At 34.9% G+C, this 288358-nt stretch overlaps 1 protein-coding gene across 5 annotated transcripts; it reads left to right on the forward strand.

Moving 5' to 3' along the window:
- Nucleotides 1–23867: 23867 nt before the first annotated feature.
- Nucleotides 23868–220922, forward strand: RNF38 (ring finger protein 38). Of its 5 annotated transcripts, none has more exons than XM_031937189.1 (13): nucleotides 23868–24207; nucleotides 105400–105470; nucleotides 173050–173199; nucleotides 189061–189251; nucleotides 194349–194562; nucleotides 196268–196435; nucleotides 197952–198122; nucleotides 201615–201776; nucleotides 203901–204007; nucleotides 205665–205749; nucleotides 208148–208269; nucleotides 208768–208867; nucleotides 216453–220922. In XM_031937189.1, the coding sequence occupies exons 1-13, from the start codon at nucleotides 23961–23963 to the stop codon at nucleotides 216513–216515; spliced, it is 1851 nt and encodes a 616-aa protein (XP_031793049.1). In that variant the 5' UTR covers nucleotides 23868–23960; the 3' UTR covers nucleotides 216516–220922. The 5 variants fall into 5 exon arrangements, with proteins under 5 accessions (XP_031793049.1, XP_031793059.1, XP_031793064.1 ...); XM_031937199.1 differs by having other exon boundaries at nucleotides 173050–173097; XM_031937210.1 differs by lacking the exons at nucleotides 23868–24207; nucleotides 105400–105470 and adding an exon at nucleotides 145904–146019.
- Nucleotides 220923–288358: the final 67436 nt, after the last annotated feature.

The following is a 288358-nucleotide window of genomic DNA, read 5'->3' on the forward strand; positions in this document are numbered from 1 at the left end:
TTCAAGTAGATTTTTGGCTATTTGTAATGATAGACATGCTAAACACGGAAAAGAGATTTTTAAGCCTATTGATTATTGTTAATGAGCGTATTTATGTGATAAGCTTGTTAAAATGGTTACAGAAAATGTCTTCTACCAACATAACAACGGCATATTTTAGTTTTCTTTAAAACGTTTATCACAGAGAAGAGTGCAGTGAATGGAGCATGGGACCTGAATCAGAAAGATCTGTGTTCAAATCCTATCAGATATTTACTAACTATGCAATCCAAATGGCCAATCACTTGATCTCCATTTGCCTCAGTCCCTTGTCTATAAAATGGGGACATACTGGAGAAGAAAATGGCACACTATTCCCATGGACAAAAGTCTATGGGGTCACATAAAATCAGACATGAAATGTTGCTCTTTTTTTTTTTTTTAAACAAATTTTACTGATAATCTTTTAAGAACATATAAATTCCCACTATAATCTTCCCCCCTACCTCCCAGAGAACCATCAAGAATGATTTAGAACAAAGAATAAAAAATTTAAAGAATTTTTTAAAGAATAAAAAAAGAAGGAAAAAGGTTCTAAAATCTAATTGATACAGAAATAATCTGATGCTACATGTTCCTCAAATCTCCTTATAGAAGCAGAGGATATTGTATATGGAATCCTGTATATAATGTAAAAGCATTTCTTGAATTAAGTTTAGTGAATATTTCATTGAAATAATTTGAAAGAATCAATATCTAGACCAATTCTATATTTAGTAATTTTTATACAAATAGTTCCCTTAGAACCCGAAGTCTCCTCACCTTAAGAAAACCACCCTCTGCTGCCTGCTCAACCTGTAACAGTTCTCCACAAGGCCTGCTCCACTTTTCCCATTGGTTAATTCCTCCTGAAGAATCCATTGTTGAAATTGCCAGGTCAACCTGCCTTCATTCTCATGGAACTATTTCTAGTTTTCTGGATTCTCTTTCTTTTGCTTGACTTTGTATTCCCACTGTTTAATTCAGTGTTTGACACATAGTAAATACTTAAGAAATGTTCTATATGTAATTATCCCTACCCATCATAGGAGTTAGAGTTGCAGTGCCACTCAATCTGGAAAACATACATAAAATTTTTGCCTGTTTTCTTTTGTATGATATTTACAGTACCTTATGGTAAAATTTGGGTTGATATTATACAATACTATACATTTCATTTTTTTTTTTTTGATTGCTAATTTATTTATTTATTTATTTATTTTTATTTAATAGCCTTTTATTTACAGGATATATACATGGGTAACTTTACAGCATTAACAATTGCCAAACCTCTTAATACTATACATTTCTTATGCTAACCTACAATATATTAAAATCTTGATGGGGAAAGTTATGAGGGGGAAAGGATAACTATATTCTATATGCTCTCAAATATATATGTATATATATACACACATGCACATATTATATATTTTCTATGTATATAAATATGTATGTAATCTCAAACTCAACATATCCAAAACTGAACTCAAAATACACTACTCTTTCTAACTTCCCTATTCCTAGTGAGAGCTAGGATCTAAACAATACCTTAATCCTAATGCCTACATCCACACAAGTCTGGCTAGTTTTTAAAAGATATTAAGACCCACTTTAAGACTAAATGTTAAAGACTGTTAATAAGATTTCTTGGTCATCTGAGTACAAAACAGTCACAGGGTGCTGTAGGAGTTCTTTAATACTAGATTGGTAGAAAATTGTAAGTGGCTTAGGCAAGGGAGCTTCACTCTGCTGAATCACTTGACTCAATGTCTATCCTTATCAAATATCATTCTCCTGCTAAGCAAACATCCTTTTATTAAGTAGTGAAAAACCTATAAGTGTCTCATTCTATCTAATATTAAACCTAACTTATGAATCAGGCCCAACCCAGAACAAGAGCACTACCATTTTTCTAGACACTCAGATTTTAAATCTTAGTGAAAAACTCAACTCTTTTTACTCTCCCTCATCTGCTATATCTAGTCAGTTACAAGACTTCTCAATTCCATTCTATAAAATTTTTGTAACTGCCCCCATATCTCCACTAATATGGCTCACCAACCCAGCTCAGACTCTCATCACTTCTTGCTTTGCCTATTATAATAGCCTCTTAATCTATCTCTTTACCTCCTCTCTCTTTCTCCAATACCTCCCATAGTTTCCAAAGTGATATTCCTAAAGCATAAATAAGTCTGAGCATATCTCATTCATCTCAAAAATCTCAAATGAGTCCCTATTACCTCTAGGATAAGAAATAGACTCTTCTGTTTAATATTTAAAATCCTTCACAACCTGGCTCCAACTTATCTTTCCAAGGTTATTGCACATTATTCTTTTTTATATACTCTGTGGTCTAGCCATTGATGGGATATTATGAGAACCTTGGAGGGAAATGATCACTCCCTCATAGATTTTGTGATAGTATAATGTTGATGGTTAGTTATTTAATATACAGAACAGAGAGCTTGCATGTAGCATGATATTAGTTAGAAAATAGATCTGAAAAAAGGAGAAATATGGTTATACCCCTAATAGCCTAGAAGAGGACAGCAGGCAAGCTCAAGCCCAGCTTGTGGTTGGGCTACCATTCTTTTACTCTATATCCAAGAGGAGTATTTGACTAGAAATATATCTATTAATCATATATAAAATATTTGTAGTCCAGGAGTTTGATGCCTTTTTAGGGGTCAGGGAAAAAAAAAAACAACACTTTCCCTAGTTACTCTAAAAAGAATAATTGATTTTCCTCACCACTTTAGTCAAGTATTAAACACCCTACTAGGTACCCTAGAAGGGGTTGGGGATAAAAAAAAAAAAGGGAAAAGAGTTCCTATTCTCAAGAAAGTCATAATCTAATGGAAGCAACAAATATGTACAAACTACATACGTGATAAATAGGGAATAATTAACAAAGGGAAAGCAAAGATGGATTTGAAAAGCTTCTTGTAGAAAAAGAGATTTTAGTTGGAATTTGAAGGAAGCCAGAAAGGCTAGCAAGCAGAGATGAGAAGGCAGTCTTCCGGGTATTGGAGAATAAGAAAATGCCCAGAGCTGAAGGATGGAGTGTCTCGTTCATGGAACAGCCAAGAAGAAGCCAGTATCACTGGAATGAATAATATGTGGTGGGGAGTAAGAAGATTGGAAAGGGAGAAGGTAGCTGAATTATGCTAGACTTGAATTGTTGAACACAGGATTTTCAGGTAATAGGGAGGCACTGGAGTTTATTGAGTAGGGGAGAGAGGAGGTGATATGATCAGACTTGCACTTTAGAAAATTCACTTTGGTAGTTGAATGGAGGATGAATTAAAAGGAGGAAAGATTTATGGCAAGCAAACTCAACAGCATCTCCCTTCCATCACATAAATCCCTTTATCTAAAGATAAAGAAATAAGGAAAGTTAGACTGAATAGAATTTAGAAAGAATATACAAGAGTAAATAAATTCTTTATCAGGAGAGCAAGATGAAAATTAGAGAATGATTGGAGAAGTCTGTTCTTAGGGTTGGGATGGAAGATTATCTAGACATAGAGAATCCATGTCTATGACTCCAGGAATATTTCCTATATCTCAAACTGTGTCTCTGTCTTTCTCTTTCTCTCTATTCAGTCTCTCCATGCTATTTAAAGGGTTTAGAGGTTTCTTAGCTAATCATAAGTTATAGCTCCCACTTTTCCTCAATATCACAGTTGATAGTTTTCAGCTGCCATTATATAAAAAATTGCTGTAAATATTTTTTCATATTCTTTCTTTGATGTCTTTGGTTTAATAATAATATCATTAGGTCAGTGACTATGAACCATCTAATCAATCAATAAACATTAAGTACTTACTATGTGCCAAAAATACAAAAAGAGACAAAAGATCGTTCTTGTTCTCAAGGAACTTACAATATAATAGGTGAGAAAATATTTCAAGCAAATATATACTAAAAACAAGCTATGTGCAGGATAAATAGGAAATAATCAAAATGAGGAAAGGCACCAGAATTAAGAGATGTTGGGAAAGGCTTCTTGTAAAAGATGGGAACATGGAAAAACCATATATCTCCCTCCAAAATAATCCTCAAGAAAAATAAAGTTTAAAAAAAGATAATGCTTCAATTTGAATTCAGAAACAATCAGTTCTTTCTCTGGGTAGGGATAACACTTTTTCTCATAAGTCCTTCAGAGGACTTCAGTCATTCACCGCTAATCATCCCACAACAATTCTATTACTTTGTACGAGGTACATTTCACTTTGCTTGAGTTCATAGAGGATTTTCCAGGTTTTTCTGAGAGTATCCTGCTCATCATTTCCCATAGAACAATAATATTCCATCATAATCACAGCATATCATAATTTGTATTCTCTGTCCTGAAAATATGCAAGTGCTTTATAACTACCAGTTAAAATACCATGGATAAAGGATAGGGTTTAGGATTAGAAAGATCAAAATTCAAATCTGGCCTTAAATGCTTAATAGTTGTACAATCCTGGACAGTTTAGCCTCTGCCTCAGTTTCCTTATCTGTAAAATTGAGATAGCACTTATCTCTGAGGATTGTTGTGAGAATCTAATGAGATAATATTTGTAAAGTACTTAAGCACAGTACCTGGCATGTATAAGTACTGCTGTTGTCCTTGTTGTTTTGTCCTTCATTTCATGATATCAAAAAGGTGATGCCGTTGGATTTAAGTGAGGGAAGCTGTGCAAGGTCACCACACAGAGCCATCTGGGTCCAATGGCCAGATAGAAATCAGGATGACTGGTGATGGCCCTGAATGAAATGGGAAACCTTTTTAAGGTCTTCAACACGCCTCAATTTGACTGAGGCATATCCATTCAGTGATTTCATATATATATAATATATAAGGTGAGGAAGTAATTAAGGCAAAGAATAAAATCTAAATAAATAAGTAAATGAATGAATCAATCTGGGATGGGAAGACCCTCAGGATTTCTGGTCAAAACAAAAATAACTATTATTTACATTTAAAATGAGACAATCAAGATATTAGCCATTACTGTCGTTGTTGTTACTATTTATCACTATTATGAATGGGAGGCAATTCAGAATACAAATGGATATTATGGATTGAGTGTTTTTGCTAAGTGGTTATCCTACAACCATGATATAACACTGGAAACTATATCACTAAAACAAAGTTAAACCAAGCATACTCCCACCTTACTTAGGGATTCTTTTTTTTAAAATTAGGGATTCTTAACCTTAGGTTTATTAACTTGTTTTTAATCCTGTTTTATTTTCTGCATTTAAAAATATAATTTTGAAAAGTTCAAAAGCTTCATCAAACTTCTAAAAATGAACCATGCTTTAAGTTGTGTCAATGCAGGAGGGAAAGAACTAGGATTTGGAGTCCAGGCCCCTGAACTCAAACCCCACCTTTGCCACTTACTGAGAGTCCTCCTTGTGTGTGACCTTGAAAAAAAGCACTGCCCCTACAGCATTTGAGATTCTTCATATATAAAACAGAGACTGGGCCTGATAACCTCTAAGTTTCCTTCTAGTTCAGAATCTAAGATACACACAAAGATTTAATTCTCTTCTTTGCCCTGCTTGACAAACATTTCTTGCTCATACAGTGGAAAGGGAACCTCCCCTATCATCTTCCTGGCTTCTCTCACTAAACCAGGTTTATGCATGGCTAAACAAAAGAACCTCTATCCTGTCCCTGGCAGCTTGTGCATAACATAATTCCACATGATTTTCATAGGCACTTAAAAAAAGCAGGACAGCCAAGTAGAAACAGCCAAATATTAGTCTGTGTTCATAACCCCAAATGAGCCATATTCTCAAATCCAGAATAAGTTTGTGTAATATCACTTTCCCATTGGTTAGTGTGAAGATAAAGGGCAGAAGGTACTTAATTCTTAGTATAAAAATCAGAGGCTTTTCTTTTTTAAGTTTAGGTGAACATGGGTCATATTTATGGCTAGAATCCAAATTCCAGCTAGTACCAAGGTCTGGCTAATGTATCCCAGATTAACAAATACATTCTTATAATACTGGTAGCATTTAAATGAGCACTATTGTATACCAGCAATTTTTAGTACTTTAAAAAATATATATTTTTGTCCCAGCAGTACCATTACTGGGTCTCTATCCCAAGGAAATTATAAAAAAGGGAAAAGTGCAAAAATGTTTATGGAAGCTCTTTTTGTGGTGGCAAAGAATTGGAAAATAGAAAATCAATTGGGAAATGGCTGAATAAATTATGGCATATGAAAACAATGGAATATTATTGTTGTATAAAAAATGATGAACAAACTGATTTTAGAACGATCTGGAAAGATTTACATGAACTGATCCTAAGCGAAACAAGCAAAACCAAGAATACATTTTACACAGTAATAGTAAGATTGGGCCATGCTCAGCTATGAAGACTTAGTTCTCAGCAGTTCAGTGATCTAAGGCAATTCCAAAAAACTGCAGAAAAAACACCATCTGCATCCAGAAGAACTATGGAGATTGAATGTAAATCAACACATGCTGTGTTCATTTTTTTTTTCATGGTTTTTCCCTTTTGTTCAGATTTTTCTCTCCCAATATGATTCATAAAGAAGTGTGTATTTAAAAAGTTATTATATTTGTGAAAAAATAAAATAAAATACTTACATAAAATAATTAAAAAGAAAAATATATATACATTTTATATTTTCCCAATTACATTAAAAACAATTAACATACATTTTTTAAAATTTTGCATTCCAAATTCTCTCTTTCCTCTTTCCCTCTTTGTAATGGAAAGAATTTGATATAAGTTATACATGTGTAATCATGTAAAACATTTCCATATTAGTCATTTTGTGAAGACAAAAGGAAGAAAGAAAGAAAGGGGGGAAGAAGGAAAGAGGAAAGGAGCAAAGGAAGGATGGAGGGAGGAAGGGAAGGAATGTATGCTTCAGTTTGTATTCAGACAACATACTTCTTTGGAAGCAGATAGCATTTTTCATCATGATCTCTTTGGGATTGTCTTGGATGGTTTTGTTCCTGAAAATAGGTGAGTTATTCACCATTGATTATTATGCAATTTATTTTTAAAATAATAGCTTTTTATTTTCAAAATAGATGCAAAGATAGTTTTCAACATCCACTCTTGAAATCCTTGTGTTTCAATTTTTTTCTCCCATCCTTTCTCCTACTCTCTCCTCTAGACAACAAGTAATCCAATATAGGTTAAACATGTGCAATTCTTCTATACATATTTCTACAATTATCATGCTGCACAAGAAAAATCAGATCAAAAAAGGAAAAAAGAAAAAAAAACCACGAGCACACAACAAAAAAGGTGAAAATACTATATTGGGATCCACATTCAGTCTCTACAATTCAGAAGGCTTCCAAGAAAGCTAGCCGAAGCCCCAGGAAAAGAGACAAGACTTGGAAACAGACAATAAAGGATTTGGACTTTAATCACTGGCTGCACTTGTGGTGATTACTGAACTGAAAAAAAGACTGCCTCCAGAGACCCCAAGGAAACCCAACAAGAGAACATTACATTTTAGAGAAGAATATTACACTAACTGTTAAGATCCTCACTAGCAATATGTTAAAGTTGTTAGCTCACTACAATCCTCCACTTACTCTTGAATTTCCAAGTTCATGTTAATTATTTCCATGATAATATCTACCCTTCTCATTCTCTGCCAACGCCTTTTCTTTTTACCATCAATCTTTTCCAATATCAGGATCTTTTTCAATGAGTCCTGTCTTTTCATTATGTGGCCAAAGTATTTAAGTTTCAGCTTCAGTATTTGACCTTCCACTGAGTAGCCTAAATTAATTTATTTATATATAGACTGATTTAATCTCTTGGCTATCCAAGGGACTCTAAAAGTTCTTCTCTAATAATACAATTCAAAAACATTGATTCTGCAGTTTTCCTTATAATCTAATTCTTACAGCCATTGATAAAGGAAAAACATAATTCTGACTATTTGGACCTTTGTTAGCAAGATGATAACCCTGTTTTTTAGTATGCTGTCTAAATTTCCATAGCTTTCCTTCTAAGGAGCAAGTGTCTTTAATTTTATGGCTGCAGTCACCATCTGCAATGATCTTTGAGCTCAAGCATAAAAAGAATTAACACTGCTTCCATTTTTTTTCTCTACTTGCTAGAAGTAATGGGACCTATTGCCAAGATCTTATTTTTTTATGTTAAGCTTCAAGTCAGTTTTTCCATTCTTTTCTTTTACCCTCATCAAGAGTCTTCTTAATTCTTCACTTTCTGCCATCAGAGTGGTATTATCTGCATATCTGAAATTATGGCAACTTTAATTCAAGCTTTTGATTCATTTAATCTGACATTGCACAGAATATATCCTGCATAAAAGTGAAATAAATAAATTGACAATATATAGTCTTGTTTTACTCCTTTTTCAATCATAAACCAAATACTTATTTCATGTTCAATTATAATTGTTGCTTTTTGGTCTGCATACAGGCTCCTTAGGTGCCAAATAAAATGATCTGGTACTCCCATTTCTTCAAAGATTTGCTATTGTGATTCACACACTCCAAGATTTTAGTGTAGGCAATGAAGCAAACAAAGATATTTTCTGGAATTCCCTCCTTTCTCCATGATTCAATGAACATTGGCAATTGGGTTTCTAGTTCCTCTGCCTCTTTAAAAAAATCAGTTAGCTCTTTTGGTAATTCTCAATTCATATAAAATGTTGAAATTTAGCTTGCAGGATCTTAAGTATAACCTCACTGGTATATGAATTCATTTGTAAATCACTTGTTTAGCACTTGTAATCATTTCTAGAACTGACTGAGACTAGTTCCTTAGTTATTTCAAATTATTTACAGATTGACAAAGGCTAGTAGTCCTTATTTGGGGGGGGGGAATATGAAACAAGACACATTGGCTATGAAATCTCAGAATTCCCTTTACACTAATATCTAGTTATCTGAAGAAAGGGACTATTTCATTTTTGTCTTTCTCTTTCCAGAATCTAGCATGGTGTCTAATGAAATTTTTTGATAGGGAAGGGTCTAAATTAGTGGTTTCTTCAGGAAACCTGTAGGGAACACCATAAATAGATATTCTCTTCATTGATACAGATTGACAATATTCTGTAATTTATAGTTTTACAGATTTATCTAGGCATACTGATAGGAGGTGGGAGATCAGAAAGAAATGCTATCATCCAGATAATTAAAATAATCTGTTTTCGGTTTTAAGCTGTTCTTAAAACCCACATTTATTTTCTCTTTGCATGTGTTCTGAAATATATACTGATAAAATATGCATCATCTTCCTTCTCACTGATGTAGATATCTCAATGATGGGTTATACTGCTAGTATGTATGAGAGGAAATACTTTGAACCCTTATTGTTTCTGAGACTGGATCTGTCTCCTATACCATACTGACTTTCATATAAGTTTTGCACATAATAAGTCCCTTAAAAATTATTGGTAGATTGAAATGAAATTGGGGTGGCAAATGTGCTGTAAAATCATATTATCAAAGTCAGAAGCATTTCTGATGACTATTCCTTAGAGTCCTAGATTATCTGACTCTAATAAGAGAAACAGCCCTGTGTGATTTCTTTTCCTTCTGCCGTGGTCATGATATATCTGATTCTCATTGCTCAGAAAAGCACGATTTTTACTGAGGACATATACATCTTATTCCTATATAGAAGTATCCTTGTAAATATTAATTAACTAATGACAACTATGCATTACAAAAAGATATTTTGGTTAAATTCAGGAAGAAAAAAATATAAACAAAAAACTTTGATGGACTTTTTTTCCCCCAGATTTCATGTTGTCTAGAATGTTAATTTATCTCAGTTTTTAGACTTTAGGTACCGTATTACAATAAATTCATCATTCAAAACATCAAATGAAGACAATTTTGTCTGTACCAGTCTGCTTGAGCACAAAATTCCCCAGTAAAGAACTGTGCATATAAATGAAAAACAGTGAAATATAAACACTTTTTTAAAAAAACTGAAGATGGCACTAAAGAGTCAGTTATATGATACTGAAAGGCGACCATCCTCTTATTTCAAAGAATCTGATTAAAAATATATATATATCAACAAATCTATCCAAGGAAGTCCCAAACTTATAAGCAGGTGGTGCTGAAAGTCCGTTTGTATATCAATAGCTTAGAACGTGTAATTAATGCATTTTATTACCAGAAAACGAAGTTTAAGTTGCTGATCAGGTCCACAAATCAGCCCACAAAAGCCTCTTTCTGAGATCATAGATCTAGCTGGAGTTTAAGTTCAACAACAATTGTTGAACGTTCAAATCTTTGAATAGAGCCTTATGGCCAAATTATATATCATCTCTAGTGCTCAATTTTCTGGCGTAAAATGAGAGGATTTGACTCTACAACCTCTAAAAGCCCTTCTACTTCTAAATAGATGAACCTATTAAGTATCTACCTATTAAGTATCAGGCACTTGGGATAAACTAAACAACTTCAAGACTTCATACAGTGTATTCCAAAAATTGGAATGCAGTTTTAAAATACTAAAATTTAAACCTAACCTTTAGTAGTTTAAAACTATATTAAGATTTTTGGGATGGGCCATCTTGAGTCTATTGAAAGGGTAATTACAAAAGCCTGCCTGTTGAAACTAGGCATTGATCCATACTTAACGCCGTACACCAAGATAAGGTCAAAATGGGTTCATGACCTAGGCATAAAGAATGAAATCATTAATAAATTAGAGGAACATAGGATAGTTTACCTCTCAGACCTGTGGAAGGGGAAGGTCTTTATGACCTAAAAGCTAGAACTAGAGATCATTACTGATCACAAAATAGAAAATTTCGATTATACCAAACTGAAAAGTTTTTGTACAAACAAAACTAATGCAGACAAGATTAGAAGGGAAGCAATAAACTGGGAAAATATTTTTACAGTCAAAGGTTCTGATAAAGGCCTCATTTCCAAAATATATAGAGAATTAACTCTAATTTATAAAAAATCAAGCCATTCTCCAATTGAAAAATGGTCAAAGGATATGAACAGACAATTCTCAGATGAAGAAATTGAAACTATTTCTAGTCATATGAAAAGATGCTCCAAGTCATTATTAATCAGAGAAATGCAAATTAAGACAACTCTAAGATACCACTACACACCTGTCAGATTGGCTAAGATGACAGGAAAAATAATGATGTTTGTTGGAGGGATGTGGGAAAACTGGGACATTGATTCATTGTTGGTGGAGTTGTGAAGCGAATCCAAGCATTTTGGAGAGTAGTTTAGATCTATGCTCAAAAGTTATCAAACTGTGCATACCCTTTGATCCAGCAGTGTTACTACTGGGATTATATCCCAAAGAGATTATAAAGAAGGGAAAGGGACCTGTATGTGCACGAATGTTTGTGGCAGCCCTTTTGTAGTGGCTAGAAACTGGAAACTGAATGGATGTCCATCAGTTGGAGAATGGCTGAATAAATTGTGGTATATGAAAATTATGGAATATTACTGTTCTGTGAAAATGACCAACAGGATGATTTCAGAAAGGCCTGGAGAGACTTACGAACTGATGCGAGTGAAATAGGCAGGACCAGGAGATCATTATATACTTCAACAACAATACTAGATGATGACCAGTTCTGATGGATCAGGCCATCCTCAGCAACAAGATCAACCAAATCATTTCTAATGGAGCAGTAATGAACTGAACCAGCTATACCCAGAAAAGAACTCTGGGGATGACTAAAACCATTACATTGAATTCCCAATCCCTATATTTATGACACCTGCATTTTGATTTCCTTCACAAGCTAAATGTACAATAATTCAGAGTCTGATTCTTTTTGTACAGCACAATAATATTTTAGTCATGTATACTTATTATGTATCTAAGTTATATTTTAATATATTTAACATCTACTGGTCATCCTGCCATTTAGGGAGGGGGGGGTAAGAGGTGAAAAATTGGAACAAGAGGTTTGGCAATTGTTAATGCTGTAAAGTTACCCATGTATATATCCTGTAAATAAAAGGCTATTAAATTAAAAAAAAAAAAAAAAAAGAAAAGAAAAGATGCTCCAAGTCATTATTAATCAGAGAAATGCAAATTAAGACAACTCTAAGATACCACTACACACCTGTCAGATTGGCTAAGATGACAGGAAAAAATAATGTTTTGTTGGAGAGGATGTTGGGAAAACTGGGACATTGATTCATTGTTGGTGGAGTTGTGAACGAATCCAAGCATTTTGGAGAGTAGTTTAGATCTATGCTCAAAAAGTTATCAAACTGTGCATACCCTTTGATCCAGCAGTGTTACTACTGGATTATATCCCAAAGAGATTATAAAGAAGGGAAAGGGACCTGTATGTGCACGAATGTTTGTGGCAGCCCTTTTTGTAGTGGCTAGAAACTGGAAACTGAATGGATGTCCATCAGTTGGAGAATGGCTGAATAAATTGTGGTATATGAAAATTATGGAATATTACTGTTCTGTGAAATGACCAACAGGATGATTTCAGAAAGGCCTGGAGACTTACACGAACTGATGCTGAGTGAAATGAGCAGGACCAGGAGATCATTATATACTTCTACAACAATACTAGATGATGACCAGCTCTGATGGATCAGGCCATCCTCAGCAACGAGATCAACCAAATCATTTCTAATGGAGCAGTAATGAACTGAACTAGCTATACCCAGAAAAAGAACTCTGGGAGATGACTAAAACCATTACATTGAATTCCCAATCCCTATATTTATGCACACCTGCATTTTTGATTTCCTTCACAAGCTAATTGTACAATAATTCAGAGTCTGATTCTTTTGTACAGCAAAATAATAGTTTTAGTCATGTATACTTATTGTGTATCTAAGTTATATTTTAATATATTTAACATCTACTGGTCATCCTGACATTTAGGGGAGGGGGTGGGGGTAAGAGGTGAAAAATTGGAACAAGAGGTTTGGCAATTGTTAATGCTGTAAAGTTACCCATGTATATATCCTGTAAATAAAAGGCTATTAAATAAAAAAAAAAAAAAGCCTGCCTGTTACCCACAAATAAGAAAATATAATCAATATACAAAATTTTTAAAAAGTATTTGGGAGGGTACTCATAATTGAAGGAATATTTAGGAATTCTAGGAACAGGATGAAGAACATTCCAATCAAAAATATGTGTGTGTGTATGTGTGTGTATCTGTGTGTAAAGACATGACAATAAGAGAGAGAATGTCAAGTATAAGAAATCCCAAATAATCCATTTTAGCTAGAATACAGTCACTCCCCTTTTGGAGTTCTACCACATCCCTACTACTTCTGGACAAACTCAAAACCCTCTGTTTGGCCTTTAAAGTTTTTCATATTCTAGCCAAAACTGCCTTCCTTACTTGCTATTTCCTTTTTCTTGTAACAAATATATTTTTGATTATTGCAAAACAAATTTTCATATTTGGCCATGTTCAAAATTGTGTGTTTTATTCTGTTTATTTAATCCTTCACCTTTCTGTCAGGGGGTGAGTAGCATTCTTTATAATTGGTCCTCTGAAATCATGGTTGGTCATTGTGGTGATCAGAGTTCTTGATACCTTTTGGGGGGAAATCCTTTCAAATTTGTTTTCCCTAAATACTTAGCAAATGTTATATTGTGAATCTACTTCCTCATAAATTCAAAGATGTAGTCAGTTATCAGTTATCCCAAGGTTCTAATCGTTTCTATTTCAGTAACTAGTTTCTCTTTATAATGATAATAAGGTCCAGAATTGGCTTCTCTGACTTTTGAAGGATGAGATTACCATTAAGGTAAATCAAGAACTTAGTAGTAGTCTTTTTTTTTCTTTTGAGGAGGAAGGAGGTGGGAGATTAGAAAGAAATGCTATCATCCAGATAATTAAAGTAATCTGTTTTCGATTTTAAGCTGTTCTTAAAACCCACATTTATTTTCTCTTTGCATGTGTTCTAAAATATATGCTGATAAAATATGCATCATCTTCCTTCTCACTGATGTAGATATCTCAATACCTTCTACTATTCTCCCCCCTCCAACTCATGTTTTTTCTAACACAAACATTCCTTCTTATCATGCAATACTATTCTGTCTATTCATTCCCAACCCACTCCCCATTTTATCTATTCTATTATTTTAGAATATTACTCGCTGTTTCACATGATATTTCATCTCCTACCTCTATTTCTTTTACATATAACACTATCCCACACTTTCGTGGAAAAGCTGACCTTGTTGATTTAAGTGTCTTAGAATTCTTTACTTTTCTATGCTAAACTCAAAAGCCAACTTCTATATCAGGTCACTCTTAATTTTCTCAGGTGTTAGGACTTCCCCCTCCCCCAAATTATTTTGTATTTACCTTTTGTATAGGTATTGTATTTTCCCCTAATTTCCCAACAGAATGTAAACTCCAGGAGCACAAGAACTGTTTAATTTTTTCCCTATGTGTTCTCAAAGCCTAACACATCGATTTACTTCAATGAATCAATCGATCAACAGACAGTTATGGTCTGCACTGTGCTAAGCATTTAACTACTAAACCAGTTTTCTTCCAAAACAACAGTTATGGCCAGTCTTACATTCACCAGCAAGAGTAATTACCTGTCTTTCTCTCTAAATACTCCAGCTAAATACCACTTTTCCATACTAGACTGGCAATGCAATTACTTACAACAAACTTCATTTGCTGTCTTTGCTTCTGTAGCTCAGTTGGATTTCCCTAGTTAGGAGGCTAGTGGAATAGATTTCTCAGCAAACAAAAATGGAGTTTATTTGTTATACCTTTTGAGGGCTAATTAAGTCTCATGTAAGAAATGGCTGAAATTACCTGGTTTTCTGGGATTTGTAGTTTAGAGGGACAAGGGTTCCCTTTTAGCTGAGACTTTGGATCAGTGTAAACTTTCATTTGGGGTCAAACTGGAAGTTTTGAAAAAGACATGCAATCTGTGATAGGAGTACAGACAACACAGCTCCCAGACAGTCAATTTGCCTTTATTGACAGCATAAGAGAGTACAATCTCTTCCACGTGGAACAAAAAACTCAGACTGAGACTACTAGGAGCCATCATGGTTTTATGAAGTAAGGACTTATATGAAAAATTTTCACTCTTCCCAAAAATGCCTCTTTGTTAGCATGTTTTTCTTGCTCTTTATTTAAGCTGTTTCTTTATCCTGATTTTTTTGGCTCCATAAAAATCCATAATTGATTTTATATGCCCCTATGACAAGTCTGAATAATTACTGCATGCTTTGGAAGTGGAGGTAGAGCATGGGAAATATACGAACTAAAAAAAATTGGTCTTGTCTTACTGATAAGATTTCAATCCTAATCTAAAGGGTCAAGAGTTATATGTGATGTTAAAATTAATAAACTATATTTTAAAACTTCCCAAAATAAAAGAGGTCTGCATGAACTAAGGGAGAGTTTTATTGAGTTTTTTTCAGTCATATCTGACCAACACCCTATTCAAGATTTTCTTGGCAAATAGGATGGAGTAGCTTGCCATTTCCTTCTCCTGCTTACTTTACAGATGAGGAAATGAAGGCAGAAACAGTTAAGTGACTTGCCACAAGCCACAAAGCTAGCAAGTATCAGTAACCAGATTTAAACTCCTGACTCCAGATTTGGCAATCTATCCATTTTGTAATGGGCTAAAAAATAAGTTCTTTGCTGTAGTCAAGTGGGGATACATAAATATTGGGAGCCTCCAGCCAACCAGTCAACAAGCATTTATTAAACATATACTATGTGCCAGCCACTGTACAAACACAAAGTACAAGTACAAAGAAAAAAAAATTTACTTGCAAGAAGCTTAAATGTGTAAGAAGCATAAATGCAGGAGATAGATCCAGATAAAAAGATACACAGCATAAATGTGAAGTTTATAAATATAAACATACACAAAGTAGTGGGAAGTAATTTGGGAGGAAGGATATTAGCAAGTTGGAGGTATCAGAAAAATCTTCATGTAGAAAGTGGAATGTGAATAATATTGGGGGAGGGACAAAGTAATGGGAATTAAATGACATCAAATGTCAAGGTCACAAAGCTAATAAGTTTAAAGTGTCTGGGGTTGAATTTGACTCCAGATCCAGTGCTCTGTCCACTGTGCTGCCTGGCTGCCCCTGTATGTGAATAATATCTTAAAGGAAAAAATAGATTGTAGAATGTGGAAGTGAGGAGAAAGTACATTTTAGGGATGGAGCTAATGAAAAAGCACAGAGATGGAAGATAGCATGTCCCTTGTGAGGAACAAAGAGGTCAGTTTGGCAGTAGAGGGAGTAATGTACTATGAGGCCAGAAAGATAGGCTGGAATAAGAGTGTAGGAGATTAAAAATGAAACTAAGTTTATAATTGATTTTGAAGGCAAAAGGAACCCACTGGAGTTGACTGAGTAGGGGAGTAACACAGTGGAATCTTCAGTTAAGGAAAATAACTGGCAACATTGTGTAAAATGAAACTGGAATGGAGAGACTTGAGGAGGAGAGACCAATTCTGTGGGAATAGAGGGAAAAGGTCAGATGTGAGATTTAGTGAAATGGCAAAATTTAGCATCTGACTGCATATGTAGGGTAACTAAGAGAGAGCAAACCACGATAACAAATGTGGGAGAATGGAACAATAGCTCTCCTTTCTACAGAAACAAGTTTAGAAGAGGAGTTAAGTTTGGGGTTAAAGATAATATGCTGTTTTGTACAGGATGAACCTGAGATATCCCCAGTATATCCATTTTTAAATATCTTATAAGCAACTGGTGAAGTGGGACTGAAATTCAGGGGAGAGACTGGGGCTGATAGATGGACATATGAAGCATTATCATAGAGATGATAATTAAACTCATGAAAGCTGATGAAGTGTGAAGAAAAAGGCCTAAATCTTAGGAAGAACTCACAATTAAAAGTGGATAACGACCCAGCAAACGGATAAGATTAACATAGCAAACAGATAAGAAGAGGTAGAGTGGAGAGTAGTGTCACAAAAAACACAGGATTAGCCAGGAGGAGAGAGTGGTCAACAACAGATAGGTTAAGAAGGATAAGAACTGAGATTTGGGCATTAGAGACTAGATAATGGAAAGAGTTTCTGAACTCAGAGATCAAAAGCAACGTTAAGAAAGGTTGAGGAATAAAAGGAGAGGAAGTGAAAACAATGGTTGCAAATAGTTTTTCAAGTAGTTTTGCAGAGAAGAGGAAAGATACAGGACAATCCTTTGAGGAGATGGTAAAGCATAGTGAAAGTTTGTTATTTTAAGGATGGGGCAACTGGCATATTTGAAAGCAGTAGGGTAGGAACCAGTCAATAGGGAGAGGTTTAAGATTAGCATATTCTCACCATCAAAGGCCATTGTCAAATGGATATCTGAAGTTGATATGGTTTTATCAATAGAAACGATAATAAGGAAGGCGCATTACCTTCTGCCTTGTTGCTGTACCCTAAGTACCACTGGGCCTGTCCATATGACTGCAAGTTGAAACCTCCTATTATATGTGCTGCTTTTCTTTATTTAGAACGTGAACTTCTTGAGCAAAGTGATTGTTTTGCTTTTTTATTTGAATAGGCCACCAACTTGACCTATAGAATTAAGAGATCAGAGCAAGATAACTAATGCTAAAGATCAATTGTAGAATGGTCCATGGATTTAAAGACTAGAATATGATTATGCTGAGGTAAACAATATTGAGTAACAAGAAGGTCACAAGTGAAAAGCAAAGTTGGAGCCAAGGAGGATGCCCTTGTCAAAATGCAACAGGGAGATAAGCAGAGCCAAAACACAATGGGCAAAGGCAAGTTTTTTTTGCGGACAGTAATTCCATGTGTGCCATCTCATATTTTTTTTAATTTTCAAGTTTTTATTTTTACAAATACATAGTTTTCAAAATTCATTTTTGTAAAATTTTGTGTTCCAAATTCTTCTGACTTCCTCCTTTACTTCTCCTCTTCCCAAGATAGCAAGTAATTTGAAATAGGTTAAATATGTGTAATTCTTTTATATTGTACAAAAAATAAATCAGACGACCAAAGGAAAAATCCATGAGAAACAAAACTAAAACTAAAACAGGTGAAATACCATGCTTCAATCCATATTCAGTCTTGTTTTCTCTCTGGATATGGAGTGCCATCTTATTTTGATAGGCTATTTTCCAATCACTACCCCCCCCCCCAATCTTTCAACATCTTAAAAGACCAATAAGCTGCCATATCCAGAACTAAAAAAAACTACAACAGAGAAGTTGCATAGCTCCTGCTATTCAGTCCTTAACTATGTTCTAAATAAGAGGTCTGGAAAAATTAGGTTCCATTTAGTGAATTAAAATAATTTTTTTTTTATTTAATAGCCTTTTATTTACAGGTTATATATATGAGTAACTTTACAGCATTAACAATTGCCAAACCTCTTGTTCCAATTTTTCACCTCTTACCCCCCCCCCATCCCCTCCCCTAGATGGCAGGATGACCAGTAGATGTTAAATATATTAAAATACAAATAAAATAATTTTTTATGAAAAAAATCTAACAAAATGTTCTCAGCCAGTCTCAGAATCTTACAAATATATGTTAAACCTGTGTTGAAGTCCAGTTCCATTATTACATTAAACAGCTATATCTCCCTGAACAAATCTCTTAAGTTTTTCTAAAGTTTCTATATGATAATTTGTCCTTGTTGTTCTATCATTTAAGTCAGGTCTAAGTCATGATCCCATTTGAAGGTTTTTTTTGTTTTTACAGATCCTAGAGCAGTAGGCCATTTCCTTCTCCAGCTCATTTTAAAATATGAGAAAGCTGAGGCAAACAAGATCAAGTGACTTGGCCAGGGACACACAATTAGTAAATTTCTAAGGCCAAATTTGAACTTGAGTTTTCCTGACTCCAGGCCCTGAACTTTGTCCACTACACCACTTAACTGCCACTATCCTGCCCTTAATTAACTCAGTTTTAATGAGCTAATACAATTTATTTTTTTTAATGATTCAATCAATCCTGAAGGACATGGTTCTTTTCAATAATGAGATGATTCAGGCCAGTTCCAATGGTCTTTTGATGGAGAGAGCCATCTGCATTCAGAGAGAGGAATGTGGGGATTGAATAGATGACAATATAGCATTTTCATTTTTTATTGCTATTTGCTTGCAGTTTGTTTTCTTTCTCAGTTTTTCCTTTTTTGATTTTTCTTGTGCAGAATAATTGTGGAAATATGTATAGAAGAATTGCACATGTTTAACATATATTGGATTACTTGTCATCTAGAGAAGGGGATGGGAGAGGGGAAAAATTGAAACACAAGATTTTACAAGTGTGAATGTTGAATATTATCTATGCATATGTTTTGAAAATAAAAAGTTTTAATAATAAAAAAGTGATCTAAAAAGCAAGAAATGGGAAGAGACATGGCAATAAAATCTGAAGAGTCAGAAACTTGGAGATAACAGAAGGAGGTTGCAGGCTTTGAGGGAGTAACTAAAACTCTCTGGGTCTCTGCTTTTTAATCTGTAAAATAGCGTGGATCTAGATGGTCCCTGAGATTCCTTCCAACTCTAACTCTATGATCCTATTTCACTATTTAGGGTATTTAAGCACTTATTTGAAGCCCTAATAACAATAGAAAAAGATTTTGAACTGAGAATGATAGAACAAGAAAAAAAAAAGAAATAATAACCAAGATTACTAAGAAGGTAGTTAAAATATACCTATGTGCCCTTGAACTCGAGTCATCTGATTCTGCAGACGTATCCCCCAGAATCCCTGATGAACTAGTAGGTGTATCTGAGTCACTATTAGTGAAATTTTAAAGATCATGTAAAACGAGAGGTATAATAAAGATTAGAGAAGGGGGCACAAAAAGTTGATCAGAATCTGCAAACCATATGCCAAGTAAGCTTGACTTCAATTTATGAGGAAATTGTAAAACAGATTATGAAAGAGATAGATGGTGACCACTTAGAAAGGGAAGTGTTTGTTACAAAGGACCAGTATGGCTTCATCTAGAACAGGTCATGACAGACTAACCTCATTTCTTTCTTTGATAGGATTATTAAACAAGTGGAGTGTGAAATGCCACGGATACAGCTTATTTGGATTTTTAAAAAGCTTTTGATAATGTATCTCACACTATTTTTGTAGAAATGGTGGACAAATAGATTAGACAAGAGTATAATTAGATGGTTTGATGGCTGCAATCAATGAATAATTGTTAATGGTTAAACATCAGAGTGATAGAAGGTCTGTAGTGTAGTACCTCAGGGATTTATACTAGGCTCTTGCGTTGTTTAACATTTTTATCAGTAACTTGGATCAAATCATCAATATCATTTCATCAATATTGGAAAGCATGCTAATCAAATCTGCATATGTCATCAAATTGGGAGGGCTAGCTAACTCAATGAATTATTGAATCAAGATCCAAAAGTTGAGACTAGAGCACTGAGGAAGGAAAGAAACAAGCATTTATTAAGTTTTTTTTTTTTTTTTAACTACATATCAGACACTGTATTAAGCACTTTACAGACATCCTTCTATTTGATCCTCACAACCCTGGAGGAGGTAAATTCTATGATTTTTCCCATTTTATAGTTGAAGAAACTAAATCGTTAAGAGGTTAAGAGGTTTGCTTAGGGTTATGCAGCTAGTAATTAACTGAGTTAAAATACAAGAGAGATAACTAGAGTTTTACACTTAAATAATAATAATATTAAAATTTACTCTAATAGTATAAAATGGGGAGGCCATGATTAGATAGCAGAATTTTAGCAGACTTCAAACTCAATATAAGTTAGCAATGTGATGAGCTAGCCAAGAAAACTAATACAGTATTGGGCTTGTAGTATGAAAGGCTGCATACTACATATTTTAGGAATAAGGAAGTGATGGTCCCTGTGTACTTAGCCTTAGATGGATCTCATCTGGGGTATGATGTTCAGTACTGTGCACTATTTAAGAAGGATACTGATGATCTAGAGAAATGTCCAGAAGAGAACAATTTAGGATGGAGATTTGAGGTCATCTCATACAAAGATCAGTTGAAAGAAATAGGCAATGCTTAGCCTTAAGAAGAAAAGCCTCAGGGATAAGAAACAGGAGAAATATCTATTATCATTCCTCCAGTTCTTTTCTCTAAAAATAGTCAATCAACAAATATCCACTGAGCACCCACTTTTTGTTTTTGTTTGTTCTTCATTCTCAATGACGACCATGACTTTAGGGAGGTAAAGCCATGAGATGCAAGTGAATTGGATTTAAGTGAGGGATTGCTGGGCAAGGTCACCTGTTTCACTTTTCTCTCCAGAGCCATCTGGATCCAGTGGTCAGAGAGAGAAAAGGTTAAAAACATGAAACTTGCCCTCAAGAAGTTCCCATTCTAATGGGGGGAAAACATACAAACAACTATGAACATACAAAGGAGGTAATCACATAAAGTATTAGCCACAGAGGACAGGGAAAAGGGTCGTCCAGAAAAGGCTTCCTATAGCAGGTAGGATTTGATTTGGGTCACCTTGAGGTAACAAAGGCCTTGTACTCAGGGTGATTAGTGGGTGAGTGAAAAGAAGGCATATGAGAGAGATTCTGAAAAGAACAAGACTTGGCAACCAATTGGATTTGGTGGGGTGAGAAAGTAAGAAGCTGAGGATGGCAACAATGTTGTGAGCCTGGGTAACTGTGGGGATGGTGGTATAATTGCTAGAAATAGGGAGGTTAGGAAGGGGTAGGTGGATGGGAAGAATCAGAGTTCACCTTTCCTGAGTTGAGGTAGCTATAGGAAATACAGTTTAAGATGTCCAATGGGAAGTTATGAGACGAGTTCAGGGGAGAGTTTAGTTTGGATAAACAGATCTTCTAATATTTCACAGAGATGATAATTGAGTTCTCTGGAAGTTGGTAAGACAGTATAGGAGAATAAGAGAAGAGGGCCCAGGAAAGAAACTTGAGGTACACTTTCAGTGAGTGGGCATGCCTTGGGAAAAGATTCTGCAAAGGAGATTGGACATGTAGAAGAACCAGGAGACAATCGTTACTTTGTCTCCATGGGTCTCAATTTTCCTCTCTATATATCTATAAAATGAGGTTGGATTAGATGATCTCTGATGTCTGTTAATTCATGATCCTCGAGAAATCCAATACAGGGTTTTTTGACTCTAAGTCCACTGCTTATTGAGAAAAAAGTGAGCAAGTTCATGACACTGTTTAGGATAAAAACACAGGGAATATAAATATCTAATTTGGAAGCGGAGCAGGGAGGCAAGGGAGAAGGCACTTGGCCTCAATTTCCTCTTCTGTCAAACTAAGTATCTGGATTGGATGAACAAGAAGGTCCCTTATAGCTCTAAAGCTATGAAAAGTTCGGCTACATATGCAGAAGCCTTTCTATACCTTTTTTTTTTTTTTTTAAAGGAATTTATTTTATTTTATTTTTTGCAAGGCAAATGGGGTTAAGTGACTTGTCCAGGATCACATAGCTAAGAAGTGTTTAAAGTGTCTGAGGATGGATTTGAATTCAGGTCCTCCTGACTCCAGGGCTAGTCTCCAGTCACTGCACCATCCAGCTGCTCCAGTACCTATTTTCTGAAGCAGGGCTTCAGGGCAGAGATGTTAAAAGTATCCCAGAAACTTTATCTTCAGCTTTCCTTTTCATATTCCCTTCTATCCTTCTTCTCCCCCCCCCCCTTTTTTTAAGCATTTGAGAAGTTCAGCCCTATCATACCTTTCCCCTCCTTTCTCCCTGGATGAGAAGAGATTGTTTACTTATCTGGAAGATATAGGGAAGTCAACTGAGGTGATAATACATGTACATAGATCCTAAGAATGGAAAGGATATATATATATTTTTTCTTTTCTGATGCTGCAGGGGAAAGAAGGGTGAGTGGGGAGGGAAGGGAAGGGAATAAAGTGTTCACAATTTATAGCATAGAGAAAGAGAGGGAAAGAAAAGAGAAAGGAAGGGAGAGGAAAAGAGAGGCAACAGGGAAAGGGAGGAAGAGAAATAAAGGGGACAGAAGAGAGGCCAGTGGGAAAGGAAAGATCGAAAGAGGAAGGAGAGGGATAAGAGACAGAGGAGAGATAAAAAAGAAGGAAAAAAAAAGAGAGAAGGGAGAGACAGACAAGAAGAGAGAAAGAAGAGATGAAAGAATGAGGAAGAAGAGTAGGAAAAGAGCCTGAGAGACGGAGACAAACGGACTGATTTAATAGTAACAACACGAATGACGGTTTTGGTGGGTTTAAGGAGGGAGAGAAGGGAAACTGGGGGTATTTTGCGAAAAGGGAGTAGGGTTATAGTTGGGGTACTGTAGGGATTTGAGTGTCTAGGTTTTTAATTACGCCTTCACCAGTTCTACTTTCGGGATGCGGATGTAGAGGGGCGGGGTTTACTTGCCGTGGATGCGTTTCCTCTGTTCCTTTCGGTCTCTTGGAATTTGCTTGTGTTTGTGTTGGAAGTTTGTCTTGGTGGGGCGAGTTGGTGTTTAGGGCAGTTCGTGTTTTGTGGGATGGGATTGATTGGATGGGATTGGGTTGCAGTTTGGGTTTTGAGTTGGAGGGTGGTGGGGATGTTTATCTTTGTTTCGGGGTTGCTGTGTGGGTAGGTTGTAGGGGGTTTTGGGGTAGAAAGGTGGTGTTTTAAATTTTAGGGTTCGAAGGGTTCTTCTTTCTTTCTTTTCTTTGTTTCTTTCGTTTTTTTTCTTTTTCTTCTTTTCTTCTTTCTTTTTCTTTTTCCTTCCTTCCTCTTCCTTCCTCTCTCCTCTCCTCTCCTCTGCTGCTTTCCTGGCTGGGGCTCCTTCCTGGCTGGGTTGCCTGTGCTCCGCTCCTGCCCTCCCTCCTGCTGGGAGCCGCTGCCGCTTCCTCCTCCCTCGCCTCCTCCTCCCGCTCGGGCTCCCTGCCTCCTCCTCCGCCGCCGCCGCCTCCTCCTTCTCCGCCGCCGCCCGGCCGGGCCCAGGCCGCTCCCGAGCACAGCCGCTCCCGCCCAGCCCGGAGTTCCCGGCGGCTCGCCATGAGCGGAAGCGCAGCCGCCGCCGCTCCTGCCCCGGCCGCCGCCGCCGCCGCTCCCTTCCCGCCGCCGCCGCCCGGGGCCAGCCTCTCGGAGCACGGCCGGCGCCACCGTCACCGCCACCCGAGGCAGCCGCATCGCCCCGAGGCCGGAGGAGGGGGCGCCGGGGGCCACGCCGCCTCCGGCCCTACCGGCCCCGGGCACCAGAGGGCGGCCCCCGGCGGCGCCGGCAGCAGAACCTCCGGAGCAGGTAGGGGGGCTGGGGAAATGAGGCGGGGCCGGGGCCGGGGAGCCGGCGGGGGGGCGGGGCGGGACAAGACTCCCACTCCTCTACCCTGGGCTGCTGGGGCAAGTGGGGTGGGGGGGAGTGGGGGAAAGACCCGCGGGCTCACTTGCCCAGATGTTCAGTTAGACTGACACTTTGCCCCCGGGGCTGGAGAGGGGGAGCGGGTAGGAAAGGGCAGATGTTGGGGCATCTGGGCAAGGGGAGGGAAGAAAGAAGCTGAATATGGGGAAAAGGAAACTGGAGCGGGCGGGTGCGGGGGGAGAGATGTAGAAAAGGGGAAAGGGGGAATGAGAAGTGCAGGGAATGCAGAGAAGGAGTTTCAATGTTTTCAGCGCTTTTAGAAAGAGTTTTAGGGTGAGGGAATAGGGCTGTGAATGATTCTGAAACTTTTCGGCCGGGGGCTCAGGCAGTGCCCTAGAGCGGTAGGACCCCCTCCTCCCCGCGTGCCTCACCTGCTTCGATCTTTCCTGCCCTTCTTCCCCCCCTGCCTCGCTAAGCCTCCCCTTCCCCTTACTTTCCACCCCCACCCAAGCAAAAGCCTTAAACCTTTATTAATGCAAGACCTTCATCGCTTTTGATGAGACTGCAGTGTGTTTGTCAGTTTCTTTAAAAAAAATTTCCAGCAAATGACTTTACCCCTAAGTGAAAGTGAACACGTGCTTTCCAGCTTGATTCCCTTAAGAAACCCAGCGGTCTACTACTCAAGACCACACCTTGGGAACCGCTGGATTAGGGGGCGGTCCTGGGGGAAGGATGAAGGGGTCCGAAGACTAAGTGGTCAGTCCTACCAGGAGAGAATGTAGGGAGTTCAGTGGGTTGGACGCTGGTGCGTTAGGCAGGGAGGAGAGGAATGGGAGCGGTGACCCGGGGAGCGAAGTGGAATTTTCTTTTGGATTTTGGAGTGGTTGTTTTTGTTTTTACTTGAGGATGCAGCTTGAAGGGAAGAGATTGAAAGGATCCTTTTTCTTGAAGGGAGAGTCATGTGTAGATGGAAGTGAAGGAAAAAAAGTGATTTGAAAAAAAAGTAGGGAGGAAGGGAGAAGAGTTGACTTTTAGAAAGAAAGAGAATAAAACAGGAGAGGGTGCCTGGAGAAGGGATTGAAAGTTAAGTGAGTACCAGATTTTTATCGTCTTGGAGATGTGTTTTATCATGCGTACAATTCGTTGGAGATTTAGTACTTATTTACGATATTGCTATTCCATGGAGTTTCCTTTGATTTTCTTTGATTAACAGTAATCAGTACTTTTTTAAAAAAAAGTGCTTTTTCCTGTCATACGTGGTTTAGTCTTTGTCAGTGCTGAAGATGAAAGAATAATTAGTAAATTCTCTAATTAGAACTCTGCTGTGGAAGATTTATCCCCATACAGTTCAAATTATGTTTGAATCTTGAATTTTATGTAGGCAGTCAAAATTTAGGAGCCTGAGCTAATTATTTTTCATACTGGAATAGCCTGATTCATAAATTTGCTAATTGTCCTCTAGCTAGACTCTTTTGTCTTTAATCCTAACATAACTACGAAGAGTGTAGTATTAACAAATGGTAATTAATATTCGGTAATGGCGTCCATGAAATAATTTTTCTATGGTGTGTAGTCCTGAAATTTCATTAGAAAAGGGACTATTCCTGATGTTCATTTTGGAGATAAAACTTTTTACAAATCACATCTTTAGAAATATTTATCCTGTAGTAGATACTGATCAGATACTCCTGGTAGGTCTTACTTTTGAACTATGACGTGTGTTTTTGAAACTAAGAGAATGAGCTAGGTCAGTCATTTCATTTTGGACTTATAATCTGTTTTTGAGAATAAAGGTCAGCAGTTAGTAATTACACAAGCATTTATTATAAGTGCCTACTGTGTGCCAAGCACTGTATTAGGCATTGGGGATACCCCCTCCCCCCCAAAAAAAGGCAAAACAAAACAGCTTGCTAGAGTTATTTTGTTCTGGAAAAATTCTCCTCTATGAGAGATTTACATTCTATCAAACCAGTTGATTCTTTTTTTCCCAGTTGATCTTTTTTTAAAATCATTGTGTACAATTAAGCTTAGGTTATGTTTAAAAGCTGAAAATTTATTATAGGCTTATATGAATGTGTCTGTATGTATGCCTACATATATACACACTTGTATATATAAATAACTACTTAGAGGGCTGTAACATAATGAAAAGAAAATCTATAAAAATACTAAGATATCTGGGGAAAGGAAAAGAAGTAATTTTTTCATAATTTTAAACTTCAGTTTTGAGGGGAAAGTATTTTTTTTTATTCTCATAATTTTCCCTTTAGTGAGTTGGCTGCCATTGCTGCTTTAATAGCCCTGAACTCTCTTAGGTAAGAATGGTGGTGTTCTAGATAATGTTCTGGAAACATTTGCCCATTTTGTTAAGGATTGTTATTTCTATTTTTTTTTTTTTTTTTTTTTGGGATGGGGGGAGGAAGAATGAATGGTAAGAGAATTTGGCCTCCCAGGACTTTTTAGAAACAATAGCTTTGTCTCTTGACAGCAGTTGGCATGATGAGTGTGATTTTGCTGCCTCTGGGTGTAGTAGTATAGCTAAAGTTGTGTTTTCTTAGTTTTCTTTTATATTATTTTCTGAAGTATTTTGAAGGAAGGATTATTCTTAGGTGCTCTTACTGAATTTTTCTTTTCACCTTTCTATAGGGATGAACATAAAAATTAAACTATTTTAATAGTGTGATATTAAAACTAGGAGAATAAATCATCTAAGTATCAAGACAGATTTGGGCACAATTACATGTTGTAAGTGGTTATCGCTGCCTTTAATAATCTGATTATTTAGAAATTAGTTATGCTGATTGATAATGAACCATGAGAAATAAGTAGATTATGCTGTAGGGACTGCTTAGGTTCTTGAAGAACTGACTGATCTAATGATACAAAGAAAGTGAGCATTTAAGTGCTTGCTACAGACTTCTCAGCTTTTGGAGGGATGTTTTCACCTCTTGATGTGGTCTTCTGAACCCACTGATGAGAAGGCAGTGGGATAAAGGAAAGAGCACTGACCTGAGAGTCAGGAAAATTTTACCTTTATGCGTATCATTTTCCTCATCTATAAAATTAATAAACGAGATGTCCAAGAAATTCTTTTAGCTCTGAAATTGTAGTCTTCACAAGACTGTGGCCTGGAAGGTACCTCTCATTTCAAGAAGAGGCTGGTACTTGAAACTGAGGTGGTACTGTTGCTCCCTCTTTCTCAGCAATTTTTAGCACTTATTTGGCCTTGAGAAAAACAGAACTCCCCAGACATTCTCTATGGTTAGGCTGATTTCAGAAAGAGAGCAAATTTTCTTGAACACAGACTAATAGATGTGTCTGGATTGGAGCTGGTCTAGAAGTATTTAGTTGGAAGGGTGGAATTGAAAACTAGGTGCAGGTAACTTTTAAAAATCATTAACTGAAAGTTAACTATATTAAGATGATTGGGTCATTTTGGGATAATTAACAAATAAGTTTTGAAATTTTATATTTAAACTTTAGGAACTTTATAATATTTTAAGGGAGTATTTTGAAGTGGGAATATATTGAGCTGTTATTCATGTTATATTGTAAACTTGATAGGATCATACCCACAAGGTATTTATGAAGTTAAATGAATCATAGAATTTCAGAGTTAGAAATGACCTCAGAAGTTACCTACTTTAACTACTAACCAAAGCATGTATCATCCCTATGGCATCCTCTCTAAGTGGTCATCTGGCCTCTGCTGTAGGAATTTATTTTTTAATGAGGCACAACCCATTCCACTTTTTTTTTATTCGCTAAACTCATTGATATAGGGATTATATTAGAAAGGTCTTGACCTGAAATTTTCCTCTTTTATCTTTTACCAACTGGTTTTAGTTCTGCCCTTTTAGGCTGAGCGAAATATATCCGGTTCTTCCAAATGATAATACTACAAATATTTTAACATGTGATTATATTTTATCCCATCCTTCCACCCCATCATGCTTTTCAGTTCTTAAAAATAAGATTTTTTTGATGTCTGTCATCTGTTGATGTCATCGTTTCTTCCATGTTCTTGCACTTTGAAAACCATTCCATATAAACAAATAGTATTTCTGAAAATCAAAAAAGAAAAAGAACGGAAAAAATCAGCAAAACTGATCAGTATTTCAAAAAAAGTTTGGAAATATATTTAGTGTGCAACACTTGTGTACCTCCCACTTCTGCAAATAGGTGGGGCCTCTTCCCTTCTTTTGAGTCATACTTGCTTCCTTATAATTTTGTAGTATTCACTACTGATTTGTGTGTGTGTTTCCATTTACACTTTTAAAGTCATTGTGTATATTGTTTTCTTGGATTTCCTTACTTCAGTCTGCATTACTTCATGTAGATTTTCATTGTTCTATGTATTCATCACATATGTCATTTCTCAGTAATATTCCATTGCATTTATATACCACAATTTGTTTACCCCTTCTCCAATTAATGAACATCTAATTTGCTATCACAAAAAAATTCAATATATGTTCTTCAGGCAAATTATCTCTAGATTAAGACTTTCTCTTTATACTGGTTACCCTTTTCTAGAAACACTTAAGCTTACCAATATTGTTTATAATATGTGTCTAGACCAGACCACATGTGGAATATTATATTCAGAGGGAGACAGAATACAGTTTGAGTATAACTAATTTTTTCATTACCCTATACTTTTATTGTTGAAATTTAAGAGCAAATTAGCATTATTTCATTAACTCATTCCTCACCTGGTATTTTTAAGATTTATTTTTTGAACCTTAGTGCTAAGGATTTACTGTTAAATGTCTTATTTATTTCTAGCTTGCTATCACATTTTTTTATCTCATTTCTAACAAATCAGTTATCCTTCTAGTCCTTCTGTCATCTCTACATTGGACAAGTATGTCCTTGATATCTTTATTTCACCTTTGGCATTAGCTGTGTGAACTTGAACCTCTTGGCTATAAAATGGGGTCACTAAAACCTATATGTAGTATATGCTTCTCAGGGATGGAATAATATTTGTAAAAACACTTTGCAAAAATGCTATATAAAGCACTATATAAATGTCAGTTATTATTACCATCATTTTTATTTTTCCAAATTATTGATAAAAGATTGTTCCTCAGGATACTGAATTTCCTGATTCTTGGTATTTACATTGCTATTTTACTCTCCTTAAAATTCTGTCCTCCTTTATTTTTGACTTTCTTGTTTTTTTCAATTCCCAGCTAAAATTCCATGTATACATAAGAAGCTGTTGCTGATATTCCTTAGTGCTAGTAAATTCTCCCTCACCATTGTCTGTATCTTGTTTGTACATAGTTGTTTGCATGTTATCTTCTCCACCAGACCAACTTCCTCAAGAGTAGGGATGACCTTTTTTTTTTTTTTTTTCTCCCCCCCCTTTTCTTCATGCCTCCAGGACTTAGCTCAGTGTCTGGCACATAGCAGGTGCTTAATAAATGTTTTTAACTTGACCTGTAAGCCTTATCCTTTTCTCATTATTCATTCTTCCTGTTTGGGGTGTACAGACAACTGATTCAGGAATAATTTCCACATCACTATGGTCTTCCTGTTAATTAAAATGTAATATATAAAGGGCATCTCAAAAGGCTTAGTTAGAATTGCATCAAGACTTTGGTGGGACACCCTGTATGTCATTCCTTATGGGATTATTTGATATTCACTGTTCTTGCAGCAGGATTTTAAAATATCAGGTAAGGAGGGCATCTTTTTAATTAAGTTATGTACTTTTTTTGTCTTGGAGCCACATTAGGTTCATGGAATTTATCTTTTTAAAAAATTATAATTGGAACACTTCCAGCCATTATTCACAGATCTTCAGAAACAATAGTTTACTTCTCATATTTAGAGATTCATTCAGTGTCCTGTAATGTAATGTATTTAGGTAAAGGTTTTAGTTCCCATTTGAACCGTCCTACTGTATTCTTTTCTATGTAATTACTGATCTCTCAGTTGGAATTGAGTTCACATTGTAAAATGTGTATCATTTACTCATTTCTTCCACAGCATGGAAGGAAGCCCTTGCTATGGGCTTATATAATAATCCTTGATATTCAGTCTGCGTGCTGCCAAGTGTAGGTCCAGGGAGGTATAGAGCCCAAGCCGAATTCTAAAACATTGTTAAAATGGCTAGTTTGTGAGATTACTTGAAAAAGGTTTAGTATATATATTTGTTTTTTTTTTTAATAGCCTTTTATTTACAGGATATATGCATGGGTAACTTTACAGCATTAACAATTGCCAAACCTCTTGTTCCAATTTTTCCCCTCTTTCCTCCCACCCCCTCCCCCAAATGGCAGGATGACCAGTAGATGTTAAATATATTAAAATATAAATTAGATACACAATAAGTATAGTATATATATTTGTGATGGTAGAATGATTCATTCAATTTTCTTGGAGAGAAAGATGATCATCTCTCAGGCATAGTTTGTATACATTTGTTGTTGAGTAAACATTGGTGTTCTTTCTTTTAGATGATAATAGTATTTTCTTAGTTTTTAAAAATAAGCTATACATTCAAAATGAGATAATATTTGTTATGTATTATTGCTGTCTTTTATTTTAAAATTTTAGTGGAGAATTTTTTTGAAGGCTTCCATCCCACTGAATTAACTTCCAGAAAAGGATTTATGAAAGACTCCTATAATGAAAAAGAGTGGAGGGGGTTGATAGTGAAGGGAACAGCCTTACTCAAGTAGTCATGGATCTATCAAAATAATTATTTTATTTTTCGTGTTTCTTTTTTTGGTTAGTACTTTAAAATACCATAATCATGTGTTATTAAAGAATAAGAAGCTCTTATCAAAAAGATATCAGAACCTCATTAGTTAGCACTGGAAATAAGAGGTATCAAGTAAGCAATGTTTATCATTATTTTTATACTCACAGTATTATGTGGAAGAGTATATGTTGTGTCACCCCACACACCCTGGTAGAAAGTTTATTCTCTGGGAGATTTCTTTCCTTTTTGTCTGTAGCCCTAGTACTTTACACATTGTTGGCACTTAATAAGTGTTGAACTTTGTTTAAAACAAAACACTGATTATAAGGCATCTCTGCTCCTCAGGCATTGTGGATGGTAACCTCTAAAAATCAAAATTATGAGATTATAATATGTGTTATGAATAATACATATTATATTACAATATATAATATATATTCATAACACTAATTATAAAAAAGAAATGTTAATTATATTAATAACAGTGTTAATAATGGCAATATAATAATAATAACAACAGCTTTTGTATAGTGTGCCAAATTCTAAGTGCTTTGCAATTATTATTTCATTTGATCTTTACAACAATCCTTTGAGGTATATGTAATACGAATACTAATAATTATTATTATATAGCTAATTGTGTGCAGGCATTATGCCAGATACTTTTGCAATTATTATCTCATTTGACCCTCATAACAATTCTAGGAAGAATGTGTTATTATTCAGTTTTATAGTTGAGGAAACTAAGGTAAACAGAGAGAATGTGACTTGCCCAGTATCACAAGCTAGTACTTTGAATTGTATAAAATGGATTTTCTTATTAATTATAGTTATTAAAATTATTACCAGCCATACTAGTCCATTTATATACTTCTTTGAAGTTTCTCATTTTCTCAAAAATAAAGTATTTTCTCACAGGTTTTCTCATTTTGTTCTCACAATACCTCTGTAAGCTAGATAGTAAAAGTTTTATTTAACCCTGTTTTATAGGTAGAGAAACTGAGACTCAGGTTAGTGTTTGATTGTGGTTCCACTCCCCACCCCCACCCCAATATTAGAGCTTTTTTCTAATAGTGACCGTTCATCAGTAATTCTCTGAACATTATAAATGAAGCAGCTTGAGAAATATGGCATTATATAAAGTATATAGTTTTGTTTTGACTTTAATTCTTTGTGCCCAGTGTAATTTTTGTCTTGGCATCAAAAACTCATTTGATTTATTTGTAAGGATAGCAATGTGGTATCATGAGCTAATTTGATTCAATATTTTTTATTTTTGGAGAAACAAACTGACAGTCATTTTAGAAGTGACATTTCTTTTTGAGAGTTGAAAAAGAGAGAATCCATTATATGTGTGTGTAAATAGAAATGAATTGAATAATTCATGTTTTTACCTTCTGTTTTTATGAATATATCAATAAATCAATGCTTAATTCTTTTTTTTTTATTTAATAGCCTTTTATTTACAGGTTATATGTATGGGTAACTTTACAGCATTAACAATTGCCAAACCTCTTGTTCCAATTTTTCACCTCTTACCCCCCACCCCCTCCCCCAGATGGCAGGATGACCAGTAGATGTTAAATATATTAAAATATAAATTAGATACACAATAAGTATACATGACCAAAACGTTATTTTGCTGTACAAAAAGAATCAGACTCTGAAATATTGTACAATTAGCTTGTGAAGGAAATCAAAAATGCTGGTGGGCATAAATACAGGGATTGGGAATTCAATGTAATGGTTTTTAGTCATCACCCAGAGTTCTTTCTCTGGGCGTAGGTGGTTCAGTTCTCAATGCTTAATTCTTGAGGAACTCTTAAAAACCTGAGTTTTAAGCCCCCACTTAGACACTTAATAGCCATATGAGTCTGGGTAAGTTACTTTACTTCTCAGCTTCTTCTGTAAAATGAGAAGAATAATAGCAAAATTATTGTGAGGATCAGATGAAATAATAGCTGTAAAAATGTTTTGCAAAATACCTGGTACTTAGTTGGTGCTATATGAATATTCATTCTCTTCCTCTTCTCCTTAATTGGAAAACCTGATTTTCCTTTTGGAATTTTGAACTACTTTCTTCATTAGCATCTTACCATTCTTTTTATACAGATATTTCTTCTCAGGATTAAACTCTTGATTGTTCTTTTGCTTTTTCATTGGGAACATTTCATTTCTGCAATCCTGGTACAATAGGTCTTGAGTGGTTGGGCCTGTAGTGAGGGGAGGGAAAGAAGGGAAACTTCTTCCTGATTTCATATGCTAATAGCTAGAGAACTGAAATGTATGTTTATGCCTCTGGCTCCATCTCTGTCTCTATGTCTCTCTCTCTCTCTGCCAGAATTTAGCCTATATCTTACAAAAGCTCACCAAAGAATAATGATCACTAGGCTAGCTAATTAGCAGATAGTGACTTGATATTTCTTAAAACATTGGTTTTTATATTTAAGGATCATCAAAAATAACTTAGAAAAAGAATGTTTAAACTCTAGTTACATTTCATGGAAAACAAAACAGTAAATATGAGTAAAGTTTATAACTTTCTCAGACTGACAGGCTGATGGAGTATCACACACAGTTGGACAGAACTCTAGGAGTAATTTCAACTAATCATTTTATAGCTAAGGAAAGTGAGGCTTTTGAGACTTGAAGACCAAGGTCATGAAACTATTAATTGGCACAAGTAGGAGCAATGAGTACATTATAAAAAAGATGCATTTAATGATTTTGTGTAAGAAGAGTCTTTCTGACAATAATAGCTATTCCAAAGTGGGTTAGGTTGCCTCTAGAGATAATAGTTCTCTTTTACTGGAAGCCTTGAAGTGAAAGTTGGATGATCATTTATATTATTGAGGAGACTGATCCAGGAATGCTTTGGGCTCGCTGGCCTCTGGTGTCCTTTCCAGTTTAGATTCTGTTATGATAACAATAGTAATGAGTTAACATTTATATAAAACCTTCAGTTTTACAAAATATTTTACAAGTATTATCTCATTTGATCCTCACAACAGCCCTTGGAGGTAGGTGCTTTGCTTTGTGCTTTTCAAAATTATATCATCAAAAATATATGTTGTCTCTATTAGATAGAATGTAAATTCCTTGAGATCTGGTTCTGTCTTTTTTGTTTACATTCCTGTATTCTGCACGGTTCTTGGCATGTAGCTAGTTAAGTATTTAAACCCTTTTTATTCGGTCAAAAATGGTATTTTTAATAAAGCATTGTATATATCAAATTTTAGTGTGTTTCTGTTTATGTCCAGTGGGTTCTGTAAATGTGTCTTAAGGGAGCATTGATAGGTGTTTCAGGAATCTTGTTTATCTCTCCAATCTGAGTTCAAATCTACTCAGACACTTGTTGTGTGATTCTGGACAAATCAATAAAATCTTTTGCCTCTGTTTCTTCAACTGTAAAATGAGTATATATTATAATAGCATCTACCTCCCAGGTTGTTGATATCAAATGAGATGTCTGTAAATAATTTAATGCAATGTTTGGTATATAGTAAGCACTTAATAAACGCTTTCCCCCCCCTTCCTTTCCCTTCCAAGGGAGGCTCCAACCCACGTTTTGAAGGAGGTGTGGGAGTATAAGGGCCTTCAGACATCGTGTTCTTTTTTCTCCAGTCTCTGAGAGAATTACTGGATTAAAATGATATGAATTATATAAAATTATATGAGGGGCAGTATTGCCCCTCCCTCCCATTTTTATTTATTTTTTACTCTTTAAGGGTCATTATTAAACGAAAACATTTCCTTGTGCTGTCTTTTAAAGAGAGGTAAAAGAATTACCCCAAATTTATGCCAGCAGGTGTAATTCCTTCCTTTTAGACACTGTTTACACAAAAGACCAGGCCATCTAATAACAAGCAAGCCCATTTATCTAAGCAGGAAACCAAAGACATGTTGAAAAACTGGCTTCCTCTACAAAGTCTGTAATTTCTGAAGTCTTTCTTTCTCCATGTGTCTGGAGCTGGTCTGAAAGAGTCTGACACCATTTGTTTCTTCAGAACTCTTTCACTTAGCTGTGCCCCTCATGCAAATCCGCAAATCTGTAACCTTTGTCAGCATTCTCTCTAGCAGTCTGGAGTCTGCTGTATCCTAAACACATACCCCAATCTTGAAAACCCGAGTTCACTCTAGTTAAGCATATTTAGTGTACTGCTTTGACAAAACAAACAAACAAAAAAACCAAAACTTTTTTAATTCCAAATTTTACTGTGACTTTTTATATATAACTTTTACTTTTATAATTAACAAGCATTAACTTTCTTACTCTCTTATCTTCCCCCCAATTATTGCCATTATTTTAAGTTATTTTAGCCACTGTTATATGCCTTTCCTTTCCAAATTTTTAAGAGTTCAATAGGTGAATCATTTGACACTGTCAGCAAATTTACCAAATACAAAGGAGGAAAAAAACCCCAGTTTAAAAACACTTTTGTTAATACATAAAATGGGAAAATTTTTTGTTAAAGAGATAAATCACTTGAAACACAGCATGGCCAGATGTAAAATGTTGTCTTTCTATATACACTGTAAATTAAAATGTAAGCAAAAGTTAAATGAATACTTTTTACAAAAACTTTATTTCACAATTTTTTTCTCAATAGGATTTGCTGACCCACTCATTTGGCCTTGTGTTTTGAAATACATTTGATTCAAATTTTTATCAATATCTTTTGTTTCTATGTAATCTTCATTTCCAGATATGTCTGTTTCCTCCCCTTCCCAGAAAGCCAATCCTTATAACCAAAAAAAAAAAAAAAAAAAAAGAAAGAAAGAAAGAAAAAAGTCAGTTCAGTACAACCCAATCAATGTATCAATTTAGTCTTGACGGTGTATGCAGTGTTCCATTGACATATTCTCCTACAACAGCAAGGAAGAAAGAGAGGAACATTCTCACATTTTTTAGGGACAAGCTTGGCCATTTAACTTAATTTTTAAAAGTCTGAGTTTTATACCATTTTCGAGATACACCTATTATATATAAATGTGTTCCTATACTCAGGAAAAAAATCCAAATTCAAAAGGAAGAAAAACCTTGTCCTGAAGAGCTTCAAGATAAATTATGCTTTTTCTAGAAATTAAAAAAAACAATAGATAAAATAATTCTACTGATTATTAAAATTTATAATTTTAATATTATGTAATGGTATTGAATGATGATTATTTTTCCCTTGTTTATAGATATTGACAGAAGTTCTAAATCTATGTTCTTAGTGAGCCGGAAATATTTTTTAAAAAACATCTATATGAACATATGTAAAAATATAGATATTCATATCTACATTTCACAGGGTTGTTTTGAGGTTCTGTACAAATACTATTATTGTTACTAATATTATATATTTTTAGATTTAGAGGAAGAACTATGATTTGTTAAGAGTAAATACTACATATCTATAAGTTTAATTCTTGTGGAACAATTAAATAAAATTAATATTATCTTGCCCACCACATTTCCTCAGAGCTACAATGTAACTATTTAAATCTATCAGAATAATCACTACCACCATCATCATTGCTGTAATGCTATTTAAAAAAAAAGTTTTCTCAAGTATCACCATTTTCCTGACATTGTAGCTTCTTTATCTAGGATCAGGAAGTAGACTAATGTACTAACTGACTTAGAAACCAGGGGAAAAAAGTCAACTTTATTGCAGTGAATATTAAAAAAAATATTGTAAGGAAAAATTTGTAGGGTTGAATAAACTGTGTACTTGAGTATTTTCTAAAAATCTTTAAGAAAAATTTGCTAATAAATAAAGTTGTTGGTTAATTTTCAATTGTATACAATTCTTCAAGACCCCTTTTTTTTTTTTTTTTAAACACGGGTGATTTGCTATTTCCTTCTCCATCTCATTTTACAGATGGGGAAACTAAGGCAATAAGGTTTCTGTTTAAAACCTTCCATTCTGGTGTCCTTTTAAAGTAGGATTTCAGGAGGGCAGATATGTTTTAAGCGAAATAGATTTATATCAATCTTTTAAGTTACTACTCAGGGGTGAGTGTGTGTGTGTGTGTGTGTGTAATCTAAAAACTTTTTTGGATATCTATATTCTCAGGATTTGGGGGTTCATTATACAAAAAAATAAAATGTTTTATACTATTTTTATGCTGTGCTGTTTACTGTACGATACTGTCCATTTGGAGATAATCTAGATAGAAAAATGTCTTACTGAAAACATTTGAGCCAGGTTGATTTGCTAGGAGTGTTCAGACTGCATTAACTAAGTTTCAAGAAGATAATGAAATAAATGAATTCATTGCTTTCATTACTCTTTTTAATGCTGGAAGGAGGGTACTAAGAGCAAAATCTTTATGAACAGTCATATAGTGGATTCAGTGGAAGAGATAAAAATTGTTCTGCCACAGGATTTGAATATTAAAAGACATTAAAGGAGTTGGTAGACAGAAATTCATATATATTGTGTGTATATATGTATATGCATATGTGTGTGTGTGTGTGTGTGTGTGTGTGTGTGTGTGTGTACACACTTATTTTTTAATGACCTTTTGGCTCTATCCTCTTTCCATAAAGCTTATATTCTTTTAACATTACTCTGTCTTTCTCTGGTTTGGTTGCATAGTCCCTACAATATCTTTTTCACTTTTCTTTTGTTACCATTAATTTATTAGTATTTATTTTATTCCTAGGTATCCTGTTTTACCAAGGTGATTTGTGTCACTATAGTTCCTAGGAGATCATAGGAACTGAATGGGTATAAGAAAATGAATCAGGGCTGTTCCAGCAAAGATATGAAATATAGATTGGAAGTTGAGTTTAGGGGTCTTCTACCAAGTAGATAAGAGGCAAATTCTTGGGAAGAATTAATGGGCATCTAGGTGGTGCATTTGATAAGAATGCTGAATCAGGAATAAGTTGTCTTCCTGAGTCCAAATCTGGCCTCTGACACTTAAAAGCTAACTGTGTGACTCTGCAAAAGTCACTTTGTCCTGGCTGTTACAATTTCTCATATGTAAAATCCTGGAAAAGGAAATGGCAAACCACTTCAATACCTTTGCCAAGAAAACCCCAAATAGGGGTCATGAAGAATTGGACACAACTGAAATGACTGAATAGCAACAATTCAGATTGATAGAATGAAGTCAACCCAGCTTTGCTTCTATGTTTGTCCTCTGCCTGCTATTTGACTCATTATCTCTCTAAAAATTTTTGCCAGCATGAGCTGGCAAAAGCTTTTCTTTTTTGTTCATGCAATTGCAGTCTTATTAATTAGCCAGTGTCTCCCACCCCAGTACTTTAAATATTTATATTTATTGAATGATAAATATTATTTATTTAATGAACTGAAGAAATCTTCTTTCAGTAATTATCTTATTTTTCTATAGTTTAATAAATATTAAATCATTGAATATGTACAATTTACACAGTGTAAGGGAAGGGATTCTAATCCCACTTAAGTTAACACAGAAGAGTCAGCAATTGAATCAATGAATAGTTAAAGCTAGATGAATAGTTTAAAATAGAATTCCCTACAACCCCATCAGGGTTTCCTCTAAACACTCCTAGCAAATCAACCTGGCTCAAATGTTTTCAGCAAGACATTTTTTCTATCTAAATTATCTCCAAATGGACAGTATAGTACAACAAACAGCATAGTGTAGAAATAGTATAAAACATTAATGTTTGAAGGAATTTTCTAACAATTAGAGTTATATGCAAGTGGCACCAGTTACCATGAGAAATAATTGATTCCTTCTTGGGGAGGGAGATGATTTAAATAGGGACTCTATGATTAACCACTTGTGTATTTTATAGTACAGTTTATGGGTTGGATTACAATTCAAAATTTCTGATTAGTAAGTATATATCAAATGAGGTTTCTCTAGTCTTTAAAAAAAAGTTTATGTCAGATGATCCAGTTTTTTTATTAATGTAGTCAGCTGGGTCATTTAAGTATAGGGAAATGGGATATAGTTGGTGACCAACTGAGAAGTTTGGACCATTAATTTTCTAAAATGAGAGAATGACACAATGAAGAGTAGATCTGTCAAAGAGCAACAAGAAACTAGCTCAGGTTATGTTGCATGATTTTGTGGTGGGTAAAATTAACTTTATCTCATGACATTGTTCAGCAGTACTTAGTTGTCTAGGAGCAAAAATGAACAATTTAGGTGATAAGGGTCATCCAGGATGAGTATCCTTAAATCAGGACTTGTGGAAAATTGAAGAAGCAAAAAATTTTAGATGGTAGTGAAAGATTAAAATACTAACCATTGGATTAAGGCAAGCCACAGCAAAGTGGGGAAGTTGGATTGGGAAACTAGGATCAAGAACTCTATCTAGACTATGGCGATGAGTACATGTAGTATATGATCCTTTGAGAGAGAGAGGAGGGAGGATGGGAAGGAGGTTATGTTGAGAGATTGATATTGAAACTGGAAGTGGCACAATTCCAAGAGATGTTGAGTTCCAAGTTGTGACTGTCTGTGACTATAGTGGAGGTGGTTGGGCTTGAGCAGGTTGAGAATACATAATCAAATTTTTAGAGGGGTTGTTCAAAAGAAGCAGGGAAATTCATTAGAATGATATCAGGGAATGGGGTAGAGGGGAAAGACCAATATAGCTACCAGGGTGATTGGCAAAGTCAGGAGAATATCATTGTAGGATATCTATAACCTAATTAAGAATTGACTGGTAAGACGTGAGAAGGAGCAACATGGCCATGTTTCTGAAACTGATGTCTCTCAAGTTCCTATAATTTATTTCCTAGTTATAGACACATTATTTTCCATTCAGACCAGACATATCTGAAAGCTTTTGTCCTAACTGGCGTGTAAGCTAGGTTAGGCACCCTGATTCCTTGAGCCAGCCTGTCTGTCCCACCAGTCTCCCTCAGGGGGGATGGATGGTCTTTTTTCTTCAGATCTTGAACTCAGTTTGGACAATTCATCAAATCCCAGTTTTCAGCCTCCCTAGTTTCTACTTATTTGTAGATCTGCTGTGAATCTGTACCTGAATTTTACATAAAAGAATCTTTGATTTGTTTTTTCAGTCATGTCCAATTCTTTGTGACCCCATTTGATGTTTTCTTGGCAGAGATATTGAAGTGGTTTGCCATTTCCTTCCCTAGCTTATTTTACAGATGAAGAAACTGAAGCAAATAGGGTTAAGTTTCTTTCCCAGGGTCACACAATTAAGTGTCTAAGGCCATATTTGAACTCAGGAAAATGAGTCTTCCTGACTCCTACCCTGCACCATCTAGCTGCCCATGTTTTTAACAGATAATGGTAATAGATGGACAGCAGCCCTTAGTTTATCTTGGGGGTTCATCGTGTAAACATCCAAACATAATAAGATTTCTCAGAATGTCTTTATTTTCTAAAATAAGTTTTTCTTGATGTCTTCTGTTTTTTTTTTTTTTTTTAACATTGTCATAGTTTTACTTAGCATCCTTTTCTCTCCACCTTCCAGAGGGTCATTCAATAAAACAAATAGTATTTTTTTTTAAAAGATCAAAAAAAGAGGTTGGGGTGGGGATTAGTTTATTTTAATATATTGAAAAAATCTAAAAACATGCAGTATGCAATTCCTGTGGACCTCTTCTTCCCTCTTAAAAAGGCTGGATTAGAGGTGTTCTCTTTATTCAAGTCATGCTTGATCTTTATAATTTCATTATATTCATTTTTTATTTTCTATTTTTTGATATATGGTTGTTCTTTGCATTTATATTGCTGTTATATCAGGGAAATTATTTTTCATTTTATCCTTCCCACCCCTCAAAGAAAATAACAAAATGAAAAATTTTGGAAATGATTTTCTTTTAGAATGGTGAAGTGAATATTTAATATAAAGAGCTCATCTATTTATATGTGACCTTTATTTCTCCAAAAAAGATATTTAAGGGCCATTCAATAGCAACATTTGAAAGTTGAGCTGTGTACAATATAAAATGTGAGCAAATGGAGAGAGAACATTGTTCAAAACAGCTGAGGACACAGAGATGGATTAGAGATCACATGCAACAAAAGTTGAATTAAATGAATTTGAGAATTTTTCCCTATTTTCCCTGTTCCTCTTAGCTTCCTTAAAAAAAACCAAACAGTATTTATTCCAATTACATGTAAAGACAATTTTTAACCTTCATTTTAAATTTATTTTTATTTTATAGCTTTTTATTTACAAGATGGGTAGTTTTCAAAACTAATGCAAACAAGATTAGAAGGGAAGCAACAAACTGGAAAAACATCTTCACAGTTAAAGGTTCTGATAAAGGCCTCATTTCCAAAATATATAGAGAATTGACTCTAATTCATAAGAAATCAAGCCATTCTCCAACTGATAAATGGTCAAAGGCTATGAACAGACAATTTTCAGATGATGAAATTGAAACTATTATCACTCATATGAAAGAGTGCTCCAAATCACTATTGATCAGACAAATGCAAATTAAGACAACTCTGAAATACCACTGCACACCTGTCAGGTTGGCTAAGATGATAGGAAAAAATAATGATGAATGTTGGAGGGGATGTGGAAAAACTAGGACACTGATGCACTGTTGGTGGAGTTGTGAACGAATCCAACCATTCTGGAGAGCAATCTGGAATTATGCCCAAAAAGTTATCAAACTGTGCATACCCTTTGATTCAGCAGTGCTACTACTGGGCTTATACCCCAAGGAGATACTAAAGAAGGGAAAGGTACCTGTTGTGCCAAAATGTTTGTGGTAACCCTCTTTGTAGTGGCTAGAAACTGGAAAATGAATGGATGCCCATCAATTGGAGAATGGTTGGGTAAACTGTGGTATATGAATATTATGGAATATTATTGTTCTGTAAGAAACGACCAGCAGGATGAATACAGAGAGGATTGGTGAGACTTACGTGAACTGATGCTGAGTGAAATGAGCAGAACCAGGAGATCATTATATACCTCAACAACGATACTGTATGAGGATGTATTCTGATGGAAGTGGATTTCTTCGACAAAGAAAAGATCTAATTCAGTTTCAATTGATCAAGGATGGACAGAAGCAGCTACACCCAAAGAAAGAACACTAGGAAATGAATGTAAACTGTTTGCATTTTTGTTCTTCTTCCCAGGTTATTTATACCTTCTGAATCCATTCTCCCTGAGCAACACAAGAGAACTGTTCGGTTCTGCACACATATATTGTATCTAAGATCTACTGTAACCTATTTAACATGTATAGGACTGCTTGCCATCTGCGGGAGGGGGTGAAGGGAGGGAGGAGAAAAATCAGAACAGAAGTGAGTGCAAGGGATAATGTTGTAAAAAATTACCCTGGCATGGGTTCTGTCAATAAAAAGTTATTTAAAAAAGAAAGAAAGAAAGAAATGACCAGTAGGATGAATACAGAGAGGCTTGGAGAAGCTTACATGAACTGATGCTAAGTGAAGTGAGCAGGACCAGGAGATCATTATATACCTCAGCAACGATACTGTATGAAAATGTATTCTGATGGAAGTAGATTTCTTTGACAAAGAGACAGACCTAACTCAGTTTCAGTTGATCAATGATGGACAGAAGCAGCTACACCCAAATAAAGAACACTGGGAAATGAATGGAAACTGTTTGCATTTTTGTTTTTCTTCCTGGGTTATTTTTACCTTCTGAATCCAATTCTCCCTGTGCAACAAGAGAACTGTTTGGTCCTGCACACATATATTGTATCTAGGATATACTGTGACAAATTTAACATATACAGGACTGCTTGCCATCTAGGGGAGGAGGTGGAGGGAGAGAGGGGAAAAATCGGAACAGAAGTGAATGCAAAGGATAATGTTGTAAAAAATTACCCTGGCATGGGTTCTGTCAATAAAAAGTTATTATAATAAATTTAAAAAAAGAAAAAAAAAGATGGGTACTTTTTCAGCATTGACAGTTGCAAAATCTTTTGTCCCAACTTTTCACTTCCTTCCTTCCACCCCCTCCCCCAGATGCCAGGTTGACCAATACATGCTAAATATGTTAAAGTATAAGTTAAGTACAATATATGTATATAATGTCTATACAGTTATTTTGCTGTACAAAAAGAATTGGATTTTGAAATAGTATACAATTAGCCTGTGAAGGAAATAAAAAATGCAGGCGGACAAAAATAGCGGGATTGGGAATTCTATGTAGTGGTTCATAGTCATCTCCCAGAGTTCTTTTGCTGGGCATAGCTGGTTCAATTCATTACTGCTCTATTGGAACTGATTTGGTTCATCTCATTGTTGACAAGGGCCACGTCCATCAGAATTAATCATCATATAGTATTGTTGTTGAAGTATATAATAATAATCTCCTGGTCCTGCTCATTTCACTTAGCATCAGTTCATGTAAGTCTCTCCAGGCTTCTCTGAAATCATTCTGCTGGTCATTCTTACAGAACAATAATATTCCATAACATTCATATACCACAATTTATTCAGCCATTCTCCAATTGATGGGCATCCACTCAGTTTCCAGTTTCTGGCCACTACAAAGAGGGCTGCCACAAACATTCTTGCACATACAGATCCCTTTCCCTTCTTTAAAATCTCTTTGGGATATAAGCCCAGTAGTAACACTGCTGGATCAAAGGGTATGCACAGTTTAATAACTTTTTGAGTATAGTCCAAAATCGCTCTCCAGAATGGCTGGATGTATTCACAATTTCACCAACAATGTATCAGTGTCCCAGTTTTCCCATATCCCCTCCAACATTCTGTATTATCTTTCCCTGTCATTCTAGCCAATCTGACAGGTGTGTAGTGGTATCTCAGAATTGTCTTAATTTGAATTTCTCTGATTAATAATGACTTGGAGCATATTTTCATATGGCTAGAAATAGTTTCAGTTTCTTCATCTGAGAATTGTCTGTTCATAGCCTTTGACCATTTATCATTTGGAAAATGGCTTGATTTCTTATAAATTGGTCAATTCTCTATATATTGTGGAAATGAGGCCTTTATCTGAACCTTATCATTTGGAGAATGGCTTGATTTCTTATAAATTAGTCAATTCTCTATATATTGTGGAAATGAGGCCTTTATCCGAACCTTTGACTGTAAAAATGTTTTCCCATTTTATTGTTTCTCTTCTAATCTTGTCTGCATTAGTTTTGTTTGTACAAAAACTTTTTAATTTCATAGAATCAAAATTTTCTATTTTGTGATCAGTAATGATCTCTAATTCTTCTTTGGTTTAACCTTCATTTAAATATTTTTTTTGAGTTCCAGATTTTTCTCTATGCTTTTCTCTTCACCCCCCTCACTAGTAAGCAACTTGACACAGATTATGTGCAATCATATAAAACATTTTTCCATATTAGTCATATTGTGAAAGAAGAAATAGATCAAAAGGAAAAAACACAAAAAGGTAAAGTGAAAATATTATGCTTCAATCTGCATTCAGATTCCATCAGTTCTTTCTATGGATGTGAATAGCATTTTCCATCATAAATCATTTGGAACTGTCTTGGATCATGGTATTACTGGAAAGAGCTAAATTTATCATAGTTGATCATCATGCAATATTGCTATTACTATGAGCAAAGTTCTCCTGGATGTTCTTATTTTACTTTGCATTAGTTCATGTAAGTACAGGTTTTTCTGAAATCATCCTGCTTGTCATTTCTTATAGCAAAATAATATCCTATTACATTCATATACCACAACTTGTTCAACCATATCACTTCAATTTCAGATTTTTTTGCCACCATAAAAAAGCTGTAATAAAAATACATGTGGGTCCTTTTTCCTTTTTTTATGATTTCTTTGAGATACAGACATACATAGTAGTGGTATTGCTGAATCAAATCAAATTTGATTGCCTTTTCAACATAGTTCTAAATTGCTCTCCAGAATGGTTGGGTCAATTCAAAACTCCACTGACAGTTGTAGTTAGTATTCAAAAGCTGAGTATTTACTAATTTAAAAAAATGTATTTTTCTTTATTTTATTCTCAAAACTTATCTTTGTGCATATATGGATCCATATATACACACATATATCAGTAATTATACACACATATATACCCCCACATATATTCCGAATTCTCAAACTGCTGACCAGCAATCCATAAGTGTCATCCTCTCCCTAGAAGCAGGGGTTACCAGCATACAACACTGTGCTCAGTCATGTCCTGTATTAATCTTTTTCTTTTCGCTATGCTCCTCTACCAGAACCATAAGATAATTATTATTTTTTTCATTTCTATTACTTAATTTGAAAAAACAGAATAAGCAAAAAGAAAAACAAAAAAGCAGTACAAAACAAAAGATAACATTATCATGTGCCCAGTAGAACATCAAGAAGGATTCAAAATATATTACAACAAATAACAATTTAAGAAAGTATATGTGTGTGTGTGTGTGTGTATGTTAGAAGTGTCCATCTTTTTGTCTTTTTGTAAATTATTCTTTTGTCCTCTGCTGCATACCTTATTTACTTTATTCATTTATCCCCTCCTACTTCCAAACAGATTATAGTTTAAAAGAAGCATATTTATATACTCAAATGTACATATATACACACAGAGAGACACACCCATATCTCCTGTTCATCCCCCCCACTACCTCCAAGCAAGCTGCAGTTAAGAAAAGATATATTTATGTATACATATGTAGATATATACATATATATGTACACTTACACCCACATGCACCCCACATACCCATCTTTCCTTTCCCTGCTGCATCTTTAAGTTCTGCTCCATCACTTGCCTTGCTATTACTTAACCTCTTTTCCCTTCCCCCCAGGGATCCCTCTCCTTGTGTTCTTCCCTCACTCTTTGCTTCCCCATTTGCCCATCCTTCCCCCTTTATTTCTTTATAGATTTTAGAGAGCGCTATACCTTTCATGGTATATATGTAGTGTTGTCTGATGAACTCATTCCTGAGTATGTTTTCAGAACTATGAGCCCTCCTTCCTTCTTTAATATCTCTTTGTCTATTCTTCCTCTGCACCTCATTTATATAACATAATTACTATTTTTACATTTCCTTTGCCAATCTTTCTTTTGAGCTTAACCTGTTGTTGATATAAATCTTAAACATAAAGTATACATTTCCCATGTAGAAAAAACAAACAGTTTGTCCATGTTTAAATAGTTTGTCCATGTTGAGTTCCTTAAAATTGCTCTTTGATATTGGCTCTTACATGTTAAATTTGACATTAAGTTCAAATTTGATTGATAGAAAGTTCTGAAAATCTGCAAGTTCATTGAGTGTCCATTTTTTCTCATTCAAAATTATAGTTAATTTTGCTGGATCTGATATTTTTGGCTGCAGGCCTAGTTCTCTTTTGCTTGTCTGAAGATATGATTAGAAGACCTGTGGTCTTTTATTATAACTGCTGATAAGTCTTTTATAATTCTAATTGTAACCCCAGCATATTTGATTGTATTTTTCTTGTTTCTTGCAACATTTTCTCTTTGATCTAGGGGTTTCAGAATTTGGCAATAATATTCTTGTATGTTTTCCATAAAGGATCTCTTTTGAGTTAGTGATTGGTGGATTTTTTTCTAGCTCTACTTTACCCTCATGTTCTATCACTCCAGGATAGTTTTCTTATATTATTTCCTGTATTATTGTGTCAAGGTTCTGTGACACAACTTTCTGGTAGTCCAATTATTCCTATATTGTCTCTTCTTGATCTGTTCTCCAGATCTGTTATTTTTCTTATGAGTTGTTTCATATTCTGTTCTATTTTCTCATTCTTTATAATCTGTTTTGTTATTTCTTGATCTCTCATAGTTTCACTGGCTTCCCCTTGCCCAATTCAAATTTTCAGAGTTATTTTCATCTTTGAGACTCTGTGTCTCCTTTTCTAATTGGTTAACTTTTTTTTTTCATAATTTTGTTTTTCTTGGATAGTTTTAATTTTTTTTCTTTATTTTTTCCTCAGTGTCTCTCATTTGATACTTGACTTCCTTTTTGAGTTCTATAAATTTTCTCTAGGCAGAGAGCCATTTCACATTACTCTTTGGGATAGAAGCTTTTTTTTTTTTAAACTAAAGTATCCTCCTCTGAAGATGAATCCTGCTCTTCCCTGTTCCCATATGTTTCAATGGTGGGGTTCTTTCTAATGTGCTGGGTTTTTTTTTTTTTTAATAAGTGGTATTAGTGTAAGCACCTCTAATCGTGGGGTGGGAGGATGGTACCTCAAGCTCCTCACTCTGTCCAGGAAGCCCAAACCAAGAATTCCTGCCTCCTGCAAGTGCCCACAGCCAGCAGCCTCCCTGCCCCCCTGCTTCTGTGCTGGTTGCTTCTTGCCCAGGGCCTTGTCTCAGCAGCATGGCTGATTAGGAACGTCAGGTTTGCTTAGTCTTCTCAGAGTCAAACCCCGACTAGACAAACAATTTGAGCAGATAAAGTCTCTGTGGTTCCTGCTGAGGTTCCAACCACACCCAGCTAGTTTAGAGGTCTCCACTTGGTGTTTCTGAGGAGCTAGCTCCAAGGTGTTTGAACTTCAGACAGGTTAATCCCGGCTTGGTGTCGTTCATCAGATCTTGTATCTGGAGGACCCCTTTTCTGCCCCAAGTCGTCTTGTTTTTTCACCACGCTTTGCCCCGAGGCTCACATTTGTTCTATTTGTGGAGGGAAATTCAGAGAGCATGAAATTTACCAATCTACTCCACCATCTTCCCAGAATCCTCTTCCATTATTATCTTTTTTGACCCAGAATTTGGTGCTTCTAAGATGTGAGCAGATTATGGTAAGGATTTCTTCTGTATTATTAGCTTTTCTGAATACAAGTTCTGCTATAACTAATAACTGCGTATCACAAAAATCTTAGTGCAATTGGAACACCCTACATTAGCTGTAGGGGGAGTTTGTATTCAGAAAAGCTTTGCCTCTTTTTGTATCCCCAAGTTAGCAGAGTTAGCCTGGCAACAATAAGCATACCTATTAAATGTATATCAGTTGATTGGTTTATTCCAATCTTAGATCTGCGTGAGATTGACTTTTTTTAAAAAAAAGTTTTCTTAATAGGTTATAACTACACTAAGACTTTTGGGACACCATATACAATTACAAAGAAAGGGTTATCCTGATCTATATGTGGCCACTGGACCCAAGTGGCTCTGAAGGAGAAAGGTGACCTTGCACAGCCCTTCCTCACTTAAATTCATTTGAGTGTCATTCACCCTGATGTCAGGGTCTTCTTCAAGAAAACAACAAAAATTTTCAGGCTATAGGAGAGGACTCTGAAATGGGGTTCTGGATAATAGTGCTTTTTTGGTTTTGGTTACAATGAATAATACAGTGCAACAAATCACTACCTCTGTAGTAACCCTATGTAACTGTTACTACCTCTGTCCTGGTAACGGAGACCTCTGTTTTTATGCCATTTTTCAGGACTTCAGCTCCCCTCATTCCTTTTTACCACAAACATTTCAACAGTATTCATTAGAAAAGCCTACCTAAAAGCCTCCAGATGTTTCAGAGCACACAAACTTGGGAGAAGGAAACGTTGTCTCAGTGACATCCTTCTTTTCATTTTTCCATATTTGAGGTACAGATTTTGCACTTGGTTATTTCTAGAGATGGATGTGTGTGTGTGTGTGTGTGTGTGTGTGTGTGTGTGTGTGTGTATTCTTTCAGGTTTCCCACCTATTATTAATGTGATTTAGAGCAATGTGATTATATTAAAATAGAGAACCATTTTAACAGAATATTTAGATTCTTGGAATTACTTATAATAGGTTTTAACATAAAAGAATGTAAGTTTATTGGCCATGATGGGTACCTTTTATAGTGTAACAATACCCTGCACTGTCTCACTCTCCTAGATCAAAACTGACTCTATTTGATCAGGATTCTAAGGTGTTTTTCTAATTCTCTTGCCTTGAGATATTATTCTAGTCTGTTTTCTCTCTTTAATAACCTAGTTTCCATTTAGCTAATTAACATCAATTCTCTTTTAATTAAAAAAAGATAATGGCCAACATTTATATAGTACTTACTATGTGCTAGCCACTGTGCTAAGTAAGAACTTTACTATTTTGTTATCTAATTCAGTCCACACAATAACCGTGGGGCTAAGTATTATTATTATCCCCATTTTATAATTGAGGTAACTGAAAAAAAGAAGTGTCTGAGATCAAGTTTGAATTTAAGTTTTCTTCACTCCAGGATGCTCTGTCTACTGGGCTGCTCAATAAAGGGGTAATTATTTGTTTATTTTTCTTAATAGCATTTTATTTTTCCAAATATATATAAAGATACTTTTTACCATTCGTTTTTGTACGGTTTTGTTTTCCAAACAAAAATAGCATGCAATCTGATATATATGTACAATCATTTTGAACATATTTCCATTTTGTCATGTTGTGTGAAAAAAATCAGACTAAAAGAGAAAAAACCCAAGGAAAAGCAAGAAAACAAACAAAAAAGGTGAAAATACTGTGCTTTGATGCACATTCAGTGTCCGTAGTTCTCTCTCTGGATGCAGATGGCATTTTCTATCCCAAGTATATTGTAATTGTCTTGGATCACTGTATTGCTGAGAAGAAGTCTGTCATGGTTGATTATCATGTCATCTTGCTGTTATTGTGTCCAATCTTCTCCTGGTTCTATTCACTTCAGTCAACATCAGTTAATGTAAGTCTCTCTAGGCCTCTCTGAAATCATTCTGCTGATCATTATAGAACAATAATCTTCCAATACATTCATATATCTTAACTTATGTTCAGCCATTCCCCAATTGATGCATCAAATGGATATTTATTTTAAAGATATAGAAAGAATAAGGGCTAGAAATACAAATATTCTCCTATATGGTTAGGGGGAGCAATGCACAACATACTCTCCCCTCTCTCATCCTGATTTCTGAGGAAAATGAGCTCAGACTTACAAACATGGCCTAGCTATGAATGAATGAGCGTGTATCTGTTATAACTGGTGCAGCTTAAGTAGGTCTCTCAGTACTTCATTCCCGAATGTATCATTTCTGACAAATCCTAGCATAGATTCCAGCCCCAAGACTTTGTAGCAGTTTGCTTTCCTATTCTTTTAATGCTTACAAGATCATAGACATTTCTAATACTCTTCCTAATAGGAAAGAATGGACACAACAGAAACAGAAGCAAAAGAATGACTTTGTACTTTCAACTTTGTGTCAGCTCCAGGTGAGGGAGCACCTCCCTAATGAAGAGACCTATATCACCTTTATCCAATGACAGTTAGGTAGGAAGAATAATCTCCTTCCTCTGGTCATTTAATGCCTTTGAAAACACCCTAGTTTGTTACCTTTACAGCCATGCAATGGTCAATCTGTTCTTCATGTTGGCAGACTAGAACCAGTTATAGAAGGACTGAATTGCAGAGTTGGTCCTTTTTAAATATATATCATGTCTTCTTGGAAGTAAGTTCTGCTGCTCTCCTACATGAAAATTTTATATCAACTTAGCTCATCAACTCCCTCTTACAATCAAATTACACATTAAAACTGAAAGAAACTTTAGAGATGATTTGTTGTGTGACTCCTAAAATATCAATTAGCTATTTTATAAAATGCTTTCAGGCTTTTCTCTAATATACTTTGTTTCAGCAATTTAAAAAAATTTTGGTTTCAAAACCCTTTTACACTCAAATAAGTATTTTAAAGCTTTATCAACTATAATTCTACTATGATAAAGATAAAAATATAAATCACAAACAAAAATTCTTTGGATTCCTCAATAATTTTTATTAATAATAATAAGCTTACTACATGTTAACATAAAAACATTTTTAAGAAAAATAATTTTTCAAAACAAAAATTTAGAGAGATTAATGAAGTCTAGCTTAACAGAAGACAGCTAGATTATCTTGCCTTTTTTTTTTTTTTCATTCAGTTTGTTTATGTGTTTTGTTTGGAAGAAAATCCAGCTTCACATTGATCTATGATTGCAGTCAATCAACATTTATTAAGCATCTGCTTTGTCAGGTATTGTGCTAATTGCTAGGGATACAAAAAGAAGCAAATGAAAAAACCTGCCTTGAGAAGACTTGCAATTTAAGGTAAAAGAGATGATGAATAATGAATAAATAATGTCTTAGTATTATTAGAAAAAAATTTTTTTACCTCAAAGGCCCCCTGAAAGCCCTCCTTTGAATCTTTGAGAGAGGTCCACAGACCATACTGAGAGAACTGTTGAAAGAACTGATTTCTATAATTAACTTACATTAGAGAACCAAAGAGTGATGAGTCATCTGAAAATGTTAGATATCTATTTGTTTAATTCAGAGGTGATAAAGTAATCTTTTATCATATTGTGGGTTTTTTTTTTGCTATAACTTAAGGGGCCTTGTCTTATTCATTTTTATATCCCCCATGGTAGTAGTCATTCTGAATATTTGTTGAATTGATTTGACTCTTAAGATCAATTTACTGACTAAAAGGAATGAGATCTCTTTTAACTATATTGCTTGGTTTTTTGCATTGATTTGACTTTTTTGTATGACTTTGAAAAATATGTCCTGACTTTCATCAAATTTGATAGATTGCTATTAAAAGATATCAAGATATACCTTAGTGTGGGGTTTTTTTTTTTTTTTTTTGGCTTAATTTGCTATCTTGAAACAAAATGATAGCTACTAAAAACATTTAAACAGTCAGTACTATTTTCATTTTAAAAGACTACAAGGAAATTTGTTATCTAGATAAATGCTGAAGATAAAATCCTTAAGAGAAATAAAATTGTTAAACTAAAAAAATGGGTTTTATTTTCTATCATTCTCCATTGTCTAATTCTATACTTAATGGAATTACTAGCAAATACAGTCACTGAGAAGTTATATATTAACAGACTATCCACATTGCTTAATATCTGAGGCAAATATTTTCAATTTTATGTTGCCTTTACTTTGCTTAATCAAGTACTATTTTGTTGACATTATTTGTCATTTATTTTACTTTAGCTCAGCGGTAGTAAGAAGAAGTTTATAGCTAAAACAATTATCTTCCTGGAGGGAAGGTATGAACCAGCAAGATTTTAAAGAAAGCCCAGATCCAGTTTTTCTTCAGCCTAACCCTTCTGTATCAATGAGAGGTGATTCAGTCCATTCCCTGTGTTTGAAGAGAGGCAATCGGTGGGGAGGATAAAATGAATAGTTAGTCTTTTATAGTTAATTTCTTTGGAAGAATAAGAATTTCAGAGTAGTGGACATATCTATGTCAAAATTTAAGTAGAAAGCTACCTTCTGAAACCATTTATGACTTATGATTTTTTGTTCACTTAGGATGATCAGAACCACTATTCACCCCTCCATAATTTTTGATGATAATGACCCTGTTCTGAATCAGCATAACTAATTCTTTCTCATTGACATGCCTTTCTTTGATCGAAAATTAAGTGCACTTTTATCTTATGTTAGCTAATTAATTGTGAGGAGTTGTGTTGAAAATACTTGAGTTTCTGGACATGGATTTGCTGTTCGATTAGTTGCTGACTTCTCTGAGTTACTATGTTTCTGTGGCTATTCTATGTATATATAAGTTATAAGAAGACTTATTATTAAAGAAGTCCTAAAATTTCACAGTACAGATTGTTTTAATTTATTTTTTTTCTTTTTGGATTACGTTGGGTTAATTTTAACATTTTATCTGTGTTGAACAGTTTTGTAATACCAGTGAACAGTGTTCATTGCTTATTATTATTTGTAGTCATCAGCCTCAATTAGGGTTTTAATGGCAAGTTTAAGCTTTAATAATTTAAAACCAAGACTTTTGAGATACCTTGTATAAACGCCCAGAAGAGAAAATGACTTTTAAAAATCATTCCCTCTCAGCCTCAGTTTTTTCATTTTAAGTATAAATAAAGTGAGGGCTAGATAATCTCCAAGGTGTTTTGCTGCTCTAAATTCTTAACTTGGGGGTCAATTGACTTAGTTTAAAAAACGCACATATGCCCCAAACATTTTGATATTTCATTATAATTGGCTTCTTTTGTGCTTCTATATATTTTATTTTATGTATTTAAAAATATTATTCTGAAAAGGGTTCATAGTCTTTTCCATTCTCCTAAAGAAGGGGTAGGATTCATGATACAAAAAGGATTGAGCCTCTTTCTTAGATCCAGAAATCCTTTTCTGTATATTTACTCTAAGGAGATCAAAGACAGAAAGAAAGATCTAATATATGCCAAAATATTCACAGCAGCAATTTTTATGGTAGCAAGGACCTGGAAGCAAAGTATGGTTTTAGAGAAGAGGTGAGAAAAATGCAAATTCTTCCCTTCACAGCAAGGATTGGGGATTGTGGGTGTGGAATGTTGGTTGATATGTTAGTTGCTTTTACTGAACTGTCTTTTTTTCTTTTTTAAACTTTGCTACAAGGGAAAGCTTGTTGGATAAGAGGGTAGAAATGACATGTTTGTAAAGAAACAATGTAAAAACAAATAAATAAATAAATCCTCTGATAATCCTGTCTTCTGGATGGAAAAAGAAACAATGGAGAGAGGTGAGATCTTTAGTTAGATTCAGTTCTTTTTGTCTCAAATTCATTTCTTGCATAAATTTAAAGTCTCTTAGATCTTCAGAACTAATAGGGAAAAGCCTTAAATTCTAGTAGAATCACAAAACAGTGACTTCTATCCTGTCTTTGTGACCTCTGGTAAACTATTTAATCTTTCTGGATTTAGTTCCCTTATCTGTAAAATGAAGGGGTTATATTAGATGACCTCTAAAGGCCCTTCCAGCACTGGATCTATGTTCCATGATCATATTAATGGGTCAATTATAGATTTATCTGAATGAATAGCTACTTATTTGCTGACTTGTAGAAATGGCAATAAAATGAATTATCACTGCTTGGAAGATCCAAGCGTTATTGTTCACTTTAGTGGAAGATCCAAATTAATTTTTTGCAGATATTTAAAATTAAAAATTTATACTGTTCTGTGCTAAGTTACAGGAAAAAAGAAATTTGCAATTAAGTGCCCTGTTTAGTCACTTTAATAAATATTTTTCACAATAAGGAAAAAAACACCTTTAGATAATATAGTAAAGATAATAGGACTTACCAAATTTAATAAATTAATGTAGAGAAGGAACCATGAAAAGAATTTATAAAAACATGAAAGATAAAAATAAATTGAATATGGATTTACTGAATATTGGAAGAGATAACTCCTTTGAAGCTTAAAAGAGGAAGTTATAAAATAATGTTAAAAGAAGTTTTGCCGTACACAGTAATTGCTAAATTCTGAACACCCCAAATGGTATAAATAGAAAATATAAAGAGATTTAAGAAAGATTTATATACAATAATGGATAAGAAAAGTTTATGCCATGGAGAGCTTCATGCTAATTATATGAACTATCCTGAACATCACCGTTGGAAATCATGGAAATACTGAGTTGAATTGGAATAGGTGGATCATTTTGCTGACCTGAGGTAGTATGATAGTAAATGTTTAACAGCCAGCTTTCCAGAAGGAAAAAAATAATGCCTGACACGGTTAAATTTAATTAGCATAGTTAACATTTTATATATCACTTAAATGTAGACAGTTTAAAAAATCAAATCCTATTATATATTTGCTAATTTTTGAGATGTAAATGCTAACACTAAAAATTAATAATCAGCTCTTGTAAGCTATGTCTTCAACACATACCTCTTCTTACATACTTTCTTAATACTAAGAATGCACATATACACACACAAAACTTTATCATATCATTGATAATCATCTTATATAATTGTATTATATAATATGCATACATATAATCATATTACATAATATATATTATATTATTATATATTTATGTAATGTACATTGCCTTGAATGATAATATGAACTAGCTCACATTTATGTTTTTAGATCTGAAACACTTTATGTCATATTGTCCTTAAAACAAGATTACCCATGGTATAGTAGACAGAAACTGGTTTTGAAGCCGGGAAGACCTTAATTTTAGTCTTGATTCTCACATATATTAGACATGTGACCCTAGACTAGGCACTTAACTTCCCAACCCAATAAACATTTATTAAGCACCTATGTGCCAGACACTGTACTAAGAGATTTAATACAGTTAATCAAAGGAAAGACAGTCCCTGCCCTTGAGGAACTTGTAATCGAATGGGGATGGTGACAGCACAAAAGAAAAACAGAGACAAAAAGGTGTGTCTGGCACAGGAACATCTTGTTCCATGAAGTTGTAACTGCACAGCAGCAGATGTAAAATGGAATGAGCTGAGAATCCAGTTTCTGCTGTTTATAAAGGGAGGCATTGGGAAGATTTTGGTAGTCCACTCTCTAGCTTTCCAGTTAGAGGGGAAGGGGTCTGAGGTAAATGGTGTCATTCAATGCTTGAATTAGCCACATGATTTTCTAAATCTGACGGAACTTCATTTATCCTATTTGAGTTTGATACTACTAGTTTAAGGTAAAAGCTTCATTTAAATCCAGCAAGTGTAGATGTGTGTCTTTTATATCTAGCTACATACTTTTATAATTTAGAGATAACTAGTCAGACCCTTTCATTTTTACAAATGAGGTCACTGATGCATGGAGAAATTAAATAGCTGATGCACCAGTACTAAGCGGAATCAAGATTCAAATCCAGAAAAAAAAAAAAAAAAAAAAAAAAAAGATTCAAATCCAGGTTCACTGAGTCCTAATCAATCGGTGGGTTGTCCTTTCTTCTCAAAGGACCAAAATGACATTGCTGTGTTACAGTGTGTCCAACTGTGACTAATCAAACTAAAATGAGCTTAAGTTGCTTTTCTGCAGATCAGGCATAAAGAGTTCATGTGAACATTTTAGGTGAATTCTCTAAATTTGCACATCTCACGTTTCTTTTGAGTTACTTCAGTTCTCCTTTGCTCATAGAGCATAGAACTTTCTTTGATGCTGGTACAGCATGCTAGGCAGACCATTGTTAGTATCTCCCATGTCAATCAATTCCAAAATTCTTCAGAGAAACCTTGTATCACTTTTTCTGACTGCCATGTGATCATTTATCTTGTGTGAGTTCTCCACAAAATAGACTTTTAGGCAAGTGTACATTTAGCATTCAAATAACATGGCTAAGAATGCATCAAAGTTGCATTCTCTGTAGTAGTTTTTTTTTTAATTTAAGCTTTTTATTTTCAAAACATATGCATGCATAATTTTTCAACATTGACCCTTGAAAAACCTTGTGTTCCAATTTTCTCCTCCTTCCCCTCATCCTTTCCCCTAGATGGCAAGTAATCTAATATATGTTAAACATGGTAAAAATATATGTTAAATCCAATTATGTATACATATTTATACAATTATCTTGCTGCATAAGAGAAAAAATTAAATCAAAAAGGGAAAAAATGAGAAAGAAAATAAAATGCAAAAAAAAACCCAACAACAAAAAGTGAAAATGCTGTGTAGTGATCCACACTTGGTTACAGTGCTCTCTCTGGATGTAAATTGGTCTCTTTATCACAAGATCATCAGAACTGATCATTGTATAATCTTCTTGTTGCTGTGTACAGTTTTCTCTTGGTTCTGCTCACTTAGCATCAGTTCATGTAAGTCTCTCCAAGCTTCTCTAAAATCATCCTTTTGATCATTTCTTATAGAACAGTAATATTCCATAACCTTCATATACCATAACTTACTCAACCATTCTCCAATTGATGGGCGTCTACTCAGTTTCCAGTTTCTTTTCGTAGGCATAAAAGCTTGTTGATCGATTAGGTTTGATTGTAAAACCTATGCCAGCTTCACAGAATTTCCCTTCACTGTGGCCATTCTAGAAAAACGTGTTATTCAGCTTCAGCTTTGGCAAGCTGGTCTTCACTAGTCAGCCTTGTTTCTCTTAGGACTTTGAAATAGGTAGAAATGGTATGGGTAATGTCTTTTGATTCATATATAAATCGAATTTAAGTAAGGTAGAGTTGCACACATTTGTCGGCCTCATTTTCTCTTCCAGAATCGTAGTCCAGCGGCAAGATGTTTATTATGACTAGTGATGGCTCAGGATGCAGTGGATGACCTTGGTGTGTGTCTTCAGGGTCTAACCAACCTCTAAGTTCTCCACACCATTTCCTCCCGCTGCCTTCATTGCTACTGAAAGACATTTGTCTCATCCTTCTGTTCCATCAGAGGGGTAGACAACCCTCTAACTCACCACAGGGTTTGAGTCTCCTCACTTAACTTCAACCAGGTTTGGTCTGTCTAACAGAACAGTTTACTGGGGTGCTTGCAGCAGCCACAGGTAGAAGTTGAGTAGATCATGTAGACACCAGAGGTGGAAAGCAGCCTTCATACCAGAGGTACTAGTTTTCTCACCCTATACCCCAATTTATAAGCTTTTATTAATCATCTACTGTTAAGGACTGTTCTAGTGCCAAAGAAAAATGGCATACTTTTTTTCAAGAAAAAAAAAGAACAAGTACATGTATAAATAAATGCAAAATATAAACAAAATAAGTTTTTTTGGGGAAACACAGGGAAGGGCAGGTAAATGGAATAGCCTTTCTGTTTCTAGGCCTGGCACTCTGTAATTGTGTACCCAAGAGTTGATAAATAAGATCATTTAGAAAACATTTAGTAAGTCCTTTCATTTTGTAAGTGCTGTGAGGGCAAAATACTTTCTTTGACCCAAGAAATGTTCTTGAAACATTTCTATGTTAGCAATAGAGTGTTTTAGAAAAATAATGTTGGCAGTTGACTTTGAATAGTACCCAGCTGGGTACTATTAGATGTTTCAGTATTCAAGCTGAATAGTATTGTTTTTGGTCAAAAAATATTTCTTGTGGGTCAAAGTGGTGATTTCTCCACCAAGACAATCATCAGGTTCATTCTCTGTAATCTGGTAATGCAGAATCTCTCAAATGCTTCACAATTTCTATGTCATAAACCTGGTTGTTCTTTACTTCTATTTGCTTTGGGAACAAATTCTGTTTGAATAACACCATAGATGCGAAAGAAACAAGTTAGCATCGCCATCCGTGACTTTTGGTGAATGTGATTGCTAAAGTCATGTCAATAATCACTGAAAAATTGTGATAAATGGAAGAAGTTACTATAGGACTAGAGAAAGATACCTGTCCCATTTTTCAGAATGTGGAAGAAGGTAGAGACTTCAAATTATGTCCTATCCAAAGAATTTGACTTTAATTTCTGCAAAGTTCTAGAAGGTGTTACTAAAGGGATGACTTGTGATCATTTAGAAAGGGAAGTACTTACTAATTACTAAATGTCACCTTCCTTCCTCCCTCTCTCCCTCCACCCTCTCTCCCTTCCTTCCTTCCTTCCTTCCTTCCTTTTCTTCCTTCCTTCCTTCCTTCCTTCTTTCTTTCCTTCCTATTATTGGAGTGTTATATACAAAGTGCTATATATAAATAAGCATATTCAAAACTGGTTAAATGAGAGCAAATAAATTACTTTCATTTTGAAGTGAGTGTTCTAGTAGAGTACCTCATTTTTGGTCTTGTTGTTTTACATTTGTTTCAAAGGCTTGGATAAAGGAATAGTTAGCCTGTTTATCAGATTTGCAGATGACATGAAGCTTTTGGAATGATATGATCTCAAAGGATTTAACAAATTTAATGATGGGCCAATTCTAAGTGCAGGTTAATGGAAAGTGTGGCTATACAACATATCTGGGCATTTTAGGATACTACAGAACTATGCATGAGTTTATTGTGTGATATAGCAGCCAAAAAATCTTATAGTCTTTGACTGAAATTAAATTATTCAGGAAAGGACATTACTTATCCCACTATATTCAACTGTGATCTGATTCTATCTAAATTACTTTGTAAAATTCTAGTCATCACAGTTTTAGAATGACATGGATAACCTGGAGAGAGAGCATTTAGAGGTGGGGAACCAAAATATGACCACATTACATAAAGATGGGTTGATTATGTAACCTAAAGAGGACAAGATGTATGGCATTGAAGAGGAGGTAGATTTAATAGCTCTTGTAACTTTTGAAGATTTGCCATAGGGAAAAGGAAGTAGATTCATTCTTTTTGGCCTCCAAGGGCAGAATTGGGAGCATTGGGTTGAAGTTGTAAAAGGGTAATTTAATCAGCAAGCATTTTTAAAGTGCTTTCCATATGCATGGCACTATGTTAAGAGTTGGAAAAATAAAGAAAAAAAATCAAGATAAGGCCTGTCCTCTAAAAATTTTTATTTTAATGGGAAAGATATATAAATATGTGCATAGCACAGTAGATTGAATTAACTTTAGAGGGGAAAGTTCTAGTAGCTGAGTGGGGACAGAGTTGCTGAATGGGATTCTGAAAGGTCTCTTCCAGAAGGTGAGACTTCAGCAGACTTATTGTTTTTATTATTTTTATTTTTTATTTCAATATATTTTCTTTCTCTCCTTCCCTTTCTTCTCTCCTTTCCCTCCCTTCTTCTCCTGGTATTTCTCTTCCTTGATTTGCCTCTTGAAGGAACCCAGAGAGGATTTCTTAGAAGGAAAATTAAGGACAGAAAGCAGTCAGAACATGGTACATAGCCATGTGCAAAGACATCGAGACAAGTGATTAGGAAATGCAGTGTCATAGTATGTAAGCCACAACAATTATGCTGCTATGGCTAGATTGTAGAATGGATGAAGGGAAGTGATAAGTCAGAAGATTGGAATGGCCCTTCTTGTGAAGTGCTTTAGGTATCAAACAGGAGTGTTTATATTTGAAACTAGAAATAATGAGTTACCAAAGTATGTTGAATGAAGGAGTAACATGATTAGACTGTTTTAGAAAAATAATATTGGCAGCTGAATTATGAAAAATGGCATCTATATAATTAAAAAAATAAGAAAATCTTTGACAAGATTCCTAGAACTATAATGTACCATTAACTTCTCACTATTGCCTTCTCTGTTGATTAAATGCTTCACTGGAGTTCTGGCAACAAGAAGTAATTTTGTATAAGGAGAATCTGTTAATGGAGTAAGAACTTTCACCCTTCCAGTTCTGTGACCACTGGGAAACATTTCTATGTTAGCAAAAGCTAGGTAGAGATGGATTGTTGTAATATTCTCATCCCCATTCACAATAGTCAGAAGGTGTCAACTGTTTACTGTGGTACTACCAAGTATGGGGATACTGAGAACATGAATACAAGGTGTAATATTCTTCTCTAAAATATAATGTTCTCTGGGAGAAGGTTTCTTGGGGGGCTTCTGAAAGCAGCCTTCGTTTTAGTTCAATAATCATCCCAAATGCAACTAGGTTTTAAGTCCAAATCCTTTATTGTCTCTTTCAGTTTGGGGCTTTCACTTGGGGCTTGGCTAATTTTTCTGGAGGCCTATCTCTCTCCTTGGTTCTAAGAGCTTGAGCTCCTGCCTGCCTTCTCTGGCTTCTAAATCTCCCTGACTGAATCCTGGCTGAGACTCCTAACATGCCCCACACTGAGTATACGCCAATCAGTATATCACTAGGAAACCATTATTTGTTGTAAGATTAAATCAATGCTAAACTAGATTTAACCATTGTCTCCTCAATTCCCCTTAGTACCTTGTTTCAAGTTCTGGCCCATAACATTTCCTTGTAGGATTAAACCAATCATACTGAACCATGCTAAATTATATAATTATTGTCATTATATCAATTCCACTGACTTGTTTAAATCCTTTGTTTCAACTTCAGAGTTCTGGCCCATAACAACAAGGCATCAGTTTAATAACCCATTTCATTTTTTATTCAATTTTTTTATTAAAGTTTTTTATTTTCAAAACATATGCTTAGATAATTTTCAACATTCATGCTTGCAAACCCTTGTGCTCCAAATTTTTTCCTTCCTTTCCCCCTCAACCCCCTCCTCCCCCCCACCCCTTCTCCTAAAAGGCAGGTAATCCAATATATGTTAAATATGTGCAATTCTTCTAGTTACTTCCACAATTAGCTTGCTGCACAATAAAAATCAGATCAAAACAGAAGTGAGTGCAAGGGATAATGTTGTAAAAAATTACCCTGGCATGGGTTCTATCAATAAAAAGTTATAATAATTTAAAAAAATTTTTAAAATCAGATCAAAAGGGAAAAATATGAGAAAGAAAACAAAATGCAAGCAAACAACAAGAGAAAGAGTGAAAATACTATGTTGTGATCCACACTCAGTTCCCATAGCCCTCTCTCTGGGTACAGATGGCTCTCTCCATCACAAGACCATTGGAACTGGCCTGGATTACCTCGCTGTTGAAAAGAGCCACATCTGTCAGAATTAACATATAATCTTATTGTTGGATACAATGTTTTCCTAATTCTTGTCACTTCCCTCAGCATCAGTTCATATAAGTCTCTCCAGCCCTTTCTAAAATCATCCTGTTCCTCATAACTCTGTTATTTCTAAGGAAATTGGTGCTGCAACACTGGTTGATATGATGAACTTCAAGGTCTGTTCCATTTTTAATGTTCTTGGATGCCATAGTTTCTTTTTGTTGTTGTTGTTTAAAATTTCAAGGGTTTTGGAGTTTTCCACCACAGATTTTGACTTTATCTCTAGTTCATAGTCAGATAACCACATTTTTATTATATTTCTGTTTCTCTCAAAAATAAATAATTTGTCTAATTTTCAGAACAAATGATGTCTTCATTTGTGCACTATTCATTACTCAGAATTCTTTCTTAAAAAACCTTTGCTTAACATTTGTGTATGCTTTTTCTTTCTTTCAAAATGAATCTAACTTTTTATTTAAAGTTAGTGCTTTAGTCATCATTTTTCACAAGCAATCATCATTAGGATGAAATAAATCTCTGGCTTTTTCACAATTTTTATTGGTCCTAAGGGGATTTGGAGATGATTTAAGGCATTATTGTTAGCACCTATACATTTTTAAACTTTTTTGTTTTAGACAACTTTCTCTTGACATTTCATCCCTGATGAATTTCTTTTTTAACAAGAGAAGTTGCAGGTTTAATGCCATAACATTTAATACTTTTTAAATTTCCCTATTTTTCATTTTATAGATAGTAAACTTTGATCACAGTAATGAGGATAGTGAGATGCCAACTTTGAAGTGCAGTTGCTTCAAACTAAACATTTTACCACAGGCATAGGCTGTCATTCTCATTTTCCTGTTTTGTGATATTGAAACTAGGATAACTTGCTACTCAAGACAGAAAAAAAATCTAAAATGTGGAATTGTTCTTAGCCCAGTTGATATTATGGTCACTTTAAGGGGAATAAGCGTCCATATAGTACTTCTATGTGGCAGGCGATATACTAAGAGCTCTGCAAATATTATCTCGTTTGGTTCTCTCAACAGCCCTATGAGGTAGTGTGTTCTTATTCTTATTTTGCAGTTGAAGAAACTGAGGTAGGCATAGGTTAAATGACTTGTCCAGGATCTCAGCTAGTTTGGGGTGTAGAGAAGTGGGAAGATAAGAAAATAAAGGTTTGCTAATTAAAAAATGAAATAACAAATATATCCAAGCTGTTACTAGTCATGTGAGAAAACTCTCTAAATGAATAATAGAGGAATGCAAATTAAAACAATTCTGAGGTTTCCTCTTAGATCCATCAATTTGAAAACAATTTCCAAAAAACAAAACAAAAAAAGGATCGTGACAAATTTTGGAAGAGTAATTTGGAAAGTTACTAAACTTTCAGAAATTTAGTGAACTTTGTCACTGGTCACAAGGTCACTAATAACTAGGTATATTCTTTGACTCAGAGATACCTCGCATGGACCTATTCTTCGAAAAGATCAACAAAAAAGGAAAAGGATCCATAAGTACAAAAATATTTTAATAGCTCCTTTTGGGCAGTTGTTGTGGCAAAGAACTATAAAGTAAGGGAGTATTCAGTTAGGGAGTGGCTGTGAACAAATTGTTGCACATCAACATAACACTATGATACCTTAAGAAATTATGAAAAAGGATATTTCAGAGTAACCTGGGAGGGCAATGTATGAATTGATGGAGAACGTATTGAGCAGAACCAGAAGAAACATTATACAGTAACAACACTGTTTAAGACAAATGACTATTAAGAACATTGCACAGCCTAACAGACAATTTTCCTTTTGATCCTAGAGGAAATAGGGAGTAGGGAGTCAGTGCAACTTATTTGATGAGTAACATGGACAGACTAGTTCTTTAATGATGATCAATTTGTTTGTTAATTGAAGAAAAGTAAATGAAAAGTTAAAAAGAGTGAATCATACCAGATTAAGCTAATTTTTATAAGTTTAGGAGACTGATAGGTGAGGGGAGTACTGTCGACATAGTTGCATAGGTTTGAGCAGTTTTTGATAAAATATTTCATGATATTTTTTTGAAGAGGATGGAGAGTTGTGAGCCAGAGAAAAGAACTTCACCCCTTTTTTTAACCAGTTGGTGTCACTGTGGAGCAGAGTTTTGGCTACAAAGTTTGCTTTTCTTCTCTCCTTCCTTAGGAATTTGGTAAGGAGCCCTCTGGTCTACACCCATTCTCCCCTATCTACTTTGAAGGCAGAAATTTACATTGCCCATCATGAATAGGCACAGGTGCTATAATAACTGTTTACTCTTAACTCTGAGGACAAAAGAATAGCCCCAGGATTGAATTTTAAATTTTCCTGTTGGGGCACTTTGTCACATATGATAAACAAAATCATAAATGTAACATTTTCTCACATGGTCGGTCAGCTCTGGAGCCCTCACATGAAAATCAAATCCAGACATTTAAAAATTCTGTATGTGTTATCACATCACTGGTGTACCTTTCATTCCTCCCCACCTTAGTTTATTAGGTTTGATATTGGGGGAAAACCCCCCAAACTTCCTAATAGTAAGAGTTGGGCAAAAATAGAATGGGCAGTCTCAAAAGGTGGTCAAGCAGACACTTGTCAGGTAAGTTACGATGGAGAATTCCTTCCATGTGTGGCTCATACTTGAGAGCTATTGAGTAGTCTTCCAACTTTCAAATTCTGCGATTCTGTCAAAGGCAGAGTTTAATAAAAAAAAAAAAAAAATACAGGCATGCACGCCAAAGCATTCACAATTGATTATGGATTTTTATGTAAAACAAAATCAGCATGAAAAATACAAAAATCACCCTATTAACAAATAGGCATAAGGATAGGGGACTTGGAGAGAGTAACCTTCTGGACTTTTTTAAAGTGATGGTTTCAACTGGCATGTAATCTGGATTTTGCTTCCCTTTGAATAGAACCTCTGCTCAGAAACTCTCCTCATAAGCATAAATCTCTAGACTTGGAGCACATACTGTATAACTTCTTCAGGATCCAATCACTATGATATTGGTGCTGATGCTTACCTCTCTCCCTCTTGCTCAGACAGATTCACTCTAATTCCTGTCTCAGAGTGATTCAAAAGTCAGATCTCTGTTCTCATAGGTCTTTGCTATTGTCTGGTTATTCTCAAAGCTGGAAGGGAAAGCTGACTTTCCAAGATTATAGTTCTCAAGAATTCTAGTGAAGGTGTCAAATGCCCATAGAGAAATTTGTTTGAAACTCATATGAATATCCCTTAAAATCTTTTGCAATAGGACACTATAATATAAACCTGTCTTTCTACTTTATTTAAGACCTTATAACTCATTCTATCAGTTATTGTTCAGTTGTCTTCTGTTACTCCTAATGAGGTTTTTTTTTGTTTTGTTTTGTTTTTTGGCAAAGACACTGGAGTAATTTGTCATTTCCTCCTCCAGTAAATTAGGCAAACAGGTTAATTGGTTTGCCCAAGGTCACAGTTAGTGATTATCTGAAGCTGGACTTGAACTCAGGACTTTCTGACTTCAGGCTCCTTCCACTGAGCTATGGAGCTGCTTATCAGTTACTTGCCTCTAAAATGTGGGTTTTACTGGAAAACGAATGGACGCCCATCAATTGGAGAATGGTGGGTAAATTGTGGTATATGAATGTTATGGAATATTATTGTTTTGTAAAAAATGACCAGCAGGACGAATACAGAAAGGCTTGGAGAGACTTACATGAACTGATGCTAAGTGAAATGAGCAGAATCAGGAGATCATTATACACTTCAACAACAATACTGTATGAAGATGTATTCTGATGGAAGTGGATTTCTTTGACAAAGAGATCTCACTCAGTTTCAATTGATCAATGACAGACAGAAGCAGCTACACCCAAAGAAAGAACACTGGGAAATGAATGTAAACTGTTTGCATTTTTGTTTTTCTTCCCGGGTTATTTTTACCTTCTGAATCCAATTCTTCCTGTGCAATAAGAGAACTGTTTGGTCCTGCACACATATATTGTATCTAGGATATATTGTGACAAATTTAACATATACAGGACTGCTTGCCATCTAGGGGAGGAGGTGGAGGGAGAGAGGGGAAAAATCAGAACAGAAGTGAGTGCAAGGGATAATGTTGTAAAAAATTACCCAGGCATGGGTTCTGTCAATAAAAAGTTATAATTATGAAAAAAAATAAAAATGAAAAATAAAATATGGGTTTTATCAAGATGGTAGGAAAGGTATAAATCAGTTAATGGTGTGTGTGTGTGTGTGTGTGTACATGTGTATATGTGTGTACGTGAGGTTTCTGATCAACTACCCCCCAAATCACACATTTTATCTTATCACATTATTACCTAACAAATAAATGATGTTCCCAAAATCTTAGTGCAGTTTTAAGGTTAAAACATTCCTTTCCCACCTTACACCTCTTGCTGTTGAATCCTCCTTTATAACACAAAAAAGTTAAATAGAACCAGCCAATCCAGGGACTATGTCAGAGAGCTTATATAACATCCAGTACCTGTGGTTGTACACTTTTCTAATAAGAACTAAATACTGTGTTTTATCATTTGTTCTTCAGGACAAAGAGCAGTCATTATAGCTGATCAATGTTCCGCTGCCTTTCAGGGATATTTTAAAATTTGCATCATTGCAGTCATTTTCTAAATTCTTATTCTGCTTGTTTGCCTCTGCATTTGATAGAATCACAGAGTCTGAGAGTTGGAAGGGTCCTCAGTGGTTCTTCAATCTGAGCCATATTGGGAAGGAATCCCTCAGACAAATGTCTGCTTGACCACCTCTTGAGATAGCCCAGACTTTTGCATAGCTCTACTTGTCAGGGAGGTGCTATTTTTTTTTTCCTGACACCATTGTAGTCATCCCTTCTGGGTACTCTCCAACCTTTTGCCTTGGTAAAAGAAAGACCCTAAGTGTGAAGCACTTTAAGATATACTTAGTAGTATTGCTGAGCCTTTTTCCTTTTTGATTTTAAGGAATGGCTCTCTGGCCAGAAGAAAGAAAATGAAAGTTGTGTAAAAAACCATGCATCTCAGTAGAATTATTTTGCATTGTCACAATCTAGTAACACTATTTCTACAACATTCCTCTCAAATGATGTCAGATTTCCATGCTCCTCACTCCTTGTTTTTATAATTTTCTCAAACATCTCAATCATGAGAAAGTCATTTCCACCCTGTTCTTCTATTCCCTAGTGTAGTCCTTTCTTCCTCCCTTTTCTTTCCTCTCTTAAGATCCAAATAGAACATATTACCCACAGGCTGTTTATTAATCTTATTTTACTCCATTAGAGATTCTTGAAAACATTAGGGTTGTGAAGAGAGATGTCTTTCTTTTCCCTCAGAAAAAGTACTTGTTCATCTTTTAGCTCCTTCTAATCACTTAATTTTGTTGATCTATTTAGGTTCACATGGCTCCAATATTTGCATCCAAAAGTTTGTACTAGGATCTGGTATTTGTTTTCTTTTCTATTAAAAGTCCTATTTCTGCTCTGGTAGGATTATGCTTTTTAGCATAAGTTATTTTTGGTTTGTAAATTCTAATCTTTTGCCTTTTGGAATAGCCTGTTCTCAAGTTTTCCTGTTATTTATAGTACTTACTAGTAAGACTTGAGTGGTCCTTATTATCTGAAGTTTTCTTTTTGTTTATCGTATTTTTTTTTTTTAATTTGGGAACTCTGGATTTTGACTTTGATATTCTCGAATCTTTTCAATTTGGTGTCCCTTTTAGGAAGTAATTGGCAGATACTTTCCATTTTTATTTTGCCATTAATTATATTTGGACAATCTATGACTTCTTGAAATAGGGCATCCATGGGATTTCCCCCACATAGTTTTCAGGTAGTCCAATACTTCTTTATTTTTTTTCCATTACATATTTTCCAGGTTAGTTTTTTATAGTAGATTATATATTTTTTTAATATTTTTTTTCAATCTGTTGACTTTGTTCTAATATTTCTTGTTTTTGTTTTTGAATCAGTGAATTATTTGCTCCATTCCAATTTTCAGAGATACTATTTCTTAGATAAAGTTTCCTACTTCCTATTATAAAGCATTGACTGTCCTTGCAATTTTTTTCTTCCAGGGTTCTTATTTCCCTTTTATTTTCCTTTAAAAAAAAAAACAAGCCAAAACAAAACCAAACCTCTTATTTTATGGCTTTTGACCTGTTTTTGTGGCCAAATCGCTTCTGTCTCCAAGGCTTTTTTTTTGTAGTTTGTTGAGTGTTTTTACTTTATTCCTATCTCCAGCCTCCAACCTCTTAGTTTGAAACTTTGTGTAAGGCTTAGACTTCACCTTTTTTCCACCCTTATGGACTCGTTTGCTCACACTGTTTTGTTCTGACCTTGGATTCCTGTATTCCTGCTGTTTATTTTCACCTTCCCTGATGTTTTTTTGAGCTCTGATGGTTTTCAGGTCCTTCTAAACTATCTAGGGTCACAGTAGTGTGACCCCTCTAGGGCCATTTGGAGTCTGGACAGGATCAGGGTCATTTCAGGACAAATACCTTTTTGTGTTCTTTTTATTGTTTTTTTTTTTTCCTGTTTAAATTTCTTGATCATTATTCAGTCTGATGCATTACATCTTTGCAGAAGCAAATGTGAGGCAGCTGGTCTCTAGTACCACCTTTCCCACTCTTAACTCCCCTTGCTTCTCAGCAGAGGTTGGGGATACCAAATATAATTTCAGATTTTTTTTTTAGCATGACGGTTAGTTTTGCTGAATAATTTCCTCTGGCTACTTGGCAGTCTAAAGCTGATTTTAGATTTAGATGAGAGAATCATGGGAGTTTTTGTCAACAAAAAAACTATCAGCTTAAAAGAGGGGAAGGAGGAAACTGAAAAAAGACTTTGCCAGGAATGTAACAAGTATGCTGAGACAGTTCTTCAAGTATGATAATCTCTGTTCACAGGGAGCATGGAAAGAAGGGAGTTTAGGTGATATGACCTTAACAGTCAGCTCCTCTTGCAAGGTATTCTACCATGTTCTAATCCAAGGATAATCATAATATAGTATGCCTTTCTGTAGTGGGACAAGAAATTCTTTAGGGAAAATAGTCAGATAATTGTATCTTCATTTCTAAAGAAAAGGATCTGATCTTTGGAACAGCTAGAGAGGGAGAAAGACAAGATTTAACTTTTGAGGAGTAAGAATGAACTGGGATTTATTTTTATGATTTGAGTTTATACTCACATATTTGAAAGGATTCTTTTTTCAGACTTAAGTTACTTTGTGGAAATATTTGGATTGACAGTTCCCTCCTTACTCATTTCTTACCATTTATAGGTTATATTAAGAATCTGATTTTTATTGGTCTAGGCTTGAATCCTAGCTCTGCTATTACTTCAATCTTTGGTCTGAGGCAGATCATTTCATCTTTCCGGGTCTCTGTTACTTCAGGAATTGAATTGAAGTAGTAGATAGTTGGTAGGCTTTTCATAAACTTAAAAGTCAGTAAACTCTAATGGCCCTCCATTGCCTCTAGGATCAAATAAAAAAATCCTCTGTTTGGCGTGTAAAGCAACCTGGCCCCTTTTTACCTTCCCAGTTACTCCTTCCACCTTGCTGCTCCTCAAGCAGAGCACTTCATCTCTTTACTCAGGACATTTTCACTGCCTGGCATCTCCCTGGAACTTCTTACCTCTTCATCTTTGCCTGCTGGCTTCCTTCAAGTCTCAGCTAAAGTCCCACCTTCTGCAGGAAGCCACAACTCCTTAACAGGAATACCTTCTTCCTGGGTTTATATCTAGTTATCCTCTGATAGATATCTTGTTTGCCTGTTGTTGATTGAATGTTATGTTCCCCTCTCATTACACTGTGACCTCCTTGAGAGTTGGAACTGACATACCTTTCTATGTATTCCTCAGGATTTAGCATAGGACCTGACTTATAGTAGGTGTTTAATAAATACTTGGAGACTTGACTTAACAATTCAGTTATAAACATTTGTTAAGCACTATTGTGTTCAAGGCACTGAGCATATAAAGACAAAAACAAAATAATCCTTTCCCTAAAAGAACTAAAAAAAATGGATTAAAAAACCAACTGAAATTTAGTTTAAAAATTTATTGAATGCTTTATATGTGTATATTATTTCAGCTTATTCTCATAGTATACCTTTAAGAATAGCTGTTACAGTGATTATTACCTTTTTTTTTTTAAGTCAATGAGAAGCATATAGAGTTTGTGACATGTAGACAATTCTACTTCTAAAATGTGTAAGCTATGTAGACAAGTAGAATTTGAACTCAGGCCTCTTTTGACTACAAGTCAATACTTTCTATTATACTGCACTGCTGCATAGTGTTAAAGGCAGGATTTAACCTAGCTTTCTCCTGGCTTCAAGTCTTTCCAATAGAGAACACTTCAGATTGAATTTTTTTTTTAATACACATTAAGGGCTGAGAGAAATGCCTGAATTCACAATTATAGAAGTATAATTATGGCAGTTTCCTAAAAAGATTTTGTCTGGCCTGATTGTGACATACATATCTTTTCTGAGGACTAGAAATTTTTGACCACAACAAATTTGTGAATATCTTTTATTAATTTATAAAAAGTTTGAATTCTCTGTGAGGGAAGATACCTTCAGTGATGATCTGCAATTCTTTGGAGTACTCAAAAAAATGATTCTAATATCTAGGACCATGTTTGGCTACTCCTGGAATATTGTTTGGAAATCTGCCCATTGTATAGTATAATTGAATTTGTTTAATATTTACTGAATTGTGTGTTAGTTGTGGGGGGAAAATGTGAACAAAACAAGGTCCCTTCTTTGAATGAGCTTACAGAAAATATCTCTTTTGATCCATCTTCCTAAAGTGCAAATCTAAGCATGTCATCCGCTTTCAATTTTCCCCCTTATTTTTTTTAAAGTATTATTAATTGAAAATTATCTATGAATATATTTTGAAAATTAAAAAACTAAAAAAAGAAACTAAGGAACTAACTAAAGCATAGACAGAATGGTGTATTGGATGAAGAGATGATCTAGGAGTCATGAAGTCCTGCCTCCGACACATACATACTGTCTGTGCATCCCTGGGCTGACCACTTAGCCCCTTTATGCTTTAGGCATGCTGGAAGACTACAAATTGCAGAAGAGCAGCTGATCTGCTCTGGTAAATGCAATTTTTTTCTCGTAGTATGAGAAATTGTAGATCTGTCCCCAAAACAAACAAAAATTCAAATATTCAAAAATATTGTCTATCACTATATAATATAATTATTATATTATAAAACTTAACCAAAAAGGCATTAGTGATGTGTTTTGTTTTTATATTACATACACAGATTATTCCTGCTACCTTTAGGACAATGAATAAGTTCAGAATAATTAAACAGGAAAAGGGAATCCAATAGAAATAGCTGAATTTTACACTGTTAATTTTGCAAGACAAATTTCAAATGCCAGTCATTTTTTAAATAAATAGGTAAAATATAGTTTTATAGGAATTAAACATTTTTTTTGAAAAAGGTATGGACTGGCAAATTCTGACTTGATTGATACAGTGATAATCTATTCTTTGAGCAAAGTCTTTTACGTCATTGAATTCAACAGCCCAACTAGATTAGGTGCTGGTGGTTTAAAAGAGCCTGGCAGTTCCTATGGCCAAAAAGGGCCTGACCTAACTGATGAAGTTGATATTGATTCAGCTACCAATTACAATGCAAAATCAAAATTGCTTTGTTATTAACAATCAAAGAAAACATCTTCCCAAGAAGAGAAAAGTAAAAATTGCAGCTTGCAGACTAAATCTTACCTGTACATTAGTAGAAGCCAGATCTTCTTGTTTGAAATGGCCATTTGTTGACTTCTGCAGGCTCCCAGTAGGTATTGCCAGTGTTTTAGCTGGACTATTGAGCAACTTATTTAAAGTACTCTGGACCTTTTTCATAGAACTGAGTGGTTTTTTTCTGCTTTTCTTCTTATTTTTTACAGCTGTTTGTTTTAGTTGTAATAAAGGGTTCTTTGGTAGTGAAAAACAAAATTTTAAGAAGTACTAGCAGTATTCCAAATCTATAGTACTCCTCTCACCTAATTGTAAAGAAAGAATTCACAGAAATCTATTTTTTTCTCTTTTCTATCCCTTACCCCATGGGGGGGGGGGGAGAAAATAAATTTTTGCATTGTTAAGCAAAAGAAATTTCTTCAGTGGCAATATACAGATAAGTCTGTGTGCATAATACATATGTATATTTAATACACACACACACACACACACACACACACACACACACACATCTATCTCATTCTGTATCCTGAATCCATTACCTCTCATCATAACAGTTTTGTTATACAAAATGTTCTGCTGATTCCATTTTTATCAGTTTACAAAAGTCCTCAAATGCAGTATTTTGAAGATTTACCTTCTCAGTAAATTCATAGGTTCATAAATTTAGAACTGAATTTAGAAGACATCAATTTATCTTTCTTGTTTTATAGATAGTGAAACTGTATCCCGAGAAGGAACCTTCAAATCCCATATCTTTTCTTTTGTTTAACATTTCTTACCAAATTCTACTGTCTGTTACCTCTGCCATAAGATATATAACATAATATATGGTTTTACACCCAAAATTATTATATATTTCTACTCACATGCTCCATGTTCCAGCAAAATTGGCCTTCTATATTATTCCTCATATATGATGCTTCATTTCTTTCTTGATCCTTTTGCCTTGGCTGTCCCAAATGGCTGAAATGGACTATATTCTCTGTACCTTAGAATCCCTAATTTCCATCCAGAATCAGCTCAGATGCTACCCTCTACATGAATCCTACATGAATTCCCTCAGTTAATAGTGCCTCTTCTCCAAATCATTTTGTATCTATTTTGTACATATGTATACATATACATATTATCTCCCTTGGCTAATCTATAAGCTCTTGGATAGCAGGAACTGTTTCCCCTTGTATTTTTATACCCAGTATCTAGCATGGTATCCACAAATGTTTGCTAATTAACTGATATTGAGCTTATTGCCCCCCAAAAAAGAACTTCATTTTTTTATTTTATAGGGCATACAAAATCTTAATCTCTATCCTTGACTCTGCCTTGAACTCTATTTCCATTTTTTCTACTGGACATTTTCCATCTGAACATTCCAGTAATACCTCAAACTCGTGTGTCTAAAACTAATCTCATCTTCCTAAAAGCCTATACTTCCTCATTTCTGCTGAGTTGATGGCACCAACATTTTCCCTGTCATTCAAGCTCAAAATCTTAGCATATATTCTGGCATTCTATTCGTGCTTTTTTGGGAGAATTTTAGGGGAGAAGGAACCCAGGAAGAGAGAAAAGAGAGGACTTAAGCTAAATACTTAAACAACAAGCATTTATTAAGCTACTATTACAGTACAAGCATTGTGCTAAGTAATGGAGATGCAAGTACAAAGAATGAACCAAAACATACTTGCAAGAGTTTACTGTTTTGGAAGGAATCACATAGATGATGTGGAGGGGTTCAGGCCAGTGAAACAGGTCTGAGATTGAATATGGAGGGGAGAAATGTGACAAAACTGGAGAAATTGAGGAATATTAGAAAGAAATAAATCTCTAGACTCAGACATTGGTCCAGATAATATTTCCACATTGAAAGAGCAATAAAATCAAGGACAATTAAAGAGAATATATGTGAATTATAGAGGATTGAGAAAAATTAAACAACAGAATGTCAAATAGTAGATTCAAGAATGATGAAGAGAAGACAACTAGCAAGTCAGATCAAGGTAAATAAGAATAAATTGGGGAACAGGTAGAGTAACAAAGCAAATTAATATAATGGTTTGGTAGGTGTGGCAGAGTGGGGTAAATTAGAGAAAAATTGGGTGCAAAAATGCAAAAAGAATAGGTGTGACCACTGAGATGTTGAGGAGAAATGTAAAATTATTAAGAGGTAATAATCTATTGTGAAAGTTTTTAACCAGATATTTAGGAGGTTGAGGTGTACAATTCACAAATAGTTTTTGTGAAAAATGATATTGGAATCTTTATTGGAATAGAAGATGTGAAAAATGCACAATGACTCCCATTGAGTATGCAACATTTCCATATTTGCTACTACTGGAGGCTTCCAATTGTGGGCTCTCATCTCTTTTCTGGAGGAGAAAGTGAAAATCCTTGAAGAAAGCATATTTTCCTCTCCAAGTTGTTAAGGAGAATGACATTCTTAAAGGAAAATAGAAACGAGGTTTTAATAGGAGCAAAAGGGATCTGAGGTATAAGATCTTAAATTTAATTCTTGGCAGGATACTGGGAAGTGGAAGAATGTTAACCCTGAGGTTAAAAAGAACAGGGAAAAGACAGAAAAACAATTAGAACTTAAACTCAGATTTGAGTTTATAGAGATATTGCCATCACAAAGATGGCAGAGCTAAATGTTTAGGAGGAGGAAGCCTCTTGCTTGTCCTCCAAAGAGCAATATTTCAGAGCTTCAATGCAGTCAAACAAGAGATTACCCAGTAAGTGTGGGGAGGAAAGTGAAAGATTGTAGCAGTTGGTGATTCCTGGCGTATTTGTCAACCTGATAATGACAACAGAAAAGTCTGTTGTCTTCCTAGACCCTACAGGTGACCTCTTCAGATTTAGCAAAATGGATAACAAGTGCCCCCTGCTGGTGATTCATATAACTACAAATGATACTTACATTACGGAGGGAACTTTAAAGTGTAGTCAGAGATTTTTGTTCAATCTCTCAAGGCAGGGAATGCAAAAGGGAAAAATTAATTTGGGAATCAAACAGTGGGATAAGAAGATGGTGTCTGAGAATGGGATTTGTACTTCAGGACTAAAGCTTAAAATATTGGAACAATTAATTTGTGATTAGAAATGAATTATACATTCTTAGTAAAGCCTGGTAAGAATGTGTTTGCTGAATTAAGACAAATCTGAGGTGCCATTACACACCTCTCAGATTGGCTGAGATGACAGGAAAAGATAATGATAAATATTGACAAGAACCCGGGACACGAATACATTATTGGTGGAGTTGTGAACTGGTCCAACCATTCTGGAGAGCAATTTGGAACTATGCCCAAAGGGCTATCAAACTGTGCATACCCTTTGATCCAGCAGTGTTTCTGGTGGGCCTGAATCCCAAAAAGATCATAAAAAAGGAAAGGGACCCACATGTGCAAAAATGTTTTTTTAGCAGCCCTTTTTGTAGTGGCAAGAAACTGGAAACTGAGGGGATGCCCGAGAGTTGGAGAATGGCTGAATAAGTTCTGATATATGAATGTTATGGAATATTATTATTCTATAAGAAATGATTAGTGGGCTGATTTCAGAAAGGCCTGATGAGATTTGAACTAATGCTAAATGAAGTGAGTAGAACCAAAAGAACATTGTACACAGCAATAACAAGATAATGTGATGATCAGCTATGATGGACTTGTTTCTTTTCAACAATAAGGTGATTTAGGGCAATTCTTATGATGTTTGTCAGAGAGCCAACTGCATCCAGAGAGAGAACTATGAAGACTGAATGTGGATCATAGCATAGTATTTTCACCTTTATTGTTATTGTTAATGTTTGCTAATTTTTTCTGACTTTTTCCCCTTTTGATCTAATTTTTCTTGTACAGCATGATAAACGTGGGAATATATATAGAAGAATTGTATATGTTTAACCTATATTAGATTATTTGCTGTTTACGGAAGGGGGGACATGGAGAGGGAGGGAAAAAAATTTGGAATGTAAAGTTTTGTGAGGGTGATTATTGAAAACTATCTTTACATGTATTTTGAAAAATAGTTATTATTATAAAAATACTGTAATTGCTAGATGGTTTAAAATCTAATTCAGAGGGTTTTAAGCTAAAAAGGATGATCGAGAGAGAAGACTGTCAATTCTACATGTCCCAAATTATGCCATAGCACAGGAATTATTAACATTTTTGGTATCCTGGACCCTTTTGACAATGTGGTAAACCCTTCTCAGGTATTCTTCTCAGAATAATGTTTTTAAATGCATAAAATGAAATACATATGATTGCTTTCCCTTTGTTGATTCTAATTTCTAATGTGTATAGACACATACATATGTATGAACATATATACACATGTTCATGTAGATAGATCAAATAAGATCTATAATTGTTTGCATGTTGTTGTCCCCATTACTCTATGAATGCCTTCAGAGTAAGGCCTGTCTTATGCATTTCTTTGTATCCCTATGCTTACTACTGTGCTTGGCACATAGTGGGAGCTTAGTAAATGCTGGCTGGCATTTTGGAAGTTGTCAGAAGAGAATAAATATAAGAGATGAAAGGGGTTATTCCAAAAAAACAAAAAGAAAATCTCAATTAAAAAAAACAAAAATATAGCCTTTTCTATATACAAACTTCAGAGTTTAGGACAAACAAGAGGATTTAGATGTCCTAAGATAAAGAAGTAAATTTGATCTCCTAAGTGTTACTGAGATTTGATAGAGGAAGAGACATTTCTTGACGAACTCTGAATGGGCTTAATTTAATTAAAATAAAACAAAACAAGATAGATCAAGAGAGGGAATAAGAAGGGGGTAAAGAGATAGCGGGTAAAGGATAGGTAAAGGGGGATTATCATTACATGTTAATAAGCAAGTACAATCCTGTGAAGGATTCAGCCATCACTTAGGGGAAGAATAACTATTTGGGTGAAGGTTAGTGGTAGAAGAAACAGAAATGATTTTGTCATTGCAGTATACTATAGATCATTTGGACAGAAAGAGTAAATAGATGAAGAGTTTGGGAAAGACCTCACATGGCACAGAAGCATGATATATTGATGATAAGGAATTTGAATTATCTAGATATCTGCTAGAGCTCTTTCTCTGCCAAAAGCAGAACAGCTATTAACTTCTTAATTTGCCTTAGTAATCAGTTTGTTTTGCAAAGGGAAAGGAGTAAACAAACAAAAAAAGGAGGTCAAAGACAGAGAGAGGTGTCCTTCCTTCTCACAGATACTGATGTGATATTGGTAAAGCAAATAAATATTTGACTATGGCTCTCCCTGGTCCTCAGACTCCAATCTTATGGATACGAAATCCTCCATTTTTCAGAATTAAAAAACATTTCCCTTTTTTTTTTATGAATTTAAAAAAATAATAACAAACATAACTATTTTCATATACAGAATTATTAATAGAGTAGATAGAGCACTGGAACTGGATTCAGGAGAACTGAATTCAAAGCCTCAGATACCCACTTATGGAACTCATTACTTATGGAACTCATCCCAAGTCATTCTTAGTTTTGCTTATACTTATGAGGCATGAGTATGTCTCATGTAATCTTGGTATCTTCTGATTTTTATATAGCCTATATTTTCTCCTAAATGTCCTCCCTTTCACCCTTCCAGAGAGCTATCTCATTATAACATAATTTTTTTTAGATAAAAGAAAATTTTTTTTTTGCAAAACCAGTTAATATATGGGGTGAAAATCATTACATGCAGATCTCCTGTCTGCAAAAGAGGTGAGGAAAGTGTCTTTCTTCCTCTTATTACTTGCTTTTTTATGGAGAAAAAATGTATATAATAAATTTCATGGAAGAGTCCTCTGCTCTTCTTGCTTCTAAAGAGAGCTCCCTCTGGGCTACATGTTTCTTAATCTATGTCTAGTGCTGCTGGGAAGGTCACCAGCTTGACTTCCTGCTCTGGCCTTGGCTTTGCTTGTGGTTCCCCCCTTTTATTGCTTGTGAACTTTGGGATGAATTTTTATGCAGATTTGAGTTGGCAGTAGGCACAGTTCTTTCTCATTGGATTTCTTGATCATTGTTTGGTGTGCTGTAAACTTTAAGTTTTTGTTTGGGTAGGCATGTGGGAGGTAGATGGTTTGTTTCTGTTTGGGCAGTCATCTTGGCCAGAAGATGTTTTACCATTCCAGACTCGTTTTCTAATTATAGGTCTCAATCCCACTAAGTCTATGGTGATAAAGTCAAACTTGTCTCCTTTGAGTAGGTTCACACGTCTTGTTTCTCATACTCTGTTTCTCTCTGTAAAATCTAAGGCCATGAGTTTTCTTTCTTTCTTTCTTTGATTTTTGTCTCCTATGGATATTTGGGCATTTCTGTGACTGTTTTTCCCCTACATCATCTTTAATTTCTAAGGTATCTATCTTAATGGATATAGGCATATAGCTTTCCCCTGCCTCCTTTTTTCAGTTTAAAGCCTTTAAAAAAATTAGATTCAGGGCATCTAGGTGGCACAGTGGACAGAGCATTGACTCTGAAGTTAGAAGGACCTGAGTTCAAATTTGGCCTCAGACACTTAATGCTTCCTAGCTATGTGACACTGGGCAAGTCTCTTAACCCCAATTGCCTCAAGGGGGAAATTAGACCCACAAGTTCCCAGGAAAATACATTTTTACCAATAGTTGTGAGGTAACTTAATTTCTTATCAAAAAATCTGTGATTGCTGTATTTTAAGAAATGATCTCAAAATAAAAATCCCTTTCTTAGACCTTATCGTCTTTTTTGTTTTAATTATTTATTTTATTCTGAACTTCAAGAGATAAAACAAGTATTTCCATAACAGTAGAATAGAGAGAAAAAAGATGATTGTACATCTTGCTATTCCTTTTTAGTATATAATAGTTATCATGTAACTTTTTTCTTTCCTCCCCTTCTCCGAACTCTAGGGATGTCTATTCCATTAGATACAATTGTGTGTGTGTGTGTGTGTGTGTGTGTGTGTGTATAAAACTGTTCTATCTATACTTATTATTAGTTCTTTCTCTGTATATAGGTAGCATCTTCCTTCATGTCCTTTGTACTTAATTTGAGTATGGTAGTCAAATGACTTAATCATTTGAAGTTGTTCTTAAAATCATTACTTTTACTGTATACAATATTCTCTTGGTTCTGCTCATTTTGTTCTTCATTATTTTATTCAAATCTACCTATGTTTTTCTAAGATCGTTGAGTTTATAATTTTTTATACAGTAGTATTCCCATCACAATCATATTTCACAACTTGTTCAGCCATTTCCTAATGGATGGGCATCCCTGCAATTTCCACTTCTTTGCCACCATAAAGAGAGATGCTGTAAATATTTTAGAACATGTGGGTTCTTTTCCTTTTCCTTTAATCATCTCTGTAAACAGACCTCTTAGTGGAATTGCTAGATCAAAGGATATAGACCATTTAATAACCCTGGGGGCATAATTCCATCATCTTCTTAACCCTTAGAGCGTTAAGGACAGCAATCTCTTTTTCCCTTTTTTGGCAATTTGGCATTTGGCAGTGTTTAGCACTGTGCCTGGTACATAGTAGTTTCTTAATAAATATTTATTGATTGACTGACTATTTAACTGTTTACTTCCTCAATTTGTTTATCTTTCAAAGCTTTTTGGTTTTCATTGGCAATAGTAAGGAAATTCCACCTGAATGCCAACTTTTATGTGAGACTTTGCAATCATTAGCAATGCTTTATAGATTCCTTCTGACACTATTATCTAGATTCCTGACACTGCTAGAAGTGAGGTTTCTAGTTAGACAAATCTTGGTGGTATTTCTCTCATGTCTTAGCTATTTACCCTGGAAATGCCACAGAGCTGTCTTTTGTTAAGTGGTCTCTTAGACGGGAGGCATCAGTTTATCAAGTGGGGAAAAAAAGGTAGCAAAGCTGATCATAATGAAGCTTGTGTGTAGTAGACCTCATTTACCAAGGTTTCTAGCTATGGAAGAATGTAGCAAGACATAAAGAACTGAAGGGGAGGGGGCAGGACAAGGAGAGAAAAATTGGAACACAAGTTCTTCAAGGTTCAATGTTGAAAACTTATCCTTGCATATGTTTTGAAAATTAAAAAACTTCAATTAAAAAAATAACAAAAACAAGGCGGCAGCTAGATGAGCCAGTAGATAAAGTGTCTGGTCTGGAGTCAGGAAAATTCCAGTTCAAATCTGATTTACTAGCAGTTTAATCCACTTAATCCTGTTTGCCTCAGTTTCCTCATCTGTAAAATGAGCTGGAGAAGGAAATGGTAAAGCATTATGATAGCTCTGTCAAGAAAATCCCAAAGGGAGTCACAAAGAGTTGGATATGACTGAAAAACAAATGAACAACCATTACTAAAGACTAGAGTGAGAGACTTAAAGAGTTCTTCAAAGCGCAGTTTTGTCCATGTGCAGCATTATCTGTGAAAAATTGTCAAGATCTCCCTTTCCAGGGTTGAGAAAATGCAATTAAAAACTTCTTTTTTCCTTTAAAAAAACAACAAAACTGAAGGTCTCTTCTCATTTTCAGCAGATATGGTGATGAGGGGAATATTCTAGTTACATGTAGAGATCATGCATATAGATAATGTAGAGATGCATTCCTATCATTATAGCAGAACACTATATGTACATTGGACAGAGTGCAAATTAGTCTCTTTATTAGGGAAGGCAGAGAAGGCTGTTTTGCTCTTCAGATGATTGGAGGAATGAAATTGTTTTTGGAAGGGAAAAAAAAGACTTAAGTGTTTCAGTGGGAACATGAAGAGAAAGAACCCAGAGAGGCACAGGGGTAATCTTAACCTATAGCAAGTTGAGGAAGAATAAAATGTAAGACAGAGAAAAGGGCCATGGAACCTAATAAGCATTGGGATAGGTTTCAGACTCTTATAGAATATAGAGCTTGGCCTTCTGCAGAGGAAGCTCTTTATCATACTTCAAGGCATTTACCTCCGAACTTTTCAATCTCTCACCTTTCTCAGTAAAATTTTTGAGTATCCACACCCCCCAAAATCTGTTTATTTGGTCATAAATTTGCAAGTTACTACTATACTGATAAATCATGTATATTATAGCCACACAAAAATAGAAACTGAGAAAAGAATGAGATAAAAGTTATATCACATGTAAAAATATTTTTATTGCATTTATCATTTATGGGGCAAACCATCATTCTTTCACTAAAATATAAATAACTATTATTATATATAGCAGTATAATATCAAATGTAATAAATAGATGTTGTTCAGTTGTGTCTGACTCTCTGAAACCCCATGGACTATATTGTCCATAGGTTTTCTTGGCAAAGATAATGGAGTGCTTTGCCATTTCCTTCTTCAGTGGATTAAACCAGTATTTAAATGACTTGCTCAAGGTCACACAGCTAGTAAGTTTCTGAAATGAATTCAGGTTTTTCTGACTCAGGCCTAATCCTCGATCTCCTGAACCATCTAGCAACCCCATAAAAAACATTATTTATAAAACAATATTTTTATTGGATAAGCAATGTTATCCAATAAATCCTTCATTTTTCTAAACCTTCTGTATGGCCAAGGGGATAGAACAGACTTGTTTATGCATTAATTTTATTATTAAATTTATTTGATCAATATAACTAGCCAAGCTTGTGAATTTTTTAGAAACCTTTTAAAGATAGACATAAAGCAGTTTGTTAATGGTTATTAATTATTCAATTTGATTAATGTAAGTAGCCAAGCAAGTGAATTTCTTTGTAAGATAATTTTATTGAAAGATATACATGCCAATCAAATAATACCTCCTAACAGCAATCATAACTTGTCAACAGGAATCATGTATGTTTCAGTAGATATACAGAATATGCCATGCAAAGCAAGTTGTAAAAGTGAATTGTCTCCAATTTCAACTAAGCAAAAAGTTTCCAGTATAAATACATTTCTCCACATATAGGTCTTCTCTAACAGACATATTTGGTAGTTGCTTAGTTCCCAAACTTTTAAGTAACAAATTTTTTTCTGGAACATTTTTCTGTTGGGCCACCTTCCCATCTTTCTTGAATTTGGAGTCCTGAGACGTCTGAGCTTTTAGTGTTATTTTCATCTTTTATAGGAGCATTTAAATTTAGCAGCATCTCTAGTTTTTTTTTGTCCAAATAATCCATAGCTGGTTGTAGAGAATGAGTGGTTTTCCAACATGCTTCTGAAGAATATGGCCCGAGTCTCTGTCCCACTGGGTAATGGATGACTGGCCACATTAGAGATCACATCAGAAATAGGCCCCAAGGGCCTGGCTCTTTGATCAGCTAACCCAGACCTTTTCCAACTTTCTTCTTCATTTTTTAAACTTCATTTATAGGAGATCTAGGAGGCTGCAGACTGCTCAAATGTAACAATAACATTTATCCTAGTGGTAGAAGCACCTTATTTAAGAACTTGGTGACTCAAAATCTACATAGAAAGCTGACATCTGTTTAGGAAATGTTTTCATCTGCAGAATGAAACTATGAGAGCCACCAACAGATCTAAGCAGGACACTGAAATCTGCCATCCTCTGATTTTCCTCCTCTTTTTTTTCCTTTTCCTTCCTCTTGATCTTGATATCGACCCCATTTAGACACAATTTTTTCTTTGGAATAGTTTTTTTTATTCATTCCTGGCTTCTTAATAGGTTTCTGTCTTTTAAAACTCCTGACAATCTGGTTTCAGCCTTATTACATGTTAATATCTGTCATACAGTTTTTGGTTTGGCCAAAATAGTCTTCTTACTTGTTCTCATGCACAATACTCCATTTCCTATTTCTCTGTCTTTGGATTGTATGTCCTCTAGACTTGGAACACACTTCCTTCCCATCTCCAACTCTCAGAATCCTTAATTTCTGCAAGATTTAATTCAAGTCCAATTTTCCATGTGAAGGATTTACTGGTTGTTCAGCTAGGTAAGGAGTCAGAGACATCTGGGTCCAAATCATCTCTCTTACATTTACTAGGCATGTGACCAAGTCAGTTAATCTCCCTAAATTTCAATTTCCTCATCTGTAAAATGAAGGAGTTGAACTAAAGGACTTCTAAAGTCTTTCCAGCTCAAAAATCTATAAAACTATGAGTCTAAGGTCAGAAGGTGAAGTTTGGCAGCAAAAGTAATGTAATTAATTGCATCTTATTATGCCTACTTTACTTGTGCTAAACTTTCCCACTAAAAAATGAAAAATAGTGTATCTACTGCTGGTTTGGTATTGGGATTAAAAATAACATTGAGGACTTTATAATGGGGCTTGGTAGGGGAAGCAGGAGGCAAGGACAATTTTACCTTTATAGGAGGCGGGTAGTAAGATGCGGTGGATGTGGAATTGTTGAGGTGGGGGTATGGTTGTGCATAAAACTAGGTCACATTTGGGGGTGGGGATCCCTCTTTGGGATCTTCTCACCCTTTGATTAATTAATCACACACCTCATCATATGATGGCCTCCACTTGGGATTAATAGATGCTGACAAATGTTTTCCCTTTTAAATTCTTGTTAGAATCCTTATCTCCTTACGTAATTTAGCATTTTATAAGAATCTGTGGTTTGTCCAGGTGAGTAATCCCTTCATCAGTACAGATCACAGTGTTCTTACAAGTTAATCAATAGTTTTCAGAAGTTACTGTCTAAAATATTTATCAGCCTTACAGCCCAACTGGTAATGAATGAGACATTAGTACCTCAGGCTAGTTGAACATTTGCACATTTAGTTTTTTTTAAAAGGTTCTGGATGTTTTTGTTAACCTAGTTTTGCTTCCATTGTAAGACAATTGCTTGTCCGAAGTAGATCAGAATACTAACACTTAGTTCTTATACCTTCTATTTATACAGTCTTAACACCCTTTGTACTTTACCTTATTTACTGAACTGTAGTCAAGAAGTGTCCATATGGTCCATATCCATAGGAACTGTCCTACTAATTAAATGTTTAATGGTTATAGGTTTTTATTACATGAAGAATAAGGAAATTCATGTGGTATTGGAATTTTCATAATAATCTATGAGATGATAATTTTTAAAAAAGTCTTTAAAGGCATTTAGTCTATCTGAACTCCTCCATAATGATGTGCTCTTTGAGAGCAGATACTATTTTTTCACTCCTATTAGTGTCCTTAACCCTTAGCAAAATGCCTAACATGAAGTAAATGCTTAATAAATCTTAATTGATTTATTGATTGAATTTTAAACAGTGTAAGAATCTTCTTTATAGTGTTGCTGATTCAGAAAAGGAAGAAAACACTGGAAATAAGTGGGTAATTCACACGGTAGGTGGCAGCTTGGTGATGGTAGTGGATAGAATGCCTGGCTTGAAGTCAAGAATTCTCTTCTTCCTGGGTTCCACTACACAGACACTTAGTTGTTGTGTGACCCTACATATATCACATAGTCCTGTTTGCCTCAATTTCCTCAACTGTAAAATGAAATTGAAAAGAAAATGGCAAATCACTGCAGGATCTTTGCCAAGAAAACGTCAAATGGGATTGTGAAGAACTTGAAATGACTAAACAACAGAAATTACATTGTATATTCTTCCTTGCTACAACACCTACAATTTTCCTCTCCTTTCCATTCCTTAGGCTTGATCTATCCCCATTATTTAGCTTCTCATCTGGCCTCCAGGCTGATGCAGGGTAGGTTTTTGCTGTGATAGGAGTTGTCAGAGTAGGATCAATTTTGTGGTTGAGGATAAAAGGAAAGTCAAATTCTTGAACAAGGATTTTTTACCTGGAATTTGTGAAGTTTTTTTTCCCTTTAAATTTAATATTTTATTTCCCCCCAATTGCATGTAAAAACCATTTTTAACATTATTTTTTTAAAAAAATTATTGAGCTCTAGATTCTGTTCTTTCTTTCCTAATTCTCTCCCACATTAAAAAACCAACCAATTTGATAGAGGTTATACATGACCAATTATGCAAAACATATTTTCATGTTAGTCATGTGAAAGAAAATATAGATAAACCCCCCCAAGAAAAATAAAGTAAAGAAAATTATGCTTCAATCAACATTCATATTCAATCAGTTATTTTTCTGGATGTGGATAACATTTTTCATCATAAGTCCTTCAGAATTGTCTTGGATCACTGTATTGTTCAAAGTAACTAAACCAATCACATCACATTGATCATCATACAGTTTGCTGTTACTGTATACAAATTCTCCTGGTTCTGCTCATTTCACTTTGCATCAATTCAAATAAGTTTCCAGGTTTTTCTGAGAGCATCATTTCTTATATCACAACATTATTCCATCACAATTATATATAACTCGTTCAACCATTCCCCAATCTATGGACATCTCCCCAATCCAATTTTTTGTCATTACTAAAAAAAAGTCTATAAATATTTTTTGTACATCTAGGTAGTTTTTATTTCTGCTTTTTAATCTCTTTGGGATACAGATATATAAGTGTTATTACTTAGTCAAAGGATAAGCATAATCTTAAAGCCCTTTGGGCATAATTCCAAAATGCTGTACAGAAAAATTAAATCAGTACTACTTTACAAATAGTGAATTAGCATCTCACTTATTCTACATGTCCTCCAATGTTTGCCACTTTCCTTTTCTGTCATATTAGCTAATCTGATAGGTGTGGGTGGTAGTTCAGAGTTGCTTTAATTTGCAATTTGCATTTCTCAATCAATAATGACATAGAGCATTTTTTCATATGATTATAGATAGCTTTGATTACTTCATTTGAAAACTGCTAGTTCATGTTCTTTGACCATTTACCAATTGAGGAATTACTCTTATTTTTATAAATTTTTCACTTAATTATGTATTTGAGAAATGAGCTCTTTTTCAGAGAAACTTACTATTGCAGTTTTGATTACTATGTGTTTTCCTTCCACTTATTTTCCGCATTTATTCTACTTCCTCTCTCCTTTCACTATATCCAGCCTCAAAAATGTTTTGCTTTTGACTTTTACCTCCCCCAATTCACCCTCCCTTCTGTTAGCACCCTTCCCTCATCCCCTTCACCTATCCCCCTCCCCTCCTACTTTCCTGTATGATAAGATAGATTTCTATATCCAACTATGTATGGTATTCCCTTTTTCATTCAATTCCAATGAAAGTAAAATTATAAACTTGTTTTTTAAAAGCATTTTAGTAATTATATTTTAATATAATTGGCTTTCTTTGTAATCCTATGTGTTTGATTTTATATATTTAAGAAATTTATTCTGATCTCTAGAGTTCACTGGACTATTGAAGGGATCCAGAATGCAAATAAAAAAAAAAAGGTTAAGAATCCTTTCCATAGAAAATGTTACTTATTCAGTAACACAATTCTGTAATATTCATAGGTCTCATCAGTCTTTTTTCCTGTAATTGTCTTCTTCCTTTAGCATATAAATTTATTTAAAGCAGGGATTGTCTTGTTCACATGTATTTGGGATTTTAGTGCTTAGAATATCTCCTATCTTTCATATGACCTATATTCTGCATTGAAACTTTTGAGACTATAATAAGCACTTAAAAAGTGCTTTTTTATTTATTCATTTTTTCCTCATTCGACAGTCCCATCCTACCCCATTCTCTTTTACCCATATTCTTCACCTAAGAACTGAGTCCTTCCTGAAATCTACCAGTCATGCATGATCTTTACAGTTGAGAGTTAAAAATGTTTCAAAATAGACTATTTGTTTTTACTTTAAAATCATGAATTTGGGAAGAATCTTGAAAGGTCATTTAGTCTGTCCTTCACTTTCAGTTATAAAGATACCTGTATCATCCTAGAAAGATCTATTTTTTCTAAGCCATCATTTGGTAACTTTTAATTTGCGTGTCTTTATTAGGACTGGATAGTGCTTGCAATGCTATTGACAGTTTACTCTAAAGAAAACAAATATGTTGGTATTAGAAATTGCCTAGGTCCCCTGGAATATGAAGTCTAAAGAATTCCAAAGAAGGAAATTCTATAGTCTCCTTAAACTATTTATTATTTTCCCTAAATATTTTTAGGAAATTCTTTCTCAATAAATCTTAATCTATATCACTATAGTTTAAATGTATTTCATCCTTTATATCCTTTATAAAATACATTTGAGTATTACAATGAATTTCCCCAGTCATGTGTCAAATACTCATCATTTACTCTCTTCCTCCCCCTTTTCCTCCCCAAGACAGCAAGAAATCTGATGTAAGTATAGTCATTTTAAACATATTTCCACAATCTGTGAAATTTTCAAATCAAAGTTTGATTTCACTTAAGATTACAAGAAATGCAAGATACAGTACTCTTTTAGGAGGAAGGCATTTGGAATGTGGGTGGAGAGTCATGAAATTAAGCAATCCCCAATCCTGGAAATCATTGGCTTAAAAAAGTAGTTTTTATTTTTCAAATGAGATTCTGCTCTGCTCTGTAAAATGTAAGTTTTAGAAAAAAGTAACCAAGTCAACAATGTTTAGTCCTTGAGTGTCATAAAGAAAAGTTGTGAAGATAGGTGGGAGAAGTCTGGGTTCTACTTGTAATTGGTTGGTAACTCATTTAAAGCTCTTTAGATCTCCATCATCACTCAAGCTGTGAGTCTGTGATTCTGTGTAGTGATTTTCTTCAAAAGAATGCTACAAGAGGTTTGAGTTCCCATTTCTCTAGAGTAAGGAGAGGGGCCCCTGGCAGCTCGAGATCCACTGCCTTTCACCCTCAACTGTTCTCCTTCCCCACCCAAACTACTAACCTCCGTCCCTTCTTTCTTTTTCCCCTTCTCCTCACCTGACTGATCTCAGGGGATCCTGCATGTGTGTGAGATAGGTGAGTGAGAGAGAAAAACTGAAGGATGCATTTGGAAAACTTGCAATACAAGATATTTGTGGTTGGAGACACACTGTGTGAAAATATTCCCATTACAACACGCTTACTCCCTATAGAACCATATCTCTTCTTGGAGCACTCAAAGGACAAGATACATGTGGCAGGAGACAGTCTTTCTCGGTACATTCCTGCTACAAGAGACTTGTTCTCATATATATCTAGTCTCAGAACACTGAGAGAACAAGACACTTGTAAGCATGAGCTGCAGTATTTGATATTTCAAGCTTGGTCTCGGTAAAAACTAATCTTGGAGAAAACTGAGACCTCTCATCTTGGCCATGTTTCATGAGAAATAAAGGCAAACTGAGGCACACAACAAAACAAATGCTGCAGATAAGGAAATTGAAGCTCCTTCACATTTAGTGACATATCATCTAAGATCCAGATCTTTTAACATGAAACTCAATGTATTTCTACTATACATGGATGATGAAAAATACTCAAGTAATATAAAAGTAAATTGCAATTATTTCAACCCATGATAATTTGTTTTGAGGGTCACTCTCATTGAATAGGAATTCAATCAATTCCAGTAGCTTCTGATGGTCTCTAGGATAAAATATAAAATTCCCAGGCTTTTAAAGTCCCCCTTCCTAATCTGACCTGTCTCTACCTTTGCAGTCTTATTACTCCTTATACCTCCCTAATATTCTGTAATCCAGTCACACTGGACTGCTTGTTCTTCCAGTCATTAGACTCTCCCGGGCATTCATTTGCTTTCCTTCATTCCTGGATTCTTGCTATCTCACTTCCACTTCCTGGTTTCCCTGGCTGAAAAGTCTCAGCTAAAATTTCACCTGTAAGAGGCCTTTATTCATCTCCCTTCATGCTGCTTCTGCTTTCTTTCCCCCCCCCCCCCCAGTTAATTATTTTAAATTTATTCTGTGTATGGCTTTTTTGTACATAGTTGTTTGCATGTTATCCCCCTCATTAAATTGTAAGCTCTTTGGGGGAAGGATGTCTTTTGTCCTTCTGGATATCCTTGTGCTTAGCACAGTGTATACCACACATGGTAGGCACCTAACACATAATTGTTGATTTGTTTCACTTAATTTATTGATTTATTTTTTTCTGAGGCAGTTGGGGTTAAGTGACTTGCTCAGGGTCACATAGCTAGGAAGTGTTAAGTGTCTGAGGCCAGATTTGAACTCAGTCCTCCTAATTTTGGGGCTGCTGCTCTATCCACTGCACCACCTAGCTGCCCCAATAATTGTTGATTTATGTGAATTATGAATAATTTGCCATTTCAGAGCACCACCAACTCCCAGTTTTTCAGTGGTGCTCATTGTCTATATTTTTTTCTAACAAGCTTCCCTCCTGTTTTTTTGTTTGTTTTGGCAAGGCAATCAAGTTTAAGCGACTTGCCCAGGGTCACATAGCACAGTCTGAGGTCAGATTTGTGTAGAAATATTTTTTTAAATTGAAAAAAATGGATTATGGCCTTATTTAACTGAAATGTTAAAGTCTTATAAGATCTGATGTGATTTCAGTGAAGTTAGTATATTTTTAAACTTTAAGATTTCGATACTATCCTGTATTTATTAAGTACTTACTATATTTAGTGCCCTGTCCCTTGTGAAACTTGCACTATAAAGAATGGCTATGGCATATACAAAAATAAATGCTAAACAAAGGATTCTTTTATTTGGTCCTGGAGGTAATGGGGTGTTTATTGAATTGAGAGGTGACATGTTCAGATCTGTGCTTTTGGAAGATCTTTTTGACATCTTAGTGGAGGAAGAACTGAAGTAGGGAGAAACTGTGATCAGGAGATCAAATAGTTACTATAGTGGGCCAGGAGTGAGGATATAAGAGCCTGTACCAGGGTTTGTCCTTGTCACATTTTGCCTTGTTTCCTGTTTATTTTTGTATATGTCATAGCCATTCATTATAGTGTAAGCTTCACAAGGAATATGATAGGTACTTAATAAATACAGGATGATCCCAAAACCTTAGGGTATTCTTAAGCTTTAATATGTTTTAACTTCACTAAATTCACATCAAGTCACATCAGAGTTCAATTAAATGAGACCATAATAAGTGTTTATTTTTTATTTTTATTTCTCCACTATCCCACAAGAAGTTCATTATTGGGAAAACCTTATCATTTTGCAAGATCTCACTAGCCTTAGCACTCTACCTCATTTCTCCCCTCTAATTAGAAGGGCAGAGTTACAGAATCCTTCATTTAAGGGCAGAAATCTCATTTCTCATCTGGCTACACTGCTAGGAGACTCCTTTGACTTCTCCACCATGCCCTCCCTCTCCCTTTTAGCTTCTATTTGCAAGTGTCTTCTCCCCCCATAAGCTTGTAAACTCTTTAAGGACAGGGAATTGTCTTTTTTATGTGTATTTCCAGCACTTAGTCTAGTGCCTGGCATATAGTAAATGCTTAATAAATATTTATAGACTAATGTTTGTAAAGCAAAGGGTATTTGAAGTCTTTTATTACAAATCCTAATATAATAGGTGTGAAGTTATGTAGATCTAGTTTAGTTTGGTTATAGTTGATACTATATAACTGTATACCCTGAAAACAATTTGACTATAGTTGGTGCATTTGTTTTTAAAGTTCAGGTGTTATGCACCAATTATAATGTAATTTAAATTATTAAAGTTCATATTAATTTTATCTTCTTTTGCTTAGAAACACATTTTCAGGAGCAAGTTGTGTTTACCAGTGAGATATGACTGATATTGATTCAGCTGGCATTTTTCTTTTGTAAGATGCTTTTTCATCATATCACAGAATCATTGATGGAAGGAACTTTAGAGATCACATTTTTCAGCTCCTTTTTATAGATGAGGAAATTGAAACCTAGAGAGTATCATGTCAAGTAATTATCTTGATGTATATATTAGATCGCAGCTCAGTAGGGTGGTAGATCAGGCACTGAGCCTCAAGTCAGAAAACCACATCTTCCTGAGTTCAAATCTGGTCTCAGACACATACTAGTGTGATCCAGGATAAGCCAGTTAACTCTTGTTTGCTTCAGTTTCTTCAGCTGGAAAATGAGTTGGAGAAGAGAATGGCAAATTGCTCCAGTATCTTTGCCAAGAAAACTCCAAATTGGATCAGGAAGAGCCAGACACTACTGAAAAACAACTGAACAGTTAGAGTACAAGAGTTTAAGTAACTTTTTCTAAAATCACACAGTCGATATATGTCAGAGTTAGGATTTAACTCAAAATCTTCCTGATTATGTCTAGTTGCTTATCCATTCACTAGGCCCTTAACATCACCATCAACTTTCTCCTCTCTTCAGTCAATGAAATGGCCTTTCTCTTTGCCAAGGCTAAGCCCTCTCATCTTCTCTAGTGGATTGTGACCTCAATCTTTCTTCCTCCTTTTCTTTTTTCTCTCCCTTTCTTTCTATCCTCTATTTACTGTCCTTTTCTTCCTTTTTTCTTCCCCTTTTCCACCTCCTCTGTCTTTCTCCATTTCCTGCTTCCTATTTTTTACTTCTCCCTCTCTGCTGATTCCTTCTCTGTTGCCTTTGAACATGCTTGTTCTTTAAAAAAAAAACCTTACTAGATCCTACTATCTTCTTAATCTATGTTCCTATATCTCTTCTCCCTTCCTCAGTTAAAACTCTTAGAAAAAGTTGTCTGCCTCCTTTTTCTCCTCTCGCTCAGTCCACATATCTTTGCAATCTGGCTTCTAGCCTCATCATTTAATTGTTATCAGTGATCTCTTAGTTGTCAGTGGTTAAGTCCAGGTGAGGACTCAGGTGGAAAAGGATGCCAAATGAGGAGAAATGAGCCTGGAAAACAGTTTATGTGATGATCATAGCACTGTTTTTTTTAAAAAAAGCCTTATCAGAGTCAAGAACTGTGATCAATTTAATGACCAACCACAATTCCAGTGATTGATGATGAAACATACTAAGAGGTGATAGATGCAAGATGCAGAATGAGACAGACCCTTTTGGACATGTCCAATGTGACAAATAATTGTTTTCTTCATTGTGCATATTTTATTAAAAGGATTTTGTTTTCAAGAGAGGAAAAGAAGAAAAATGCTTATTTGAAAATAAATTTAAAATTCTAAACAAAAAAAAATGCTTGCCACAAGCCAAAAAAAGATTATTCTAAGCATTTGGGATAGAGATTCAAAAGGAGAGACATGTTTTCCCTCAAGGAGTTCACTTTATAATGAGGGCAAGAACACATATAAGTGAGAGGATGTTGAAGTGCTATTTTGGTTTGAGAAGTTACTGAGATGGTTGGAAGACAAAGAGGTTTAGATTAATATACTTCTTCTAGATTTGATCATGGTTCCAGAACTGCTGGAATGAATTGGGTGTGAGGTGAGTCAAGACATGACATGGTAGCTTGTAAGGAGATGACTTAATGTAAAGCATGAATAGAACCTATCCTAGATGTAGTGGGTGACTGAGGCAGTGATCAATCAGAGCAAAGTGTCCCAGGGATTAAAGAGTTAAGTTCACTAGGAATGATTTCTTATCCAGACAACATGGCAGCTGGTCTGGAGAAGGCCCAAGACCAAAGTAAATTGTAGCTGAAACTCAACGGATGAAATGAGCAGGAAATCTAGGGCAGGTCAGATGTTCCAAAGGCCAAGGGTTTGTGGGTTTCTTTGTTTTTGCCAAAAAATTTAGGAAGCCAAAATGTAGGGAGTATCACAGAATTGGTGCTTAGTTTGCATTCAAGCTGAGTTTTGTAAACTCGGGTCTTTTTTATTCTGGAGGCTAACATCCACAACTCATAACTGATTTGGTGACGCGCTACTATTTTTGACTTGGCAATAAGTCAATACTAAATTGTTGGCAATTATACTTAGTATTTTACTCTAGAATTCCTTCCTGGATTTAGTGTTCTTAGATTGGTAAAGCCCTATTAGTAGAAAGAAATCCTCTATTAATTTGGTTGGATTGGAAGTGGTAATGCAGATAGGGTTTTATACAGGATATGCTGATTTTCGTATCCTTTTCTTCAGACTCTTTGATTTGTCTGACCACTAAGTTCAATATTCTCTCTTTGCCTTTGTGAAACAGCATTATCCTGTCTGTTAGATTTTCCCTGCAGATCCATCATGGCTAATGGTAGGTTGGGCAGGGTCAAGGGAAGCCCAACCTAGCCAAGACAAGTGGGGTATGGTGGATATAGTCTGGGAAGGGTATTTCCTGCCAGCAGATCCATAAACTTTTACTAGTAAATGAAGGAGGAAGAAAAGACATTATTAGATGGACTTTAACTATTCAAGATAGACATTGACTTTGGGAACTATTGACATTGAGACTGTCATACTTAAAAATAGTATAGATCAGTACTTTTTTCATCTAAAAACTTATAACCAGAGGCCAATTAGAATATCTGGTAAACTGAACATTACTTATCCTATGTACACAGTTTTGCTTAAGAGAGACTTATAATGAGGACCATCAAGCATATTGGATTTAGATTTAGAGGTTTGAAAGTTCTTAGAGGTCATTTGATCCAATTCCCTCATTTTACAAATGAAGAACCTTAGATCCAGAAAGGTTAGAAGACTTGTCCCCCATCATACAATGTGCAGAACCATGATTTGAAATTGGATTCTCTGATTTCAGGGCCATCACAATTTTCCATAGCATTACACTACCAATCAGGAAATTCCCAGCTCAGTACAATTATACACTAGGAAAAATTCTTAAGTGATTAGAATACAATACTTAAAAATAATCTTAGAAAATATAAGATTTAAAATTGTTTTTGAAAGAAGTGAGGCAATTGAAACTTCACTTAGATCTAGTCGGGTCTAACTTGACATTAGACCAATGCAGACTTTACAATTCTTAGTAATTGATAAAAGGAGAAAGACACACTTTCAGGTACCTCCTCTAAAGAACAGCATTTTATTTGCTACTGCTCACAGAAAATGTGAAGAAACATTAAAAAGGCAAGAAGGAATTCTTCCTTCCTGTCTAGCCAGAAAAGAAATGGCAGATGATTTTAAAAGATTCTTCCTCAAACCTAATCTAGAACTTTCAGGACTGTCAGATCATATGGCAAAGTGCTCTTATATTTCAAGCTCTGCCAGATCTGAAGGCTGCTGCTTTTCTGTGGAAAGAAAAGAGATCATTTTGAACAATATTCACACCAGCTTTCTTCACAGTGTAGTCAATATGACTTTTTGGGGGACCACTGATTATTCTTGCTGTGGCCCAGTTGAAAAAGAATGAGGTATTGTCTTTCCTCACCCCAATTCTGAATCAGATTTCTTTGCTTTTCCTATATAGCATAGGGTCTTTTTTTCACCTCTTACCCCCCCACCCCCTCCCCCAGATGGCAGGATGACCAGTAGATGTTAAATATATTAAAATATAAATTAGATGCACAATAAGTATACATGACCAAACCGTTATTTTGCTGTACAAAAAGAATCAGACTCTGAAATATTATACAATTAGCTTGTGAAGGAAATCAAAAATATAGCATAGGGTCTTAAACTATGTAATCAGAAAATGTATGTTGAGTTAGATTAAATTAACATTTATACTTTTTTTTTGTTATTGTGAACTTGCCAAGTATGAAAATATATGATCATTTTTGTATACAAACAACAGAAAAAGAGAACTGAGTAGGGTTGGTTATTGTCCTTTGTGCCCAGAAAGGAGAAAAATGACATCTCTATGTCAAGATCAAACGGTAGGGTGTGTCTGATTATGGCCAATCAGACTAATATGACCTTGGAAGGCCCTACCACAGGTGGGGCACAAATAGTCTATATGAACATTTGGAGTGTAGATGTCTCAGTATACAAAGAATACACAAAAAAATGAACCGTATATGAAATCATAAATCTACATACAGCTTGTGGTTTTAAAGCATATAATAAATTTAACATGATAGTTCCAGAATTGTCTTTCTTGTCTGTTTCTTTTTAAAGTCTTTTCCCCCTGCATATTTTAAAGTATTTTCTTGATACTCATTTCTTCCTTTTTGAAGCATCACTATCACATTCTCTTCCATAATTCTCCCCACTTCCCAAAATATTATGTACACACACATACACACACACACACACATCTTCTCTAGTAACAAATAAGTATAATCAAACAAGACATATTCATACATTAACCACATCTAAAGATGATGTCTCATCATGTGCCACCAAGCCATCCCCTCTCTGTCAACAGGTGAGGATGTACAATTCATTATCATATGTATTCTGGAGTCATGCTTGTTCTTTGAATTGATCAGAATTTGTAAGCCTTTTAAAGTTTTTTCATTTATCCTGTCTCGTATAAATTTTTTTTTTATTTAATAGCCTTTTATTTACAGGATATATACATGGGTAACTTTACAGCATTAACAATTGCCAAACCTCTTGTTCCAATTTTTCACCTCTTACCCCCCCCCCACCCCCTCCCCTAAATGGCAGGATGACCAGTAGATGTTAAATAATATTAAAATATAACTTAGATACACAATAAGTATACATGACCAAAACATTATTTTGCTGTACAAAAAGAATCAGACTCTGAATTATTGTACAATTAGCTTGTGAAGGAAATCAAAAATGCAGGTGTGCATAAATATAGGGATTGGGAATTCAATGTAATGGTTTTTAGTCATCTCCCAGAGTTCTTTTTCTGGGTATAGCTAGTTCAGTTCATTTCTGCTCCATTAGAAATGATTTGGTTGATCTCGTTGCTGAGGATGGCCTGATCCATCAGAACTGGTCATCATCTAGTATTGTTGTTGAAGTATATAATGATCTCCTGGTCCTGCTCATTTCACTCAGCATCAGTTCGTGTAAGTCTCTCCAGGCCTTTCTGAAATCATCCTGTTGGTCATTTCTTACAGAACAGTAATATTCCATAATTTTCATATACCACAATTTATTCAGCCATTCTCCAACTGATGGACATCCATTCAGTTTCCAGTTTCTAGCCACTACAAAAAGGGCTGCCACAAACATTCGTGCACATCGTATAAATTTTTCTCATGGTTCTTCCTATTCCACTCTGCATCAGTTTAAACAAGTCTTCCCAAGTTTTTCTGGAACTCTTGTTTTCATAATATCTTAAGTCATACAATAGTTCATTACCTTCATATATTATAATTTCTTCACTTAGAAATTATAGGCATTTCCTTTTGTTTTTAAACATTTTTTGCTGTAACAAAAGTTTTGCCTTAACTAATTTTTTTGCTAAATTGGTATTTTTCCTCTTTTGTGTCTGTACCCCTGGATCAAAGTTTACACACAGTTTAGTGACTTCTTGGGCTGAGTTACAAATTGTTTACCAGAAGGACCAGGCTAATTTACAACTCATCAACAGTGCCTTAGTGTAGTCCCTCCATCAATTGCTAGTTTCTTTTTTTTGTCATTTCTTTGAAGGGCAAAGAATATGAGGGAATGGTAGAAGCATCATCTATTACTATTCTGCTTGGAACTTATAGTCATAAAACTGGGAAGGTATGAAGATAAGAGCATGTGTTATTATTTTAATTGGTATCCATGGCATTAAGATTAAAAAGTTATTGCCAAATGGGCAGCTTTTTCATTAAAGGCAAAGAAATTGACCCCCTGAGGCTTAATTGGTCCAAGAAATTAAGGTTTAAATTGTTGACCTTCCTAGTTGCTTAAAGCTTAAAAGTATAGCATATAGATTAGTAGGTGCTCCTCACTTAAACTTGCTGGATAGAGCATGACACTGTTGGCAAATGTTTAATTGAAAGGAGTTAACACCCAACTGAATCAACCATTATATATTTGCAGAATATTCCATCCATATTGTTGTTAAGTAAATTTTTTACTTAACTCTTATGTGGTCTGTGAGTGTCTCCTTTTTTTCTACTCCTAAATCTGAAGTACCACATTGCCATAAATTTGACCTGGCCAAAAACATTTGTTTTAAGTGTAGGATTGGATTGGAATGACATTATAGCAAGTGTATACAGGAAAAAGTATGTATAGGAAGAGATTATTATTGGATGGCTTAATGAGGGAGCTTTATATCCTATTACTGCTGGACTTGTAACCAGATACAGCCAAATCTTAATGATTAGGAAGGGGATAAAAGGGATTACCCCCATTTGATGTCAAAGATATCCTAGTTGATAGCAAGGATAAACATACTTCCGGGACTCTTAGTACCTGGCTATTGCTGATGGTCCAAAGAAAAGCTGGATCACAAAGAGGAAATTATATTGAACTCTTGAGATTAGGGCTCTAAGCGAAGAAAATGATAATGTGAGTGGTATCAGAGTGACAAATGAGAACCTATCCCCATGGTAAGATCACTAGGCTTACGCTACTACTATCTTCTAGGAATTACTTCTTCCATTGGGGAAAAATAGCAGTTGCTTCTTCCATATAGAAACTTGAGAGTTTTTAGAATAATTTAAATAATGACTGATTAAATTGTTGAACAATGATTGATGAAGACATTTTTTGGTGATCTCAGAAAAGACTTATAAAGTGAATTAAATTGGATAGAGATCTTTTGCCTTTTTGGGTGGTTAACGTGGGGGAATTACAATAAGTTTGGTGGTTTGGACCTATGCACAGTACTTTGCTATGTCAGATCCCCTCATAGAAACTCTGTGGCTAATGAAGAAGGTGATTGGCACCTTGTAGCCAGGCCTGACTTTACTTTAACTCATTAGTGGAAGACCCTTGGAACCTTGTCACCAAAGGATGGAATATGTTAGGAGCAATGTCTTATTGGTATATAGTAATCTTATTAATCATGTATCAGTAAGATTGGAAGATATTTACCACATAGGCTACTTCTTCCCTAAAAAAAAAAAAAGAAGAAGAAGAAGCCCTTTCTTAGACCTAATTTATTCATGAAACTAATGCTGTAACTATTGAGATAGATTCCAGTCACTTTAGGCATAACCCAGGCTATGAGTAGTTGGACCTCTTCACAATTATTTAATGTCCCATTGCTTTGCTGGCTAACATATCCTTCTGGCAAATATAAAATCAAAGCTGTACCTAGAAGAATCAACACAACCAATTTCCTGAATATCCTTTTTTAGGCCTTTGTCAACTAAATTCTACTTAAAGTCTACTACTGTCTCATTTCCTAAATTACGGGTGTATCTGGAGTCAGTCCTTGCTGAGAACTGAGGTGGAACCACAGTTGTTTTAATTTATATTTCTCTTCTGGACATTTGGTGGTGAGCAATGGATATAGAAGGGTGAATTTAGAGTTGTTGATAACTTGTATTTCTTCATTTGAAAACTGCCTATTCATATGCTTTGAACATTCACCTGCAAGAGAAGAACTCTTGTTTCTTGTATATTTGTATGGATTCCCTATATAAGTTATATAATAGACTTTTATCAGAAAAGTTTGATAGAAAAATTTTGTCTCTCAGCTAACTGCTTTCCTTCTGATTTAATTATATTGGTTTTATTTGTGTAAAACATTTCATGTATGAAAAATTGCCCATTTTATTTCTCTTTCTGTCTTTCTCTTGTTTAGTCAGGGAATCTTATCTGTATAAGTAAAAAAGTATCTACTTCCCTCTTCCTCTGATTTCTTGATGTGATCTGTTCAATCTGGGTTATAGATCCATTTGGAGCTTGTTGTATTTATTAAATGGTGTGAGCTGTTATTCTAAATGTGATTTCTGCTAGACTGCTTTATAGTTTCCTTAGTAGTTTGTATGAAATATTGAGTCCTTCTCTTCAGTAGTTGATGTCCTTGGTTAGTGTTGAACTCTATGTGGTTATATTTGATTGCTCCTGGACTTTGTTTATCTAATCTGTTCCATTAATATACTTGTCTATTTTTAACCAGTACTAAATAGTTTTAGATGATTACTGCTTTGTTATGGGAGGGAGGAGGGAGGAATCAGGAAAGGCATCATGTGATACATAAGTTTTATTTCAGAGGACACCAGGGTTTCCTAGTGGTAGAGGTGAGAAGAGAGTACATTACAGGAATGAGCCATAGCTGGTATGAAGCCCAAGATATCAGTGATACTGTGTTATATGTATGTGTGTGAAACAGCATGCAGAACATGAGGAGGAGAATATAAAGATGGGGATGACAGAAAGGAGATAGGTTGCAAAAAGATTTAAATGTCAGAATAGTTTGTTTTATCTTTGAGTCAACAGACAAGTCATGTGTGTGTGTGTGTGTGCGCGCGCATGGAGGGTGTATTTGCCCAGAATCACAGAGGTATTACTTAATAAACATTTAATGAAAATTTGTTTAATGAAATCTAGATCATTTTCAATATGATTGTCCTTTATATCTGAAGCTATAGGTTATAATGTTGCTCAAAGTTCTCTCCAAGTTAAGCTTCCCTGATTCAGCTGACTAATTCTCAAATTCTTCTGGTCCCTATTCCCCTTTCTGTGTTAGTATCTCTTTTCTGAATATGCTTCAGATTATCATTGTGCTTCTTAAAATATCACATCTAGAGCCAAACACACCATTCCAGATAGTCTCACTTTGACTTAAGACTACTCTAGATCCACTCACTAGAACTGAGGGCTCTTGTGAGTTACTACATCTGGCAACAGTAGGCTCTCTTGAATTCAGCATCTGCCCTCCCAGATGAGAGAGAACAAAATTTAGGCATAGAACATATGTGGCCCAAGGGAATAGACTAAAGGGTATTTTGTGAAATTGGCTGAGGCTTCAGGAAAGTTAGAATGGAATGCTGTGAGCCTCCAGTCTCTCACTCTGTATTGGAGTTGTGATATGGCAATACCCAAGATGACTTCTTAGCTTTCTGTTTTTGTACAGAAAATTTTATTTCCTTTGAGAGGTTGCCAGAATGGTGATTGTTGGGAAGCAAGGTCATATCTATTGTCTCTGCTTTTAGATACACACTTTGGGATCTTAACAGTAATTTCTTTTTTTTATTATTATTGAAGCTTTTTATTTTCAAAACATATTCATGGATAATTTTTCAACATTAACCCTTGAAAAACCTTGTGTTCCAATTTTTCCTCTCCTTCCCTACCCCTTCCCCTAGGTGGCAAGTAATCCAATATATGTTAAATATGGTGGAAATATATGCTAAATCCAATATATTTATATATATTTATACAATTATCTTCTAGCTGTAATTTCTTTGGGGAATGCAGATAGGAAATAAGAATAATTCCTATTTTACTCAATATTAACTAACATGGAGGATGTTGGATCCTATCTGTGATGTAAAGGGCTGTAGGACTGTTAAGAACCATATGGACACATTTATGAAGCTCTAACTGGGAAAATGGGTAAATTTTCCTGGCTAGTTTCAAAATGAAAGAGTACAGCAAAAAAAAAAAAAAAAAGTTTTTAAATTACACACACACACACACACACACACACGCACACGAACACGCATGCACGCGCTCGCAACACTAGCCCTTGAATATGGTCCTATGTCTTTCCAGGGAGTTCTGTCTTAAAAGAGTCTGGACCCTGCCAAGAGGATAGCCTTGAAATCTTTTGTCAAGTGATGGCTCAAATGTGGTACTAATAACTTTTCTCCTTGGGATTCTACCAATGAATGATAACTCAGATTCTATAGAGGAGGGAGGAATAAAATTGCCATACCAAAAGATCTTAACATGGAGAGGAAGTCCTTAATTATTAATGAATAAATATACATGTCTATCAAGCAAGAGGAATTCATTTGCATTTCCCAGGGGAAGAATAGCACTTACAGTTATAAAATTCTAAGAAGCTAACATTTCTTTACACCCAGCATAAGAAAGGTCAGAGAAATTATAAAAACAGATACTATGAAAGGCTGCAGATACAGCAGTTATAGCTTAAAGAGCCCTACAGTAAGTATTACTTAATTATCACCTTCCTTTACTGATTATGTTACAGCAAAGTGCTGTATTTAAATGTGAATTTAAGTTTTATACAGATAACTATAGCTGGGTACTGTGCATCTTTCTGTGTAAATTAGCATGGTTTGCTTTTTGGTTATCTCATCATGAGTTTATCCATTAAAATTTTTAGGTTTTCATAGAAATTGTTGTTTAGCCATGACTTTCATCAAGGACACATGCCTGAGATATTCTATTAAAGACTTCCCTTTATCAACTAATAACTATCAACCTATTAATGACTTTTCTTTAGTTTTCCATCTTATCAGTTTGAAATTCATCATTTTGAACTATTTTATAGCCTTCATTCTTTCATTTTACATGCAAGGATAGTATCAGAAACTTTATTATGTGCTGTCCACCTCCATATAGAGAACTGATAGTCTCTGAATTCAGATTGAAGCATTTTTTCCTCTTTGTTTCTTGTGTGCCCTTCCCCCACAATATGGCCAGTGTAGAAATAGATTTTGAATAATTTCTTATGTATAATTGATATCATATTTCTTTCCTTCTCAATGTGTGAGGGAAGTAAAAAGGGAGGAAAAGAATTTGGAATGAAAAAAATTTTAAAAAGGAAAGAAATAGAAATTTTATCATGCCCTGCTGGAAGTTATATCTGTAGTATTTCTAGGATATTTTAGTTTAGCTAGTTGATATTTAAAAAAAAAAAAAAAACCCACTAAGAAATAAGATTAATCTGGAATGACTTTTTTTTTGCTTATATGTTGATTAATGTGCTGTTTTTATATGCAGTAATTTCTTGATATAGTTTTGCCGTTTTAAATTCTCTTTTTAAAGAGAGTTCAAAACAAAACAAGAGTTAAGCAAAACCATTTTAAAAATGAGCCAACATATTCAACATTCTATTCCTTTAGTTTCCTCACTTCTTTCCCAAGAATAAGGAAGCATATTATCATCCCTGGGACCAATACTGATCATTGTAATTAATCTGAGTTTGTCTTTCAGTGTTGTTTTCATATACATTATCGCCATTATGTATGTTATCTTGGTTCTGTTTGTTTCACTTAACACCGTTCTTATATAATAAGCATTCCCATTTTGCTACCACAAAAATGCTATGATGAATTTTTTTTATATGAGACTTTTTAATGAGACCTATTCTTTTTTTTTTTTAAGATTCCATTAATACTTTTCTATAACTATCTTTTCCTATGACTGCTCTCTGCAGTAGGATTCCTTCCCACTTTATAATAAAGTACAGTTAAAAAATCAGATTATTAATATGTGAACCATATTTGAGTACATGCCTCATTCCTTATCTCTAGTTTTCTACTTTCTCTGCCAAGAGGAGAGAGGTCCATTTGTTCTTAGTCCTCTAGAGTCAAAAAAATTGTTGCATTGATCTGAGTTCTGCTTAGTGTTGTTTTGCTTTATATTATTATGATCATTGTTTATATATTATTCTCTTTATTTGGGTTGCTGGTGTGGGGGAGAAGAGTACTTTTTATGCTGGCTTCAGACTAATTATTTAACATTTTAGGTTTTTTCCAAAAAGATCAATTTACTTCTTATACAAGAGAGTCAACTTTGTCTTATGCTGCCTTCAATACTGAATGCTTCATAGATTAATTTTTTGGGGGGAGAGGGGTAACTGTGTTCTTAAATAGTCAATTATTCTTGTACTTCTGGAAAAGAAATTCATCTTGTCAGGGTTCCAGACAGACCTCTTTTATTCTAATTTTTGCACTTGAGCAGCTTGTGTTATAGAAAAACTCTACATTTAAATCTGAATTTAAGTATTATACAGTATGGGTATATCTTTGTCTTTCTCATAGAACTAACAAATTGAATTTTAAAATTATACCATGTACTGCAAAGAACCAGTATTTCTAGCACAGAGTAATTTTAGTCCCCTCACAGAGTACATACAAAAAAACCTAATTTCTAAAAGGATATAATATTTGAAATAGTTTCAAAAGATATTCATACATGATAGGGGTTTGTAGTACAAGTCCTATTTTATGAGATCCTGTGACTTGATGAAATCAAATTAATTAAATTAATTTGAATTGAAATACTAAAAACTATACAATTTCATATTTGGAAGGAACAGCAAAACTTAAATAGAATTTTCTTCTACAAGATGTCCAGTATAGTGGTATTTCAGTTTTTGCTTAAAGTCCTTCTTAAACCTTCCTCATCTATCCCAAGACAGACCATTCCTTCTTTTTGAAGTTTTAATTATAAGTCAAGTTTGCAGCTTGTAATCATTGCTCCTAGTTTTATATTCTGGGGCTCAAACTCTTCAGATATTTCACAATAACTATAATATCCCTACCCCTCCATTTCCAGGTTTAAGGACCAAATTTCTCCAGTGGATATTCCTTATTGTTCTTTCAAGATCACTTTCCTTATCAATGACCTATACACATCTTTCCTTTTGTTTTTTTTCTGGTTTTTGTATTTTTAAAAATTAATGCTGCATGATTTACTTGCCATCTCACAATGTGTAGACTATAATCTCATCTAAGTGAAATAATATACCATTGTAATTAGTAAATAATTATTTTTAAAAGAGAACTTGGGAGAACAGGTAAAACTAATACAAGCAAAGATAAAGAGACTTTTAAGTAGCAGAAATATAGAAACATCTAAGAAAAAACCCTCCCAAATGCAGAAAATATAATTTGTTTTATTTATCAATGGCATTCATGAGTATTTGTTATTGATTCAGGAGAAAGATTATTATTTGCTTTCAGTGAATGGGTTAGCCACTTCATGTAGTATGAAACCCAGCAAACTGAAACATTATGAAAATGTAGTTGTAGAATCCATTGGCAGGACTAGAATTTTTCCAGAAAAAATTAAGATGTGCTTAGTAAGTGAAAACAGACATTAAAAAAAAACAGCCAAAAAATATCCCATATCTGAGACAACGAGAGTGGCTTTCAATTGTGTAACGTTGCTTATAGAATTACTAAATGTAAAAAAAACAATCTCTTTGCAGTGTTTGTTCATCTGGAAAATTTTCTCTATGTATTTAAATTCCTACTGTGTGGGAATTTGACTCTTCTGGGGTAGGTGGGAGAAAATGTCATGGTATCATTTAATCCTCATTAAAACAATGAAGATCAATTAGAATTAGAAACTTTTTAGCAACCTAGAGATGGAAAAAGAGTTCAAGATGGTAGAACTGATCTTACTTATTATCTCCTGCTTGAGCTCCATACTATACTATCACATCTAATGGGGAGTGTTGGGTTGGTTTTATTCTGTGGCATCTCATTAAGATGAAATTATCTTCAAGGATGCCATATTTCTCAAGTGTTAGCCTTACAACTTACAGAGAGAACTTTGTGAAGTTAGTATTGTCTGAGGGTATTAAACTTTTTGTTTTTAAAATTAATCCCTGTGGCAGCTATTAACAATAATTATAATAATATATAATTATAATAACAATAATAACAGAAATTAACACTTCCTAGCTGTGTGACCTGGGAAAGTCACTTAACCTCAATTGCCTCAGCAAGAAATAAAAATAGTAAAATAAATAGGCTTCAGTTCCAATAGAGTTGGGGTAGAAAATGCCATCTGCATCTAGTGAGAGAATTATGGAGCCTGAGTATGGATTAAAGCATAGTATATTCACTTTTTGCTTGTTTCTCATGTTTTTTTTTTTTTTTCTTTTTGGTCTGATATTTTTTGCACAACATGACAAATATGGAAATATATTTAAGAGAATTGTACATATTTAACTTATATCAGATTACTTGCTGTCTTGGGTGAGGTAAAGGAAGGAGGGAAGAAAATTTGGAATACAAAGTCTTATAAAAATGAATGTTGAAAACCATCCCTACATGTCATTAGAAAAATAAAATGCTATTTTAAAAATGTTAGTTCCATCTATAGCAATTGCCTTAAATGGTTCCATTTGCTGATAATATGATTTATTTTGCATTGTAAGTGGATGAAGTGGTAGAGGTAATTGCAAAGGTGATCATTAGCACATATGTACAATATACTGATGAAATAGTTATTTCTAGTTAGGAAAATAGGAGAAAATAAGTTTAGGGAAAATAGCTTCAATTTTCTCTGTGAATTGCGAGACAAGGGGCAGTACTAAGACTGGCCTAAGGAATGAGGGATTAAAGAGGAAAGGGAAGGATTGGAACAGTCACTGTGGTAAGAGAAAAAAAAAATAATCAGCTGGAGCAAAAGGATTACCTTGCTGCAGTGAGAACTGTTGAGATCATGTAAATTGGTAGTGACTTTGTTCAGTGACATTTGTCAGTAGATGATTAGGAAAAGACAGGTGATGGAAGTAATTCAGGGTTAGGACTTGATAAGGCAAGAGTTGAGATAGAACAAGGGGGCAAGGTATTTGAGATAGAGGACAGTCAAAATCAGAAAGGGAGAAAAATGAAGCCAGGACCATATGTCTTACCTTACTATCTGCCTACTTAACTAAGAGGTTTCAATTCCCCATTAGCCATTTTTGTTCCGTCATTTATAGTGCAGAGATCTTTCCTCTTGATATGCTGGAGGAGGGGCCAGGAGGGGATGGACAGGAAGCAAATTTAGAGTTGGGCAATTCTACTTTTCTCTATTTATTCTATCCTCTTCCTCCAAGTAGTAGTCCTATCCTATCTTTTATTTTACTTTTTTCCCCAATAGTTTTTTAACTTTATTTTAAAAAATAATTTTATTTTTTCAATGCTAAATTCACTCCCTCTCATCTCGTTTCTTTTTTTTTTTTTTAAACGAAACAACATATTTTTTGTTATTTTTAGCTTTCCTTTACAGTGTGAATTCATTCACTTTCATCCTCCATCACACTACCTGGCTTTCTCTCTTCTATCCATCTTTTAAAAAATCTTGGCTCACACATAGCACTCTGTAAGTGTTAGTTGACTGACTGTTCAAATCACATTAAAGTTCATACTATGAAATGATTAGAAGGGAAGCTAGTTTTGTAGCTATGAAGAGGGGATGAATTCTTAATCAGACAAAGAGAAGCAATTAGCAACATTTAATTACATGAAACTGACAGGTTTTTTTACACAACAAAATTAATATATGCAGGGCAAGAAGGAATCAATGGGGGAAAATGTATCAAATAGCTATCATATAAGATTGATGTCCAAGATAAATAGACAACTTATAAAAATACAAGTTGTGCAATGGATAGAGTGTTGGGTTTGGAGTCAGGAAGACTCATCTTTCTCAGCACTTAATAGCTATGTGACTTTGGGCTAGCCACTTGATATGTGTTTGTCTTACTTTCCAAAACTTCTTCTAAATGGGGATTATATAACAGTTTTGTTGTTATTGTATTAAATTGTTCTCTTAATATACTCTACATCATTTAATGCAAATTCTCCTAGGTTTGTCTGAAACTTTTCCTTTCATCATTTCTTATGGTGCAGTAATACTCTTTTTTTACATTTACATTTCATAATCCGTTTAACTATTCCACACTAGGTGGGGCATCCTCTTAGTTGTCATTTTTTTTTTGCCACTCCAAAAAGAGCTGCTATTAATATTTTTGCATATATAGCCCCTTTTTCTCTGTCTTTGTTTTCAGGGTATACATCTAGTAAATTGTATTGGTGGATCAAAGGGGATGCATAATTTAATGATTTTAAGGGTTTAGTTTTAAAACTTGTAAGTGTTTTCTAGAATGGCTAGACCAATCCATAGCCCCTATAACAGTGCATTAATGGGTCTCATTTTCCTGCTATCTTTCCAGTATTCCTCCTTTTCCTTTATTTTCTTTTTCTTGCCAATCTGAATGCCATAAGTGCCTTTTTACTTGCAAATTTTTAAGGCAAGATAAGATATATAAAGTACATTAATAAGTCTTTGTAGTTTGGTCCATTAATTGAGTTAAGTTTGAGGTTTCTATTCATGGCCCTTTCTTTTGTTGAGAAAAAAATATTCTGACTCCTGCAGTTACTTGACTGTTTTGATGTTTTAGAGATGGGATTCTACAATTTTGTTGACTTTTCCCTTTTTTCTTTTCTTTTAGGTAATTTTGGTGCTTCTTTCCAGTGCCAGCCAATACACCATGACCACATCTGTAATGAAGACAGTGACAAGGTGAGGTCTCTGCTTGGATGAAATGTGTAATGTCCTTTCTTGTTTCTATTTTATTCATATATATATATATATATATATATATATATATATATATAAACTAGGTGATGAGTATCTGCTTAAGAGATAAAAATGAAGGGATGAGGAAGGAATTATTGGCATGCTTATTTAGCTCATTTCCTAGTTGTCATCTATTTCAGAAAAGTCTGATTTTAATTCCTAAGGTATGAATAGAGTTCCTTCTGTGTCCTAATAACTTTTCCCTTCATCTCTGTGTCATGTTATATAATGTCCTAAGGGAGCTTCCTTAGATTTAGTTTGAGTTAGTATTATTTTTCGTATTAATAATATTTGCTTTCCTTCCCAGTATTGAAAATTCTTTATGCCCTACGGGATTTAATTTTTTTTATTGTGAAGCCATACATTAACAAGTACGAACACTTCTATGTATAAAGAAAAACAGAAAAAAGTTTAGTATACAAACTATGACCTATTAAGTATGGGGAGAGAGAGAGAGAGAGAGAGAGAGTGTGAGTGTGTGTGAGTGTGAGTGTGTGTGTATGTATGTGTGACTATGTGGCTATAAAAAACTTTCCTGATTCTCTATACCCCCTTCTGAACTTCATGTCATTATCACTATCCATCTACTCATTCCAAAGCACTTCTACTGGATAAAAAGCATTACATATAATAAATATGTATAGTCATATAGAAAATAATTTTATAGACCCTGTCCAAAAATTTACCTCCAGTCCATTTCCTCTCACCCAATAGTTAGAAAACAAAATTCATTATCAATACTCTGGTGTCATGATTGGTAATTTCACTGAGTAGATTTCTTAATTCTAAGTTTTCTTTTTTACAATGCTGTCGTGACTCTGAATCAGTTCATATAAGTCTTCCCAGCTTTTTCCAAACCCCCTTTTATCATTTCTTAAGTAATTTGTTAAGCTATCCTCAAATTAATGGAAATATTATTTCCACATCTTTCCACTACCAAAAGAACTACAAATGTTTTGCTACATATGGAAGGAAGGATGGGAGGAAAAGAAGGAAAAAAGGAAGAAGGAAATAAAAAGCATTTATTAAGTGCTCATCCTATGTGCAAAGCACTGTGCTAAGCTTTTTACAATTATCTCATTTGTTCTTTGCAACAATTGTGGAAGATAGGTACTATTAATTATCCCCATTTTACAGTTGAGGAATCTGAGGGAGAGAAGTTAATTGACTTGCCCAGAGTTACACAGATAGTAAGTATCTGAAACAGGATTTGAACTAAAGACTTGATTCCAGGTCCAGTTCTATATCCATTGTACTATCTCACTGCCTCTGTCTTTGATTTCTAGGTATATATGCCTGATAGTGTTGTGAGTGAGTCAAAAAAGTAGACATATTTTAGTGGAATAGTTAAACATTATTATTTTCTTGAACAGTTAGACTGATTCACAGTCCTACTAATAGTGTATTGATATACTTGTTCTCCCACAGTTCCTGTAGCAATTGACATTTACTTTTCTTTTGAATCTGATGGATGTGATGTAGAACCTCAGAACTGATTTAATATGCATTTTTTATTACTAGTGATTTAAAGCATATTTTCATGTAATAAGAATTAACATTTACACAGTATATTAAAAGTTGCAAAGTGCTTTGCATGTCTGTATTATCTCATTTGATCTGATATATGTGGGTTTTGATTTTGTTTATGTGAAAGGTTTTCAAATTTATGTAATCAAAATTCTCTATTTTATCTCTTGTAACCTGTATCCCTTGTTTAATAAAAAAAAAATTGTTCTTTATAATTATTAAAGGGCAGCTAAGTGGTATAGTTGATAAGAGTGCCAGGCATGGAGTCAGAAAGACTTATCTTCCTGAGTTAAAATGTGACTCTGGCTATGTGACCCTGGGCAAGTCCCTTAACCTTGTTTGCCTCAGTTTTCTTAACTGGAAAATGAACTCAAGAAGGAAAGGGCAAACTGCTTCAGTATCTTTGCTAAAACAAAACAAAAAACCAAAACCAAACAAACCCAAATGGGGTTGCAAAAAGTCAGACACAAGTGAAAAACATCTGAACAAAAATAGTTGTTGAAAGGTATGTTTTTCTTTCATCGTCTCATTTGTTTATGAGGAGAGAGTATCTTTTATATTTGGATCATGTGTTCATCCAGTATTTAACATAGTACATAGTATGGGCTATTAGTCTAAATCTAATTTCTGCCATACTGTTTTCCAGATTTTCTAGCAGTTTTAAATCAACTATTGTTTCCAGTGCTGATAGTTTAGATGTTAGTGTTTATTGAACATTATGTTATTATGACTGATTGCTTTTGGATCTTATTTACCTAATATGTTATATTAGGTAACTTTTCTATTTTTTTTAACTGATATGAAATAGTTTTGGTGATTACTGCTTTGTAGTATAATTAGGGATCTGATACTGTTAGACCTCATTTGATTCTATTTTTTTTCCCTTCATTTCCTTTGATATTCTTGAGGGTTTTTTTGCTCTTCTAGATGATTTTTGTTACTGTTTTGCCTAGTTATGTAAAATAACACACTAGAAATTGGATTGGCATAGTATTAAATCTATATATTAATTTAGGAAGTATTATCATTTTTATTATGTTAACCTACCTCAGCCTATTTTTCATTGATTTCCTTATGTATTTTTTTATTCATTTCCTTGTGTATCTTGATAAATATAGTTATTTTGAATGCAATTTATTTTTCTTTTTCTTCCTTTTATATTTGTTTTGTAATACACAGAAAGTTAGATGATTTTTGTGAGTTTATTTTAAATCCTGCTGCTTTGCTGAAGTTTTTGGTTAATTTTTTTTTAACCTTCATTTCTTTGCTGGCATTATTGCTATAGCTAATATTCCAAGAACAATATCAAATAACATTGGTGACAGTGGACATCCTTGCTTTACCCCTCGATCTTATTGGGAAGGCCCCAAGAGTTTTTCAATTTTTGGCATATAAAAGATTATTTTAGATATTATTTGTTTTAAATGGATACTGTTTTCCATATTAATGAAAAGTCCATTTATTTATATATTTTTAACTTAAAGGATGTTGTATTTTGTCAAAAGTTTTTTTCTGAATCTGTTGAAAATGATATTCTGATTTTTTTTTTTTTTTGCTATTTTGGTCTCTAAAAGTTTTCTAATGTTGAATCAACTCTTTATTCTGAACATAATCTTAAATGGTCATAATATATAATCTTTTAAATATATTTCCAAAGTCTCTTTGCTCAAATTTTCATATGTTTCAATTTAATTTAATTTAATCAATTAAATTTAATCAATTTTAATTAGAAATATTGATCTATTGTTTTCTCTCTTTGCTTTCTCTCACTCTGGTTTAAATTTTGGAATTATATCTCATAGAATTTGGTAGGATTCCTCCTTACTTCTCTGTTTTTTGCAAATAGATATAGGATTGTAGAGTTCCTTTTCCTTTGGACATTTTATTGAATTATCCATTTGCTCTTGGAGAAGATGGAGTTTCTTTGATGTATCCAAATTTTTTCAATCCAAATCCAAATGATTTCTTTTTTCTGAGATTGGGTTGTTTTAATTCTCTGTTTCTTGTATTCATCTGGGGATTTTGTATTTTTGAAATTATTAATCCATTTCATTTGTTAGCAGCTTTCTTGGGTAAAATAGATTCAAATAATTTTTTAAATTTCCTTTTTAATCAGGGAATGTGATTTGTTTCTTCTTTTAAAAATCAAATTAGTGGGGCAGCTAGATGGTGCAATGGATAGAACACCACATGTGAAGTCAGGAGGACCTGAGTTCTAATCCAACTTCACACACTTAACACTTACTAATTGTGGGACCCTAAGGGCACTACCTCACCAAACCAAAAAACTTTTTAAATTATCTAAGAGTTTATTTTCTTAATTTTTAAAAAGTAGCTCAGTTTTTTTCTATAATTTGTTGATTTTTTTCTTTCAGTTTTGTTTATTCTTTGATTTGAGAATTTCCATTTGTGTGATAGGTTGGGGCTTTTCGATTTTTGCTTTTCTATTTTTTTTTTAAGTTGTATGACCACTATTGCTTTTTTCCCCTATTTTATGTTGATGAAGATGTTTGCTCTCATTGAATCTTAGGAGTTTTGGCTATATTGTTTCATCGATGATATTTTCTTTGAAAGTTTTGGCTTTTTTTTTTTTTTTTTTTTTTTTTTTTTTTTTTTTTTTTTTTTTTTTTGCAAGGCAAATGGGGTTAAATGATTTGCCCAGGGTCACACAGCTAGTGTTAAGTGTATGAGGTCAGATTTGAACTCAGGCCATCCTGAACTCTAGAGCTCCTGCGCTATCCATTACGCCATCTAACTGCTCCTCTTTGAGAGTTTCTTTGAAGTTTTCTATTATTTCTATGTAGTGGTGGTGTTTTTTTTTTAACTTCCATTTCCATATTTTTTTGTTCATTTAACATGAATCCTTTCTTTAGATACCATTTGCTGATTACAATTTTTATTTCATTGTGCTCAGTGGGATAGGTTAAATATTTCCCCCCTTTTAAATTTGTTTGCGTTTAAATGATAGTGCACATAAGCTAATTTTTTAAAAGTTTCTGTGAACACCTTACAAACATGTACACTTTTTTTTTTTTTTGGCTCAGGCAATTGGGGTTAAGTGACTTGCCTAGGGTCACACAGCTAGGAAGTGTTAAGTGTCTGAGGTCAAATTTGAACTCAGGTCCTCCTAACTTCAGGGCTGATGCTCTATCCACTAGAGACTATCACCTAGCTGTCCCACATGTATACTTTTAAATTCTCATTTAGTAATGCCTGTGTTAATATAACTAACTTTCAGAAATGTTACATAAATTCTAAATTTCTTTTTTTTAATCTTTCTCTTTAAATTTTCTAGGTCTTAATGAGTCATAGCTTTGCAATTTATTTCTCTTAGAAGTTTGATTATCTTTCATTTTAGGGTTTTAGGGAGTTAGATGTTAGGTATCATTTGATACATCTATATTAAATATTGATATTACAATTTTATCATTATTTCATCATCAGTACATTAAGCATAATGCATTTTCCCTGCTTTTCTCTTCATCTAAAAAATTTACTTTCTTTGAAATCGTGATTATTCCTGCCTTTTTTTTTTCTTGAGGCATAATAAATTCTTCTTCATCTCATCTTTCCTCTTTATGAATCGTTGTTTCAAGTGAATTTTTTTATAAATGATTTTTTTTTCTGTTTTCTACTGTGTTCTACCATTCTTTAAATAAATGATTTCATCTAATTTATATTCCCTGTTATGATGTTGGTTTTCAATCACTTAGTAAACATTTATTAAACATCTACTACTATGTGCTAGGCAGTTTATGTTAAGTGCTAGGGATACAAAGAGGCAGAAAACAGTTCCTGACCTCAAGGAGCTCACAATCTGATGAGCAAACAAATATTTAGCAACAAATGCTGTATAGGATAAATAGGAGGTAAACAGCTGAGAAAAGGCACTAGAATTAAAAAGGATTGAGAAAGGCTGTAGAAGATGGGATTTTTTTTTTTAGAGCTTTTTATTTACAAAACATGCATGGGTAATTTTTCATCATGGACAATTGCAAAACCTTTTGTTCCAAAATTTCCCCTCCTTCCCTCCACCCCCTCTCCCATATGGCAGGTAGGCCAATACATGTTAAATACATTCAGTCCAATATATGTATACATATTTATACAGTTATCTTGCTGCACAAGAAAAATCGGATCAAAGAAGGAAGAAAAAAGAGAGAAAAGAAAATGCAAGCAAATAAGAGAGAGAGAGAGAGAGCAAGAATGCTATGTTGTATTCCACACTGTTCTAATGATTCTCTCTCTGGGTGTAGATGGCTCTCTTCGTCACTGAACAAGTGGAATTGGTTTGAATCATCTTATTGTTGAAGAGAGCCACATCCAGCAGAATTGATCATTGTATAGTATTGTTGAAGTATATAATGATCTGCTGATTCCGCTCATTTCACTGAGCATCAGTTCATCTAAGTCTCTCGAGGCTTTCTGAAATCATTCTGCTGGTCATTTCTTACCAAACAATAATATTCTATAACATTCATATACCACAATTTATTCAGTCATTCTCCAACTAATGGGCATCCCTTCACTTTCCAGTTTCTGGCCACTACAAAGAGGGTTGCCACAAACACTTTTGCACATACCAGGTCCCTTTTCCTTCTTTAAGATCTCTTTGGGATACAGGCCCAGCAGTAACACTGCTGGGTCAAAGAGGACGCACAGTTTGATAACTTTTTGAGAATAGTTCCAAATTGCTCTCCAGAATGGTTGGATCCATTCACAGTTCCACCAATGATCTATCAGTGTCCCAGTTTTCCCGCATCCCCTCAACATTCATTATTTTTTCCTGTCATTTTAGCCAATCTGACAGCTGTGTAGTGGTATCTCAGAGTTGTCTTAATTTGCATTTCTCTGATCAATAGTAATTTGGAGCATCTTTTCATATGACTACAAATAGTTTCAATTTCTTCATCTGAAAAATGTCTGTCATTTCCTTTGACCATCTATCAGTTGGAGAATGGCTTGAACTCTTTTAAATTTGAGTCAATTCTCTTTATATTTTAGAAATGAAGCCTTTATTAGAACCTTAGAATGTAAAAATGTTTTCCCAGTTTATTGTTTCCCTTCTAATCTTGAATGCATAAGTTTTGTTTTGTATAAAAATTTTTCAAGTTAATATATCTATTTTGTGATCAGTAATGATCTCTAGTTCTTCTTTGGTCACAAATTCCTTCCTCCTCCACAGGTCTGAGAGGTAAACTATCTTATGTTCTTCTAGTTTGTTTATAATCCCGTGATCTAGAGATCATGAACCCATTAGAAGATGGGATATTAATTGTGACTTAGAGGAAGCCAAGGAAGTCAGTAGGAAGAACAGAGTTGTGAAATGTAATGTCTTGTTGGTGGAACATCCAGGATTGAAGCATATGTGTTAGGAAGTAAGACTAGAAAGGTAGGAGGGGATTAGGTTAGGAAAGGCTTAAGCAATGGGAAGCCACTGGAATATTGATTGAGTAGAGGGTTGACCTAACTTTGATGACTAAAATAGAATAGAATGGGGAGAGACTTGAGGCAGGCTGATCCACCAGCAGGCTGTTGCAATAGTCCAGGCATGAGATAATGAGATAAGGCTTGTTCCAAAGGGGTAGCAGGGTCAGCGGACAGAAGGGTGCATATAGGAAACATGTTGCAAGGGTGAAATCGACATGGTGAAGGAGAGTAAGGAATCCAGGATGACTTCTAGGTTGTGAGCCTGAGGGACTGGAGAATTGTACTGATCTCTACAGTAGCAAGAAAGGTAGGAAACGAGGAGGATTTAGGAAAGTAGAGAATGAGTTCTATTTTGGGCATAATGAATTTAAGATACTGTGTTTTTCTATCCATCATGTCTCTCATAATTTTTCCTTTTTGAAAGAAGAGAAAGATATCTGTAGTAGTAATCTGTTACTGAACTGGTCTGATTTCATTCCACTGCCAGTCCTCTCTTTACTCAGCTCAGAACCTGATCACTCATTTTTTATATTTTATTTCCTTCCTTTTTTAGCTCTCTTCAGATTATAACTTCTTGATTGTCTTAGAGCCTAGGAGGGGAACAAATAAGCAAAAAGAATTAGTACCAAGGAGAGAGAAAACTGTTCACCCCACTTGAACTTCACAAAAAGATGATCTACTCCCAAACTCTGTTACAAACCCATGTTTGAGATTTTTTTTAAATTATCACAGTATTTTATCCCCTCCACCTGTTGTAATTTATAGAAATATACACGTAAAGTGACTGACATTGAATTTGATGTTCATTTGTTTGTTTTGTGATTTTGACAGATTTAATTGTGTACCACTTTAATTTTCAATTAATGCATATGCTGCTTGTTTAATGATATTTAGCATCATTAGTTTGTCAAGTAATGGCAAAAATATGGAAGTTAGCATGTTTAATAAGTATAGTATTGTATTGTTTTTGAACTGGAAACTCATGTGGGTCACCTTATTTTATAAGCGGACCTAGAGAATAAAAATGAGAATATAATTATAATTTTGAAATTTAAAAAATAATTGGGATATTAAAATTTAATATGTAGTAAGATCAGGGATGAGGAGACCAATCAATATTCTGTTTATAACCTGATCTGTTGGATCAGGTTAAAAAAATACCATATAAACTGACTATGGAGTATAGCTGTTAAAATATCATTTTATAAATTTCCTTTTCAAGAGTTGATCAGGTGAGATGGGGCTTTAATTAGAAAAGTGAACCCGATAGCAAGTTAGTTAAAGAGGGTTCTTAACAATTCATCTGTTCTGTAAAAAAGTAAAAGTACTGTAAAAAACTGAAGTTAAATCTCCTTCAACAGAATGAGATAAACTCCCCTGTGGGTGAAATTACTCCCAGGGTTAAAGAGGGAAGCAAAACCTGTGGGCAAGGCCGAAAGAAAGTGTATCGTCACAAAGAAAAATTTCAAGTAAGTTAGGAGTTTTTTTTTTTCTGGTAAGATACCATGTCCTTCCAAGGAATAAGAGAAGTTTAGGTAAACAATATAAGTTACTTTGAACTTGACAGGCATATCAGTTAGAAAAGATGAATAGCTTTATTGACCTTCTTAAAAACTCAGCTTTTGAACTTGCACAAGATTTACAGGGGGGAAAATAGAGTTTATTTCACTTGGCAAATATGCTTGCAAAAGTTAGAAAGAGAGTTGTTTTGGTGTATATGAGTTGCCAAGACAAGCTTATGATTGCTTTGTTAAGATTATCATTTAGTAGAAAGGGAAAGTGCCTACTGATTTTGTAGGGCATATGAATTCTGAATTAAGGAGACCCCTAAAGAGATGATGCAGTAAAGCTGGAGGGAGCAGATGAACAAGTGGGTAATGACTTGATATATAACTGATAAAAAATATCCTATTATCATTTATTTATATTCATCTCCCTATGGTTTCAGAAAATCCATGGACAATGGTTCATTGCATGGAGTGTGAGCACAAAACTACCTGAGGGCACTAACCTTGAGAAGAATCAATCTCACTTAGATCTAGAGCATCCTAGCATCCTTTTATACATGAACTACATACAAGCCCATAACAAGAGAGTTACACTGATAATGTTGATTCTAAATACAAACATTTGTTGTAAGATGGCACTGAAAGGGGAAAAATCACTGACAAAGACAAAAAAGTCAGAAGTCATAACAGTCCTAGGCAGAATCATCACAAAATAAAATATTTTATCTTGTGTCACAACTAGTCTAGATCAACACACGAGTATAAGAAATATACCTGAAACAGGACTGCAGAATTGGCATGTAAAAAACTTAATTCTAAAAAATTAATATTATTTGGAAACAAAGATGAGGTCAAGGAGGGAGTTCATCTCAGACCCCCAAAATAGCAAGAACAACCTTGTCAGTCAGATCACAGCAGTTTTAGATAAAAATATGACCATCATGATACAACCAGAGAAGAATAGGGTTAAAATGTGAACTAGATGGCCATAAATAGGACAAATGCCCTTGAGAAAAGAATTATCACTTCGTTCAGAGGAAGCAGATATCCACTATTGAGAAACCCCAAGCTTTTTTTTTTTAATCAAAAATTGAAAAAATATAATAAAACTTTATTGACCAATTTTACTATTTAAAGAATATTAGAGAGACTTGATAACCAGATAAGAAAACTAAAGTATGAGATCTCAATTGAAGAAGATATTGAAAAGTGAAAAGTGAAAAAAACAACCATATATACAAACAGTATATGTATAGGACCAGTTGGGATACACAACAAAGAGAAGGCTTTATTACTTTTTTAAAAATTTATTTGAAAAAACAGTAAGGAAAAAAAGAAAAGAAAATTTTAAAAAAGTAAACAAAAGAGAACACTGTCATGTGCCCATCAGATGATCAGGGAGGATTCAAAATAACAAATTACCAGATAAGAAAGTGTGTGTGTATGTGGGTGTGTTAGTAGAAGAAATTATATTGATGAATGTCCATTTTAAATTTACTTCCTTGTAAATTGTACTTTTGTTCTCCACTGTGCTCCTTATTTACTTTATTCTTTTCCATCTCTTCATCCCCCGACCCCCAAACAAGCTGCAGTTAAGAAAAGATATATTTATGTATACATATGTAGATATATACATATATACACACACTCACACCCACACATACCCCACATGCACACACATGTCTTTCCATTCCCTGCTGCCTTTTAAAATTCTGCTCCATAACTTGGCTTGCTATTATTAAACTTCCTGCCACTCAGAGATCCCTCCCTTGTCTTCTTCCCTCACCTTCTGCTTCCCCATCCCCCCACTTGCTCCCCTAATTTCTTTATAGATTTTGGAGGGTGTTATACCCTTCATGGTATACATATTATCTACTGAACCCATCCCTAATGTAAGTTTACAAACTATGAGCCTTCTTCCCCACTCTAATGTCTCTGTGTCTATTCTTCCTCTGCACTTCATTTATACATGATTATTTTTACCTTATTTCTGCCAATCTTCCTTTTGAGTTATCCTATTGTTGATGTAAATCTTTTTTTGTTGTTGTTGTTGATGTTAGTCTTAAATATATACATATATAAAAATAATTTGTCCATGTTTAAACAGGTTGTCCATGTTGAAGTCCTTAACATTGATCTTATATGTTAAATTTTCTGTTAAGTTTGGCTTTCATTGATACAAAGTACTGAAAATCTGCAAATTCATTGAATGTCCATTTTTTCTCATTCAAAATTATAAATGATTTTGCTAGATATGATGTTTTTGGCCTCAGGCCTACCTCTTTTGCTTGTTGGTAGATATGTCCTGTACAATTCTAATTGTAGCTCCAGCATATTTGAATTATTATTTTTTCTTGTTTCTTGCAAAATTTCCTTTTTGATCTGGGGATTTTCAAGTTTGGCAATAATATTCCTGTATGTTTTCGACAAAAGATCTCCGAGGTGGTAATCAGTGTATTTTTTCTATTTCTGTTTTCTCCTTATGTTCTATTAATTTTCTTGGATTATTTCCTGCATTATTGTGTGAAGGTTCTCTTTTTAGTCAAAACTTTCTGGCAGTGCAATTATTCTTATATTGCCTCTTCTCATTCTGTTCTCCAGATTTTTTCTGATAGAAGTTTTTCTTATAAGATGTTTCACATTCTGTTCTATTTTCTCATTTTTTATAATCTGTTTTGTTATTTCTTGATTTCTCATAGCTTCACTGGCTTCCCCTTGCCCAATTCTAATTTTTAAAGCATTATTTTCATCTTTGAGACTCTGTACCACCTTTTCTAGTTGGTTAACTTTTTTTTTCATAAGTTTCTTGTTTTCCTTGAGTGATTTTTCTTTCCCTTTTTAGTTTTTTCCTCAGTATCTCTCATTTGATTTTAAATTTTATAAATTCTCTCTGGCCAGGGACCCATTTCCTGTTACTTTTTGGGATAGAAGCTTTTTTTTCCCCTTTTACTAAAGTCTCTTCCTGAAGATGAACCCCAGTCTTTCTTGGGGTTTATATTATTATTTCATTCTTATAATGAAACATATTCCCATAATATGTTTCCATGGTGGGGTTCTTTCTTTTTTTGCTGGTTCATTGTTTTTAATAAGAGGTATTTGTGTAAGCACTTAAAATTGTGGAGTGTGGGGAGAGATGATGTCTCAAGCTCCCCGCTCTGACCAGTAGTCCCAAACCAAGAGCTCCCCACTCCTGCAGGTGCCCACAGCCAGCAGCCTCCCTACTTTGCTGCTTGTGCACTCACCAGGTGCTGGTTCCTTCTGGCCCAGGACTGTGTCTCAGCAGCACAGCTGAGCTTGGCGTTCCCAGTCAGCCGAGGTTCACTCTGTCTTCCCAGACTCAAATCCCAGACTCAAAACAGTCTGAGCAGTGAAAGTCTCTTTGGTTCTAGCTAAGGCTCCAACCACACCCAGCTAGTTGAAAGAAAGTTTCTTGCAGGTGATAGAATTTTAACTGGGACAAAACCAGGAAATGGAGATCAGAAGAGAGAACCAAAGGAATGGGGAATAGCCAGTGAAGAGATTGAATTTATTTGAAGAATAGCAAACATTGTCATTGGATTATAGAGCATTGGGGTGGGAGGTTGGGGCAAAAGCAAGTCTGGAAATATAGGAAGGGACCAGGATAAGAAATGTTTTGAATGCCAGTAGTGTATTTTATATTTAGTTATAGAGGTGACAGGAAGTAACTAGAATTTATTCAGTAAGGTAGAGGAGGGGTGACGTAGTCAGACTTGTACTTAGGAAGATTACTTTGACAGATGAATGGAGTCTAGAATGGAGTGGGAAGAGATTTGAAGCAAGGAGATTAATCTGCAGACCATTTCATAGATCAGGTTTGTAGCAGTAAGGACCTGAGGTGGTGTCGATGTTGGAGGAAAGGAGTGCATAAGGGATGTTATAAAGGTAAAAGAAACAAGATTTGGCAGCAGATTAGGGAAGGAGGAAAGAGAGGAATGAAGAATTGTGCACTCTCTGGGAAGATGGTGATGGCCTTTTTTTTTTTTTAAATAACAGTTTTTTATTTTCAAAATATATTCAAAGATAGTTTTCAACATTCACCCTTGCAGAAACTTCCAAATTTTTCCCTTCCTTCTCCCCACCCCCTCCCCAAATGGCAAGTAATCTCATATATATTAAACATGCAATTCTTCTATACACCTTCCCACATTTATCATGCTGCACAAGAAAAATCAGATCAAAAAGGGAAAAGAAATGAGAGGAAAAAAAACAAGTAAAAAGCGACTAAAAAGGTGAAAATACTATGTTGTGATCCACATTCAGTCCCCTTAGTCCTCTCTCTCTGGATATAGATGGCTCTGTTCATCACAAGTCTATTGGAATTGGCCTGAATCTCCTCTCCTTGTTGAAAAGAGCCAAGTCGGATAGTTGTGTTCTTGACGATAATGGGAAGATTGAGAGGAGGGGGCAGTTTGGAACAGGTAAGATAATGAATTTGGTTTTGGACATGTTAAGTTTAAAATGTCTATATGTCATGCATTTTGAAATGTCTGGTTAGCAATCGAAGATTTGAGACTAGAGGTTAAAAGAGATGTTATCTCTAGAGAAGTAGATTTGGGAATTTGCATAGATAATTTTTTTCTTTTTTTAAAATATTATTTTATCTTTCCAAATACATGCAAAGATAGGTTTCAACATTCACCTTTGCAAAACCTTGTGTTCCAAATTTTATTTTCCTCTTCCCAAGACAGCAGACAATCCTAGATAGATTAAATATGTTGCATAGATAATTTCATCCAAGCGAATTGATAAGATCATTAAATGAAATGGCATGCAGCGGTCCTCAAACTACAGCCCGCGAGCCAGATGCAACAGCTGAAGACATTTGTTCCCCTCACCCAGGGCTATGAAGTTTCTTTATTTGAAGGCCCACAAAACAAAGTTTTTGTTTTTACTATAGTCCGACCCTCCAACAGTCTGAGGGACAGTGAACTGGCCCCTTATTTAAAAAGTTTGAGGATCCCTGGTAGAGGAAAGGGGGAAAAATGGGCTAGGGCAGGACCTTGGTGGCTATCCATGGTTAGAAGGCATGACTTTGATGAAGATTCATCCAAGGAGAATGAGGAGTGGTCAGAGTAGAGAAAGAGGAGAGCAATGTGATTTTAAAAAACAAACAGCAAAACCTAGAGAAAAGAGAGTTTCTAGAAGAAGGTAAATCAGCAGTGTCAAAAGCTGCCTAAAAGCTAAGAAGGATGAAAATTAGAAAGAGGTATTTGATTTGTTGATTAGGGGAGACCAGTTTCAATTGAGTAATGAGGTTGAAGACCAGCTTTAGAGGTACAAAGAGACTGAAAAGAATGGAAGTGAAGACACCAATTATAGAAAACTCTTTCAAGGAATTTAGCCACAAAGAGAGATACAGAACAATAGTTAGCAGAACAATAGACAGATCAAATGAGCATTTTTTGATGATGGGGGCAATGTGAACATGTTTGTAGATTGTAGGAAAAGCAGCGAATAGACAGGGAGAAAGTAGAAATGATTAAAGGGATCATTTGGTAGAGGAGACAGAATTGAAAGGGAATATTTGTTCACAATCTGGGTTTGTTTTGGCTGGGAAAAAGTCCATTCCTTCATAGAAGATAGGAATAAAGGAGGAGATAGTGGCAAAACGCATCTGAATTAGAATCCTCCAGACTTTTAATAGGCTAAATTATGATATTCCAAAGAGAAGTGCTTACTAGATATAATTATTATATATGCGGCTTTATACTCACTCTCTCTCTCTCTCTCTCTCTCTCTCTATATATATATATATATATATATATATATAGTGTTGCACATATTACCATTGATTTTCATTATCTCTGTTTTAATCTTGTACTTTTAATTTTTCTTTGAAAGAACATGCTTTGCATTATAGATATATTATATGTAATATTAGTATGAATTTGATGTACCTTGAAGGCATATTCTATAGTTCCTCCAGGAATTCTTTCAGTTTGCCTTTTTCCCTTTTTAATTTTTCTATTAGATTTATCAAAAAATAGAGAGGGATATTAAAGTCTCCTATCACTATTGTGGTACTGTCTATGTTTCCTTATGGTTCAAATAATATTTCCTTTATAAATATGGATACTAAGGCATTTGGAGTATGTAAGCTTATCGTTGATATTGATTTGTTGTTTTATGATTCCTTTCAGCATATTATAGTTTCCTTGTTTATCCCTCTCTATTTTTTGGTTGTTTTTGTTTTGTCATGATTACAACTCTTGCTTTATTGGATTCATCTGATCCATAGTAAATTTTTTCCATCTCCTCAGTTTTTTTTTTTTTTGTGTGTGTGTGTGTATATATCTTTTGTTTTTTAAATGTGTTTCTCATAAACAACAGATTGTAGGGTTTTGTTTTCTTATCCAATCTGTCGCTCTTTTTCGTTTTATTGAATTGTTTAATCCATTCACATTTAAAGTTATGAAAGTTAAATTCATATTTTCTTCCACCTGTTTCTAATATTGAGGTGTTTTTTTTTAATTTTGATTTGCCTCCCTCTTCTGCTGTAAACACAATACTTTTAGTTATCTTTCCTTATTTTTATTTTACATGGCCTTGTCCCCACTACCTCTTTTCCTCATTCCAGATCTCCTCTTCTCTTTTTTTCACTCCTTTCCCTGAGTTTTTGCTTTTGTTTCTTTTTCTTTTCTGCTTTTATCTTATTATGTAATTCTTCATCTTCTTCCATTTCCATCAAGCAGATTGCCCCTTCAATTCCCCCTCAAGTTGTCTTGTTCATTAGTCTTATTTATTTGTTCCTTTCCAAGAAGGATTTCTCTAATACTCTTCATTATCCATCTTCTCTCTATGTTTGCCCTAAATCTCATTGTCTGGCTCATGACACCTATAAATAGTTTCTCTGTATTCCTAGTACTATAAAAACGTCCAGAGTATCCATTCTAGGCTATTCCCTACAAACGGATTCTGTCGCTGCCTTGAGGAGCTTGTCTCTTTTCCATCCCAGCACAATGTCAGTTATCACAAATGTCAGAGAGGTCACTGCTCCATTGTAGGACCGCACCACTTTCTGCCTGTTATTTTTGTTATGCAGGCCATACATTCTGCTCTCATAATTTAAATTTCTCTTTTGAACTCCTCAGAAACAGTGTTGTAATGCTATTGATCTCCTTACATTTCACAGGGTCTTCTCAAATGTTGGATCATTTTAATTTTATTTTGCAATATTTATTCATAGGTGCCTATCATTTACTAGATCTGGAGGCTATATTTCCTTCTATTGTTAATGTTTTCCTTGCTGATTCATCAGCTTATGTTCAAAATCCTTCTGAGTTTTCTTCTTCCTGAGATCTTTGCTAATTTCAGTCTTTATCTCCCCCCCCCCCCCCCACTCTTTTTTTCCCCACTAATTCACCTTCTGACTCTGACTGGTGGTTTCCTTGGAGGCAGTCACCTGCCACACTGACTGTGTCATTTCCTGAGCAGACTTCCGCAACCTGGAGCTGGGGTCCCCACTGCACAGAAAGAGAGAAGAGAGTAGGGGTTTGGGGTTAGATTTTGTTGCAAACTCCCACGGAAATGTCAAGAGCTTGGGTCTGCTAGTGTACCCTTCCTTGTCAGTCATAGTATGAGAGATGGGGGAAGGGTACTTAGTAATCTTAGGTCCCTGTGTATCATTTCATGGATTTTTTTTCTTCTTCTTTTGGTCTATTCCATGGAAACAGCTAAAGGTTGTCTTATCTTTGATGTATATATTTTTTTATTTTGGAGAAGTTTGAGATCCTGAGGATCAGGAAAAAGGTCTAGTCTTCCATCTCATTGCCCACACAAGACTGGGAATTTCTCCTGATATACCTTGAAGTAATTTTTTTTTTTATTTAATAGCCTTTTATTTACAGGATATATACATGGGTAACTTTACAGCATTAACAATTGCCAAACCTCTTGTTCCAATTTTTCACCTCTTACCCCCCCCCCTCCCCTAGATGGCAGGATGACCAGTAGATGTTAAATATATTAAAATATAAATTAGATACACAATAAGTATACCTGACCAAAACGTTATTTTGCTGTACAAAAAGAATCAGACTCTGAAATATTATACAATTAGCTTGTGAAGGAAATCAAAAATGCAGGTGTGCATAAATATAGGGATTGGGAATTCAATGTAATGGTTTTTAGCATCTCCCAGAGTTCTTTTTCTGGGCATAGCTAGTTCAGTTCATTACTGCTCCATTAGAAATGATTTGGTTGATCTCGTTGCTGAGGATGGCCTGGTCCATCAGAACTGGTCATCATATAGTATTGTTGTTGAAGTATATAATGATCTCCTGGTCCTGCTCATTTCACTCAGCATCAGTTCATGTAAGTCTCTCCAGGCCTTTCTGAAATTATCCTGTTGGTCATTTCTTACAGAACAGTAATATTGAAGTAATTTTCAGAGCGAAACTTTTTCTCCACAAGCAAAAAAATGTTACACCAGAATCAATAACATGTTCCTCAGAGATCGTAGATATTGATGCTTTTCTTTTAGAGAATGTAATAATTGGAGTTGATGTTTAAATATCATTCTTTAAGAGCCTGTGAAACAGTTTCATTTTCATTCCGGAGATATTGTTAACTGTAATGATTGAAGAGAGAACAACAAAAAAAAAAGGACTGATTTCTGAGAAATTCTTTACTTCCTATCTCAGGAAGTAACATCAAAAGGATTCCTTTTTTTTTTTCTCCATTAAAAAAAAAAATCTAACCTTAAATATCAGCAAAAATTAGCCCTTCCACACTTTGTGGTTGTTCCACCTTTCATTCTCAAAGACAACCAATGATATCACCTTGAGATATCTTGATTTGCATGTGAATTAGATTTAAGGGGGCTTAGCTGTGCAAAGGCAAAGTTGCATTTTTACTCTCTGTTCCAGAAATGCTGGAATCCAGTGGCAAAACAGAAGTCAAGATGACTGGCAATGGCCCAGGATGCAGTGAGTGACCTTGGCCTTTCTAAAATAAGGTCTTTCTCAGACCTCAGTTTGTGCAAGGCAATGCCTATTCAGTGACTAAGGGCTAATAGGCAAGAATTTAGACTAGACAGCCTAATTTGCCATCCCAAAAATATTACTCTGGGAGGGTTTCTTTGTTCTGGTCAGAAGCTTTGAGTATAATAGACTTTATTTCACTAAGTGCAATTTTCATGCCACTCTGTACTTGTAACACACTTACCTTTTTTTTTAAGTTTTGCATTATAATTAATTCAAGTACATGTTTTAGCTCCCCTATTATAAACTCTTCAAGAGTAGAAATTAGGTTTTATTTATTTATTTTATTATCTCCTACCATAGTTTTCATTTTACATAGAAGACTCTTAATAGCTTAGTGAATAATTGTTGATAAAAACTAAGAACTCAGCTATAACTCCTCCCCTAGTTCTTCCCTACCTGCGTGGCATATATAACAACCATCTCTTCCTTCAAGGGGAATATGATAATAAATTATAGACTTTAGAGTCATATCCTTAACTCAGTCACTTAAAAAAATTTTTTTATTAATTTGTCCATCTCATATCTGATCACTCCTTAGAACAAATTTTTGAAAAGCAAAATAAAACCAGTCCTTATAAAAGGACTTATAAAATTTGTCTGTAAGCAAATTCCCACATTTAGCATGTATGGAAAGGTATGTATTTTGGATTTTAAGAGCATCACCTTTCTATCAGGAGATATGGGAGTTTTTACCTTCATTCTTTTGCTCTTAAGGGTTATCCTTGCATGGATCATAGTTTGTTTTTAGTGGTTAATTTTTTTTTTTACTTTGGTTAATATTTCTCGATCACATGTAAAAGAATTTTATCATTTAATTTTTTAAAGAAATTTTGCATTTCAAATTCTTCCCATTTCCCTCCCATCCTCCTCCTCTGCCTTCTCCTTGAGAAGGAAAGTAATTTGATATCATGGATCAGAGGTCTAACATCATTCAAAATTGTTTTTCTCTTGGAACTATGCTCAAAAAGTTATCAAACTGTGCATACCCTTTGATCCAGCAGTGTTACTACTGGGATTATATCCCAAAGAGATTATAAAGAAGGGAAAGGGACCTGTATGTGCACGAATGTTTGTGGGCCCTTTTGTGTGGCTAGAAACTGAAACTAATGATGTCCATCAGTTGGAGAATGGCTGAAAAATTGTGGTAAGAAAATTGGAATATTACTTTCTTTAAGAAATCCAACAGGATGATTTCAGAAAGGCCTGGGGAGACTTAACCCAATGATGCTGAGGAAATGGCAGGACCAGGAGATCATTATATACTTCAACAAAAACTAGATGATGACCAGTTCTGATGGATCAGGCCATCCTCACAACGAGATAAAAATCATTTAATGGACGTAATCAATCTTGCCAGAAAAAGAACTCTGGGAGATGACTAAAACCATTTTAACCCAATCCCTATATTTAAACATGCATTTTTTATTTCCTTCACAAGCTAATTGTAAAAATTCAGAGTCTGATTTTTTTACACAAAATAATTTTTGGTCATTATACTTATTGTGTATATGTTATATTTTTAATATATTTAAATCTACTGGTCTCCTGCCATCTAGGGAGGGGGTGGGGGGTAAGAGGTGAAAAAATTGGAACAAGAAGTTTGGCAATTGTTAATCCTGTAAAGTTACCCATGTATATATCCTGTAAATAAAAGGCTATTAAATAAAAAATAAAAAAAAATTGTTTTTCTCTGTAATGTTTTTGTTATATAAATTGTTCTAGTTTTTCTCATTAAGCTCTGTATCATTGAGATCTTTAGTTTCTTCCAAAACTGTCCATTTCTTTATGGCACAATTTTATCACATTTATATACCATAATTTTTCAATTATCCTCCTTTAATTTCTAATAGGAAGATACTTCCTTAATTTCTAATTTGGGGCTACTATGAAAATAGTTGCTATAAATATTTTTGTACATACAATTTCTTTTTCTTTAGGTTATTGGCCTAGTGGTGATGTAAGACACCAATTACCTTTTTAGGACAGTTTCAAAGTTCTCTCTTCTTCTTTGTAATAACTTACGATTTTTGGAGTATGTATATTGATATGCATAGCTAGTTTTTTGGATCCTGTCTTATTTGTTATTGTTCAGTAATTTTTAGTCATGTCTGATTCTTTTTTATCTCATTTGAGATTTTCTTGGCAAACATATTAGAATGGTTTGCCTTTTTTTTCTCCAGCTCATTAAAAAATTTTTTTTTTGTTTTTATTTTTTTTCCCAGCTCATTTTACAGATGAGAAAACTGAGGCAAACAACTTCAATAATTTACCCAGGGTCACACAGTTAATAAGTGCCTGAGGCCAGATTTAAACTCAAGAAGATGAGTCTTCCTTACTCTAGGCTTGGCATTTTATCAATTGTGCCATAGAGAGCATGTTATTATTTATATTGTCCAAGCAGTCACTCTCTTTTACTGATATTTTCTATACAAAAACAAAATCTAGAATGTTAAGTTTTCTAGCTCTGTTAACTCATGAGATTTGAAGTGAGAGTGAATTATTGTATCTTTTGAACAATTCAAAAATTTTCTCTTAAAATGATCACATTTCAAAGGGATTAGCAGCAATTCAGATAGAAGGAGATAAGACTTTTCTATTCTACTTTTCCTGAAGCACATATGTTTAATCCTACAGCTAAGATCTTAAGGTGACAATGGAGAGTGCTAGGAAAGTTTTGGTCCTGTATTTGTGTTTCTCACATTAAATGTGCATTTCTTTTGATAGAAAATAGCTTATGGCCCATGGAGTTCCCCCTGTCCCCAAACCAGTTCTGTAATTTGGAATTCAACAGTATGGCTAAGTAGATGACTAAGCCTTGTAAATTATTTTGTGTACCATAGTATCACTGGTTTATCTTGATCTCAATAGTTCATAGAAAGCTCATAACACTTTTTAACTGGGCTATGAGGGAGAACCTTTAGTAAAGCCTAGTCTTACCCAGTCAGTTCTTGGCATCCCAGGGGAAAAACTTTCTCAGTTTGGCAGCTTCTGAGAAAATCACATTGATGCCCAGGGAGTTGGAAAGCTTAGCAGCAGCTGGGTCTTACTCACCTCCTACTTTTCAGTTAATGAATTCTTTCCTGGACTCTCCTGAGCCTCATTCTTTAATTTATGCTTTCATTCTAGGTCTTTTTTTCCCATTTCCCTCTTTTGTCCCACTTCTTTCTTCTTGCAAGAAAAATAAGCTTTTTATTTTCAAAACATATGCACAGATAATTTTTCAACATTGACCCTTGTATAGTATTGTTTTCAGATTTTGCCCTCTTTCCCCCCATCCCCTCCTCTTGATGGCAAGCAATCCAGTATATGTTATACATGTTAAAATAGATATTAAATCCGTGTGTAAACATATTCTCTTGCTGCACAAGAAAAATCAGATCAAAAAGGCAAGTAAGTGAGTAAGAAAACAAAATGCAAGTGAACAACAACAGAGTGAGAATGTTATGCAATTTTTCTAAAAATATTTCCACATTTATGCTGCACAAGAAAAATCAGATCAAAAAGAAAAAAATGAGAAAAAAAAAAGGTGAAAATACTCTGTTGTGATCCACATTCAGTTCCCATAGTCCTTTCTCTGGGTGTAGATGGCTCTCTTTGTCACAAGATCATTGGAACTGGCTTGAACCATCTCACTGTTGAAAGGAGCCATGTCAATCAGAATTGATCCTTGTATAATCTTGCTGTTGTTGTATACAATGATCTCCTGGTTCTGCTCAGTTCACTTAGCATCAGTTCATGTAAGTCTTTCCAGATTCTCTAAAATCATCCTCCTAATCATTTCTTATAGAACAATAATATTCTATAACATTCATATACCATAATTTATGCAGCCATTCTCTAACTGATGGGCATGCACTCAGTTTCCAGTTTTCTTACAAAAAAGTTAACAAGTTTTTACTGGAAATATAAATCATAATCACTATCTTATATTCATCCTATTGATCAAACAAGATAACATACTCAAGAGCACTTTGAAAAACCAAGTACTTACAAAATAAGAGGGTGGTGGTTTTCACCTAGATGTTGAAATTAATGTGGTTAATGTCAACATAAATTGAAGTTCAATCATGAGTAGTGACATATTTACTCTAAGAATAGATGTATTAGCTTATGATAAGCCAGTATATCTATTTTATTAAACTCCCTATTCATGTGAGGTAAGCTAATTTTTCAGATCCTGGTATTCCATTAAAATTTGTTTTTTATTATTATTATGAACTTTAAAAAATGGCAAGCATAATTATTTACATATGCAAATAGAATTATGTATAAAATCATGACTCTATTACTTATTGCTTGTTTTCTTTTTTAAAAAATTACAGAAAGAAAATAGAACCCACATGTGCAAAAATGTTTGTAAAAGTTCTTTTTGTAATGGCAAGGAATTGAAGGGGATGCCCATCAGTTGGAGAATGGCTGAATAAGTTATGGTATTGAATGTAATGGAATATTATTGTTCTCTAAGAAATGATCAGTAGGCTGATTTCAGAAAGGCCTGGAAAGATATGAACTAATGCTTAGTGAAGTGAGTAAAATCAAAACAATACAACATAGAGATTATGTGATGATCATCTGTAATGAATTTAGCCCTTTTCAACCATGAGGTGATTCAGGCCAATTCCAATAGACTTGTGATGGAGAGAGCCATCTGTGTTTCTAGAAAGAGAAATATGGGGACTGAATGTGGATCACAACACAGTATTTTCACCTTTTTTTCCTGTTTGCTTGCTTGTTTTTTTTCTCTCATTTTTTTCTTTTTGATCTGATTTTTTTATGCAGCATAAATGTGGAAATATTTTTAGAAGAATTGCACATGTTTAATCTATATTGGATTATTTGTTGTCTAGGGGAGAGGAAAGGTGGTCAGGGAGGGAGAAAAATTTGGAACACAAGGTTTTGCAAGGATAAATGTTGAAAACTATTTTTGCATGTATTTTGAAAAATAAAAGGCTATTAAAAAAATTTTATAGCAAGCATTTCCAAAACTGTCCTGCTTGTCTGTGGCTTTGAATTTCCTCTTACTCTCTTCTGTGCAATTTTTAAGTGTTTTTTGACTTTTTAAATTGCTCTTTATTTCTTTTTTGGCATTGCAACCATTCTAGCATTACTCTTGTTCCTCTTCTCCCTTCTAGCTCCCAAATCTTTCCTTGTAATAAATAAGCATAACAAGTGTATATTTTGCTCATGTACAAAAATATATGGCTCATTCTGTGGCTCTAGTCTATTCTCTCTCTCCGGTCAATTAAATGTTTGTTTAAGTATCTGCTGTGTTATAGGTTTACATTAAACACTGGGGATATAGAAGTTCAATAAGGGGAAAAACAGGTTTCATCATTAGTCTGTTTTGGTTAGCTATTGCAGTGATCAGGGAATTTAATCTCTCACTGTTGCTTTCTTTACAGTATAATATTTGTTGTATAAATTGTCTTTATGATTCTGCTTAACTTACATTGCATGCATTCGTGCAGGTTTCCCCAGTTTCTCTGAATCCATACTTTTCATCATTTTTTTCCCACAAAAATTGTGATATTCTTTGTATTCATAATACTTCATTGTATTCATATGACATAATTTGTTAAGCCATTTCCCAACTAATAATCAAAAATTATTTCCATTCAGTGTCTTACTTCAGACATTGTTTTGTGGCCTTGGGAGTGGGGTCTGAACTATGTTAAAATAACTGGGAATATTTAAAAAAAAATAAAGGAACAATAAAACATAGATGACATTTCATTTTAAAATGAAGTCAATATGCTGCTTGCAGAGATCTTTATATGTGAATTAGTATAACAGCATTTCTTCCCCTCTTCCCCCCATTTGACTTTGATGCTACTAGTTACTAAGATTTTAAGTTACAGAGGAAATGCTGATCTGCCTTTATAAAGTTTCCTTATCTTATAATATCACTGAAATCACAGATCTGTGAGAGGAAACATCTGGCAAATTGGAGCCTATGGTAGCTACTGTTACTGCAAATGGTTTGTGATCAATAATGATCTCTTTGTGTATAAGTTTAGATGTTCTGGCCAAGGCCTGGTACTTGACAAGGCTGCCCTGGAAGGGACCCATATTCTGTATCTCTAAAGCAGAGCTTCTAAAATTTTTTCCACTTGAGATCTCCTTTTTGCTCAAGAAAATTTTACACAATCCTAGGTATATAGATATATAAAGTAGGTTTATAAATCAGATATGTACTAATAATAAGTTATCATTTTGTAACCCCCCACATTGTTATACAATTCTATTTGGCTTCTCAACCCCCAGTTTAAAAGGCAAGTAGGTACCTTGCTGATTGCTCAAGTGAACTTACTTGTCCATATAATTAAGATGTCTGAAAATTGCTATATTGTATAACTTTACTGAAAAGCACTGTAGTATAATACATATTATCAAACTCAGGAAGGCTTGCCTTTGACTAGCTATGTGAACCCTGAGAGAGTCCAGGTTCTAGCTAAATAACAATAAGTGGTAGAGAGGGTGCTTATTTGCATTAATGGAGGGAATTTCCTCATCCCAGAATTCACTATACCATTGGAGTCACAAGGCTTGTCCCTGTTTTCTCCTATTATGTTTATCATTTTCCTAATATTAAATAGAAATTTTGAGGGAAAAAAATTAGGGACTACTATGTGCAAGACTCTTGAGGGAAGTAGAGAAATAAGTAAAATGTACCATCTTTTTAAGGGGAAGTGAAATAGGGGAAGTGAAATAAGTAAACATGTAGCACATGTATCAAGTTACTATGAAACCATTAACTTGAACAGTTATAGTGTGGGTCTGTTTTTGACCATCAGTTACGAAAATGCAATTTAAGTCTCCATCCAGTATAAACAATCTCAACCAACCAAGCAAAAGCTATAAATCAAATAGCCAAATATGCAATTGAAAGATACCAGATGATTAAAAAGTCAAACAAAAGAATAATTTTCACCATTCCAGCATACTATCGCATTCACTCTGAGCTTTGGCAACCTGCTGTGCCATGTTGTTTCTGGGCTGTGCCTTTTGACAGCTCTCTTGCCTGGGTCCTGAATCTCCCCTTGCCAAAACCGATTTACTTTATTTCTGCAGACATCATCTACTGAAGCTGCATCCTCTCCCATTGTTCTCGGTTTCCAAAGCTGCCATTTTTTTCTGTCCAGCTGCTGCAGCATTGGATTCTTTCTGGGGTGGGGGTGGAGAGAGGAAGAGATGCTATTGTTCTTTTCTGGAAACTGTTAACCAGAGAAGACAGCTAGATACAAAAACAAATTATTAAACATTTATTATAGACCATGCACTGGGCATACAAATAGAAACTGTCTCAAAAATTTTAGCTTCAGACTTTTGGCACACCTTGAATAAGCAAGCAAAACAGTTTCTGACCTCAAAAAAACTTATATTCTAATGGAGGGAAGTGCTGAAAGAGAAGAAGGTACAGAGCATGGCTGAAAATGTACAGCGAGTGTTGTGTTAGAGAGTTAGAAAGATAAGGCTAAAGTTAGTCTGTGAAAGCCCAAATTGGTTCCAAGGCAGAGACCAGTTTTTTGGTTAGGAACAAACGGAGATCGTCACCATAGTACTGTTTCAGGTTAACACCTGGGTTAGCGGTATTGCCCAAGACAATATTTCTTAGAACTAATTAATATAGATTCAGTTCTATTAGAAGGGCCTTGCCTTACCTCACTGATACTCAAAAAGAGTATTCAGGTAGCTGTCAGGAAACTGACTTTTTTTTCTTTTTGGCTCCTTTTCATCCCAAATTGTTTTTCTTTACAATGTTATAATTGTATAAATTGTTCTCCTATTTCTGATCATTTGACTCTGCATTGGCTCCTATTTCTCAGGATTTTCTGAGTCTCTCATCATTTTTTTTACAATATCATAATATTCTATTTCATATTTTGGTGATGGAAGAGAATTAGGATGGTAGAGGGGTCATTCTGTTGGAATAAGTGATATGGAATGAGATAGATATTTGTGTATGTTTCTTTGGCAAGAAAGAACATCTTTTTATGTGAGATAGAGGTGAAGATAGTGACAGTGGCAGAAGTCTTATGTGTAAGATGAAATGAGGAGGAGGAAGAGGAGAGAGAAGAGAAAGATCTTTATAAATAACCTCAATTTTCTTAATGAAAAGAGAGGCAGGATTCTTAGCTGAGAGGATGCAGATCAGAGTAGCCATGGGAAGTCTGAGGAGGGATGAGAAGATTTGGAAAAGCTGCTGTGGTAAGAGAGATAGTGAGTCAACTAGGAATGTGTAAAAGGATTACCTTGTAGCAGGGAGGGCTCAGTTGAGATTATGTAGCATAAAACTGTGGTGGCTGAGTCAGTCAGAACCATTTTGAGATTTTCCCCAATATTATTCAGCAGCATGTGAATAGGAGCACAGGTGGGAGTTCAGTCTAGGGCTGAGGCTAACAGGGCAGGAGCAATCATGGGGTAAGGGAGTAGGAGGCTCAAGGAAAGAAGGCAGTATAAAGTTTAACCAACAGGTATGATGGAGAAGGTAGGAGAGTGTAGCTAGTGCAGAAGTGCTGGCTTGGGAGAGAATTGAGTAGATCAAAGGACTGGAAGACTTGGTGAGGATGAAGAAGAGCTTGAGGTTATAAAACTAAGGGAGAGGTGTGTAAAAAACTGGAGTCAGGCAATTTTAGAATTTGTGAACATGGAAGTGTTTTTCTTTTTTTGTGAGTAACATCAAGGTCTCTGTGTGTAGTTGAGTTAAAGTGGGGGAGTAGGTCAAGAGAAATGAGTACGTTGAGAAGTTGGGAGATTGAAATGTTTGTGGGTATATTGAAATCTCCTGGTGTGAAGGTAGGATTTTGAGAGAAAAACTGTGAATCAGGCATTGAAGTCACTGAAGAAGGAAAGGGAGTGTCCTGGAAGGTGGTTTAAAAATCAAATCAAAACACCTGCCAGAATAGTGATTGGGAGATAAATATGGATTGATTGAACAGGAGAGGTTACTGAGTGATGGTGACAGAAGGTGAACTTAGAAATGACATAAGGAGTAAGCAGAATTCCAACTCTTCCCCAACTTGTTTATTAAGTGAGTGGGAAGTGCAGCCAGAGCCAGAGCTGAAATGAGAAAAAAATGGGGAAGAAAAAGATCAAAGATGAAAAGAACTTTGTTATCTGGAGCAGGCTTTCTGGAAAGCATAGCTGTAAGGGATGGATGGCTTTAGAGTAGGACATTGAAGAAAGGTCAGTGTTGGGTTGAGGAGGATGGAAAGGAGGAAGGAGGCAGTTGGGGATGAAGGATAGAGTTTGAATGATGACAGCAAAAGATTCAGAATTGCTAGATTGGGGAGAGTAATAGTTTAGTCATTTCTTTATAATTATTTCATATTATTTTCACAATGATTAGACCAATTCACAGTTATATTGACAGTGTATAAGCATGACTCTTTCCACAATTTCTTGAACATTGATTTTTCCAATATTTTCCCATCTCTTTTATTTAGGGAGTTCTTTTGACTACTCTTTATTCACCCTATCCCTTGCTATCCTCAGATATCTTTTCCTTTATGGAATGACTTTTGTTTGTGTTAATTCCCTAAATATCTCAGATTTTAGATTAAGACAGAGATATTTGATACAAAGATTCCCCCCACCCCAAGCTAACAGCTTCCCTTTTAAATCCTACTATTAGTTTATTCTATTTATGTTTTTCAATTTTATGTAATAGAAAGTATATATTTTACTTTTTTGTGATGGCTTTGTTCCTCTAGCTCCATAAAGTACTATAAAATCATGCATACCTTTTGATCCAGCAATACTGCTACTAGGTCTGTATCCCAAAGAAATCATAAAAAAGGGAAAAGGACCCATGTATACATATGTTTATAGTAGCTCTTTTTGTAGTGGCTAAGAATTGGGAATTGAGGGGATGTCCATCATTTAGATAATGGCTGAACAAATTGTGGTATATGAACATGATGGAATACTATTGTTCTATAAGAAATGATGAGCAGGCAGATTTCAGAAAAACCTGGAAAGACTTCTATAAGTCTGGGTGAAGTGAGCAGAACCAGGAGAACATTATACACAGTAACAAGAATACCATATGATGATTAATTTGATGGTTTGGAAGATGGATAGATCTTCTCAGCAATATAGTGATGCAAGACAATTCCAAAAGACATGATGAAAATACCATCTATATCCAGAGAAAGAACTATGGAGACTGAATGCAGGTTGAAACATACTATTTTTTCTTTTATTTTCTTTCTTTTGGCTTCCCCCTTTTTTCCTGATTTTTTAAAAACAATATAATTAATGTGGAAATACATTTAACATGATTGTACATGTGTAACCTATATTGGATTGCTTGCTGCCTTGAAAAGGGAAAAGGGAAAGGGAGAGAGAAAAATTTGGAACTCAAAATCTTACAAAAGTGAATTTTGAAAATTATATTTATATGTAATTGGAAAAAAGGAAATGATATTAAGTGGGGAGGGAGGAGAGTTATCCCCTCAGTTATAATTGTAAAAGGCATTTGATCTGATTCTCTTTTAACATTTTTATGATATGATCTCATTGCTTCTTGTTACTGATCTGATTTTGCTCATGTGACAAAATGGAGAACACAAATGGTTTATATCTAAATACTGTATGTAAGTAATGGGTTTTTGAGTGGGGGAGTCGCTGAAAAATCAAATCCAGTACAACTTAGTTATTAAACCTAAATCATAAAATAACAAAACAATGAGAATTTGTCTGGACAAATGCTTTCAAGTAAAACTTTGTTCATTAGGGGCAGCTAGGTGGGGCAGTGGATAGAGCACCAGCCCTGAAGTCAGGAGGATTTGAGTTCAAATGTGACATCAGACACTTAACACTTACAGACTGTGCAACCCTGGACAAATCATTTAACCCCAATTGCCTCTGCCCCCCTAAAAAAAAATCATTTAAAAAGGCAAGAAAAACAGATTTTAAATCATAAACAAATAAATGCTGTGAATATTATAAAGTTAAACTTTGAGGTTTAGAGTCATGCATGGCAAGCAGTGGATAATTCAATAGGATAGATAGTGGGTTGTGTTGGTTTTTTTTTTAAATTAAGAAGTTTTTATATTATGTCATACACATTGGTGAGATAAGATTCTTATTTTAAAATAAATTATTTGAAGGGCAGCTAAGTGGCAGAGTGGAATGAGGAGGACCTGAGTCCAAATCTGGTCTCAGACACTTAACACTTCCCAGCTGTGTGACCTTGGGCAATTCACTTAACCCCACTTGTCTCAGCAAAAAAAAAAAAAACAAAAAAACCCCACCAATCTCTCTGATAAAAATGCCTGCTTATTTATGTATCTACTTATCTATCCTCATGCACATGGAATCCTATCATTTATTTTAGGTTTTGCATTTTTTCTGTTTGTGAGGCAATCAAGGTTACATGACTTGCCCTGGGTTAGATAGCTTTTAAATGTCAAGTGTGTGAAGGCAGATTTGAATTCAGGTCCTCCTGACTTCAGGGCTGATACTCTATCCACTGTGCCACCTAGCTGCCCTGAGGTTGGTGATCTTTAAAAAAAAAAAAACTACAGTTGCTTAATAGACTCAGTGCCACTCCCTCCTACATGAAGCCTTTCTTGATCCTCTATTTTAGCACTCCCTTCTAGGAAAGTATATTATACTTGCTTTATCTATATTTGAATTTACTTTTTTTGTACATATCTCAATAATAATGATGATAATAATAATAGCTAATATTTATATAGTGCTTGTTATATGGCAAGCTCTGTGCTAGGTGCTTTATACAGATATTATCTCATTTGATCCTTACATAACCCTGAGAAAAATAGGTGCTATTATTATAAACTTTTTACAGATGAAGAAATGGAGACAAATAGAGGTTAAGTGGAACTTGCCCAGGGTCCCACAAGGAGTGTCTGAAATTCCTGACCTCAGGACCAGTTCTCTATCTACTGCAAGGCCTAGTAAAATGTAAAGACTTTTATTTTTATCTTCACATCTTTTGTGCCTGGCACATTGTCATTGTTTTAGTCTCATCTGACTCTTTGTGACCCCATTTGGGATTTTCTTGGCAAAGACACTGGAGTGGTTTGCTGTTTTCTTCTCTAGCTCATTTTACAGATAAGGAAACTGAGACAAATAGGGTTAAGTAACTTGTCCAGATTTATATAGTTAGTATTTGTGGCCAGATTTGAATTTAGGAAAATGAGTCTTCCTGACTTTAAGCTTACTATTGTTTCTACTGTACCACTTTGCTGCCTATTCCTGGCACATAGTAGGTGCTTATTAAATTAGCATGATTAACAGGAAAGTTTAGATTATAAGCCTGGAAGGGAATTTATACTCCATCTAATCCAAACTTCTCATTTTTACACATTGAAGAACCTGTGCAGACAGCTGTGTCTAGAATTCCCCTCCACTAAGCTGCTTTTTGGATTTGCCATTTGCTTTTGGAATCCATAGGTCTATATTATTAGCATGTTTGTGTACCTCGTGATTACCTTGGCTAAAGTTAAAATTAGTTTGAGATTCCTTAGCCACCCATTAACTGGTGTGCTGGGAGAGAGGGGCAGCTCATTGAAAATGTTAAGATATGAAGGTGTCAAAGAGAAAAAATGTGCATCTTTGATTAGTGACAATTGCCTTTAGAAGGAAATCAAGTGTGGTAGTTATTCTAAACATTTCAGCAGTTCTAAAATGTACGACAATTCAAGATTTGTGAATTAAACATGACTTAATCAACTCTAGCAATTTGCCCCCATTTAGAAAAAATTAAAGTTGTATTTTTTAAAAAAATAATTGGAGAGACAGTAGCCCAGATGAAAAGGATCCTGATTATAGAATCCAAGAACATTGGTTCAACACTGCCATGTACTCCTTGTATGACCTAGCAAATGTCATTTAACTTACTGAATCTCACTTATCTTGTGTAAAATGGTCAGACTAGAACTCTAAAAACTCCTTCCAGTTCTGCAACTTGATCCATTGATCTTATTGATTGATAATTTCCAACTTCATCAACGTCTATCTCTATCCCTCTCTTTTTTTTTCCTTTTCTTTTCTTTTTTCTTTTTTGGCTTAAGCCCAGAGAGGTTGTGTCTTACCCAAAGGAGTATGACCAACAGTATGCCAAAATTTCTGGAATACTTTTCATTGAACTGTACTAAAACTTGATTTTTCATATTTCTAAATATCTAGATTTTTATTTAAACTATTATTATAAAATGTTTAGTTTCATCTTTTTTTGTTGTTGTTGTTTTTTTTCCCCTGTGTCTAAAGAACGTGGTTTTAAATACCTTTTTAAAAAAAATTTCTCCTGCTCTGTGTGTCTGAAATAACTGTATGGTTGCAATGCTTATTCATTTTTTATTATTATTAAACTTTACATTCTCTAAAAATGCAACTAGTAGCTAGTTACTTTTGTTTGTTCAAAAATTAGTAGGAAAAGTGAATGTCTAATACTAATTGGTTTCTAGAAGCATCTTTTTAAAAAAAATTTCCTATAAATGTAGCTTTATAATTCTATTGAGAGCATATTTACTTTGTTCTGCTATATCTATGTAAGGTCAGGAAATGGCATCAAAATATTGTGGAGAGAAAAAATTGTAAGACAATCTATCTCTTCACTCAATTTTAGTTGGGATTCATTGGACAAATCCTAAAATCTTTAAAAACAGGTTTGTTATGTAATTATGGACCAGAACACATTTTTGAAGCAGTGAAAACAGGAATGACAGAAAGGAAACTCATTGTAAAACTATGTCAGAAGGGTGAGAGTAAACTTGTTTCTGAAGAACACCCATAATCCTATGGAATTCTATAGTGTCTGGAGCAAGCATGAGTCAGGCCTACAGTGATTACTCTTAAGAACACTGACTGCTTCCCCAGCAACTCCTAGCTATACATGTCTTATTATTGATTCAGTGCATCTTAAAGAGAGGGGGACTCTGACTCCCCCTTACTTTGATTCAACATGGGGCAAATAGTTAACTTTCCCAAGAGGTGAAGGAAGAGGCCACCCTTCCTCTTCTCCAGCATAAAAATAGTAAGAATAGCTAACATTTAAGATTTTGCAAGAGTTGCTCTACAAATATCTCATTTTATCCTCACAACAACCTTGGGAAGTAAATGCTATTATAATCCCAATGAATGGGGATGAAATGATGAAAATACTGAGTTAGGCAGAGGGTTGAGTATTTGTGTAAACCAATTTGATCTCTGATTTTTCTGATTCCAGTTCTAAAAAAAATTCCAAAAGACAAACAAATAACATCAATTCAATCAATTGTTAAACACTTATTAAGTGTCTACTATGTGTCAATAGCTACAGTTATATTCTTTATCCAACTGTGAACACTTGAAGCACAGTATGTGCATGCTATATCAATAAATGTTTATTTTTTAACAGAGGTGATTGAATATTAATCTGGAGGTGGAAATTTCTGGAGGCAGTTTTGTTAATTCATGAGGTCCAGAGATCCTGGGTACCTCAGTAAGTGTTGAGTAGCTGCAGAGATGCTTCTGTATCTAAGAGCAGGGTCGCTGTCAGGAAGAAGGCTCTACCTCAGCCTGGCTTGCCCTAAGATGTGTTGTGGGAAGGAGCTGTTTAAACGGTCCTAGCTGAGGTAAAGTGTAAAGTACCAGATTAACAGATCCTTTATATTCTGAATTTTAAGACTCAGACTCCTAGAACAATGCATGAGTAGTTATTAGTGCAGCGCATGTCTTAATAAATATTGATTGATTGATTGGATTGATGCTGCTTTGCCTTTTGTGAGTCTTGTGTTAAAGGAAGGAAGGAGAAAAGCTGTTCTTTACCTGATTTATATTCTATATTGAGTACATTTTTACTACCATCTTTTAGGTAGCCTAAAGACTGAGACAAGGTCCAAAACTATCGTTTAGGTGTTTGTTTTTTTTCCCTAAGTCTTGGATAGAATTGTAAAGAATCTCACCCTTCTATTTAGAAGCCAAGCTTCTGTATGATTTATTTAACGTGATGTGAACTTGTGAATTCACAGCTAAGAGGGGTCCTTTTAGTGGAGAGGGAGAATGTGAATACTCTTATCATTAAAATAAAAAAAGTAACTATGTTCATATATGTGCACTTAAAGTAATGAGTGATCTCATAACAGTTTTGATTTAGAATTTTGACATCACAATTTTGGATGTTTTTAGCTGAAGTTTCCTTGTACTCCTATCTTAGAAGAAATTGACATTTTGTGACTGTTTATACATTCCTCTAATTCATCCTAAAGTCCTTCACCAACAGAGGTAATTGAAAATTGGCAGACTGGAATGGCATATAGTATTTTATTTTAATTGCCTACTTATTTAAGCCAGATATAAGTAATTATTCTTAATCGTTTAGAAGTTTGTTCTGTGTTACATCAGGGATATTTCAGTACTATGTCTACCAGGGTTTGGGAGCCTTTAAATTGCATTATGACAGTTTGTACTGTGTTTGAATTTCCTGGAATCATTTTTCTCCTACATACCTCCAAAGTGGCTATGCAGATTATATCCAGAATCAATGGATCATAACTTTAGGGCTCATCCTACCCCAGAGTTAATTCCTCAATGAAAAAATGAATGAGTTTTTATTAAGCATATCCTATGTGTCAGCCACTATGCCAAGGCCTGCAAATGCAAATAGAAAAAATGAGATATGATTTGATAAGATTTCAAGGAGATCATACCCTAAGAGATATATATATATATATTTTAAAAAATTCATCTTTAGGTGAAAATGCTTGGAGGTTCCATGCTTAAGTGGAGGGGCCAAAGAAAGGCCCAGCTGTAGTTAGGTTAAATCAGAGGTCAGATGATTGTTCTCAGGTCTACAGGGCATAAAGGTGGAAGAGATGGTGAAGCCTGACAGTCCTTTGCCTCCCCAAAAGTAGTAGAATCAATGACTCTTAAGTCTCATCCAAGTTATAGGAATAGTGAAGCAGTTAGATGCTGGGGAAAAGCATAAAGGGGGAGAATCCCCTGATGGTAAGGATCCTTCTTACCCCTGGATATCCCTTCCCCCTTTATGCATACTCTAATTGATTCAAGCAAGCCAATTTAGTGTTATTTCTTCTTTCTCCAAGTAGCTACAGCAGTGGTTTTCAAACTTTTGTTTTCAGTATCTTTATCCTATTAAAAACTATTGAGGATTTCTCAAAGCGTTTTTGTTTATCTGTATTATATTTACTGAATTTGTAGACCCTCTAAAAGTGTTTTAGAGATCCCCAGCATTCTCTAGACCATACTTTGAGAACCACTGAGCTGCAGCATGATCTGTCTCCAGCCTATCTAATTGTACATTCTTCCTCTCCACACACTCTATATTATGACAAACCAGATTCCTCATAGTTGGCATCCTCTCTCCTGTATCTTTGCCATTGTACATACTTTTCTTTCCCCGTTCCTGTATAAAACACCCTCCTCCCTATCTCCTCTTAAAATCCCTAGCTTGTGTTCAAGGGTCAGCTCAAGGGATAGCTACCTCCTTACTGGAGGCTTTTTCCAATGCCTCTCATTTATAAGGAACCTCATTTCCCTTATATTACTTTGCATTTTGTAGTAACTTATTCTTGTGTCCTTTTGTTCAGTCACTCCCTCCGTATCTTGTTGTCCACTAAAATTAAAGTGCTTTAAGGACAGAAATTAATTTTGACTTTGTCTCTGATTGCTCAGAGCTAATACGAGGTCTAATAAGTCCCAATTCATACCTCAATAGACTGTCAGTTCTTTGAAGGCAAGATTGTTTTTCTTTCCAAAGTACTTGGTACATGTTAGATAATAAATGTTTGTTAAATGACTGGTAACAGAACATACATATTCTTATAAATGTGTCCTTATCAAATTCTGATTGTTAGGTTATTATTTTATTGTTATTGTCATCATATATATATAATATAATAATACTAGATTATTAGGTAGAAATTAACATACATTAGTCAACTCCAGCTTATAGGTTTGCCAGGGTTACACTTTGATTTGAATAATTTTTGGCACCACAAAAATCTACCTACATTATGCCACACTTTCCATTTCTTATCTAGCCAAATTTCTCAGTTCAAAAGTTATCTAAAACTAGTTACCTTCAGATTTCTGTTCTCATGACAAATTTTATTCTTGTAATGTTTCCATTTAGAGAGAAAAATGTCATTTATTAAGCCATTGATGTTTTTTGATTGATGACAAAGCATTTTGGGGAATATCCTTGACATTAAGATATGTATCACTTTGTTATAAACATGTAGAAGTTACTTTGGTTTGGTACTGAGCCAGCACATGTGATTGGTCAAAAGCAGACGGGACAATTATGTACATGTTCCATGGGTACATACTCCTATGTATAAATGTTAGGATTTTTGATATTCTGTTTTTTTTAAAATATTTACAATATGTTATTCCATTTAATTATATTTTTTTGTAGACTCTAAGGATGGGCCTTAATAGGTATAAAACCCAAGAATGACTGGAGTAGCCCGAAAATAATACAAGAAGAGATAGCTTTGGGGGAAGGAGGAAGGGATTTTGGTGGGAGTGGAGTGAAAATGCACTAGTGACTTGATTTAGTAAGGTAAGCTCCATTATGGAAACTTCTCTCATTATAGATCAAACCTGTCCTGTAACTTAATGTCTTAAGAGGATATTCTTTAAGAAAAACAGTTTAAAAAGGAGTAATAGTGAAACCCAAAGTAAAAAAAAAAATCAAGAAAATATCCACTTTGTTTATCATTGAGATTCACAAGTACTATTGGAAAGATCACTGCCCTGTACAAATGTGCTAGCAGCTGCAGATTGAATAAAACTTAAAAAAAAATTGAAACATTTTGAAAGTGGACCTGCAGAATTTGTTGGCAAGACAAAGAAATTTTTCCAGAGAAAATAAGATGCTTTTAGCAAGCAAAAACAGACTGAAAAAAAAAAATTGTGGTATTAAAGAGATTGCTTGCATTTTATAAGATTGCTTACAGAATTGCTAAGTGTAAAAAACCCTCATTCAAATCTTAGTGAAAGATGTGGCCAAAATGATTCTGGGTAAATTGTATGTATATAAAGCAGCTTAAAATAATTCCACTTAAATATGTTTAAATGGTTATTCATGTATAACCATATCAGATTGCTTGCCATCTTGGGGAGAGGAAAGGAGGAGGAGGAGAAGGGAAGGACAGGGAAAAATTTGGACGTCAAAACCTTATAAAAATGGATGTTGAAAACTATCTTTACATGTAATTGGAAAAAATAAAATACTATTTACATAAAAAATAAAATAGTTCCACTTGTAGATAATAAGATAAGAAGAATTGCCCATATGTCTGAAGAGCTTTGTGATCAATTAATTGAGAAACTGAAATCTTATTCTGCATGTTAAGTGTATAAAGGAACAGATGTAGAATGAAAGATTCTCATTTGATTACATTTATACAGCATGTTGATAAAAGTGAGGTTAGTGAAGATTTACTTTGCAAATTTAATGATGACAATGCTACACCAAGAAAAATTTTCAGAAAAAAATGATGGCTTTATATCACATTTATAACTGTGGTTTGAATTGATGGACACATAAGATGAATGCAATCGAAAGAGGAATGCAGCTTTAATGTGTGAGGAGCTACATTTCAAAAAATTGGCTTCAAGAAAAGAAGATGAGACCAGGCATGCAGGTCTTCTTGGACCCTGAAAACAGTGAGAATAACCACATGATCAATTAGATCTCAATCATTTAATTACAATTATATATATGTATATATATATCAAGATAAAACCAGAGCAACAGATCCGTTTTCTGTTTTTAATATAGAATAGAGGTAACCACAAATATGTCAAGTGCACTCGAAAAGAGAAGTTTTGTTTAATTTTGAAGGAAGCCAACACCTGAGGAATCAATATTGAGAATAAACAACAGCCTTAGTTTGTTATCAAGAGTTAGAATTAGAATTCAAAAAGGAAGGTCTCTCTATCTTCTTCCCTTGTCTTCGCCAGTTTTCTCCAACCCTTACTGGAAAAGATACAGCCATTTGGTTTCTTTAAATAAATACTAGTATCCAGATTCTGTCTGAGCCTGAGGTCTGAGAGAGCCTAGTGAAACAGATGTTACAGTTATAAGGTGAGATAATGGGGCTTGGGGGGGGTGGGAGTAGTAGCACCAGGTATTTTGATCACATTTTCTACTTCATAGACAGTCATTTGTATCAAGAAACAATAATGAAGAGCTACACACAACTTTTCAAGTTTTAATTTATTCTAAGAGGTCCATTAAAAGGAAGACTCTTTGTAAAATCTTACATCATGAAAGAAGGATGTAGGATACTTTTATGTTACTGCCAAACACTTTGGCAGTTGGTTTTGCCAGCATAGTTCAAAGGGTTTTTTGAACTAAAAGCAGAAATTACCTTTTTTTCTTAGTAATAATAAATGTGAAGCAAATTAATTTAATTATAATTAATCAAAATATCTTACAAAAGTTTGGGAATTTGCATAACTTTGGAGAACTTGATCCTAAAGTTAATGCCATGTCCTTGAAACAACTCTCTGATATGGAAAAAAACAAATGATTGCACATATGAACAAGTCAGAGCTGCATTTAATAAACTTACAAGATCATATTTTGTATTCTAATTCAAGAATTGCTTTTCCTGGAAATAAAATAGAAGTAATTACTTGTTTATTAATCTGATGATTAATCTGTAGAAGGAATTTTCACTATTTTGAAGATACTTCTAAATATGGATGGATAAGAAATCTAATTGCTTTGGACCAATATGATACATTTCATGTTTTGGCTACAGAGGAAAATCGATACACATTTTACTAATGATTTCAACATTTTATCTGTGTGAAATGAGGGGTTTTTGCTATGGTTTTGATGAAAATAAAACATTTTTATTAATAATTGAAAAAGAATTACTGAAGGGGTATCTTCGATGACACTATGTTTAGAGAAAGGTTTATTAATCTGTAGCCAAAACATGAAATTTTCAGCTTCAATTGCTTGTTTCTTAATAACATTCAGAACTAGTCTATATCTTGTTTTTATTCAAAAACAAGAAGGACTTCTGAGATTTCTTCTAGATCTAGAACATTGATTTCACATCTGTCCCCTTCTCCATTCACACTGGTCTGATTCAGACTCTTACTGACTTTTGCCTGGATTATATTTATAGCTTCTTAGTTGGTTTCTTGCCACAGGTCTCCCCTCTCTAATCCATCCTCTACTTGGGTGCCAGAAGTGATTTTCCTAAACATTTGACCATGTTCCTTCCCTACTCCGAAAATTCCAGTGGTTTCTTATATAGACTCCAGAACCAAATAGTAATTCATCTTCAATTCATTCTTATCTAAGTTTTATAATGCACATACTTATTTGTACAGTAGTCCATGTACATATTTTATAAAATAGAGAATTATGTAAATATTGGGAATATGTTCTGTTGTTTTTTGTTTGTTTGTTTTTGTTTTTTAACTGATGGATGGATGGAGTTTGTGATCCAAACAATTTGGACACTGCTGCTCTAGGCGTTTCCTCATGAGCGGTTCTCTATACTAAAAATCACAAGTCCAGTTCCTTTTCCCTGTTTTAAAGCACCATAGACTGTGTTCGAAGGTCATTTTCTAGCTCTTAAACAAGCTGACTTTCTAGTTCTCACCCCACTCTGCTCTGTAATAATAATTATATTTATTTGATAGAGTGGTTTAGAACAGTGGTTCTCAAACTTTTATTCTCAGTATCTTTACACTATTAAAAATTGAGATCTGTCTAAAGAGTTTGTGTTTATATGTTTTATTTTATATACTTATCATATTAGAAATAAAAACTAATTTTGAATCTGTAGACTCTCTGAAAGTTTCAGAGACCCCAAGGATTCTCTGGACTACATTTTTTTGAGAACCATTAGTTTAGAGAGTGGTAGCTTGGATTGTGGAGACTTGCTGAGTTCAAGTAAAGACTTTTTCATTTAAATATGCTGTGATCATAAGCCAGTAGGTTTATCTTCAAAGTTATTTCTGTTTTAAAACAATGTACTTAGATACTGAGGTAGGAGTATAAAAAAAGGAGAATAAGAAAGCCTTTCTAAGCAGAGGTGATAGATTGAACTGAATAGAAAATTCACCAAATTTGTGCTGAATAGACCACACAACCTCTTCCCTTTCCCCTCCAATTGTTAACTTTTGAGAGAGGCTTATTCCAAATTGTTTTAATTCTAGTGCCTTCCCTCTGTTAATTTTTCTCCTTGTATAACAGCTTGTTTGGAAATAGTTGCTTTTGTATTTTCTTCTCCATTAAAATGTAAGCCCTTGAGGGGAGGGACTGTTTTTGCTTAATTTCATGTTTTACTCTTAATAAGTGCTTAGTAAATGCCTCTTGAAATAGCTTTTCCAGTTTGATGGGTATGAAAACATAGGTCTGAGAGTTGTTGCTTTTTTTCCCCCACCGTAATTTATTACTTTTAAACTAATTCACAAGAACTTTAACTCCTGGCTTACACCTGCTGTTATTGAGGGAGTAGCTGCCCCAGCTCAGTAATTAAATTTATTAGGCTGAAGGGCGGACCTTGAATGTTTTAGGGGAGAATGTTTTCTGGGCAATAAGAGACTTGATTCCTTAAAAGTTATCTCGCTTGGACATTCCCCCTCATCTCTACCTCCCGGGTTTATAATTTGGAAGACTGAGTTCTAATAAGGCCTCAGATGCTTTGTAGCTGTGTGACATTGGTCAAATAATTTCTACCTTCTTTGCCTCCGTTTCCTCAGCTGTTAAATGGCTATAATAAGTCATACCTCTCAGGATTGTTGTGAGGATCAAATGAGAGAATAATGGTACCAGGCTTAATCACAGCGTCTGGTACATAGTGGGTGCTATATAAATGCTAGCTATTATCGTTATTAAATCTCTCAGCTGATTTATACCATTTCAAGCTTTTGCTAATACTGTTTAATCATTCCGTGGCTCCCTCTCAGACTACCCCCACTTTATCTTAGGCAAAGGGTTCCAAAAGTCTTAAGCGCTTTAGCTTTGGGGTCTTCTTGCATATCCTGTTTCTATAGAGTTGCTGTTTGCAAGTCGTCTCCCGCATCAAACTGGAGGCTCTTAAAAGCAGGAGCTGTCTTTGGCATTTCTTTGTTATCATCAGTCCTCGGCAAACAGCTTTGTGCTTAGTACCTAGCTGGCGCTTAATGAATGTTGACTGTTTGTGGCAGCTGTAAGCAATGGCTGGGCTAAGGGGCTATTCGTCGTGCTTGGGCGGGGATGGTATAGGAGGCCGGTCCCTTTAAACTTCGCCTGGGGGCGGGGCGGGGCTCTCTTCCGGCGGACTGCGCGCCCTCCCGGGGATGTAGGGGTGGGGAAAAGAGAGTGAAAACAAAGAGGGCTTGGCGACTTGGAGAGCTGTCCAGACGCTCTTCGGGAGACTCGCGCGTGCCCCGCCCCGCCCGCACCGAGTTCTTCTAGGAGGGGCCGGAGAGTCGCTCGCGCGCGCGCATTGCGGCCTAGTCCGCCAGGGAAGCGGCGGCCGCGCGGCTGAGGGGCTGTTGCGCCGGCGCTCTTAGTGCGGGCCGGGTGGGCGGGGAGGCCAGGTAGGTGAGAGGACTGCGGGGAGAGGGGGTTGGTGCGGCTAGGCGAGGCTAGGCGCGGCGTCCGTAAACCCAGCCAGGCGCCCGCCGGGAGAGGGGGAAGGGCGGCCTTTTGAGGGTCTAGGAGTGAGTGGCCGGCCGGGCGGCAGGCTTAGGGGGCGGGGGAATGGACAGCGCGAGAAGGCGGTGAACGAGTCCGGGAAGCGCGGGCTCAGCGGCTCTTTCCTGTTGTGGCTTCTGGGATGGGAGGAAGGAAGCGCCGGCTGAGCCTCGCGGTCACTGGCTCGGCAGCGGCGGTGAGAGGCGTATCCGAGAGAAGGAGGCGGCGGCGGAGGAGGAGGTGGCGGCGGCGGCGGCTGCCCAGGCTGAGGCCGAGGAGGCGGAGCGGCGCCTGAGCAGCTGGCGGAAGAAGCGGCCACGGCCATAAGGCTGCGGGGCTGGAGCGCGGAGAAGCCCGAGAAGCTGCTCCGAGGGGCGGCGCCTCCACCGCAGGTACGGTGGGGGGCTGCGGCGCCCGGGTCACGGTCCTCGGGACGGGAGGTGGTGGGGAAGAGCATGCCTCGCCTCCTCCCTTTCTTCTTCCTCCTCCTTTTCTCCTCCCCTCCCCCAGGGCCGGGGCCAGGTGGTGGTGTTCGAGCTGAGTAGGGAGAAAGGGGCAGCCCTTCTTCCCCTGGGCGCTTTCGTGTGTTCGGCTGCTGTTTGTGAGTGGTATGGGCCCTGGCTTCCCGGGGCCGGGAGGCGTCTGCTCCCGTGTGTCTGCCCCCTTCTCTGGACGGTGGGGGGCTGTCCGGGAGTAGTTCTCTTTGTTTTTGTTCGCCATCCCGCGGGGTGGTGCCGGCCTGGGATCGCCTCCGCCTCCTTTGACAGCCAGGAAAAATAGCCCGAGTATTGAATGCTTGCAACCCCCTCCTTCCCAAAGGACGGGCTCAGGTGCGGGTTGTCTGTCACAACATTGTCCCCCCCGAATCCGGGAAAGGATCTGCCAGCCGTGCCCCGGCGGGTGGCCGGCTGGTTTACGAGACTGACTTCTTTTTTTTGGTGGGGAAGCAGGCTTTTGTCATGAGAATAAGGAAGTTTTTCTCGTTCGTTTAGCTGTACGTATATAACTACTGGGAATGTTTTGGAAGTTTATCGTGCGCTCGCACTCTCTACTTTTCTCTGTTCTCTATCTTTTTAAGGATCAGAAATAAAAACATTTTCTTTTGGAAAAGAATATATTGACTGTAAGTGATCCTCTTTCAATTTTGGGGAAGCTGTAGGGAATATTAATATTTAAACGTTAAATATACTATTTTAAAGTGAAATTTATATTACAGTTTGTGTAGCATTGTGGCGAAGCTCAAACGCCTCCGCCGCCTCCTCCCCCATTTAGATGTATTAAATTTGACTTCACAACCTTAGTCGTCATTTTAAGGAGTTACTTACATTTTAAGGATTACTGGGCCGATCTCACTTTGATTATTTGCCAAATGAATCGAATTCTATAGTCTCTAGGGTCATTTCTAGTTCTTCTTAAGCAGCGATTCTTTGTATCGATGAGGGAACTGAGTAAATGTTGACCAATTTAGTTTCCTTTTGATGAGTTGTATAAAATTATCTCATTGTTCAATATTAAAGCAAATAAGTCTTTTGTCTAAAACAGTTTTGATTTGTACATTTATGTAATCTGTCAGTCTCTACTTAAAGCCCAGGTATTATAGGAATATACAAAGACAGTGGTTGCTGCCCTGCTAGAACTTTGTTTAGCTGGATAATAGGACATACATATATATAAAAAGATGACCGAATCTGTATGATTATACAAGTAAATATTAAAATCTTTTCAGCAAAATAGGCCATATTTGTTTTAAAGTATTAAATTCCTTACTAGCTTCTTAAAGGGGAAGTCAAGATGCCCAGATGCTTGATATATTTAATTGTTTAATTTAGCTTACCGCTTGGGAGGGAAAAAACCAAGAAATCTGTAATCCTTTCCAAGATAGGAACTGGTTTTAATTCCACTTCAAAAGTCCTTGTAAAGATATTTTTCTTATCACAATCAGGTCTCACTAAGCTAAACAGAAAAATTTCTTTGTTATCTTGTCATTTGCCTGTTCTCATAAGATCAGATTAGGTTGTGGATTGACAAATGTTGGTAAAAGTAAAAATTAAGGACTGTTCTCTTCTAAAGACAGCATGTAGTAAACAATTGGAGGGAGGGTTGGCAATCAGTCAACAATTATTTACTAATCGCCTGTGAACCAGAGCCCACAATCCAGATAGTTCGGGAAGAAAAATATACAGACACAGCTAGATACAAAATAGATACAAAGTAATTTTAGGAAGAATACACTGGAAGTTGGAGGGATCAGCAAAGGCTTGTATAGAAAGTGGTAATTGAACTTGAGCTTTGAAGGATATTCATTCCTGAGAGATCAAGATAGTAAGCAATATCTATATCTATATTATTATTATTATTATTACTATTTGGTAAGGACTGTGCTAAGTGCTTTGTCCATTTGATCCCATAATCCTGGGAGATAGGTGCTATCTATTATCTACATTTTACTGTTGAAGAAAATGAGGCAAACAGGTGAAGTAACTTTCCCAATGTCACATAATCTCCATTTTTAACAGGACCTGAACTGTCTCCATTTTGCTGTCTAAGCAAAAGGAACCTTCAGGGAAGTGAGAGATAGAATGCTCTCTATGAGGTACAACAAGAAAAACACTTTGAAACGGATTCTTGGAGGGAAATGATGTCTGATAAGACTGGAAAGATTGACCAGCACCAGGTTTTTTAATGACATAATTGTTCCTATAATTAAGAATAAATCTATGCTAACTCCTTATCTTGCCAATATTGGTAATGAGTGAAACACCAGAGTTGGACATTAGGTGAAAGGGGGAAATGGGCTACCAGAATACTTTTGGTTCATTTCTGGACCTCAGAGTTCATAGGACCTCAAAAAAAGACCTCAAAGACTATCTAGTTCAACCCTGTCATTTTATAGAAAGGAAACTGAGACTGGGGAGATTAAGTAATTTGCTTCATGGTTTTTTACAGTTGGTAATCTTTAAGTGAGCTTTGACTTGAGTCACTTTTTTTTAGTTAAACTATCAAATATTTTCAGTATATACCAGATAATATAAACTTACATTACACCAATAAAAATAAGGTGAGCTTTTTAATGAAAGGATATTAAATTAACCTTCTTTCTTGCACAATAACTGCTTATTACTTGTTATGAAAATTTCCTGGCAGATAAGAATATCCTAAAGCCAGGATTTGTCCATTCCCCACAGTGTCTGGCACAGAGTAAGTTTTAATAAATATTTAAAATGACTTGAAATTGTATGTGAAAGATGAAGGTTCATGACTGAGAATATATCACTCCACAGCTGATGTCAGTAATTTCTGTTCCCCTCCCTTCACACTGTGAGATTATCATTTTCCTTAACTTTTTTTTTCCCCTTGAGGCAATTGTGGTTTAGTGATTTGACCAGGGTCACATAGCTAGCAAGTGTCTGAGGCCAAATTTGAACTCTTGTCCTCCTGATTTTTAGGGCTGGTGCTCTATCCACTTCTCCACCTAGCTGCCCCACTTTCCCCAACTTTATCATAGAACTTTCTCAGAAGGAAGAATTGTTGCCAACTTTTTAAAGAAATTTACTTTTTTTTTTTTTTTTTTAAATTATGGGCCAGCTGTCATTTGAAACAGTTTGATAGCTTTATTTAGTGAATGTGTTATCATCAAATGAAGGTGAATTAAAATAGCATACAATTTGATTCATAATGACCATTAGAAACCCAGTTTTCAATTGCAACAGAAAATTTCTACTTTGAAAATGCCTTTTTGAAGTAGATTGTCATCCATTTAAATTGAGTGATTTCAAACTTGACACAATTTCCTATTTTTCTTTTTCATTTTTACAAATCTAATGACAAATAAAAACATTTGGCTACTTGAAGTAAAATGAATTTAGTCAAGGGAAAAAAAAAAGAAATTTATTCATGGTGTAAGTTGTAGTTCAATGCCAGATGCTTAAAATGAATCTAATTTTTCTTAATCCACATGGTAGACTATTTGTACCAGCTATTGTATGAATGGTTTTATTACATGCACATCATCATCCATTAGTTTTCTTCTACTTTACTGAGTCACAAAGGATTCACTTTATTTCCTCTGTTTTACGACTCAGTGTTATCTTACTGGAGTTAATAGCAAATTCATTGATAAAAACAAATCTTTGTTGTTTTAGATATGTACTTGTTATTCTTTTGTATTGTGCAATAGCAAATGAAACAATGATGAGGTTAATTGGGGAAAGACAAAAAGTTTACTGCTGCCACCTATTTATTTCTTCTTCCCACTTAAATATTTTTGTGTATTTGTATTTGGATGAATGATTAAACTGTTTAATGCCCATAGGAGGTCTATGGGCATTAAAAACAAAACATTTTTATAATGGAAAGAGACTCTATAAAGAGCTCAATTGGAAGTTTTGAAATTGGGTATTGTGAAGTACGGGCTAGTTCCCTGGAGGCCTCAGGATCAGCTAGAGTCAGGATAAGCAAAAGTCCTTGGTCTTTAGGAGGAGAAATAAAGGAGATGGAAGAAACTGCCACAAGTTCTCACCAACCTTTCTTCTCCTCATCCTCTTGTAAAGTGAGTCTGGCTTGTCTAATCCCTCCTACGATTATCTTTATACACCAAAAGATCAAGCCATAATGGAATAGTAAGAAGGGCCATTTTTCCAAACATATCTAATAGTTATTGTCCAATAAGTAATTAGCCTTAAGTGCTTGGTTGTCTGATTCCAGTGTACCTATTCAGAGTTTCAGCCCTTTACAGGGCTAAATTGATTTGTGCTGAGCAGGATCTGAATATATTAAAATCCTGCTAAAGACATCTTAATAATTTGACATGCTGAGAACTCTCTAGCATGCAGTGTGACAGAATAATAAAAGCTAGTTTATTGGTGCTTTCAGATTTATAAAACATTTTCCATAAATAACCTGATTTGGTCCTCAAAGCAACTCTGTAAGATAGGTATTGTTATTAACCTCATTTTATAAATGAGGAAATAAACCAAGAGAGGTGTAGGACTTTCCCAAGATCATATAGCTAGTGTCTGGAAAAAATGTTTGAACTTGACTCTTCCTGATTCTGGCATTCTTTTCACCAAATCACTTAAATGTATCAATATATGCACATTTTTTGAAATAAGAGGTGCATGATAACTTAATATAGCAAGAATTCCTGTATAAATGTAGAATTTTGAAAGGGAGGGAAACAAATGTATAATCATATCAATCAAGATTATTTCTTGATGTGATTTAAGAGTAGGAAAGCTGACTTCAAGGAATCTACTTTGCTTGGCATCCAGTTTAACAAACCTAGGTGTTCTTTTTTTGCCCTTGAGTAACTTGGCCAAAAGATCAGCTTCAATTTACCCTCATAATGACTATTTGTGTGCCAATAATCATCTTTTTCAGTTACTTATATTTGCTTCTCAGATATCAGCAATTTCTGAAGAGAAATTTCTCTTATACTCAATTCTTATTTTCTGTTACACATTTTCCCACTTTTCTTTAAATAAACAAGACATGATGTATTGTTACTATAGTGTTCAAAAGTATTGTGCTACGTGGGTATTGAAGAATCGACCCTAACATGTTCCTAGTTGAACTTTGATATAGAAGAGCATTAGAGTGAAACAGCTTAAAGAAAAGGTCTAGGAGTATGTATAAGTGTTTTTCTGCACCTCTATTTTGGAAGGTTATTAAATCATATGTTCTCCATCTCCTTTTTTTTTCCCTCTTCCTTCTCTCCTCTCCTTCATTTTGTCTAAAGCAGGGGTCCTCAAACTATGACCCGCGGGCCAGATGCGGCAGCTGAAGATGATTATCCCCCTCACCCAGGGCTATGAAGTTACTTTATTTAAAGGCTCACAAAACAAAGTTTTTGTTTTTACTGTAGTCCGGCCCTCCAACAGTCTGAGGGACAGTGAATTGGCCCCCTATTTAAAAAGTTTGAGGACCCCTGGTCTAGAGCAAGATTATCTGTTGTCCCTTAGGTTAGGTTTCCCTCCTCAAATCTTACATTCAATTACTGAGACATAGGAGCAAATAATCATATTTTACATATAGCATTAAATGCAAGTAAAATGTTCCTTTGATTTGTAGGCTAGGTACCCTTTTATTTTCCTTCCACACTCTTTACCTCTGCTAGCTTCCTTCGGAAGGGTCATGAAAAGGAAGTTTTCATATAGCAATGGGAAATAAGTGATGGCCTGCATAGACTTAATCTTCCTCATGAATAGCACATGGGAGAGATCTGACCCATCTTCTGCTATTTTACCCTAAAAGTCTGTTACTGGGACTTCTGGTTGGCTACCTCATCTTAGCTTCTGATCCTCATATTGTCTCTAGTTGTTTGGGTTTTTTTCCCCCCTTTATTTATTTGTTTGTTTATTGGTGTTTTCTGCCCAAAGTTTATTAGCCTTGGATTACTGAACTATTGAGAAGAATCAAGTCTTTCATAGTTGATCATCATACAGTCCTGCTATTACAGTGTACATTGTATTCCTGGTTCTAGTTGTTTCATTCAGAATTGTGTAAAACTTTCCAAGTCATTCTAAAATCAATTTGTTCATTTTTTTATACAACAGTAATATTCCATTCCTTTCATATACCATTACTTATTCAGTCATTCCCCAATTGATGTGCATCTATTTGTTTTCCAATTCTTTGCCACCTACAAAAAGAGCAGCTACAAACATTTTTGCATGTGTGGTTCCTTTTCCCTTCTTTATGATTTGCTTGGGATTCTGTTCCTAGTTTCATAATCCTCAAGAAAAGGTCTTTTTAAGGTGTTCTCCCTTCCATTCACACTAGATCTAAAGCTATTAAAACCACTTGTAAGCAAAATAAATTGTGTTTTCTGGGTTCCCCTTAATGAAACCATCTTAGTAATGAAGAGGAGAAAAAATTTGGGGTTCCAGAAGTTCTTTGTTATTGAATTTATCTTCTTCTTGCTTGTCCATTTCCAGAGGAGGAGACAGACTGTACCTCCAGATGAGGATTTCATTATAATTCAAATTGTTAAACTCTTAATAATTTGGATTAAGAAATCAAATTGAGGTATCTATTATTTTAATAATCAGTATTTTTCCCCATAAAGAGCAGTTCCTATACTTAGAACTTCTAGAAATTATGAAAGCAGATGTAATCTGCTTTCTAGATCATCCAAATTACAGCCCTTCTCTCTTCCTCTCCTTGCATTGAACTATTTGTGCAACAAATATTTGTTGATGACTTAACCAGGGTCATAGAGCCAGGAAATGTCAGAAATAGGAGCTGAATCCAGGTCTTACTGGCCCCAAAGTACCCTCTCAATCTACTATACTAGACTGTAATTAGATGTCATCTGATCCTCTCCCCTCATTTTATAGAGTAGGAAACTGAGGCCCATAAAGGTGGTGACTTTTTCATGGTATGCACTAGAACTAGAATATGTGTCTGGTCCTCTGATTCCAAATTGAGTGCCCTTTTCCATTACAATATGAATTTTGAATGCTAACTACTTCAGAGAAGCCAAAGAATATATCTAGAAGTTAACAGGAAAAGAAAGGGAACTTCTGCAAGAAATGTCTAGCAAAGCTTTATAGAGGAAGCATTTGCCATTTGACCTGGTCATTAAAGCATTAGTAGGAATTTAATAGGCAATAATGGACAGCTGGAATGAGCTGATTGAACATTAAGCAAACAACAGAAACAAGTCTGAGAAATCTAAGTTGGGATTGAGTTCTTTTTTTACCCCTTTGTTTCATATGTTAATTCTCTTCTTAATGTTATGGTCCTACTGTTATAAGTTCATTGCATTTGTAGTTGAGGAAAAAATTATATAAGATGATTATATAAATATTTTTCTTGATTTTTGATCAAGTTGAGATAGCAGATATTTTTTGTCACCCTAATATGGTATTTCATTAGGCTTTTTAAAAAAGTCTGATGATATATAGATTTGAATAGACATAGAAGAATTGAATAGCAGTGTTTTGCTGACAAAGACGAACTACCCTTTGAAATAAATGTGAATTATAGTGGATGACTTGGGCTTAGGTTTTTCCTGTAAGAATCTGGCTTATAGGAAATTTACACCTGAAGTTAGTTCAGAAAAATCACTTCCCCTCCCCCCAAAAAAAAAAACATATGCACATTGATCCTTGATAGCATTGTTTCAAATTTTCCCCTCTTTCCCCCCACTCCCTCCCCTAGATGGCAAGTAATCCAATATATGTTAAACATGTTAACATATATCTTAAATCCAATACACACACACACGTATGTGCACACTTTCTTATATAATTATCTTGCTGCACAAGAAAAATTAGCTCAAAAGGGGGAAAAAAAATGAGAACAAAATGCAAATGAACAACAACAGAAAGAGTGAGAATGTTATGTTGTGATCCACACTCAGTTCCCTCAGACCTCTCTTTGGGTATAGATGGCTCTCTTCATCACAAGATCATGGATACTGGCCTCAATCATCTCTTTGTTGGAAAGAGGCACGTTCATCAGAATTGATCGTTGTATAATGTTGTAGTTGCCATGCACAATGATCTCCTGGTTCTGCTCATTTCACTTAGCATCAGTTCGTGTAAGTCTCTCCAGACCTGCCTAAAATCATCCTGCTGTTTGTTTCTTATAGAACAATAATATTACATAACATTCATGTATCATAACTTATGATACATCATTCTGATCAGCCATTCTCTAACTGATGGGCATCCTCTCAGTTTCTAGTTTCTAGCCACTATGAAAAGGGATGGCCACTAATATTTTTTGCACATGTGGGTCTTTTTCCCCTTCTTTATTTATTTATTTATTTATTTTATTTAATAGCCTTTTATTTACAGGATATATACATGGGTAACTTTACAGCATTAACAATTGCCAAACCTCTTGTTCCAATTTTTCACCTCTTACCCCCCCCCCCCCTCCCCTAGATGGCAGGATGACCAGTAGATGTTAAATATATTAAAATATAACTTAGATACACAATAAGTATACATGACCAAAACATTATTTTGCTGTACAAAAAGAATCAGACTCTGAATTATTGTACAATTAGCTTGTGAAGGAAATCAAAAATGCAGGTGTGCATAAATATAGGGATTGGGAATTCAATGTAATGGTTTTTAGTCATCTCCCAGAGTTCTTTTTCTGGGCATAGCTAGTTCAGTTCATTACTGCTCCATTAGAAATGATTTGGTTGATCTCGTTGCTGAGGATGGCCTGATCCATCAGAACTGGTCATCATCTAGTATTGTTGTTGAAGTATATAATGATCTCCTGGTCCTGCTCATTTCACTCAGCATCAGTTCGTGTAAGTCTCTCCAGGCCTTTCTGAAATCATCCTGTTGGTCATTTCTTACAGAACAGTAATATTCCATAATTTTCATATACCACAATTTATTCAGCCATTCTCCAACTGATGGACATCCATTCAGTTTCCAGTTTCTAGCCACTACAAAAAGGGCTGCCACAAACATTCGTGCACATACAGGTCCCTTTCCCTTCTTTATAATCTCTTTGGGATATAATCCCAGTAGTAACACTGCTGGATCAAAGGGTATGCACAGTTTGATAACTTTTTGAGCATAGTTCCAAACTACTCTCCAAAATGGTTGGATTCGTTCACAACTCCACCAACAATGCATCAATGTCCCAGTTTTCCCGCATCCCCTCCAACAATCATCATTATTTTTTCCTGTCATCTTAGCCAATCTGACAGGTGTGTAGTGGTATCTTAGAGTTGTCTTAATTTGCATTTCTCTGATTAATAATGACTTTTTTTTCCCCCTTCTTTAAGATCTCTTTGGGATATAGGCCCAGTAGAAATACTGCTCAAAGAGCATGCACAGTTTGACAATTTTTTGAGCATAGTTCCAAATTGCTCTCCAGAATGGCTGGATCCGAAGAGACCACTTCTTAACAAAGTTATACCTACTTGTTTCAGAGACTGTTTGCATAAGAAAGTATAGTTTTATGCTGTCAGAATCCAGCATAGTTCATTCTTAACAACTTCTCTGAATTAAGAAACTAAACTTAAAGATACAGGGGAGAATTTTAGGAGAGAAGAAAATTTGGAATAAAAAAATATATTTTTTAATTGAATTGGGGTGAGAGCAAAGGAAAACAAAAATTCTATACATAGAATTTCAAGCCTATGCAGCTTTTGTTTTATTTCATGTGCATGTAATCTGTTAACTTGCAGTTTACTTTGACTCATTTTCTTTTTCATATTTCTGGATTTCTCTTCAGCGCAGATCATTTAGCCAATCTATAGAAAAACCACATTTTTTATTTATCTAAAATATTACAGGAGAGGGAGGACTTTATACCAGCTCACTGATTCTTTTTAGTACATCATATCAGTTAAATTATCATCTTGTGTTTTTTCCTTTTACATTGTCTCCCCCTAAAAACACACCCACATACAACTTGCCTATGTTTTCTTTTCATTTCATTTTGATGACTTATTTTGGTAGAGAATTTTAGAATCACAGAAAAGAAAAGATTTGTTAAGTTACAGCATTTATCATATCTAGTTAGTGGGAGAATGTCAAGGTTTTTTTCTTAGATGAATGTATTTACTATTTTAGATTAAGTGAAAATGGAAAAAGAGAATTTAAAATAAAAAAATTTTCCATTATAAACAACTCTTCAGGAAACCATCTATTCCTTTATATTAGATGTACATCTATGTTGTCTCAAGTGTTGGCCTGAGAGAATTATACAGTAAGAAACTGACAAAGTTGAATTAAGGGAACATGTGGCTGAATGAAATCATAACTTATATACAATGATCCACTTGCTGTTAGAATTATATACTTGAATTTCTGAAAATTTTTATGCACTAGACACATGCATAAGCATCAACTCATGACTAAAAAGCTTTTTACCACCTAGATAAGAAAAAATGCCTTGGTAGAAACAGATGCTCAGTGTTAGCCAAGGGCTGGTCTGAAGTTAGTTACTCATTATCAGAGATCCTTGCTACTTTGCCAACCCGAAGATTTCAGATTCTACTTGTCATAAAATTCCTCTTGAAATAGGCTTCTATGAAGAAACATGCCGAAGTGAGAATAATATATAGTCAATCAGGTTTAGAAATGAGTTTATTTTGGTAAGGGACACTTAACATTATGAAGTATAAGATTGTAGTTTACAAAAGTGTAACCATTACACTTAATAATCAGTGGCAATCTAAAAGCTACACTGAAATAATACCTTTAATATAAACATGATAATAATGGAAGAGTATTGATGAAAACAATAAAAATTAAATAAGCAGAAAAATCTGTATGTTGAAGTTCTCTGGAATCTCTTTTCTTGATCATTAAATCTATATTGTTTCTTTGTAACTTATATCCATTGTTCTTCGTTCCATACTTTGAGTCAAACAAACATGTCTGTTCAAATTCAAGTACTGTTATGATGTGCTCTCTCTAAAGCATTGCATATAGTGTCAAATTCCATTGATAAGTTAGTTTTGCAAAATTGTTTTTTTTTCCTTGCTCTTTTATTTTATTTTTTTATTAAAGCTTTTTATTTACAAAGCATATACATGGATAATAGTATTCTATAGCATTCATATACCATAATTTATTCAGCCATTCTCCAATTGATGGGCATTCACTTTGCCACTGCAAAGAGGGCTGCCACAAACATTTTTACACATACAGATCCCTTTCCCTTAAAATCTCTTTGGGATATAAGCTCAGTAGTAACACTGCTGGATCAAAGGGTATGCACAGTTTGATAACTTTTTGAGCATAGTTCCAAATTACTCTCCAGAATGGTTGGATCCATTCACAATTCCACCGACAGTGTATTAGTGTCCCAGTTTTCCCATATCCCCTCCAACATTCGTCATTATCTTTTCCAGTCATCTTAGCCAATCTGACAGGTGTTCTCTTTTACTCAGGGAGTTGATCTATATAATAAAAGAAGAGTTGGATATGTTGGAATAAAAAGTGAAAAAGCATTTATTATATGTTAAGATCTTGAAAACAAAAGGGATATAAAAGTGAAAATGATGTCTTGTCTGAAAAAAATTTGCATTCTAGCTGCTTTAAATTGGAAAAGTTACAGAGATAGTAAGTGGAGTTAAAGGGGCAGGTCACTATTGATTACAAATAACTGTTGATTTGATTATAGTGCCAGAACTGAATAAAGTAATGCGGAAGGGACAGAACAGCTGGTGAGATGTTTCCTGGAGAAGTTAAGTTAAGCCAGATAATATAAACTTACATTACACCAATAAAAATAAGGTGAGCTTTCATTAAAAAGCTTTTTAATGAAAGGATATTAAATTAACCTCCTTTCTTGCACAATAACTGCTTAAAGTAAAGTTAACTTAAAGTTAAGTAAAGCATAATTGGGCCTTTCTAGAATATAAAGGGCCAGATGAGGGACTTGCCAGTGGGAGAGGTGATTAGGATAAGGGGAATGATAGTTATGGAATTGAAAGGTTAACCAAGTTTTCTAAGGCATAATCTGTCCCATTTGAAATTTCTATTTTTAAGCGTATGTAATGTATTATAATGTAATATATAAATAATAATATAATGTAATAATATGTTACATGATGTAATATATATTTGTAAAATATATAACATCTCTAACCATCTTGATTGAACCTCCTGACCATCCTCTTCCTAAAGACATTCTCTAGCCTTTCAGTGTTCTTACTAAACAGTGGTGAGCATTATTAAACGCAATATGGGATATCAATCAGAGCATCATTCAATGTTTACCCATTCCTTAGACCTCTCTTTCAATGCATCTCAAAATCACATGAGCTTTTTTGGCTTTCATATCATGCTCCTCTCTTAGGTTGAACTTTAATTCCACTAAAACCCCCAGATATGTCAAACTCTCCCTTTTCTAATGACACTGAACAAAATCTCCAGGCATATTCTAAAAGTGAATATTGTACATAATCTACCTAGCCAGTACAGATTCTTTATTTTCAGCTAAAATCTGGCAGTTGATGAACATTCAAGGTAAATGAAATTTTTACTCAAGTGTATGTACTAGTTAAATGGGATATATCCTCTGGAGTTGAGATGGAGATTTGAGTAATTACACTGAGCTGAGAGATGGGTATTGGCTAATCTCTACCAACTTTATGGCACATTGAGAAGTAAGCCTTCTGGTTTTATTCAAATCATTGAAAAACATCTTAAATAGCACAGGGCTCCATGCACAGATCTTTGGAATATTCCACTGGAAATATTCTCCCAGTTTGATATCTAACTGTTCATGGCTATCCTTTCAGTTCAGGCATTTAATCAATTCCAAATTCTTCTTTTGATATCTTTGCTTGGCCCCCTTCTCCATCTCTCTCAAAAATGAGATTTTTTTTTAATAAAATGCTTTTCTAATATATAGATGTAGATGTAAAGATGTATATATAACCTTCTCTTGTTTTTCCAGTTTAGTAATCCTGTCAAAAAAGAAAATAAGGTTAGTCTGGCATAACCTGTTCTTCTTGAAGCCATACTGGTTTTTTATAATGACTATTTCCTTTCCTGGGTTTTCAGTAGTTATCTCTTTAATAATATATTGTATAATAATCTTTTTTGGTAGATCATAAGCAGTTTCCTCCCCCTTATTTCCATTTAAATCCATTTTTACTAGCCAGATAAGGCAATTACAAAAATATATTTTATTGATGCGGTTTTTTTTTTCCCCCCTCCTGTCAGCAATTATTTCCTACACTGGTTTGTGACCATAAAAAACAATTAAACAAAAACTCTAGCTATCATCAAATGTGCCCTAGTGGTTAACCACCTCTCTTTACCTGAGGAAGGCATTAAATTTCATTGAATCTCCTAAATCGTCTGGTTTTTCATTTACATGTTGTTATAATGGTGCATATTATTCTTAGTAGTGCTTATTTTCCTCTATATCAATTTATATCATTTTTCTCACATTTGTCTTAAATCTCATTACTTTTATGGCAAAGGTGTTATTACATTTATTATGTGGGGGGAGGGTTGTTTTTCTTTTTTTTTTTTTTTTTAAAGCCATTCTCTTAGGGATAACTTTGTTTCTAATTCTCTGAAACTACAAAAAGTATTTCAAGAGGTATTTTGTATGTTTTTTTTGTTTCTCATTTTGATTTCTTCAGAGTATATTCCCAGTCAAAGAATTCCTGGGTCATAGGCTATGTACAGTTGAGTCACTTCCCTTGCATAATTGCAAATTAATAGAACAATTGAAATACTTAACAGCTCTGTGAGCATTTCTTCTATGTGCCTACCTTTCTAATGTTGATTTCTCCCTCTTTTTCTCATATTTGTCAATTTGCATGAAGTGAAACCTGAGGATGGTTTTAATTTTATGTTCTCTTCCTGTTAGTGAGTTGGAGCATGTTTTTATCATTTCATTTGTAATTTGCAATTTTTTGAGAATGTAATTCATAACTTTTGACTAGTTATCATTTGTATAATGTCTCTTAATTGCTTATAAATTTGGATATTAGATATCAATATTTGATGCTATTTTCTCACTGTACTGTTTTCTAATTCTTCATTGATTTTATTTCAATTGTCTTTGATTTTACAATGTCAAAATTATTTCTTTATATTCTGTCGTTTGTTTGGTTAAGAATTTTGTCCCAAGTATTGCAAAAGGTACTTGATCTTATTCTCTTCTAATTGGGGGTGAGGCAGAGAAAAGGGGCAAAAATTTAAGATGTTGGTTTAAGCCTAATTTCTTCCAAATTGCTTTTTAACTTTTTTTAATTAAAAAGGAAAACCAAAAAACCCAGAAAATTCTTTACCTATCTTCTTTATCTTCTTGGGCTTATGAAATATTAGACTATTTCCATTTTTTTCTTTTCAAGTTTGTTCTTCTATTCTTTTTCTGTTTAAAATAAATGAGTACCTAGCAGTTTGGGTGACTAGTTTTATAATTTTAATATGATTTCATAAAACAACTTAAATAAAAAAAAATTAAATAATTGGATAAATGTTGTTTTTGATTAGGCTTTAGTGCCATGCTAATCAAACTACAAAGATTATTATATAGAACTAGAAAATGAATGAGAATTCATTTATAGGAACAAAAGATCTTAAGATTTCGAGGGAATTAATGAAAGAGTAGAAAGGAAAGGGGCGGGAACAGTATCAGATCTTAAAGTATATTGCAAAGGAGTAATCATTAAAGCTGTTTGATATTGCTTAAGGAATAGGATGGTCATTGGAACAGATTAGGCACACTATATGTAGAAACAGACAGGCACAGTAATCTAGCAATCCCACCTTTTTGGTGGGATTTTTGGGGTAAGAGCTCACTATTTGGCAAATGCTGGAAAATACTCTGGCAGAAACAAAATGTAGAGACCTAGCATCTTCTTCCATATACTAGTATAGTCTCCAAATGGGCATGCTAATTAGACATCAACTCTGATAATAAAGATTTTAACAAAGAAAAAAGTTACCTGTCAGATTTGTAACCAGAGGAAGAGTTCATAGCCAAGCAAAAATTAAAGACTACCACAGAAAGTAAAATAGGCAAATAAAAATTTTGCACAAATAAAACCAGTGCAACTAAAATTAAACAAGAAGCATGGAGATAGAGGGGGGGAACAAATGTTTGCAACAACATTCTCCAATGAAGATGCTATTCCTAAGATATATAGGGATCTAATTCAATTTTATTAGAATAAGAGCTGTTCTCTAGGTAAGAAAAATAGTCCAAGGATATGTAAAATGATTTCTGAGAAAGAAATTCATCCTATATCCATGTTTTTTTTTTTTAAAATCTAAATCACAAATACAGAAAAGCAAATTTAAAACAATTCAAATTCTCCCTCATACCCATCAAATTGGCATAGTGAAAAATAGAAAAATGATAAATGCTCAAGGGACTGTATAAAAACAGATATGTTAATATGGTATTGGTGGAGCTGTGAATGGTCCGGCCATTCCAGACAGGAATTTATTTTTTCTTTTAAATAGTGTTTTATTTTTTCCAATTATACATAAAGACAGGCTTGAATATTATATGCAATCTTGTAAAACATTTAAAATTTTTTTTCAATAGTATTTTATTTTCCAGATACATGTAAAGATATTTTTCAACATTGATTTTTCTTTTTAAATTGTTTAATAATAGCTTTTTATTTTCAAAATACATGCAAAAATGGTTTTCAGCATTCATTTTTCAAGGACAAAACCTTGTGTTTCAAATTTTTCTCCCTCCTCTCCTCTCCTACATAGCAAGTAAGCTAATATATGTTAAATATGTGCAGTTCTTCTATACATATTTCCACATTTAAAATGGTGCACAAGGAAAAAAAGGGAAAAAAAAGAGGAAGCAAATGTTTAAAAAAAAAAAAAGTTGAAAATATTTTGGTGTGATCCATATTCAGTCTCCATACATTTAACATGTATTGGACTACCTGCCAGCTAGGGGAGGGGGTGGTGGGAAGAAGGGGAAAACCATCCATTGGATGATTCCATAGAGGAATCATCCAATCCTCTTTCTGGATGCAGATAGCTCTCTTCATCACTAGTCTATTGGAATTGCCCAGAATCAGCTCATTGTTGAAAAGAGCCATGTCCTTCAATGTTGATTGTCACATAATCTTGTTGCGGTGTACAATGTTCTCTTGGCTCTACTTCACTTAGCATCAGTTCATGTAAATCTGTGCAGGCCTTTCTGAAATCATCCTGCTGATCATTTCTTACGGAACAATATTTCATAATTGAACATTAGTTTTTCTAAGGCTTTGTGTATCAAAATTTTCTTCCTCTCTCTTTTTCCTTTCCCTTCTCCAAGATAGCAAGTAATCTGATATAATAGGTTAAATATGTGCAATTCTTTTAAACATATTTCCATATTTGTCACATTGTGCAAGAAAAATTGTACCCAAAAGGGGGAAAAAAAAAAAACAAATAAAAAGTAAAAATTGTGCTTTGATCCATATTCGATCTCCATAGTTCTCTTTGGATCCAAATGGATTTTTCTATCGCAGGTTTATTGGTATTGCCTTAAATCTGCACATTGTTGAGCCAAGTCCATTACTGTTGATGGTCACTTAATCTTGTTACTATATACAATGTTTTCTTGGTTTTGCTCACTTCACTCGGCATCAGTTTGTGTAAGTCTTTATAGGCTTTTCTGAAATCACCTGTTCATTATTTCTTAAATAGTATTTCGTTATATTCTTATACCATAACTTATTCAGCCATTCTCCAATTGATGGGCAACCTCTGAGTTTCTAGTTCCTTGCCAGTACAAAAAGAGCTTTCACAAGCATTTTTGCATATGTGGATTCCTTTTCTTTCTATGATTTCTTTGGGATACAGATCCAGTAGTGACACTACTAGATGAAAAGGTATGTATAGTTTTAGTTTTGTAGCCCTTTGGGCATAGTTCCAAATTACTCTAAAGAATAGTTGGATCATTTCATAACTACCAACAGTGCATTAGTGTTCCAGTTTTCTGGATCCCCTCCAACATTTATCATTCTCTTTTCCTGTCATTTCAGCCAATCTGAGAGAAATCATATAAAATATTTCCATATTATGTTGTGAAAAAGAAATAGAACAAAAGGAAAAAATACATAAAATATAATTATTCCTAGTTGATTATCACATAATGCTGTTACTCTGTACAGTATCTCTCCTGGTTCAATTCACTTCACTTTGCATCAATTCATGTTAGTTTACAAACTTTTCTGAGAGCATCCTCATCAGTTCTTACAACACAAGAATATTCCATTATGTTAAAAAAAAAAAAAACAAAAACCCCCAGCTTGTTCAACCATTCTCCAATGATAGACGTCCCCTAAATTTCCAATTTTTTGCCAAGATAAAAGGAGCTCTTACATACGTTTTTGTACGAACTTACGTACGTACAGATCATTTTCCCTTTTATTATGCCCTCTTTGGAGGACATAATAAACTGTATGGTGATACTCTTTAGCCCAGCAACACTGTTATGAGGTCTATATCCCAAAGAGACAGAGAGAAAATGTGTTATATGCAAAATAGCCTCTTTTGTGATAGGCATTCTCTCAGCTTCCTTTTTTTTGGTGGGGGGGGGGGGCATCAATTGGGGAATGTCTGAACTAGTTCATGTTATGTAATGGAATACTATTGTGCCATTAAAAAAAAATGAGGAAGGAGGGATTGGTTTCAGAGAAGCCTGGGAAGACTAGTATGAATTTAGGCAGAATAAAATGAGCATAACCAGGAAGACAGTTTGTACAATAACATTATTATAAAGACGCCTTCAAAAGACTTTAAAACTGTGATCAACTATGATTGCACAAAACTTGAGACACATGTTATCCATCTCCTGGTAGAGAAGTAATGAATTTATGTTGCAAGTAGGGTTTGGGGGTGATAGCCAATGAGGGAATTGGTTTTGCTTAGTTTTGTTTTTCTTTCTTAAGGGGAGGGGGGAGGCATTTAGAGGAGGATGAGGATTCTTTATTGATTAAGAAAAAAATTTAAACACAGTTGGAACAGCTGACTCAATAAATGGATTATTAAAAGGATGATTGATAAATATACAAAAAATTAATATGTCTAATAATGCTATGCCCTTTTAAGTCATTTTTTTTTTATTATTTCTATTATACCTTTGGTTATTTCAAACTATTTTGTCTAATTACAAAAAGCATCTGAGTAATTTCTATTATATTAAATGTATTATAGTAGATGATAATATTATTTTACTTATATTGATAAAGCCCAACCATGGACAACAAATAAATGACTTTAATTATTTGTTGCTCTTTATTTCTGTGGAGTTTTTGGTAGTTAATTTATGTAAATTTTATGTGTCTCTTGGTCTCTGTTTTGAAATTTTACCATTGATCAACAGCAAGGAGGAAAATACCACACTTGGCTCTAGAATCTTGTTTCTTTCCAAAGACTTGATAATACTAAACAATGCTTTTAAAAAATCATTTTGATAATATTAATTATGCGCCATCTATTAGAAATGAGCTCTTTCTCATCCCTTTGGCTATCAGTGAACAAAATAGTGGAACTGGAAAACAGTGGAAAATTCTGCTTCAAACAGTTACTAGCTACACAGATACTGTGACCTGGGCAAGTCACTTAAACTCTCATCCTCATTTTCCCCAACTGTGAAAATTGGTTTAAAAGCACCTATTTTGCAGGGTTGTTGAGAGAATCAAATGAAAGATTTGTAAAGTGCTTAGCTAAGTGGCACATACCAGATGCTTTATAATGCTTATTTCCTTCCTTTATTCTGGATAGATGTTCTAGAATGACAACAGGTCTCTGAAAGGACACCTTTTAGCTAACTCCCAACACCTTAGGAGGAGATCACCAGCCACGTGGATTTTCCAGATTTTACTGGATGATCTCTAACTTGGCAGCATACATTGAAAAATAAAGAACTGAGGGGGTGGGGAGGGGGGAGAGGGGTTGGCAGCTAGGTGGAGCAGTAGATAGAGCACCAGCTCTGAAGTTGGGAGGACCTGAGTTCAAATCTGGTCTCAGACACTTAACTCGTGCTAGCTGTGTGACCCTGGGCAAGTCACTTAACCCCAATTGCCTCAGCAAAAAAAAAAAAAAAAAGACGGGGGGGGGGAGATGAAGAAAAATAAGGAGCGGCTATTTTTTTCTTAATAGTTCCAACATTTTTTTTTTAAATAGTTTCATCTATTACTTAGCTAAACCCAAAGTACTCCATTTAGTCTATCTCTTTCTGTTCTGTTTTATATTCTTCTATTCACCAGTCTCCTAGGACAAATCATATTTCTGCTTTGCCTCTTCAGATCATTTCTCTCCCCCACCCCACCCCCCCTTTATTCCTTAAGGAAATTATCATTCCTCTTATATCCTGCAGAGAAGAAAGACTTGCAGCCTTTTTATCTTCTTTTTTAGGTAATTAGTTAGTCATATCAAAAGGACAATTACAGTACAATGTTCTTTTTGCTTTCCATGCATGGATGGATCCTCATTCAAACTTTTTTTTTTTTTTTTTTATCTTTTCTAGTGGCTCTTATGTCCAACTTTCCATAGAGAACTGAAATCCTTTTCATTTGCTTTTCTTTCATTCATATTCCTTAGGAAAAAATAACATTCTTGATAAATTTAACTGCTCCATCAGTACTTGTCCAATCCTCTTTTATCTACTCCAGAACATTATTGTAAACCCTTGTTATGTCTTTATTTCTACTGATTTGTTTCTCTCTGGATTTTCAAATTCAAAGACCTTTGTTCCAGTACTATCTCTGCCATTTACTAGCTGGCTGAATCCGGGTTAGGTCATTCAGATTTTGTTAATTTTACCAGTTTTCTTTGACATTTGTCCTTGAAATGTGTTTTATCTTGAATTCTGCTTTCCCTTAAATGAAATTACTTGCTAAGACCAGTCTATTCTTCTGTCAGTTTCTGTCTCCCATCTTATTTCCATTCCTTCAGCCCCTAATCTAGTTGAATTTTTCCATCAGTCTTCTGGATTATTATAATAGTATCCATGTTGCTTTTCCTACAATATGAGGTTAGCCTTCCCAAAGTGTAATTTTAGTCTTGAAAAATTTCTCTCTCAATTGATCAATTTCAATAGGAATTGTGTAGAGGGCACTTGACTTGGAGTCTAGTGAAACTTGTTTTTGAGTCATGTCTCTGACACTGTGTGATCAAGGCACTTAATCTTTCTTTCCCTCAGTTTCTTATTTGTAAAATAATCTTTATAATACTTGTAACACTTATCTCACAGGATTATTTTGAAAATCCATTTCCCATCAGCAGTTATGCTTGACTTCAACTCCATAGAATGTTTATTCTTGTTCATACTTGTCCCACTCTTCATGTCCTTGTGGATCATAATCTTCATAGGGTTTTCTTGACAAAGTACCAAAATAGTTTGCCATTTTATTCTCAGTAGATTAAGACAAATAGGTTGTGACTTGTCTAGGATCTCACGGGTAGTAAATATCAGAGGTTGGATTTGAACTCAGATCTTCCTGACTGCAGTCCTAGCCCTCTGTCCACCGAGCCACCTAGCTGCCTTCTGCCATCACTATGTTCTTAGTATTTCATGTCGGCTGCATGTAACAACGTTTTCTATCCTTTCTTCTAACATTTACAGTACCTGGCACACAATAGGTGCGTAATAAATGGTGCTTATATGACTTAATGAGTTTTTATGATACTGATTTCTTTGTTTTGTCTGTATGACTACTGCTTCTCAGTAATTTTTGCTGGGTCTTCATGTGTGACTCACTCTAGATGTGGATATATCTCAGATTTGTTACTTGGGCCATCTTCTTTTTCTGTATTCCTTTGGTGATCTCATTAGTTTCCATGGAATCAATTTATTATCTCCAGACAAATGACTCCCAAATCTAAGTATGTAGGCTTCATTTCACTTTTGAGCCATAGCGCCATATCACCAATTTTCCTATATATATTCCCAATTGAATGTTCTAGAAGCATCACACTCTCATATCTACAACAGAATTTTTTATCATTCCTTTCCAAAGCCTACCCTCTTTTGGCTTTCCCTATTGTTGAAGGAGGCAGCTAAGGTGGCTCCGTGGGTAGAGCCTGGAGTCAGGAAAACCCAAGTTAATATCTGGCCTCAGACACTAGCTATTGTACCCTGAGCATATCACTTAACCTTTGTTTGCTTTAATCCATGAAATGGCAAACCACTCCAGTATCTCTGCCAAGAAAACCTCATAGGACAGTTTAGTCCACGGGGTCATAAAGAGTGGGACATAGCTTGGTAATAACAAAATTACTGTTGAGGGCATTTGTTATTCTTTTGGTCAGCCATATTTGCAGTCAAGACCTCACTCACCCAACATACTCAGATAGTTGCCAGATCTTCTGTCTCCAGAACATCTCTCACATATGCTCCCTTCTTTTCACTCAAAGTTAAGCAATCTAATTTCTCTCTTTCCTGAACTAGTTATCCCTTCTAACATCACAACTTTCCCTATCACAGTTTCAGTATATCATAAATTGGCATAAGAAGTTAAATGGGAATTTTGGGGAAGCTGCAGATGGCATGTGAAGGCCAGCAGACTGAGACAAAAAAAGTTTAGAAATTCAGAAATGCAAGAAACATGTATAGTGTTGTATAATAGCAACACTTGATCTTTTACCTGTCTTTCATCTAGTACCATAATAGAGACTTCTCATCTGCTTTGAAGGGAGGGTCAAAAAAATTTTACTTGCATTTTCTAGATGACAGGAGGGCATATTCCTTCCTCATCATGTGGAAGACACAAGTAATTACTCCATTTTAATCCATCTTCCATTTATCCATCAACATAGTAAAAATTGTTATAACAGAGTTTGAGGGCAGTGTAACAATAATATTTAGACCCTATTATCACAATTCCATGTTTTCTCTTCCCCCCCCCCCCCAAGGCAATTGGGGCTAAGTGACTTGCCCAGGGTCACATAGCTAGGAAGTGTTAAGTGTCTGAGAGAAAATTTGAACTCAGGTCCTTCTGACTTCAGGGCTGGTGCTCTATCTACTGTGCTATTTGGCTGCCTCCCATATTTTCTCATTAAATGAAATAGAATTGACAGTAAAGAACACCAAGATGCTGAAAACGGCCTGATTGGATCAAGTGTATATGGAGCTGTTGGTCCCAACACAGTGAGAACTTAGAATTTTAAAGTACAAGGTAACTTAAGGAGAAGAAAGTACCGAAAGTGTGGGAGAAATATTAAGCCTTATTCATATTGGAAAAAAGGATCACCAAGAGAATATCTGTATGTTCACTGTCCCTTTTAAGTAAAATCTTTGTGAGTTATTTTTAGACAAATTGAACATCTCAATGTGTGTGTATTAGTATAATAAACCAAATTGGCTTTTGAAAGTGGTATAAAACAGTGGAATGCATCTAAACCCATTTCACAATTAATTGAAAAATGTAGAATGTATGAGGTCCCATTGTGTGTATGAGGTCCCATTGTGTGTATTGCTTATTACAGAAAATTACCAAAAAAAAAATTTTTTTATTTATTTGAGAAAATCTATAGATTTTTTTTTTTAAATAATAAGCTGTCTCCTATCCATATATCCAAAACATTCAAAAAAGTTCTGAGTGGTAAAGCAATAGAAATAACCCTGTTCAAATATCAAATGAACCTTAAACTTAGTGCTTTTTAAGAGTGTTTGTTACCATGGTGAAGGAAATCCAGCACAGTGTCCAAATTAAACAGGGAAATTCTGTAGGTGTAACAGTGTGCTGATTACACCAAAACCCTAGAACACTGGAGAGCCTTCTGAAAGAGATCTGTGATGCTTAAGAGGAGACTGGCCTGTGCCCATTCATCTTGGAAAGACTAAGAATTGACTAAGAACTTCTGTTGTCCAGATTACAACATGCTTTTGAATGGATACCCTACAGAATTTTTCATTATTATGTATATTTGACAATCAGTACATTTGACCATGAATCTGATCCTCCCCCTCCTTCTCCCCCCCCCTCCCCAAACGTTTGGATAAGAGTGGAGTTGTTTACTTTGAGGAAATTTCAAAATTCCTTTGTTAGGACCCTCAGATTTCTCAGGAAAATAGACAACTATCTTTTTAATATAAGTATTCTATTAATTTGGCTTCACACGTGAAATACTGCAGTCTTTAGTTAATGTCACATGGGATGGTGGAGACACTAAAGAAGAGTGAGCAGGCTGCACATATAGTCAGTAAAGAATTTTTTGGGGGGAAAACCAGGACTAAAAGATGTTATCAAATAATTTGATAGGAAAAGAGACTTTGGACTACTTGATCACATGACAGGGATAAGGAAATATAGATGGATAGATTGTAAGGTTGATCCTCTAGTATCCTGGCCATGACAGGGGGAAAAGTGGTTCTTACCATAGTGGGAGTGCCCTCATTAATAAATTTATGAGAGAAACTGGAAGTAGGATCATGAGGATGCATTTAATGAATTGTGATATGGTGTTTAAAAAAAAAAAAATTCAAGAAAAATTTAGATGCTAAATGAAGCAAGCAGAATCAGGAAAGCAACAAGATTGTAATGATTAACTATAATAGACTTGGTGGTTCTCAGCAATTCAGTGATCTGAGGCAATTAATGCCAGCATTTTAATAAAAGGATGGTCATTTGACCATCTCTCTTAATTTAAGATTGATTTAAGACAGTCATGGTAGTGGAGTGTTCAAAAAGATGGTGATCAACTCTGGTTAACACAATGAGAGGCGGAGTTTACAAAGAAATGGGCTTACCCCAATGAGGGGCTTGTGGTAACATCAATAAATGTTCAGGTGACAAAATTATGATTTATTACTGTTGGATTTGTATAGCTATTTTATATACACTTATACCTTTGGTCATATAAAAATTTCTTGGGTGAAAAGGGTCACAAGTAGAAAAAGTTTAAAGAAGCCATGAGGTAAAGGAGAAAATTAGCTCAATCTCCTGAGAATGAAGTCTTGATTTCTTTCTTTTTTAAAGTACTATTTTTGTTTTTCCAAATAAATGATATCTTTAAATGAATATAGAAAAAGGGGAAACAAATCTCCTCAAATCATTAGTTATTAATAATCATTTCTCTCATCAACATCATTTTAAAGGACTTGGAAATCAATGAGATCAGAGATCTGTTTGACTACTATATAATAAATGCCCTGTGGGCATGCTAATTTGATATTTTGCTATGGATTCTACTCTTGGAATAGGTGGACTATTTAAAATTTTTTCTGAAAAATACTTATATTCATCTTTTAAAAAATATTTTATATTTGAATATTGCAATATTCCCAATATTGCAAGTCAAACTGGAAAGTTATTCAGCTTCCTCATTCTTTCCCTTTTTTTCATATGTTGGCTAGGTGATTAGAGCAGATAGATTGCTAAAATTGCTTCCAAATTGAAAACTGTCTTAAATGGAGACACAGCAGCCTAAATTTTGTCTGCCTTTTTGTGTAAGTACATGTGTTTGCACACAGAAATGCAGTGCTTTTTTCTTTCTTCCCTATCCTGACTCTACAGTCAGTAGAAGTAAAAGTAATTGGTAGGCTTTTTTGTTTGTTTTTAAAATCCTTTCCTTCATGGAAAGTCTGAGTCTTTTATTTTAGGAAAAGATTCTAAAGTTTTTCAAGGGTTTTATATAGAATGTATTACAGAAAACTCGTAGAAAATATTTCTTTTGGATTTTGAGAGACCAGTTCTCTTGATCCATTGTTTTATAGAATCTATATTCTTTCCTTGACTTGTTCTTCTTAGATAGAACTCTTTCTCTTCTGCCTTTGCATTGGCTCTTTTATATGTCTAAAATGATATTCTTTGCTGTGGGCTTCCTGTGAGACTAAACTAAAATAATACCTACTCCAGAAGGTTTTTTCTAATACTCTGCTACTACACTGCAGTATACTACCCTTTCTGCTACTACACTAAAGTATACTAGTAGTACACCTTCCCTCACAAGGTTAACTTCCATTCACTGTATATTTGAATCACTACATGTTCTTATTACGTATATTGTCTTGCCATTACAATTGTAAGCCCCACTAAGGCTTAGAATAATGCCTTTCTTTCTCTCCCTCTCCCTCTCTTTTTCTTTCTGTTTTTCTCTTGTTAAAAGTATTACAGGTCTGAGAACAGATTTGAATTCAGGTCCTCCTGACTTCAGGGCTGGTGCTCTATGCACTGTGCTTCCTAATTACTGCCTTCTTTCAGCTTTTTGTTGTTGTATAGTAGTTACTTTGGGTTTCCAAAGGCTTTGCAGGTAGAAAATGAACTGTGACAAGGTTTTAGTTATTTCTGACAATCATATATCTGTTATCCAGAGGCAAACCTCTTTATTCTTAGAGAGGCTCATTACCACAGTTGGCCTCTAAATGAATATTTTCCTAGCTGGTATTCAAAGATCTGGAGTTTTTATCTGTTGTTAGAGAGGAATACCTATACCAAATAAAACTGTAAGTTCTGAATCTTAGTAGGTTAAAAAACTTAGTTCCATTTTTTGGGTTCATATAATTTTAACCTAGAGTGGCATCATAGAAGTTTTTTCAGAGTACAGAAGAAATCCATCTTGCAATTTAAAATTTGCCACAGATAGTCTGTTTGAGTTGACTGTTACTGGAAACTTTTTGTGACAAATGTAAAACTGAATCTTTTTTTCTTATATTCCATGAGAATTTACCTTGTTCTTATTCTTTCTGAAAGTATTTCCACTTTAACTTTGTACTCTTTTTGTCCTTTTTACTAGCTTGTTTATCTTAATCTCTTAACACTTTTTTCTTGTAATGATTGTAATCATATTCAATTTGCATATATTGTATCTTCCCATTGAACAAATGATCAAGACCCCAGCTGTTTCTTTTTAGGTGGAGTTTTACTTTACAGTAGCCTAACTTAGTCTGAAGGCATAGGAAGTATATTGATAGCATTTATAAAGACCTCTTATGTAGAGTACTGCATACTAAATAACAATAATTGTATTTTAATGTAGATGAGTGGCAGATAACCCAAGAAATCAGAATGGGTAGAATGCATATTAGAATCTCAAAAAATGTGTAACAATGGCTGAGAGTCTCTGATGCCATCCCTGTTGTTATTTTTTAATGTGTTCTGGCTACCTAATGATTTCATAACAAAACTATATTTCTATGATATTTTTCTCTACATTTGCCAGGAATTATTTTGACACAATTGTTGATTTCTATTTGTTACTCCTTTCTATTCTTGTAGTTTTAAAAAAAATTCTCACATGAAAGCCTCCTTTTTCATCATAAAAGAATGGAACTTTGTTCTCTTTAAATTAGGAGATGTGATGAAAATAAGAATTTACATTTGTGCCAAACCTTTAAAATATATAAACATTGCATAGATTCTTCACCTTCTGGAGTTCCTATGATCATGTGTTTTCTTTTGTTGATGATCCTTGGAAATATGAGTTTGTGTTCTTATGTTAAACAGGAGGTTTCCATGACCATAGAATATTCTTTTCTGAGCATTTGCTAATGAATAAAGAAATATTTTCTCTATTGAATTTGTCACCAAAAAAAGCCCACCTCTTAAATTTCCTCAGATTAATGATCTTATATTTTTTATATTAAAACAAATTAAAGCCTAGTTCATTTAGGTTCTTAATGATTTCCATATACATTTTTTTTTCTTCTAAGAGACATAGCTAATAGCTTCTTTGAGGATATTTGAGTCTAACATCCATCTATATAACCTTTAAGATTTGAGAATTAGTACTTTGAAGAAAAAAAAGTATTGTGATGGAGAAATAGTGAACACTTGTAAATTTAGCAGTACTGTTGTGGGTGTTCTCAAATTTTCTGACTGGAGATAGTTGTTGCCACCTTCATTTGTTTTATTTGGTGTTTTTAAATGATTGTTGATTTTCTTCCAATCTCTAGATTCTTCAAATACTTAAAAAATATCCAGACTATCCCTCATGGGGTTGATTCTCCATATTGGTGCAGTTAGCCATGAACTATCCTTTTCTTCTCCCTCTTTTTCCCAGATCTCTCCCGGGTCCAATTCAGCACCTCTACCTGGCCATCCTAACAAGGTGATTTGTGAAAGGGTGAGACTTCAGAGCCTGTTCCCTCTCATCCCAAGTGATCAGGATACTACAGTTCAAGAGGATGCCCACTTCAAAGCTTTCTTCCAGGTTCTTATATATGTTTACCCTTCCCCTACTATAGGGTATTAGTCAGATAAATTCTAGGTTATTTCTGGGAAGGCTTGACATGAAGATGAAAATCATTAGGTCACTGTAGGTTAACATCTGACTACTTAATTTCTGATGTGTATAAGTATGGATCTTCTTTCCACAAATTATTTCTCTATTATAGGCTAATTCTGAAGAATGATTATCTTCTCTTGAACAGCTTTCATTTATTCCTCTAATTCTCTTGGCCTGCTTCCTGACCTTTTTGTCCCATAATCACTTATCTTACAGGCATAATTAACCTATAAGAAGGTAGAGGGTGACCTATAGGAAGTGTAGTGATTTTTAGCCAAGGTAAATGAAAACATACAGGGGGTAGGGCAATTCAAACATTCCCTGTTTTTGTTTTTAATCATCATAGCTGCTCACTAAGCACCCACAGTTTGTTAGATGATGGCCATTCTGTTTATAAAAAAAAAAAAAATCATTTCTGCCTAGGAGTTTACATATTTAATTCAGACTTAATGACATTAGAATTTTGAGGTTAACCTCTTACATTAAAAATCAAAAAACAATTCTTAAGAATTATAGACATATTAAATACATATTTAATTGAATCTTGGCTAGACTTAGAATTTAAGTGATAGGCTTCCAAGAAAACCATACGTATATGAAGGTATATTCCTTACATGCTACTTTCTTGGTATTTTTAAGAGTTTCTTAAAATACAGTGCTTGTTTGAAGGATATGTACCTGTAGCTGGATATGCCCTTGGAAAACCTTCATTTGCTTATAATTTTGATGTGGCATGTGGAATCAAACTGCTTTATATAATGAATAATGGATGTGTTAAGTATAAGAAAAAGTTCTAGGAGATGAACTAGAGATCAACTTACAATTTTTACTAATGTTATTAACAGTTAAACAACTTTTTGAAATTCTTGCTGTTTTCTGGGGGAAAAAAATTCGAACAACAAAGACCCCTTCTTAAAAAAATTGTTCAGGCAAAACAAATCCACACATTGATCTTATCCAAAAAATGAATGCTTCATTCCATATCATTAGCTCTTTGCCAAGATGTAGTGAAGAATGATTCATTATCAGTCTTTTAGGGTCATTTTTTTTTATTGTTTTGGTCATGTTTCTTAAGTTTCTCAGTTTTCCTTTGGAACGTTTCTCCTTTTTTTCCTACGTCTGCTTACTTCACACTTCCTCACCACACTCATACCATAATTTGTTCAGTTGGGAGGCCCTCTACTTTGTTTCCATTTCTTTGCTTTAACAAAAATTACTGTTGTAAATATTTTTCTGATGAGGCATAGCCCTCTTTATGTCCTTGAGATAAATTCCTAGTAGTAGTATTAATAGGTCAATAGCAATTATGTGATTATGGGAGAATGGGGATTAAAGTTCCAAGCTGTATTCCAAAATGTTTGGTTCAATTTATATATAGCCTTACCAAATATCTGTCTCTTCAGTGCCCTTCTAACATGTCATTTTCCTTTTTTGTCATCTTTACCTAAGAAATTGGGTATGAAGTGGAACTTCTTACTACTATTGTAGAATTTTTAAAAAAAGCCAACATGGTTGTTGATAGCTTGCCTTAATTTGAGAACTGATCTTTTGTTGACCATTTGTTTTATCTGAAGAATGGTGCTTGTAATCAAAATTGTTTATTCTCCTTTCATTCTCTCCTCCTCCCCTTCACCACCCTTGTTTGGTCAGGAATTCTTTCCATAATTGGCCATAATTGTAAGAGATATTTCCATTCTGTTTAGAATATCAATCTGTATATGTAGCTCATGTATCCATTTGGAGATTATTATGATATATTGTTTGAAATATTGTGGCAGTAACAATCATAGGGTGCCTACATTAATAAGTTTGTAAATGGCATTAAAGTAGCAAATTAATCCACTTTGTCATCCTAGACATCTACTTTGAAAATGGAGTTATGTAGGTTAGTACACTCAGAATTCTCTTTTGTAAATGAAATGCCTTAAGGCAAATTCATATTCTAGTTTTTCAGGTGGTAGGGGATGTATACTATTTCAAACATTGATGTAGCATTGATTATTCATCTTATGGTACAACTTTAATGTAAACTCTTTTCCTTGATAATTGTTTATTAATCAAATTGTAAAGAAATTAGACTTTGATCTAAGTTCTGTATTTTGCAGTTTATAGAGAAAAAAAATAATAAATGGAAAAATGATAGTTGGGGTGGACAGCCCTAGTTGGAACCTGTAATTATCAATATCTTGATCTTGGAGAGGCAGTATGAATGAATTGTAAGCTAGGCTTAGAAATTAATAAAAAGAAGAAAGTAGGCATGGTTTCATTTGGGAAGTTAATCTTTCAGTAGTTACAAGTAGTTCCCTAAAAGAAAAATCTATCTTTTTAGTATTAATATTCTTTTAAAATCAGGGAACACCAATGTTGGAATTGGAATTGTAGGCAATAGAGACATGTATGATGGAGCAATGCATCCTAGTAACAGTGGTAACTTATTTGTAAGATCTGCCATTTAAAAAATCCAAGAAACATATGATCAGGAAAGAAAGGGGATTGGTCATGCTTGTATTGAAAGCAAGGTATCATATGTGATGGATAGCCTAAGTATTATATTGTTACTCGGGGAATATTGGCTTAGATGAATTATAAGTTGGATGATTTCTTTATGTAGAATTTCTAGAAGGATACAAGTAAGGCACTAAGAATATGAATGATTTGTGACCTGTAATGTTGGAGTTATTCCTTATTCCAGTGATGTAAGCTTACTTAATGCATAGAGTATTGTTTCGAAGGTACTCAAGATATTTTTAATACTATAAATATTGATATCTCACACAAAACTAAAGCTGTTTGAGGAGTCCTCAGTTTTTAAGAGTGTAAAGGGGTCTTTAGATCAAAAAGTTTGAGAACCACTGGTTTACATTAATAAGATCAAAGATTTTTTAAAGTATAAATTTGTAGCCCTTTTTTTAATTAATCAAAAATCTGCCTTTTCCTTTTACCATACCAGTCCCTCCAACTGAGAACACAAAAACAAAATCCATTGTACAGATGCCTAGTCAATCAAAAACAAATTTCCACATTGACCATATCAAAAAAAAATTTTTTTTTTTTTTTAAATTCAGCATTTGGAGTCCTTTCCCTCTATCATGAGGTGACCAGCATGTTTCATACAAATTTGTATTGGTCGTTACACAGATAAAAAATTAGTACAATAGTATTCCATCACACTTACATATTATAATCTATTCATCTAGGGTGCAGTTTACGGGTACTCACGTACTCATTGAGATTCCCATTCTTTGCCATCTCAAAGAGCTATAAATATTTTTGTGCATCCTTAGTTTGTTTTGCTTAAGATTAATACTTTCCTTGATTTACTCTTTGAAATTCCTCCTCTTCCCTTATCTTCTTCCTATTTTCTCATTGAGTAAAATGTAGCATTTAAGTATTCTGAAGAGGATGTTAGAACTACTAAAAGATTGGGAATTTGCCAAAGTATTTGAGAATTGATTGCATCTATTTTTAACTAATGTGATTTTGAACTTTAGCTGTAGAAGACACCATTGTAGTATAGGCAATATACTACAATATAATATATAATAATATATTAACACCTACTTCCTAAGATTATTGTGTGGCAAGTAGGATACTATTTGGAAAGCATTTTGCACAGTGCCTGCCACATAGTAGCAAGTTTGCTAATAAAACTAAGGAGACATTATTTAACATTTTTCAAGTAGTAACAGTATTCGTAATGGCTAAATGTTTGTTATAGTTGTCTTTCTTTTAAAAATTACACAAGAATCAAAAAGTTGCCACTTACCGTAGAGACTATTTAGTTGAACCTCTGCCTAAGAATCTCCTCTACTGTTGGGTGCTAAAGACGGTTATCCATGGGTTCTTTTATTTTTTTTTCTTTGTTTTGTTTTAATCTATTTGAGTTTCTGACATTTTACTTTTATAAGATTGTTTTCCATTTTTTTCTACTTTCTTTCCCTCACCCCTCCCCAGAAGAGCAAGCAATCATATATAGGTTATACATGTCCCTTCATATTAAGTATATATCTACATTATTGAAATTCTTCCACAAGATGACTAAAAGGGGGGGGGGGACCATGAGAGAAAAACATCCCCTCCCAAAATATGAACATAGTTGCACTACTTCCATCTACATTGAGATTTGATAGTGCTTTCTTTGAATGTGGATAGCATAGGAAACCTCCTCTATTATAAATCTCTTTTGTACTCACTTGCTCTTACTTCTGAAGCCTGTTAGAGCAACTAGGAAAAGAATTTTTTTTTTCCTTTCCATATGAGAACTTTGCAGTTATCTGAAGTTAGCAATTCTCATAGCAAATGATTTTATGTTCCTTGTTTGGGGCCCACGAGCTAGATGTTCTCAACCCCTGACATTAGAGAAAGTAATTAAAGGCAGAATAGGCATTAGGAAGAAAAAAACTATTTGATGACATAATGGAATACTTAGAAAATGGTAGACAATTGTCAAATAAGACAAATGAGACATCTTCAGTCCCATTTTAGGGTACCGAACTAACTTATAGAAAGCAGTAGGATTTTTCTATATACTACTAACAAAATCCAAAAGTAATAAAAGAAAGGGAAGTACTATTCAGATTAACTACAAAATGCATAAAGTATTTGGGAGGAAATCTATCAAAGCAACTGTAGGTTTAATTTAAAATAGTCTTTAAAAGAAATAAAAAATAAATGAGGTCATACTCAGTGCTTGTGGTTGCACTATGCAAATACAATAAAAATGGCAATACTGTGATAGTTAATGTGCAGTTTTAATGCTATGCCTAAGACTATAAAGAGAAACTTCCTAATTTTAGATAAGGATAACAACCAGATTCGTTAGGAATAATATGAGGTGTATGTAGGATGTCCAAAGAAAATAATGCAGATAGGAGGAATAGAACTTCTAGGATTTATAAGTATCTTTTTTAAAAAGAGAGAGAAGTAAATGAATGGAACAGTTTAGACTATGGAGAATCAGAAATAATGAAATTCAACAGCTCTTTTTTCAGTAAACCAGAAAGCAAATTATTTAGGAAAGAATTCTGTATTTAATAAGAACTAGAAAGTCTGGAAAGCAGAATGCTATGTATTAGACTTTGACTAATAATTTAAAACATTTTCCAAAAATTCAAAATGGATATCTGACCAGCATTTAAAGATCATACCATAAGAAAATAATTAGAATATGAGATCATATACTTTTTACAGTTCTGAATTGAGACAAATTCTTAAGGGATATAGGCAATTACAAAAGATAAAAATAGTCTTGATTATTTAAAAAAAAAAAAAAAGGAAAGCTTTAGCAAAAACAAAGTTCATGTGCCTAGGATAAAAAAGGAAGTTGGCTGAGTGTGAGAAAAAAAAATCCATGTATCAAATGATTTAGTATCCAAGATATATAGACCACGAAAAGAAATATTTATGATAAAAAGCCATTCCTCAAAAAGTAAGTGGTGAAAGGATATGAACAAATACTTCTCAGAATAATTATTATAAGCTGCTAAACAGTTAATGAAATATTTAAACAGTTCTTTCATATATGAAAGAATGCCCCAAATTACTGATAATAAAAAATGCAAGAAAATAATCCTAAAGTCCTCTAACAAAGAAGAAATGCTTTTTCTAATTTTTCTAGAGTTATGCTTCAGTTTTTGTGATCATAATTATCACAAAGCATTCACTTAAATTTTATTTTGCTTTTGTTTTACATAGTCATATTGTTTTACTGATTCTGCTCTGTTTGTAGTTTCATGGAAGTTTCTCCACATTTCTCTGAATATCTCATATTTATAATTTCTTATAATACTTCATTTATGTACCATGATTTATTTAGCCATTACTCAATTAACAGTCACTTCGTTTCCAGGATTTTGTTATATTACTGAATTTTGGTATATTTGGTATCTTTTTATATCTCTGACTTTCTAGATATATGGTATTGTCTTTGGGTCAAAACAAATGAACTTTCCCTTACATTATTTCAAATTGTATTTTAGAATGATTGGATCAATTTATAGTTCTATTAGCAATGACATAATGTACCACAATTCTTCCAGCACTGATTATTTCCATTTCCTGTCATCTTCACCGGTTTGCTGAGCATGAGTAAAACTTCAGAGTTTTGTAGTGCATGTGTGTGCGCGTGTGCGTGTGTGTTTTAATTTTCTTTCAGTAATGCTTTGGGGGATAGTCTTTTATGTACTTGCCAATCGTTGGCAATATTTGAGGACTGTTTATGTTTGCTGTTAATCGATCAGGAAATGGCAGTTGGTCTAAAATACTCTTTTCCCACTCATTCCTTTTTCTTAAATGCCTTGATTTCATTGATTTAAAAGCTTTTCATTTTATAGAATCAAAATTATTTAATCTTTTGTGATCTTTATCTTTCTCCCTCAGCTGTCATTAGTAAGATATCTTCATACATTTTTCTGTAAGTTGTTTTATGGTGTGACCATAATAATGATACATAGGGGGATATGTATATGTAGTAAATCTATAAATAATTTATTGGAAATCAGTCTCATGCTGGTTTAAGCCCCTTTTTAAGCCAAATTATTTTTCACTTTTCCTAGTAGTTCTTGTCAAATTGAAAATATTTTCCCAAGTTAATTATGTTGAGATTCAGGTATTTCCAATGTTTGCTCTTCTAATTGTGCTAATATCCTTTTATTTAGTTGGTACAAAATAGTTTAATTGAATTCTGATTTAAAATTACAGATCTGGAAGATCTTGCAATATCTTTGATTTCTATTTTTTATTGTCTTGCTGTAGCTGTGTAGAGTAGTAGATAGAGCTTTTTTTTTTTTTTCTTTTAAACCAGAAAGACCAATGACTTATGGGATAGACAGGCATGGATGAATTGCAGTCTGCATTATTTTAAGTCCTTTTCTTGGTGAGATAACATCCATTTAAGTAGAGAACTGAGGATACTATTACATTATAATCATATACCACAACTAATCTATTCCACAGTTACTTAGATATGTAGGTGATTTCAGTGATTTGCTATTAAGAATGAAGCAAACACCCCATACTTCTCAGATTGGCTACTATGACAAGAAAATGTCAGAAAGACCTGACACATCCTGGACTGAAGGCAAATCAGTTAAGTTCTCAGTGCCAGAAGATCCTATCTTCTAGATTCCTAGTGGGAATTTACTCATCCAGAATTCCTTAAACAAATGAAATAGTAAATCTAATCCTTATCCCTATTTAAAAAGTAAACCATTGGTAATTTTACATAGCATTAACTTCACAACATTACAAGCAGAGAGCTCAGAAGAACATTAACTAGAAAAGGAGAGAGAGTAGGCTGGTGTGATGACAGGAGTGATAGAATACAGGTGAACTGCCAGATAGCTGATATCAGGAGAAAATTGTTAAGGCTTTCAAAGATCTTCAGTTCTTGGGGAGCCTCTTGTAATAAACTTTTGGGGAAACATGGGTAAAAATCTTATGGGATAGACAGGCATGGATGAATTGCAGTCTGCATTATTTTAAGTCCTTTTCTTGGTGAGATAACATCCATTTAAGTAGAGAACTGAGGATACTATTTATTACATTATAATCATATACCACAACTAATCTATTCCACACTTAGATGTGTAGGTGATTTCAGTGATTTGCTATTAAGAATGAAGCAACTCTGCATATTTTACACAGAAGTATTTTTATATACATTTTTATGATGATGCAGTTTTAGCAGTGTTTTTCAAAATGTTTTCTGATAAGATCAGGAGTGAAACAAGGATGCCCTTTATCCACCACTGTTGTTCAACATTGTACTAGAAATATTGGCTTTAGCAATAAGAAAAGAAAAAGAAATTAATTAGAATAGGCAATGAGGAAATAAAACTATCACTCTTTGTAGTTGATATACTTAGAGAATCCTAGAAAATCATCCATAAACCTGCTGGAAACAATTCACAGCTTTAGCAAAGTTGCAGGATATAAAATAAACCCACACAAATCATCGGCATTTCTATATATTACTGACAAAAGCCCAGCATTTAAGAGAAAGAGAAATTCCATTTAAAATTACTGTAGACAAAATAAAATACTTGGAACTTCTACTTGCCAAGACAAACTCAAGAAGTATATGAACACAATTACAAAACCGTTTGCACACAAATAAAATCAGTTCTAAACACATGGAAGAATACCAATTTGTTGTTAGGCTGTGCTAATTTAATAAAAACGACAGTTGTGTCTGTATTAGTCTACTTGTTCAGTGCCATACCAATCAAACTGCCAAAACATCATTCTGTAGAACTAGAAAAAATAATAACAAATTTCATCTGGAAGAACAAAAGGTCAAAAATATCAAGGGAATTCAATTCCTCTATTTTTGTCCACCTGCACTTTTGATTTCCTTCACAGGCTAATTGTACACTATTTTAAAGTCCGATTCTTTTTGTAAGCAAAATAACTGTTTGAATATGTATACATATATTGTATTTAACTTATACTTCAACATATTTAATATATATTGGTCAACTTGCCATCTGGGGGGAGGGGTGGGAGGGAAGGAGGGGAAAAGTTGGAACAAAAGATCTTGTAATTGTCAATGCTGAAAAATTACCCATGCATGTATCTTGTAAATAAAAAGCTATAATAATAATAAAAAAAGACTATCAAGGGAATTGATGAGAAAAAAAATGCAAAGGATAGTGGCTTAGCAGTACCAAACTTAAAACTATGTTATAAAGCAATAGTTATCAAAACTATTTGGCACTGGCTAAGAAATAAGAGTGGTGAATCAGTGGAATAGGTCAGATACTCATGGCACAATAATCAAGGCCTATAGCAGTCTAGTATTTGATAAACCCCCAAACTCTAGTTTTTAGAATAAGAACTACTTGACAAAAATTGCTGGGGAAAACTGGAAAATAATGTCAGGATAATATGTAGACGTAGACCTATATCTCATACTCCATACCAAAATAAAGTCAAAATGGATGCGTGATTTGGGCATAAAGGAGGATACCATAAACAAATTAGTACAAGTGATAATTTACCTATCAGTTCTTTGGAGAAGGGAGGAATTTGTGACCAAAAAGAATTGGAGAACATTATGAAAGGCAAGATGGACAACTTTGATTTCATTAAATTAAAAAGTTTTTGCACAAACAAAACCAACAAAAAACAAGATTAAAAGGAAAGTACAAAGCTAGGGAAAAAATCTTTACAGCCAGTATTTCTGATAAGATCTTCTTTCTAAAATATATAAAGAACTTGTCAAATTTATAAGAATACAAGTCATTCCCCAGTTGATAAATGGTCAAAGGATATGAACAGACAATTTTCAGATGATGAAATTAGCCATTTATGGTTATATGAAATAATACTCTAAATCGCTTTTGATTAAGAGAAATGCAAATTAAAACACCCCATACTTCTCAGATTGGCTACTATGACAAGAAAAGATAATGATAAATATTGAAGGGGATGTAGGAAAACTGAGACACTAATGCATTGTTGGTGGAGTTGTGAAATGATCCAATCATTTTGGAGAACAGTCTGGAACTATGCCCAAAAAAACTTTATATAACCTTTGACCCAGCAATGCCATTACTGGGTCTGTATCCCAAGGCAATCATAAAGGAGAGTAAAGGACCCACATGTGCAAAAATGTTTGTAGCTGCCCTTTTTGTAGTAGCAAAGAACTGGAAAAGGAGTGGGTGCCCATCAGTTGGGGAATGGCTGAACTAGTTGTGTCATATGAAAGTAATGAAATATTATTTTATAAAAAAAAGATGAACAAGTTGATCATAGAAAGGCCTAGAAAGATTTACATGAACTGATACTGAGCAAAACAAACAGAACCAGGAATACATTGTACATAAGAACAGGAAGAATGTGTTGATCAACTATAAAAGGGTTGATTCTTCTCAGTAGTTCAGTGATCCAAAGCAATTCCAACAGACTTTGGGCAGAAAATGCCCTGTGCATCCAGAAAAAGATCTAAGAAGATTGAATGTAAATCGACACATGGTCATTTCTTTTTTCTATTAATTTCTCCCATGGTTTTTCCCTTTTGCTCTGATTTTCTTTCCCAACGTGATTATAAAGCAGTGTGTATTAAAAAATAAGCACTTACAATTAAAAAAAAAAAAGTTTCCAAAATGTTATTGTGGCCCCATCACCCATGATAGTATAGAGTGCTTCTTTCCTACTACATTGGATTTTTACCACTTCGAATTCCACAAATAATAGTAAAATTGTTATGAACTGATATTTCATAGATTTTTAACTCTTATGCCATCTCCATGGCATGGAGAGGATTCATTTTTTTATAGACTGGGCCAAAAAACACAAGTTCTCTCATGCTATGCTATATACTAACAGTTGTTTTTTGAATTATGCAAATTCTACATTACTACAGCAACACTGTGGGGGAGCTCCCAAGTACTGAAGCAGCTTGGGCTGCTAGGTGTAGAGCCATGAAAGGGTTGTGGCTAGAATCCTGAAGGGAAGAGGAAGATTTGCAAAAAAATCTACTTTTGGAATGGAGGACTTTACATAGAGGAGATCCATGCTAGAAGCCACCCAATTGTTGTTGAGGTGTTCTTTCCCACTATATCTGAAAGAAGAGAAGATATCAAATGAGGAAGAAAAATCTAGACATTATTAATGCCCCCAAAAGGTGACCAAGAGACTATCAGCAACCATCATTTTATATATGAAATTTTTGTGAAAATCATTTGTACTTTTATTGAGTTTATCATGAGTGCCATTTCTTTTGGCACTCATGGCATATTAAGTTTTAGATCAGCTGTTTATTTTTATTTTGTGGATGACAAATTTCAAAATCTTCTAGTTGCCATTCAGATGTTCAGTCTGTAATTTGCCATGCTAAACCATAGTCATTCCTTCATTAAAAGTTATAATCAAAAAAGTTAAGAAGCCATGTCTACTTTAAAATTACAACTCAAAAGTCTGGTCCTTTAATAACATCATTAATCTATGCATATGTGTCTTAATTTAATTGTTTTTCAGGTGCTTAAATTGTTTTACAGTGAAGGGGATAGTGATAATAGATTTTTCTGGAATGTCTCTTGTAAGAAGCATTTTGCTGAATTCTATTTAAATACAATTTGTAACAATACTGCATTTTATAAGAACGCTTACCTCATTTTCTTCAAGTACTTTGTACTACTTTTACCATCATTATACTTTAATCATTTTTGCATATAGTTTCTCACTTATCTCATCACAATTTATTTCATTTAAAAAATAGGCAAAGTTTTTCAGATAATTGTTTAAATTTTTCAACAATATAGTTATCTGATTGTTCCTGTGGTATTGTAAGGTTTTTTTTTTTTTTTTTAAACATTTTATTTAGTAAAGCTTATTATCTTGTATTTAACAAAATGAATTATATTGAGAAAGAAATTTTTTTTATCAAGTTTAGAAATGTAGGTTAATGTTATGGTACTTGGAATATCCATACAAAGATGACTTATGGTATTTCCACAAGTCTATACCCTTAACTCTCTTCCTCTTCCAAGCTCTACAACCATAATCATATCAGTGATGCCATTGCTCCTAAAAAGAAGGCATATTACTTTATGCCTTCCAGAGCAAACAGCACTTTCTGGGTTACTATTTTCCATATACCTTGTCCCTTGAGGTAAGGAGCATTAATGATGTATCTCAAACTGTTTATCCCAAGATTTTAGCATCGTGCTTGGGATGTAGTAAATTGACTCTTAAGTTCCTTTTTTTTTTTTTTTTTTTTTTTTCCTTTCACAAATGTAGTAGACAAAATGAAGACACAATAATAGTCTGTGTCTGATTACACTCATGCCCCTTGAAATTTTACCTTGTTTGTACATTCTTTATCAAATACCATTCTGCATTTTCTATTAAAATGAAATCACCTGTTAGTTTCTGAGTTTTTCTCACTCTCTCCCTTTTTTTTCATTGGGAGAAGTTGGATGTATTTACTTATATCTTGCCCCATATGAGAGGGTCTCATGTTCTTCTTAAGGGCATCCTGTGGTTTAGAAAATGTTAACATACTCAGTTGATTTTTGAGGGCAAGTATCTAGTTTTTTGTATTTCCTTAACTTCTTCATATATGATAGAAGCCTACTAAAGAGTATATTAAATTTCTTTTAAATTAAAATTCACTGCAGAGTTACTTTATATTTCATCTGCATTTAAATGATTAAAATTCCATTTGTAGTCAAGCTTTTTTTTTTTTTTTTTTTTTTTTTTTTTTTTTTTTTTTTTTTTTTTTTGATCACATGTATTGTGTAAATCTAGATGTGCCTATTCTAATTTGGAGCACTTGATACAGAATAACTATAGAAGTTCCATGATTAGATTAGGCAGACTAAAGGGAAGTGGTGACCATTTTTTATAGGTAGAGGAATTGTGAAGTGCTCAGCATATGAAGAGGATATTTAAACAATGAGAATATGGTTCTTTAATTTACTAGATAGGTTCATTTGAGGGTGCAGGAAGGAAAAGTTATTATTTCATGTATTGTACACTGCTTTGAAACAGTTTGAAATATTGAGAATTTTGAGGCAAAAGGTACATGGTATCTTCAACCATTTAAATACTGAATTTTTTTCAAAGCTGTGGTTTCTGGTTTTGGTTTTGCAACATTTAAATATTTCTACTTAATAAATTTTAAGAGCTAACTGTAATCTGTAGTACTTTGGTCAAACAGTAATTGCTAAATCAGACAAATTACAGCATATTCCAACTCCAAATAGAATGGTAAACCCTGCTTCTCTTTAGGATTGCTCTGAGTGTACACATCAAGTGAAACATGACTAAATGCAGTATTCTTAATGTCATTCATTTAGCATTCAAGCAGGAGCTTTAGAGATCATCATCTTTCCTTCTCATGCCCCTTTATTGTATTAACTGAAGAAACTAAGATCCAAAAGGGTATTGTTACCCAAAGTTACACTGGTAGTGAAATTTATTTTTTAATCTTTGTTATTCATTGTAAACTCATTCCTCATTCTGATGTAAGGGTATCAAATCTTGCCCATCTAACTTGGCTTTTGTTAGATCTAAAATTAAATTTTTTTCATCTTCCATTTCAGGATTGGTATGATATGATTGGTTTCCTAATTAAAGCCAAGGAAAAGAATATACAATGACTCATTTTCATTGAAAACATTTGTCACAATAGTAATTTGATAATTAATTTAGAAATTTGAGTTGCTATTCAGACTTACTCTGTATAAATTTCCATGATAAGCTATAATCATTCCTTTACCTTTAACTTTGTATCTAAAAGTTCAGTAGTATTACATGCTAATATCCACATATTTTGAGAACCTCAACTACTTAAACACAATTCAAACTATGGTCTTTTAACAATACAAGAGCATGTCTGTGTGTGTGCATGTGTGAATGTCTGTGTATGTGTGTGTCTATGTATGTAAATTGCTTTCCAGATGTATTTATTATCTTTTGTGGCCTAGTGCAGAGAATAGTGTATTTGGAACCTGGAAGACTTGGGTGAATCACTCTTGACACATTAATTGTGTGGCACTGGGCAAGTTTTTAAATCTCTCTTAGCCTTAGTTTGTCTGTGAAAAGAGAATATTAACAATACTCACTGTATGGACTGATTAAGATGATCAAATTAGATATACAAAGTGATGTATAGACTTTACACCTCTATAGAAAGAGGTATTGACATGTGTTTCCTTGCCCTTTCTCATCTTTCCCACCTCCCATACACTAGAATTAAAATATAATGCAAATTGATTGGCTTGAGATTAATTTATACTCAAATTAAGAATTTACTCTTTCCTCATGTTTTGATTATGTAGATATAATATCTCCTTCTGTTACCCAGTCTCCTCTCCAAAGTTGCGGACTAGACAACCAGGAGATGAATTAGCTTAGAGTTTGTGTGGGACATCCCACCTAAAAGTATTTGACATGTGTTTTTAGGGTGACAAATTGCATATCTTGTAATTGATGCCAAGAAAAATTGGTTTTGATATTTGGGAAGGAGGGAACAGGTAGATTGGCAATCTTTATTTTCCTTTAATATTTTGTGAATTTGGCTAGGAATTTGATCGTAGTTCAGATGGATTTCTGGTCAGCTAGGTGATGCAGTGGATAAAGCCTGGAGTCAGGAATATGAGAATTCCCCAGTCCAAATTCTGCCTCAGATATTGACTAGCTGTGACCTTGATCAAGACACAACCCTGTATCCTCCAATTTCTTCATCTACAGAATAATCTGAAGAAGGGAATGGAAAACTACTGTAGTATCTTTGACAAGAACCCCCCCCCCCCCCAAAAAAAAAAAAAAAGGAAACTCACAATGACTGAAACAGCTGAACAAAGCAATCAGATGTGTTTGGTGTGTTAATATGTTTACTGCAAACGCTCCTCTAGGGCTTTTTTTTTCCCTCAAATGATTCAAAAATAAAAAGGAAATGGATAGTGTTGAATGAAAAGTACACTTTATGTGCCCAGTGAATTTATTTCTAATTCATACAATGTGCCAGTCACACATAATTATTCCTTGTAAATGATACATGACACAAGTAACTGGAACCACCCAGTGAAAATGGTAGAAAAAGATTCATTTTAGATCCTGATACAATTGATGAGTTTGAGTTTTAAATTTCTTTCCTTAATTTTCAATACAGATAATGAAAATACAATTGGATTTCAAAAGAATACTAGGATTTCAAAAAAATTAGTTTATTTTGTAAGAGTAATCACTATTTCTGAAAATTAATGCTAATGAAAAATATCCAATTAGCAGCCAAAGTGTGCTTTAGTATAGTTTGAATTGTTATCCTTAATTGATATATATAACAGTCATAGATTTTGAGCTAGAGGTTATTGAGTTCAACCCCCTCATTTTACAAATAAGGAAACTAAAGTTCAAAGACTTGCCCAAGGTCAAACGTACAGTGTGTGTGGTAGGAATTGAAAAGCATGGTTTTGTCTTCCCTGTCTTCAGATTCTGTGGGCTTTTTAAGTATGCCTTTTAATACAATATATTAGTAACTAGTTATTTTGGAGTTCAAAAAATGATTTTTAGCTGATGTTAATCATTATGATGATGCTATGGGGAAAATCAGGTTGTTTTGTTGTGGACAAAGTAAGGAGGTAAATGATGAAAATAGGAAATTAGGACATCTGGGGCATGCAGTAGACAGAGCACTGGGCTTGGAGTCAGAAAAAAACTGAATTCAAATGGGATCTCTAGCTTTGTGATACTATTTGCTTTAAAGTCCTCACCTCTTTTTAAAAGGGGGAGTATATGGGAGGATTGATCACTTTATATAATGTTGTAGACATTGTTGTCAACATTTGAAAATGCTATCTATAACCTAACCTAAGAGTTTTGTCGTAATTGGGGACTAGTTCAGTATTAAAATTAAGTCAATTGACATCATTTTTCTGTCATAAAATCCTGTAACTGATCTAAGACTTAATACATTCAGTTTGGTGGCATCTGTAGGTCACTAGTATTTATTGAGTGATTTAAATTTTGCATATCACTTTTTTCTCATTTATGATTTAATTTTGCAATAATATGTAAAGTACAGAGAAGAAAGGGAAATTTTGATTTAAAGTTATTTTTTACAGATGTGGTCTAGAAAATGAAATGATTTATCCAAATATTTCCTCTTTTGAATGTAGTCTCATCGTGAGACTTTATTGTTAAAAATATTTTTCTTTAGGCATTGTCTTTTCTGTTTTAAGATAAATTTTAGAAGTATCTGTCATGTTTCTAACACAGTGCAGAATGTTTCATTTGAGGAGTTTTATACCCACTGTATTTGTCTTGTTGCATTGACAGAGTGAAGACAGCCCAAGTCCCAAGAGACAGAGGCTTTCTCATTCAGTCTTTGATTATACAGCATCACCAGCCCCATCACCACCAATGCGACCATGGGAGATGACATCAAATAGACAACCTCCGTCAGTTCGACCCAATCAGCATCACTTCTCAGGGGAACGATGCAACACACCTGCACGTAACAGAAGAAGGTTAGTAGATTAATTCTTTAGTTAAGAAATAATCCTGGACAATTTGCTTCCAAATCAAAGAAACTTAATTAGAAATCACTATGATGGGCCCTTAACTTTGAGAACTATTTACAGATTTAGGGGAGCAGCTGTCTTCTTTCCATTTTGGTAGTTGATTATGTTGCTAATAAAAATGTAAAGTAAGTTTAAAAAGCTTTTTTATTTAAGTGTGTGGGAATTTTTGTGCTTATCTTTTGTTGACTTATGATTTAGAGAGATTTTTGGTTTACTTTTTATTATGAAGTTAACCAAAAACTATCTTGCTTTGATTGTTTTCTCCTAATAATCAGCAAAAAAGAAAACGAGGGGCAGCTAGATGGCACAGTGGAGAGAACACTGGTCCTGGAATTGGGAGAACTGGAGTTATCCTGTCTCAGATACCTGACTCTAGCTGTGTGATCTTGGGCAAGTCATTTAATCCCACTTGCCACACTTCTTAACCTCCCTAAAAGAAAACTAAATAATACCTTAAAGCAAGATACAAAAATTAACAGCATTTCTATTTAGCAATTATAAGAGGAAGGAGAAAATAATAGAAAAAGAAGATTCATTCAAATTCTATGAAATGAATAAATGAAAAAGCTGTGTCTCAAGGCTTATTTGTATCCCAGACAATATCTTTTTTCTTCTCCTTTGTCCATTTTTGGTGCCTTTAGGTTCCATTGATTTAATCATCTCTTAGCAGAGATGATTCTTTCATATAATAGTTGTTGATATATTTTTTCTTTTGATGATTACCCATTAATATTCTTTGATTATCTATTTGAAGCAGTTTTTATATATCTAGGATGTTAGGCCTTTATCAAGGAAATGTCCTTCAAAGATTTCTCATTTACCTATTTCTCTTTTCTTCTTACTATATTTTGTTTGCACAAGAATTTTTCAATTCCATATAATCAAAATTCTCCACTTGATCTCTTATGATCCCCTCTATTCCCTTTTTTTTTGGTTAAAAAACTCTCTTATCCATAGTTATCCAGAGTTCTTTCTCCTCTGAGTGACATTCCTGGACTTTTCCTATTGAATATCCCATCAAATTCACTGTTTCTAAGATAATATTCATTATCTTTCTCTTTAAATCCACCCCTCTTTCAAACTTAAACTTATAACAAGAGAACTGCCATTCTTCCAATCATTCAGCTAATCAACTACAGAATTATCTTTGATTTCTCACATTTCCAGTCAATTACCACATCTTGTCATTTCCAGTTTCACAGTATCCTTGAAATGTCTCCATATTTCTGTTTGGACCACAGCCACCATAATTTAGAGCATCATCACTTTTCTCCTAGACATAGGAATTGTTCTCAAATATCTTTTCCAGTTCATCCTTCCAGCTGCTCTCCTAAAGTGTAAGGTCTAACTATGTCACCTTCTCAGCCTCAGTAAGATCCAATGACTTCCTAAAACCTCAAGGATCAAAATATAAACTGTTCCATTTGGCATTTTAAGCCTTCCACAACCTATCCTAAACCTTCCTTATCACCCTTCTCATATTGCTTTCCCTCTTGACACACTATACAGTGTAGCCAAACTGACTTTCTTAGTATTTTTCACATTAGTCACTCCATCTTTCATCTCCTTACCTTGGTGTTTCCTGTCCACTAATTGTTAGGCAGTCCTTCCTTGCTTCTACTTCTTGAAATTCTTCAAGAATCATCTTTGATTACACTTTCTGAGTGAAGACACTTCTTGACCCCCCAATAGCTTTAATGCTTTCTACCTTTCTAATGCCAGTATACTCTGTTTTGTTATGTCTCTGTTGTTTTTGTGTTAGAATACATACTCTTCAAGGATAGAGACTATTTGATTTTTGTGTTTTGAAAGACATTATTATTGCTTAAACTCTCTATTCCTATTTTAAAGAAATTTTTTCCTTTGGAATTCCTAACTTTGATATTCCTACATATAAATGTTTTGTTATTTTTATCTAATAGTATCAAATATGTCCACTTGTATGATTAGTATAACACTAAATCTTTAATTTGCTTTCTTGCCCTTATCCCCAATTACTTTTCTATTTACTTTGTATACATTTTGAATTTACCAATCTGTATACATGTTGACTCCCTCACCTCCCCACACCAGTAGAATATAAACTGTTAAATGAGAACTGGGACTGTTGCCTTTTGGTATTTTTATCTTCAGCACCTACCACAGGCCCTGACATATATAAGTGCTTAGCTGAATTGAATTGCCCATTAGCACTTTGCTATAATAATCTCCTTAGTCTTCATAGACACATTTTACATGCTCTATTCATTTTCAAGCAACCATAATTCACTACAGCTCTAATAATATTTCTTATGCATGGATCTGAGTATGTCAGCCCTCAGAATTGTTTTATGGCTCTCTCTTCTATACCAGACCTGCTACAGCATTGATGGCAGACTGTTTTTTCAGTTCTAATATTTCTCTTATGTTTATTCTGTTTCATTTCATCTCAATCATTCTGCACCCCAGATGCACATTAGACATTTCCATGTATTTTCTTAAGTTGCCTATATTTGAAATGTTTTCCTTGTCCCCCTTTTCATATAGATTTCCTTCCCATTTTTAAAGTGCAATTCACTTGATAGTTCCTTTAGTTTGATCGTTTCCCTGATGCCTCCCAGTTAGTAAGGAATTTCCTCTTCAGTATCACATAGCTGTTCTTTTTTGCTACGTCATATAATTCTTTCATTGCAATTCTTACATTCTAGTAATTTCCAGTATGTTTTTAAAAAAATATTATATTGTTGATTCCTTGAAGTCAGGGAATGCATACTTTCTCATTCCATGTATATATAGCACAGTGCTCTTGCTAGTGAATATTTAAGTGCGTGCTATATAAACCTAATGTTTTTTGCATTGTAGCAGCTTCTGGCTTAGAGCTCTTAAAAGACCTTAGGGCAGCAAGATGGCACATCCTGGCAGGAAGATTCATCTTCATGAAATCAGAGGCATCAGATACTAGCTGTGTAACTCGGGGCAAGTCGCTTAAGTCTCTGCCTCAGTGTCCTCTTCTGCACAATGAACTGGAAAGGAAATGACAAACCACTTTAGTATCTTTGTTAAGAAAAACCCAGATGAGATTACATAGAGTCGAATGTGATTAAAAACAACTCAGTAATAATAAAAGACCGTTAGAAGCCATCTAATTTAATGCCTTTTTTTTTTTTATACTTTCTTGCAGACTTAGGTTTTTAAATTGTCTTTATACATGTCCTCAAAACCGAAGTGTTTTGTTTGTATAAAGATCATGTGTGGTTTTTTTTTTTTTAAACATTAGTGCTTTTTGCTTTTCTTCCAGAATAATATATGTGTTTGCAATCATTTGTTCTGTCTTTTATTTGCTAAATAGATTATTAACCCTGTGGATTCAGATATTTCCCCAGTCTAATTATTTCTGCTGGAGGGGAATTTCTGCTGCCATTTGTTATCTTTTAATTTCTTTCAAGATTCTTGTTTCTATTTTGAACCATCCTGGGGCATCCTGCTGCAGTTTCATGAGCTTTGGGAAATCCATGGGTTTCTTTCTGTCATGGGGTGTTGGTTCATTTTCCTTTGTCTTGCAATATTTATTTAGATACATTTGTGGTTATTTAGATGTCTTGGTGGCCATCATCAACTTCTGTTTTATTTTCCTGTTGATTTATCAGCTTGGGTACTGAGTTTTTAACTGGTGTTTCTTCTTCCTAGGATCATTTGTACTTGGTATCTTTTTTTTTTTTCTCCTTAAAGTTATTCTATTGCTCACTTTTTGACTCTTTCCTCTTTGACAGTGTGTTCTTGGGGCTGGGTCCAATGCTGTCTTAGCTTCTTTCCACACTAAGGAATTCATTTTTCATCAGCTTCAGTCTTTTTTCCTTCAAACCTAGCACAGTCCCTGTTGTTTAGTTATCCCTCTGAAAACTGTTATTGTACAACCATAAGCAGAACCAGCTCCTACATACCTACACCTCCCTCTCTTCAGGTGGAACAGAGTTAAGCTTTTTTCTTGTAGCCATAGAATTATAGGTAAGCACTATATCAAGGTATGCTGTCAGGGGTTGCAGCTGCTAAGAGACTGGTGAGTTATTCTTTTTAGGATTAGCTTCTCCACTGTTCATTTCCAAAACTGGTAACATTGTTAGGATTAATCCTGTCATGGCCTCTAGATCAGATGCAATTGTTGTGGCTCTTGTGCATAGTTCCTTTTTTGAAATAATTTTGAAATAGTACTAGAGGACATTATAACTCTCTGTTTTGGTCATAAGACTCCAAGTCTCTCCAATCCCTGACTGAGAAACCAGAGCCTGTGATAGAGGCGGAATGAGTTGCCAGATGTCAAGGAGGTAGCTTAGTTCATTCCAGATGTAGTATTCTCTCCGCTCTACCATGTTACCTTTCTTAGCACTGCTATCTTCTAAGCCCTATTATGAACAGTTTAAGGAAAAAAAAAAAAAACGGCCAGAACTTTTATTATAAATTTTGGGAGCTCAGGTTAAGGGTATAGAGCATAATTAATATTTGTACAAGGAACTTTTCTGGAACATATGTATTACATAATCAGTCAACAAATACTTATTGTTTTCAATGTTCCAGACACTGGGATACAGATATAAAGAATAAAATAGATTCCCTAATCTCAAGGAGTTTACCTGAGCAAATCATTTATCCTTTCAGTGCACTCCAAGCAGTTTTTCCCAAGACATGTTTTTGAAAAATATATTTTTTGGTTTTTAAAATCTTGGTTTAGAATATATATATATATATTTTTTTTAAATGAGTATATTTTAATATAGTTGCTTTCCTTCATAATTCTATTTTATTAAAAAAAAAAAAAAAACATTATCTTGAGAAGTTCATAGGTGTCATTAGATTTCCAGTGGTTCCATGACTCAAGAAATGAGCCCCTGCTCTTAAGACCACAAGGTGCTAAAAAAAGGTCCTTAGTATTGGATGCTCTCTGTACTAGTGAAATCACAGATTCATTCCCCCAAACACTCACATAGTAACCAATAATGAGAGTACCCAGGATCCTGTTGGTAACCCAAATTAATTTTTCTCTTTTCTTTCACATGTAATGTGTTTCAGTCCTCCTGTTAGACGCCAGAGAGGAAGGAGGGATCGTCTTTCTCGGCATAATTCCATTAGTCAAGATGAAAACTATCACCATCTTTCATACGGACAGCAGCAAGCAATAGAGGAGCCTCGAGCCTTCCATCCTCCGAATGTATCTCCACGTATGTTACATCCTGCTGCTCACCCACCTCAGCAGAATGCAGTGATGGTTGACATACATGATCAGGTATTGTGCAGAAATGCTTCTATTAAGTAGACACTGTCATTCATTGAGATTTCTTCCTTTTGGCAAGTTTCTTAATCAAAAAAAGAGGGGGAAGGAGCAATTTAATTTGCATATACAGGATACCTTGAGTTCTCAACAATTCCAAAAATCAGTGTCTTGAGTTGGGGTGGGGTGGGGGTGGGGGTGGGATAATATTTTAAATGGGTATTTTCATTGTATTAAAGGAGAAAAGGATTATAGACTCAGAGTATCCTTAGCAGCTACAAATGTCAAAAAAGGCCCACAGGAATTATTATGACTTTATTTTAGGCCAAAGGCATCTGTATATCTCAAGCTAAAGAAATTCACTGAATTTTAGAATAGAAACTTTTTGGTAGAATGGGAAAAGCTATTGTCAAGGTTTTGATCAAAGGATTCCGATAATAGTATGCAGCTTGGAATTCAAGTCTCTATGGGGCATTCTTTTTTTTTTTTTTTTTTTTTTTTAAATTTCATAGCTTTTTATTTACAAGTTATATGTATGGGTAATTTTACAACATTGACAATTACCAAACCTTTTGTTCCAATTTTTCCCCTCCTTCCCCCCACCCCTTCTCCTAGATGGCAGGATGGCCAGTAGATGTTAAATATATTAAAGTATAAATTAGATACACAATAAGTATATATGACCAAATTGTTATTTTGCTGTACAAAAAGAATTGGACTCTGAAATATTGTACAATTAGCCTGTGAAGGAAATCCAAAATGCAGGCAGCTAAAAATATAAGGATTGGGAATTCAGTGTAATGGTTCTTAGTCATCTCCCAGAGTTCTTTCGCTGGGCGTAGCTGGTTCAGTTCATTACTGCTCCATTGGAACTGATTTGGTTCATCTCATTGCTGAAGATGGCCAAGTCCATCAGAATTGATCATCATATAGTATTGTTGTTGAAGTATATAAGGATCTCCTGGCCCTGCTCTTTTCACTCAGCATCAGTTTGTGTTAGTCTCTCCAGACCTTTCTGAAATCATCCTGTTGGTTATTTCTTACCGAATAATAATATTCCATAATATTCATATACCACAATTTATTCAGCCATTCTCCAATTGATGGGCATCTATTCAGTTTCCAGTTTCTGGTGGGGCATTCTTTTTAGTCATTCACATTCCTTCTTAACTATAAGGTAATATAACCTATGGATATACAGCTATCTCAGCCCTTATCTGTCACTTAAAATCAAAAAAGCATGGGTTCATGTCCTACCTCTTAAATGTTAATTGTGTGACACATTGCTTAACTTCTTAGAGCCCCAGCCAGCTTTCCAACAGATCTACCCCAATTCCCCAAAGTTAACTTTTATCATATCTGTGATAAAGTAAATGTTTTCCTTTGCAGAAAGTCTGATTTTATGTACTGCAAATAGAGAATTGTTTTTCTTAAATCCATTAAAAGATTCTCCATAGAATCTTTACATTACACATTGTACAGTATAAGAGTTGATAGGAGATAGAAGATAAAGGATCTTCTCTCAATGTGGAAACTGAAGTGAAGGAGACTTCCCAAAGGTCTCACAACTAAGGGTTCACTTAAGATTTGGGATGTGAATCTAGGTCCTCCTGAGACCAAAAACATTGCCCTTTTCAGTAGACTCTCACACTTACTTAATATTAATATTTATCATCTGTCACTAGTGCCTATTAACTTTACATTCATCTCTTTATTGTAGCTCCATCAAGGCACAGTCCCGGTTTCTTATACTGTAACAACAGTTGCTCCACATGGGATTCCACTTTGCACTGGCCAGCACATCCCTGCTTGCAATACACAGCAGGTTCCAGGATGCTCTGTGGTTTTCAGTGGGCAGCACCTCCCCGTCTGTAGTGTGCCTCCTCCTGTAAGTATTCATCTAGCTTCTTGTAACATCTTATCAATAATATGCCTTAGTGTAAGGATAAGACAGTATCAGGGAATAGAATGGAAAAACATTTTGGAAGCACTTACTATATACCAAGCACTGGAGGTAGAAAAAATAAAAATGATTCCGTTAACTGCTTTCAGATATGCAACTCTATTGCTTTTGGAGATTAACCCTGGTTCTATAGTTAGTCTTGGAGTTGTTGTGGGTCCTTCCTTGACTCATCTACCAAGTATAGATCTAACTAAATTCCATAGTTAAAACATAAGAAATTTCGGTAGCTCGTTAAAATCTGGGGGGGGAAATTCTTATTTCTCTATATTCTTTCTCCAACCTATATTTTGCAGTTTATTTCACTTTGCTCCTTTTGAAATATTCTGCATTCTGGCTAAACCTGCTGCTTTGCTGTTCCATCTCTTTACTGTAGGCCCTTTTCAGGCCCTTTTCATAGGTTTTTTTCCCTCTGCTGGAATATCATCCTTTCTCACTTGTCACTTAGCCTCTTTTGCTTCCTTACTAAGATTCAGTTATTATCTCTTCCTATTTGAAGACTGTCCCTCTCCCCCATACCCTAGTTGTTAGTGTTCTTTCTTCTCAAATTATCTTTTATTTACTTATTTGTTTATATGTTGCATGCCCCTGCCCACCCTCTGCCCCCAGAGAATGAAGGTAAGATCCCTGTACCAATTTCTTTAATTTAGTTTTATTTTTGTATTTCTGGCACACAGCAAAGTATTTCATGCTTAGTAAGTGTTTAATAAATGCTTACTGCAATGAAGTGAAATAATGTGGGACCTTTTAGGCATCTGTAAAGAAGAACAAAAGAAGACAGCTGAGATGAGGCCGGGCCCTCCACCCCAAGTACCCCTTGCTTTTCTTTCCTCCCCTTCTCTCGCCTCTCCTTTATTTTAGAGTATTTGTTTGTGTCTGCTCTTTTCTACTCCCCATCTCCTCTATGGGTACAATTCATCCAGTCTTATCCCTTCCTACTTTCCATGAGTGTTCCACCCCATCTAATCTCTTCTGGGTAGGTGCCATTAAGTCCTTTCTTCTCCCTCTTTTCCTTCAGTGAAGGCATTCTAACTATACCACCTCCAACAGGTGACAGGAAGCTAATCTTCCCAGTCCCAGAGTTCAGAAGAATCGAGTACATCATTCAATAGAATGAGAAAGACTTGACAAAAGGCTGGTGAGGGGGAAATAGGGAGAAGGAAAAAGTCATTGGTAAATGGGTAACTAGCAAGATGATGCTAAGAGGGCCAGTGTTTTTATGAGCATGAATATTAGATTTAGACATTGAAATTTAGTTAATTGATAGCACAGTCTGGATTTTTCTCATTTGCTTTATTACACTATTAATTTTACCTATTGAAAGTATTTTCGTAGTTTACCCATTTTCTCTGATAGACATTTTGTTTATTTGGGGGGGGAATATTTCAAATAAATCATACTATTCCTTTATTAGGAACAAAAATAATGTGTTTTTCTCTTACAGATGCTTCAGGCATGTTCAGTTCAGCACTTACCAGTACCATATGCTGCATTCCCACCTCTTATATCTAGTGATCCATTTCTTTTACATCCACCTCACCTTTCTCCACATCATCCTCCTCATTTGCCACCACCTGGCCAGTTTGTCCCCTTCCAAACACAGCAATCACGATCGGTATGTATATACTTTTATTCTTTTGCCTATAAATTTGTTGAAAATTTAAGCCCAGATTTACTCATTGTCACTTAGTAGAATAAAGGTGTGTATACTTGATAATTTATTGTACTAGAGAAAAAAAGAATCTATATTCTACAAGTAGAAGTTTGGTATGACTTAATGCAGATTCACCTGAAATTAATTGGGAATTCCTGCTTTATGTATTAATGATGTGCTATCATTTTTTTTCTATTTTTTTGTTTGCAGTCCCAGTAGTAAAAGTAATTAAAATAAAAATCCTCTTGGAGTTTGGAGACAGGAATTAGTTTGCTTTAAGATAGAAGTAAGCCTTAAATAGAGCATATGGAATCTTTTTGAATATTGACTTTTTTCCTTTTAATATTTCCAGCTTCCCTAAAGGTCCAGGTTTGAGTCATTTAGCACCTGTGACCTAAAGTCACCTTTAACACTCATTTCTTTCCACTTGCTTTTGGTCCTATTGTCTTCATCCAGTTAATCTGACTTTTCATTACTTCTCAATAGTAATCAGTTTCTTCTGTCTACAAACACTCTTAAGTCTTCCCCATCTCTAAAAAGTCTTTGCTAAGTCTTATTATATAGCTCTCCTTTCTTTCTTGGATCAACTCAAGGGAAAAAGGAGGGAAAAGCTTTTTTTTTTTTTTTTTTTTTTTTTTTTTTTAATATGTTTGGTGCTTCTGCATTCTCTTTCACTCATCACTTAATTGAAACTACATGTCTCCAGAGTTACCATTGATTTCTAAATTGCCACACCTAAATGCGGTTTTCTTAATATTTGTCCTTAATTTCTCAGCATTTGACTCTCTTGATCACTCTCTCCTGGATACTCTTTTCTTCTTTTGCTTTTCATGTCAGTGCTTTCTCTAGGTTTGTCTTCTACCTTTTTCCTCAATTTCCTTTGCTGACTTTTTCATCTATGTCATGTCCAATAACTGGATGTTATACGAGGTGCTGTGTTCTGAATTATCTTTTCTCTATCCTCTTTCTGTTTGTGAACTCATTTGCTCCCACAGATTTGGGTAACATTATGCAGATGATTACTAGATCTCTTTATCCAGTCTTAGTCACTAGCCCGAGTTTTAGTCCCAGGTCACCAGCCACATATTGGATATGGAATACTAGATGTCCTATCAGTACTTCAAAATCATTGTGTCCAGATAAGAACTCTTTAAACCCATCCCGCTTCCAAACTTACTGTTACCATCAAGGGCACTCACATTCTTGACTCTTCAGTCTTTTTCATCACATATGATCTGTTACTGAATGTCATTTCTTTCTCCGTTCCTTTCTCTCCAATATAGTCACCAGTCTAATTCATGTCTTTCTCATCTCTTTCCTAGACTCCTAATTGATTTCCCTGCCTCAGACTTCTCCACTCCAATCCATCCTCCACACAAATGTCAAAATAATTTTTCTAAAATGCACCTTTGAACATGATATTACTTTCTCTCTTCTTTTCCCTCCCTCCCAACTCTAATGGCTTTTTATTACCTCTAGGATGTATAGTTGAAAACTTTTACAACTTGGTCCCTTTTTATCTTTTAATTTTTCTTACATGAAATTCTTTTTCACATAATCTATTGTTTGCCAATGTTGACTTATTCTAGATATTCATCATCTATGATGTCACATCCCTTCTCTCTGTCTTTACACTTAGTTTCCCCATACCTAGAATGTACTTTCTTCTTATCTCCACCTCTTAGAATTCCTGGCTTCTTTCAAGATGATACAAATGGTACTGATTAAAAGAGGCTTTTTCTGCTACTTTCTCTACTCTCCCCAATCCAAAGTACTACTTAACTTTCATCCACTCAGTGTGTATTTTGTATATTCCTATATATGTACATGTTGTTTCTTCCATTAGAACAGAAGCTTTTTGAGGACAGGAATTAAATTTTGCCTTTTCTGTATATTCCCCGCATTAGTACAACTGAGTATAGTGCCTGGAATATAGTAAATACTTAATAAATGCTTCTTGATTGATTATGTTTAAAAAATAACAATAATATTTATCCTGTTCGTCTTTTATGTTATAAAAACTAAGTCTTCCCTTTTTTCCAGGGTTCAGGTATAACATAAATCCACAGTTGGTCAAAAAACTGTATTTTAGCAATTAGTTATATTGGCATTTACCCAGTCATAGGCAGCCATATGGCAGGGACTGGATTAAGATTTGTTAGGCTGGTTGCTTTGGAAGATTGTGGATAAGCATGGGGCTATGGCTTGGTAATCAGTACCTTGTGGTATATATGAATTCAGAACATGAGAATTCTATGTATTCAGGAGAGATTAGAATGTGAACACCATAATTGATAGCTGGAGGGAAAGACACTTAGCAGTTTCTAAGTAAACTGTTCCTAACCAGCAACCAAGAAATTAGGTGAAGCAAGGGAGAAATGGCAGAGATAGGATTCTAAACAGTAGGGTTAGAAGGTATTGAAATGGGCCTCAGCATATTCCGTATGAGCAATAGTGTTGTGACTATTAACTGTCCTCATTCATGACCTCTTCCATTCTGCCGCATGTAGGCACAATAGTAGATGAGTACCAGAAATGGAGTAAGGCAGCAATTCCTTAGATGTTCATTGTAGTTCATTGTAGCATAAAAAACTTAAACTGTTAGAAATTTTCTCCCTAGCAAGTTTTTAATTTATCTTCATTTTTTAAAAAAGAACTAAGATAAATAAAAGAAGTAACCCTTAATTTTTTTTTTTAGCTGAGCTCTCTGTAAATTTTACAGAGAGCTCAGCTAAAAAAAAAATTATAGACAAAAGAAATCACCATATGGATTTTTCTTCAAATGAAGACTTATTTAAAGTAGCATGCTATTTGAGTTGGAGTGAGGAAAGAAATACTTGGTGCCTGAAAAGCCAGACCAATAAATTCCTTATAAAAGATATGGAAATGACTGAAAATTGGAACCAATTACAATAAAAATACTTTATTTTGATTTTTAGTGTTTATAAAATCACAATGTCAGTAGTTAATCTTTCTTCGTGATAGATATACACATTCTGTTCTGGTTCTTAGTTTAAAAAGTTAATTTATATATTTCACTAATTGTTATACTGTATTTTACATGTTTTAGATGGCTGAAAATCATGAGTATATCAAAGGACTGTTAAACAGAAGCAGTTTTAAGCAATGTGTATATGCTATGGTATTCTTTTGTTCCTTTGTGTGAAAAAAGGATTCAAGTAGTAAAAGTAATTTATCCTTTGAAGTCATGAATATTGGAAATGTTTAACGTCTTTTTTACTATGTATATTATTTTCAAGTTAATACAAGTCTATAGCAGTATTCATGTGCTCTATAGTCTCACTTGATGTTTCAGAATGGTGTTAGAAGATGATTCAGTCTGACATAGCAAAACTGTTCTGCAAAGAGTTGTTTCAGGTCATAAAACTTAAAGTGAACCCAGTTTGTCTGAATGTGGAAATAAAATTTGTTTTGTGTATGTGTTTTAATCAGCCATTACAAAGGATAGAAAATGAAGTCGAGCTCTTGGGAGAACATCTTCCTGTAGGAGGCTTTACTTATCCTGCATCAGCCCATCCTCCAACATTGCCTCCATCGGCCCCTCTCCAGTTCTTAACACACGATCCTTTGCACCAGGAGGTGTCTTTTGGAGTAGTAAGTTCTTATCACTGTGTATATTTTTCAATATATTTTCTTGAAATAATTGTTTCACATAGACACTACCATTATTTAATCTAAGGTTGAACATAAGTTATTTAAGCCATAATTTTTTATCTAGATGATTTTTAAAATTCTGCTACCTTACAAATGTTTAAATAGTGATAACTGTATAAAGAATTAAAATTTTTTTTTTCAAGGAACTTTTTTTCTGAATATAACATTAAATTATGTAATTTGTTTTGTGCTGGTTTTATTTGTACATTCTGTACGTAAAGTTTTTTTATTGAATGTTCTCTAATCTTTAAAGGTTGGCTTGAAAATGAACAAAATAGGCATGCAGAGGGAATAATTAATAATGTGTTAGGAATACCTACTTTAAAATCCATTAATTATGTTTGTTTTCAAAAAGAAAAGAAATTTGTTTTCTTTTGTTGTGAGGGAAGATTCATAATGTATTTTAAAGACATCTTTTTCTTTTCTTAAAACAAAAAAGGGGAAGAAGGAAAATAGGGATGTAGATTAGAAGTGATATCCTTCACTACTTCATAAATAATTCCAGGACCAAACTGGGAATGTTTGCTAAGACAAACACTTTTAAATTACATCCTTTTTCACCTTCCTCAACATAGATATATACAATTAAGTCTTCTCTCCAAATATCCATGTTAGTCTTTGCCTCTTGCTGATTTTTCAGTCCTGCAATCATAAATCTCTTGCTGCATATCTCTGCCTAGATGCACAACATGAGTATCTCTGACTCAGCATGTCCAAAACTGAACTTCCTCCTAGACCACTTGGTCTGTTTGACTTTATTCATTATTTTAATGGTGGCACTGTTCTTCTAGTCTTCTCAAACATTAAAATATTATTCTTAGATTTCATCACTTAGCTTGAATGTTAGTATTTTAACAGAAATGTGATTTTTTTTTAAAAATAAAATTTGATTTTAAAGGGTTTACTAAAGGAAGCATTCCGAAAATCTCAGAATCATTCTCTCAGAAATGAAAGAGATTAGAGACTCCAGAGTCCCACCTATACATGAACAAAAAATAGCCTTTGGACACGTAGCAAATATCCTCCTGCTTTTCTCCTGGCATATTCTAGTACGGGATGCACTTCGTTCTGAGACATCACTTTCCACTTTTGGGATAGCTTTAATTGTTAGGAAGTTTATCTCCATATAAAATATAAACCTTCTTACTTACAATTTGGATTCTTCCCATTCTGCCCTGTGAAGCCAATGAAAATAGTTTGGGTTTTGTTTTGCTTTTTTAAACTCTTCTACATATTTGCCTTTCAAAGTCTTCAAACTCCAGGCTAAACATATCCCTAATTCCATTTTAGGAAATCCTATGTTCAAACCATACTTCAGATACATACTAGCTTTGGGACCTGGGAAGTCACTTACTCTTTCTGAGCCTCATTTTTCTCCTCTGTTAAAATAAGCATAATAATTCTCTGAACTAGGTACCATTTTGAGGATTAGATAAGATAATGCATGCAGTGCTCTTAGTAGATATTTTATATATGAGCTGTTGGTATTATCATTATTAAAATCCTTCCATGGTATGATCTTAAAATTCTTTATTGAATACTGTCTAGTTTTTCAGTGTCCTCCTTAAACTGTAGTGCCTAGAATGGAAAACAGTAATCTAGGTATGAACTAGTTATCGTATATAGTAGTTATAGTAGTATACTATAGTAGTGTAGTATAGTATTTTAATGAAATTTTTAGTTTGAACCCTTTGATCATGAGAGAATATTACTTGGTCCTTATACATCATTGCCTTGTATGAAATTTGCAGTCTTAAAGGTGAATTGCTCTCTTGTCCATTTATCCTTGTTGTATTTGTGAAGGTGACTTGAACCCAAGGGTAAGACTTATCCTCATTAAATTTCTTTTTCCAAAAAGTACAGTAATTGTTTTTCCAAAGGCTAGGATAAGTCAGTGGAAAAACTGTATTTGATATGGAAAAATTTGCTTGAGAAGATAACCTTTAGCTTTCAGAAAGCATACCAATCAAAGTCATATTTTTTTAATGAATATTGCATAAAGGTAATAAATTTGTCAAGTGCACAGGCAAATAATATAATTTTGCATTTTTCCCCCCCATATAGCCTTATCCTCCTTTTATGCCTCGAAGACTTACAGGACGTAGTAGATACCGATCTCAGCAGCCAATACCACCTCCCCCTTATCATCCCAGCCTCCTACCATATGTACTGTAAGTTCTGTCTTAGCTATTTTAAATGTTTTTCCCTAGTTATTAAACATTTATTGCTTTTAGGTAATAGTTCTACATAAACATATATAATGTTCATAAAACTGTATAAACAAAACAAATTAAGATGTATATTTTTATTTTCAAGAAGTTTAAAACAAAAATATATAGAAAGATGTAAGGATAATTCAATTTCAAAAACGTTTTTCAAATACTTTCTATGTACAAGGGGCTAAAAACAGAAAATGAATAGTTTCTATCTGGAAAGAATTTGTATTCTTCTCTGAGGCCTAGATGTGTACCAAAGAAATACATAAACTAGCAGGTGTCAAACAAGATAAGAGACAACAGAAGAATCAAAATGAGATGTTTTGTTTTGTTAAAACTGGTATTAATTATACTACAGTTTCTGGTTATTCTGTTGTTCCTGTTTCTCTTATGAGGAAGAAGAGTAGCCTCCAGTCTCTGAGACTTAGAGAAATACTTTCTAAAGGATTCTTAAATTCACAATGTATCTTTTAGTTTCCCATCAATTTGATATTTTCTGTTAATACATTCTTTGTCGCTGAAAAAGCCATTCTACTCTGAAACTTTTTTTTGAAACAGTTAAATGTAAATTATCTTTGAAGATTGAATTTTTTCTATCTGATATTTCTTGCAATGGTTTTAGGAAAAAAAAAAAAAGGAAAACAAATTAACTTGTGTTAGTTTAATGAAAGGAACTTTCCTTGACAGTGTATGTGTAAGCATTTTTAAAATTCTTTGTTTTAGAGAATTAATAAAATTACTCACATCATCTCAAAATCATCATTTTACAGTTAAAGGACTACTTGGTTTTTAAAGCATCCAGCTCTTCAAAGATAATGATAATTTATATTCATTTTTCTCTGTGCAATAGTAGTAGAGCATATTTATTTATTTATGTGGTACATTTTTTTTCCTTTCCAACTACTATTATATATGAGATACAAACATCTAACCTAAAGAAAATTTAAAATGACAAAAGAATTTGAAATAGATTATCTCCTATAAATACTTATCATTATTAAAATCCTTCCATGGTGTGATCTTAAATAATTAGAAGGACCTGAACGTTGGACTTACATGTCTGTACAAATAGACATTTTGTCTCATGCCAAAATCTTATTCACAGCTTGACAAATTAAGTTATCTAAATGAAATGGCTAATAAGCTTTTGATAAAGTTTAGTCAGAATTACATGAGATATAAAACCTAGACTACCAGATATTTCTGGCCACCATGTTTCACCTCCCTTATTTTACTCACTACCACTAAAATGATTTTGCATTATTTTGTCTCTGCAATCTACTACTCTGATGTCCTTCACATCAATTGTTCTGGCAATATCCTTCAAGGATAATTCTATCTATTCTATTATTCTCTTTTACCATACCCTATCCCACATTCTTTTTTTCATTTAAGATTGCTTTCCTTGGTTAGTTCTTTGCCCAAGCTATTCCCCCATCAAAACCCATTATTCTCTTTATTTAATTGGCCATTTATGGTTAACCTGTTCTGGAATGTACACCTTTATGAACTTCAACCTTTCTCAAATGCAACAAAAAGTCCTCTCCACCATTCCCGCTATTCATTAATTTTTTTTAATGTGTTAAATAAATGTTCATGATTTTTCTTGTAGATCAATGCTTCCAGTGCCACCTGCAATAGGCCCAGCCTTCAGCTTTGAATTGGATGTAGAAGATGGAGAAGTAGAAAATTATGAGGTTAGTAAGTAATTTAAAAATCTGCCTTGACAATAGTAATAAACCAGTATATTCCAAATGTTCTTTGAAAAAGAAGAGAGAGGCTATGGTTATTCTTACAATAATAGATAACATTTATGTAGTGCTTTTAAGGTTTTCAGAGCACTTAATTATTTTCGTCTGATCCTCAACCTATAAAGATGGATTCTGTTATTCCCATTTTACAAATAAAGAAGCTGAGGCTCAGAGAGGCCAAGGCACTTATCCAGGGTTATACAGCTATTAAGTAGCTAAACCAGGAATCTATCTCCTAAATCATGTGGTCTCTTTAATAGGAACTTTGGATTCTGCTTTACATAGAATAATTTTAGTATTCAGGTACAATCCAAAATGTAAAAACACATTGTGATACATGTAATTTCAAATATATTTACTAATTTGTTTTTCAGAAATTTGTTACATAACTGCATACAGTACATTCTTTGGAAATAGCCAGTCATGTCTAGTGAGCACGTTTTAAAATGCTGTTTAATTAAATGATTTAACAGCTATTTCACCTACTTCCATCTAACCTGAGGTTGTTCAGGTTACCAGAAAAGTTGTAGTACTGCAGCTTCCTGGTCATTCAGAGACCATTGAGTGTTATACTGTTTTTGCAAATTGATGTTACTTTAGTTTAAAAAAAAAAAAATTAATGTGAGGGGTGGTTGTTTTTTTGTTTGTTCTAAGATTATTTGCTTTGAAGAATTCAAGTTATGATTCTCCTTATTTGTGCCATATGCATTTTTACTACTTATTTGTAGCATATTGCCTGATTAGAGTGCCCTGAAAAATATTTCTAATACTATAGGTTTAATGTGTAGCTTTTTTTTTTTTTAATCTTCTGGCTTTCTAATTAATGTTTGTACTTATTACTGTTTCTTCCAAATCTGTTATTTTGTTTTAACATGTACATTAATTGTTCTGTCAGTTCTATTGCTTTTTTTATGGGTTTTTTTTTTTTTTTGCTTCAATTTTATTTTTATCTATTGATTTTTTTTTTTTTAATTTCATTGTTATTTGCAGCTTCCATAGGTATGACTGAATCTTGGATGGTGTTTTGCAGTTTTCTTGGTTGTTATGTTCTTGTATTTGTTTTTTCCCCTCAATTCTGCTATTAAGGTTCCTTTGTTATCCAATTTCACTTTTCCCTTTTGTTCTTCTGACCCATCCATTGATGTCTCTACTTGGATTTCTAAATCCCTTGATACTTAAGTTCTTTAATAATTAGCAATTTAAAAACATTATTTTTTAATGCTTTTTTTTTTTAAATGAGATTAGGAATAGCACCTGTTCTCATTTACTGGTATGAAGGGTAAAGAGGGACAGATTCTTTAGGCTTCTGTAATTTGCAGTGGATGTAGATAGGTTTGACCTGTTCTTTCACCTGCTCTTAATTCTCTGAGAACTTGATTGAGCTCTAGTGAGCCACAGAAGTCAAGAATTTCCAAGTTTCATCATTTTGAGTATTTTTTCAGTACCTCTACATCTCTTAAAAAGGCTATCTAAAAAGCAAATATAAAATGTTAGGATTTTTTTTCCCTTGATATATTTCCCTATTGCAAGGAAAGAGATTTATAATCATTATATTGATTCTTTATCATTTGTGTTAAAGTCATTGTAGTGGTTAATTTTTAAGTACTCACCAAGGACTATAGTGTATTACGATGTGGAAAATGGAACCATCTTTGAGTCAGCGTGTTCTTGTTCATATCTTCATTTGCCCTGTCCTAGCATCAGCAGTAGCAGTGCACAGTGAGTTGTGCAAATAAGAAAGGGAAAGGAAGAGAATTCAGTTTTGAAATTTTTAAAAAAAACTATTGTTAACAATGCTTTTTCCTGTTTACTCCATGGTTGTTTCCCAGTATTCCTAATCCCTAAAACCTCTTCTATCTGTCCCATAATTTTTTTTAAATGATAGTCTACAGAACCACCTTTTCCCTTTTTTGGCTGTCTATCTAAAATACTGTACATTGGAATCCTGCTTCAGAAGCATTTGAGTAGATAAGTAGGACAAAGTGCAGTGAATAGAGCCCCAGCCCTAGAATCAGGAGTATCTGCGTTCAAGACAGGCCTCAGACACTTACTAGTTGTGTGACCCTGGGCAAGTCATTTAACCTCAATTCCCCCTTTAAAAAAAAAAAAAGGCAATCAAATTAATTACACAGTTGAATAATGGTAGATATGAAATAAATTTTGACTGTACTTTTAGGGAGCCATGTGATTCAAATTGAGTATCTAGCAGATTCTTCAGGTTCTTCTTCCTCACATCCAACTACCATTACATTGTCCTGATGATCAAATATGTTTTATAGAGAAGACATAAAAGTGGTTAATACCAAATCATAAGTAGAATTTTAAATCTCTCCTGCATTCACAGGCATTACTAAATCTGGCAGAACGACTGGGAGAGGCCAAGCCACGTGGATTAACAAAAGCAGATATTGAACAGCTTCCGTCTTACCGGTTTAATCCGAACAACCACCAATCAGAACAGACTTTGTAAGTTTTTAACTGTTGGTTAAATCTGTGTTAAACATATGTTTTTATCTTCTGAATTTGGATCCTATATTGATCATGGAAAACCAAGTGCTCTTTTTCATTAATTTCATATTCTGTAACTTTTAAGTTAACTCTGAATGGTATAAAAGATAATTCTTTATTGTAGTCATCTTCTGAAGAAGTACCTTTGGGATTTTAAAGTAGGAATTATTTGATGTTTGCCCAGAATATATCGTTATTATAATTGTTGAACTTAAAAAACACCTCTAAGTTGAGTATAAAAAGACTTCTTAAAAGTTTGTTTTAGTTTTACCATGTTTTCAGGATAATTGTATATTAATAATTAATTATTTTAACTTATAACTTAGGAGCATGTAACAGGATTCTGATATAGTTTATGGCAATTTTCAAAATGTCTCCAAAACAACACCCACCCACCCCACCCCCAATATACTTTTTCATGGATAGCTTTATTCCATTGTTTTATTTTCTCTTCAGGTGCGTAGTATGCATGTGTGATTTTGAGTCAAGGCAGCTACTTAGAGTCTTACCCTGTAACCACGAGTTCCATGCCAAGTGTGTTGACAAATGGCTTAAGGTAAAGTAGAAGTTTCTAGAGGATAAATTTTGACATATGCTTTTGTTTTTTGTTTACTATAAATAGGTTCTCCAAAGCTCTCATGTTGAGGTTTGTTTTATGTGGATAATATCATATGGTTGAGTTGCAAAGTACATGCTTTGAAAAGAGGCATGTAAGGAACATTCCAAAATATTACAAAAGCTCATTCCTAAAGTATAAACAAGTTAAGAATAATTTAAGTTCAGTTGAGGATAACAGAAAAAATTTTTCTTAAATTACTGTGCTAGAATCTGACTTGAAAGGAGCCCCAGAAGCCATCTAGTTCAGGGGTCAGCAAACTAGGCCTAAGGGCCATAACTAACTAGTAGCTTTTTGTTGTACCTCCCATAACTAAGAATGTTTTTTATATTTTATAAAAACAGGTGCAGGTCATAATTTGCCAACCTCTGATTTATACCAACCTGTGCCTGCACAAGAATATCCTCTATGACATCTGACCATTTGGGTCACCCAGCCTGTACTTGAAGAATTTCAATGATAGTGAACTTAGTATCTCCAAAAGCAACCTATTCTATTTTTAGATAGCTAGTTGATTGTTAGGTATATTTTCCTTATGTAATGCCTAAATCTTATTCTTTGCTATTTCTACCCTTTGTCCATGGATCTGCTTTGAAGGGTTGTACATTTGACTAGCACCCTCTTAATTCAGGCTTGAGTCACCCATAAGTCACTAAATATTTAATAAAAGGGAGATTTTATAGTTTCTGTAGATATGACCATCACTTTTTTCTCCTCTGGAAACTCATCTAGTCTATAAGCCATCAGGTGTGGGGTAGCTCCCATGACCTTTGGTACCCATGAAGTCTTAAGAGACAGATTCTGTGTGACCAGTACTTGGCCTCTGAATAACCAGGAAGCTGCATCAGGAAGCCAGGGCCAGTCGGGATATGTATCAGCCCTTCACATATTAGAAAATAGATATCATTTTCCATCCCGAGGCAAATCTTCTGACTCAATATCCCCAGATTTCTTAAACTGATTTTCATATGATGTAGTAGGCTGTTCCATAGCTACTAACAGTTCATATGAGTCTGGTCAGTAATACAACAATAACTTCCTTAATCCTGTTTACCTCTTTTAACACAACATAGCATCTGATTAGCTTTTTGGAATGTCATTTCTCACTATTGAGTTATGTTGAATTTGCAATACACTTAAATCATCCAAACTACAGTTTGTCTGACTAGCTACCTACCTCTTCTCCATATTACATTTGTGAAATTGTTGGGGTTTTTTTTTTAACCTAAGTATAATGCTTTTATTTATCCTTATTATATTTCATCTTATGTAGGACTCGGCCTTCTAACTTCTTAAGGTACTTTTAAAATCTGTCATCCATCTAATTGGCTATCCCAGATGATCACATGCAGTTGTAATGAGCATATCATCTATGCCTTTGTTCTAGTCATTGTTAACAAGCATAAATCCCTAGAGCATCACTCTTGAAGACCTCACAATGACTAGACATTTAACCATTAAAAATTTACTGGTTTTCTGCCATTTAAAAAACTATTTAGTTTTAATTCAGTTGATATATCTATTTTATCTAGAAAAAACACATTAAACTTTGTCAAATACTTTCCTGAAATCCTACAAATATGTAGCATTTTCTGATTTACTAATGTAGTACTCAAATGTTCTGATTTCTTTGACTCAGGAATTCCCTTTACAATTCAAATTATGACCCATTCATGCCTGTCCATCCTTGGCCATTTGTCTATGTCCTCCCAAAAATTTACCATAAAAGATCCACTAATTATGCTATGGGCATTTCTCACTTTCTCTCATTATTGTAAGGGCACCATTGGAGCACTCTGACTTTTGCCTTTTTAATTAATCCCTTATCCTTGCCATATCATCAGCACATCTTTTGTAGTTCCTGGATAAGATCTTTTATTCTTGTTCAGCTGTTAGATATGATTAGACATACTTTATAGAACATCCACCCAAATGCATATGGAAATATGCAACAGACCTTCATGTACATGGTTTTCTTGGTGAGTAGAAATAGATCAAACTCCTTTGAGTGATTATGAATCTTTCCCAAGATCCTCTGGAATGTTTTGAGTTTTGATGCAGTCATTGAATTATCTGCAAATAGGCCATCTATTTGAAAGAATTTACCATCCCTAGAAGATCTCCATTCAAATTTGACTCAGAGCTGGATCTACTTTCCATTTCTTCACAGTGGTAGATAATTTTAGTAAGCATTTATCTGTTTTATACCTCACCTGATGTATATGATCAGAGGATCATTGAAATGGGATTGTTCTGTTGTTAATAGCTTACAAGCAATTTTGAATGATTCTGATATATTGAATGGGAGATATCTTGGTGGAAAAGAACTTATAAAGAAGTGTTTTGTTTTGCTAAACCTAAATCCTATTTAAAAAAAAAAAAAGGAAAGAAAAGAAAGTTAAACTGATGTGATCTGTTTTTTGATGAAACAGTATTCTCTATTTTGTTCTATTTTAGCATTTCTAGAAGCTTTCTAAACATTTCTTTAGTAATACATTATAGAATTTTTCCAGGAATTGAAATCATGCTTACTGACCCTAGTTTGCACATCCACTATTGTCCATTTTTTAAAAATTGTAATGATGTTACCCTTTTATTTCCCATTCTCCACAGCCTTTTAAAGAATCTTAATATACTTTAGAACATGGTCCTTCTGGACCTCATGACTTAAATTCACGAAGGACAAATAGCTGCAGTCTTACTGTCTCCCTATTTTATATTGGGTATCTTGGAGATGTATTCCCTTATCTTATTGTGTGAGAAGCATTTTGTAAACCTTAAAGTGCTATACAAATGTGAACTGCTATTTTTTTTTTATCCCAGTCTGTGATTTAATTAGCATAAAGGAATTGACAGTGAGTTGACCCATTCTACCAGTGTAGCTCTGCAGATGTGGTGTTGTTTTTTTTCCATTAAGTTTTAGATAGTTGTAAAGAGGAGTTAGTGATGTGTTAAGGACTACATATTCTTATGTACAGAAAACAAAACTAAGACCCAGGCAGCTCTTTATTTACTATTTATCCAACTTTGTTCATCATCATCATCAATTTCTAATAGAATTCTATATCCAGGAAGTAATCTAGAGCCTGGAAGAATGGGGAAATCAATTCCAATTCAACAAGCATTTTTTTTTTAAGCCAAATCAAGTAAATTGCTTTTAATTATCTTTTTGAGTATTAGAAAAGACTCCTTGGATCTAATAATTTTTTACATTTGAATTGCATTATACAGATTTCAGAGTGCTTTTACAATCTTTAATCCAGAATCTTTACAAAAATCCTATAAAGAAAACAAAATAAGTGCAGTTATCTCCATTTTAGAGAACTAAAGAGACTGGCCTACTAGCTCTTACCTAAAGTTCGTACTACATCTCTCCCACTTCTGTGACTTTGCTATATGCCTGCAAAATCCTGCTTCCTTACCTCTATCTGGGATTAGGGATTAGAATCCCAGTGTCAAGTAATGTGTTGTCTCTACAAGTAGCTTGATTCCCTTGTTTGCGTTCTTATCATCTTCCTCAAATTATCATGTATATGATTTTGTATTCACAAGTGTCCCTCAGTTCAGTGTAAGCTCCTTAAGGGTAGAAATTTTTTTTCATTTTTCTTTGCTTCTTTGCTCAAAGGTATTTATTATTAAAATGATGGCACCAGGCCTAGAATTCAGACCTTTAATTCCCAATCTATTTCTTTTTCTGCTAACATGCTGTCTGTGGTCCTCAAAGGACTTTCATTTATTATACATAAGAAGTTAAAAACATTCTCATATTTTGTTCTTCTCTTCTTCCTTTCTCACTCCTTCTGTCTTTTCTTCTCTTTCATCTTACTATTATCAGACATAAATTTATAAAATAATCTAGGCTTTTGACTTTTACTCTATTCACAATAATTTTATCATTGAATAAATTTAAATGTAGCAAATGATAATATTGTGATTCCATATAAAACAGAACTACCTAAAATGGTTTTCTATTTCCGCCTAGAAGGAAGTGAACTAAAGGAATGTTCAAATGCCTTTACATTTTGCTACACTATAGTTTAAGTTAAATATACAAAATTGTTGAAGCAAAAAAAAAAAGTGTTCAGGGGTTGAAAGTTTGTTTATTCACAAGTCTTCAATCATTGACCTGATTATTGTTTTCTTGGTGATACATGAATGTATCCATGTATACATTATAATTTAGATTCCACATTATGACACAGATTTTTTTTTTTAATTAAAGGTTTTTATTTACAAAATATATGCATGGCTAATTTTTCACCATTGACCCTGGCAAAATCTTCTGTTCCAAATTTTCTCCTCCTTCTCTCTAACCCCTCCCCTAGATGGCAGGTAGTCCAGTACATATTAAATATGTTAAAATCTATATCACAAATTTTTTTAAAAAGCACATATGAGTGTGCACATGCACGCAAACACATGGTTAAGGAGGTATTCTGATATATTCTATCTTCCCATAAGTCTGTTGAAATATTGAAATAATTTCCTCCTTGGAGGAAGTTGCTGTCGAGCTAATATATATACTGAGAATTTTTTTTTCTTTTCATATGTCATAATTTTGTTGTACATAAGCTTGACTGAAAACAAAGTCAAGCATTTTTAAGTGCCTATTTTGGTCCAGTCGTATCTATTTGACTTAATAAGTTTGGAGGTCTGAAGTGATTTCTAATATTGTTTTCCAAGTATGAATATACTTTATTTTATGGACTATTTCTCCTGTCAAAGTTAGAAAGACTAATGGAGTTCTTTGTAAAAGAGAAAAGGAATAAGCACTTATACAGTACCTGCTAGGTACCAGGCATTTAATAGTTTACCAAAGTTCTCATTTTATATTCAACCAAAGACAAACTCTTCACATTGCCTGCCTCTAAATAAAGTTAGATAAGTTCATTTGAAGCTTATGAAATTTTGCTTAGTTATATGTTTCAAGTGTTACTGAGGTGAACTTTTAAAAAGTGTTAAATATATGAATGGAAGGTCAAAATTAAGTAACATCTTAAGCTTTGTCGTCATTGAAGAAAAGTTAAAAAGCTTCTGTTTTTAACAATGACAAAGTGAAAGTTATATATCTATATGTGTGTATGTATGTGTATATATAGTAACAACAGCAAAATGCAGACCTCTCAGTGATCAACATTAAATGAATGAGCTTTATTGGAGTTCTAGGTATGATTGATGCAAAAGGATTCCAAGGAAAAAGATTACTTCAACATAAATAATCTTTTCTTTTTTTTTTTTTTTTTTTATAAATAATCTTTTCTTATGAAGCTTTTATTAGTATACTCATCCCCTAAATTCCTGATCTCAGTGTGATGGTTATTCCTTAGAACTAGTCTGGTAAAGTACAGCCCAGGGCTAAATCTGGTACCTCCTGTATCTGTATTCATAAAGCCCAAGAATGCCCAATAAGCTAAGAATGGTTTTACATTAAAAATAGTTTATTGCATTCCAACTGGATTTGGTCCTGAGGATTATTTGTGAACTTCTTTGCTCTCCCCTCCCTCCATGGAACCATAGGCAGGGGAACTGTTTTGATTTCTTTTTCTTTGTATTCCTAAGGCTTGACATATTGCCTGACACCTGGTAAGTGTCTAATAAATTTAAGCTTATTTGATTTGTCAACATACTTATTAAAAGGCATTTTAGGGACTGGTCCTTTCTTTTTAAAGATATTTACCCCAAATAATCTCTTCAGTAAACCTCAGATCACCTGATAAATGAAAATCATGTGCTTACAAATTACATGTAACTAAAATTGTCTTCCTTACTAGATTGGAAGTTCCTTAAAGTTCATCTGTGTTCATTTTTGTTTTACACCAGTCCTTACCCCTTCCTCCAGGACTCTCCTTTACACATAAACATTTATTTTTTTTCCCCAGGGGAAAATTTTTTTTTAAATTTTGAATTGTAAATTCTTTCCCTTTCTCTAGTCCCTCACCTACCTATTGAGAAGTCAAGCAGTATGATACTCATTATACACTTAGAAACTTTTAATAAATGCCTACTGAATAATTAGTATAGTTTGTGGATTCAAACAAGATCAACATCTTCAAGTGTTAGCTGGCATTGACACCAGATGCATTAGGTAAAAATATGTGAAAATGCTCCTCTCCACCCCATAACTTCACCCATGCAGAAATGAAAGTTGAAACTAATAGTGCACAGATTACATAATCTAAATATTGCTTTGCTTTGCTCAAAAAGAAATTGTTCCACACAAAATTTCCAGATTGTCACTTGATGTCACTGTCATATTTCACAAAAAAAAGTTGCCCCAGTATATCTACTTTTGATTTAATTTCTAACTTTGTTTAAACTTAAGATGAAAGATTTTTCTCTTAAAGGCCACAATCTGATAAACACACACAAATCATGAAGACAGAAAAGGTGATTTCATTTAGGGGCTAGAGTTTTATGACTTTTTTAAAAAATGAAATGGAGACTATTCTATTTAAGATTCTATTAAGTAAATAAAACTTTTAAAAATTTTCAATTATATAACAGTTGTGGCCACTTAAGAGAATAAAGGCAGTTAGTAGAAGAAAAATTTAAGTATGTGAGTGCTCTCATTCCATTATTCTGTCCTTGTAATATCTTTATTCACATAAATTTTTACATTAAGAAGCAATTTGTCATTTTTCTTCTTATTTTAAATTTCAGAGTGTGTTTTGTTTTACATGATGAGTTATTTTGCCCATGAAAATCTGAGTTGACCAATTTGGAAGGCATTATTTTGCTTTAGAAATTTTATGGTGAAACTTCAAAAAATGTAGAATTACTGTATGTTTAGAGTAGGAAGGTTCCTTAGAGATCATCTAGTGTAATCTTTTTTATAATTGAGGAAACAATACCAGTATGGTGAAGTGACTTGTCCAGAGTCATATATGGCTAATAAATAATAGCAAAATCAGGATTCAAACACAGGACCTATTGAGATAATATACACAAAACACTTTGCAAATATGTCATATGTGAACTTATTTATTGTTAACAACAAATCAGGTGGTCTTGCTTCTTCAGTCAATTTGAGTAATCAATCTGAAAGACATTTTCATCAAAAGCCAAATATTGCCTTATTTATCTAATGTTTTTTGAAAGATTTTATTCCTTATCACCTAAAGATTATACTTAATCACATCCAAAGTGAAGCTAAATGTCAAATGTTCCCCAATTCAATCTAATAATAATTCACTTTAATATTTTGATTTACAAATTAGTATTATTTTTCTTAAGTATATATATGAGAAAACTGAGGCATGGAGTGATCTATCCGCTGTTAGTTAACTAGTATTTGTCAGAATTTCAAACCCAATTTTTTTAGTTTCAAGAATTTTTTTTTTTTTTTACTATATTGATTCTCCCAAACTGAATACTTTATTTTGCTTATTAATTTACAACATCAAAGCATCTTTTTAACTATCTTTATTTTAACCATGAATGTTATAATGGAAAGAAAGTTTTTCTTTGAATAAATGTTTTCTAAATTACAACTGAATCAAGTTTTATTTTTGCCTTCATCTTACAGGCAAATCGTACCTGCCCAATTTGTCGAGCTGACGCATCAGAAGTGCATCGTGATTCAGAATGACCAATCTAAGAGCACAAATTTAGTTTGGGTGTTCCTCATCACATGTATATATGGACTCCATTGAATTTACCTGTGTGGCTTCCAGCCTTCCCCTTACCAAAAAGGTCAATGGACCTTTCTTTGCACTGTGTGATTTAATTAATTATAAAGCTTACATACAATTAGTGGTCACAATTATGGGATTGTTATACTAACAGTGTGATTGGAACTCCAAAGACTTTTTCTTTAGCTTAATTTTGTGTGTGCACTAACATTCCCTGGTTTTTGTGTGATCATTCCGAGTGTTGCTGCAAGATTACTGTGGACGTGATCTTAGCATGTGCTTTTATAAAGAGTGGTAGCTCCAAACAATATAGCAATCTACCTTATATAGAGCCTTCAGAAACTGTGAGTGGAAATGAATGAAATGTATGAATCTGATGGTAATATATCCATGTATGTGTGCCAGTGTGGAAGTATTTGTGTGAGGGTATGGTAGCATAATGTATGTGTGAGATCCTATATACCAGCATGTACTGAGAATGTGTGTAGTGTTAATTATGCTGCATTGTATAATCTTGTGTGTTATTTAAGCAGTACTAGTACTGTACACTGGTTTCTTTCCTCATTGGCTGTGCACACTGAATGCTAAGGGTGCATCATTTAGAAGCATTTAATATTCTCTCCCCCAATTCCCTCCCAACATAATTAATGATACAAAGACCATTTTATTCTTCAGGTGGCTATTATACTTTCCTTTCCCCCTTTTTTTTGGTGGTCTCAACTCCGGCCACTTATAGAAAAAGTGTACCAGGATCTAATTTTTAGATTCTCTTATGAGAGTGAATTTTAAAATGTTTGCTATTAGAAGGGTGCAATATCACACATAATCAGTTAGCAATATTAACATATTCAATCAGTTATTTGAATGTTGATTATGTTCCTGTCTCCTTAACATTTCCAGCTACCTTATTAAATAAAGTACCTGTGATTTTTTTTTAAATGGTTACATTTTTATTCTTGTAAAGATGTTTCATTAATTTGTTACTAAGGATTTCCCCAGTCCCATGCAGTCTCAACTCCTGAAAATTAGACATTGTCTTTCACCAGAATCTAAATTTGTTAACCAGTTTAAACTTGGATTTCTAGCACATATTCCTAGTTATATATAGCTGAAGCAAAATTAAATTAAAACAAAATTGTGAAGAAATGACATTTCTCTTTTTATAAAGTATTTTGACTAAAATTTTGATTCTGAATCTAGTCTAGCTAGTGCTTTTGGAGAATAACATTCCCCCATTGTAAACCTTTTAATTTGTGCTGCATGGATAAATTCCATGATGAGACCCCTGCTTTTTCATTTTCAAATATGGGATTAGAGACATATTTTTTTTTCCCTTGCATGAATGAGTAAAGTGTAATACAATCAGTGTCCAGGATGTTAGCAGTATAAAAGAGGATTCTGTTCTTGGATTAGAACAAATAATGCTGTGAAAAAGGAGTTAACCTCTCTTCAATTGACCTGAATAATATTATAGTTGCAGTTTTGAATGATCTGATTCACTTACTATATCTCGGATTGCTTTACACTGTTTCAATTAGATTGAAAAGAGTTACATTTCTTGAGTCCCTCTGCTTTTTACTGTGGGTGAACGTTGTCACTTTGGTTGCAGTACCTGAGCAGCACACTTACTTAGCAATCTTGTCCCAGCTTTAAGTTCCTTGTATCATAACTTTGGATGCCATTCAGCTTTAGCGTTAGTTTTTTTTTTTTTCAGACAGTGTTATTGCTACCACCATGCTGCTTTGCCCTCTTTTGAAGGCTCTACAGACTAATCGCAACATGAAGTTGAGTAATGTAAAACAAGCACAATTTTGCCCATTTTTTCAGACACTGTTGATTTCTACCTAATGAAAACAAGAAGATAAAATTATAAAATTTTTTGATCTGCCCATATTTGTCAGATTCTAAGAGCACTAATGAAATAAAACAATGATTAAAAAAAAATATACAGCATACTATTTTTTAAACTGTTATAGACCCTTCCCCCAAAATGTGGTAGAGTGGAATTATTGACACAACCAACCACAAACCAATTAAATCATGTATAGTTAACCTTTATTTTTTTAAAATAAGGAAATCATGTTTAAAATTGCATATGCCACACATCTTATACATAGACTCTTTTATATAGCTGCAAAAATATCTTTTTATCTGTACAGATCTAACAATAACACGACTACACTCAGTATTCACTTTATTGAAGCATGCAAATAAAGCACTTTTTCTAATTTAGATAGAAATACATAATTAACAAGGCACATTGTACTAATATTTAGATAAAGTACTTTTTCCCCCCTTGAACTTTAGAATTCTTGTCATAATGTCCCTTTTCTAGTCAAGTTCTGTGAAGCAGTTGACAGTTTAGGGGGCAGGAAGGACTAATTTGGTAAAATACTGAATTTAATTGTTGCACTCTGGTAGCTAATCTGAAATTTTTAAAAATAATTATTTGCATGGGACTCCTGGAAATGTATGCAGATTTATTTCATGTGGTTAGTGTGTGTTTAAAGCACACAAGCATGTGTTCTGAACCAGCTCAGACTAGCTACATTGAACCTCCCCTATTGTGGCTGACAAAAGGGGAAGGAAAAGGGTTTCGTGTTCAGCTGTTACTGCCTTTGAATTAACGCACACTTATGTATTTGACTCCACACCCCACAGTGGTAATTCACAGTACCAGAATCTAATACAATATTTGTTTTTTGCCTTTCCCCTATTTCCTTCCAAAAGTGAAAATGATTGGCTTTGCCATCTTAGCTCTGCTATGTTGTTGCATGAATTGTCAACTTGATTTGATTATTTTTGAAAAAGAGATGTCAAGGCCTCCAGATATCAAAATCTCATTTTCTTACTGCAAGTTTTTCAATCAAAATGGGGGAAATGTATAAGTATATGTAGGTTTTATACAATCTCTTAACTGTGATTTGATAAAGCTCTTAAAATTTAGGCCTCTTGTAAATAACTTTGGATGGGATCTGCCAACTCAGTTTCATTTTAAGAAAATATTTTTGATGGAGATATCTCTGGGCCGCCATGAGAACGGTTTTTATTTTTCTTTTGGTACATTCAGTTACCTCATTTTGCTATTTGTTTCAAATTTGCTAATGATTATGAAAGCTTATGAGTTTTTTGTTGGAAATCATATTTGTTGAGTCTTTTTCTCATTGTACTCTATTGTATCATTTAATGTAGTTTTAAATGTATTATAAATACTTGTAACCAAATCATTTGAAGGCTTGATAAATTTTTAACAAAATTTGTACATTTTTTATGAAAGTTACTAGTAATGCTTTACTAAGTAGTGCAATGAATTTTTATTTTTAATCCCTGTGCCCTATTTTGGAGTTGAGAGGGTTGTTCAGTAATAAATGTATGATGTATACTTAGCATTTCTTGTCATTCTTCCTTGTTTTATATTTGGGTTATAAGCAAATTATACTTAGAGCCTCCCAATTTTAATTGTTTCTATAAAATTCTTAGTGTTTAGAGGATGCAGTGTACCTCATTCATACCCTAAATTGAACAGTGAAGTACAGAACACAGGGTGTCCCAAAAATCATAGTGTAGTTTTAAGCATTAAACATTAAGGCTTTTATAAAGTTAGCCCCACACTACGATTTTAGGGACACTCTGTACAGTATGTGCTTGCATTTAAAAAGCCTTTTATTAAGTAGGTAGCTTTGTGCTAGGTGTACATATATAACAAAAATGCTTATCAGGCTTATAAAAGGTGGCAGCCTGGTTCACCACATTGCTGCTTGTCTAGATGTGTGTTCATGTTTCTTTTTTATGTGCTACCAGTAGAGATGGAACAGAAAAACACCTTGGGGTGTCAGTCACAAATGTTTCATTATCCAGAATTGTGGTTTGTTTTCAGATTTTTTTTTTCCATTTTGTTTTCTCGGTAACTTGGGGCAAGGGATGGATTATGCCCCGACTATACATAGAATTCTTTTTTCTCAGGCTTGATAGCCCTCCTAGCTTTCTCTCCCCAGGAGATACTACTTTTCTTTACTTACTTATATGTTTATCTTCTTGATTACATAAAATTGTTTCACAAGCATATTATGATCATCTAAAACATAATGGAGTGGATGTACAAGAAAGAAGAATTGGGATTAAAATAAATAGAACTTAATTTTCCTCCTCTTTTGGGAGGGGTTACCCTAGGGAGAAAGACAGCCTGTGTGAATCAATGCATTTACAAGGCAAGCTAGGCAAACTAGTCAAGGAATAACTACCATAGATATCTTGCAAAGCATGAATAGGCCCTAAATGCTCTCTGTTTGTCTTGGATCACAATTGGGAATTCATAGTCCAAGTAAACCCCCTGACAGATGTTCTAAAATAAAATTGGAAACCTTTCTTGTCACTTGTTTTTTTCCTTCATTTATGGCCTTTATATGATTTTTCCTCCCCCATTAAACGTCATTTATGGTTCTGATTGTAAAAGTGTCTGCTTCCAAATCTTTTTCTTCATAACAATGTGATTCCCTCTTTGCAGCAGATAAAGTTTTTGTAGTTTATTTGGTTTGTAAAATTTGAATATGTTTTTGTAACCTAGTGAACCTATCGTGTGTTGGTCCTTATGAGAAAATCTGTGTTTTGGAATAATACTGCACCTACAGAATTATAATTTTGTAACTAAAAGGGGACCTTAGAGATAATTCAACCCTTCATTTTCCAAATGAGAGTACTTATATTCTGAAAGATTAATTGATTCATGCCATTTAACTGATAACTTGCAGAACCAGGAATTTGAACTTTAATCAAGTAATAAAGTTTAAATATAAATTGGTTTTTTAGACAGGTCATCTGATTCCAAAGTCCAGTACCATTTGTCAGTTATTTCTAGTGATGGCTTAAAATGATTTCCTTCTTAAGCATTGTTCATATCTATATAATGCTTGATAGTTTACAAAGCACTCCCCTCACAATAACCCTAAGAAGTAAGAAGTATAAGTTCGTAGGATCATGGTGAATGGACATTTATTTAAAGACATATTTAAAGATGTCTTCAATGTTCTCAAACCACTAAGATTGATTAGCTTTCTGGTGGCTGCTTAAATGAATGTAATTATGCTACTTTTGTATACCTACCATTTTGAGCTTACAAACAAAATGAAACCCCTCTGGCAGCTGTTTGAACAGAATGTAGGATCATTTGTTAGGAAGAAGGCTACCTCAGTCTTTTCTGGGGCAAGTAACCCTGTCTGTTCTACTTTTTCACAATAATACTCTTGGGGAGGAGAGGAGCATCACAAAAAAGGCCATCTTAGAGAAACTTCAAGAAAAAAATTTCAAATGGGTTTAAAAGCAACTATGGCAGGAGGACTTATTTCCCCCCTTCCCTGCCCCCCCAGAAAATGCAGGGCTTTTCAGACTATTTCAGGTTCCATGGGAATATTTTGCTGAATTGTAAATTGGTAAATTGTGAATTTTTTTCATATTTTAAATTTGGGGGAATATTATTTTTGAAACCAGCTTCTTTCTCTTTAATCTCCAAATTATTCTTCTCATTACCACTTAAAGAGTGTACTTATTCTTCAGTCCAACAATCCAGCTGGGGTTGTCCAGAAACTAAATGATACAAGTGTTACTGGAATTGGTCCCAGCAGGGTCTTTATTAGTTCCTGTAGTTGGCACTACAGGAGTAGTAGGGAATGGGAAATTATAGGGAGTGGGGGAAAAAAGATGCTATTGTCTACTCAGCCAGGTGTAGGAAGTTTGGGTTAGGCTAAATATTTCAAGGCTTAGGGTACCAGAAGTCCTTGTTAGTTCCAACCAATGGTTGTCCCCTGGGAGGAGGTCTCCTCAGACCAACCAGAATGCTGCTCTGTTTTTTATGATAATAAAGCTGATTTTGACTGGTCTCTTGGTAATTCCTACCTATCAAACCTGCTCTCCCACTGCATCACCATCTGTAGGTATAAAATTGTTTATATCTGTTTTACCAGAGAAGGAACAATATAAACATAGAAAAATTTTAGTTGTTCTCAGCTGTTGCCAAAACCTAATGTTAATCCAAATTAGAACAGAAATAGCCCTGATAGAAATCTTTCTCCGTCCTCAGCAAGTGACTCCTTAAATTGGAACAAAGACTCTTCTTTTACTTGATTATTTAATCATGAAAGACTTAAGTGCTCTGAGATGGAAGTGTCACATTAAGATGGCTGGCAAGTTGACTGACAATTTTGTTAATAAGCTTTTTTTTAATTTAATTTTTTTATTATAATAACTTTTTATTGACAACCCATGCCAGGGTAATTTTTTTTTTTACAACATTATCACTTGCACTCACTTCCGTTCCAATTTTTCCCTTCTCTTCCTCCACCCCCTCCCCTAGATGGCAAGCAGTCCTATATATGTTGAATATGTTGCAGTGTATCCTAGATACAATATATGTGTGCAGAACCAAATACTTCTCTTGTTGCACAGGGAGAAATGGATTCAGAAGGTATAATAACCTGGGAAGAAAAACAAAAATGCAAACAGTTTATATTCATTTCCCAGTGTTCTTTCTTTGGGTGTAGCTGTTTCTGTCCATCATTGATCAATTGAAACTGAATTAGGTCTCTTTGTCAAAGAAATCCACTTCCATCAGAATGCATCTTCATACAGTTTCGTTGTTGAAGTATATAATGATCTCCTGGTTCTGCTCATTTCACTCAGCATCAGTTCATGTAAGTCTCTCCAAACCTCTCTCTATTCATCCTGCTGGTCATTTCTTACAGAACAATAATATTCCATAACATTCATATACCACAATTTACCCAACCATTCTCCAATTGATGGGCATCCATTCATTTTCCAGTTTCTAGCCACTACAAAGAGGGCTGCCACAAATATTTTGGCACATACAGGTCCCTTTCCCTTTAGTATCTCCTTGGGGCATAAACCCAGTATAACCTCTGGGTCAAATATCGTTTGATAACTTTTGGGGCATATTCAGATTCTCCCAGAATGGTTGGATTAGTTCACAACTCTACCAACAATCCGTGTCCCAGTTTTCCCATCTCCTCAAACATTTGTTATTTTTTTCCCTGTCATCTTAGCCAATCTGCGGTGTGGTATATCTCAAGTTGTCTTAATTTGCATTTCTCTGATTAATAGTGATTTGGAACACTCATATGAGTGGTAATAGTTTCAATTTCATCATTTGAAAATTGTTCATATCCTTTGACCATTTATCAATTGGAGAATGGCTTGGTTTCTTTTTTTTTTTTTTTTTTTTTTTTAATTTAAACCAAAGGATATATACATGGGTAACTTTGCATTAACAATTCCAAACCTCTTGTTCAATTTTTCCCTCTTCCCCCCCCCTCAAATGGGGATGCCAGTAGATTTAAATTATTAAATATAATTAGATCATAATAATTGAAAAACAATTTTGCTGTACAAAAGAATCAGACTCTAATTTTGTACAATTAGCTTGGGGAAATCAAAAATGCAGGTTATAAATATAGGGATTGAATTAATTAATGGTTTTGTTCTCCCGGTTCTTTTTCTGGTATCTGTTGTTCATTACTGCTCCATTAGAAATTTTGGTTGATCTTGTTGTGAGGATGGCCTGATCCATCAGAACTGGTCATCATCTAGTATTTTGTTGAAGTATATAATGATCTCCTGGTCCTGCTTTCATTTCACTCCAGCATCGTTGTTAAAGTCTCTCCAGGCCTTTCTGAAATCATCCTGTTGGTCATTTCTTACAGAACAGTAATATTCCATAATTTTCATATACCACAATTTATTCAGCCATTCTCCAACTGATGGACACCCATTCAGTTTCCAGTTTCTAGCCACTACAAAAAGGGCTGGAATGGCTTGGTTTCTTATAAATTAGAGTCAGTTCTATTTTGAAGATAAGGCCTTTATCAGAACCTTTAGCTGTAAAAATGTTTTTAACTTTCTTCCCTTCTAATTCTTTTTCATTAGTTTTGGTACAAAAGCTTTTAATTTGATGTAATCAAAATTTTTTATTTTTGATCAATAATGGTCTCTAGTTTTTCTTTGGTCAAATTTCTTCCCCTCCCATAGGTGTGGAGATAAACTATCCTATATTCCTCTAATTTATTTATAATTTGTTCTTTACCTAAATCTGGACCCATTTTATCTTATCTTGGTATACGTTGTTGTGTGGGTCCATGCCTAACTGCCACACTGTTTCCAGTTATCCAGCAGTTTTGTCAAATAATGATTCTTATCCCAAAAGTTGGGATCTTTGGGCTTTCCAAACCAGTTCTATAGTTGCTATTCTGTCTTGTGAACCCTAACCTTTTCCACTGATTAATAATCTATTTTTACCTACCAAATAGTTTTGGTGACTGCTGTAATTATAGTTTTAGATCAGGTACAATGACCAACCTTCATTTGATTTTTTTCATTAATTCCTTGAGATTCTGACATTATTTATGAATTTTGTTTTTTTTTCTAATCATTAAAATATTTTCTTGGAAGTCTGATTTATAAACAAAAAAGTAGATTAAATATTTTATCTTTATTATATTAAAAGGCATAAAAGATAATATTTTCAAATTTTTAAGTCTGACTTTATTTTGTGGAAAGTTTTTTGTAATTTTGCTCAATAATTCCTATTTCTTTTGGTGATGATTCCAAATATTTTATGCTTGACAATTATTTTGAATGGATTTCTCTTTGTATTCTTTTTGGTTTTTGTTGGTGATGTATAAAATGCTGAGGATTTATGGGGATTTTTTTTATACCCTGCAACTTTGCTAATTTGAATTATTTCTAATAGCTTTTAGTAGAATCTCTGGGGTTCTCTAAGTATCCATCATATCATCTGCAAAGGTGATTTTTGATTTCCTCATTGCCTCTTTTTTTCTTTAATCTCTTTCTTGACTCTTATTCTGGGTAGTGTTTCTAATACAATATTGAATAATAATGGTGATAGTGGGCAACCTTGCTTCCAGATCTTACTGGGAAAGATTCCAATTTTTCCCCATTGCATATGATGCTTACTGATGGTTTTAAATATATGCTCCTGACTATTTTAAGAAAAAATCCATTTATTCCTATACTCTCTCAAGTGTTTTTTTATTAGGAATGGATGTTGGATTTTATCAAATGCTTTTTCTGCATCTATTGAGATGATCATATGGTTTTTGTTAGTTTGGTTATTGATATAATCAATTATGCTAATAGTTTTCCTAATATTGAACCAGCCCTGCATTCCTGGTATATAAGTCCTACTTGGTCATAGTTAATAAGCTTTTACTATGGAGTTCAACAGGAAAAAGTCAAGGTGAGATTGCACAAGCTATGTCTTCTTTAAGAAATGGGTTGTCAGCTTCCAATTCTAATACTTTTCTAGTTAATGGGTATTTAATGCTATTGAGAGACCAATCATCCTTTACTGAGGATGTTCCTTTATGATCCTTTACCTCATTTACCCTTCAAGTATTGTCTCAAGAAGTTTTAAGTTTTGTTTTCTAAATGATCTGAGTTGCTATAGATGCAGTGGATACAGATGTATATCCTAAACTCAATATTACTTTGACTGTTAATTAGATCAGGAACCAGTAGAAAGTGTGCCAACTCTAAAAGATACATTGATTGTGATCTTTAAGATGTTCTGAGAAAATAGTTATCACTTTATAGTTTCAGGAACTTGAGAAGGTTTCATGGAGGGGGGCAATCTTGAAAGCAATAGAACAGAATCCATCAATTTCTAGAGCCTCCAATCCCATAATTTCTTCCTTAGAAGCTAAACCTAATTCTCTCTGGCAAATCACAATATCTAGCATTTATAAGATGCTTAATATTTGCAAAGCACTTTTCAAGTTACCTCGTTTGATTCAACCTTAATTGTAAGGTGTTATTCATTTTACAAGGAACTTGCCTGGAGCCTCCCCAGTTGAGGCAGAATTTTAATCTGTATCCTTCCCACTTCAAGTTCAAACCATCCAGTGGGTCAAAAAGCTACCCCAGTGCTAGAGATGGGATTGGCCTCTGCTCCTGCCACCATGGCACCTATCCAGTTAATCTCACTTCAGATTCAGACCACTTTATACTCCAAAGCTCAATTCAAATTAACACATTTAAATTTCTAATTACCACCAGTTATGAGTCAAAATATAGCTTCTAAATTCCTGTCACCACAAAATTAGTCCTGTAACTTTTGATTTGAAATAGCCTATATATATATAAAACAGACTATTCTGGTAAGTACTTTAGAATGAAATAACATTTGATCCCCATAACTGCCCTGGTAGGTAATACTATTATCTATATTTTACAGTTAAGGAAACTGAAGCAGAACTCGGCCTGTCCAAAACTGCATTCATCTTCCTTCCCCGCCCCCAACATATTTTACCTCGTCTTCCTTTTTTCTGTCAAAAGTTGCCATCCAGGGTTCCAATAAGGATTCATTCCCAACACTTCCCTCCCCTTAGCCAATAAATTTTCAATTGTACAGGTGTCTGTCCCTTGTCTGAAATGCTGTTCTTCACTTTCACTTAGAAGCCCCAGTTCCCTTCAGATTTTATTTTAAGCACTACCTCCTTTCTTAGGCTTTTATTGTTTCCCCCAGTTGTTACTGTCTCCATTCTCTATATCACTAAATACCATTTGGTATAAAACCTATTTGACCTCCCCCAGTGCCCCGGCAATGTGTGGGTTCACTTTGTATTTGTAACCCAGTGCTTCCTTCAATTATTAAAAATTGAAGTAATGGACTAACCTGTGGCTTTATTGAAATATGGAATCTCTTGAAGGAAAACTCATAATGCAGGTTAATAACTATTGTAAAACTTCTGTCCTTAGAGAGTGGCCTTGGACACTGGGAGACCGAATCACTTGCCCTAAAATCTCAGGGCCAGGATGTATGAGCAGCAGATCTTCCTGACTCAAGCCAGCTTTCTCTTATCTACACTGCCTTTTTTTTTTTTTTTTGTGGTTGTTTTGAAACGATCACAAAATATGAAAAGGAAAAAATTGGCCAAAGTACACAACAGAACATGAGAGGATTAAAAATATAAAGCAATATAAATTTCTATTTCAAGAACATCTGTATAATAGAAACTATACATTGTATTCAGAGCTTCGTTATAAGTTTTTTTTTTTTTTACTTTGTTTTTTTGCTTCATTATGTGAGAGATTATGTGGTTTCTCATAAAATTACTAAGGTAGACTGAACCTGTCATTAAGATTTTAATGTATGAAGTAAATTGATGGGTTTGGGAAATGAAATTCTTTGTATAAATATCATGATAAAGAACTTAAAATAGTTTTAAGTATTGTGATCAGCTAAGCTTGAGCAAACATTTATAATGAGTCAACCATATTGGTTTGAGTAAGCATTGTAACAGACTGCAATGTAACAAACATTGTAATACTTTATAACACTTTAACCTGGGGTGAAATGAGAAAGTGAGGATTTCTCAGAATAATAAGACTAAGCACCAAGGCTTTAATCATTAGGCTTTGGGAAGAACAAATACTTTCCAAGAGAAAACATTTAAGAGATAACTGCTTAGAGAAGAATCTGACTATTTAATGGCCTGGAGATATTCGAGAAGTCTACAAACTGGCTAATCTCTGTTGATTGAGAAAAGACTGAGGTAAAACTAAGTTTTTTTTAAAGTTATTTTAGAAACCTCTAACTCCTCTGATATAAGTGATTGTTAACCTTAGAAGCAGAACAGACTCTCTCTTTCTTTTGAAACAGGTATTGCTTAACCAAGACTCTAGTGCCACAAAAGCCAACCTATATTCCAGACACAAATAAAGGAATAAAGGTCAAGTTTGCCAGTGATTTTAGGAGGATTAGCAGGAGATGGGTGGACGAATAGTTTCTGTAATTTATTTTTTTCTTTGTCCATTTAAATTATCTCTCAGCTTCTGTAAAAATTGGCTCTCCTCTTTTTGAGACTCCAGTGAATGAACTGTCCACTTCTTGCGAGATTCTAATAAAGCTTCTGTTGTTCACTTTGAGGTATCTCCGAGTAGTCATTTTGAGTTAGGGCTTGCCATCCCAGACAATTATAAGTTTTCTTTTGTTCTCTGCTGTGCACTTTTTACTTTATCCTTTTTTCCTCCTTCCTCCCAAGAAGACTACAATTAAGTGCTAATACACACACACACACATCTATAATCATACAATTTGCTTGTTTGTCTTTTTTCTTTGAAGGTAGATTGCCTCTTTCTTCATAAGTCCAAGTCTTTCCATATTTTTCTGACTCCACTAATTCATCATTTCCTACACCACAGCAATATTCCAGCTTTATATTGTCTAGTTATTTTAAATAGTCTAAAACAATATTGATTAATATGATTGCCAAATGTTTTCCTATTTTTGTTTTGACTAAATCTGTTTTAGTTTTAACTTCATCTGGAATCATGATTACTTTTTTTACATAATAAATTCTACTTGAGATCTTTATCTTATGGGATGGGATTGGCCTCTGCTCCTGCCACCTTTGTTTAAAAAAAAAAAAAGAGCCATGACCTAATTGATAAATGATCAAAAGATATGATCTATGCCCAAAGGATTATAAATTCGTGCATGTTCTTTGACCTAGCAATACCACTACTAGGCAGTAATACCAAAAGAGATTTTAAAAAAAGAGGGGGGGAGATATTCGAGGTATCTCCTCGAGGGGAGGAGATACACATTCGATATGTGTATCTTCTATTTCCTATCCCCTTTGATCCCTCTACTTTACTTCTAACTTGCTACTTTTATTTATTACTTAACCTACCCTCCTTCCAAGGATCCTTTCCTCAAGAGGTTTGGCAATTGTCAGTGCTGTAAAGTTACCCATACATATAACCTGTAAATAAAAGGCTATTAAAATTAAAATAATAATAATAATAATAAAGGATCCTTTCCTTATCATCTCTCTCCCACTCTTTCCCCTTGCCTTCTTGTTTCTACTTGAATTTAGAAGACTTTTATACTCTTCCAAATATATAATTTCCTCTTTATCCCATTCTTGTTAATCTAGATATCTTTTCCCATTCCTGTTAATCTAATATACTTTTCTATACTCTACCTTATCTTATTGCCTCCCTTATTTTTTAGAAATTTAGACTTTTGTATCCCCCCTTTATATATATATATATATATATATATATATATATATATATATATAGTTCTTTAATCCATTCCCAGTAAGAGTACCAGCCCTCCCTCCATCTAATTCTTGTGTCAGTTCATTCTTTTACTCCTCATTTGTATAATTACTACTTTTTCCTTTTTAGAATCATATCATACTCAGTTCTGTCCCAATATGCAATGATTTTATCTCCAATTCAAACTGAATTCCATATAGTATATATTTATTTATTTACTTTGCATTTATAGCCACTTTACAATAAGGATTTGAGGAGACAACATAAAATAAGGTAATTTAGTAATTCAAAAAAGCATTTAAATTCCTATTCTATGATAAAAGCAAGAAGTAGTTATTACCTAAGATTAGCAGATTGCTATAACTGACCACTGAGTTTAGCTCTGGCTGTGTTGAAATTAAAGCAAAAATATGAAGGCATAGTAGTAAGTTTATGACAAAAGTTTTTTCCTTGAAATATAAAGTAAAATAGGAATTTACCATGTAGGTCTTTATTTTAGGATTAAGGCAACAAATTTAACTTTGGTTTTACATATGACATGGAAGCAAATTTTTTTTAAATTTGTTTATTTTTCCCCAATTACATTTTAAACAATTTTTTTATATTTGTTTTAAAAATTTTTGAGTTCCCGATTCTCTTCTTTAATCCTACTCTTAGTCCCATTAAGAAACTACATGTGAAATTATGCAAAATATTTCCATAAAAGTCATGTTGTGAAAGAAAAGAGATCTCCCCACCCTAATAGGAAATGATTTTTTCATTTAAAAAAAATAGAGGGCAGCTAGGTGGCATAGTGGATAGAGAGCACCAGCCCTGAAGTCAAAAAGACTTGAGTTCAACTCTGGACTCACACTTAACACTTCCTAGCTATGTGATGCTGGGCAAGTCACTTAACATCCTGAACCCCAATTGCCTCGGCAAAAAAAAAAAAAAAAAAAAAAAAAAAAAAAAAAAACAGAGAGTGAGGGAGAATGCTTTAATCTGTATTCAGATAGAATCAGCTTCTGAGTGGACAGGATTTTTCATCATAAATTCTCCAGAATAATTGTGGATCATTGTACTGCTGAGAATAGCAAAGTTATTTACAGTTGGTTATCCCAAAACATTGATATTACTTTGTATATAGTACATTTCACTTTGAGTTCATGAAGGACTCACCAGGGTTTTTTTTTCTGAGAGCATCCTGCTCATCATTTTCCATAGAACAATATTCCATGATAACCACATACCACAATTTATTCAGCCATACTCCAATTGATGGGCATCCCTTCAATTTCTAAATTTTTGTGCTGAGATGAAAGCTGCTACAATTTTTTTTTGTATATATGGGTCCTCCTCCCCTCTTTTTTAAAAATCTCTTTTGGTATTACTGCCTAGTAGTGGTATTGCTAGGTCAAAGAATATGCATGAATTTATAATCCTTTGGGCATAGATCATATCTTTTGATCATTTATCAATTAGGTCATGGCTCTTACTTTTTTTTTTTTTTTTTTTTTTTACAAATTTGACTCAATTCCCTCTATGTTTGAGAAATAGGTAGAAGAGAAACTTGCTTCAAATTTCTTTTTATAATTACCCTTGCTAACTGTATTTCCCCATTAATTCTATTCTCTCCTTTTATCCTGTCCATCCTCAAATATTTTGCTACTGACCACTCCCTTCCCCAATAGGCCCTATCTTTCATCATCCTTCCCCTTTTCCATATCCCATTTCCCCTCCTGTTTTCCTGAAGGGCAAGATAGATTTCTATACCAATATTGAGTGTTATCTTATCTCCATTTTGAGTCAGTTCTGATGAGAATAATGTTCTCTCTCACGTTCTCCTCCTTTTCCCCCCTCCATTGTGAAGCTTTTTCTTGCCTCATGAAATATAATTTACACCATTCTACTTCTCCCTTTCCTTTCTTCTATTACATCTCTCACCCCTTAATTTTGTCATTTTTAAAAGATATTATCCCTTCATTTTCAACTCATACTTGTACCCTCTGCTTTTATATACTCCTTTGAACCATCATACTAATGAGGAAGTTCTAATGCATTATAAGTATCCTCTCATGTAGTAATGTAAGCAAATAAACATTAAGTTCCTTATGATATCATTTTCCTGATTACCTTCTTATGCATCTCCTGAGACCTCTGTTTGAAAATCAGATTTTCTATTCAGCTCATCTTTTTATCACTAGTGCTTGAAAATCCTCTATTTCATTGAATATCCACCTTTTCCCATGAAGGATTATACTCATTTTTTTTGAGTAGATGATCTTTAGTTGTAATCATAGCTCCATTGCTCTCTGGAATATTATTCCAAGCCCTCTGGCCTTTTAATGTAAAAGCTACTAAATCTTGTGTTACTCTGGCTGTGGCTTCACTATACTTGAACTGTTTCTTTCTGGATGTTTGCAATATTTTCTCCTTGATCTGGGAGGCTATAATATTCATGGGAGTTTTCATTTTAGGATCTCTTTCAAGAGGTGATTGGTGAGATTCTTTCAATTTCTCTTTTACCCTCTTCTTCTAGACTATTAGGACATTTTTCTTGATAATTTCTTGAAAGATGATGTCTAGGCTCTTTTTTTTAATCATGACTTTCAGATCGACCAATAATTTTTAAATGATCACTCCTAGATCTGTTTTCAAGGTTAGTTGTTTTTCCCATGAAATATTTCACATTTTTCCTATTTTTTCAATTTTTTTCAGTTGTGCTTTAATGTATCTTGATTTCTCATAAAGTCATTTGAGCTTCCATTTGCTTAATTCTAATTAATATTTAAGGAATTATTTTCCTTAGTGAGCATTTGTACCTCTTTTCCCAACTGACTAATTTTGCTTTTTAAGTCATTCTTTTCCTCATTAGGTTTTTATTTTATTTTCCACCATTCTCAATTTTTTTCTTAATTTTTCTTCTATCTTTTTTACTTGATTTTCAAAATCCCTTTTGAGTTCTCCCATACCCTGAGCCCAGTTCTTATTTTTCTTAGAGGCTTTGGATGTAGAAGCTTTGACTTTGTTATCATCTTCTAAGTGTGTGTTTTGATCTTCCTTGTCACCATAGTAATTTTCTGTAGTCAGAAATTTGTTTTAATTGTTCATTTTCCTAGCCTATTACATGTCTTTTAATTCTTGATTAAAGTAGGGTTTAGTTTCTAGGATAGAGAGTGCACTGTTCAAACTTCAGGAATTTTGTGTAACTTTTTTCAGAAGTCTTTCTAGGGTCCTGATCATAAACACTTTTTTCTGCCCTGGAACTGTTAGGAATATCCTCGCTCCACTTTAGCTGTAAGATCTAATGTACTAAAACAACAGAGTCCTGCTTTGCTGATACGGGGACCAGGGCTTGGGATTGGGGCTGTGCTGACATTGTCTGCACTGGGACTGCATGCTGGACTCACACCCTGTGCCACAGGCCATTCTGCAGACCTTCTAAGTTACCTTTGACTGGAAAATGTTTTACCATTTTTTTTACTATTTACTATTTTTTTGAGTGTTTTGATGCTCTAAAATTTGTTTAGAGTCAAGAATATGGAGCAGTTTGGAGTAGAGGTTGGGTGAGTTCCTGCCTTTACTCTGCTATTTTGCCACCATTTTTCTAGAAACAAATATTTACAAAGTGGTAATCATCGAAACAATCTGGTATTGGCACTGGCTAAAAATAGGTGGATCAATTGAAAGATTACATGTACAATACACAGCAGTAAATGATCATAGTAATCTATTTAGTCATTTTTAGTCATGTCTGACTCTTCATGACCCCATTTGGGGTTTTCTTGGCAAAGATACTGGAGTAGTTTGCCAATTCCTTCTCCAGTTCATTTTGCAGATGAGGAAACTGAGGCAATAAAGGTTAAGTGAAATCTCATAGATAATAAGTGTCTGATGCCAGATGATGAGCTTCCTAACTCCAGACACCATATTCTTATACACTCACACTTAGTTGGCCAATCTATTGTTTGATAAATCCAGAGATCCAAGCTTTGGGGACAAGAACTTAACATTTGACAGAAATTGCTGAAAAAATAGGAAAGCAGTTTAACATAAATTTGGCATGGAGCTACACAATACCACATACCAAAGTAGGTAAAAGATATAGACATAAAGGATAATATGAGTATGAAAAAAATTACTTGTCTGATCTATGAATAAAGGAAGAGTTTGTGACCAAACAAAAGGTAGAGATGATCACAGAGGTAAATGAATAATTTTGATTATATACAATTTAAAATTTTTTGCACAAAACCAAAATTAAAAGGAAAATGGAATGTTTGGGGTGGGGCAAGAGAGGGGGGAGAATTTTACAGCAAGTTTCTCTGATAAAAGCCTCATTTCTTAAACTAAGAACTGAGCCAAGTTTATAAAAATAAGAGCCATTCCTCACAGTCACGGAATTATTACAACAATTAGAAGTGATTTCATGTTTCCAGCACATATTTCTATCTGAACACTACCTAGTATCCCCTACTAGCAGGACATCTGGGGAACTGTTTATTTTGCAATTCCTAAATTGTAGATTCTTTAAGAAACATTTGCAGGAAAGCCAAGAATTTTTAGCTATGCTCTGTCAAAAGTCAATATTTACCTATGGGGGGGAGGGTAGAGGGAAGAGGAAGAGTGAGGTAGAGAGGAAGAAAGAGGTAAAGAAAGAAAATTTGGGGATAAGAGAGGAAGGGAAACAGAAAAATATAGGGAGGAGAGATGGAGGAAAGGAGGGAAGAGAGGAAGAAAGAAAAGAGGAAGGAAAGTGGGATGAAGGGAAGAGGAAAATGAAGGAGGGAGAAAGGGAAGAAAAGAAAGGAGAGAGGGGATGAAGGGAAGAAAAAATGGAGGAAGGAGGAGAAAAGAAAGAATGAGGAGGAGAGAGATATATATAAAGAGATAGAGGCAGAGGACAAGTCACCTGACCCTGGCTATCTTTTTCCCTAGCTTGCTTTTCACTACCTTGCAGAGGCAATGTAGCATAGTTTATCAGAGATACATTGTTACATACTAAAAGTCAGCATCTCCTCTTTGTACATCCTCCCTCTAATCCCAACAGTTTAGTATTTGCTGGAGAAGAGTAATAGGAAGGGGAAAAAACACTTGATACTTACCTATCTTCTATCTTTGTATCCTCTATGCACAGAAAATGACAGGTAAGTATCCTCTATAGGCAGAGAATTTTTAAACTTGCTCTTGGAGGATGTGGAAGCTAGGTGGCGCAGTGGATAAAGTTCCAGGCCTAAAGTCGGGAAGACTCAACTTTCTGAGTTCTCTGTGTGTGTGTGTGTTTTAATATAAATTTTTATTGACAGAACCCATGCCTGGGTAATTTTTTACAACATTATCCCTTGCACTCACTTCTGTTCCAACTTTTCCCTTCCCTTTCTCCATCCCCTCCCCTAGATGGCAAGCAGTCCTATATATGTTAAATATGCCACAATATATGGAAGAATTGGATTCAAAAGGTAAAAATAACCCAGGAAGAACAACAAAAATGCAAACAGTTTGCATTCATTTCCCAGTGTTCATTCTTTGGGTGTAGCTGCTTCTGTCCATCCTTGATCAATAGAAACTGAGTTAGATCTTCTCTCTGTCGAAGAAATCCACTTCCATCCATCACAATACATTCTCAGACAGTATCGTTGTTGAAATATATAATGATCTTGTTTGTATTAGTTTTGTTTGTAGAAAGGCTTTTTGATATAATCAAAATTTTCTATTTTGTGATCAATAATGATCTCTAGTTCATCTTTAGTCACAAATTTCTTCCTTCTCCATAAGTCTGAAAGTTAAACTATCCTATATCCTCTAATTTATTTATAATCTCATTCTTTATGCCTAAATCATGGATCTATTTTGATCTTATCTTGGTATACAGTGTTAAGTGTGGGTCCATGCCTAATTTCTGCTATACTAATTTCCAGTTTTCCCAGCAGTTTTTGTCAAATAATGGATTCTTATCTCTAATGTGGTTTTTAACACTAATCAGGGTTTCTAACCTACTTAGTTTCCTTACCTGTAAAATGGCTGGAGAAGGAAATGGCAAACCACTCCACTGTTTTTGCCATGAAAACTCCAAATGGGGTTACAAAGAGCCTGACACGATGGAAAAATGACCTAACGTCAACAAATTTATAGACTGCCTAGTGTCCATCTTTGGAAAAGGAACCTTGTTTGTTAAGTCTCTAGCAAAAACATCCTGGCCTGAATGGGGTCACATGTCAATGCTCTTAAACAGCCACATAGATAGTTTAGTCTGACAGGCCTGTAATATAGGATGTCCCAAAATAAAACTACCCCAAGATTTTTTGGAACATGATATTTAATCTGGCTTTCAGCTTATAATGGCAATAAAGATAACTGAGAAAAAGGAAAGAGGAGGGAGAGAAGAAAAAAGAGAAAGGGGATGAAGGGGAGAGGAAAATGAAGGAGAGAGGGAAAGAAAGAGGGAGGAAAAGAGAAAGAGGAGGGGAGGAGAAAGGGAGGGGGAGAAAAAAAGAAAAGAGGAGAGAGACATTAAGTGCTAAGGAGCTTTAGAGCTTGGTCAGGCAATGAAAATGCTAGGCTTATCCACTGTGTTCCAGGTGGACCTCAGGCCAGCATCAGTCATCCTGACTTTTGTCCTGCCACTGGACTTCAGTGAGTCTGGAAGAGAAGGTGAGGCTAACAAATTTGTGCAACTCTACTTCACTTAAATCCACTTCACATACAAATCAAGACATCACTCCATGAGGTAACTGGTCCTCTTCAAAAGTCAAGGGTAGACAACAACCACCACCATCAATATAACCTTGTTTTTTATTCTCTGTCTTCTTCCAAGGTATGAATTCTGCTTTTTTGGTTCCTTAACACACTTGGAAACTTTAATATCTACCATGACATACTTTGGGGGGGGGGGGGGGGGGGGGGGGGGAGTGTTGAGTCTTATTATTCACTACTATTGAGTTTATCTCTACATTGTTCAGAAGTGTGAGGGAGCAATAGGTTTCTCAAAGAGAATAATTATATTTTGATGATAAAAAAGAAGAGAAATAGAAGTAGGTGACAATTACTGCTCATCTTGGAAATGTGTTTTGTGTGTGTGTGTGTGTGTGTGTGTGTGTGCGCGCGTGCGTGCTAGACACAGTGAGAAATTGCCATCCCAAGGACCCTATTTCACGGAATGGAGATTGGGAACAGGTATCAAAAATGGGGGAGGAATGGACTGTTATGTAGGGCAAATTGGCCAGTCCAAGAGCCAAACTGGCGCTATTCTGCCTCTTGCCAACCCTAGAAATTTATGTTAATTCATGCCCCAGCATTTCTTCTCAGGGAGCACACACTTTCCAATCAGTCTGTTATAAAAGGAAATCCTAACAGAGATCAAACCAGCACTTTGGTCTAGAGCAGGAGTCCTCAAACTTTTTAAATAGGGGGCCAGTTCACTGTTCCTCAGACTGTTGGAGGGCCAGACTATAGTAAAAACAAAAACTATGAACAAATTCCTATGCATGCTGCATATATCTTATTTTGAATTGAAGAAGCAAAACGGGAACAAATACAGTATTTAAAATGAAGTAAAGTTAAATCAACAGACTTCCCAGTATTTCAATGGGAACTATGGGCCTGTTTTTGGCTAATGAAATGGTCAATGTCTGGTTCCATATTTGTCATTGCTAGTCTTAACAAGTGATGCAAGTGTGCATTCGTTAGTCTTGATCTGGTTGGAGATTTCAAATGTTTTATTCTAGAAAAAGTCTGTTCACAGACATAAGTGCTGCCAAAAATGGTTGCCATTTTGAGTGCATGGTTCCTGAGATGAGGATATGTCTCAGAGGGGAGAGATGCATAGAAATTAGGAAGACTGATTGACTTGAATGTGTCTTTCAGAGGCACAACCATTTGGTAAATTGTATCCACATTTTCAATGTCAATAGAAAATGGGTTACGGAAAAGCTGTATGTCCTGTTCATGGAGATAAAGCTCTTTAAATCTAAATTGGACCTCCTTTTGCAATGTTTCCAATGAATCCACACATGTTTTGTTTGGGAATGCAATCAGCGGTTTTTCCACTAACAGATTTTGAGTTGTGGGGAGATGGCAGAAGTTTTCCTCCACTTGTTTGATGAGGAGGCCTAATTTTACTTCAAATGCTTTGACATGTGATTGTATATCACAGATGAGCTTCCCCTTTCCTTGAAGCTGCATATTGAAATTGTTGAATAGCTCTGTTACATCTGTCAGAAAAGCAAGCTGCCATTTCCATTCTGCATCACTGAGCTCTGGTACTACTTTGTTTTGTGAAAGCAGAAAAGTTGTAATCTGTGGAAGTAAGTCATAGAAAGAAACATTTCAAAACTTTCCCTTGACTCAGCCAATGGACTTCTGTGTAATATAGAACATCTTCATAGTCAACATTTAGCTCAGACAGAAATTCTTGAAATTATCTGTGATTTAGTGCATTAGCTCTAATGGAGTTAACACAAGATACCACAATTTTCATAACAGAGTCCCACTTCAGTGATTTACTACACAGCGCTTGTTGGTGGATGAGGCAGTATATGGCTATTGGATGAGAATGCTTATGTTTGTTGGTCAATGCAAGCAATTACTTCTTTCTTAGACCCCACCATACTAGGAGCACCATCAGTTGTCACGCTGGCTTGTTTAGCCCAGTCCAGCTCCAAACCATTCATAGTTTGGCAAACCTTTTCATAAATATCCTCTCCTGTAGTTGTTCCTTTGATGCTTTGCAGTGCAGCAAGCTCTTCAGTGACTTCAAAATAATCATTCATCCCACGGATAAAAATTAGAAGTTGTGCAGAATCAAGAACATCATTGCTTTCGTCGAGTGCCAAGGAAAAATATGAAATTTTTTATGGAGTTTTGCAAATGCTGATGCAGAATGTCTCCCATTTCTTCAATCCTTCAGTCCTGAAAGACTCACTACTAAATAAATAGGCCTTCTCTGGATACAACTCTTTGGCAACAGAAAGAAGGCGTTCTTTAACAAATTCTCCCTCCATGAATGGTTTGCCCAGTGTGTGCTATTAGCTTGGCAACTTGAAAACTTGCTCACAGTGATGAAATATTTAGCTGCTTCTGCTTCACAAAAGTATTTTGCTGAGTTGTCAATGTATTTTTCAGTTTTCATATTTTATCTTTTCTCACTTCTCCAACCAAACAATCATATTTATCTTTGTGTTGAGTTTCATAGTGTCGATGCAAATTATATTCTTTGAACACAAAATATAGTGTCTGGCATATCAGACATACAGCTCTTTCCTTGTATTGCATGAAAAAGTAATCATAAGTCCACTGTTCTTTGAACATCCTACACTCCGAGTCAATTTTTCTTTTTCTTGACATCATTGTTTCCTAGGGATTTCAAATTGCTATTAGTAAAATACCAATATATATTGATTGTTTGAAAAATAAAGAGAAAAAAAACGTAATTATAGGGGTCATGAGAGAGTGAGAGTGTAAACAGAAAAGATGGAGAATGAAGGGAGTGATAGAAATTGCTTTTGGAAAGGGATACAAAAATGAAAATTTCAAAACATGAACAAGACTGACTGAAGGGGAGGAGAGGTAAGGGGAACCTACCTTACCAAATGAAAAGGAAATAGAGGGAGAAGAAAAATATAAAATGAGATGAAAGCAGAAGAGAAAAAGGAATCAATAGACAAAGCCATAAAGTGAAAGAGGTAGCAACAGAGAATCAGAGGTAAAGAAAGCCAGTGGAAATAGTGCCACTTTTTAAAAAAAGATTAAAAGTTACTAAAGAAAGTAATGGAAGAGAGGGATGGGATGGAAATCATAATTTGAAAAAAAAATTCAGAGAGCGAACAGAGGAGAATATAAACCTAATGCTTATAGCTTTTAAATATGAATGGATTAAACAATCTAATAAAGCAAAAAAGAGTAATGTATTGGATGAGAAAACAAAACTCCACAATCTACTGCCTACAAGAAACATTTTAAAAAATAAGACATAGCAATATGAGGATTGTGCAAATATGTATTGAAGAACTGCACATTTAACATATTGGATTACTTGCTGTCTAGGGAAGGGGGTGGAGGAAGGGAAGGAAAAAAATTGGAATATAAGGTTTTGCGAAGGTGAATGTTGAAAAATATCTATGCATATGTTTTGAAAATAAAAAATATTTAATAAAATAAATATTTCTAAGCCAAAAAAAAAAAAAAAACCTACCAAGACATACACAAAATAAAACTGAAGAGATGGGGGGGGGGGGCAAAATTATGTATCAAGTGAATCCAAAAAAACAGGAGTTGTTATCATGCTATGAAACTAAATAAAACCAAAAATCCAAATAATAAAAAGCAATAAGCAAGAAAATTATATTTTACTGAAAAGAACAATGAGCCAATACTGTAAATAAACTTACACACTCCAAATGCTTTAACATCCAAATTCATAAAAGAAATATTTTTAAGCTTAAAGTAGACAATGACAGTAGCATAATAGTGACAGGAGACTTAAATTCCCACTGTCAATTTTGGAAAAGTCTAAAAGAAAGATAAACAAAGGGAAAAATATGGAACTGGACACATTTCTGGGAAACTAGAGTTCAAAGACTTAGAGCATTTTCTAAATGGGACTGCAAAAGAATATACTTATTTCTCTATACCACATGGAATTTTTACAAAAGTTGAACAGGTACTAGGGCACAAAGATAGTGCAAATAAAGGTTTAAAAAAAAAACAACAATAATTGAAACAACTTTCATAGAACACAACACAATAAAAATAGAAAGTGGTTCAGGGACCACAAACAAAAGGTGCAGAACCAAGTAAAACTTTAAGGTTAAGATGAAATCTTAAATAAAGAGTAAGTTAAAGAACAACTCATAGAAACAATAATTACATTAAAAAAAAAAAAAAGAAAATGATAATGATGAAACAACATGCCAAAATTTATGGATGCAACTAATGCAGTCCTCAGGGTGTAATCATATCCATACAATCATATATAAACAAAATAGAAAAATAGAGAATTAATGAACTGAATGTTCATTTTACAAAATTAGAAACCCCAAAAGTAAACAAGCCTAAAATTAACACAAAAGAAGGATGACTAAAATTTAGGGAGTAATTGATAAATTGGAAACAAACTCACAGAAGTGATAATTAAAACTAAAAGCTAGTTTTTTGAAAAGACTAATAAAATTAATAAACCCTTAGCTAATCTGATTTTCAAAATAAGACTAGGGGAACAGCTAGGTGGCACCAGTGGATAGAACATTGGCTTTGGACTCAGGAGTTCAAATTCAACCTCGGACACTTAACACTCACCAGCTTTATGATCTTGGCACTTAATCCCAATTGCCTCACCAAAGGGAAAAAAAAAAAAAGGCAGAAAATCTAATCGATAAAATAGTAACTGAGCAAGGTAAAATGAAAGCAAAAACAGAAATAAAAAGAATAACCAAAACATATTATGCAGAGTTATAGACTAACAAAGCTGAGAATATATTTTTAAAAATATCAGAGGACAAGATAAATCAGCCAGTCTCAGAGAAGTTAATAGATCTGAGAACTATATAAAGGGGAAAAAATTCCTGGTCCTGATGGATTCAAAGAAGTCTATGAAACTTTTAAAAAACAGTTAGATTACTCTCAAAAACTGAGAAAAAAAAAAAAAAGAACTCTATCAGAATCCATTTATGAAACAAATATAATCCTAATACCTAAACCAGAGAAAGATAAAACAGAGAAAGAAAACAATAGATCAAAATTAATAATGAACATGGCTCAAAAATTTTAAACAAAATCCTGTCAAACTATATCAATGTATCCAAGAAATCATTCATTATGATCAAGTAGGATTTATTCCAAGAATGATTCAACATTAGGAAAACAATCGACATAATATTAAAAACCAAAGCATTCAAAAACAAATTATCATCTCAATAGATATAGAAAAAGCCTCCGACAAAGCACAACATTTTAAACATTTTTATGCTGAAAAAACTCACAAACTATAGGCCTAAAGGAATTATTTTAATGTTGTAAAAAGTATCTACCCAAAGCCAAAAGCAAGCATCATATGCAATACAGATACCCTAGAAACTCTTCCAAAAAATATGGGAGTGAAGCAAGGATACCTATCCTCCTCACTATTATTTGAAGCAATTCTTGACATACTAGCAGCAGTAATAAAATAAGAGAAATTAATTAAGGTAGGTTAAGAGGAGATAACTGTTCCTATTTGTTAATATGTTGGTTTACTTGGAAAGCCCCAAAGAATCAACAGATTCCAACTGAAACCATATCCTCAGCAAAGTTCAAGCTATATAAATTCTCAAAAATCAACATCATTCTACATGATAATGACAAAATAAAAAGAGAAATCTTTTAAAAATATTTTTAATAATAGCTTTTTATTTTTAAAATATATGCAAAGATAGTTGCCAATATTCACCCTTGCAAAACCTTGTATTCCAAATTTTTCTCTCTCCCTCTCCTGACCCTTTCCCCTAGACAGCAAGCAATTCAATATATGTCAAACATGTGCAATTTCTTTACACATATTTCCACATTTATCATGTTGCATAAGTAAAACCAGCTCAAAAAGGAGGGAAAATGAAAAGGGGAAAAAAAATTAGAAAAAAAAAAACTCCACAAAACTACAACAAAAAAGGTGAAAATATTATGTTGTGATCCACATTCAGTCTCCATAGTACTTTTTCTGGATATAGATGGCTCTCTCCATCACAAGTCTATTGAAATTGGCCTGAATCACCTCATTGTTGAAAAGAGCCATGTCCATCAGAATTGATCATCGCATAATCTTCTTGTTGCTGTGTACAGTGTTCTCTTGATTCTACTCAGAATCAGTTCATAAAACTCTCTCCAGGTCCTTCTGAAATCATCCTGCTGATCGTTTCTTACAGAACAATAATATTTCATTACATTAATAAACCATAACTTATTCAGCCATTCCCCAATTGATGGCATCCATTCATTTTACAAATATTTTCCACTACAGAAAGAGCTGCTACAAATGTACTATCTTTGCATTTGCTATTGCCAGTCTCCCAGGGCAATCTCGGGTAAGTATTTATATCAAGCGTACTTCTTTCTGAGGTCATCAGAGACTCTCTGACTGCTATCTCCTAGAGACGCAGCTGAAACACAACAGAGCACTTGAGAGCAGTTGCAGCCAAGCTCAGGGACTATATTCATGTGGGTCACATCTACTCTATGACTTCCTGCATTCTCTGAGTTCCTTCTCCTAGCAGAGCTCCAAGTGGAAAAGGTCAGGCTCCTTCCCCACAGAGCTTATATTGGGTCCATGAGGTCACACATGCAGCCAATCAGAGACGGAGACACTTCCCATTCCTGTCTCAACTTCAGAGTGTTCAGAATTCCCACCAGAGTGGTCAGAGTTCCCACCCACAAAGGTGGTCCCTGTTTACTCATAGCCCATCACGTGTGGAGATCTCAAAGCTACTGGCCTAACCTTTCTTTGACCCTTACAAGCTGCTACAAACATTTTTGCACAGGTGAGTCTTTTCCCCTCTTTCATGATTTCTTTGGGATAGACCCAGTTTGGGGCCCTGCTGGATCAGAGGGTGCGCACAGTTTGATAGCCCTTCAGGCATAGATTCAAATTGCTCTCCAGAATAGTTGGATCAGTTCACAACTCCACCAACAATGTATCCGTGTCCCAGTTTTCCCATATTCCCTCCAACATTTATCATTTTTTCCTGTCATCCTAGTCAATCTTGGAAGTGTATAGTGGTAGATCAAAGTTGTCTTAATTTGCATTTCTCTGCACAAAATGATTTAGAGCATTTTTTGAAAAAATGCTTTAATTTCTTCATCTGAAAATTGTCTGTTCATATCTTTTAACCACTTATCAATTGGAGAAGAGCTTATATTCTTATAAATTTCAGTCGATTCTCCATATATTGTAGAAATGAGGCCTTTATCAGAACCTTTGAATGTAAAAGTTTTCCTCCAGTTTACTGCTTCCTTTCTAATCCTGTCTTTATTGGTTTTGTTTGTACAAATACTTTTTAATTTAATATAATCAAAATTATCCATTCTGCATTTCATAATGTTCTCTAGTTCTTCTTTGGCTATAAATTCCTTCCTTCACCACAGATCAGAGAGGTAGACTATCCTTTGTTCTCCTAACTTGCTTATAATGTTATATCACCCTTTATGTCTAAATCATGAACCCATTTCGACCTTCTCTTGATATAGGGTATTAGGTTTGGGCCAATGGCTAGTTCCTGCCATACTATTTTTCCAATTTTCCCTGCAATTTTTGTCAAAGAGTGAGTTCTTTTTTTTTTTTTTAATTTTAATAGCCTTTTATTTACAGGTTATATGTATGGGTAACTTTATAGCATTAACAATTGTCAAACCTCTTGTTCCAATTTTTCACCTCTTACCCCCCACACCCTCCCCCAGATGGCAGGATGACCAGTAGATGTTAAATATATTAAAATATAAAGTAGATACACAATAAGTATACATGACCAGACTGTTATTTTGCTGTACAAAAAGAATCAGACTCTGAAATATTGTACTGTGAAGGAAATCAAAAATGCAGGTGGGCAAAAATATAAGGATTGGGAATTCAATGTAATGGTTCTTAGTCATCTCCCAGAGTTCTTTCACTGGGCGTGGCTGGTTCAGTTCATTACTGCTCCAGTGGAACTGATTTGGTTGATCTCATTGCTGAGGATGGCCAGTCCATCAGAACTGGTCATCATATAGTATTGTTGTTGAAGTATATAAGGATCTCTTGATCCTGCTCGTTTCACTCAGCATCAGTTCATGTAAGTCTCTCCAGGCCTTTCTGAAATCATCCTGTTGGTCATTTCTTACAGAACAATAATATCCCATAATATTCATATACCATATTCAGCCATTCTCCAATTGATGGGCATCCACTCAGTTTCCAGTTTCTGGCCACTACAAACAGGGCTGCCACAAACATTTGTGCACATAAAGGTCCCTTTCCCTTCTTTAGATCTCTTCAGGGTATAAGCCCAGTAGTAACATTGATGGGTCAAAGAGTATGCACAGTTTGATAGCTTTTTGAGCATAGTTCCAAATTGCTCTCCAGAATGGTTGGATGTATTCACAGTGCCACCAACAATGTATTAGTGTCCCTGTTTTCCCACATCCCCTCCAACATTCCACATTATCTTTCCCTGTCATTCTAGCCAGTCTGACAGGTGTGTAGTGGTATCTCAGAGTTGTCTTAATTTGCAATCCTCTGATTAATAATGACTTGGAGCATCTTTTCATATGGCTAGAAATAGTTTTAATTTCTTTGCCTGAGAATTGTCTGTTCATATTCTTTGACCATTTATCAATTGGAAAAATGGCTTGATTAAAGAGTGAGTTTTTATTTCAGAAGCTGGGAGTTTAGGTTTACACTAGATTACTATAGTCATTGACTATTGTGTCTTGTGAATCTAACCTATTCCCCTGCTCTATTTCTTAGCCCATACCTAATGGTTTTGATGACCTCTGCTTTATAATATAGTTTTAAGTCTGGTACAGCTAGGTCACCTTCGTTTGTATTTTTTTTTTCATTAATTCCCTTGAAGTTCTTGATCTTTTATTCAAAAAAAGAAATCTTATTTCAAATAACTTCACTTATACCTTTATATGCATGTAAACATACAATATATACATATGTAACATATATGCATGGATGTATATTCACATACACATTCAATCCCATATGTGACTAATTGCAATTAATTAAATATAAACAATTTTATACTTATGTATAATTAATAGCTATTCCTCAGTGGATAGTGAAAAGATATGAAGAGTTCACAAAAGAAAAACTATGAAGTATTCACAATTACATGAAAAAATGTTTCAATTCACTAATAATAATATATCACATCAAAACAACCTTATGATTTAACTTTATATTCAATTGGCAAAAAATGGCAGCAGTCAGTGGAATCATAGTCAAGGATTTATTAAACTAGGTATATCACTACCTGGTCTATTTCATCACAATCATCATTTCTTACAGCACAATTATATTCCATTTCATTCAACTGTTCTGGAAAACAATTTGGAATTATGCAAATAAAGTAACTAAAATGTTCGTACTCTTTGAACTAGAAACTTCCTTACTGGACTTATATCCTAAGGAAGCCATCAATAAGAAAAAAAAAGATCCAAAACATCTATAGCAGCACTTTTTGTGATATTTTACAAGTAGCAGCAAAGTAGATACCTATCATTTGGGAATAGCTAAACACAACATGAATGAAATGGAATATAATTGTGCTGTAAGAAATGATACAAATGAGTGGTTTTTCTGATGAAGAAATCTTTCAACATCTTTGGAAGATAGATGGCAGAATGGATAGAGTGCTGGGCCTGAAGTCAAAATCCAGTCTCAGATACTGACTGGTTGTGTAATCCTGGACAAGCCATTTAACCTGTCTCTACAATTAGTTATTATTGTTCAGTCATTTCAGTCACGTCCAGCTCTTAATGACTACATTTGGGGCTTTCTGGGAAAAGATACAAGAGTAGTTTGTACTTCTTCAACTCATTTTACAGATGTGTGGGTGAAGCAAACTGAATTAAGTAATTTCCCTAAGTCACATTAAGTGTCTGAGACCAGATTTGAACTCAGGAAGATGATTCTTCTCAACTCCAAGCTTAATACTCTATCCATTGCACCATCTAGCTGCCCACCCTTCAGTTTTAACATGGGGATAATAATAGCACTTAGCTTATGGGTTTGTAAAGTGCTTAGCATGGTACCTGGAACATAGGAAGTACTTTTAAAATGTTTATTCCTTTCCCAAGGTGCTATTATTATCATCCCCATTTTTCAGATTAGAGAGCTGAGGCAGACACAGGTTAAATGACTTGCCCAGAGTAACATAACTAGTAACTATCTAAGACTAGATTTAAATATGTTTACCAGATCCAATATTCTATCACTTAGTTGCATTTTAAAAATTAATCTACCCCTCCCCCTACTTGCCCTCATACCATGAGCTGTACCAATTAAAATTAAGCCAAGCATCATCAATTTATAAGTAAAGCATGGTTTTATCGATAAAGAATATCTCAACTTCTTCAGCCAATCTAAGACCCCTAAATCAGAGTAATAGCTTCATTTTACAATTTTGTGGACTACAGAACAAAGAACAGGACTTAATTGGCAGGGAACAAGTTATGATAAGTTAAAATAACTCTATATCAAAAATAAGAAAATCAATGTGATTGGTTTCAGAGATGAGGTATCAGGGCCAATATGAATGGTTGGGAATTGGGAATGAGGAGCTAACAACCCCCTTCTTCCCTCTTGTGAATAAGTAATGTTTATTGTTTAGTTCACCTTCAAGGTTAGAGATAGTGGACCAGAAGTCTTTGGATAGCAAACCAGACATCCTTGAAGAATAGCTTGGTGGTATAAAGATACTAGATCAGACTCCCTGGTGTCTACCCACATCCCTCAAGGATACCAGATTTCCTTGAGTCAAGAATAGAACAGTGATTAGCAGGAGAAATGAATTTCTAAATTTAACTCATTACAGGCCAATTGAATTTCTGAACTAAGATCAGAGACAAAGAACAAAGGTTTGGGCAGTACCAGGACAAAATAAATTATTTGTAAATAGGGCACATTTTTAAAAAGACACAGAATCAATCTGATCATTTCAGAATAAACTTAGAAAGAAAAAGAAATTACTCAATAGCTACACAGTCTGACAAAACAAATTTCCACATAAGACATGGTCTTTGAGAGAGATGATTCATTGAAAACTCCTACCCAAACTTTAATCAGTATTAGTTGGTTAATTATGATTCTATAAGGAGTAATGATTGTTAATAATTATTTCAGTATACTCATCTAGTAATACATTTTTAGTCAGCCGTCTAAAATAGGATAAGAATAATGTACACAACAGCTTAAGAATGTTTAGATAACAAATCTTAGGAAAATAAAATGTTTAGCTAATAGGGCAAAAACCCTATAAAAAACAAGACCCTGGAAGGAGGGGTCATCTCAGATCATGAGGAAGAACTGAGGTCGAATTCATTAGAGGGGAGCAATTTCCTTTAATTAAGTGCTTTATCTAGGAGTTCTGCCTCAGTTTCTCTTTTAGTGGTCCAGGGTGATTTTTGTCCCCAAATCTTTAAGCCTTCAGTCATCTCCTCTCAGTCAAGATCAAGTCAAGTGGCAATATCTTATCTTCCTTTTTTTATACTCATGTTTTATTCTTGAGCTGATCAAGATTTAAAGTCTTTCTAAGTTGTTTTTCTCTTTAGTGTTGTCATTGTATGAATCGTTTTCTTCCTGCTCAGTCACTTTGGATCAGTTCTTAGTGGTCTCCTTCCTGTTTCCTCTGAACTAGGTTGCAGTATGGCCCTTTGAAAGTTCTAGAGGCAAAAGGGAAGCCTCATTCCTGATGAGCCCAAGAAGCTCTTTCAAAACCTCCTGGAGGGATTTATTTTTTGTTTGGCTTGGTTTTTCAAAGCAAGCTCCAGATGTATGGCTATTCCCACAAGGATAATTCTGCCTCTGCTTGCTCCTCGGCCAGTCTGCTTGGGGGTACCTGGGGCTGCAAACTTATCCTTGCCTACCTATCTTTGATAGCCAATTCTCAGTACACATACAACCAAAGTGTCAAGTAGATTAGCAGCCCCAAACTCTATCACCAGCACTGCTCTTTCTGACCTCATTTGCCCTTCTAGACTTTGTGAAATTCTCATCATCCAGCCCAATTTGTCTAAGGCCAGCAAGCGCTTCATTTCCTAGAAGAGGGAACTATGACTCAGGAATACAGCAATTTGTCTAGTTATCCCCAGAGGCAGAATCAGAACTAGAAACTGGGTTTCTTATCTTGCAAACCTGTCCTTTGCCACTCTACTTTTCTAAATTCTGTTCCAAACTGCATAGTTGAACCACGCTATCCATTTTCTTTCTGTGTTGATGCAAAGATTGTAATCACTATTAGGAATAATAGAGGCAGCCAGCTGGTACAGTGGATAGAGCACTGGACCTGAAGTCAGGAACACTCAATTTCCTGAGTTCAAATCTTACCTCATCACTTATCAATTGTGTGACCCTGAGTAAGCCATTTGTTTGCTTCAATTCCTCAGTTGCAAAATGAGCTGCAGAAGGAAATGACAAACACTGGAATAACTTTCCCAAGAGAACCATAAATGGGTGACAAAGAGCTGCATACAACTGAACTGACTGAACACCAAATAGGAATAATGAACTTCACACCCTGGCAGTCAAGATAGTGGATTAGCAGGGCAGATTAGCCAATTCTGCTCCACAAGAATTCTTTAAAAAAAAAAAACCTAGAAAATTTGCCACACTAAATCCTCATGGGGAAATCCAGAAAAGGTCACAGTGTCTTATTTATCTGACTCTGGTCCCCATATGAGCAGAAAGATCTACAGACATTGGAGACAGTGTTAGGCCAGAGGAACTATGCATGAGGAAATCCAGTACCCAAGGAGACTGCTCACCAGGGCAAGAGAAGATCTCAGATTCATAATAGGGTTCCTCAGAATCATAAAGGGCTAATGTGACAAGGATAGGTGTCAGCTGGTAGTGGTCACCCTTACACAGTTCCAGGTCATAGATTCAGTGTGACTTGTGCTTAGAAGTGCTGTAACTTAGTGGAGAGACTCTGAGAAAGAAGGAGACTCAGAAGTGTTATGAGGCAGAACTTGAAACACGGTGTTAACTCAATGGAATTGATAGAAACAATGCTTATGTTTACACCTTTGAGAGTTCACACATTAGCTCACACATTAGTTCACAAGTTTGGGAGATTCACAAGTCAGGATGCAGTATGAGATTCACAAGTTTACACCTCCCACAATCCCACTCTCTCAGAGGAGGAGAACAAAGATTCAGAGAGAGCTGGAGGCTGAAGCTGGCAGACAAGCTGCAAGAGCTCTTGGAATCAAGGAGGGAGATAGGCCTCTAAGAAAACTAATTGGGCTATTTTGAAGGAAACAATAAAGGATTTAAACTTTTAACATCTGGCTGCATTTGGAGTGATTATTGATTTGGACTGAAACTTAGGCTGCCTCCAGAAAACCTCCCCAAGAAACCTGCTCCCAGAGAGAACCATTATATTTTAGAAAAGAAGAACACCGCATTTTGGGGCCCAATGTGGGGCTAACAGGACCTCTGATCCTGATCTCAGTGGAAAAGCCTCTGATCCTGATTCAGTGGAAAAGTCTCCTCAACGCAGAAATTAGGATGAGTACAACAAAGAAATTTTGTTAAAGAGCTAAAATAGTATTTCAGTTAAAATGAGATAAATGTTTAGAAAACAGCCTGCTTTTTTCAGTTCAAGGAAAATAATTAGAGAGCATTGTCAAGGTTATGGAAAGCCAAAGTTTAATTATAATTTTGGAGCAGATCACTGAACTTTTAGAAACTGTAAAGTACACATCTTCTTGGTTCTCTATGGGAAAAGAATTAGATCTAGGTGAGTTGGAAATTAGTAGGAGAACAACTAGGTGAATACTACAATTCTAATCCAAACTCAATTTCCAAAAATATACTTTATACATACGATTTAATACAACTGGCTATAAGAAATTATATGTGTTAGAATGAGGAAAAAGAAGAAAGAGCAGGAGAGGGAGGTGCCAACTAAACTAGGTGAAAAGGAGGAAGAATCAGATAAGAATTCCCAGCAGGAGAAATTAGATCATTCCACATCTCATGACCCTCCCCCCTCAATTAACCCTTCATGGGTGGAGGGAGAAGGAGGGGGAGAGGCAGTAATGCAATCAGAACCACCTATTAAGGAGCCTGTGACAAGATTAGAAAAGGCATTGATTAAGGCAAAAAATGAAGGACAAGATGTATCTGATTTTACAAATGCATACTCTGTGATTGAAGAGCTTGACTCTTCAGGTCAAAAAGGGAGAAGACACAGTCCTTTTAATTTGGAAAAAATTAAGGATTTGAAAAAGGGTTGCACTCTTTATGGGGCTACATCATCTTATGTTAAGATGTTACTAGATAATTTGTCTTATGAAATCTTAACTCCAAATGATTGAAAATCCATAGCTAGGACCTGTTTAGAACCTGGACAAAACTTATTGTGGCTTTTGGAGTATCATGAATTATATAGGATTCAAGCCCAACAAAATAGGCAAATAGGAGTTAATGTACAAATAGTTTTTGACCAACTAGCTGGTGAAGGTCAGTATGGAAGGAATTCAGAACAGATTGATTATCCCATAACAGTGTATGAGCAAATTTCTAAGGCTGCAATAAAAGTTTGGGGTTCCCTCCCTGGACAAAAAAGATTGAGGGGAAGCCTTCACAAAAATAGAGCAAAGTCCCAATGAACCTTTTGCAGATTTTGTGGGACATTTGCAAATAGCTGTAATAAGAACCATTGGAAAAAATTCAGCTACAGAAATAATGACCAGACATCTGGCTAAGGAAAATGCCAATGAGGTTTGCAAAAGAATTATATGGGGACTACACAAAGATGCTCCTTTAGAGGATATCATAAGATGCTGTGCCACAGTGGGCATAAATGCTTATTATATCCAAACTATGATGAACGTGGAAAGACGGTTCTTCTTGACAAAGGAATTCTAGAGAAACTCATAGATGTTTTTAGTGTGGAAAAGTTGGACATCTTAGAGCTCAGTGTAGATATAGAGATAAAGTGAGAAGACAGGGTAAGAGAAAACCCAAAACCCCGTGTCCAAAATGCAACCGAGGCTCCCACTGGGGCTCTGAATGTAGATCGACCCAGGGAAATGAGAGGCAGGGCCCAGCTCCTAGATATCATACAAAAGACAAATAGGGCATGATGTCAGCTGAGGTTACACCCAGAGAGTCAGGACTCTGATGTGATCAATCAGCCTAAAAGTAATCACATGGTACAAAGAGATTACATGATCAACCAGCAGAAAAGAATGAGAATGCAGAAAGAGATTACAATTGGGGAAAATACAGGCTTTTTAACCCAACAGGGCAGTGTCCAGTGCAAATAGCTCCAATGTAATTGCCAGATGATGAGGAGAAATCCCAAAAGTGGTAAATAGAAGGGAATTAGATAGGTTAACTGCCTGGGAGAGAGGGTTTGCTTGTATTTCTACAGATGGAAAAAGAATCAATCAGATGGGTGCCAGTGAGCCGTATTTGCCTTGTCCATCAGAGAGAGACAGAAGAGAGAAAAATCTGGAAACAAAGGAGAAGATCTAAGAACAAAATCTGCAGGAATCATTGGATTCCCTAACACAAGATGAGACTGTTTCAAGGACTTGAAAACCAGCAGAAATCATTGGATTCTTTGAGATGAAAAATTGTTGATGAGACTATTGCAGTACTTCAAGGTTTGCAGGAATTATTGGATCCCTGGCACATGAACTAATAGACAATGGATTCCTTTTGGACTATTTCTAGGACTTATGGATATGTATGAATTCTCACGTTGATTCATGTTATTTGTTAAATTACTACTAGCCTGTGTTATATTGCTATGTGCTTATGTAATTTATGGAATTATGTGTAATAATTCCTCCCATATTGATGGATTTATGTATACCTGTTTCAAGTGAGCTCCTTCAGAAACCCGCTAATCTGATTTGATTTCCCATTTCCTTTGGTGTTTTCATCTCCCTTCCTGAAATGTCAGGGAGGGTGTGACCACCTCCACCTCCTTTTTATGGTGTTTTCACTTCTTTTTTTGAGCAGTCAGGGAAGGCATGATCACCTTTTTTGGGATTCTCACCTCCTTGAGAAGTCAGGGAGGTCATGACCACCTTATATTCTAAAATCAAAAGAAAGCGGGAGATGTTATGAGCCAGAACTTGAAACAAGGTATTAACTCAATGGAATTGATAGAAACAATACTTATGTTTACACCTTTGAGAATTCACACATTAGCTCACACATTAGTTCACAAGTTTAGAAGATTCACAAGTCAGGATGCAGTATGAGATTCACAAGTTTACACCTCCCACAATCCCACTCTCTCAGAGGAGGAGAACAAAGATTCAGAGAGAGCTGGAGGCTGAAGCTGGCAGACAAGCTGCAAGAGCTCTTGGAATCAAGGAGGGAGATAGGCCTCTAAGAAAACTAACTGGGCTATTTTGAAGGAGACAATAAAGGATTTAAACTTTTAATACCTGGCTGCAGTTGGAGTGACTATTGATTTGAACTGAAACTAAGGCTGCCTCCAGAAGCTCCCCAAGAAACCTTCCCCCAGAGAACATCATATTTTAGAAAAGAAGAGAACACTACACAGAAGCAAGCAATAAGCAGTAGGGCTCAAACCTCAGAACAGGGTCTCAGTTCCAGCATCTAGCCTAGCCTACAGAGATAGTATAAGTAGAGTAGGAATCCAAAACCAAACTCAAAGCAACATTTCTGTCATTCTGAACTAACAAAGCTCTCAATCTGGCTGATAGAAACTGAATCTAGCATCTGTCTATTCTTGCTTAGACTGAAATCTAGTTTAGGAACTTGTAGACCTCAGAGGAGGTGTGGAAGGAGTAGGTAGTAGCAATCAGATATTGCATTGGATTGAACCACTTTGACAGCACTGAAAGCATGCAGTCTTTTCCCTGAGATTCTGGAATAATACAAAACTCAGTAGTCTAATATAACATCAATAAGAATAGGTCAGACTGTATCTCCAGAAGTGTAAAGGGCTCGTAACTAGCATCAAATCTAAAGTCAGGGAGTAGGATGAAAGAACAGGAAGAAAAAAAAAGAATTCCATCATTAAAAAGCTATTGCAGTGACAGAGAAACTCTAGATACAAACCCAGAAGAAAATGACCCCAAAACATCTATGAGCAGTATCTCAGAGAAAAACACAGCTTGGACATAAACTCAACTAGAATTCCTGAAAGAGATAAAGCAAGAGTTTTTTTTTAAGTTTTTATAAAGGAAATGAGAGTGTTTGAGGAAAATAATAGAAAAGAAATTAGACAAATGAAAGAAAGACTTGGAAAGGGAATGAAGAGCTTAACTTGAAGGTACAAAACCTTGCCTAAGCAACAAATTCTGTGGAAATTAGAATGAACCAAATAGAAACCAATGATTACATGAAACAATAACAAATATTCAAACTAAGTCAAAAAATTAAAAAAAAGAAGAAGAAAATATGAGTTATTTCATAACAAAACAGCTGACCTAAGAGCAGCTAGGTGGTGCAGTAGATAGATCATTAGCCCTGAAGTCAGGAGCATCTGAGTTCAAATCTGCTATCAGACATTTAACACTTCCTAGCTGTGTGACCCTGGGCAAGTCACTTAACCCCAATTGCCTCAGGGGAAAAAAAACTAACCTAGAATATAAATAGAGGAGAAAAAAATGTAAACCTATTTTACCCATTTGAACACCATTACCAAAGTAAGGGCCTAGATAGCCTATTTTTTAAAAATCTTAAAAGAAAACTGTCCAGATCTTTTAGAGCTAGAAGGCAAAATGAAGAAATATAAAGAATTTCTCCAGTCACCCCCAAAAAGAAAACTCTCAGGAATATCATAGCCAAAATCTAGAGCTTGCAAGACAGTCAGAAAGAAAAGAATTTCAGTGCCAAGGAATGACAGGCAGGATCATGCACAATTTAGCAGTCACCATTATAAAGCAGAACAAGACTTGGAATAAAATATTCCAGAAGACAAAGGATTTGGTCTTACAACCAAAAATAACTTGCCCAGGAAAAATTGAATATAATTCCTTAAAAAAGGGATTGATTCATTCATTAATTTTATTAATGAATTAATTAGAGGGCTTCTAAATATTACTGATGAAAAGACTAGGACTTTGGAGACACTTTGAAATCCAAACATGGGAGTGAAGAGAAACATAAATGATAAAGAATTAAACAAGGATAAAGTGCTTACATTCAAATATCATCAGGTTTCACAGAGGGTATTTAGTCAAGGCTTGGGAGTAATTCTGTTATCTTCAGAACTGGAAGAAAGAGAAAGAGGAATACATTGAAGCAGAGAGTGGGAAAAGAAAGATAAGGAAAATTATCTCACAAGTAGAAGTCTATAAAAACAGAAGTAGAAGTCTATATAAATAAGGAGAAGGAGGGAGTTAGGGAGCAACTGAGACTTCAGTTTCACTTTCATCTGAATTGGTCAAAAACACAACGAAGATATAGAACATTTCATTCAGCATGGGAATAGGAGGGAAAGGAGAGAAGGGAGAAAAAATTAGAGGGATGGTTATGAGGAGGATTAGCACTAAGCAAAACCAATTTTAACTAAGGAAGTACAAAAATATTTATAGCTCTTTTTGAGGTAGCAAAGAATGGGAATTTGAGGGGCTGCTCATAAACTGGGAATGGTATTAAAATATGGTGATAGAATACTATTATTCCTGAACTCTTATCAGCATAATGACCAAGCATGATGAAATGTGCTACTCATCTCCTTATAGAGAAGTGAAGGACTCAGAATATAGGATGAGACAAAGACTTTGGACATGGCCAATTGTGGAAATTTGTTTTAATCAACTTTACATGCGTGTAATGGGTTGTTGTTGTTATACTCAACAAGGGATGGGAGAGATGCGAGGGTAAGAAAGTGGATTTTTACTAAATTAAAAAATATATAATTTTTAAAAAAAATAAATTTTGTCCTATTGTGATACCTGAAAGAAAAACTTAGTCACCAGTCAACTGATTTTATTTTGTTTCTGTTTTTGTTTTGTTTTGTTTTTTGCAGTTCAAGGAGATTTACAAAGAAAGCCATCTCTAAATACAATTATTTACTTTAGGGCTTCTTTTATCAAAAAGAAAAGTAACCAAATCAATGGAAGTGCTCACTCTATTTTGATTGACTAGACTAACAAGGTATAGCAAGTTTCATTCAGGACTTTTCCTCTCTCTGTGACCCCCTTTGGAGTTTTCTTAGCAAAGATGCTGAAGTAGTTTGCCATTTCTTTCTCTAGCTCATTTTACAAATCAGGAAACTGAGGCAAACAGGTTGCCTAGGATCATACAACCAATAATTCACACAGTCACATAGCCTTGAGGCTGGATTTGAACTCAGGTCTTCCGTACTCCAGACTTGGTGCTCTATCTATTGCATCAATTAGTTGCCCGGGAATAATTGAGAATTTTGAAATGCAAACTCATAATAAAGAAACATGTGTTTTAACAAGATATAGTGATATAAAGTACTGTGCAGATAAACAAAGCAGGACATAGGTGATATATGGTACAGACAACTAGAATCAGATATCAGTGCTATATATAGTACAGGCCATTAGCTGTGGAAAGAAACATCTGTTCAAGCAGGAAACAGGACGTAGAGAGTTCTTTGTAGAAAAGCATTGTTAAACTTTTTGTTTTCCCAGTAAACTACAAGTCTTGCAATGACTTAAAGCCAAAATAGAGTTCAGTTCAAAGTTAGCAAAACTCTATTTCAATAATATGTGTATATTATGTTTTTAGATGTTAGCTAATGATAGTATTAATTATGTAGCATTTAATTATGTATTAATGTAGCATTTAAAAATAGGGGGGACAGTGTGGCATAATGGATATAACAATGTAACACTGACTTTAGATTCAGAAAATCTAGATTCTATGTTACCATCCATGTGATTTCAAATTTCTTGTTTAATCTTTTCTGAATTTCATTTTCATCTGTAAAATAAGGGGATTGGAATAGCTGGACTCTAAAGTTCTTTATGATCCTGAGCTAAAACAATCTAAATATCTCATCTATAAAAATTCTCACATCTGCACACAAACCCAGAATTTTCCAACTTATTAAAAATTTGTAAGAATAAACAATTGATTTCAGGGCAGATGGAAATCTACTACAAAAACCTTTAGTATTAGTGAATAAATTTTTAAAAATATCATTATGTACTAAGTATAGAACCAAGAAAACAGTGCTTCCATTTAGAGTTATATGCTTTTGTCCTGTATTTTTATTAGCTTTGACAGAAATCGACACCACGTATTGACACAAATTGAATTTGAATTACCTCATCACCAAACATTAAACTAAGGTTGTTCACAAAGAAAGCACATTCAATTACATTGCTCTCACTTTTTATAGTAAAAACAAAAAGATTTTTTTGTAACACTAATAAAATAAAAATTATTTTAAATCTTTGTTTATTTCACTTAATTTCTATTTTCATAAATATTTTATAATGCACATAATATATTAGTTCAATAACACATTTATATAATTTATAAATAAATATACATGTATATATATAAATATACAAAAATACATGTATTTATTATAAATAAATATACATAAATAAACATCCCATGTTTGGGATATTGTCAAAAAATCTTTAATGAGATACAGAAAATCACTTCACTATACTTTACTATCTTTCTCAACAATTGATTATAATAACGTACAAAAATTTTTTTTACAAAAACCATGCCATTTTATGCTGGCCCTGCTGGAAGATACTAAAATTTCGGTTCGTGCCTTAGGGGAACTAATTATCTAATTCAAGCCAATTAAATGATTGTAATCATTAAAGCTCCTGGAAATGTTTCTGTTTCTACCTCATAGATAGGAATAAAGGAAATGCTAACCAAAGTGAAGGGGGTCGATGACACCTTGAAGGCAAAAGAGATAAGAACAGGATCTGTGATTTCCTAGGTATGGTGAACATCCCAATAAGGAAATTCCCTCTCTCACATACAGTCTAAGCAAATTGCCTAGGGCTTTCGAAGGCCAGCACTGGGTCACCCAGCCAAAATCTGTTACAGGTAGTTAGGAACTCAGGTTTGTTTGTCTCCAAGGCCAGCTCTTTAACTACTATGAGTTAATCTATGAAGATGCACCTTAAATAAGTAGTCAAACAAATTATATTTTAAAATGCCGATTAGGATTATTAAATTTGATTTTTGTTGAAAAAGGCCGTTAATTGACTTGGAAAGGATTAATAATACTAAGTGTGATTCACTTGAACCAAATTAGTTGGTATTTTCCCTCCATTCTGTGCCTGCTGACACTATTGTCAAGACTTTATAGGTATGCCAAAGCTGGGAGTCGTTTAAAACTTAAGTATATCTACAAATAACCATGGTAGCCAATTGGCATGAGATCAAATTCTCTGCCTTAGTCCCACAAGCAAGAATTTCAGGTAGGTTTCCTTAATAATTGGTTACTGGCAAAATGGAATATGACTAGTTCTCAATGCAGAGAGGGCTACTTGGGTCATTTGTGTCTAGCATGAGCAAGAAGGAATCTAGTAAGGGGTTTTCTCTCATTTTTAGACATTTGTTGTGATGAATTTTAAAGTAAGCAGTTATCTATTTAGTAAGTTAAGAGAATTTGCCTGTTTGAAGAGAGAATTCCAAGGACAAATAAAATATTTTTATTATTCACTGTATTAAGCATAAGTACTCTAAATAATAAATACCAGAAAGTAGTCAAAGCTTCCAGAACCCTGAAACATTTCACTTACAAACAATGCCCACTTCAGCTAAAACCTTCTGTATACCTGGAGGCTCCCTTTGATGGCTTACTCTGAAAAAAAACAACAAAAAACCAGCTTAGAATTATTGGTAACTCCCGGGGACACACTACTGTCCAAAGGGTCCAGTCCTCCATACATTAGACTTAAACTAATATATAAAAGCTCCTTTTCTGTCTCTTTTCCTCTCCTCCTCCTTTCTTTCCTCTTCTCTCCTAGTTCTCTCTCGCTATTCCTTTCTCTGTCTCTCTGTCTCTGTCTCTGTCTGTCCGTCTCTCTTTATCATTTCTCCTTTTATCATACCTTTCAACTCTACTTGTTTCTCTAGCACACCCAATTGATTCACCTGAAATAGGAACATTCCAAGTATACATATGCTCTTTATTCATTCAGCAATATCTATAAATATAACAAATATATGGATTTTTGGCTATGTTTATTTGTTACAAGGATTGTATTTTTCTTTTTCCATTTGGGTGGCAATTTCAAGGGGAAAGGAGAGCAATAGATATTGTTGAAAAGAAGGAAGAAGAAGAGGATGGGGGGAAAGTAGGTGGAAGTGGGGAGAGAGGAAGGGGAAGAGGAGGGTGAGAAGGAAAAGAAGAGGGACAAGAAAAGAAGAAGAAAAGAGGATCATTAAAAATTCTCTAAATCACTATTTATTAGAGAAATGCAAATTAAAACAACTCTGAGGTACCATCAGATGGCCTAAAATGAAAGGAAAAGATCCCCACTGGAAGGGATATGTGGGAAAGCTGGGACACTATTGCATTGTTGGTGGAATTGTGAAATGATCTAACCATTCTGGAGAGCTATTTGGAACTATTCAAAGGGCTATAAAACTGCATACCCTTTGACCCCACAATGCCATTAGTGAGTCTGCATCTCAAGGAAATCATAAAGGAGGATAAAGGACCCACATGTGCAAAATTGTTTGTAGCAGCTCTTTTTGTGGTAGCAAAGGATTGGAAAAATGAATAGATGCCCATCAATTGGGGAATGCCTGAATAAATTGTAGTATATGAAGATAATGGAATATTTTTGTTCTATAAAAAATGATGAAGCCGATTTTAGAAAATCCTGGAAAGATTTACATAAATTGAGTCTGAGTGAAACAAGCAGAACTAAGAACACATTGTATACAATAACAGCAAGAATGTGTGATGATCGACTATGAAAGACTTGGTTCTCAGTAGCTCAGTGATCCAAAGCAATCCCAAAAGACTTTGGACAGAAAATGCCATCTGCCTCCATAAAAAGAACTAAGGAGACTGAATGTAAATCACCACATGCTATATTCACTTCTTTTTTTTGTTTTTGTTTTTGTTTTTTTATCTCTCCTATGGTTTTTCCCTTTTGCTCTGATTTTTCTCTCCCAATATGAATTATAAAATGGTGTGTATTAAAAATAAATAAATTTACTAAGAAAAAAAAAAAGAAGAAAAGAGGGTCATTGAAGCATTTTTTTTTAATGCACTAAAAAAAACAAAGGAAATTCAGGAGGAAACAGACAAGTAAGACAACTTTGAAAGTAATCTATGCTACTTTTTCTCTTTATTTTTCTTTTTTTTTTTTTCCTGGAAGAGGGATAATATGGAAATAAGTTTTGTATGATATTATTTGTATAATGAGTATCATATTTCCTTCCTTCTCAGTGGGAATGAAATAGAGAGAGGCAGAGAATTTAGAACTATAAAATAAAAAAATTTTTAAAAATCTATTCTAAATTTATCATATATTTTTAAATAAAAGCTATATAAAATAGAGATTCTCAGTTCCCATATGATTCTCTTTTTCTATCCTATTTTGTACATGAAAATGTTTGTGAGTTTGGGGTAGTTAACTTAGATATTATAATTTAAACTTTTTAAAAAATTCAATATTCCTTTAGCCTAGACAATAATTATATTTTCATTTAATGAAATAAGGAAGTTGAAAAATTCAAATGGGTGTTAAGCAATGTAATTTGGCATTTAAACTCAATAATCAAATATCAAAAGGGCTGAGAGATCACAAAGTTCATTCATATGAGATACACAATTTGATGGGCTGCTCATGGTACTACCCTCAGAGAATCTGTCCCTTCCCCAGTCTGAGTGAAATCAGTGAAATTAGAGCTTACACACACACACACACACACACACACACACACACACCACTTTTGATGCACAAATAGCTTTTAAAAAAATTTCAGACCAGCAGAATACCTGCCAAGTTACATTTTATGGGATGGAAGTTCAATACTGAATGGGCATCAAAATACAGAAGGTGGAAAGAAGAAAAGCCATTCTAGGAAACTAATAGCTGTCCTTCCTATAAGCATTACAGGATGGATCAACTCCAATTAGTCATATCAAGGCTGTGTTGACATTTCAGACACAAAATTCTTATTCTTGGTCATGGGGAGAAGGGATATAGGAGTTGAACTCACAATCCAAACTGTTGTAACATATATAAGAAACACTTTGAAATTAAATTCATGGGTTTTTTATGTTAGGAATACCTCAGTAGAGAATAAATCAGAATAAATCAGCTGGTGGGGAAGATGGTTACAATCTGATCGTGATAAGCTAATATGCCAACATACTTATATACACACACCTCTGACCCATCCACCGTCACCCAGTCTTATCCTTGGGAAGCGTCTCTAGAACATGTCCCCTTTTCTCCTCTAACATTGTCACTACTTTAGTGCAAGACCTCACATCTGAGTTCTGTAATGACTATACTATATGTTAGAACTTCTCTTCTTTACGGGGAGTAACTTTGTGGGAGTTACACAAAATCTAGCCATTCAGAAAGGCTTCTGAAGCTCCACGCTGCTTGACATACCAGTGATCCTTTGCAATCAAACTCTTAGCTTTATTTGGCGGTGCCTGTAGCTGCCCTAAACTACAGAACCAGCCTTGATCAGCACAGGGACAAGCAGACTCAAGACCTTGCTCTGGACTTTCTAAACATCCTGCTACCTGGCTTATTTTGTCTATAGATGAGCTCTCCCTTAACCTCAGCTCTGCCTGAAAACCTCTAGAAACTGTAATATCTCACTCCTTTCTCCATTCAGCTTTGAGCAGCTGAGAACACTGTTTCATTTTAGGTCCATTGATGGGCCTGGGTGTCTTTTATTAACACAGCTCATACCTGCACTCCATCTTTTCCTCAGCTACCAAAGTGATATCCCTAAAGCCCAGGTCTGAACTTGTTATTCCACTCTCCACTCAAACTATAGTGGGTCCATATTACTTGCAAGTTCATTGTGTTTTAAATGTAGCTACTTGACTCTACCTTGAAACCAAATCATTGCTGGTAATAACAGCCTCAATGTAAGTCTTTATGGCTAATGATTTAGGTTTTGATGGCTTAGAAAGAGAGTAAAAAGAAATTGTTTTCTGTTCTGGCCAGAAATTCTGAGAGTCCTCCCGTCCCAGACTGATAGCTTTGTGGGGGTAAATTGAGCCACCTTTTGTCTCTGCTCAGATCCAGCCCTTCATCACTGAATGGCCATCTGTAAAATGAGCTAGAGAAGGAAATGGCAGACTATTCCACTATCTTTACCAAGAAGACCCCCAAAAAGGGTCATGAAGAGTTGAACATCATTGGAAGAATTGAACAATAGCAACAAAAAATTACTTATCAGATACTAGGCCATTGTTGTGAAAAAATATCATTGTCTGGAGTCACAAGACTTAAATTCAAGTTCTAGGCTCTGTCACTTATTCATTCAACAATCATTATTAATTGCTTGTCCTGTGCAAGGTACTGTGTTAGGTCCTGGGGACCTAAAGACAAAGTAAAAATTCCTGATCTCAAGTAACTTACATTCTAGTGTGTATATGTGTGTGTATAGCATATATATGTATATATACATATATATTACATTCTACTACGTATAAGCATATACTATATATAGTTATGTTCCATACTAAATACATACATATATATATATATATATATATATATATATACTCAAAAGTCAATTCAAAATTTGTACAAAGTAATTCGTATACTACATAAATATATAATATATATACTATATTAACAACTGGGGAGAGAAGGAGAAAAGTCTTGTGGAAGAGGTGGCACTTAAGCTGAGCTTTGAAAAAGGCTAAGGTCTCTAGGACTTGGAGGGCTAAAGAAGGAGGACATTCTACTCCAGGGTGACAGCTTGTGCAAAGGCATAACGTGGTGGAAGATGGAATGTTGTGTCTAGGCAACAGTAACTAGGCCAGTATTGACTGGAGTGTGCAAGGATAAGGAATCATAGGAAATACACCTGGAAAGATAAATTGATTGCCCTTTTTAGTTTTTTAATACCCAGTGCTTAGCACAGTGCCTGATACATAGTAGGTGTTTAATAAAGGCATATTGACTAATTGACCAAAAGTAAAATTCAAGTCAAATCGTATAGGGCTTTAAATTTTGCAGCAGAGGAAATGGGAGAATTCTTCAGTTTTGGGGGGAGGAGAGAGAGTTGTTTTTGGGGAGGTGATAAATGTGATTAAGTGACACAACTAGTAAGTGGCTGAGACCAGATTTGAACTCAAGTACTCCTGACTCCAAGACCAGTGCTCTGCCCATTGTGCCAACCAACTATCCTAGTTCTCCAGTTTTAGATGTCAAACAAAAAGAGAACTCTGGATTGCCATTCCTTCATTCCAAGTTTCCCCCCTACAAAGTCACCTGCTAAAGATGCTGGGTCAAAGTTTAATGATATTTGAGGTAGCCAGAACAAGCATCACTCTCCCCATTATAGAGATGAGGAAATTGAGGTACAGCCATTATGTGACAGGGCAGGGTGCCTCTAACACCTCCTCCTATGAGACTTCCTCTTGATACTTGTTGGCTCCTTTCCTTCACACACAGCCTGCTAAAGGGAGGATAGTGCCAAGCGATACCTTTTACATGGCGAGGTACCATTATTCTCTATACCAACTTTGTGTCACATGTATTTGGAAGTTTCACAATCCAAGAGGAGACCTATTCCCTTATATTTAAATGCTCCAGGCACCCAGAAAGGCAAGAAGCCAGGAGCTGTGACCTTTCAAGACAAATGAAAAGACCTTGTCAAAGTAGGTGTTTAATAACTGTTTGTTGAATTGAATATGGGGAAAATCCACGTAGGAAGGGATAGGGCCAACTTTGTGGGACTCAGTGTTTATATTTTACTGACATTTCCTCAACATTTCAGGATGTGTGCTTGTGAACACGAGGCTCTCTCTAATACCCTAACTCTTCTCCGGTCACAGTGGGAAAAGATCTATTTACTCTGAACAGCATCCTGTAGGGGAGAAGGAGGGGAGGGAAGATAGAAGTTCCCCCAAACTGGCCCGTGGTCAACTTTATTGGGCGAGTAACACGTCCCACAAAGGGCCTTGTGTCTTTCTGTGGTTTTGGATAAGGATGTGGATGAGGAACTTGTGACTTGAATATATGTTGTTTTTTCATGAAGTTTCCTTTGAAAGGGTGGGATTATGTTTCTTAGATATAATTCACCCTCTAGGTTTTATAATTCACGCTAGAAATATACTCAGAAGATGTGACTTGTAATATAATAATAGCTCAACTTTATGTAACCTTTTTGGCTTACACACATGTGCACGTGTATATGTGTGTGTGTCTTTGAGCACATATTATAGCAATAATTATTCACATTAATCCAGAACTGTATGTTAGGTCCTGGGGACCCAAAGACAAAACTAAAATTCCTGATCTCAAGTAACTTACATTCTGGTATATGTATGTATGTGTGTGTTTGTGTGTGTATATATATATACAAACACACAATATGCATATTTTACATTCTACTAGATATATTTAAAAATAATTTTAGTGTATACATACTATATATATTTTACATTCTACTATATATACTATACTATATATTTTAAATATGTATATGTATATATATATGTGTGTGTGTGTGTGTGTGTGTGTGTGTGTGTGAAAATACACATATACACACACACACTTTACAAAGGACTTTTCCTCATCAAAACCTAGATAGAAGAACAAATATTGTTATCTCTATTCTATAGATGAGGAAATGGAGGCTCAGATTTTTCTGATGTCATACTCTTAGTAAATGGCAGAAAACAGAACATAAAATCCAGGATTTTCTGGCTTTCTGAAATTGTCTTGGGGTCTTTCCTCTTTATCTCTTGGTTTCCTTCTACAGTGATCTGAGTTATGAAATCTCTCAGTATTATTTTTCTCTTTAATGCTTAGTGCTTTCCATCAGTTAATTATCTCCAATTTATCCCTTATAGAGTTATTTGCATGTTGCTCCACTCTGTTAGACCATGAACTTCTCAAGGGCAAGATCTATCTTTAAATTCTTAGCACAATCTTTGGCACATGGTAGGTGCCTGGTAACTGATTGACTGCATAATTAGGGTCTGTGTAAACTAGTCTCCTTCTACTTACTTCATTCTGCATCAGCTCAATAGCTCTTTCCATACTTCTTTGAATTCACAGAATTCTGTGGATTCATTCCTTCCAGAGATAGGCCTTCACATCCCCTTCTCCCCCACCTCCTCTCAGTCAGGATATTATGGACTGCCTTGGCCTGAAGCTATTAGGCCACATCAATGGGGCTATTGGTCCTGGGATAGTGAATTAGAGCACTCACATGTAGAGTGATTTCTCAATATTGGTTTACACAAACGTCATGACTGAATAACTTTAAAATGTTCTTTTTCTTTTTCCATCACTGGGAAAAAGGTTATTCTGAAAACTGGGGTAAAAGAGGTAACCCAGAGCCTCTGCTTTCCCAGAAACAGCTCATAGGCTCATGGACTTAGAGCAAGCAGGAAGGGACTTCAGAGGTGACCTATCTAGTCCAACACCTGCATTTTGCAGAAGAGGAAACTGATGTTTGTTTATGCTTGTTGTTTATGAGGCTTGCATAACTATTAGTGATAGCTACATGGCACTATGGATAGAGGACTGGACTTGGCGTTGGGAAAACCAGAGTTCCAAAATGGGGTAGACTCTTGAGAACTGGAAATGGGGATAATAACTTCATCTACCTCATATAATTATCAGGGTCAAATGGAATAATACATATGTAAATTGTTTTGTAAACTTTGTGCTGTTTAATAATAAAGTGTATAAATAATATAATAATAAATTGTGTATAAATGTTAAAATGTATAATAAAAGATAAGGTATTGAACGGTGCATGTAGTAGGGAGAGAAAGATAAAAATTATTTCCTGGGTGGGTGTAATGTCCTCTCCAAAATGTAATGTTCTCTGTTGAGGTTTTCTTGGGGTCTCTGGAGGCAGCCTTCGTTTTAGTTCAGTAATCACCGTGAGTGCAGTCAGGGGTTAAAGTCCAAATCCTTTATTGTAAAGAACCAAATCCTTGGTTCTGAGAGCTGGAGCTCTTGCCTGATTTCTCTGGCTTCTGAATCTCCCTGACTGAATTCTGGCTGAGGCTCCTAGTTTATATGCCCCACACTGAGTATACACCAATCATTACATCACTAGGAAACCATTATTTGTTGTGGGATTAAATCAATGCTAAACTAGATTTAACCAATGTCTCCTCAATTCCACTTAGCACCTTGTTCCAAGTTCTGGCTCATAACATTTCCTTGTAGGATTAAATCAATCGTGCTAAACCATGCTTAATTAGCTAACTATTGTCTCTATCAATTCCACTGACTTAGTACCTTGTAAGAATCCTTCCTTTCAAGTTCAGAGTTCTGGCCCAAAACAGGTGGGCAGGAGGAAAGCTTTGATAACCGAGATCATACTTCCCTCAGGAAGTAATCCAGTCAGAAATCCAAATTAAGTCAAGTCTCTGAGGCTAAATTTTCCCTATAAAATAGCTTAAGGGCCATAGCTTCATTACTGCCCTTCTTTGGGTCTGTCCGCCATGGCACTCTGCCATGTGGTATCTTTTTCCTAACCCCTCTCCTGTCACATGGTGTCTCCAAACCAAATGCCTTCTGGTGTCTGTCTCTCCAGACCCCACTTCTCCTCCTTATAACTATAACTCTTTTGGGATGGTAAATCCCTTTCAGATTTTAGCCTACCAACCACGTGAGGTGTTTCCTTTCTCCTGGTAAATGGCAAGTTCTATTATGGAGCTGGCCCTTTTCATTATTAATGATTAAAACCTCTTTCTATTCTTTCCCAACTCTATTTCATATTTATCTATTTCTGGTGTTTATTATATCCCATCATTTTGTCTGTAATCTATTCCCCTGAAATAAATCAAAGAGAATAGTCATTGTAAATTCTTCACATGACCAAACCCCAACTTTTGATGCTTCTCCTAAAGCACATCTGAATAGCAACATTTGGTGTTACATAAGCCAATAATAGTATAGAGATATTATTAATAGTATAGATTATTGTTAATGATAATAGTGTAGGAGATATTATCAATAATTTAGTATAGGAAATATTATTAATAGTGTAGACTATTATTAATGACCAAATCTCTTTTAAATGAGTACAATGGAAAAAAGACATTTTTATCTCCTGAACTAGAGTTATAATGCAACACAAGACCATATTCATCCAATGAAAACACCCATATTTGTCATCTCTTGAAATGTAGTCAAAACCCAATTCAGCATCTTCCCTCCCCACCCCTACCTCCACCCCCCATCGTTGGATATATCTTTGACTGTCTTATTCTGCTGAGGCTCAAAATTCCCCTTGAAAGACACTAGTTACTACTGACTATAGTCTTGACCAATCTCTTTCCATCATTAACAAGACACAACTGATTGAATTTGGGAGCTGGAGAAATAAAAGTTGAGAATGGAATCTTCCCCTGTGATTTCTGCTAGAACCCACCTCTTGGCTCTACTTTTCCCCTTTTCACAATTCAAATCAACAAGCATGTTTTAAGTTATAACAGATGCTTACTAGCTGTGTGATCTTGAGCAAGTCACTTAACCCTTTTTGCTTAAATTTACTCAACTGTAAAATGAGCTGGAGAAGGAAATGGTGAGCTATTTCAGAATCTTTGCCAAGAAAACCCCAAACTGAAAAAGACTAAACAACAATAATAGATTCCAAGCATTGTGCTAAATGCTTTGGGTATAAAAGCAAAACAAAAAAACAACAAAAAATCCAAGAAAACTCTATCTGACTTCTTGAAGAGCTTACATTCTACTGAGAGGAGACTTTGAGTTTCCTTATCTGGCTATAAAGGTATCATTTGCCCTCTTTGCCTTTAGTTTCTGCCTGAAAAAGCCCTGTCTGGGTATCAAATCAGAAAACTGAGAGGAAATGTCCAGAAGCAAAATGTGTCAGGATGTTATAACTGATTGCTCTCCGTACAGCACTGTAAGTCAATCAGTCAGTAAACATTTATTAAGCGCCTATTAGGTGCCAGGCACTTAGTACAAAGAAGGTCAAAGACAATTACTTAAAAAAAAAAACTCACAGTGTAATGGGGGAGACAGATACAAACAGCTACATATAAATAAACCATATGTAGTATATGAACTGAAGACATGAGTGTTGTTTGCTTGTTTTTTTCTTTCTTTTTCATTTTTCTTCCTTTTTGACCCAATTTTTCTTGAGCAGCATGATAAATATGGAAATGTGTTTTGAAGAATTGCACATTTTTAACCTGTATTGGATTACTTTCTTCTAGGGGAAGGGAGTAGAGAGCAGGGAGGGAGAAAAATTTGGAACACAACGTTTTACAAGAGTGAATATTGAAAACTATCTTTGCGTGTATTTTGAAAATAAAAAAAAAACTATTATCAAAATAAAATAAACTGAAGACATGAAACAGATGGAAGACCCTAGCATTAAGGGGAATCAGGAAAGGCTTCCTGTAGAAAGTGGAATTGTAGGTGGAATTGAAGGAAGCCCGGGAAGCCAGGATTAGAGACAGGAGGGAGAGCACTTCAGAAAGGAGGGAGGAACAGCTGGTAAAAATGCCTGGAGGTCACATGCTAGAAATATCAGAGTCCAATGCCAATGAATCACAAAGTAGGCAGAATTAAGGAAGGTTTAAAAGTGAGATTATTCTCCTTGATTGGGAAACAGAACATCCAACTGACACTTTATCTACCATAAGAGGCTCATCTTATATAAATTCTTACCTTTCTCTCAGATGGCAGGCAGGAGTGGGGGCAAATATTGGAGCCCAAAGGCTCTGGGACACAAGAGAGGAGGAAGCAGGAGTAGCCTACCTGAAGCAGAAGTTCATGGGACCTGGGGTACAGGACGTGACAACACTCCTATTTCTTTCTTCCCGAGACATTGACTTCAGAAAGCATTGCCCTAATAAGGAATTTAGGCTCACTGATTACAGGGGCTGAAGACATGGCAGATGAGGGGCAGTGTGGGGAATATAGATTCCCTGGCTTTTTTGGGAAGGGTTAAAGTAAAAACTCAAGGCATAATTGGCTACTGGACCCAGCTGGCTCTGGAGGGGAAAGTGAGGCAGGTGACCTTGCATAGCCCTCCCTCATTTAAATCCAATTCACTTGCATGTCATAGCACCATCTCTCTAATGCCATGGTACTCTTTGAGAACGAAGGACAAACAACAACAATAAGTATTATCTTTCTCCTGGTTGCTGCAAATATACTTGTGTGTGTGTGTGTGTGTGTGTGTGTGTATGAGTGTGTGTGTGTGAGTGTGTGAGTGTGTGTATTTTTTCCTTTAAGATACATGGGAAATTGGGTGGGAAATTGGAATCAGGAGTTCTAATCCTGACTCAAATATTTAACCTGTCTACCTCAGTTTCCTCATATGTAAAATGTGACTAGCAATAGCATTTACTTCACTGAGTTGTTCTGAGAACCAAATAAGAATACATATAGTGTGCTTTGCAAACTTTAAGGTACTAGAGGAATGTTTTTATTCAAATTGGAAATTAGACATGCCCTATGTTTGGAGATTTTCCTATAATTTGAAACCCCGGTTAGAAATAGTATTTGAGCCAGAATTGTCATAGATATATGAAATAACAAATATGGATAATTTTTGCATTTAAAAACCCCTTGTTCCACCTGAACCAAGGTAAGTGGGACAGGCATTTACTGCAGTCAGAATAACTTCCTACCTCTGCACAGTAAGGGTCAAACTCTTTTTCTTTCTTTTATCACTTCATCTTTTGAGATATCTTTCAATCTCATTACTATATGTGGAATGCTCATGATATATCCGAATAAAAACAAAGTATTTAGAGTTGGGAGCAGGAGGGAGCACTCCATCTGGTAGAATCAAGAAAAGTCTCTCTCCTTTTTTTTTTTGTACTTAATATTTTTCCAATTGCACATAAAGACAATTGTCAACATTTATTTTTTATATTTTCCCCAAGAAAGCAAGAAATCTGATATATACATGTACAATCATGTTAAACATATTTCCACATTAGTCATGTTGTAAAAGAAGAATCAGAACAAAAGGGAAAAACCACGAGAAAAAACAAAAATGAAAAAATATGTTTTGATTTATATTCAGACTCCACATTTCTTTCTCTAGGTGCAGATAGCATTTTTCATTACAAGTCTTTTGGAATTGTCTTAGATCATTGTACTGACAAGAAATGACATTTATAGTTGATCATACACAATGTTGTTATTACTGTGTACAATGTTCTTCTGGTTCTGCTTACTTCACTCTGCATCAGTTTATGCAAATCTTTCCAGATTTTTCTGAAATCTGCCTGCTCATCATTTTTTATAGAACAATAGTATTCCATTATATTCATATATCACAACTTGATGAGGTATTCCCCAGTTAATGGGCATCCACTCAATGTTCAATTCTTTGCCACCACAAAAGGAGCTGTTATAAATATTTTTGTACATGTAGTTCTTTTTAACTTTTTTATGATTTCTTCAGAATATAGACTTGGTGATGATATTATTGGACCAAAAAATAAGAATAGTTTTATAACCTTTTGTGCATAGTTCCAAATTGCTCTTCAGAATGGTTAGATCAGTACACAACTCTACTAACACTGCATTAGTGTTCCAATTTTCCTATATCCCCTCCAATATTTATCATGGAAAAGTCTCTGTAAGAAGTGGCATTTGAGTTTGGTTTTGAAAGGAGTCAGAGATTTCAAGAGAAAAAGGTGTATATTTCACATATGTGTGATAGACTCTGCAGAGATAAGAGAGGGGATGCCATATAATAGTGGGAAGTTTGGATGGAACACAGGTAGAGTGTATGAGGAAAAGTAAATGTGACTTCATTCTTTAAAAAAAAACCAAATGTTAAAAAAATATGTAATTGGGAAAAATATATTTTTTTTTAAAAAAAGGATATTTTATTTTCCCCAATTACATATATATTTTTTACCATTTGTTTTTTTTTAAGTTTTATGTTCAAATTCTATCCTTCTTTCCCTCTTCTCTCTCTTCCCTGAGAAAATACTCTAATATAGATTATACATGGACAATCATGTAAAGTATATTTCTATATTAGTCATTTTGTGGAAGAAAACTTGAACAAAAAAAATGGAAGAAAATGGAAGGAAAAAGTAGTCGAAAAGCACATTTCTGTCTATATTCAGTTCTTTCTCTGGAAGTAGAAAGCATCATGAATTTTTTGGAATTGTCATGGATCACTGTATTGCTGAAAATAGGTTTAGTCATTCACAATTGTAACAATTGTAACAATCCCCATGTGTTTTTAGTGTTTTCCTGGTTCTGCTCACTTCACTCTGCATCAGTTCATGTGAAATGAATCAATCTTAAAAGAAATAGAAGTAAAAATTGAGAAGTTAGGAGAAGGGGTAAGTAGGGAAAAGATGATAAGTATGATTTTGAACATGTTGAATTTTAGATAGTTCTAACTATCTTGGTACACTAGATCTGATTTCTCTTCAGTCATTTTTATCTCCCCTGAATTTTAATTGTGTAGCTAGATGTTCTCTAAGTCAATAACTTCCTTTGAGGTACATTTTGAGGTTGGGGGATGAAATCTGCTAATTAATGCTCTCCCCTTCTTTCTTCCCAGGTCAGCCTGCCAGATAATCTCTAAAAGATCTATTGAATCTATGGTGTAACTTAAGGCAAGAACTAGACTAATAACATTAGAAAAGTAGTTATGGGAATGGGTGATGAAGATGGTGAGGGAGATTTGCTTCCCCTTGATTCCTATTTCCACATCAATACTTTTCTTTGGACCTTGAAACAGTCCAGAGACATTGCCCCTCCTCACCCCATACTCATCTCTCATCTCACACAATCTTTTTCTCTTTTGAAATGGAAGGTAGGGGATATGCTGAGAAGAGCTTTAAATGCCAAGGCCAATCCAAGTATTACAATGGAATCTATGAACTAAACCTTCAGATTATTGGTTAGATTCCTTGTGAATTAATTATGGGAGAACAAAAATGTGAATTATGTAGGAGAGAAGGCATGAATGTATTGCATAGATCTATTGAAGAGCAAGATTTCAAAGCTCTCTCCTCACAAGAACTCTGTAAGGAGGGTTATTATCCTCATTTGATATTTGAGGAAATTGAGGTTCACAGCTTGAGTGATCTGCTGTGGCTACTAAATATTGGTGCTAGTATTAGAACCATAGGTTCTGATTCATTGACCTCAAGTATTTTTCTCAGTGGTTTTTGTTTTGTTGTTTTGTTTTGTTTTTTGTCTAATGAGGGTACAATGAAAGGTTATGTGACTCTTGATTCATGGTAAAGAAATTCAGTTGCAATTGGCAGTTTGTTTTGCAAACATCTATAAACTTGTTTATTTAGGAAAATATTTATTTTACAAGGAAATTGGCAAGCATTTGTTTCAGCTCTGTCATCTTACTTCCTTCAGTCACTTATCAGAAACATTTTTATTAGTTTTGAATTTTCCATTTTAAAAAATTGTTATGATTTTTGGTCATTTATCCCAAATTCATAAATTAAGTGACATGCTCTTGTATGTTTCAATGCAATATTTAGTGATCAAACATAGTGACAAAAAATTATTTAGTCCACACATGTTGATTTAATGTGTTAGCATATTGCAGATAGACATTGAGTCAGAATATAGAGCTCTAAACCTTATCTATATTACTTCATCTCCCTCTTAAAACACCTATCTTATCTGCAAATGGAAGGCATTGATCTAGACAGATGGACTCTATGATCCTTTCTGGTTCTAATGATCTGAGTGTATGACATAAAAGATAACCAAAGACATTATTCCACAGTAAAATTCTCCAAAAAATTCATTTGTTAAAAATCAAATGAAATCCTTAGTTTCAAGTCAACGTAGCTAATAGCAAACAAACCTATGTCTATTTTCATTCCTAGTTTGTTAAAAGAAAGAATTAATTTGGATGCAAATAGTTTTGATCATTCAGACTCAACTTTTTTTTGACTTAGTTTTTTCAAGAGTCTTAAAAACCTATTTTTGGGGGTACTGTGGCCAATCTTATTTAGAAGTTTACATCCTGAAAACATTGAATCTATTTTTTTTCCACCACTTGAGCCACATCAGCTTATATAAAAGGCATTTTCCCAAAGTGAGTCCATTTTGTCAAATAGGAAAGTAGAAGACAGAGCCATAATTGACTTAATTCACAGAAAGATATTATTGAATATAATATGATATGATATGACACAATATTGATGTAAACAGATCTTTTTGGGAAAAATGATGTAACTTTTGGGGGGACCGGATGTAAATTGTGTCCCTTTGGGGAGACTCAAACCCTGGGGAAAATGTACCTTTCCCAGACAACACCATCCCAAGTTAAGTGGTTTCATTCAATCAGAGATCTTGGTCAATCACCCTCCATTGAAATGAGATCTTTTGGGGGTGGCCCAGATCCCCTTCAGGGAGTTCCCAGACTCTGGGAAAAGCCTTCAAACTCCAAGTTAAGTGGTTTTATTTAGTTGGAGATCTCTGTCTGATGGTCCTCTATTGAGTAGCCCAGACAGCTCCCAGCCCCAGGCCAAGATATATCCATATAATCATGACTTGTCAATCCATCTCTTGCCAAACTCCTAATGAGGAGTGTTGCCTGCTAAGAAAGCTTCCTACTTAGTGAACAATAAAATTCCCTTTTCTTGCCACTCAGGTTTCAGGTTTTCAAATTCTTTCTCATTAGACCTGCCCCAACCAGAGGGGATTTCCCACCCCAATTCTTACACCTCCTCACTACTGCCACTAACCTCATCATTTTAGTTCCCTGACCAGGAATCCCTGAGAATCTGGATGGGGTAAAGCCTTTTCTTGTTGTCCATAGCCAGGAAACCGAAAAATTTCTGGGAAAGATTTGGGTCATTGGAGCCTCAGGTTTGAGCAGAATTCTCTCAGGGATGCCTTAGTGGGAATTCCTGCATTCTTGGACAAAAATCCCCTTAATCAGGGAGCATTTTGTCATCTCTCCATCTCTAGAGACGTCTACAGAAGGACAAAGCACTATAGATTCAGGGAAGCTAAGGCTTGTGGCAAAATGGGACGGAACACCTCTGTTTCTAAGGATCCTTCCTTAGGCAGAAACAAATTCAGCTTGAAAGATCTCAGAACTAAAAAGTTTAAATTAAAACAGCATTGTAGGATGCTGATTAAATTTGCTGGAATGAAATCAAACCCCCTCCTTCCAGCTCCTTTTGGGACAAGGGAACCCTCCTCTGCACCCTTATGCAGTCTCTATCATAAGGCTTCCGAATCCCTTCCAGAACAGGACTTTATGTTCGGCAATATCTCTTTAACTCTATCTCCCACACCTGAACCAGATCCTGAGTCTCCCAGCTTTTTTATTCCTCCTCAGGATCCTGATTTTAACCTCTGCTCCTTGGGAGAAGCGGCTGACTCTCAGGGAGAGACACTCAGAGCAGAGGCGCCTCTTTCAATGTCGAATCTCTCCCAGGCTATAGAACAACCTGGCCATCGCTCTGAGGACCCCACCCAGCCTTTTGAGGGGTCCAAGGCCAATGTCCTCTTTGATCTGTCCTGGGGAGATGTTAATGTTCAACAATCTACCCCAGATATACGGAGGAAGCTGCAGAAGCCAGATTTGGTCCCTCAAATTTCTCCCTTAGAAACACGGCTGGAGTCTTTAATGATAGGGATCAAACTGCAGCGGAGGAGAGAGGCCGAAGAATTAAGGCGAGATTTAGAGAACAGTCCCTCCCTACTCTTGGCTGCTGACGTTGCCAGGGACCACAGAGGTTCGTGCTCTAGGTGTCATGGACACTGTCTGAGGAAACCCCTCAGTCCTTGTCCTGAGTCCGAGCAGGAGGAGCCCTGGAGGAGGGACTGCCTACAGGGGATGAGCTGCCCCCCCCCTCAGTGCCCTGCCCTCCGGCAGGAGTTTGGGGCTTGGTCAAACTCCCCCCACCATGACAGCCCAAAACCTGACAGCCAACACCTGGTAGCCAGAAAGACCAATGAATTTCTTTTTGCTATGGGAGGGGCTTCTCCTTCACTCTCGCTCTGGCACTCTGGTCTCATTTACCCATCTCCCCCAGAAAGTGGGGATTGCAGGGGAACATAAGAACTGCCTTGAGACCTCTCCTCTGCTTCTCCAGGTGGGTGATCTGTCAGTTAAACAATTCCCTCCTATCCTGCTCCCTTATTGGGATGTGATTTAATGGTGAAATTGGGGACCCAATTTTCCCTTCTCAGACCTCCAGATGACCTTTTTGTGTTGCTCCCAAAGCTCTCCAGGATTGAGCAATTTCTCAAGCACAAACTTTTAGTTAGAGAGTTAAGAGATTTGGAGTCACTTAATTACAGTTTTATCTTGATCTGCAATCCCTAAAGGCAGGGCCACTCCCTGGGCAATCCCAATGGCACCCTAGAAGTCCAGAAAGCTGAACTCATTGCTCTAACCAGAGCTTTGGAACTGGGGAAGGGAATGAGAGTGAACATCTATACTGACTCATATTTTGCATGCTCATTGGGCTATATGGAAAGAGAGGGGTCTTTTGACAACAAAAAATTCTCCCATTAAATATGTAGGAGAAATTCTACAGCTATTGCAAGCTGTTCATGAAACCAGGGTGGTTTCAGTTATATTTTGAAAAGGACACCAGAAGGGAGATTCACTTCAGGCCAAAGGAAACAGGTTCACAGATTCAGCTGCTAAAGCTGCTGCCTGTTTACCCCTGACCATGGCACCTTTAATCTCCTGGCTCCCTGATTCTTATACCGCTTCCTATAGTTCACAAGAAAAAAACCCTTGCAGAAGAGAGAGGGTACATCCTTTCTCCTTCTGGCTGGTTTCAAATAATTTCAAACCAGCTCTTAATCCCAGAGGCAAATCAGTGGAAACTTATTTTTGCTCTTCACCAAACTACCCCCGTGGGAAGAAATGCTCTTTAATCCCTTGTGAAATGTAATTTTATTGGTCACAAGCTAGGAGAAATGATCACATATGTCTGCCAGGCCTGCCCAATTTGTGCCCAGGTAAATCCTAAGGGAGCTATTCAGAGAAGGGACACATATCCAGGGGAAGATTGGCAAATGAACTCTATGCAAATCCCCCCTTGCAGAGGATTTCAACTGCTTTCAGTTTTGTTAACTCCTTTAATAATTGGGTAGAAGTTTTTCCCTGCAGGACTGAGAAGGCTCTGGAGGTATTAAGGCACTTGCTAAGCCTGCCTAGCTCCTTGCAGAAAGACAAATAGTCCAGCTTTTACTTCTCAGGCATTTCAGAGTACTTCTGAGAGCACTCTGGAGAAAAGAAGGGTGAAACTGTCTGCTCCTTCTTTCTCTCACTCTCACTCTTCTACCTAACCTTTTCTCACTCCGAGGATGAGAACTTTTACTCTTAGCATTTTCTCTCCTACTTTTCTTAGCAATTAACTCCTTAGCATTCGATGGCCCCTCCAGAAGTTAACTCCTTCCCAGCCTTTCAGCTAGGGAGCTCCGTGGGCAGTGGGGGTGTTCAGCATTGTTGGGTGGGCCATCAGCATCCTTAAGGCAGCCCACAGCTGGGATCTGATGCATTTTTTGCAAAAGGGCCCATTCCCAAACGTCACCATCTCCACCCTGGATGGCATCCGCTTTTAATCTGCTCCTGAGATTTGTGTCCTCTAGGCTTCGAGCTACGAATTTTCAACTGCTTCTTCAGCCTGGAGATCATGGGATGCCTGACTGGGACACACAACACCCCTTAGATGCCCTGTTGCTGTTTTCAGATCTCACACCTCCCCTTCTGGCCTGAACCCCCAATGAATTTAGGGACACCTCTATGACTCTTGTCATCTTAAGGCAATTACAGAAGAATGAGACCTTTGTCCCATTACCCCAAATGAATTTTGGGGGGATTGCTTGAGGGAAGAAATGATGTAAACTGAGATCTTTTTGAGAAAAATGATGTAATCCTTGGGGGAAGGCTGGATGTAAACTGTGTCCCTTTGGGGAGACTCAAACCCTGGGGAAAACGTACCTTTCCCAGACAACACCTTCCCAAGTTAAGTGATTTCATTCGATCAGAGATCTTAGTCAATCACTCTCCATTGAAACTGAGATCTTTTGGGGGTGTCCCGGATCCCCTTCAGGGAGTCCTCAGACTCTGGGAAAAGCCTTCAAACTCCCAGCTAAGTGGTTTTATTTAATTGGAGATCTCTGTCTGATGGTCCTCTATTGAGTAGCCCAGATAGCTCCCAGTCCCAGGCCAAGATGTATCCCATATAGTCATGACTTGTCAATCCATCTCTTGCTAAACTCCTAATGAGGTGTGTCCGCTTGTAAGCTTCCTTCTTAGTGAACAATACAATTCCCTTTTCTTGCCACTCAGATTTTGGGTTTTGTGAATTCTTTCGCATTGGATCTGTGCCAACCAGAAGGGATTCCCCACCCCAATTCTTACATCTCTTTGCTACAACTAACCTCATCATTTGCACCTCATCAATATGATATAACATGACACAACACAACACAATATAATGTAATATAATGATTAATATATTTTCCCAGGGAAATTGACATTTTCAGAGAAATCTTGGGAAAATGGTGAAGGAATTTCCTCAGATACTTTAGGGTCAGAAAGGTATCTAGCAGATATCTATCAGAAAGGTCAGTGGGGTCCTTTGAGGGCCCACTCAATTCTTTTCATCTAGGCATTCAGAAGCTGGAATCAGTCTTTCCTTAGGGTGGAGAATACAAATAAAGGAGGAAGAGAAAAGGGAATGACAATCTAAGGTAGACAGGTAGAAAAATTAATCAAGCAACAAATATTTCTATAATAATAGCTTTTATATTTTTCAAAATATTTCCAAAATAGTTTTCAAAATTCACCCTTGCAAAACCTTGTGTTCCAAATTTTTCTCCCTCCCTTCTCCCCTCCCCCTCCTCTAGACAGCAAGTAATCCAATATAGATTAAACATGTGCTAGTCTTCTAAACATATTTTTACATTTATCAAGAAAAATCAGATCAAAAGGGAAGAAAAGAAAAAAAAAACAAGTAAACAATAAGAACAATAAAAAAGGTAAAAATGCTATGTTGTGATCCGCATTCAGCCCTATAGTCCTCTCTCTGGATACAGATGGGTCTCTCTATCATAAGTCTATCGGAATTGGTCTGAATCACCTCATTGTTAACAACAAATATTTATCGAGAACATGCTACATGCCCAAGAGAATTCTACTCCTACTGCATGTGCATGTCTGTGCATATGTGTAGATAGGGGAAAAAGTTGATGAGAAATGAAAAAGAGGTAAAAGATGACGAAAGAGACAGAAATGGGAAAGATATTGATCTATGAGTGTCATCCCTAATACATTCTTAGAAAGATGTTCATGCAAGATACTCATGAAAAGAAATTTGTTCAGTCAGGAAATTGGTTCTTAACCAAAGGTCTAGCTCTGGAGTGAGGATGATCTGAAATTCAAATCTTTCAGATTTTCACACTATTATATTTACTGCAGATTGACTCACTCACTATGTGACCCTAGGCAAACCACATAACATCTGCTTCAGTTTTCTCTCAAGGGCAAAATAGAGGTTATGAGAGTACCTACTTCTCAAGAGTGTTGTGAAGATCAAATGATGTAATATTTGTAAAGTGCTTAGCACAATCTGGTGTGTATTAGGCATTTCTCATTCAGTCATCTCTGACTTTTAGTGACCCCCGTGGACAACACTCATAGGTTGTTGTTGTTGTCATTTTTGCATGTCATGTTCTTTTTTGTTTGTTTGTTTTTTGGCAAAGATATAGGAACAATTTGTCATTTCCTTTTCCAAAAGGAAGGTTAACAGAGATTAAATGACCTGCCTAGGATAACACAGCTAGTAAGTGTCTGAGAGCCAATTTGAATTCAGATCTTTCTGATTCTAGATCACTCTATACACTGAAATATCATTCTTAGGTATTTAGTAAATCCTTCCCCTTTCCCCCTCCCTTTCCACTCCCTTCCTCCCTCTCTTCTTTCCCTTGTTTCCTTTTTCTTTTTCTTTTTCCCCCCCTCCTCTTCTTTATCTCTTTCTTCCTGTCTCTTTCCCTCCCTTCTTCCTTTCTTTCCTCCTTTCCCTCCTCCATCTTTTCTTTCTCTCTTCCCTTCCTTCCTCTCTTCTTTTCTTTCTTCCCTCCTCCCTCCTTTCCATCCTTCAGATCTTCCTCCCTTTCTCCTTCTTTTCTCCCTCCCTCCCTTTCTCCTCTTCCTCCTCTCTTCCTTCCTGTCTCTCTTTCCCTCCCTTCTTCCTTTCTTTCCTCCTTTCCCTCCTCCCTCTTTTCTTTCTCCCTTCCCTTCCTTCCTCTCTCCTTTTCTTTCTTCCCTCCTCTCTCCTTTCTTCCTTCCTTCCATCTTTCATATCTTCCTCCCTTTCTTCTTCTTTTCTCCCTCCCTTTCTCTTTCCCTTCTTCCTTTCCTTCTTCCCTTCCTCCCTTCCTTCCTTTCTTCTATTCCTGTCTTTTTCCTTCCTCAACCCTTTCCTTTCCTTCTTTCACATAGTGCTTGGCATAAGAAAGGTACCATTCTCTGCCTCATTTCTTTTCTGGCCTTAATCATTGATGGCTTTGGAGGAGAAAATGATGCTGCCTTGCACAACAATAGCCATTTCAGCTATGGTTTCCTATTACAGATTCAGATTTTGAGGAAGAAAACATATTTATTATTTTTCCATGATTCCTGTAACTGGTAGAAAGAGTATATTGTGGAAGACATTTGGTAAAGTAGTGTTTATTTCTCCTTAATCTTAAATCCCTGGACATTGTAACTTTTTAAAGGGCAATGAGATACTTGCTTTAAATTCACATGTGATTTGGGGTTTTATGCCTGGAGAACAAAACCTTGAACAGTCTCAGGACTATGCTGTAAAGGTCATATTACGAAGGGTATAATTAAAGTTAAGAACTATACATTGTAAGTTTGGTAATCTCATGATAATGACTTTTTCTTTCAAGTACTTAAAGCTGACACACAGAAGCAAAATTACCTTTAACCTTTGTCATTTTGAATGGAGTAAAAATTTTGCTCTTAGAAATTCAGAAGTCCTGAATTTGAAACTGTGGTTGTGTGATCTTGGACAAGTCGATCAACTCAATTTCCTCATTTGTAAAAGGGTGTCATGTCTTCCCCAATGTAACTAAAAGTTGGTGTTTGGTGGGTTCTGAATGACAATTTGTATCAATTTTGTGGGCTAGATAGAATTCTAGGAATATATGAGGATATCTAAGTTATGTGTGGAGGTTGATGAACAGAAAGGCTATGGAACACACTGTAAGGTGGACCTGTGGATAAATGAAAACATGATGCTCTTGTAACTTCCCTTTACTTAGAAAGGCAGTTAGACTGGTCTGGGACAGTCTCATACCTGGGTGGTGCTCAAAGTAAAGAATAAGGTGGGGCAGACCTGGTACACATTCAGCTGTATATAATACTTCCTATTCCAATTCCTTCAGATGGGCTAGTTCCAAGGTATGCTAGCTTAAACCTCCTCAAAAGAGCTCATTGTTAAAATTTTGATATGAACATTTGTACTTCAGAAACTGGTAAACAACAAATCAGGTCTTGCTTGCTATATTGTCTGATTAATTGTCTTTTTTTTTTTTTTTTTTTTTCAGTCAGGGTTAAGTGACTTGCCCAGAATCACATAGCTAATAAGTACCTAGGGCTGGATTTGAATTCAGTTCTTTCTAACTCCAGAGTCAGTGCTCTATCCATCCCCTGGACCACCTGACTGTACCTTGATTAATTGTCTAGACTAAAGAAAAGTATAGAGAAAGATCAACAATCACCTTTTGTAATAGTCTCCCCCCGCCCTTTTTAAAGGAGCTGGTTGAGTGGCTATAACTGCTACAATTTTAGCTAATACTAGAGAGATTCTCTTTAGAAAAATTGCCATATTAAGGTGGGAGTGTGAGTGTCAGTGACTGTTTTAAAGTTCTTTTTCAGCTTTGAAAATTCCTAAAAGAGGATATTAAACCACCAAGTACTTATAGCAGCAATAGCCAGTTTGCAGTGTACGACCCACCCATCTCCCCATTGTTGGGACAGTGGTTCTGGGAAGTCCTTCCTGTACTATTAGTAGGTCAGAAAACTATAGAGACCTCAACAATAGGCACCCATTACTAGGCTAGACTAAATTTTTATATTTTCATATTGCTTAGAAAAATAACTAGGATTGTTTCCTTACATATATTTTAATTAATGTGAAAATTGTTGTAAAGCATTTTGAGTAATATAAAGATTAATCTCAATAAACATTTGTTAATCACCTACTAAGTGCATAGCATGGATACATAACAGTATGCCCAAGATTCCCCCTCACTTTGCCCCATCATTCCCCCTGCATCAGATCCTTTTTCTTACTCTAAAGTAGGTGAGGGCAGGACTGAGCCAAGATGACAAAGAGGAGACATATCATGTTCTGAGCTTTTCTCATGTTCCTCAAATTAACAGCAAATCCAGGCTCTGAACTAGTTTTGGAGTGACAGACCCTACAAATATTTGGAGTGCAACAAATTTCCAGTAGAAGATGATTTGGGAGATCTCTAGAAAAGGTCTATTTCAATCATGCAGGGAGGCAGGCTGAGGTCAGGCAGCCTCATAGAAACCTGAGTTCAGGCAAGCGCAGGGACTCAGGGTGGTGTAGGCTCCATGGTGCTGGAGAATCTACTGGAAGGAATCTACATCAGTTGCAAGCCTTGTCCTGGTTGTAAGCCAGTAGATTAAGAGATTAGCTGTTAGACATCCAATGCAAATACTGAAGGTAAATAGTGAGCCCCTAAACCCCATAATATCAGGGGACCTGCCTACGCCCACCCAGCCCCAGAAGTTAGTCAGCACCAACTCAGCACAGCCACTGTCACCTACAGAGGAAACTAGGGCAATTTCCCCTTTGCCCTAAAAGCAGATATCAACCTTTTAAAAAATGAGCAAAAAAGGAAAAAAGAACTCTGACCATAGATAGTTTTTAATGGAGGAAGAAATGAACAGATTTCAAACTCTAAGAACACTAAAAGCAGATTTTCTCTTAATGAAGCCCCAAAGGGTGATATGAATTGATCCCCATCTTGGAAGAATTCAAAAAGGATCTTAAAAGAGAATTAGAAGAAAAATGGAGAAAGGAAATGAGAACTTTGCAAGAGGGTTTAGAAAAGAAAACAGAAATTATCTGAAGAAAACTCCTTGCAAAGTAAATTTAATAAAATGGAAAAAGCATATAACTCCATACAAAATAGATTTGACAAAATGAAAAAAGAAAACAAATCCCTGAAAAACAGAATTCGTGAAATGGAAAAAAAAATCCATAGAAAAAAACAACTCATTTAAAAATTCAATTGGCAAAATTTAAAAAAAAACCTAAAAGTAAAAAAGGCAACTGAAGAAAACAATTCACTAAAAATTAAAACTGAACAAATGGAAATGAATGACTCAATGAGATATCAAGAATCAGTCAAGCAAACACTCCCCCCAAAAAAAAGAAAAAGAAAGAAAGAAAAAGAAAAAGAAAAGAAAAGAAAAAATAGAAGAAAATGTAAAATACCTCATTAGAAAAACAACTGACCTGGAAAATAGATCTAGGAGAGACAATATAAGGATTATTGGATTTCCTGAAAACCATGATGAAAAAAGAGCCTAGACATCATCTTTCAGGAAATCATCAAGGAAAATTGCCCTGATGTCCTAGAATCAAAGGGTAAAATCAGAACTCAAAATGAATATTGAAAACCATCTTCACATATAATTAGAAAAATAATGTACTATTAACATAAAATTAAAAAAAAAGAAAAAGAAAGAGTATTGCCAAGGGTGTATTGGTAAATGTTCAACAATTAGCTCTTGAAAAAAAAATAATTGATACACTTTTTGGTGAAATCTTCATAGTCAACATTTTTCCATCACTTTCTTAAATCTGGACAATTAACAAAATAATAAATCAAGCCTTGACTCATAGTAGTTGGTACCTACATTGAAAATTGAACAATAGTTCTCAAGAGTCAGTAAAAACTGGTTCCATCACACTCCCAGGGGTGTCTTCTGGGATTTGATATCTATATTCCCAGACTCAGAAAGGAAATAGAGATAAAGGAATAAAAAATGAGGCTAAAGAAAACTGAGTTAAAATAAAGGAGGGGTTACTAACTTTTCCCCTACCTTAGTCAAATATAAACACTGTGCTTTTATTTTAACTTCTTTTTTGCCATAGTGAAGATACAACATATTCTGCTTAGAAAAAACCTCCATTGGTAACATATTTGATATTTCAGACTTACTTAGTTTAATATTTAAGGAATCATTTTATTTTTGTGGGTAATCCCTTGACTGATACAAATCATTCCTTCTATCTCTATTCTTTAATGGATAGGCATTTTGGTTTTTTTCCCCTCCAGTTCCTAAAATTTTTTCCAGTTGCCAAAGATATTTATTTCCTTGCTCGTCAATTGGAGAATGACTGAATAAACTGTGATATATGAACAAAATGAAATACTATTTTATACAAAATGAGGAGTAGTCAGATTTCAGGAAAACCTGTAAATACTTAGATGAACTAATGCTGAGTGAAGTAAGCAGAACCAGAAGAACATTGTACACAGTAATAGCAATACTGTATGATGATTAACTTTGATAGATTCAGTTCTTTTCATAAATACAATTATCTCATTAGAAGGGAACCAATAAACTGGCAAAACATTTTTACAGCTAAAGGTTCTGATAAAGGCCTCATTTCCAAAATATATAGAGAATTGACTCTAATTTATAAGAAATCAAGCCATTCTCCAATTTATAAATGGTCAAAGGATATGAACAGACAGTTTTCAGATGATGAAATTGAAAATTGTCTGTTCATATCCTTTGACCAATTATCAATCAATTATTTCTACTAATAAGAAAGTGTTCCAAATCATTATTGATCAAAGAAATGCAGATTTAGACAACTCTGAGATATCACTATATACCTGTCAGATTGGCTAATATGACAGGAAAAGATAATGAGAAATGTTGGAGGGGATATGGGAAAACTGGGACACGATACATTGTTGGTGGACCTGTGAACAGATCCAACCATTCTGGAGAACAATTTGGAACTGTGCTCAAAAAGCTATCAAACTGTGCATACCCTTTGATCCAGCAGTGTTTCTACTGGGCTTATATTCCAAAGAGATGGAAAGGGACCCATATGTGCAAAAATGTTTGTGGCAGCCCTTTTTGTAGTGACTAGAAACTGGAAAATGAATGGATGCCCATCAATTGGAGAATGGCTAAGTAAATTATGATATATGAATGTTATGGAATAGTATTCTGTAAGAAAAGACCAGCAGGATGATTTCAGAGAGGCATGGAGAGACTTACATGAACTGATGCTGAGTGAAATGAGCAAAACCAGGAGATCATTATACACTTCAACAACAATACTATATGAGGGTCAATTCTGAAGGAAGTGGCTATCTTTGGCAATAAGAGGATCCAATTCAGTTCCAATTGATCAGTGATGGATAGAATCAGCTACACCCAGCAAAAGAACACTGGGAAATGAGTGTGGACTGCTTACATTTTTGTTTTTCTTCCCAGGTTATTTTTACCTTTCTAAATCCGATTTTTCTTGTGCAACAAGGGTCAATGCTAAAAAAAAATTTTAGCATGTATAAGACTGCCTGCCACCTAGGGGAGAGTGTGGAGGGAAGGAAAGGAAAAGTTGGGTCAATGCTAAAAAAAAATTACCCATGCATATGTTCTGTCAGTAAAAAGCTATAATAATAAAAAAATAAATAAATACAATGATCTTAGACAGTTCCAAAATCTTCATGATAGAAAAAGATATCCACATTCAGAGAATTAACTATGGAGTCTGAATACAGATAAAAAAATTGTACTTTCATTTTTTTTTCATGGTTTTTCCCTTTTGTTCTTATTCTTCTTTCATAATATGACAAAGTTGGAGATAGTGTACTACAATTGCATATATATATATATATATATATATATATATATATATATATATATAAACTATATCAGATTTCTGGCCATCTTGAGGTAGGGGAGGGAAGGGAAGGAAGGAGGAAAAATGGAAACCAAAATCTTATAAAAATAAATGTTGAAAATAAAAAGTAAAAAAATGTTAAAATTATTTGTCAAGAGCAGCTAGGTAGTGCAGTAGAGCACTAGCCCTGAAGTCAGGAGGACCTGAGTTCAAATCTGGTCTCAGACATTTAATATTTTCTAGCTGTGTGACCTAGGCAAGTCAATTAACCCCAATTGACTCAGCAAAAAAACAAAAATTGTCACCTAATTCCTAGTCTTTTAATGATGAACAGGATAGTACATAGAAAGAAATTAAGTTCAAATCTCATTTCTAATGCTAAATGTGTGTGTGCTTGTGAGTAAATTCCCTTACAACTATGGCCCTCAGTTTTTAATCATCTATAAAATGAGGAAGTTGGATTAGATGACCAATAAGAATTCTTCCAACCCTAAATCTATGTTCCTATGCTTTTCATGGTTAATTAGGCTGGTCCTTGAGTAATAGTCACACTGTTCATACCTGGACCCATAAGAAAAGTCCCAAAGTTGTTCTGAAAGGATCTTTTTTGTTGTTAATGAGAATTGGGGAAAGAATGATTATGAAGCACTATTCTTGATTTGATTTGATTTTTCATAATTTGCTTGGAAACAAGGGAGATACTATTTCAATAAATGTTGAGTTGTTCCTTCATGACACTATCTGGGATTTTCTTGGCAAAAACACTGGAGTGGTTTGCCATTTCCTTCTCCAGGTAATTTTATAGAGGAAGAAGTTGAGGTAAACAGGAATAAGTGACTTGTCCACTTAGTAAGGATCAGAGACTGGATTTCAGTTTAGGAAGATGGGTCTCCCTGACTCCAGGTAGGGTATTCTATCCACTATACAATTTAGCTACCATTTCAATAAATATGATAGCTTTATCTATTTCCACTTCAAGTCATCAAAGTGGAAAATTATAGTACTCTACTGAATTTCTGTTATCTTGGTATCAAAAAGCACATAAGAATGTAAAATCCTATGTATACATATATTGTATTTAACATATACTTCAACATATTTAACATGTATTGGTCTACCTGCCATCTGGGGGAGGGGATGGGGGGAAGAAGGGGAAAAATTGGAACAAAAAGTTTTGCAATTGTCAATGCTGAAAAATTACCCATTCATATATCTTATAAATAAAAATCTATTATATGTATATATATATATATAATGTAAAATCTTTAAAGTGAGTGAAAAGCAAACCAGAAAGGCCGAATTGAAAAACAAGACAAAGTAGTGTCATTGGACAAATGGGGACTATTAATTACATAGTCACATCTTAAAAACTGATTTATTCTCATTTTGAAAATTTTACTGGAGTTGATAACAGACCTTCCCATTAATGCTTGCATCATATCTTATACTTTGTTGTACCTTCACAAGCATAGTACAGTGCCCTGTCCATACAAAGTGCTTGATAAATAAATCCTTTTTTCCTAGAATTGTGGTTTTGCTGGTCCTCTAGTTTTATTTAGGTTATGCAGGTACCCACATGTTACATATCTTGAAAACCTGAAAGTCTGGTAGGCTTCAACAGTGATCAACTTGTTGATTAATTCTCCAAATAGACCTGTTTGAGTAGAAGAACAAACCCCAGCAAACCTGTCTGGTGAAAGGATAGGAGCTCAGTTATTTTATTCCTGTTATGCACCAGTGGAACTCTGAGAAAACTCAAATCCCTGCTTCTTGATCACAGGGTAGGTGAATTACAGCTGGAGGGCCACACCCAACCCATCTAGTCAGCAATCTAAGAATTGTTTTTGTAATTTAAAATACAATAAAGCTTTATTTTTTAAAATTTTAATAGCTTTTTATTTACAAGTTATATGCATGGGTAATTTTACAGCATTGACAATTGCCAAATCTTTTATTCCAATTTTTCCCTCCTTCCCCCCATCCCTTCTCCTAGATGGCAGGATGATCAATACATGTTAAATATGTTAAAGTATAAATTAAATACAAAATAATTATACATATCCAAACCATTATTTTGCTGCACAAAAAGAATTGGACTTTGAAATATTGTACAATTAGCCTGTGAAGGAAATCAAAAATGCAGGTGGGCAAAAATATAGGGATTGGGAATTCAATATAATGGTTCTTGGTCATCTTCCAGAGTTCTTTTGCTGGGTGTAGCTGGTTCAGTTCATTACTGCTCCATTGGAACTGATTTGGTTGATCTCATTGCTGAGGATGGCCAGGTCCATCAGAATTGGTCATCATACAGTATCATTGTTGAAGTATATAATGATCTCCTGGCCCTGCTCGTTTCACTCAGCATCAGTTTGTGTAAGTCTCTCCAGGCCTAATAAAGCTTTATTTTTGATGTAAAAATCATTCTTAGTTCCCTAGTGGTGCTAAAACAGGCTTGTCAATATTTGGACTTGCAGACATTGCTCTAGACTTTGGTTTCCTCCATGACAAAATAATGCTGTCTTCCAGGTCTATCAGGATCCATCACTGATTAAAACAGATTTTGCCAAGACTAGATGAAAAGGGACATTTGTAAGGGAGGAGGGAACTTGGTGGAAGTGGGTGATGTTTAGACTGCTGAGGATGTCCTGAAGTATTAGGAGGCAATAATATCTACCAAAAGCCTTGGAAAACTGCTCCCCTGGTTTCTTTTATCTCTGACTACTTCAATATAGGGAGTCTCAGGCCTTAGACACAGTGATAGACAGCACCTCTATAAACATACTTATAAGGGAGACCTTAACTATAGAACTGGCAAGAGGAATGAGAATTGGCAACTATTTTCAGGATCATCAGATAAGTTTCAGATAAGAAGGAACCTCATGTAGTCTAACTCCAACATTTTACAAATGAGGAAAACAAGACCCATTGAGTTACATAATCTGGTCAAGGTCACAAAAAGTCAGGATTTGAACCAGAGACCTTTGATGCAGCTCTTTTGATGGCACTATTAAAATCCAGAAAGGACAAAAATTACTGGGTCCTTATCTCATTACTGGGTCCTTATCTCAAAGAGATAATAAAAAAGGGAAAAGGATCTACATATGCAAAAATGTTTGCAGCAGTTTTTTTCTGTGAAGGCAAGAAATTGAATGAATGTTCATGGGGTATAGGGAACAGCTGAAAAACTTGTGGCATATGAATGTATTGGAATATTATTGTTGTATAAGAAATGACAAGCAAGAAGATTTCAGAAAAACCCAGAAAGACTTATGTGAACTGATGCTGAGTGCAGTAAGCAGAACCAGGAGAACAATGTACACTGTAATAGCAACATTAGTCCTCAGTGATACAGTCATCCAAGACAATCCTAATAGACTTGTGACTAATATTCTCAAAGGTCTGTTTTTTTTTAAAGATAGGTGAGAAAACAGGTATTTTTATAGGCAAAAGGGAAGACCCAAAAGATAGGAAAAATTGAAGATTAGAGAGAGAAATGGGATGATAGTAGAAACAATCTGCTGGAGAAGGCTGGAGGGGATGGATTCAATGGCTTTGGCAGGGAGAAGGGCTACCTTCCAAGACAAGAGTGAAAAAAAGGACTTAGTGGAAGATGTCTGATATATGAGATAAAGAGAAGGGGAGAAAAGAGATCTTGCAATAGAATGACTTCAATTTTTTTTTTGTAAAAATATGAGATGGGGGACAGAGGAGGGGTGGTTGTGTGTGTGTGTGTGTGGGGGGGGGAGAGAACTAGATGGTGAAGTAGATAAAGCACCAGCCTAAAGTCAGGAGGACCAGCATTCAAATCTAGCCTCAGACACTTAACACGTACTAGTTGTGTGACATTGGGCAAATCATTTAACTCCAATTGCCTCACCCCCCCAAAAAAAAAATAAATAAAAATAAAGTATGAGATGAGGTATTCAGTTGGGAGGAAAAAAGGAAAAATGAAAAACTTTGGAATAGCTGCTCTGATG

The sequence above is a fragment of the Sarcophilus harrisii genome, chromosome 1, assembly GCF_902635505.1.
Source record: "Sarcophilus harrisii chromosome 1, mSarHar1.11, whole genome shotgun sequence".
Lineage (NCBI taxonomy): Eukaryota > Metazoa > Chordata > Mammalia > Dasyuromorphia > Dasyuridae > Sarcophilus > Sarcophilus harrisii.

Excerpts from the sequence above, each read along its gene's own strand:
- RNF38 (XM_031937189.1), top strand. The coding sequence starts at position 23,961 with ATGAGCGGAAGCGCAGCCGCCGCCGCTCCTGCCCCGGCCGCCGCCGCC. Across the intron at positions 173,200-189,060 it reads ACTTCAAAGCTTTCTTCCAG|AGTGAAGACAGCCCAAGTCC; the intron begins GTTCTTATATAT and ends TTGCATTGACAG. Across the intron at positions 205,750-208,147 it reads GAGAAGTAGAAAATTATGAG|GCATTACTAAATCTGGCAGA; the intron begins GTTAGTAAGTAA and ends CTGCATTCACAG.